The 288,358-nt window shown below is 42.9% G+C and overlaps 2 protein-coding genes across 2 annotated transcripts; both read right to left on the bottom strand.

Annotated features, from left to right (window-relative positions):
• Positions 1-72,703: 72,703 nt before the first annotated feature.
• On the bottom strand, positions 72,704-200,976 carry INSC (INSC spindle orientation adaptor protein). Its single transcript, XM_045556546.1, has 13 exons — positions 200,748-200,976; positions 164,245-164,345; positions 138,646-138,991; positions 137,575-137,627; positions 136,528-136,651; positions 124,222-124,335; positions 113,750-113,875; positions 94,172-94,343; positions 90,031-90,209; positions 82,005-82,071; positions 78,976-79,131; positions 77,016-77,092; positions 72,704-73,729 (listed from the first exon to the last, which is right to left on the bottom strand). The coding sequence occupies exons 1-13, from the start codon at positions 200,892-200,894 to the stop codon at positions 73,601-73,603; spliced, it is 1,791 nt and encodes a 596-aa protein (XP_045412502.1). The 5' UTR covers positions 200,895-200,976; the 3' UTR covers positions 72,704-73,600.
• A 23,650-nt stretch (positions 200,977-224,626) lies between these two features.
• LOC123641659 (calcitonin gene-related peptide 2) lies at positions 224,627-232,257 on the bottom strand. Its single transcript, XM_045556545.1, has 5 exons — positions 232,191-232,257; positions 231,062-231,156; positions 230,673-230,810; positions 228,459-228,643; positions 224,627-224,768 (listed from the first exon to the last, which is right to left on the bottom strand). Exons 2-4 carry the CDS (start codon positions 231,145-231,147, stop codon positions 228,484-228,486), a joined length of 384 nt encoding a protein of 127 aa, XP_045412501.1. The 5' UTR covers positions 231,148-231,156; positions 232,191-232,257; the 3' UTR covers positions 224,627-224,768; positions 228,459-228,483.
• Between the last annotated feature and the right edge of the window lie 56,101 nt (positions 232,258-288,358).

Genomic DNA, 288,358 nt, shown 5'->3' with positions numbered 1-288,358 from the left:
CACAGAAGGTCTGGGCTTGTTTTGTACTGTCCCAAGAGGCTAACACAGAACAAAAGACATAGGTTGAAGGTCAATGATAATGAAGATCTCTTTATAGTCAGCACTGGGAAGGGAGGGAGGAAGAAAAGGAAAAAAAATGAAAAAGGAGGAGGGAAAGGGAAGGAGAAAGAAGAGGAGGGGAGGGGAGAAGAGGATGTGAGCTGTCTTGGATGGATCTGTAGTCCCTGCAACCTATCAAGCCTGACTACAACAACACCTTCCTGGGAGGCTGGTAGGTGCTCAACTCAGAGCAGCCATTACTATATTAATAGTTATTGTAATCACATTTATATGATTAGAGGCAATTTGAGCATGGGAGTGGGGTTGGACTAATTGATCTTTAAAATTCCTTCAGCCCCAGAGGTCCCAGATTCCCAGAAAGCCTTCAAGTGTGATGCCTCCTTTTTTTGTGGCGATCCTGCCGTCTCGCCTCCACTGCCCTTCACTGCTGTCTCTTCGATCTTTCCACCTCACCAATTCAAAATACTTTCCTAACACATGACAATAAAGTGCAAATAGCACAAATCAAGTCTCAAGTTTCTGTCAGACCACCTAATCATAAAACTGCCAAAGTCAAATGCAGAAAGTCTGTTGATTAAAATTCCCTGTTATAACAATGAACGCTTGACCCAGAGCTCGAGCAGATGGCTGGGAGTGACATTAGCTGTCCTGACTCTGGACCTGAACAGTCCTTTCAGAAATGCCTCCTGGAACACTGGACTACCCCAGCACCACCAGAGACTAGCAGGGTTGGCCTAGGTTTTGTTTTGTTTTGTTTTTTCCTGTCAAGGAACCAAGGGTGGATGAAGCCCAGCCAGATAGGTGTCCAGGGGCAACCTGCAATCCCAGTGTGGAAACCCTTTGGGAGGAATGGAAGAATGAGGATAATTCCCACCACAAGTCCAAGTACAGCCAGGAAATGTCCCAGCAGAATGTGCCCATGCATAACCAATCCCTCCTTCCCATATAGTTCTTTCTTAGTCACTTACTGTGCAACCAACATGCACACACTCTGTTGTAGGAGAGTACACTCATTCAGACAATATTTACTGAATACCTGCTAACATACCTATATGGCTGCATATGATTACCAGGAACACATAAACACACAAGGATACACAGACACACTCCACAAATAGGACCACACACGTGAATACACACGAAAGTACATGCAGACACATAGCAGTGTAATATACACATGTATATAGTCATACAAATGCATGCTTATTACATTAGAGTCTTGGTGCAAGTGACAGAAACTCAACTCATATTGGCTTTAATTAAAGGGAGAATCAAGGTGAGGTGGGGACAGTGACACTGGGGGCAAAGCAAGGATGCAGCTGGGCCTCAGGATCAACTAAACTGAGAACATGGACTTTATTGACTTCTTGACTCACTTTGGTCTCTATTTCTCTCTGTGTTGGCTTCACACAACAGGTGTGTATGTGACCAAAAGTGGAAAACATGGCCTTTTTCCACATATGAGAAACATAACTACGTACCTCCCAATCTTCAGCTGCAGAAAACAGTAAGTAGAAGTATTAATAGATGCATGGTAGGTAAATACAAGTGCTTTCTGCTTCCAAGACCAAATATCCAAGGGATGGGACAATTGATCCCAATGCCCATCTGTTTAGTCAGCTTAGGATAGGTCATACAGTAGTAACAAAACTAAAACAATAAAAAAATTATAATCTCCGTGGCTCACTCCCACAAGGTTTATTTCTCACTTTTGTTACATGTTTATTATGGGCTAGCTATGGCTCTGCTTTATGTCATCTCCTTTTGGGACCCAGTATAATGGAAGAGCCCTTATCTGAATACCACAAGTCTCAGGGCAGAGGGAAAGGAGAAAAATGGCAAGCCATGAAAGGGCTCTTAGAACTTCTGCTCAAGTGTGACATGTGTCACCTGGGCTCTCATTATTTTGGCCAAAGTAAGTTGTTCTGCCATCCTGACATCAATGTGGGAATAAGGCAATAAGTTCTTTGAAGAGTAATGCAATCTATCACATCATCTCCTGAATATCTGGGACCAGGTGAGTGGGTAGTAGAATTGACTTATCCTTTGACAAATTAATTGAACCAGGAGGCAGGATCAGGTTGTGTTACTATGGTAGTTCTGGCAATAATGCTGAGAATAAAGAAAGGAAAAAGGTAATTGTCTCAAATGGGGGTTGCTGGGCAGGAAATACCATTGTGTTATAGAGATATCTCAGATGAACTGAAGGGCAAACATGCACTAGTCCCAACAAATCATACCGTGTATACACACTGATATAGGCACATGTATGCAGACATTTACACACACACATATGAATTGGTAGTGGTATATGTGTGTACACACATACATGAACAATCCACACGTTTGTGTTCAGTCTTCCCTCATTTACATGTTAACCCACATGCACATGCCACCCTCAGGCACATATGAACACTCTAGCTCAGCGGGAAGTGGCTGCTTGTGCCGCTGGAGAGATCAAAGGCAGCTGCTCCCTCTGCATATTTAAGGAACCCCTGCTGCTTCCCTGTAGCTCTTAGCTGAGCCCCCTGCCTAGCCAAAGCCCCAGGGAAAATGCCTCCCACCCCCAAACTCCACCCCAGGGGGAAGGCTTTGGAATCTAATCACTTCCTTCCCCAAGCCTTTTTGGAAAAACCCAGAGACAATCCCTGGGCAGGCCTGGGGGAGCACCCTGGCCCCAGCTCCAGGGCTCACTGCTGTAGAAAGGAGTGCCAGGCAGAGCAGACAGCCCCACTGGGGCAGCCAAGCTCAGGTGCAGGGAAGGGAGGACTCACACTGCCCCTTCACTGAGAACTTGTATGTCCTCTCAAAGAACACTCGTGCTGCTCAGAGGCTCAAAGTAGGATTTGAGTCTTTGTGGAACAAGGCTCAAAAGGGTACCCCAGCCCCAGGTCATATTCCTAGATTTACAAAAAAAACCTCATTTGGGCCAGTCACTTCCCTCCTAAGCCTAAATTTTCTAGAAGTGTAAAACTCCAGAGCTACCAAAGACCCTCCAATCCAGGAATGAATGGCAAGCACCTGGCACCTTGCCCCAACCTGCAGCATGCCATGGAGGGCACGGCTAATCCACTCTTCTGGACCAGCTCTGGATGCAGGCCCTGAATAATTTTGCACAAAATACTCTTTATAGAGATACTGATTCATCAAAGTAGACACATGAAAAGAAACCTATTACCAGGTTTCCTGAAGTCCAAAATTACCAGCCCTGTTGTAATCCTAGGACTTCATTGAATCAATGAGAAAAAGGAGGCTCAGAGGGGAAAGACTTTTCTTCTAACTGTCCAGAAGCAAATTAGAAGGTGGAAATAGATGAGCCCTCCACCCTCAGCTCCTCCTCCCACCCAGTTTTCAACCAAAAGTGGCAAGAAGGTTTCATCTTATTTTCTACCTCTAATCAATTGACAATGGCTGCATGAAACATGCTTTGAGAAGAACCTCAAGACTTACGATCAATTACTAACATCTGCCATCAGCACATTTATTTGGGGGTGAACAATACACTTTCCTATACAAGCAAGGTAATAATCCTGACCAGCTTGTAAAAGGCAATACACTTTTTTTCCAAGAGTGGAGATGTTTTGGATTGATATTAATTTCCTAATACTCCTCATTTCCCAATCCCTCTACCAGAAATAGCCATTGTTAACACTTTAGTACACAAATTTCCAGAATTTTTCCATATGGTGAATTCATAAAATACTGCTTTTTTAGTCTACCTTTTCTTTTAATATCTCACTTTATTCATCTACAGACAGCATCATTTTAACTCAGTGGTTACCAGTTCATTGTGTGGTTATACGATATTTTATGTAACCAATACCTATTACTGGCATTTAGGTTGTTTTCAATTAAATGTCATTATCATAAAAAACATTATAACTAAATCTTAGTACATCTTCATGGTAGGTAATTTCCTTAGATTAAATTCCTAAAATTTGAGGGCCAGATGTACAGATATTTTAAGGATTTTTTTTTTACCTAATCCAAACTTCTCTATGAAAAATTTATATCAATTTACTAATTCTATCAGCTTCTCTAGAACTTCACCAAAACTAGACAGTTCATTTTTAAATCTTTGCTTCTTAACACTTGTGAACATGAAAACAGAGTGATGCACTTTGGAGGGGTCCCCCTGGGATACCCAGTGGGGCAGAGGCATTGACTGCGGAAATGGATACGTTGATTTATTCAAATAGACAATTGCCAGCATCACTTGAAAAGAAGATGCTGATATACCAGACCACATGACAATGCTTCCCACCATGGCACTGCAGAGACCCAGATTTAACACACTGTAGAGTGCTGTCTCCTCAGCCAGAAAGCAAGCCCTGTGAGGGCAGAGACTATGCTGTATTTGCCACTGAAACCTACTGGGGCCTAGTGCAGGGCCCTGCACATGGGTAGTCTCTCTAAATTAATTGTCTTCATCTCTGTCAATAATGAGATTGGTTGGTACTTAAAGCACCCAGCCTGTGGTTCCACTAGGAAAACTGAAAAGAGAGATGGCTGGCCTGGCCCAAGGGAGCAGGCATGAGGTTTGGATTCAGGAGTTCTGGGCTCAAGTCCTGATTCCCCTGCTTACTTTGGGTGGGTTTCTTGACCTCTCTGAATCTACTTGCCTCATGTGTAAAAATATCAGCTCCACAAGCTAGTGTAATTAAATGAGGCAATGCAAATGAAAAAGTCTTGCAAGTAATGGACACTGTATTAATTCTTTTTTTTTTGGACTATGGTCATATCAAACACTCGGAATTGTTTTATAGATGCCTCTCATCTGTGGCAAAAATGCAAACTCAGGATTTGTCAGTTCAAATATTTCTCCTTTTATTTAAAGATCCCAATAAATGATCAGAGTCAGGATATTTAAGCAGACAGACCCAAGTTTGAATTCTAGCTTTACCATTTACTAGCTTTATGACCTTGGACAAGAAACCTAAATATTTTGAATCTTGGGTCTACTTGACTATAAAATCTGGTGTAAGGACCAAAGGAGATGATATAAGTGCCCAGCCCAGCCTGGAGGTATAGTAGAAACTCAAGAAATACCTTCTTCTCTTCCCTGACAACTGCAAGGAGGGTCCCTCTATCAATCAACCTCAGCCTTTTATCTGTCATCTTTCATTGTGTAACAAATCACCCCAAAACATACTGGCTTAAAATAACAACCATGTATTTAGCTCAGAATTCTGTGGATCAGCAATTTGGGCTGGGATCAGTGGGGTGGTTCTTCTGCTGGTCTCTCCTGAGCTCAATTGCGTGACTGTAGTCAGCTAGCAGTCCATGGCCTCACTCACATTCTGGCTAATAAAGGAATATTGGCAGAGACAAATCAGGTAACTGGATCTTGGGTCTCATCATCCAGCAGGCGATTTGGGGCTTATTCACATGACAGTGAGAGCAGATTTCTAAGAAGAGCAAGAGGACATGTTACTGTGTCCAAGTTTGCTAATGCCTCTCTGGCCAAAGCTTGGCAGATAGCCAAGCTCAGACTCAAAAGGTAGAGAAATAGACTCTACCTGTAGATAGGGGGAGCTCCAAAGTCACATTATAAAGTGGTGTATATACTGGCATAGAAAGAATTTGTGACCATTCTTGCAGTCCTCCTCAAAGGTGAGTTCTTCCAGGGCTGTCTGTGTCCTATGGCCCGAGCACTCTCCCAGACAGTAAATCTCCTCTATGCATGTCAAGAAAGTCTTCCATAACTTTCCCAGGATTCCCTCAAATCAGTGCCAGAATGGTGCCCTGATCTCTAGCCTAGAAGCCTGCCGAGCAGGAGACGGAGACAAAAGAACAAATGCTTAAATTATCTGATGAATGTCAGATACATTAAACTAATTTATGTAATAATGTAAGCACAGTGATGGGAAGGTAATATGAGAGACATAAATTATACATTATTATTGTCAGCTCTAGCACTTATCTTAGTACTGTGTCAAAATACATCCTGATATGTTAACATTTATAGAAATGAACAACAAGTGCTTGTGCTCAGGGATCCGGCAGTGAGAAGCTGGATGTCATTTGCATGTGTGCACTAAGCCGTCATTGTCTTTCCTGGGACTGACAAGGTAAGAAGTAGATGCCTCGTGTGCTCAGCTTCCCTAGAGAGCCCTGGGCTGAAATCCCTCTGGCCTGGGCCTCAGGGTGTGTTAATGTGGGCAGCCATGAAAGCACATCCTTTTGGGCTCAGACTCACAACTTAGCAGCTCTTTGATCCAAGTCATTTCACCTCTCTAAACCTCAGTTTCCACACCTGCGAAATGGGAATAATAAATCTGTCTTTTAAAGATGACCATAAGGATAAAATGAAATTACTTTGTTTTTCTTCTCACTGAGGCATCTCTTGGGTAATGGTAACAGACATTATTTTTAAGTAACTTGTAGCCTTAAAAAAAGGGGGAGACTTCCCCACCCATCCCAAGCACAGTTGGTAACTGCCTGACTATTGTTTTGTTTATTTCCATTCCATTCACAAGTTACTATCTGATGTTCCCCATGTCCTATTGTGTTAACAGACTATACTTCTCAGGTCCAGAATCTAACACCAGAAAGCTCCTAATAGTAACATCACATCCCAGGACTGACAAGGTCTTCATGGAACTGTGGGTTGATTTTGAACACATCCAGGGCCTGGTCTCTGAGGCAGGCAAGACTCGGGCTCTGAGAGACTCAGAAATCTCTGGACACCAAAGGAAGCTGTGAGTAGAACAGCTCCCACAGGAAGCATGACCCTGGAAAGGGAATCTGGCACACAGGGCAGGCAGGTGGGCAGCCATCCTCAGGAGGGATGACTCAAGGATAATATGGCTGAGCTGTGCACACACCCTGACTTCAGGGTAAGAAGTCAGGGGTGGGCTTCCAGCTGAAGCCTAGGTAACCCTGGGCAACTGAGAAGGGAGGCAGGCAGGAGCTCAGTGAAGAGCCCCCGGAGAGGGACACCAGGTACAGCCGCCAGAAGGAAGGCAGAAGTAGATCAAAGCTGTTTAAATCCTGCCTGCCCAGTGTACCCATTGGTCTGGATAACAGCAAGCTGAATCTATTTGGGGGCCAGAAGAGGTACTGACTCCAGAAGTGGGGAGTTGGGGAAGCAGAAGTCAAAATGAGGGGGAGACAGCAATGGTCCTGAGGCTGGAATCTGGACCCCTGAATCTATCTCCTTGCTCCTCTCTTTCCTTAAGACCCCACCTTTTAGGCCTATTATTTCTCCCACAATGTGAACTCAGGCAAGTCCTCATCTCCTTCTAGACCTCTATTTTCCTATTTTCACATGAGCCAAAGAGGCCTTGCTCTTAGTGTGCGCCTCTTCTGGACCAGCCACCCAGGTCCGGCACCCGAGAGTGACAGTGACACCTCCTTAAACACTGCACCCTGGCTGCCTTGGCAGGCTCACCCTGGTTCTGGCCCTCCTCTCTCTACCTCCCAGGGCCTGTGAGGAGTCCTGGAGTTGCAACAACAAGTGTATTTGAAATTTCTGGAAAAGTCCTCAAGGCCATGCATGCTCTGCTCTAATACCCCTAAACATCTAATTCAACAAGTCAAAATAAATATATCCTAGAACTGTAATAGCAGATTCCAAAGAAAGAGCACCATTAGAATATGACCTCTTCAAGGTCAGAAAGCTTTTGAAAAAACCATCTGTGTATCACTATTTGCCCAGCAATGCCTAGTGCTTTAGATGAAAGTCAGAAAATGTTTCATAACTGAGAAGTCACGGGTTATTCTTAGGAGAAAATCAGTGGAGAAGAGACTCCCTTTTGTTGAATGCATTCTGGTTGGTATGGCCAGACCAATACATGACATTCAGCTAGAGCAGGGGACAGCAAACCACAACTCCTGGATGACTCCAACTACTGTTTTTGTAAATAAAGTTTTATTGGAACACAGCCACTTCTGTTTTATTAGCTATGGTTGCTTTCACACTACAATGGCAGAATTGAGTGGTGTGGACTGTATGGTCCTTTACAGAAAATGTTTGCTGAACTGTGAACTGGAGAATCATGGAATGTAATGCATAGTCAAGTACAGACTGCCATGTGAACAGACCCCAAAAACTCTCTCCATATCAGTTCCTTCCTCCACAATAGAGATGGTACCTGCTTTGACTCAGTTTTCCTGGCACTGTGTTGGCATAATGACCACAGATCCCCCACCACCTGAGGGAGCAAGAGAGTGGAGGTGCCCGAGAAGCCGGCTTCAGCTGGCAGGAAAGCCAATCCTGTCTTCATCTGATCTACAACCCCCCTGACACCCAACCAGCAACATCATTTCCCCCATCTCCTTGCAAAGCCAAGCAACTTTGCCCACCCATTTGCCATTCGACAAAGTCTTTTAAACAGATGACTTTTAATAAGTTAATCCATTCATTGTCTGGAGCTCTGAAAACTGACATAAAAGCACAATGACGCCTAATTAAACTTGTTCTGTGAAAACTAATTTGTCAAACCCAGAAGCACAGTTCATAGATAAATGCTAATATTTGAAAGTCAAATTAAAGTTGAAAAGGTTTGTAATAACAGTTAATTAACTCTTGTTTTGTTTTCCTTCACTGCAAACTTGAACCAACTGCATTGCGGGCGCCTCTTTAACATTTTGGACCACAAAGATAAAATTCAAAGCTTTGAGATACGCCTTTGATGTTGGTATTCTCTGCAGATTCGATATTATTTTAAGTCTCTTTGTTTAAAAATTCATTTTTATTATCCCTGCATGAAATGCATGGCAATTCCCCAAATAACGAGCCATCAGTGCAATTAACATCGTCGATCGACACCAGCGTCCTGATAATTAATACAGACGCGCTGCCTCCCCAGCGAGAGCTGTGAGGGCTTGATTTTTCAGAGCAACTGTTCATTTACAGACTCAGCTTCAACCTAATGAAAATGGATTGTGAAACTTTAATGAACAAGACTTTGCTGTCATAATAATAAAGACTTTGAAACAACGTGGAGGCCTCCATAGCAAGCGTCTGGCGCTGTGCTTGTTGCTACGGTACATCAAACCAATTAAGCCATATGATGAATATTTACACCGAGGTTTTTTTCAACTCTATGACATAAGATAAACTCGTAAAAGTGAGCATTAATTCTGCATCAACAGTTTCTGACACTACATTGCAGGAGAGATGCATCCGCCCAGCCAAGAGGCTGTGTCTGCCCACCTCTGTTTTGTCTTAATAAATGTCAACAAAGGATTAGAACATTCTGAAAATCCAATTTGCATACACAGGTTGTGAATATATGTGAATACCTTAAGGTGCAAGCATATGTGTGTGTGTGTGTGTGTGTGTGTGTGTGTGTGTGTATTTTGCTTGCGGCTATGTGTATAGTAGCCCTCACGGGGGCCTGTGTCTGAATGTGAGCATTTCTGTACTTGGGGGAGTGTGTGCCTTCTTTGTCCATGTGGATCTGTGGGTGTGCATGAATAATAGTGCATTAAGTTCATCTCTGTGCCTGCACCATATTTGTGTATACATCTATATCTGTGAATGTGAATACAAGAGTGATTTTGTGGGAAGGTTTGGGTTTATGTGAGACCATTTCTTGTATCCATTCAACAATATTTATTGAGTATCTATTATGTACTAGACAATGTGGAGTTACAATGGTTATGAAATCTTTGAAAGCATCTCTGCTCAGGGAGCTATGGTCTGGTGGGGGACTCTATACTATATATCAATTAATAGCCAATCACAGTAAAGCAGGATAAGTGCTAGGATGGGGGAAGGAGACTTCTCGGAGGAAGTGGCACTTAATCTGGGGTCTGAAAATGAGGAGTCAGCCAGGCAAAGGAAGGGAGCCGGGTGAAGAAGATGTACCTAAGTGCTTTCGTGTGCATATGTGTACCTGTGCACAGGGCAGATGGATTTTGTCCAGGGTCATGTGCAAGACTATGTGTATGCTTTGAGCCACCCACGCATGCATGTACTTCTGTATACCCCAGTCTCAATGTCTGAGAATCATGGCACCCTCCAGCAGGAAATATCTCAAAACTAGATGCCATTCCTCTGGGTTTTAAATGATCATTGGAGAGGGAAGGGACATGTTTTTGCAAGTTTCAAGGCTGCAACTCTGGATCTAATGACCTGTTGCCCCCATTTCTAATCTAACCCAAGTTTTCAAGTCAAGCTTTTACGTACCCACTGTTGCCTGTGGCTCTTATTTACAGAAGCACAGAAGGTCCCAAAGGTTAATGGAAGATGGATTTACTCTCTGATTTTGAGCACAAGCTCAGTGGCTTAGGAATTTTTAAACCAGGGATTTCCAGTCTACTCCTAGAAGAATATCAGATATAGGCAAGTCAACCAAACTGCCACACACAATTTTTCTGGACACGAAAGAGTAAGTCCTGTAATCGTACAGTAAAAACAAGAAAAGAAGAAGACGAAAGAAAGGAAGTCAAGGAGTCAGTGCTGTTCCTTTGCCGCCCCTAGACTTCTCAGATAAGCGCTACCATGGCAATAGAGCAATGTGAGGTCCCACGATCTGTTCTGCAGTTGGAGCATAGGTCAAAATTACACTGTGTGTGTCCAGAACACAACCAGGTACAAGTAAACAAGCAGTAAAGATCTGAAGCAGCTAAAAGAACTCACAAACTCACGGACTTTAACCATGGGGAGCCCTTCAGGCATTTGGAAACTATTTTACCCCCAAAATCTTGGATGTTGTTTTCCTAACCTACAGAAGAGGAGAGACAGTCAATTAAGTTTGTAGAGAAAAGCTACTACTCACAGCTGCATAAATAGAAGTGATAACACAGAAGTTTGTTCTGGAGTCAGTTACCAGGGAGGCAAACAGTCCTACCGCTGTCCCAGGACCCTCACCAAGCAGTGTTCGGTGTTTATCATGACTACCCTAAGCCACCAAGGGAAGGCTAAATTAGACTCACTTCCTTCTAGTGAAGAAGAGTATAAAGATCTGCAGGAAAATAACCATTTTAATATTTTAATATTTAAAAAGTTAGCCCTTGGCTATCCAGAATGTTCAACTATCCTGATTCAGATTCTGGCATATGTTGAGGGCCAACCAGGCATCCGGCTCAATGTTTCCACCAGTCATCCCATAGGGTCCTTGTCAAAATCCTCAGCAGAATTTATCACCCCCATTTTAGAGATGAGGAAATAGAAGCACAGAGAAGTAGAGTGGTAAGGGGCAGGGACAGGTCTTCTGGCTCTCACTCTTTCTACTTCCTGATACTTCTTCCAGAACAAGCGGACCCAGGGTTCCAGAGATGTGAGATCTCACAACAGATGCTTAAAATCTTCCTGCACATCAATCAGCAGGTGATGCCATCTATCTGGAAGGCTCTTGTCTTTGCATTTATGCAAATTCTCTGTTCCCATCCTAGTCCCAGCTTGGCCTCACCTCTCAGGACCAGGAGAAATAGGGGCTTCTGAAAGTAAAGCTTGAGGAAAGATATTAGGCTTATGAGGGTGACGCATCAGAGGATACAGCCCCCCGACACACCTAACACATGAAAAGGGCTTGGGGAAAGAAAAGTGACATTTATGCTGTCCCATTTGTTCTCTCACCTAGTCTGCACAACCATCTTATATTTATATACATCTCTAATGTACACATACTGATGTACGTTATAGAATTCATCTACCCTGTGCCTGGCACCATGTAGGCATTAACTCTTTACAGTGCAGCAAGTGGGTAACATGACTGCCAAGAAATCTGAGGTTCAGAGAAGTTTAGCAAGTTACCCAAAGTCACAGAACTACAAGTAGCAGTGCTGGGATTTAATGCAGAATGTCTGACTTCAAGTCGAGTCCAGTGTTCTTTCTGTTACATTACGCTGCCACTGAGAACAAGCCCCTGGGCCCAGAAGGGCTAAACCTATTGCATTTGCAGAAGGTTCTTCCAGTTTGGGGTCACAGTACAGAAAAAGAGGGGTGCTTGTCTCTTATCATGGGTTACAAGGGCAGCCCAGCTCCCTGGCTGGAGTCTCCTGAGCCGTAAAGGGTGCGTGTAGAAAACCTGGTTCTATGCCTCCAGAAGGCAAGAGGGCCTCATTGTCCAGCCTGAAGATTTAGAACTAGAGACTCCAAGGGGTCTAGGGATGCCAAGCATCATCCTGTCTGAAGGGCCCCTCTCTTTGCAACATCCCCAAGGGCCTCTACTGAAACATTCTCAGTGGCTGGGAATTCATCTCAATGATGAATTCTGTCTTTGTAGGGAGTTTTGTTCTACAGAATTAAACTAGAGTTAAAATCTGTCTCTCTACAGCTTCCACCCACTGGTTTAACACTGAGTCCTTCATGGGATCCCCTTTACATTCAGGTAGAAGAAGCAGTAAGGACAGGTGCTCTCCTTCAGGATGTGCACCTGGGAGCTGTTGGTGGTGTCCATCCTCCTGGGTGAGCTTCCGTAGGTCTCTGACCTACAGACCTACTGTGAGGCAATCTGGCTGCACCAACCCTTGGGACCATCTGACCTGCCTTCTCTGCAGCGGAGCTGAAGGGAGGACATGTGCCTTGGTCAGGCTGGGGCCTAAACATCCTCTGCCAGTCAGATACCCCACACAGTGTCCCATCCCATTAGACTGCACCTCCTTTACATCCTCAACACTGGCGTCCAGGACCCTTGGGAATCATCACCCTCAGGGGGCTAAAGATCTACAAAGTACTTAGCAGAGTACATCGGAAGAAGTGCCCACTTGGTATATGTTATTATCGCCACTATTATTATTGCTGTTCCCTAGCAATAGAATCACTGGGTTATTAGCAGGGGGAGGCACTGAAGCTCACCAAAGACCTTAAACTGCCTTTGATGAACAGAAATTGTGCTGATAAGGAAAACTGGGTTCTAATTATGGTTCCGTCATTAAAGATGATAAGGAGCAGGAGGAGGATGGTGCTGATTTTGATGATAAGAGCCACAGCAAGAGCAATCACCATTTCTACCATGCTTATAAACACCAGGCACATTGAATTGAATGCTTACTTACAACAATCTTGTAAAGTGGATACTATCATTTGCCCCCATTTTACAGATAAGGAAACTGAGGCTTAGAGAGGTTAAGTAATTTGCCAAGGTCACATAATTGGTAAGTGATAAGATTAAAATCCTGGTGGTCTGAGAGTCCCTGAGTCCTGGCTTACAATCACTATATGATTAATATTTGCTATCACTAACTTGCAGTGTGAATTTGGGCAAGACACTTCTCCTCCCTGGGCCTCAATTCCCCATCTCCCAGGGCTTTTACAGCTCCAGTAGGCCAAAGACTTGGACTTGAGAAAGACAGTGGAGGTTCCTGGGAGCCGAATTCCCCCACTGGGCACACCACCCTGCACCACCTTCCTGCATATGAATTCCCTCCTGGCTGCCAGGGCAGCTCTCAGGCTCATCTGAACATGCAAATCAGAATTAATTATTCAAGACCGGGCTTACTTTGCATACCAATTCCATTTTCTTCTGTGTGGGAAGGTTCTCACCCCTTTTCACAGTTTAGAATAATGTGCAGCAGACCTCAAAAATGAAAACAAAAGTTTCAAAAAAAACTGGAGGAAGAGGGAAAAGCTGGTTTCTTTTGCTGGTTTTTTCCCCTGGCTGGGACTGGGCTGAGGCTGGCTACAAACCAGGAGGGCAGAGGCCCCTGAAGGCTGGAACAGCCTCTGCTATTGGTGGACAGGGGTTCTTGAATTTTTAGATCATGGATATGTTTGAGAATCTGATGAAGGCTATGGAATCTCTACTCCAGAAAAATGCAAATGCAAAATGTGGTATACAGTTATGAGGTGTTCCTTGAGAACCTGAAGCTCCACCTAAGAGCCCTGATTGAAAAGCCTGGAATGGCTCCAATCAGAACTATTACGGAGATAGCAAGATGGCGGCGTGGAGGTGACCTCCTGGATTTGTGCTCCCACCTGCCACAACGCTAGAGGATTGCTCCTCCACAGGAAGGGTGGGGTGAACCCATGGAGAATCACCGTGGGACACGGGGAACAGGAAAAAACAGAGGCAAGTAGGAAATCAGACCGAGATAATTTGGAGAGCACGGGACGGAAAACAGACAGCGGAGTGCGGGACGGCCGTACCTGCCTCACCGGCGAGTGGGGCGGGTTCAGCCCCACAGCAAAGCGGCTTGATCTCCCCACTGACCCCCACATCCACTCGGTCAGGGATCTGACTGAAATTGGTGCAGAATCACCGCGGGAGACGTGGAGCTCCGAGGACAGGTGACATAGGCGGGCGAGAGCTTGGACTCGGGCGGCTCTCCTTGGTGCCCTATGCCTTAAAGGGACAGACGCGGACCTGCACCGAGGCGAGGGGCCTCGAGCGTGAAATATTAAAGCGGGACTTTTTTGCTCTTTTCTCCCCCTACAGCGGCTTTCCGGCCGGGGAGCTGCTGTGGGCCCTGGCGCCTGCCAAGCTCTGAACGCTCTCCCCCGGCGCCTCCAACCGGCAGACGCGCAGTCGCCATCTCGGTTCCCACAGCTAAGCGGAAAGGACCTGGGACTCTGGCGGGTTTCCGGTGCCCTATCTCTTAAAGGGACAGACGCGGACCTGCACCGAGGCGAGGGGCCGCGAGCGTGAAATATTAAAGCGGGACTTTTTTGCTCTTTTCTCCCCCTACGGCGGCTTTCCGGCTGGGGAGCCGCTGTGGGCCCTGGCGCCTGCCGAGCTCTGAACGCTCTCCCCCGGCGCCTCCGACCTGTGGACGCGCAGTCGCCATCTCGGTTCCCACAGCTAAGCGGAAAGGACCTGGGACTCTGGCGGGTCTCCAGTGCCCTATCTCTTAAAGGGACAGATGCGGACCTGCACCGAGGCGAGGGGCCGGGAGCATGAAATATTAAAGCGAGATTTTTTTTTTTTAATTTCTTTCTTTCTTTCTTTCTCTTTTCTTTCTTGTTTTCTCTTTCTTCTCCTTGTTATTCATATTGTTTCTCTCTTTTTTTTTTCTTCTTTTTTATTTCTTTTTTCCTTTCTTTTTCTTTTCTCCTTTTCAGTGGCCCTCCAGCCCAGGAGCTACTGTATACTCCTGAGTGCTCCAGACCCCCAGCTCTGATTCCTATCGGAGCCTGAAAATTGCCCCCCAGTGCCAGTGCTCTGCGGGTGGGCAGCAGCAATTGTGTGGGCCAAGGTCTAACTGCTGCAGAGCCATAGGGTGCCAGGCGGCTCCCCAGGAGGCTCCATCCCCTGATCCATAGACCCTCTCCAGGTCCCCTTCCCAGGTGTGAACACTGAGTGCTTCCCCAGACGCAAGAGTGTGGAGCCCGGACCTTGGGAACACTGGGACAGTGTAGACCTTTGCCCGTTGGAGCTGCAGCAGCGGGGGCACTGAGGGAGTGAGGGCACTGCCTCCTCTGCCTAGCCAGTGTCTTTCCTGCAGAAAGAGACAGAAACCACACATCCAGAGGAAGAACCAAAAGTCAGGGGGGAAAAAAAAAAGAAAAAGAAAAAGAGAGGGAGAAGAGGCTTTCTGCTTGCAAATAGTGTGAATCCTGCCTACTAACTGAAAGTCCACAACTCAGTGATTTAACTTGCCAAACTGGTCTTAGGTCAAGCCAAACCTCTGGGGGTAGACCCATCAGAAGCAGTCCCCCAACTGAGATAGAAAAAAAAACTCTAAACAGCACACAACAGTCTCCCCCTCTAGATAAAGGAAGCAACATACCTAGACTGTTTCACAGCCTAAGAACAGAGTACAAGACGTGCTGTTAACTAGACTAAAGCTGTGAGAAAAGATCTAACGATAGAGCCAGATGGGAAGGGCTCAGCGGAAAAATATGGGGAGCACAAAAAACCAAACGGAAACCTCACCCCCAAAGAGAAATACCAACTCTCCTCCAATTGGCACCAGCCAGTTTCAGAATACCAACATGTTGCCAGAAGAATTTCAGTCTTGGGTTATAAGTAAGCTGAATGATATACAAGAAAAAATTGATATCCAACGCAAAGAAACCGCAAAAAAATTCCAGGATTTGGAAGAAAAATTCACTAAAGAAATAGAAATATTGAAGAAAAACCAAACTGAACTCCTAGAAATGAGGGATTTATTCAGGGAGCTACAAAACACAGTGGAAAGTCTCAAGAACAGGGTAGATCAAATAGAAGACAGAATCTCAGAGATCGAAGATAACTCTTTCCAATTAAATAAGACAGTCACAGAGATAGAGCAAAGAAATAAGAAAAAAGATCAGAGTCTTCAAGAAATGTGGGATTATGTGAAGAAACCTAATGTGAGAGTTATAGGCATCCCTGAAGGTGAAGAAGATAATAAGCAAGGGCTGGATAAACTATTTGAAGACATAATAGAAGAAAATTTCCCAGGCCTTGCTAAAACTTTAGATATACATGTTCATGAAGCTCAAAGAACCCCTGGTAGATTCATAGCAAATAGGAAAACACCACGCCACGTAGTCGTCAGACTGACCAAAATATCCACTAAAGAGACCCTTCTTCGAGCTGTAAGGAGAAAGAAACAAGTAACATACAAAGGGAGACCCATTAGAATTACGCCAGATTTCTCAACTGAAACTTTACAAGCAAGAAGAAGTTGGGGCCCCATTCTCACTCTTCTGAAACAGAATAATGCCCAGCCTAGAATCTTGTACCCAGCTAAGCTAAGCTTTCTATATGAAGGAGAAATTAAGACATTCTCAGATAAACAAGGACTGAGGGAATTCACCAAGACAAGACCACCCCTCGAAGAAGTACTCAAAAGAGAGTTACACACGGATCATCACAACAAAGACCCACGAATGTAAAACCACCCAAGAGCTAAAGATCAAATTCTAGCCACCACAATGGCTCAAGAGAGAAAACATAGCAAAGAAGTTCTACCCAATAAGATAAACAGAAATCTGTCCCAATTATCAGTTCTCTCACTAAATGTCAATGGCCTAAATTCCCCACTCAGGAGACATAGAATGGGCCAATGGATAAAAAAACACAAACCAAGTATCTGCTGCCTTCAGGAAACTCACTTAACCGGCAAAGATGCATTTAGACTGAAAATAAAAGGATGGAACTTGATATTTCAAGCAAATGGTAGCCAAAAGAAAGCTGGTGTGGCAGTTTTAATTTCCAATAACTTAGTCTTTAAACCAACAAAAGTAATAAAAGACAAAGACGGTTACTACATACTGGTGAAAGGCACAATTCAACAAGAAGACATAACCATACTTAATATATATGCACCCAAACTAGGTGCACCCAGATTCATAAAGCAAATCCTACTCGATCTAAACCAAATGATAGACAACAACACTTTAATAGTTGGAGACTTTAACACCCCACTGACAGCACAGGACAGATCCTCCAAGCAGAAAATAAGCAAAGACATAGTAGACTTAAACAGAATGCTAGAACAAATGGGCCTGACTGACATCTACAGGACATTCTACCTGAAATCCACTGAATATAAATTCTTCTCATCGGCTCATGGAACATTCTCTAAGATTGACCATATCCTAGGTCATAAAGCAAGTCTTAAAAAAATTAAAAAAATAGAAATCATACCCTGCATCTTCTCAGATCACAATGGAATAAAAGTAATAATGAACCCTAACAGGAACTCTCATTCCTACTCAAACTCATGGAAGCTAAACAACCTTCTCCTGAATAACAATTTTGTAAAGGAAGAAATTAACTCAGAAATCAAAACATTCTTTGAATTAAATGACAAAGGTGACACAACTTATCAAAATCTATGGGATGCAGCTAAAGCAGTCCTGAGAGGAAAATTCATTTCCATAAATGCCTATTTCAAAAAGACAGACAACTTACAGATAGACAACTTAATGAATAGACTCAAAGAGCTGGAGAAAGAAGAACAGACTGACCCCAAACCCAGCAGAAGGCGAGAAATTATTAAGATCAAATCAGAATTAAATGAAAAGGACAACAAAAATACTATAAGGGAAATTAATAAAACAAAAAGTTGGTTCTTTGAAAAGATAAATAAAATAGACACACCACTGGCTAGACTAACCAAGAGCAGAAAAGAAAAATCTTTAATAACTTCCATCAGGAACATGAAAGGAGAAATCACAACCGAAGCCACAGAGATACATGACATTATCTATGAATATTACAAAAATCTTTATGCACACAAATTGGAAAATGAGGAGGAAATGGACAAATTTTTAGAAACACACAGACTTCCCAAGCTCAATCAGGAAGAAATAGAATTCCTGAATAGACCAATATCAAGAACTGAAATTGAAACAGCAATAAAAAACCTTCCCAAAAAGAAAAGCCCTGGTCCAGATGGATTCACACCTGAATTTTACCATACATACAAAGATAAACTGGTGCCCATCCCACATAAACTATTCTTCAATATTGAGAAGGATGGAATTCTCCCCAACACATTCTAACAAGCCAATATAACATTGATACCAAAACCAGGAAAGGATGCAACAAAAAAAGAAAACTACAGACCAATTTCTCTCATTAACGTAGATGCAAAAATTCTCAATAAAATCCTAGCAAATCGTATCCAAGTGCTGATTAAAAAAATAATTCATCACGACCAAGTAGGCTTCATCCCAGAGATGCAGGGGTGGTTCAACATACGAAAATCTATAAATGTAATTAACCACATAAATAGAAGCAAAAATAAAGACCATATGATCCTCTCAATACATGCAGAAAAAGCATTCGACAAAATTCAACACCCTTTTATGATAAAAACCCTTAACAACATAGGCATAAATGGGACCTACCTAAAAATAATACAAGCCATATATGACAAACCCACAGCCAACATCATACTGAATGGGGAAAAATTGAAAGCATTCCCACTCAGAACTGGAACCAGACAAGGCTGCCCACTGTCCCCATTACTTTTCAACATAGTATTGGAAGTCCTTGCGAGAGCTATCAGACGAGAGAGCAGAATCAAAGGTGTCCAAATAGGGACAGAAGAGATCAAACTCTCACTCTTCACTGATGACATGATGTTGTATCTGGAAAACCCCAAGGACTCAACCAAGAGACTCCTGGAATTAATTAACGAATTCAGTAATGTCTCAGGTTACAAAGTCAATACACAAAAATCAGAGGCATTCATATATGCCAATACCATTCAATCTGAGAACCAAATTAAGGACTCAATACCTTTCAAAATAGCAACAAAGAAAATAAAATATCTAGGAATATATTTAACTAAAGAGGTAAAGGACGTCTATAAAGAGAACTATGAAACACTAAGGAAGGAAATTGCAGAACACGTAAATAAGTGGAAATCCATACCATGCTCATGGATTGGAAGAATTAACATCGTTAAAATGTCTATACTACCCAAAGTAATCTATAGATTCAATGCAATTCCTATTAAATTACCAACATCATTTTTCACAGATTTAGAAAAAATAATTATACACTTTGTATGGAATCAGAGAAGACCCCGTATAGCAAAAGCAATCTTAAGCACTAAAAACAAAATGGGAGGTATTGATTTGCCAGACTTCAAACTATACTACAAAGCTGTGGTTCTTAAAACTGCTTGGTATTGGCACAAGGGCAGGGACACAGACCAGTGGAACAGAACAGAAAACCCAAATATAAAACCATCCTCATATAACCATCTAATCTTTGACAAAATAGACAAAAACATACTCTGGGGACAAGAGTCCCTATTCAATAAATGGTGCTGGGAAAACTGGATAGCCACATGTAGAAGACTGAAACAGGACCCACAGATTTCACCTCTCACAAAAATCAAATCACGGTGGATAACAGATTTAAACCTTAAATGGGAAACGATTAGAATTCTAGAAGAAAATGTAGGAAAGACTCTCACAGACATTGGTCTAGGCAAAGAATTTATGAAGAAAACCCCTAAGGCAATCGCAGCAACAACAAAAATAAACGAATGGGACCTGAGTAAATTAAAAAGCTTCTGCACAGCCAAAGAAACAGTCATAAAATAAACAGAGAGCCTACAGAATGGGAAAAAATTTTCGCATACTACACATCAGATAAAAGACTGATAACAAGAATCTATTTAGAACTCAGGAAAATCAGCAAGAAAAAAATCAAACAATCCTATCAAAAAATGGGCGAAGGACATGAATAGAAATTTTTCAAAAGAAGACATAAGAATGGCCAAAAAACGTATCAAAAAATGCTCAACATCCCTAATCATCAGGGAAATGCAAATCAAAACTGCAATGAGATACCACTTAACTCCGGAGAGAATGGCCTTTATCAAAAAATCCCAAAACAACACATGTTGGCGTGGATGCGGAGAGACAGGAACACTCATACACTGCTGGTGGGAATGCAGACTAGTGCAACCCCTATGGAAAGCAATATGGACATACCTTAAACAGATTCAAGTAGACCTACCATTTGATCCAGCAATCCCATTATTGGGCATATACCCAGAAGAACAAAAGTCATTCTTTAACAAAGACACCTGTACCCGAATGTTTATGGCAGCACGATTCACAATTGCAAAGATGTGGAAACAACCCAAGTGCCCATCAATCCACGAATGGATTAGTAAACTGTGGTATATGTATACCATGGAGTACTACTCAGCTATAAGAAATAACGATGATACGACATCTCTTTGGTTCTCCTGGAGAGAGCTGGAACCCATTATACTAAGTGAAGTATCCAAAGAATGGAAAAACAAGCATCACATGTACTCACCAGAAAACTGGTTTCCCTGATCATCACCTAAATGTACATCGGGGAAGGATACCAATTGGATATCAGACTGGGATGGTGGGTGGGGGGAGGGGATGGGTGTATGCCTACATGACGAGTGCGTTGCACACCCTCTGGGGAATGGTCATGCTTGAAGGTGCAGACCCAGGGAGGTGGGGGGGGGGGAGGGGATGGAGGTATGACTACATGATGAGTGCCAGGCGCACTGTCTGGAGAATGAGAACGGACGCGCTTGGGACTCTGACTCGGGGGGATGGGCAGGACATGGACAATGTATATGACCTAAACTTATGTATCCCCATGATGAGCTGAATTAAAAAAAAAAAAAAAAGAACTATTACGGAGATGAAGGCCCATCGGATTCCTGGGCATGCGGGTGTGTCAAGGAGAATTAGAAAACATGCCTGAGGCATTGGTCCTCAACCTCATCTGGCACAGTTTACCTGAACTGCCTAAAGACTCTTCTGTCCTTGACTGAGACAAAAGTGGGCCAGAGCCCATCTGAAGGCACCACAGCTTTGACTCGCTCACCTGAGAGTGTGTGCTTAAAGAACTTCAACCACATTCCTCCAAAAGATATTAAAACATTATTTCTAAATTATACTGTTATAGACAACCACAACTATAAAAACAACCACATGGAAACAAAGATGAGAAGAAAATAACATCTCTGAGTGGTGTAATGATGAGTCCTATTTTCCTTTTTGCTGATATTTTCTATTTTTTTCTGATTTCCTATAATGAAAAGTTTTGTCTTATGATGCAAAACATATAAAGCTGACATTAGAAATTAAAAAGGAAGACTAATGGGTAGCTTATGGCTAATCGCTGAGAACAGAGACAAATGGCCTCTACCAACAACGACAACCTGTAAAAGTTGGTTTGCTGTGTAGGAACAGCTATTAGGAGCTGAATGCAAGCAGAGAAACTTGGCCAGAAGAGAAACAGAAGAATGAACTATATTCTCAGAGAGAGGCAGAGAGCAGAAACCAGGGTGTTATGCTGTCATTCCTCCCCATAAGAAGAGGGGAAAAGTCACACCCTGGCTCCTGACTCCCTCAGGAGACCTGGCTGTGATTCCACCCAGAGTTCTGTGGCACAGCTTTAATCTTTCCAACAAATCTCCTTCCTTTTTGACCAAGCTGGTTTGAGTGGGATTAGTCTCATGTGTGAAGCCCAACAGAACCAGTGTGTGTACCCTGTGATTGAGTGTCTGGGACACCTGAGTGAGTGGGGGTGACATCTGAGAAATTATGTGTAACATCTGCATGGGTGTGTTTGTGTAATAGGCTGAGTGTGTGTAACATCCAAGTGTTTGTGACATCTTGAGAGAGTGTGTGTGTGAGATCAAAGTAAGTGTATATAGCACTGGAATAAGTATGCATAGTTAGCTGGAGTCAATAAATGTTTAAATCTGTGACCTGTCAGTTGTGATTTCTATCAATTTCCCCTCCACAATCTGGTCTTATACTCAGCCGAAGGGTCCCACTTTTTGCATATCTCACCTGGGACCAGGGCAGACTTTCTCTGGAAGGCTTTCTGCCCAAGTTCACAGATCATTCAAGAGAAGAGCAATGTTCGCTGATTCTCTGCAATTCCTTCAAAAAACTCAAGCCCTGGGCCAAGGGGCAGCTCACTCTGATCTTAGCTTCAGGCCAGGATCTCATGTGAAGCTCAAAACAACCCTTGGGTAGATTCAGGGTGGAAATAACTATTCCTGTGTCGTGTCATAGGCAAGTACAAACTGAGGTCCATGGTGATGAAGGGACTTGTCCAAATCACGTGGGTTAGGAACAGCTAGGATATGAATTCTGTTCTCCCATCAGGCCACACTCCTCCCAACTAGACTCTGCAGATATAATTGTCAGTTTTCCTCAGACCTACCCTGCTCTCAGTTCACTTCCAAGTTCACATCAAGAGCTCTCACATGGGCATCCATGGCAACACTGAGCCTATGGCAGCAGAAGTAACTGCAGATGGCACTTGCTGGTGGCTTTGAGCCCACTGGCACAGGGGTTGACATAGAAATGAAGGACACTGAGCCTGTAAAGTGGACAGGCCTATACCTGAGAGGTGCCAGAAAGGCAGATTCATTCTGTTAGTTTCCTGGAATTGATGTTATTTGGAGGACCAATGGCATAGAGATCATTGCATGACAAAGCCCTTCTAAAAGGGCTTCATCAGCCATCATCCTCCTTTCATCAAGGCTGAAGCAGAATCCAGAAAGCCCAGGGGAGACATGGCCTGGTCAAGCACTTCTTGTAGCTATGTTTCTGAGGCTCTACCAGGAAAATGGAGAGACTTCAGCAGTATCCAGTGGGCACAAGGAATGCATCTTACTTGGCTGAAGTCTAGAAGAAGAATGTATTGTTGCACCATGTGTAGAAGCCTCTGGAAAGTATGGCATCAGCAGCTGCCCTTGGTGCTGCTTCTTTCCCTGTTGGTACCACAAGACCTACCCAGCCCATGGGACCATCTGCAATGGCCAGTAAAATTGGGTTAATTTTTAGTCCAATCCTCAAATTACGTCTGCCTTTCCCAGATGTGAATTCCTACAACTGGGCTTGAAATTCCAACAGGATTTGCCCTCTAAAGGGAACTCTCTGGCTAGAGCCCCACCCCCACCCAGGGATCATACAGAACAATATCTATCCTTGACAACTCACTGTGAATAAATCCATCAGAGCCTTTTCTGGGACCAGGATATTATGGGAAGGATATGGTGGGCATATACAGCACCTAGCAAAGTGGGGGAAAGGACTAGAATGTGGAAAGGTAAAGGTGACAAGCCAAAAGCCCAGAAGATAAACTGTACCAACCCCTCAATTTGCATAAGGCCTGTCCACTCACGTTCAAAGTGGCAATCCTTGTAACTAAGCACTAACAAAATGATTTCTGCATGTTGGTCACAGTTTTAAGTATTTCATATTTATTAACTCTCTTAATCTCTGTTCGCTCCAGTTCTTGGACTCACTACTTTGCACTGATAAAGCAATTCATGGGCTAAAAGATGACCAAAATGGCTAAGATGGATGGGTGTGATAATGACACTGTAAGAAAAAAGAAATAGAATAGCCTAGAGGGTAACTCCTTTGTGTTACTGATATTAGTTTGGAAAACATTATCGTGCCCCATATTCACCATAAACTATTTTCAGTAGACCTATTTTATCCTAGCTGTCTTTTTCCCACTTGGCTAGAAAACCATTGAATGAAAAATGGTAGATTTCTATTAGAAATAGAAGATGAAATCACAAGCACCACTATTAATGAGGTGATTTAAAAATATATATATATTCAATCAAAAGTAATTGAGGCTGAGCATAGTAAGTCATGGAAAATTATAAACTATGCCCACTCTAGGGCATGACTGACTATTAAAATCTTTTTCACACCATTGCCTACAGAAAGCAGCTGGGCACCATGCCACCAGGGAGGTGGCAGCAGAATGGCCTCATTCCCTAAACAGGCTTGCAAAAAAGAGAACAATCAGTTGGATTGCTGAATCAAATTTAACTCTTTTTATGCCATGCCAAGTGAAGTTTTGACAAAGAACAGTTAAGAATTGACTCCTCAAGAGCAAGCCATGAAATGGCTTATTCATTTGAAAAACATTTATTGAATACATTTATTGAAAATACACTATGCACTTTTGCATTGGTTATCCCATTTAATTTAATTCACAAAACAACTCTGTATAGTCCATTTTATCCACTGTTGTTAATAAAGGCAGAAACTGGAGAGCAGAGAAGCCAAAGTGATCTGCCAAAGTCACAGAGTTGATCCATGGCAGATCTGCTGTCATATGTTTTGACTCCACTCCCAGAGCTCCTCTCATGGCCTCACAGGTGCCTAGTTTGCTTGTTCTGCATCCTCTAGCCACGGCTCAATAAAGACCTACAAATCTCAGTTAACCAGAATTTCTGGCACTTAGAGATTTTCTTCAATGTCCTTCCCCATTTTACTCAGAATTAAAGAGAAAACCCTTCTATTTCAGCCTTGGGAGTCAACAAGTTTGGAACAACGTCTGGATCTCTTTTCAGGCACTTGCCAGTACAGAAAATATGGTGAATTAGACTATTTATAGGAAGGAACCACTTACAGAAATGATCTTTTAGAAAGTATTTCTCACTTTCCAGGACTATGAGTAGATTTGGAGAGAGAGTGGGAATCTGAGGATCCCAGAATGTCTGACTCCTCTTATCTGCTTGCAATCCTTTCCATTTCCCCTGCTCCCCCCTTTACTACCCATAAAACAAAGTAGAACCTGAAAAAAGACAGAGGCTTGGATGTCTTGGATATGGGCTGATCTTAGCATCTATCTTTTGTTAATTCTATTTAGGGGAAGTGTTTGATTAGCTAGGACCTATTTTGTAAGTGTTTGAGGCCACATTGTATGATGCAAAGAACTTGGAACCAAAGATCAGTTAACAAAGGGTCCAGCCTCAAATTCACCATCTATTGCTGGTGTGACCATAGGGTATTTATTTAACCTCTGATTCCCAATTTCTTCACCTTTAGGTGGAACTAATGATACTCTTTACTTCACACATTCGTTGTAAAGATGAAGTAATATAATAAGAAAGTATTTGGAACATTAAAAGTGGTGTAAACATTGTATATGTCTTATTATAGTGACTTGTCCTAACAGAATCTCCATCTCTGAAACGTGCAATTCAAGCATTAACAGGAACATCAGTGGAGTGACATGAAAAGAACAAAAACTTTGGGATCCGATTGATTCTGGTTCAAATGGTGAATCCACCACTTACTAGTTGAATGCCCTGGAACAAACTGATTATCCTCACAGAATCTCAGTTTTTCACCTATAAAGTAAAAATAGCAAACACTTTCCTCATTGAGTTCTGGAGAGAATTACAGTGGTTTGCTGGCAAATGTTTAACAAACCAGATTTTTTTAATAACAACAACATAAATAAATAAATAACTGCAAGTCCTGGTTTTACTGTTTGCTGGTTTCCACGTTGTAAACACTGTCACTGGGGCCAGCTTCGAGTTATCTACATGGCATCCCTGAAGGCCAAGTTGGGAAGAGATGTGTGTAACTGGCTCTCCCAAGTCAGCCTGAGCCAGCCCGTCCCTCAGATTAGATGAGTTAATGAATATGAAGACCTAGGACTGGTTTCCCACTTATTAGAAAATCCATAAATGTTCATTCACTTTTATTTTACTTGGGCCCTGTCCTCCAAAACTCTGAATCTGAGACAGACACTGAAACAAGCCAGGAAACAAAATCTATAAGCAAATTCATTCTGGAGTAAAGAAGGCAAAAACTGGAAGGAAGGTGCATCCTGGCACTGCCGTGAGGACCAGATAACTAGAGGAAGATAATCAGCAGAAGAGGACTCCTTCCCCAAAGGCCTGGCTGCAGTGAAGGAGCTGGAATTTACACCCACTCTCGGTACCATCCAGACCCTCTTCACTCCACCATCACCTAGGTAACTGGGCAGTGTGGGGTTAGTTGCCTGGCAACAATGCCCACCTCTCTACTGCTCTGCACACCCCTGTGCCCTGACCCCTGGTGACATTTCCTCGCCAGAGACTGCTGCCTGTCCCAGCAACACATCTCTACTGTAGCACCTGGCTCCTGGCTAAGCCAAACCTAGGGGCCATCCAACCACAGTACACCTGCCCAGAAATGCACAATTCCGCCTGCTCTCATGGAAGAAAAGCATCAAAGACAAAGAGCTCAGGCAAGTAGCCAGGAGATTTGGATTTAGTGTCAGCTCCATGCTGGACCAGCTGCTGTGGGACCTTGGGAAGGTTGCTTGACTTCTCTGAGATTTTGTTTCTTCATCCGCCAAATGCAGATTTCCCTCAAATCTGTACAACAGGGATTTTCTTTCATCTGCGAAATGGGGGATTATAATGCCTGCTGGGATCCCACATGAGGCTGTCCTCAGGTCCATGTGTGTGACCAGTCCTCTGAAGTACATCAAATGCAAGAGGAGACGAGGTGATTATTACAATCCAATAGACCTCCAGCCTCTCTACAGTTCCCCAAAGCCAGGCTGAGCCCTTGGCATCAGAAAACTGAGAGATGAATGAAGCCAAATCTCTTCCAGGACAAAGCAGGTGACATGTTCTAACGGATTCTGAAGAGGGTTTGTGTTCCTGCCCTTAACTGTTGTAGCGCCATTTGTACAGGCAGCCGGAATCCTGCCCAACAGCGAGAAGAAAATTGGCAGCCCGGGGAAGTGAGCAGCGCTCAGGTTGGACTTGATTAGGGACCAATTTGGGCCTGTTAGCTGAGCCTCCAGTATCATCTCAGCCAATTACTGGCCCAGCCTGGCCTGCAGCTGGCTGCTCCCTTCCAAGCTAGACACTTTTATTTCCAGCAGAGCTCTCCCCTGTGCCTGAGGCAAGAGACCAGGGTGACTGTGGCCCATTAAAAAGATGGAGAGAGAAATAACTCACTCAGTAAGGTAATGGTGTGGGTGGGGCTTGAACTGGAGCTTTAATTAAAAAAAAAAAAAAAACCTCAATAAACAGTCTTGTGGCTTGAGTATAATAAGTATGAGAATTTATAAACTCTCCCCAGCTATGGGGCTCTGATGACTATTAAACTTTGCATCTGGCAGAGGAATTTTGGCCTGATGGGCTAACTGTGCTACTCCACCTCTGCCAAGCCAAATAGGCTGGCAACCTAAGCGGGAGGCCAGCAAAGCTGTGCTCAGACTGCCCCCCACCCTTCAAGAGCTTCTTGGGTTGGGCCATCCCCCAATCAGGGCTGGCCCTCAGGAGAACCAGTGTCTGCCAAAGGACTCTCCTTCCGGTTCATTTCCTAGCCTCTGCAGGAACCTGGCGCTCGCTCCTGCCTCCTGCCAGTCAAAGCACTTCTCCCAGGAATGCAAGGGAGATGGGTCAAATCTCAGAATAATGTGTTGATTCTTCCCTGGCACTGGTGCTGCCTTATTATTTAACAGCCCCCACTCTTCAGCATTCGAAGCCCCTTCTCATCTTATTTCTTGCCACTCTCTGCTTCCCACTTGCCCCTCTATGCACTCTTCTGACAGTCTCTTGCCTGTGGGCCTGTGCTTATGCTGTCCCTCCGCCTGGAATATCCTTCTATTCTTGCCTGGTGTAGAGCAGTCACTAAGTGCATGAACCCTAAGGCCAACCTAGGGTTTAATCCCAGCTCTAGCCCTCACCAGCTGTTGAATGTTGGGCAAGTTTCTTCACCTGTTAGTGCCTCCAATTCCTCAACTGTAAAATGGAGATTACGACGTCATAAGGTCATTGTGAGGATTAAATGAGAGAGAGAGAGAGTGTGTGTGTGTGTGTGTGTGTGTGTGTGTGTGTGTGTGTGTGTATTGTGCTTGGTACATAGTAGGCATTATATAGTTATTTGTTATTATTATCCTTTAAGATAAAACATCAGCAACCTACATGACCTGCAGGCCAAATCCATCTGCCTGATTTCATAAATAAAGTTAGAGTGGTACAGAGCCACACCACTGTTCACATGTTACCTAGGACTGCTGTCCTGCTACAGTGGCAGAGTTGAGCATTTGGGATGGAGACTGTGTGGCCCCCAAGGCCCAAACTCTTAATACTGACTATCCATCTATTTGCAGAACAGTTCTGTTGAACCCTACTTTATGATTCAGTTTGAGAGATGCCAACTGTAACATCACTCATCCCCAGGCTGCACTAGGCACCCCTCCTTTATGCCCCCATGTCCCTTGTACCTTTCCCTTTTGCACGCTTATTGCAGTATTTCAGTGATCTGTTAGGGTGTCTGCTTCCACCATTGAATTGTGAGCTTTTCAAGGAAAGGTACCCCATTGTCTTCATTTGTTTTTCTTTCACGAGACATAGCCAAATGAATTATGAATAGTGGATAATCTAGGAAGGGATTATACCTTGAGCCACAAAGAGATGCAGGCATAAACCTAATAAGTGAATAAGGCCACCCAATTTGGGATGGGGCACACCAGCTCCCTGAGTCGGGGCTCCTGTGACATTTACAGGAAGGGCCTCAACCTTTTCAGTTCTTACCTGTTCTCCCCAAGACAGAGCCATTTCAAAATGTCATAGCTTCAGAAACATGAGGTGATGAGGGAAAAGAAAGGACAACCTCGCCAGCCACACACCAGTTTTCATTATTATTAATTCTCAGAGTTTCAAAATCTCATTTCTTCTTCTTTACCCTCTTTCATTGACCTTACAGTAGTGCTCAGATGTGGCCAGGCTATTCGTTGAGGTTTGAGGAAATGGTGGTGATGAGGCAGGAACGGGGCTGGAACTCAAGAAACACAACAGGAAATAACATTCCCGAGTCATACTAAGGCTGGGAAAATGGGAAGATGGCCAAGTCTGAGGTTTTCTAGAACTCTCTTCTGCCTAGCCTTTGGTCAAGAAAAGTAGGACATTTAAGCTTGAAGATAAAGGTGGTGGGAAGAGGGATGCTATGACCTTGATGTATACCTAGTGTCACCTTCATGCAAGCAGGGGCTGCTAACTTGAAAGACACTACTCACTCTTGACACCAGATCTGGAAAGTTTTCTATGTGGCATGGGGGAAGGAGGGGATTTGGCCATGGGCAGGTGAGCAAACAGACAAAAGAGGAACCTCAGTCCCTGCCTTCAGGAAGTCCATCATCTAAGGAGAGGTTAAAACCAGTAGGACTGAAATCTTCCTCATAAATCTGAGCAGAAACCCAACCAACAGCATGTACAATAAACCCCAGAGACTGGATTGGATCCTATTACTGTGAAATCTCAGTTTAACCAAAGATTCCCAGCCAGTGACGCAGTTACTGTAAGCAATATTTAAAACAATAAAATCTCCTGTAACAGGAAAAGAATTCAAAGAAGCCCTTGGGGTCCTTGTAAAAAGGTTTGGCCTATATAAACACTCGCTGCTGTGTAAATTGGGTATCCAAAAACACCGAGCAAAAGATCAGGTGAGATGTAACTTTGACAGTTAGCAACAGGACCAAAATCAGCAGAAATCCCAGAATGGAAGGCAACACAATCTCAGCTTTTTCTGAAATGTATTCCTTAGGATGTTTCTATATATTTTACCTAGGAATTGTTTTTTTTAAAAAAAAGTGTCTGCAGTAGAACTTTTAGTATGTTGTTACTCAGAGTGACTCTTAGAAAGGGATAGAATATACATCATTCCTTAAATGCTTCACATTTATTTGAGCAGGAAATATATTTTCTACAGAGCATTGCCCAGCTCTCGTGTTCTTCAGAGCACGCTTAGGGATAAGGTGTTGGTGATACTGTGAGCTCTCTGAGGAAAGCGTGACTTGTCTTTTTTTTTAGTGTCGTTGGTGCCCAGACCAGAGCCCAGCACAGATAAAGTGCTTAGAAAATGTTAGTGGATGGAACTTAACTACAGTAAGAGGCTGATGTCCTGAGCTTCAGTCACTGATCTACCCTAGCCTCAGGCCCGTGTGGATGTTCCATAGCCCAGAGAGGGTAGAGAGAATTTCAGTGAAGATGTTTCTCCAGTTGAGACTCCAACTAATCTCAATTTAGAACACTGAGAGTTTTCCAGAAAAAAACTCAGATAGCCCAGGTACTTCTTCCATCAGCTTTAGATAAAGATGACTTTTCCTTGAGATATAATTGAGTCAGATTCTTCTGAAATGGCAAAAGCCTATGGACTCTCAGTACTCCAGATGACCAAGCAACTCAAGACTCTTCCACAGCAGCCGTCACACAAGGAAATGTCGTGTGTCAATTTGATCTGCAATTCGCAGATTTTCCAAGCTGATAGCGTTCTAGAGAATGTTATAACAGAAATCATCGTGCCAGATATAAATCCATTTCTAATAATCTCCATGAATAAAATTCTATAACACTTTTGCCGCACACTTACTTACACTATTAAAATGCCTGAAGATTATAGAAATTATTTTTTCAGCTACAATAATTTCCTCTTGAAACATCCCAACACATCAACTCAAAATTAAGCATCGGAATTCTGCAGTTGCATTTAAATATGTTAATAATCATAGGTAAACAAACCCAAGGCTGAAATTGTCCACAAAGAATGGAGGGCAGCTTGTTGGAGGTTCACCAACACAATGTAGGATAATTATACGCTAAAACACTTAACCTTGGGAACATGCAGAAAATTTACAAAGATCAATTGCTCATAAGAAAAGAAAAAATTTAATCAAATGAGAGAGTTATCTAGCAAATGGTTAGAAAATTGATGGGAATTCCTTTGATAACACCATTTTGATTTGATTAGTTGTACTATTTTTATATCTTTAGTAAACAGAGTTTGATTATACCACTGAGCTCCTTTTTTACAGAAATATTACAAACCCATTACCAGCTAAGAAGAAAGCCTAGAAGGAGGATTCAAAAAACGCTTTTGAAATTACAACCTACCCTGCTATCTCGTTCTCCGTGTTCTTTAGTTATATCAGTTTTCTAGGGCTGCCACAGCAAGCACCACAGACTGGGTGGCTTCAACAACAGAAATTTATTTGCTCACAGTTCTGGGGGTCAGAAGTCAGAGATCAAGGTGTCAGCAGGGTTGATTTCTTCTGAGGCCTCTCTCCTTGGCTTGTAGATGGCCCCCACCTCTTAATACCATCACTGTGCAGGTTAGAATTTCAACATATGACTTTGAGGTGGGGGGACAAAAACACTCAGACCATAGCTGTCATCTTTCCAGTCTCAATTTCCTAATTTGTAAAAATCTCACACAAAAATAAAACAAAACCTTATGAGACTCTTCATTAACATCTCTCATCCCCCACTTCCTCCCCATGGTCCAAGCTGTGTCATCTTTTACCTGGACAGGTGCTGCCTCATCACCAAGCACACTGCTGAAGTCAGCTGGCATTTTGCTGTAGCAAGACTTTCTCCATGAAAGAAATAGCTTATTGATTTGCATTCTGGAGGAAGCGCCTTATCTACTTGCCCGTTGGTAACCAACAATCCACAGAGCCACATCAGCCCATGGGCCTCACTTTATGTGGTTTATTATTCACTTTAAATTTTCATATTGTATTTTTTCACTGAGTTAGATGGTGCACTCAGTAAAGTATGTAATGTGCACAATTCTTAAGTGTACAACTTGATAAATTTTTACGTATATACACACTTGTATGACCACCATCTGGAAATAGAAATATTTTAGCGCAAATAATGGTTCCTCCGTGCCCCCTCCTGGGTGAACACCAGCCCCCTCAGAGATAACCATTGTCCAGACTCTGTCACCATAGATTATTTTTGCCTGTTCTTGAACTTAATGTAAATGAATCGTACACTGTGTGCACTATTGTGTCTGGTTTTTTTCACTCGAAGTTCAGTCTATGATTTTCATCCATGTTATTACATGTACAGTAGTTCATTGTTTCTTAGGGTCCCTAATTTTATTTTCATCTGTCCCCAATTCCCTCTCAGCACTCTCTCTGGTCTCTTTCCTTCTCTGTGGATATGGCATGCCTCCCCCAGCTAAATACTTCCGTGCATAGTCTACCTTCTTTATGGAATGTTTTTCCTTTTCCTCCCCCCCTCACCCAAATTCGTGTCATCCTTTAGACCTCAGCTCCAATCCTCCTGAGTCAGCGCAAGCTTTTCCTGACCACTGCCACCCTTGTCTGAGGCTAGACAAGGTCCCATGCTATATTCCCTGGTTGTTGTCTTCACTGGTGACTCTCAGCCTTCTCCTTGAGACTATTTTCTCTCTGAGAGCAGGACCCAAGCACGCCGCTTGCACTCACCATGACATCCCCAGTGCCCATCATGATAGACACTCAAATATTTCTTGAATACGTGCATAAAAGAGGAAAGCATCCAGCTCAGTGCCTGGCCCACAAAAGCCTCCAGCCACGGTATTCTCTTCCCTCTTCGTGCTCTTATGAAGCCTGAACACTCCACGTTTTGTGTTCTCTGCCTTCACTATCCCCACTCTTTGCAGGAGGTCCTGGAAGAAATCAAATCACTACTCTTTTCACAATGACTTCTGAAATATTTCCACCAGAGACGTTCTTTTGAGGCTAAAGGAAGCTCTGGCTCATGCATCATAATGGACTGTGACATTTCTCTGAGTTTCCTTTATAGCTCTTCCACGAAGGACCCCTTTCAGAACCGTTAAGAAGTGTGTGGACGAGGATATATGCACAGACAAAAAAGAACCAGGAAGAAACATAATAAAATGTTAACACTGGCTTTCTCAGAGTGGTGGAACAGTGTAAGATATTTTTCTCCATACTTTACTGTAACTTGTAAATTTTCTATATTGGACATGCATTGTATTCACAAGAACAATGATAATAATACAGTCTTATTTTTAAAGAAAGGATACTCTTGGCATGTGACACATGCAGTGACACATGAGGAAATCTCAATGCATTTTTTTTCGTTGATACACACAGACATAACCCCACAATCTGGGAGAGTGAGCCCTTGCTGGGCATCCGAGTGGAAGGCAAAGGGAGTACAAGTGATCGAGAGTCTGTCTCCATCCCGGGCAATGGGATTCCTGCCTGTCTGTGGACTGTTCAGGAAACCTGGGCCCACATAAGCCAGAGATAGTTCCCCTGCCCAAGAAAGCTCCATGGACCTCAGGAAGAAAGTTCCTGATCCTCCAGAGACAGAGAGAGGTCTCAGCGTCTCTGCAAATATTTGAGAACAATTTTCCTGGCCTTCACTCTCAGGTTGTTTTGTTTTGCTTTGTCTTTGCCAGACTAAAACCTCCTCACTGAGTCAAAGGGTCCTCATATGACCTTATTTCCATCCCCTCATTACTTTCATCTGGGTGGCTCCCCAGTTATCTCTTTTAAAATATGGTCCTATGGGCTGAACATGGCATTTAGGTCTGATCTGACTGTGGGAGGCGGCATTAAAGCCATCACCTCCCTTGTTTTGAACACTATACTCTCATTAATACTAAGATCTAGCTACCATGGAGGAGTTAAGAGCAAAAAGTCTCAAACGAGACTGCCTCCTTCAAATCTCAGCTGTGTGATGTTGACCTAGCTCTTTGACATCTCTGTGCCTCTACCACATTAAAATGGCAATAATAATAGTACCTACCCCAGAGGTAGTGAGGAGGATTAACGAGGTTGATCCACATAAAGCACTGAGAACAGCACCTGGCACAGGCAGGGTGCTATATAAACGCTAACTGTTATTATGATTGTGGCCAAAATAGCACTGGTTCTCATCTAGGCTTTTCTGTTTTGTTTTTGTGAGGAGTTTAGCTGCGAAAACTCCCCATTGACTGATAAAGATTAAAGTTAAACGCCCCCATATCTAAGACATCCCCCGTCTAGAAATCGCGCGACTGATTTTTGAACCTAGAGGCGGCAAAATGAATTTGCATTTTTCCCAGAGAAATTCCAGCGGGAAAGCGAGAGACAAAGTGAGAGGGGAGCAGAGAAAGAACAGTGACAGAGAGAGGGGAGAGACAGAGACAGAAATGGAACAGATTGAAACTGCCAGCCTGCATCAGGAATGAGGGCCTCAGAAAAGCTGTTCATTTCCCAACTGGGTTTTGTGTTCTGTGGATTTTTTTTTTTTTTTTCCCCTTTTTTCATTTGTGTTCATACTTCTCCCTCTTGTGGCTCATCAGAAAATCACAGGTGCTTCTTGCCTTTCAATGGATTTCAAGACTGGTGGACACTCAAGGCTGGTAGTTCTGGACAAGGCAGCTGGGTCAAACCCTACCTGAATGCTAAGAAGGGGAAGAGGCAGGATGGGGGGAGGAGGCCGGGCTGTATTGCAACCCTTGCCTGCTCCTTATCCAAGGGTCATGTGATCAGAAAGAACCTTCTCTCTCGTTGTAAAAGAGAAAAGCTCCAGGAACAGCCCACAGTGTCGGTTCCTCTCACCGATGTCCCCAAAAAGGCTTTGTAGGGAATGGATTCATTTAGGGTCAGGCCAGCAGGAGAGAAAAATGATACAAACAAGTCCAAAAGAGAGCAGTGTCCATCATTGTCCACATTCACCCTCCTCTAAGCCAGCTCCAGGCCTTTGCTCAGACTGTAACCTACATGAAAAGTGCCCATCTTTCAGGAGTAGAATAAATGTTACCCTTTTGTGATACCTTTTGCCAACCTGTCTCCAGACCCTTACTGCCAGTAGAAGTGTTTTCTCTTCTCCCTCTCCACAGCACCTTACCTGTGACTCTAATGTATCACTGGTCAGGTTTGCTTTCTATTGCAAATATAGTGTCCTTGTCATATCACCCCACAAGATAGAGAAGAGGAAAGGGAAGAGGCTGGGCTTCATACATCTTTAATGACCCAGCCTCCAGCACAGGAGGTGCGTGGTAACCATTTGATGAATGTGCAACCTCACGTTATGTGCAATGAATGTCTCTGTTCAGTCATAAATGAGACAGGTGAGGCTGGATCCGAGGGTGGAATAGTCCCAAAGGGCATCCATTACTTTCCACAAGGACTTTCCAGACAAAAAAGTTATCTATGTATCCATTTCAAATTTATAGCCCACTTGCATTTGGAAAGTATTTAAAATGATCTCTGCAACTTACTTCAAAATGTTCAGAAGAAGAGAAAGAGAAAGAGGAAGGAAGGAAGGAAGGAAGGGAGGGAGGGAGGGAGGGAGGGAGGAGGAGAAGGAGGAGGAGAAGGGAAGAAAAAGAGGGAGGAGGAGCGGAGAAGAAAAGGATGTAGGGGAAGGAGGAGGAGGAGGGGAAGGAGGAGGAGGGAATCTAGTTACAGGGCACATGAATATCCTTTGGACCTTTCTATTTTTCTGTAGTCTTGATATTTTTCAAATCAAGAAGTTGGGAGAAATCCAAAAAAAATGTATTTAAGATGGCTTTCAAGTTTAAAAATAAGGTAAATTCCTGGGTAAGAAATAAAATCAGGACACAAATCAAAATTAGTTTCTCAACCTAGAGGCCATAAATGGGCTTTAGGGGTTTCGATTCTCAGGAAAATTGTTAAGTACAAGTTTTATGTTAGTGCATTTCTCTAGGGAGAATGTTTTTATCTCTTTCATCAGATTTTCAAGGGGTTTGTAATACCCTCTACCCCCAAAAAATGTTAAAATAGTAACCTAAAGGGAGTTCAAAAGATTGCTTTTACCAGACACATGAGAATCAACTGCCATAGAATGACAGACTGAACTAATCGAATTTCAGAGACAAGAAATGGCTTAGCCAAGACCTCTCCATCCAGATGGGGAAACTAAGCCCAAAGAGAGGTCAGTGAGTTTGACTCCAACAAATTTAACATGTCTCACTGGATCATAATGACAGCCAGGTCCACAATGGTCTCCTTGTGCCATGGGGAATTCCTCCCCCACACCCCCGAAAAGCCATCCTGAAAAACATCACCAGACAATGGTCATCTTGTCAGCCCTCATGGACGAGAACACGCATCTTTGTTCTGAACCATATGACTGCATTCTTACAGAGCTGATGGCAAAGGAAGCTTTGTCAAGGGGGTTATCAGTGTCTCGGTGGGATCAAGGACACTCTCAGCTGTAGGTAGAAGGAGCAGGCCACTAACTAAGATTGATGGATGGTGCCAGCCCTGGCAGACCCAACACAATGTGGGGATGGCCGAGTGGGAGAACAAAATTAGTTTGCAAGATTAGAACGTATTAGCACAAGTCAGACAACTGTCATGTCACAGTTCTTCACTGTAATGCTGATTGGCAGGCAAGCATTTCTGATTCTGGTGGCCACGGAGGGGAGGCGTCTGCGATCTGTCTCGCATGACATCCTGCCGGCTGGCAAATCCCCCCTGCTGGAGAAGTCAGCTTTTCTTAGAAAACTGTGTCCCCTGGGTCTTGTTTGGCAGGTCCCCAGGCCAAAGGTGCATGGCAAGGTGGGAGGGGTCAGGGAGATGTGGTGGCTGCCAAGAACTTCAGCTAAAGAGGAAAGGTAGGCTTTCTGAGCTCAACGCAACAAGTACTTTCTGATCACTCACAGGCCTCGTAAGAGGGTGAGAACAGCAGAAAGATGCAAGAGATATCCTAAATCATAATCCCTGCCTCAAGGAATGCCCAGCCTCACTGAGGAGCCCAGACCTACACATGTGGCCAAGTTCAATGATGATGTAAAGTAGGCCACAAGTGTAGGTCATCAGGGCCAACCCCTGACTGAGCCCCAAGCAGCTGATTCTACTGAATGCCTGTTCATCTCTGCCCCACTCACTCTTCTCTGGACCCAACAGAGATCAATAGATCAGCATATCAATTTCATTACCACTCAAGCTAGAAGAGCTTGGAAATAGTCATGACTGGCTTATACTCAAGGCCTGGGTGGCACTCTTTCTTTTTTGGTTTGCATTGTTTGAAATTTTGAATGTGTGTCATATAAATTGATTTTATTAAATATTAAGTAAATATAAAAGAGTATTTGTAAAAATGTATGCATTAGTCCAGGTTATTATACTGCAGTGACAGACAACCCTAAAATGCCAGTGGCTAAACACAATACATGTGGATTTCTCACCTCTGCAAAATCAGCTGCTGGTCCAGACACTTCTCCACGGTAACTCTTCTTCATGCAATGGCTTAGCAGTCCACGCTGATTTGATCTTGTGACTCCTCCATCTCAATAGGAGGCCATGGAAGAGGAAGAGTTAACTGAAAGGTCACACACCGACTTTTTCATGCTTTGGTCCAGAAGTAACACATACACACACACACACACACACACACACACACACACACACACACATACATATCAGTTCTGCTTACATTTCATTGGCTTGAACCAGTTCCACAACCTTGACTAACTTCAAAGGGGTGGAGACTGGGAAGAATCAAATGGAATGTCTTTGCCACAATATTTGAGCATAGAGCAAACATTCTCATCCTCATCAGCAAGTTTAAGAAAATGAACATTATTATATGTGCTCTGTGTACCGTTCTCACATGCCAGTCCTTTTCCTTCTCCCCCAGAGGCAACTGTCTTCCTGATTGTTGTATTTATCACTTTCTTATTTTTCTTTATAATTTCATCACACATTTTTCTATCCTTAGACAACATATTATTCAGTTTTGCATTTTTTGAACTTCATAAATGAAATCACACTGATATATTTTGCAACTTTCCTTTTACCCAGCATTGTTAGTTACTAAGATTTATTCATTTTTTTCTGCACATCTTTGATTCATTTATTTTTCACTGTTTTATATTCCTTCAAATATTTGAAGGAATATAACAAAATATTTGTCCAGTGTACTGTTGAATGGACATTGGCTTCTCTCCAGGTTCGGATATCATAAAGGGTGCTGCTATGCACATTCTTATACTTGTCTCTTGATGGACTTGAGAAAAAATTTCTCTACAAAAAAGTTATCTAAGATAGAATATCTAAGAAGCAAGTAGGAATGATATGCAAAGAAATTGGTAAATATATGAATCCAAACAAATTTTTACTATATTAAACAAAATAATAATGTCTTATACGTTAAAAAATAGACAAGAATAAATATACAAAAACAATAACAATCCTCTGGAAAGGATTGATTGAAGATAAAATATTCTAAGGTCCTTGTAATATTTGGAAAGGTGGTAAATATATTGTTTACCTCTTGACTTTGACAAGTTAATCATGCGTGATGCATTTCCAGGGTAACCACCAAAATAACAGAAGTAAGTAAGGATAAAAAATGCGATAATGGAAAAAATACATGGTCCAAAATAGGAATTAAGGAAGAGAGGGAAAAAAAAGAAAGTAAAACACATAGAAAGTCCAGAGTATGGTGGTAGAAATGAATGGATACATTAAATGTAGATAGACTGAGCCTATTTAATGATAAATATTGTCAGACTGATTTAAAAAAACAAATCAGCCATCTGTGACCAGGAGGTGCCTCCAACAGCAGCACAAGGACCGCAGGCAGGGCTCTCAGGAACTGAGTCGTCACCCACGTGGGATATCTACCCTCAGGGTGTGGGATCAAGGCTCCCAGAACTTGTTAATAATGCTGAACTTATTTCTTGAAATAAATAGGGATCTTTTCATGTTTGTTCCTGGACTGGAATAATTTGAACACTATTGGATTTACTTTTTCTTTAAATGTTAGCTCCAACTCAGCTCCAAACTATCTATTTTGGTTGTGATTTCTAAAGTCTTCTCATGAATGTACTAAAGAAAAAACATGCCCAAAAGAACTAAAATATATGTTTAAATGGAAGTTGGCCCTAAGCAGATTAGCTGTTTAACTGGTTATGGTTTGTAAGAAAAAGGAAGAATTGGAGGTATTAATCCAAGACTTTTGGTCTGAGCAACTGAAAGAAGGGAATTATCACCATCTGAGATGAAGATGACTGCAGGAGCACAGGAAAGAACCTTCCTAGAGATGGAAAAGCATCCAGGCCATCCAATATAAAGGACTTCATCTTATGAAAAACATCTATATATAAGTCCTTAGTGAAGAATTTTGGAATAATAAAATTGCTAACACTGAAAATCCATATTATTCCTCTTGAAGAAGAACTTAAGGTTGATCAATTATGCAAAAGAAGCTTGATGAGTGGTAAAATTTTATGTATATAGTCAACTATTTGATTCTGGGGGATTCAAGAATGACCTGGCCCAGGGATGTGTGTGGGATAACCCCAGGGAGTGCCATTTAACTATGCCACAATGTGAACAATGCCCCCTGGGAATTGTGCAACACAGCAGCGTTGACCTGACCAATCTAATCTTACTTAGAAGAGTCACGGAGAGATAGAAGTGTGAACCTGTGAGGGAAGTACCTGTAATGAAAATATTCCTTGGTGTGAAGTGAACTGTCCTGAATTGAAACCTGATATGAGATGAAGTCTGCTGTTGGCTTAGAAGGCCAGACTAATGGATAATGTGGAAAAATTGCTTCTTAATTTCTAAAAAACCATAAATATTAAATTTATGGACAAAACTTTAATTCTCATGGAGCTGAGCAATAAATACTTGAACAAAAGAGTCAGACAAAAGAATGTCACGTAGGATGCTGCTCAGAAGATGATCTCATTTATCCATAGCAAACCATCTTCTTCACACAGCATGGTCCTCCTCACCACTGCTATTAAAGAAATTCCCATGAGTCTTTGAGGAAAGGGAAATAAAATCCAAAAGACATTAGAGATTCCAATCTGTCATGGATGCAAAAAAAAAAAATCACCATATCACTGCCAAAGAAGGAAAAAAGGCCTCCAGAAAATGGAGAAGTTGAAATCATTATACTGTACGAGCCTAAAGATGCTGGGAGACCATGGCCATTTGATTTCAGATTGGAAAAAGAGATATTAGTGCCTCAAAAGGAGGCTCAGAATAAGTCATGAAGTCTCATAATTGTGACTACTTGAATATTTAAAAGGCTACTTTAATATATAATAGGCAAAGATTTAATCAAAGTGTTCATTCCAAAAGGATAACTGAGTATTCTGAATGTTTGAGCACCTGGAAGGGGAAAAGTATTACTGTATTGATAAAATAATAACTTTTAATGAAATATATATACCTTTGAAAACAAAATTGTTGACACACTGAGTAGAGTATCATTGTTTCACAAGCAGTGACTGATGGTTAATTGGGATGTTTTATCATAAGGAATTCAAATTCAAATGAATGTAAAAATGTGAAAATTGCAGATTATCCTGTATTTCTTTGTATGAATAACAGATGTTACATTTTCTGTATCAATTTGAAGTTGGTAATGTAGGTATTTAGAGTAATTTTTACTTTCAAAAAGCATTTTTTTCAAGAAACTAAAGCTATAAAAAAAACTGCTGTAGTGCATAGGCTGTCCACATATAGTCATGTGAAATTTCAGCTTTCATGACCACTGTTAAGAAGAATTAGACTAAGGTTACAGTACTATTACAAAAATGCTGTGACTGACTCAGTGAAATATAACATAGACAAACTCTAAATAATCAGCTAATTTGGCCAATTCTGGTGTGAACAACAAATAGCTTGGAGCTTAAGGTGCTTAATTTATTGATACTATAGCAACTCCTTTCTCTGAAGCATTATTTCTTCTAGGTGGCTGAAGACAAACACTTCTTATAGGCCAAGGAATGGTTGATATCTCAAGTCACTTGTTTCAAAATATTACCTGATATTTTAGAGATGAGCACTTCTCCCATCCTGATTTTCAGATTCTTGAATCTAATTGTTTCTAACATGAAAAGAATTGATGATCCTTCATTGATCAAGGATCATATCTACTTAAAGGGAACAGTCTGAGTCCATTCCATTATCATCACCTAAAAGATGTCAACTGTATTTTTATTATATGTTAAAAGATGATTTAACAGCAAGAAAGGATTTTCTGATTATATTAGTTCTTTTATAGTCAATGAATATGTGAATTTTGTTATTAATGGAAAGGCAGCTTCTGCTTTTGCCCAAGATGTAGTAACAGGAACTGGACTTGATTCTCATCTGAAGCAATTAAAAATTGAACAAAATATATGAATCAAAAAATATGCAAATCAATTATTTTCAGGCACTGGACATCAATCAATGTGGGGCAGCAAGTTCTCTGAGAGAGGAGAAACAAGTGAAATGAGACCTTTGGTTGTCCCATGTTACTACCTAAGGAGCATTTTCAGGCCACAGTGCAGGGAGGTGGAATGTAGGTAGAGCCTGGTAGTCTCCCTGAACTGAGAAGGTGGAGTTGAGAGTCTTAAAAGCCAAGGCAGCTAGAATTCACTGGGAAGATTACAAGGAAAGAACTCTGAAGATCAGGAGGTCTCTCTCAAGTTTTTAGTTGCATAGTAATCAATGTGGGCACATGAGGAAACTACCTAAGGAGAGGGAAAGAACTACTTAAAAGGATTAAAATAAATAATACCCAGTGCTCACACAGGGTCAGAAATATTCTGTGTTTCCACCAGCCAGAATGGAAAAATCTTATAATTCATAAGACATCAACTTTACAGTGTTAAGAAAACCATTGTCTTAGTAGTGGGAAAAATCTATCACAAAGTAAAGGCTACTCTGGTTCTCTCTAACAAAGATTATAAGCAATTGTTTTAAAGTCCAGATTTTTTCTAAATAACTTAACTGCATTGTAGCACAAAGTTCAAAAATATTTATAGGAACAAAAAAATATCCAGTACCCTAAAAGTAAAATTCACAATGTCTTGCATCCAATCAACAATAATTAGTCATGCAAAGAAGCATGAAACTAGGATTCATAATAAGAAAAATCAATCTATAGAAACTGATCCTAAAATGACACGGATGATAGAATTGATATAGGATATCAAAATAGTTACTATAAATATATTCTATATGTAGAGCATGTTAAGAAGTCAGACGAAAGATAAAGCATGTGAAGACATAACAGATATTTTTAACAGACCTCAATCGAGCATTTAGGAATAAAAACTACAAAGTCTAAGATGAGAATATATTAAATGGCACTAACAGCAGATTAGATATTGCAGTGGAAAGTTTTAGTTAACTTTAAGACATAGCAATAGAAACTATCCAAAACAAAACACAAATTTAAATAAAAACTCAGAAAAAAATGAATGGAGTATAAGTGAGCTACAGGAAATTTTCAAGCTGTTCAACATGTATGTGATTGGAGTTCTTGAATGAGAGGAGAGTGAGTGGATCAGAAAAAGTATATGAAGAAATAATGGCCAAAATCTTTCCAAATTTGATGAAAACAATAAACACAACCAAGAAGCTGAAAAAAACTCAAATCACAATAATCATTTAAAAAAGTACATCAGGGAATATCATAATCTAATTGCTTAAGATAAATAATAAAGAGAAAATTTTTAAAAAACCACTAGAGATAAAAGACACATTATATGGAGGAGCAAAGATAAGAATGACAGCAAACTGCAAGCCAGAAGACAGGAAGCAAAAATGAGGCTGGAGGGAGGGTGACAAAAAAAACCTGTTAACCAAGAATTCTATATCCAGCAAGAAATACTTTTTCAAACATACAAAGGCTGAAAGAATACAATAGTGGTAGATGTAGGTCACAAGAAATGTTAAAAGAAGTTCTTCAGATGGTAGTAAAATGATACTAGCTAGAAATCTGAATTTGCACAAAGAAATGAAAATTGCAGGCAATAGCATCTATTTTCTGCTTCACTGATTGATAGAAACGCTGATGTAGCATAAAGTCCATTATCTCTGAGTGTCTTTCCATCATCTACTCTTTGAACCAATCATGAAACCTTTCTTTCCTAAACTTACTTGAAAAAAATTGTGTGAAGTGGTTGGGAGGCTGGGTTGGATGGTAAAATTGGGACTTTTGAAATATATGGAGAAAAATATACCTTCCTTCTGAGATCTATTTCACTTTATGATGGAAACAGTGTTCAAACTTTCACTTTTCTGTGTGTAGTGGACCAGCATCCCATTGCTCACTAATCTTGGATACAACTATAATAGTGTACTCTTACACCACAATCATGTGCATAATAAGATACCTTCTAATTTGGACTTGGAGTTTTATATAATCTGTGATAGCAGCTAACGTATATGGGGAAAATATTTGCCTTGCTTCTGGTGCCTACTTCTACCCATTTAATACAAGTTTTACCTGGCTTTCTTGGTTCATTAACTATAAAATTTAGTGATTCATTCCTCACAAATGATGGACATAACCAGGAAGCCTCTATTTCATTAAATACATGTAACAATAAGTGATCTGAAAGTTGTTAATGGATCCCTATGAAAGCCAGTGCAGTTCCTAAGGTATCTGGAAATGTTTTCATTCTAGTGTGTGTCTCTGCCATTCAAATCTTGAATAATGTGCAAAGTGGCTTTTTGAGATCACATCATGTCATCCACTGATTAAATTCCATCCCTGATTGAAGATAAACACAAGCATGACATGTCCCTTCAACTCTTCATTTAAAATGTGGATCAAGAACTGATCTGGAGAATGCAAGATGCCTCCATTACTTCCTATGGAACATCTGGAGTATATGAAATCCATTTCTGCCTTTGTCTACATCAATGCTTCCTTGATGACTGTTATTTACATTTTTTCTTCAACATACTGCCTGCGAATGACTGTGGCATCTCTCACGGAAACTGAACTCAACTCTGAACTTTTCTTTTTAAAATATCCGCATCCAGAATAAAGGCTGAATGGGGGCTTCCCTCTATTCCTATGAGGCCTTGAAAAAAATCTGCCTCCTACCTAGCTAGTTCCTGGTATAGTCTCATTAATGAGCAATGACCAGTATTCTTCATTATAACACTTGCCCTATGTATTCCAAAATTCCATATCATTGATATAAAAACTATAAAGTATCATACTTCTACTCTTAATTGGAAAAAAAGTCAATAAATTATCTGAACATATTATGTGGATCTTCCCCTGGTCCTATGGAAATATCTGAATTAACTCACAAATCATCTTACTTGATTTAAGCCCTGATGGTACCTCTTTGATAAAAAGTTGGCAAAATGATACTTTTGGCCTTATTTGGGTGTGATAAGGTAAAACCATGATGTTTTTCTCTTTTACTGTTAATAACATAAATGTGCCTAGAAATGTTTCTATGCAGGCTTAAATATGTCAAACTGAGCTTTAAAAGACATCAGGTGATATTTCATTGAATAAGAGTGGTTTTAATGTCTCTTTTATCCATCCCTCTTCTATTAGTGTTAGAGTATCTCATCCCCTTTTCAATTATATACAAATGTGTGATGTTATTCTTTTTCTCTGAATCAAAGGGACACACTTTGTATTTACCATAAGACCCTGGATTGGACTCCACCTATTTATGGACAAATAACTTTAGAATGTGTACAACAAATTGCTCTGTTCTTGGTGTCATTCTATAAAGTTCTTTATTTAACCTATTTTATTCCTTTCTCCAAAAATACAAATAATATTCCCTAAGGATAAAATTAATTATTGGGTAGATTACTTTCTCTTCATATCTAAGAAGCATTTTGAGACTTCAACCTTGTATTCTGGTGAATCATCTCCCCTGTTCCTGGAAATCATATCAGAACTTAAGCAAATATATGTCTGTGGTCTCAGGCCCAATGGACTTTGTTCCTACGAGTACCTGCAGAAACTTCTAGCCTGAGAGAACCACAGGACTCTTGAAAAATTTCACTTAGACAAAGGATTTCATGTACTTTTAAGTTTTAGATGAATTTTACTATGATGACGGGAAAAAAATATTGCTTGATACAGAAAGATTAAAATAAAGAAAAAAAAGACCAAAAAAACCCATATACCTGAAAATGCCTACCATACTAAAGGAATAAGGATTTTTTAAAAGAAATATGAAATAAACATATAATAGAGAAAATATATAAAACCATGAATTAATTCTTTGAATAGGGTAATAGAATTTACAAACTTCCAGAAAACTTGATCAATAAAAAAGATAAAAGCTCAAAAATACTAGAAGTGAATAATGGGACATTATTCAGATTTGGTAGAATTTAAAAAGTAATAAAGGGATATCCTGAAATTTTTAAGGCAATAAATAATTTAAACATGAATTATAAAGTCTTCCAAAAATGCAATTTACTAAAACTGACTCTAGGAAAAAAAAAGGTAAATAATCCAATAATCTCTAAATAAATTGTACTGATATTTTAAAAATCTTCCACCAAAGAACACTAGATTATCTTACTGATAAATTTTACTGATTATTCAAAATATTTCTACCTTACAAATTATTCCAGAAAGAAACTCATGTAATTTTTATTAAGAAGATAGCATAACTTTGATTCTAAAACCCAACATGGATAAAAAAAAGAGAGAAATTTAACTGATGACCAAAAGACACTGCAGGGTTCTTCATCCTTCATAGTAAGTCCATTTGCATGCAAAGAACACATATGAAGACTTTAGAATACATTCATTCCACCCAATTTACACATTATCATTGTTTTATATCTTAATTTATTTTTCTTAATCTGCAAAACACTCTTATTACTGATTTATACAATGTACCGCTTGCTTTATTTTTCATTCCTTCTTGCATCTCAGATCTTCCTTCTAGGATCACATTTCATCTGCTTAAAATATATTTTTTAGAGTTTTTTTTTAATAAGAATTTTTTGATGACAAATTCTCTTAGTTATTGTTTATCTAAAAGAGTCATTCTCCTTTTAATCTTGAAAAATATTTTCAAATAGTTACTTTTTCTCAGTATGCGGTAGACAGAACAATGTTCCCTCCCCAAAGATGTCCATACTCTAATGCCTGCAACCTGTGAATAGGCTACATGACATGATAAAAGGAAATTTGCAGCTGTAATTAAGGTTATTGGCTTTTAAAGGAGAGTATCCTGGGGCATCCAGGTGGGTCCAATCTAATCACAGGAGCCTTTAAAAGCAGAGGACTTTCTCCGCCTTCAGTCAGAGATTATGCAGCAGAAGAGGAAGAAGAGAGATGCAGCAGAGCAGAAGTCCCAAAGATTCCAAGTGCGAGGAGAGTTTGAGGTTCTGTTGTCGGCTCTGACATAGAGGTGCCCATGTGCAAAGACTAGAGAGAAGCCTCTAGGATCTGAGGGCTGCCCCCAGCTGACAACCAGCAAAGAAACAGCAACTTCGGTCCTAGAGCTGCAAGGAACTGGATTGTGCCAACAACCACCATGAGCTTGGAAACAGATTTTTCCCAGAGACTCCCCGTAACAGTACAGCAGGCTGACAGGTGAGTTTCAGCTTTGTGAAACTCAGAGCAGAGAAACCAGCTGAGCCCAGTTGGGCTTCTGATCCACAGAACCATGAGATGATACATTTGTGTTGCATTAAGCTGCTAAATTTGTGGTAATTTGTTATCACAGCAATAGAAAACTAATACACAGTACATTGACAATAGCATTACAATTACAGCTTTCATTTTTGCTATTGAGAAACCAGCTGCTTTTTAAATTATCATCCCTTTTAAAGTAATCTGTTTTTTCTTCCGTCTACCTTAAAGATCTTGTCTTTGTCTTTGATATTCTGCAGTTTCATTTCTATATATCTACATGTAGATTTCTTTTTATTTGTCCTTCTGGGATATCAGAGTTTCTGAATGGAGGAATAATATCTTTAACCAGTATTGGAAATTTTGAACTCTTACTTCTTCAAATATTATCTCCACCCAATTCTCTCTTTCCTCCTCTTCTGGAATTCCAGTTTAATATATGTTGGTAACCTACTGACTCTATACTCAATTTTTCTTAACTTTTCTTCCATTTTGTCCATCAAAGACTATCAATTGTACATTTTTTTCAGATATATCTTCTAGTTCATCTGTTCACTATTCAGCTGCTTCTAATCTGCTTTTAAAACCATTTATTGAATGCTTGTTTTAATTATTTTATTTTTTATTAATTTTAGAGGTTCTATTGTTTCTATTTTAATCCATTGGTCTTTTTTAATAGTCTTACTCTTTTCAAATATTGTGAATCTCCTTTTATTTTTCTAAAAATTAAATATTTTCTCTGATAAGCTAGATTTCTATATTCAGTGTAGGTCTAGTTCTCATTTTTTCTTCTGACTCCTTCTCCGAGTGCTATATTTTCTTTTGTTTCTCATGAGTTTTTTGGACTGTGTTCATATGTCTTGGAACTTTATCTGCGGCAATACTTGCAGGTCTTTGAAATTGTTTCTTCCAGAGAGAATTGTGCCTTCGTCTGATTAAAGGACCACTTTAATCAAAATTCTTGGCCTGGAGATTATTTTTTTTTTTTTTTGATCACTCAGATAATGTGAATTCAGGCTGAAAACTCATGTGAGGGCCATCCTGTGGCACAGATTTCCCTCTCTATTGGTGCCAAGAATCCAAACAGGCAGTTTTCCTTTCAGTCTTCTGGGTCAGATGTTTGGGGTTATTTCTAACTCACCCTTATTCTGAGGATGAAATTCTTTAAAGCCCCAAATTTTTGCTGAGAGCTTCTCCTTAGACTCCCCATGTCCAGCAGGCTGTGGGTTTTGTTTTAATTTAGCAGCACCATGTAAGGCTCTGAAACTATGGCTCCTTTTTATCTGGTTTAGCAAAGGCCCTCATGGTAAAAGCCTGCCTCTTGGGTTTCTACCTTCACTCGGTTCATGGCTTCTTATTTATTTACTAGCTCATTAAAGCCTTTAATAAGATATGAAATATAATTTATTTACTGTTTTCCATTGTTTTCAGTGACTGTCAGTCAGGATACCTAATATCTGTCACACTGCTAGAAATGGAAGCTCCAGGCACCTTGCCCTTCTGCACGATGAATTCTCCAAGGAGAAATTAAGCTACCACTTGCCTCTTTTCCTCTCTCTTGGGTGCTTTCTGAGGACCTAGGACCCAGAAAGTTAGGAGCCCCATCCTGCACTCCAGTAATTACACAGACATACGCGTCTGCTTCAGGCCTGCTAGTTCTGCTGGTCCCCTCTCTGAGGCCCAGTCCCACTGCCCCCACTACACCAGATGCTCTGCCATGCCTGCTCTGCAGCTCTGAACCTTCCTCACCCCACATGCCAGCCCCAGTCAGCCCAGCCTGACTCCCATGCCTACATAGAAATAGAGAAGTGGTTTAGACGATAGGTCCCTGCACTTGATTTTTAATTGCCCATTTCCTTTCCGGAAGCTCTGTTCCATTTTCCTACTATTTTTCCATCTTTCTCAGTATTCTTTGAGACGAACACTGTGAAGTTCTATATTCCTTTTGTTTTTTTTTTTTTGTTTGTTTGTTTTTTATTTCAGCTCATCATGGGGGTACATAAGTTGAGGTCATATACATTGTCCAGTTCCCGCCCATCCCCCCGAGTCAGAGTCCCAAGCGCATCCATTCTCATTCTCCAGACAGTGCGCCTGGCACTCATCATGTAGTCATACCTCCATCCCCTCCCACCCCCCACCTCCCCGGGTCTGCACCTTCAAGCATGACCATTCCCCAGAGGGTGTGCAATGCACTCATCATGTAGGCATACACCCATACCCTCCCCCCACCCCCCATCCCAGTCTGATATCCAATTGGTATCCTTCCCCAATGCACATTTAGGTGATGATCAGGGAAACCAGTTTTCTGGTGAGTACATGTGATGCTTGTTTTTCCATTCTTTGGATACTTCACTTAATATCATGGGTTCCAACTCTCTCCAGGAGAACCAAAGAGATGTCGTATCATCATTATTTCTTATACCTGAGTAGTACTCCATGGTATACATATACCACAGTTTACTAATCCATTCGTGGATTGATGGGCACTTGGGTTGTTTCCACATCTTTGCAATTCTGAATCGTGCTGCCATAAACATTCGGGTACAGGTGTCTTTGTTAAAGAATGACTTTTGTTCTTCTGGGTATATGCCCAATAATGGGATTGCCGGATCAAATGGTAGGTCTACTTGAATCTGTTTAAGGTATGTCCATATTGCTTTCCATAGGGGTTGCACTGGTTTGCATTCCCACCAGCAGTGTATGAGTGTTCCTGTCTCTCCGCATCCACGGGAACATGTGTTGTTTTGGGACTCTTTGATAAAGGCCATTCTCTCTGGAGTTAAGTGGTATCTCATTGTGGTTTTGATTTGCATTTCCCTGATGATTAGGGATGCTGAGCATTTTTTCATACGTTTTTTGGCCATTCTTATGTCTTCTTTTCAAAAATTTCTCTTCATGTCATTTGCCCATTTTTTGATAGGATTGTTTGATTTTTTCTTGCTGATTTTCCTGAGTTCTAAATAGATTCTTGTTATGAGTCTTTTATCTGATGTGTAGAATGTGAAAACTTTTTCCCATTCTGTAGGCTGTCTGTTTATTTTCATGACTGTTTCTTTGGCTGTGCAGAAGCTTTTTAATTTACTCAGGTCCCATTCGTTGATTTTTGTTGTTGCTGCGATTGCCTTAGGGGTTTTCTTCATAAATTCTTTGCCTGGACCAATGTTTGTAAGAGTCTTTCCTACATTTTCTTCCAGAATTCTAATCGTTTCCCATTTAAGGTTTAAATCTGTAATCCACCGTGATTTGATTTTTGTGAGAGGTGAAATCGGTGGGTCCTGTTTCAGTCTTCTACATGTGGCTATCCAGTTTTCCCAGCACCATTTATTGAATAGGGACTCTTGTCCCCAGAGTATGTTTTTGTCTATTTTGTCAAAGATTAGATGGTTATATGAGGATGGTTTTATATTTGGGTTTTCTCTTCTGTTCCACTGGTCTGTGTCCCTGCCCTTGTGCCAATACCAAGCAGTTTTAAGAACCACAGCGTTGTAGTATAGATTGAGGTCTAGAAAATCAACACCTCCCATTTTGTTTTTAGTGCTTAAGATTGCTTTTGCTATACGGGGTCTTCTCTGATTCCATACAAAGTGTATAATTATTTTTTCTAAGTCTGTGAAAAATGATGTTGGTAACTTAATAGGAATTGCATTGAATCTATAGATTACTTTGGGTAGTATAGACATTTTAACAATGTTAATTCTGCCAATCCATGAGCATGGTATGGATTTCCACTTATTTACGTGTTCTGCAATTTCCTTCCTTAGCGTTTCATAGTTCTCTTTATAGAGGTCCTTTACCTCGTTAGTTAAATATATTCCTAGATATTTTATTTACTTTGTTGCTATTTAGAAAGGTATTGAGTCCTTCATTGGGTTCTCCGAATGAATGGTATTTGCATATATGAATGCCTCTGATTTCTGTGTATTGACTTTGTAACCTGAGACTTTACTGAATTCGTTAATTAATTCCAGGAGTCTCTTGCTTGAGTCCTTGGGGTTTTCCAGATACAACATCATGTCATCAGCGAAGAGTGAGAGTTTGATCTCCTCTGTCCCTATTTGGACACCTTTGATTCTGCTCTCTCATCTGATAGCTCTTGCAAGGACTTCCAATACTATGTTGAAAAGTAATGGGGACAGTGGGCAGCCTTGTCTGGTTCCAGTTCTGAGTGGGAATGCTATCCATTCTTCCCCGTTAAGTATGATGCTGGCTGTGGGTTTGTCATATATGGCTTGTATCATTTTTAGGTAGGTCCCATTTATGCCTATGTTGTTAAGTGTTTGTATCATAAAAGGGTGTTGAATTTTGTCAAATGCTTTTTCTGCATCTATTGAGAGGATCATATGGTCTTTATTTTTGCTTCTATTTATGTGGTTAATTACATTTATAGATTTTCGTATGTTGAACCACCCCTGCATCTCAGCGATGAAGCCTACTTGGTCGTGATGAATTATTTATTTATTTTTTTTATTTCAGCTCATCATGGGGGTACATAAGTTCAGGTCATATACATTGTCCATGTCCCGCCCATTCCCCCGAGTCAGAGTCCGAAGCGCATCCATTCTCATTCTCCAGACAGTGCGCCTGGCACTCATCATGTAGTCATACCTCCATCCCCTCCCAACCCCCACCTCCCCGGGTCTGCACCTTCAAGCATGACCATTCCCCAGAGGGTGTGCAACGCACTCATCATGTAGACATACACCCATACCCTCCCCCAACCCCCCATCCCAGTCTGATATCCAATTGGTATCCTTCCCCGATGGACATTTAGGTGATGATCAGGGAAAACAGTTTTCAGGTGAGTACATGTGATGCTTGTTTTTCCATTCTTTGGATACTTCACTTAATATCATGGGTTCCAACTCACTCCAGGAGAACCAAAGAGATGTCGTATCATGGTTGTTTCTTATAGCTGAGTAGTTCTCCATGGTATACATATACCACAGTTTACTAATCCATTCGTGGATTGATGGGCACTTGGGTTGTTTCCACATCTTTGCAATTGTGAATCGTGCTGCCATAAATATTCGGGTATAGGTGTCTTTGTTAAAGAATGACTTTTGTTCTTCTGGGTATATGCCCAATAATGGGATTGCCGGATCAAATGGTAGGTCTACTTGAATCTGCTTAAGGTATGTCCATATTGCTTTCCATAGGGGTTGCACTAGTTTGCATTCCCACCAGCAGTGTATGAGTGTTCCTGTCTCTCCGCATCCACGCCAACATGTGTTGTTTTGGGATTTTTTGATAAAGGCCATTCTCTCCGGAGTTAAGTGGTATCTCATTGTGGTTTTGATTTGCATTTCCTTGATGATTAGGGATGTTGAGCATTTTTTCATACGTTTTTTGGCCATTCTTATATCTTCCTTTCAAAAATTTCTCTTCATGTCATTTGCCCATTTTTTGATAGGATTGTTTGATTTTTTTCTTGCTGATTTTCCTGAGTTCTAAATAGATTCTTGTTATCAGTCTTTTATCTGATGTGTCTTATGTGAAAACTTTTTCCCATTCTGTAGGCTGTCTGTTTATTTTCATGACTGTTTCTTTGGCTGTGCAGAAGCTTTTTAATTTACTCAGATCCCGTTCGTTTATTTTTGTTGTTGCTGCGATTGCCTTAGGGGTTTTCTTCATAAATTCTTTGCCTGGACCAATGTTTGTAAGAGTCTTTCCTACATTTTCTTCTACAATTCTAATCATTTCCCGTTTAAGGTTTCAATCTGTAATCCACCGTGATTTGATTTTTGTGAGACGTGAAATCGGTGGGTCCTGTTTCAGTCTTCTACATGTGGCTATCCAGTTTTCCCAGCACCATTTATTGAATAGGGACTCTTGTCCCCAGAGTATGTTTTTGTCTATTTTGTCAAAGATTAGATGGTTATATGAGGATGGTTTTATATTTGGGTTTTCTCTTCTGTTCCACTGGTCTGTGTCCCTGCCCTTGTGCCAATACCAAGCAGTTTTAAGAACCACAGCTTTGTAGTATAGTTTGAAGTCTGGCAAATCAACACCTCCCATTTTGTTTTTAGTGCTTAAGATTGCTTTTGCTATACGGGGTCTTCTCTGATTCCATACAAAGTGTATAATTATTTTTTCTAAATCTGTGAAAAATGATGTTGGTAATTTAATAGGAATTGCATTGAATCTATAGATTACTTTGGGTAGTGTAGACATTTTAACAATGTTTTTTTTTTTTTTTTTTTTTTTGAGACAGAGTCTCACTCTGTTGCCCAGGCTAGAGTTAGTGCCATGGCGTCAGCCTAGCTCACAGCAACCTCAAACTCCTGGACTCATGCGAATCCTCCTGCCTCAGCCTCACGAGTAGCTGGGACTACAGGCATGTGCTACCATGCCCGGCTAATTTTTTCTATATATATTTTTAGTTGTCCAGATAATTTCTTTCTATTTTTAGTAGAGACGGGGTCTCGCTCTTGCTCAGGCTGGTCTCGAACTCCTGACCTCGAGCGATCCACCCGCCTCGGCCTCCCAGGGTGCTAGGATTACAGGCGTGAGCCACCGCGCCCGGCCAACAATGTTAATTCTGCCAATCCATGAGCATGGTATGGATGTCCACTTATTTACGTGTTCTGCAATTTCCTTCCTTAGCGTTTCATAGTTCTCTTTATAGAGGTCCTTTCCCTCGTTAGTTAAATATATTCCTAGATATTTTATTTACTTTGTTGCTATTTTGAAAGGTATTGAGTCCTTCATTGGGTTCTCCGAATGAATGGTATTTGCATATATGAATGCCTCTGATTTCTGTGTATTGACTTTGTAACCTGAGACTTTACTGAATTCGTTAATTAATTCCAGGAGTCTCTTGCTTGAGTCCTTGGGGTTTTCCAGATACAACATCATGTCATCAGCGAAGAGTGAGAGTTTGATCTCTTCTGTCCCTATTTGGACACCTTTGATTCTGCTCTCTCATCTGATAGCTCTCGCAAGGACTTCCAATACTATGTTGAAAAGTAATGGGGACAGTGGGCAGCCTTGTCTGGTTCCAGTTCTGAGTGGGAATGCTTTCCATTTTTCCCCGTTCAGTATGATGCTGGCTGTGGGTTTGTCATATATGCCTTGTATCATTTTTAGGTAGGTCCCATTTATGCCTATGTTGTTAAGTGTTTTTATCATAAAAGGGTGTTGAATTTTGTCAAATGCTTTTTCTGCATCTATTGAGAGGATCATATGGACTTTATTTTTGCTTCTAAGTGTTTGGTTAATTATATTTATAGATTTTCGTATGTTGAACCACCCCTGCATCTCAGCGATGAAGCCTACTTGGTCGTGATGAATTATTATTATTTTTTTTTTTATTTCAGCTCATCATGGGGGTACATAAGTTCAGGTCATATACATTGTCCATGTACCGCCCATCCCCCCGAGTCAGAGTCCCAAGGGCATCCATTCTCATTCTCCAGACAGTGCGCCTGGCACTCATAATGTAGTCATACCTCCATCCCCTTCCAACCCCCACCTCCCCGGGTCTGCACCTTCAAGCATCACCATTCCCCAGAGGGTGTGCAACGCACTCATCATGTAGGCATACACCCATCCCCTCCCCCCACCCCCCATCCCAGTCTGATATCCAATTGGTATCCTTCCCCAATGCACATTTAGGTGATGATCAGGGAAACCAGTTTTCTGGTGAGTACATGTGATGCTTGTTTTTCCATTCTTTGGATACTTCACTTAATATGATGGGTTCCAACTCTCTCCAGGAGAACCAAAGAGATGTCGTATCATCGTTATTTCTTATAGCTGAGTAGTACTCCATGGTATACATATACCACAGTTTACTAATCCATTCGTGGATTGATGGGCACTTGGGTTGTTTCCACATCTTTGCAATTGTGAATGGTGCTGCCATAAACATTCGGGTACAGGTGTCTTTGTTAAAGAATGACTTTTGTTCTTCTGGGTATATGCCCAATAATGGGATTGCCGGATCAAATGGTAGGTCTACTTGAATCTGTTTAAGGTATGTCCATATTGCTTTCCATAGGGGTTGCACTAGTTTGCATTCCCACCAGCAGTGTATGAGTATTCCTGTCTCTCCGCATCCACGCCAACATGTGTTGTTTTAGGTCTTTTTGATAAAGGCCATTCTCTCCGGAGTTAAGTGGTATCTCATTGTGGTTTTGATTTGCATTTCCCTGATGATTAGGGATGTTGAGCATTTTTTCATACGTTTTTTGGCCACTCTTATGTCTACTTTTCAAAAATTTCTCTTGATGTCATTTGCCCGTTTTTTGATAGCATTGTTTCATTTTTTCTTGTTGATTATCCTGAGTTCTAAATAGATTCTTGTTATCAGTCTTTTATCTGATGTGTCTTATGTGAAAACTTTTTCCCATTCTGTAGGCTGTCTGTTTATTTTCATGACTGTTTCTTTGGCTGTGCAGAAGCTTTTTAATTTACTCAGGTCCCATTCGTTTATTTTTATTGTTGCTGCGATTGCCTTAGGGGTTTTCTTCATAAATTCTTTGCCTGGACCAATGTTTGTAAGAGTCTTTCCTACATTTTCTTCTAGAATTCTAATCATTTCCCGTTTAAGGTTTCAATCTGTAATCCACCGTGATTTGACTTTTCTGAGAGGTGAAATCGGTGGGTCCTGTTTCAGTCTTCTACATGTGGCTATCCAGTTTTCCCAGCACCATTTATTGAATAGGGACTCTTGTCCCCAGAGTATGTTTTTGTCTATTTTGTCAAAGATTAGATGGTTATATGAGGATGGTTTTATATTTGGGTTTTCTCTTCTGTTCCACTGGTCTGTGTCCCTGCCCTTGTGCCAATACCAAGCAGTTTTAAGAACCACAGCTTTGTAGTATAGTTTGAAGTCTGGCAAATCAATACCTCCCATTTTGGTTTTAGTGCTTAAGATTGCTTTTGCTATACGGGGTCTTCTCTGATTCCATACAAAGTGTATAATTATTTTTTCTAAGTCTGTGAAAAATGATGTTGGTAATTTAATAGGAATTGCATTGAATCTATAGATTACTTTGGGTAGTATAGACATTTTAACAATGTTAATTCTGCCAATCCATGAGCATGGTATGGATTTCCACTTATTTACGTGTTCTGCAATTTCCTTCCTTAGCGTTTCATAGTTCTCTTTATAGAGGTCCTTTACCTCGTTAGTTAAATATATTCCTAGATATTTTATTTACTTTGTTGCTATTTTGAAAGGTATTGAGTCCTTCATTGGGTTCTCCGAATGAATGGTATTTGCATATATGAATGCCTCTGATTTCCGAATATTGACTTTGTAACCTGAGACTTTACTGAATTCGTTAATTAATTCCAGGAGTCTCTTGCTTGAGTCCTTGGAGTTTTCCAGATACAAAATCATGTCATCAGCGAAGAGTGAGAGTTTGATCTCTTCTGTCCCTATTTAGACACCTTTGATTCTGCTCTCTCATCTGATAGCTCTTCCAAGGACATCCAATACTATGTTGAAAAGTAATGGGGACAGTGGGCAGCCTTGTCTGGTTCCAGTTCTGAGTGGGAATGCTTTCCATTCTTCCCCATTAAGTATGATGCTGGCTGTGGGTTTGTCATATATGGCTTGTATCATTTTTAGGTAGGTCCCATTTATGCCTATGTTGTTAAGTGTTTTTATCATAAAAGGGTGTTGAATTTTGTCAAATGCTTTTTCTGCATCTATTGAAAGCATCATATGGACTTTATTTTTGCTTCTATGTGTGTGGTTAATTACATTTATAGATTTTCGTATGTTGAACCACCCCTGCATCTCAGGGATGAAGCCTACTTGGTCGTGATGAATTATTATTATTTTTTTTTTATTTCAGCTCATCATGGGGGTACGTAAGTTCAGGTCATATACATTGTCCATGTCCCGCCCATCCCCCCGAGTCAGAGTCCCAAGGGCATCCATTCTCATTCTCCAGACAGTGCGCCTGGCACTCATCATGTAGTCATACCTCCATCCCCTCCCACCCCCCACCTCCCCGGGTCTGCACCTTCAAGCATGACCATTCCCCAGAGGGTGTGCAACGCACTCATCATGTAGGCATACACCCATCCCCTGCCCCCACCCACGATCCCAGTCTGATATCCAATTGGTATCCTTCCCCGATGCACATTTAGGTGATGATCAGGGAAACCAGTTTTCTGGTGAGTACATGTGATGCTTGTTTTTCCATTCTTTGGATACTTCACTTAATATGATGGGTTCCAACTCTCTCCAGGAGAACCAAAGAGATGTCGTATCATCGTTATTTCTTATAGCTGAGTAGTACTCCATGGTATACATATACCACAGTTTACTAGTCCATTCGTGGATTGATGGGCACTTAGGTTGTTTCCACATCTTTGCAATTGTGAATCGTGCTGCCATAAACATTCGGGTACAGGTGTCTTTTAAAGAATGACTTTTGATCTTCTGGGTATATGCCCAATAATGGGATTGCTGGATCAAATGGTAGGTCTACTTGAATCTGTTTAAGGTATGTCCATATTGCTTTCCATAGGGGTTGCACTAGTCTGCATTCCCACCAGCAGTGTATGAGTGTTCCTGTCTCTCCGCATCCACGCCAACATGTGTTGTTTTGGGATTTTTTGATAAAGGCCATTCTCTCCGGAGTTAAGTGGTATCTCATTGTGGTTTTGATTTGCATTTCCTTGATGATTAGGGATGTTGAGCATTTTTTCATACGTTTTTTGCCCATTGTTATGTCTTCCTTTCAAAAATTTCTCTTCATGTCATTTGCCCATTTTTTGATAGAATTGTTTGATTTTTTCTTGCTGATTTTCCTGAGTTCTAAATAGATTCTTGTTATCAGTCTTTTATCTGATGTGTAGAATGTGAAAACTTTTTCCCATTCTGTAGGCTGTCTGTTTATTTTCATGACTGTTTCTTTGGCTGTGCAGAAGCTTTTTAATTTAATCAGGTCCCATTCGTTTATTTTTGTTGTTGCTGCGATTGCCTTAGAGGTTTTCTTCATAAATTCTTTGCCTGGACCAATGTTTGTAAGAGTCTTTCCTACATTTTCTTCTAGAATTCTAATCATTTCCCGTTTAAGGTTTCAATCTGTAATCCACCGTGATTTGATTTTTGTGAGACGTGAAATCGGTGGGTCCTGTTTCAGTCTTCTACATGTGGCTATCCAGTTTTCCCAGCACCATTTATTGAATAGGGACTCTTGTCCCCAGAGTATGTTTTTGTCTATTTTGTCAAAGATTAGATGGTTATATGAGGATGGTTTTATATTTGGGTTTTCTCTTCTATTCCACTGGTCTGTGTCCCTGCCCTTGTGCCAATACCAAGCAGTTTTAAGAACCACAGCTTTGTAGTATAGTTTGAAGTCTGGCAAATCAACACCTCCCATTTTGTTTTTAGTGCTTAAGATTGCTTTTGCTATACGGGGTCTTCTCTGATTCCATACAAAGTGTATAATTACTTTTTCTAAATCTGTGAAAAATGATATTGGTAATTTAATAGGAATTGCATTGAATCTATAGATTACTTCAGGTAGTATAGACATTTTAACAATGTTTTTTTTTTTTTTTTTTTTTTTTTTGAGACAGAGTCTCACTCTGTTGCCCGGGCTAGAGTTAGTGCCGTGGCGTCAGCCTAGCTCACAGCAACCTCAAACTCCTGGGCTCAAGCGAATCCTCCTGCCTCAGCCTCCCGAGTAGCTGGGACTACAGGCATGTGCTACCATGCCCGGCTAATTTTTTCTATATATATTTTTAGTTGTCCAGATAATTTCTTTCTATTTTTAGTAGAGACGGGGTCTCGCTCTTGCTCAGGCTGGTCTCGAACTCCTGACCTCGAGCGATCCACCCGCCTCGGCCTCCCAGGGTGCTAGGATTACAGGCGTGAGCCACCGCGCCCGGCCAACAATGTTAATTCTGCCAATCCATGAGCATGGTATGGATGTCCACTTATTTACGTGTTCTGCAATTTCCTTCCTTAGCGTTTCATAGTTCTCTTTATAGAGGTCCTTTCCCTCGTTAGTTAAATATATTCCTAGATATTTTATTTACTTTGTTGCTATTTTGAAAGGTATTGAGTCCTTCATTGGGTTCTCCGAATGAATGGTATTTGCATATATGAATGCCTCTGATTTCTGTGTATTGACTTTGTAACCTGAGACTTTACTGAATTCGTTAATTAATTCCAGGAGTCTCTTGCTTGAGTCCTTGGGGTTTTCCAGATACAACATCATGTCATCAGCGAAGAGTGAGAGTTTGATCTCTTCTGTCCCTATTTGGACACCTTTGATTCTGCTCTCTCATCTGATAGCTCTCGCAAGGACTTCCAATACTATGTTGAAAAGTAATGGGGACAGTGGGCAGCCTTGTCTGGTTCCAGTTCTGAGTGGGAATGCTTTCCATTTTTCCCCGTTCAGTATGATGCTGGCTGTGGGTTTGTCATATATGCCTTGTATCATTTTTAGGTAGGCCCCATTTATGCCTATGTTGTTAAGTGTTTTTATCATAAAAGGGTGTTGAATTTTGTCAAATGCTTTTTCTCCATCTATTGAGAGGATCATATGGTCTTTATTTTTGCTTCTATTTATCTGGTTAATTACATTTCTAGATTTTCGTATGTTGAACCACCCCTGCATCTCAGGGATGAAGCCTACTTGGTCGTGATGAATTATTATTATTTTTTTTTTTAATTTCAGCTCATCATGGGGGTACGTAAGTTCAGGTGATATACATTGTCCATGTCCCGCCCATCAGCCCGAGTCAGAGTCCCAAGAGCATCCACTCTCATTCTCCAGACAGTGCGCCTGGCACTCATCATGTAATCATACCTCCATCCCCTCCCACCCCCCACCTCCCCGGGTCTGCACCTTCAAGCATGACCATTCCCAGAGGGTGTGCTACACACTCATCATGTAGGCATACACCCATCCCCTCCCCCCACCCCCCATCCCAGTCTGATATACAATTGGTATCCTTCCCCGATGCACATTTAGGTGATTATCAGGGAAACCAGTTTTCTGGTGAGTACATGTGATGCTTGTTTTCCCATTCTTTGGATATTTCACTTAATATCATGGGTCCCAACTCTCTCCAGGAGAACCAAAGAGATGTCGTATCATTGTTATTTCTTATAGCTTAGTAGTACTCCATGGTATACATTCACCACAGTTTACTAATCCATTCGTGGATTGATGGGCACTTGGGTTGTTTCCACATCTTTGCAATTGTGAATCGTGCTGCCATAAACATTCGGGTACAGGTGTCTTTGTTAAAGAATGACTTTTGTTCTTCTGGGTATATGCCCAATAATGGGATTGCTGGATCAAATGGTAGGTCTACTTGAATCTGTTTAAGGTATGTCCATATTGCTTTCCATAGGGGTTGCACTAGTTTGCATTCCCACCAGCAGTGTATGAGTGTTCCTGTCTCTCCGCATCCACGCCAACATGTGTTGTTTTGGGATTTTTTGATAAAGGCCATTCTCTCCGGAGTTAAGTGGTATCTCATTGTGGTTTTGATTTGCATTTCCTTGATGATTAGGGATGTTGAGCATTTTTTCATACGTTTTTTGGCCATTCTTATGTCTTCTTTTCAAAAATTTCTCTTCATGTCATTTGCCCATTTTTTGATAGGAAAATCAGCAAGAAAAAATCAAACAATCCTGAGTGCTAAATAGATTCTTGTTATCAGTCTTTTATCTGATGTGTAGTATGTGAAAACTTTTTCCCATTCTGTAGGCTGTCTCTTTATTTTCATGACTGTTTCTTTGGCTGTGCAGAAGCTTTTTAATTTAATCAGGTCCCATTCGTTTATTTTTGTTGTTGCTGCGATTGCCTTAGGAGTTTTCTTCATAAATTCTTTGCCTGGACCAATGTTTGTAAGAGTCTTTCCTACATTTTCTTCTAGAATTCTAATCATTTCCCGTTTAAGGTTTCAATCTGTAATCCACCATGATTTGATTTTTGTGAGACGTGAAATCGGTGGGTCCTGTTTCAGTCTTCTACATGTGGCTATCCAGTTTTCCCAGCACCATTTATTGAATAGGGACTCTTGTCCCCAGAGTATGTTTTTGTCTATTTTGTCAAAGATTAGATGGTTATATGAGGATGGTTTTATATTTGGGTTTTCTCTTCTGTTCCACTGGTCTGTGTCCCTGCCCTTGTGCCAATACCAAGCAGTTTTAAGAACCACAGCTTTGTAGTATAGTTTGAAGTCTGGCAAATCAATACCTCCCATTTTGGTTTTAGTGCTTAAGATTGCTTTTGCTATACGGGGTCTTCTCTGATTCCATACAAAGTGTATAATTATTTTTTCTAAGTCTGTGAAAAATGATGTTGGTAACTTAATAGGAATTGCATTGAATCTATAGATTACTTTGGGTAGTATAGACATTTTAACAATGTTAATTCTGCCAATCCATGAGCATGGTATGGATTTCCACTTATTTACGTGTTCTGCAATTTCCTTCCTTAGCGTTTCATAGTTCTCTTTATAGAGGTCCTTTACCTCGTTAGTTAAATATATTCCTAGATATTTTATTTACTTTGTTGCTATTTTGAAAGGTATTGAGTCCTTCATTGGGTTCTCCGATTGAATGGTATTGGCATATATGAATGCCTCTGATTTGTGTGTATTGACTTTGTAACCTGAGACTTTACTGAATTCGTTAATTAATTCCAGGAGTCTCTTGCTTGAGTCCTTGGGGTTTTCCAGATACAACATCATGTCATCAGCGAAGAGTCAGAGTTTGATCTCTTCTGTCCCCATTTGGACACCTTTGATTCTGCTCTCTCATCTGATAGCTCTTGCAAGGACATCCAATACTATGTTGAAAATTAATGGGGACAGTGGGCAGCCTTGTCTGGTTCCAGTTCTGAGTGGGAATGCTTTCCATTCTTCCCCATTAAGTATGATGCTGGCTGTGGGTTTGTCATATATGCCTTGCATCATTTTTAGGTAGGTCCCATTTATGCCTATGTTGTTAAGTGTTTTTATCATAAAAGGGTGTTGAATTTCGTCAAATGCTTTTTCTGCATCTATTGAGAGGATCATATGGACTTTATTTTTGCTTCTATTTATCTGGTTAATTACATTTATAGATTTTCGTATGTTGAACCACCCCTCCATCTCTGGGATGAAGCCTACTTGGTCGTCATGAATTATTTTTTTAATAAGCACTTGGTTACGATTTGCTAGGATTTTATTGAGAATTTTTGCATCTACGTTCATGAGAGAAATTGCTCTGTAGTTTTCTTTTTTTGTTGCATCCTTTCCTGGTTTTGGTATCAATGTTATATTGGCTTGGTAGAATGTGCTGGGGAGAATTCCATCTTTCTCAATATTGAAGAATAGTTTATGTAGGATGGGCACCAGTTCATCTTTGTATGTATGGTAAAATTCAGGTGTGAACCCATCTGGACCAGGGCTTTTCTTTTTGGGAAGGTTTTTTATTGCTGTTTCAATTTCAGTTCTTGATATTGGTCTATTCAGGAATTCTATTTCTTCTTGATTGAGCTTGGGAAGGCTGTGTGTTTCTAAAAATTTGTCCATTTCCTCCTCATTTTCCAATTTGTGTGCATAAAGGTTTTTGTAATATTCATAAATAATGTCATGTATCTCTGTAGTTTCGGTTGTGATTTCTCCTTTCATGTTCCTGATGGAAGTTATTAAAGATTTTTCTTTTCTGCTCTTGGTTAGTCTAGCCAGTGGTGTGTCTATTTTATTTACCTTTTCAAAGAACCAACTTTTTGTTTTATTAATTTCCCTTATAGTATTTTTGTTGTCCTTTTCATTTAATTCTGATTTCATCTTAATAATTTCTCGCCTTCTGCTGGGTTTGGGGTCAGTCTGTTCTTCTTTCTCCAGCTCTTTGAGTCTATTCATTAAGTTGTCTATTTGTAAGTTGTCTGTCTTTTTGAAATAGGCATTTATGGAAATGAATTTTCCTCTCAGGACTGCTTTAGCTGCATCCCATAGATTTTGATAAGTTGTGTCACCTTTGTCATTTAATTCAAAGAATGTTTTGATTTCTGACTTAATTTCTTCCTTTACAAAATTGTTATTCAGGAGAAGGTTGTTTAGCTTCCATGACTTTGAGTAGGAATGAGAGTTTCTGTTAGGGTTCATTATTACTTTTATTCCATTGTGATCTGAGAAGATGCAGGGTATGATTTCTATTTTTTTAATTTTTTTAAGACTTGCTTTATGTCCTAGGATATGGTCAATCTTAGAGAATGTCCCGTGAGCTGATGAGAAGAATGTAGTTCTATATTCTAACATGTGCTAGAACGAAGTGCTGACAATAGTAGGTTCCAGAACACAGCATGCAGTAAGAAACTCAAACTTTGGAACCAAAAATATCAAAGTTTTCATCCCAGATCTTCCATTTGTGAGTTACCACTTAAATTCCCTAAGCCTCCATTTCCTGACTTGAAAATATAACTTTGTCTGTTTATTGGAAGTACCAGAGATGATTCAAGATAGGTGGTTAATTAGGTACCAAATGGCTGGAATAATAAAAAAATAAAGATTGTGGGGTTTATATGGTCAAGATTGTGTTTATACTTTGAAGACTGGACTCGAGGCAATTTCAGAAAGAATGAGAAGTCTCTTGTTGTTACGTATCAGCTCTAATGTAAGAAAGTGTTATCAACTAGCTAGGCCAAAATGAGACATGGACCAGTACAAGGTACAGAAAGGACTGAAAACCAACACACTAAAACCAAAACTCAGAATATGGCAGAAGAAGAAAATCTGGATCAGATCTGGACAAACAATACTGTAGGAACAAACGGAAAGTACTTTTTCTTACACTACTCTTCCCTGCCTTACCACGAGCAGAGATTATTAATTAATGATGATGATAATAATAGCTAAATTTAGTACTGATCTAAGCTCTTTCATGAATTAACTAATTTAATCTGAACAACTCCATGATGTATTGCTTTTTTTAGTATTTTACACATGAAGACACTAAAGCACAAGCAAGTTTACAAACTTGTCCAAGATCAAGAAAGCAACAGAGCAGTCTGGGGCAGAAGCCAAGCTCTTCACTTCTGTAATACACTGTTTCTATAATGTGAGCATATATTTCCTGCTCAGAATTCCTGCTAATAGGGCCATGCAGGAACCCACTACCAATGATCAGAGATGACACATGAAATGAAATCTAATTTCCACCCCTAGCCCCGAGATTCCTGGCCTGGGGACTTCTCCTGGTGAGGCATTAATAGAGGCAATAGACACCCAGTATCTTTAGACCCTATATCATTTGTAGCTTCTATATATAATTATGTTGAAGCTAACTAATAGTAAACTGTATAGTAAACTATACGAGGTGTTCTCAGAGCAGCTTGCCCTTGCCTCACTCACAAAAACTCTTATCCCATCGTCCTCATGTGCTTATGTGTCAGGCTCCAGGATTAAACGTGCATTTATTAAAGGCAGGGGAAGTTTCCTACTCTTCATTTATCTGTACCCTGGCGTCTATCATGATCTCTATAGCATCCATATAATACAATGACTATTTTAAATATACAAATAACAAAAGCAATAACAACTAGCATTTTGTTTTGTATCTTCAATGTGCGGGGCCCTGTGCTAGACACATCCCATATACTATAATGCTTACAACAACCATGAGCTCATTTTATACTCATTTTATAGATAAGGTGCAGAGATACTAAATAGTAAGTGGCTGACTGGGATTTACATCCAGAGCTAGATGGTCCGCATACCTGTATTCTGTCTTATGACATCAAAGAAAGACAAAAAATAAACATTTACAAAATGAATAAATTAGATCATTTCATTTAATCATGAGAGTGCTTCTCAAGTCCATTTATAGTGCTGTCTTTAAAAGTACCCAGTACAGAGCACAGTAGATGGATGGACCCAGATGACATTTACAGTCACTGTCCTGCGTCCAACCAAGGCAGAGCTGGTTGGACACTTGTCTCCAGCATCTGACAGAATAGAGATTGAGCAGAGCTCAGGTCTTTGAGGGTGTCAGCCAGCCTCCCTCCATCAGGCCGGGATGGGTAGGGTCCTCTCCACTGATCCGTGGCTATGGGGTCTGTGCCCACTTTGCCTACAGAACCAAAGCGCCATCTATTTAGAACTCATTTTTTGCCCACTGATCATCATTCTCTCATGTCAGAAGACAGGGAGGTATGGTTCAAGTATGAACATTGAGATTATGTGTACTCTCAATCATTTAGGTACACAGACTTACATGGAATCTGGTAATTTTTTTTACCCAGCAATTAAAACCAAATGTAGGCAATAAATGTAAGGGAAAGAGTGTAGGCTTTGGAGTCAGACAAAACTAATTTCGTATGCTGGGTCTGCTGGTTCCCAGTCATGAAGTTTGGGGCAAAATATTGAACCTCTTTGAGACAAAGTTTCGCATCTGTAAAATGGACGTAATAATGTAAGTGAGAATGAAATCCAAGGATGCATGTGAACTGTCTACAATTCAATAAATTATCTCCTTCCCTCATCCTGTTCTATCAACAGAAAGAATCTGAGAACATTCATCTAACAGTAGACAAATATGAGGGAAAGTTGCTTAAAAATCCATTATCAGCTCAAATCATACAACCCCTTCTTACACTGAGAGAGTATGAGATGAAAGAGAAAAATTTTGTTATTTATGTCATGAGTTTTTAAAGATAATCCCCACTCTTATAAAAATTTTCCCTGTCAAACTGCAGCTACTAGTAATAATTCACTTTCTTGTCTTTATTAAGCAACAACAATGTCTAATGACTACTAGAGCTTTTGACAAAACATATCCCACTCACCCCAAGCAAAGGAACTTGGTGTCTTATTAATAGTTTTGTGAATTGCCTCCTCTTGGCTCATGGATCTACATTTACGTTTTTACAGACTCCCCCACAGATCCAGAGAACCAGGTTGGACTGGAATTTGGTTATGGAGAGATGTTCATGTAGTGAACTTGCACTAGAGCCCAGTGGACCAGAATCTGACAAGATTTCTTTTCCTGCTACACAAAGGACAGAGCGATTGCTGAGTTGAGCCCTGAAAACAAGGACTTTGGTTTATATGGTTACCACATGGTCCCTTCCTCTCTCTTTGGAATTTGACAAGCAAATTGGCATTTGTGTTGCTGAGACTGTCATAGAATAGTGATTGTTAATTATACCCTAGATGTCCTGCCTCATTCTGCCATGGATGTATTATGCTAAATGTGTGCAGTGAGCAAAAGATCTTAAATTTGATTTCAAGTTGCATATCTCAGCATGCTGCCAGACCCGCCTCCGGTCAGAGAGCACCTTAAGAGGCCATTTTAGAGTCCTCCTGCTCCCAAAATCTCGGTTCTAACTTAGACCAGGAAGTATTCAAAGGATCCAGCAGATGTCAGTATGAATGCTTGAGTCTCTTGAGGTAGGGTATTAACAGATCAAATTGCATCACCCACTGCCCCAGAGAGCTGTCTCTCAACTGGATATAGTAAGAGCTTTAGCTTCAGAGACAATATTTTCTGTAAGGATCTACTCTATAATTGGTTAAATTCTGACCTTACATCGCAACCTCAAAGCTGGGTGAGTGATGCAGTCGCAATTATAAAGAATCTTCAAGAGAAGAGACAAGTGAATGAGGTGGCTGTTTCTAAAAATAAGTCTGTCTGTGCCAGCTACCTGGTTTCCCCTATGCAACTGCCCGGACTAATTCTCAGTGTCTTCAGTCTCTGACCCAGCTGGCTCTCCCTTTATAACCAAAGATGGGCAGGGCTTTTGATCACTGACAGCTTTAGAATCAACAACCAGAGACAACGCTGCTATGCTGGTCTTAGGTCTGAATATATTTTTTATTCATTTTGGGACAGTTTACATATTAAGAAAAGTCCAGGGAATAATATAACAAACACCCAAATGTCCATTCCCCAGATTTTACAACTAGTAATATTTTACCATATATACTATAGGTATTTTATTTATTACTAGTGAAAGTTCTCATATGTCCCTCCCTAATCCCGTTCCTTTTCCTACCTCCCCAAGCGTAGGCATTATCTTGAAGTTTATGTGTATCCTTCCCGCTTGCATTAGTTTCCTGGGGTTGCCATAACAAAGTACCACAAGCTAGGTGGCTTAAATGACAGAAATTTATTGTCACACAGTTCTGGAGGCTAGAAGTTGGAGATTAAGGTGTTGACAGGGCCTTGTTCCCTCCAAAGGCACTGGAGAAGGGTCTGTTCCAGGCCTCTCTCCCGGCTTCTGGTGGTTTCTTGACTTGAGGCAGCATGACTCCAACTTCACATGGCATTCTTCCCGTGTGTCTGTGTCCAAACTTCCCCTTTTTATAAGGACATTGGCCATATTTGATTAGGGGCCCAGGCTACTCCAGTGTGACCTCATCCTAACTAAGTACATCTGCAACTACCTTATTTCCAAATAAGGTCACATTAGGAGGTACTGGGGGTTAGGACTTCAACACGTGAATTTTAAGGGGACAAAATTCAACCCATAACACCACTCATGTAGTAATACTTTCACTGCATATGGTTTTTCCATAAATATACTATAGTATTTTGTGTATATTCCACTTTGTATAAATGGCATGCACTGTGTGTATCTTTTATAACTTCCTTTTTTTTTACCCAACAATGTTTTTGAGATGTAGTCATACGACAAATTTTTCCAGTCTATTCATAGTATTTCACTCTATGAACTTACCACCGTAAATATCTTCTGCATACTAAAATTTAAAATATCTACAAGGTTCAAGATATCATCTGATCAGTAAATAATAACAGATACACACATCTTGGGCTTGGACTACATGAGCTCTGTGGGTCCAGCCCTTGCCAAGATTATGTAGCTCTTTAACTGAATTTCTTGATTTTTATAATTTTGTAATTTCAGGCCTCAGCAGGCTCCATCGTTAAAGAAGTTTCAGGCAGCAAGAGGAGAGCCACTCAACTGTTGGAAAATATTGCTAAACAACAAAGAAGAGAAGGAAGACATTTGAATTGATGAATAAGTTTTGAAATTTAAGGTTGGTTTGAGAGAGCTCTGAGATGACAGCTAAATGTCCCAAACTAAAAAGGTAGACCCCTAGGAGGAAAGCAGAGGGTGGAGACCAGGTGCGTGAACCCCTCCTGGCTTTCTCCTGGACTGGCCTTTGGGAAAGAGATAACCCCACTGTCCTTTGATCACAAGCCACAGTAAGCAGCCAACCCTGCAAAGCGTGTTCATGAGTAACCTGGAAGCTGCAGAAAGGCTGCAAGACCCTCCTGCAACTGAACAGCTGCAGCCTCATCTGCTCATTGGGGGTCTCCCCTGTCCAGGGTTTTAGCCATGGCTGACCTGGGATTCAGCAAAATGAAGGAAATCTCCATCTTAAAGGTGGAAGATACGTCATGCCTGAGGTGGGCTCCTGTGGGCAACTGCAGGGAGGAAAGGAGGGCTCAGCAGTGTATCCACGTGCCCCACAAGGCCGTCAAACTCAGGTGCCAAGAGATAGACAAGGAAATGGCCATCCTGAGCAAGTTCGCAGAGAAAGTGAAAACGACCACTGGTCACTTGACTCAGCTCCCAGCATACATGAAGTGACAGGGGACCTTCCTGAGGAGCAATCCTGCAGAAAGAGACTTTGACGGAATTGCCCAGGGCCACTTTCTTCCTCTTCAATGGTGTGACATCTGGATATGAGCGCCTTCTGCTTGGTTGTACCTCCACCTTTATGACTCTCTGAAGGACCCCAATGGGACAGCTCCACGTCACTCCCAAGCACTGCGCCCCTGAAGAAAATGCTTGAAAAATCAAATGGGATTTGTCTTCTGGAGGTGAGAAATGAGATTGTAAAGATTTTTTTCAAATAAGGTGAAAATTTGGAATTTGCCAAAGTGTTATACTTCTACTTTTAAGATCATACATGGTGTGTGGGCTTATGTGTACATAAATACAACAAAATGTATGTGTAACAAGTGGTATGATCATGGGCTTTGGTTTCAAACAGTCTTTGGTCAAATTCTGTCTTCTATTACTAGTTGTGTGATCTTGGACAAGACGTAGAGTTTCACTGAACCCAACTTTCCTTATTTTGAAAAAGGGATAAATAATAGCTACTTAGCAAGCTTGTTTTAGAAATTCAGTGAAGTAGTGTATGTGCAGTGCCTGGCAAAGAACAGCTACAGTTGTGGTAGCTGTCATTTCTTGGATCCCAGTCCCAGCTCTTCTATTTACTTGCTCTGTAATTTTATGCATGGCTCTTTACTGCTAGGTGGAGGATATAGAGATAAGCCTAGATGGCCTCTCCATCCCTCACAGGATTAACAGTCTCTGTTTCTAACACACTGTGGGTCTACACTTGAAGCACTGTCGAGTGGAACCAGGCAAGCTGAATAGACACAAAGGTGGATTTGGTTGACTTTAGCTGTAGCCATGTTTACTGAGCACTTGCTATTAGGCACTATTCTAAGTTTTTTCCATGTATTAACCATTTACTTCTCACAGCCCTATGAGTAAGGCACTATCATCATCCCATCTTACAGATGAGGTAACTGAGGCACAGAAAGATATGTATCTTGTCCAAGGACACACAGTAAGTGTTAAAGCCAGAATTCAGTCTGAAGTTTTAACCACTATGCTTTACAGATTTTCTGAAGGGATTCACTTACCCACAACTAACCCACCACACCAGTCTAAAATCAGAGGTAATTCCAGCACTTTATTCACTTTTTTTTCTTTCCTGAGGCTACAGCAGCCCCTCATGATATGTTTGCTGGAGAACGATGACTCTACAAAGGTCTAGAGCCATATCTACCTTCTAGTAAATGTCTAGTGCTAAGTTCTTACTTTTACCCTAATTAGCTTCTGAAGTCAAACAGATGTGGGCTCAAACCCACCCCCATCAGTAGTAACTATTTGATTTTGACAATGCTACTTAACCTCTCCAAGTCTCAGTTTCCCCATCTGTAATAGCGAGTGTGAGTGGGAATATTAGTAATAGCACCTAACTCACCAAGGTGAGAATGAGAGGTAATACATGGGAAAATGGCTGCATGCAGGAGGAACTCAGTAAATAGGATCAGCTTTAGTTCAGTCTTTGGGACAAACTTCAGATGGAGCCACTGAGCGAGGGAAAGACTCCTTCAATTCTCCCTTGTCCTGACTCCCAGAATGAGAATCTTTGCTCCAGGGTCTCTGTTTTGATTTCCTGTCTAGGGCAGCCTGGAACCCCAGAAACTGCTCCAGATGTGACCAAATTTGCAGTCCACGCTGTGTAGCTGCTTTAAAATCAGTGTGACTAGGCCGGGTGCGGTGGCTCACGCCTGTAATCCTAGCCCTCTGGGAGGCCGAGGCGGGTGGATCTCTCGAGGTCAGGAGTTCGAGACCAGCCTGAGCAAGAGCGAGACCCCGTCTCTACTAAAAATAGAAAGAAATTATCTGGCCAACTAAAAATATATATAGCAAAAAATTAGCCGGGCATGGTGGCACATGCCTGTAGTCCCAGCTACTTGGGAGGCTGAGGCAGTAGGATTGCTTAAGCCCAGGAGTTTGAGGTTGCTGTGAGCTAGGCTGACGCCACGGCACTCACTCTAGCCCGGGCAACAAAGTGAGACTCTGTCTCAAAAAAAAATAAAATAAAAAAAAATAAAAAAAATAAAATAAAATAAAATAAAATCAGTGTGACTTTGAGGGTCTCATCAGTTGATGGTGAGGCATGTGATCCTGCCTGCCCTACACTCCACAGCCTAGAGAGGGAGGATGGAACATTCTCCCACCTTCTATTGGTCTTAACTGCAAATCCCATCCAGGTTTTGATGTCATCCTTTCATTACTCTTTTAAACTTTCTCTTTCAAAAGTTCCACCTTTCTGAATAATATTATTTTTAAAAAAGGCCCTTCAAATCTTTGGCCTGAGTTTTCCGTTCTGAGTCCAACTTCCTTTTCTTCCTCCTCTTCTTTTGCTTATTAATAAAGTTTCCTTTATGTGTAACACCATCTCTCCATGCTATGAATTTGTGGGTGTTACAAAAAGGTATTGTTCAAGGGACAGTAATTATTCTGAGGTTTAATATAGCCAGAGACAGAGACGCGACGGAGCTACAGGTCGTCCGAGGGCAGGATCCTCCCACGGAGGATCTTACACTGGGAGCTTTGGTAGCGTCATTTGTGTCTCAACGCCTTTGAATAGGCTCCCACTTCCTACAGACTTTGATCTTCCCTTTCTATTCTTTATCACAACTTATATTAGAAAATTATACTTATGTACCTACTGCTCCCAGCCCTTCTTACCCCAAGCAAAAAAACATTCAGAGGGTGTGGAACATTGTCATTAAAAAAGAAAGTATGTTTTCTTCCGTTTGGTGCATTTTCTCTAGCTTCCCTTTTGAACTCTCATCCCGGAAGTCAAACTCCGTACTCATTAGCATTGGGGATAATTGTCTCTTTACCTTCATCCTTCTAATAAGTGTAGTCGTTGATAGCCTTGCTGGACCACAACCAGAGGTTGGCATGGTTGGAGATGTGGAGGGTGGGGAGTACGGGGAAGAGGTATGGGTTTGTTTTCAGTTCTGGATGCTTCATTTTGATGGGAGTGGGATACGGGGAGGTGACTGGGAGGTAAAGAACATTGACCCATTGGACCTTCTGAAATCGAGCAAGTAGTTTGGACAAAGTTTGGAAAACGTGAACATGACTAGGAAAGTAGTACATCAGACAGAGAAGGCTTGCTGGAAATATAATCAACGTGGTGGTTTTTAAAATTCCTTGATATTCCTTCATTTGAACAGTGGAGCTTAATTGTCCTTTCTTTGAAAGTAGGCCAGATTTGGTGACATGCTTCGAACTAATAAAATGTGTCTGAAATAATCTAAGTGACTTCTAAGACTAGTCATAAAAAGGATACATTCTGTCTAGGTTTCTCTCTCTTGGAGCACTCACTCTGGAGGAAGTTAAATGCCATGTGGACACTCAGGCAGCCTGCAGAGAGGCCCCTATGAAGAGGAACTGAGGCCTCCCTCCAACAGCCAGCACCAGCTTGCCAGCCACATGAGGTCAAAACTGCTATTATAAGGTACCAAGAAGTTAGCTACATTTTTTCACTTGTTGACATTTGCACTGATGGTGCAAGAGCAATGGTTAAGTAAAATTTCACCTTAATATGATCAAGGCAATGACACCAAACTGTACTTATAGTCATATTCTTCACTGCCACACACTTACATGTTTTAAATACTAATTTTACTTATGAATATACTTGAGGCAGTAAAAATTATTAATTTTATTAAATCTTGAGCCTTTGGTACATGCCATTTTTTAATATTCTGGGTAATATGAGAACTATACTTCAGGCATTTCCACTGTGTGCTGAAACACAATGGGTGTCAGTTTCAAGAGAAAAGCATTAGTGTGATTGTTTGAATTGTAATGTGAACTAGTTGCTTTTGCCATAGAACACTATTTTTACTTGAAAGAATAATTGACAGACAAATTATGGTTATTCAGACTGGGATGTTTGGTAGACAGATATTTTCCCAAAAGCGAACAAAGTGAGGCTATCTCTTTAAGGAAAACAACTGACAATATTTGTTGCCAATAATAGAATTTGAGCTTTCAAGCTTGTTAGCTTCCCAATATTTAAAGACTTAACTGATGAGATCAGTCATGATATTCACAAGTTATTTATTGATACTATATAATGAAAGGTGTCAATATCTGGACAATCTGCATAATTGAGTGAGATATATCAAAAACCTTTTTCATAAAAGTGGAAGTTTCTAGAAGGACTCAAAAGGCCTTGATTTAAATCTAGGGTCTGCCAGTTACATGCTACTTCAGCTCCATTATCTCATCTATAAGTGAGTTTTCTGTTTCCTCATCTGTAAAATGGATATATGGTAATAAATGTTAATGTATATTCATAAGTTGATATATAGAATGATATAAAACAAGTGCTTGGTACATCATAAATGTTGTACAAATGTTTTCTATCACTATCATCATCACCATTTTAGGTGGGAGGATCTAGATACCACCTTCTGGTATAGCATAGGATTTTAGAGCAAAGGCTCTGGCAATAGATATTGCCAGGTTCAGATCCTAGCACCACTTACTAACCAGTGGCCTTGGGCAAGTGATTTAATACTATGATCATATACAATAACATATATTAATATACTAATAATCATGTGATTACTGTGAGGAATAAATGACATAATGCATGTTATATACTTGGACTAGAACCTGATACATTAGGTTAACTTGTTGTCACTAATAATTCGGACTTCAATAAATGTTCCTTGAATTGCATAAAATCATATCACAATATGATAGCCTAAACCTTTCAGAAAAATACACTGATTTTTATACTTTCAAGCAGTGATACTGGTAAACCAGTTGTCCGAAAAAATCAAAAGCTCTGATTTGTAGCATCTGTTAATTCTATGATATAAATACTCCTACCGTGACCAACTTCAGGCTACCAACGTGAAGTCACTGAATGCAGAATTGGGAAGAAATTCTCACAACTGTCCCTTGTGAGCCAGCATGGGCTGTCTCTAGCACACCACTGCTTTCAGGTATATTTCTGAAGAAGAATCATTCAATAAACCTCATCTGTGGATTCAGTTCACCAGGAGGTAAGCAGGAGGTCACACAAGAGCAGAGAAGCCAAAGGAAACTGAATTTTTGGTGTCTTTAGAAATATTTTTGAAAGTCACTGTGATCTTTCACTAAATTACTCAGAACTTGACCCATTTATATACCTATGAAAACAAGACAATTCTCTATGTACTTTTAATAGTTGCAAAGGTTTTTGTGGAATGAAACCTCGGGAAGCAAGAACTTAGTTTAACGTACAATTTAATCAGAAAATCCAAGACACATTTTGCATGATTTCATTTATTAAAGAAAAAAAAAATTTCCTTTCAGTATATCTCCCCAACTATGAATTTCGTTTTAAATTTTTGGAAAGAGCAAATCCGACTTTAAAAAAAAAAAAAAAAAAAAAACACCTGCTAGGCTGTTACAATACCCTGTTTCAAAAATAAAAAACAAACAAAAAAATGAGGCAAGATTAAGATTATATAGTGAGAGTAGAGAAAACAAGATGAAGTGAAATCACCCATGACAGTCTGTTGTATTAGCCACTGTGTATTTCAACATCTGCAACTAAAAAGCCACAGAAGTCAAAAGATAAGAACAAAAAAGACTCCCAAGGACCACAGATTGTTTGATAATGTTGCTCTAAGATTTCACTCTTTGTGTATTTCGTGTAAAAAATAAATTAAGTATAAATAAGGAGGTGAAGAGAGCTGGTGTATACTCAGAGGGAGCATGAGAATGGGCGGGATGTCTTTCCTCTCCTATACCCGCTACACGAAACTCTCCTCCATGTTGCTGCAGAGTAAGAAGGAGTCCACAAGCCGAGGCTGGACCAGCTGCTGGAAGTCAGAGTCCTGCAGGCCTTCAGGGCAGACCCCAGCCAATCTACGCAGAGCAGCCTGGGGAGAAGACAGAAGAGGTGACACAGGTCAGAGTGCGCCCTGTTCTGATGCATGTATTCCCTTCAACTGCCCTGAGAGATGCATTTCAGGAAGTGGGCAGGCAATTTGGGCCACTTGGTTTCCTGGTTTTATTTGCACCTTGGTCACTATGGCAGATGTCACCTGAAAGCTCTAAATGCTCTTACTAATGGTCTTCCCATCTTAAATTTTTAGTCATCTTAAGAACCTGGTCATTTTAAGGATCTGGTCAACTTAGTGACATATTTAAGTTCAAGATGTGTTTGTCCTAGAGACTGGAGCTGCCAGAAGCATCAGTGGAATTATATTATTGCTTCCAGCCCCTAGAATAACCTTAGAACAGCAAGGTCCTGGACAAAGCACTATAGGATGAGAAGGAAGGAGGGAAGAGAGGGAGAACATAGCATCAGAGTAGATAGGGATTCTGCCACCAAGAAATTCAAGGTCCAGAGAGGGGGGTGAATGGGAAATAGAGGTACAGGCAGAATGAAAATGCTCCCCAGACCCCCACACACTGAACACTGAGTATACTCTTCCTGTTTTATGTCCATGTGCCCTTGCTCATACTCTTCCCTATGACATAAAGTTCCTCCCCACTCTTTTCTGGCCAGGAGATGTCGTACAAGGCCTGGCCCATTGTCACCCCTCCCCTGTGACGCTTTCCTTGATTACCCTGAAGCAGAGATGGTCTGTCCCTTCACTGTGCACCCAGGGCCCCTGGGCTGACCTCAACCTTTTCACACTTGACTGTAACTGGTTTTGAGGTATTCATCTCCCACATTAGAATCTGAGCTCCTCAAAAGCAGGGATCAAGTTTTATGTTTCTCTATTCTCTATAGCAGGCAGCACAGGGGTTGGCATGGGGCTCAATAAATGCCTGCTGAAAAGAAATGAACAAATGAGGTGCTTTAAATTTGAGGTCTACTGATAGAGCAACCTGAAACTAAATGTGAGCTATGCACCTACCTAGACCTGTTTTCCAGTTAACTGAGGCAATGCATACTAAGCGCTCGATGGATAGTCATTCCTTCCCTCTTCTTTAGCATATAGACAGCAGGGAACAAGGTGCCTCCTCCTCACCCACCCCTGGAAACAAAGAGAGTGGGGGAATATCTATAATGGCCGAAGAAGCAAAGAAGGAGGGAATGCAAACCCTTACTGAATGTCTCAGTATCACAGAGATATACACAGAGTATCTCATTTAATCCCTACATGATGCTACAAGCTAAATATCATAATCTCCATTTTAAGAATAAGAAAACTAAGTGTCAGAGAAGGAAAGTGGACTTCCAGAACATCACACAGTGGTCCAACTCCAGCACACTCAGAGTTACACACACAGGCAGGATGGTGCAACCCCAGGGCACTAAGTTATACTGAGTACAAAGCAGGAGTAGAGCTCATTACCTAGACATGGCCGGTGGCCTGCCACTGAGAAATCAGACCAGGAGAAGAAAAGAGAAGATGGTTTGAGCTGATTGTAGGAGTTACAAGTGCTACCATGTCAAGCCAGATCAAGGAGAAGGAACAGGTGTCTCTGTATATGAGCAGGGTCTGAGACCCTAGAGCAGGAAGTAGATGCCTCAAGACTGTCTCTAATGAGCATGTCCTGCCTCTCCTGCAGCACAACTTACCCCCAGGGCTAAAGAAGCTAAACTCCATAGCACTTCCTCATTCTTCTTGGCCCCAACTGAGAGAAATAACCCCATTGCCCCTGAATTGTCACTGTGAAAATGGAACCAGGCATCTTCCGCAGATGAGGATATGAGGCCATTGACACATTTTGCATCATCAAAGTTTAAAATAAAGTTGGGGGGAGACAAAAAAATAGAACATAGATCTATCAAGAGAATAAATGAGATCGAAAATAGGAGAGAAAGAAAACCAGACAGCAACAGAAAGTGCAAGAAGGAAATGCTAAAACACAGAGACAGAGATGAATTTGGTGAAGGAAAAGAGTCCAAGCATGACAGGTAGATGGAGCGAGAAAAAGAAACAATGACAAAGAAAATAAATAAAAGAGAGAGGTTCCTTTATGGGGGGGATAACAGGAGAGGTAGGAGGAAGTGAGGAGGCAGAGAGGAAAAGGAAGGAGCAAAGAGGGAGAGAGGGATGAGGGAGATAAATGTAAGGGAGGAAGGGAAAGAAGGAAGAGAAACTGCTGAGAGAGAGAAGAGGCTACCCCTAGAAAGAGAGAAAAGCAAAAACACAACAGAGAGCAGAGAGCGACAGAGAGAGAGAGAGGGAGAAGAGAAACCCTCGCCCCACAGCAGCTCAGAGCTCCCCCTCCTCAGTGCCCAGCGGCCTCCGAGGGCCCCGCACCTTCCCAAGCCTTCTCTCGGCCTCTGCTTCCCCGGGAGGTTTAACAGCCAGTCATCCCACAATCTCATTCCCAGACATCCCCGAAGCACCCAAGTATTAAACAAGGCCAGCAGCCTACTGACAGCCGCTTCATTAAGGAAAAATCACTTCTGCTTGTGAAAGACAGACATCTGCCCTGCCCACTTCCCAGACCTGGGAGACAATGATTGAAATTCCCTCCCTTTACCTGAAGAGGGCGTTTGAAACTGGAAAGAAGACCCTGGGGAAGAGCAGGAAAGGTGGCTGTTAACTATTCCACAGTGGATCCTAGCATCAAGAAGTTGGGAGGGGTCCTCCAGAATGCACTAAGCAGTTGGGAGGTGGGCTCCAGAATGCACTCACTTGGGTTCAAGGTGAAGAGCCCGGTGGCTGGCTGAATAATTCATTCCTGTTTCTTCCCATCCTATCCCACAAAGAAAGAGGGGGCCACAATGCCAGCAGAAAGCCGGCAGAGGGGCCCCATCCAGGGGTAAAGGAGGCTTTTCTCACAAGGTCCTCGCTGGACCAGGCAGCAGACAGCCCTAGCCGGTAACTCCCATGTTCTGCAGGCACCATGACATCAACGCCACCCCCTAACATTCTGCCGGCCTACCACTCTGTCTTTGATCTGCCTTTAAGATTCCCTAGAACCTCAAAAGTTCACAGTTAATAAAATTGTGATGATAGAACAATGGGGATTTTCTCAGTGCCCTGTATTTCACATATGCGACCTCATGTAATTTTCATCACAATTTTATGAATTAAGTGAAATAAGTAGTACAACTATCGCCCTCTTAAAGAGAAAAGCTAAAGCCTAGAGAGGCTTTATGGCTTACTCAAGGCAACCACAGCATAGACAGTTCTCCTGGCCCCTGGTCTGCAATTCCCAAGGCCAGGGAAAAAGCTGAGGGAAGACAGAACTCACCAGGCAGGCCACGAGCACAGCATCACTGCTGTTCCTCTCCGACGGGGACCTGCAGAGCTCGATGAGACGGGACATACCTGTGCGAGACATGGGGAGGACGACATGCCTGGGATGGGGGACCTGGCCAGGCCTGGCCCAGAGGTGCTGGCCTCTCTCGTGCACCCACTCTGCACGGTGGCCTGTGGAGACAGGTGGCTCACAGGGGCCTCATTGGTCCCCCAGTCTGCCAGGGAAGGAGGTTGATCCCACCTGAAGGAGTTGTGGTGGAGACTTCCTACTTCCTCTGCAGTAAACAGGCCCTGGTCAAGGCCAGGTCCAGCTTGTGCACCAAAGCCAAACCCACGAGTGCCAGAACACTGGCCAGGACTGAACATGGTGAAAACTGCAGCAGAGGAATTGCCTGTCTCTCTGAGAAAGGACTTCCTGTTTAGGTATTTCTGATTTCACCAGAGCTATGTTTAATCTTTACATCATTACCAGACTTCCCAGCTATGCATTTTCCTCCCAATTGCTTATTTCAGTAAGAAAATGTATTGTGCTAAAATTACAAAAAAAAAAGAAAAGAAAAAAACCCCTGCAGACTCTAATGATGTTTCCTAAGGGCTTTACTGAGGAAAGTTAAATAAATGACTCAGTTTTTCAAGGCAGATTGACTTTTTTCAAACTCAAAAAAAAAACTGGTTCTAAGATCGCATTAGAAGGTATGCAGACAGTCTGTAGGTTTATTCCCCATACAGTTTTTTTTTTTAATTTCAGAATACTAGGGGGTACAGATGTTGAGGTTACATATATTGTCTTTTCACTGCCTGGAGATACCTCAAAGAACTATAAGTAGAACTACCTTTTGATCCAGCAATCCCACTACTAGGTATCTACCCAAAGGAAAAAATGTCATCCTATAATATCAGTAAAGACATCTGCACTTGAATGTTTAGAGCAGCACAATTCACAATTGCAAAGCTGTGGAAACAGCCCAAGTGCCCACCAATACGTGAGTGGATTAATAAAATGTGGTATATGTATACCATGGAGTACTACTCAGCCACAAAAAACAACGGTGAACTAACACTTCTTGTATCATCCTATAAAATCTCTATGGGGAAGGAACCCTCTGCTGCCCCAGGCTACCTCTTGCTGTGCCTTGGGTTACCTGGATGATTGGTGACACTGCTACTGGTGACACCTTTTCTCAACCCTCTCCCTGGAGTTCCTTTCTCAGCCTTCACACCAGAATAACTCCTGCTTACCCTTCAAACCACTGACATAGACTCACTTCCCTGTTAAAACGTCCTTTGATCCACCCAGATAAATGTGGGCTACTTCTGCTCACAGAATGTACCACAGACATGCTTTGAGTGTTGCTCTCATGATACTCAAGTGCAAACATTTCTTTCCGCATCTCTCACCCCGTGAGGCTGTAAGCCCCTGTGGTCAGAACAATGTCACATCCAATGTTACACGCTCAGCACTTAGAACAGGATTTAGCAGAGAGTGCTCGGAAAATATTTGTTGGGTAAATAAGTGACTAACTGAATGAATAAGTGATTTCCTGAGCGAGTTAATGAATGAGTTAATAGTGAATAAATGAATGTGTTAATCAATGATGAACTAGAGGATGAACGAACAAATGAGTAGATAAGTAAACAAATGAGTAAGTGAATAACTGAGTAAGGGAATGCGTGAATGAAAGAATGGGGACCTAATTAACAGGGAGTCTGCAGGTGAGTCCCTGTTCTGGCCAACTTTACCTGTCGAGGCCCTTTCTCTCTCTTGCTCCAGCCCCAGGTCACAAACCAGACTAGGGGCTGCACCCTGGGCCTCTGTCCCAGCACTTCCCAGCACCCACAGAGTGGGGCTCACCCCAGCCACCCTTGCCCTGTGTTCACTGCTGCCACTGTGAGATCGGGCTGCTCCCATCTCAAGCCCCCGTTCCACTCCAGCCACGGCCAGCACCACTCACAGCTGAGCCGCACAGCCTCCCGTGCCACATCTGGGTCTCGGCTGAGACGGGCCAGGGTCACTGCAGCTTTCTGCTGGACTCGCTCGCAGGCTGCCACCTCAGCGGGGGTCCCAGACCTCGGCTTCTCGGACAGCATGCCCATGATCAGCTGGACACCTGGGCAGGAAGCAATGACAAGTTAGTACCTACCCCCAGTGTAGCGCCTTCCCCCATCGGGCCAGCAGAACAGATGGCTGAAGACCACAAGCAAAGGCTGTCAGGATGACTTAGGAGGTCTTACTCACAGAGGGGAAGCTGGACAAGGCCACTCTTCTAGTCTGTCTACTCCCTGAGGGTGTCTCTGATTCCATGTGCCAAGTCACTATACCTTGAAGGGACACCTGAGGCCATATTTATTTTTTTAATGCTATTACTGAGCTTTTACTACATGCCTGGCACCGTGCTAAATGCACAGTAAATTCATGACCCCCTCACCTCCCAGTAGCCTCATGAGCTAGGTGCTATTGTAATTCCATTTTGAAACCCAAAAAGAAGTGAAATATCTTGCCCAGGGTCACACAGTTAGGAGTTGGGGAAGCTGGTCTTAGAACTCAGATAACTGGTTTCTCTCCATCACTTCTTCACCTCTCATGCTGGCTGCATCTGAGGCAGGTCCAGAGGTGATGAGCCCCTGGTAAGAGGTGACCCACACCTGGGCTGGACAATCACTACGTCAAATGTGTTAGAGCAGACTCAAGCACTGGAAGGGAGTGGAGTAGGTAGATTGCAAGATTTAGCCCTGAATTTATTCAGCTAAGAAGCCTCTCGTGTGCCCCTGAAACCAGATCTGTCTTCTGATTGTTCTAGAAACCACACCTGCATCCATTCCCACCTCCTTGCCTTTGCCCACCCTTTCTTTCTGCAGGGACGCCTTTTTCCTTCTTCTGTCCCAGCTAAAAAGGTCCCATCCTGCAGGCCATAGTGGAAGTCCACCTCCTACGTGAGCGCATCCCCACCTGCCCTGGCCCACAACCCTTTTCTGCACCCAGTGGCCCCTGCCAGCTTAGAACTTAAACCATACATGACTTAAGGATGTATTTTGCTCTGTTTTGCTGCTTCACACAGTGTCTAAATTTTTGTTAATATGCAAATTAGGAGATTGCTATAAAAATCCAGATTTCTGACTTCTAAAAAATTGCCTCCTGGACTGATAGCACTAGGCCCACATTTCTGCATGACAACAATTTGCTGAAGCTTATTCCAAGCTTACTCTTTTAAAAGAGACTGATCCTGTGCCTGGGGAGGGTGAGCCATGTCACCATTCACATTGCCTGTCTGGATCAAGTAGATGTCTAAGTTTGCAACCTGTGACTTAGGCCATGCGTGCTCAGAGCCAGCCTGCATAACAGGGCCTGCCCTGTCCAGTCCTAGGAGCCCCACTCTCTTCTGGTGGCTCTGAATGCATCACCACATTGTTGACCCCTCAAATCCTCTGCCACTTTTGCAAATAGTTCCCTCATCAAACCCTTCAATGAAACCCTGTGAGACTACCACTGTTTCCTGAAAGAGCAGATAGGCTTAGCACAGTGCTCATTCTGTGCCAGATATTCTTCTAATGCTTCACGTTAACCCTCACGTCATCCCTGTGAGGTAGGCATTACTGTTGTTCCCATCCTGCAGATGGAAAACGAGGTCATATGGTCAGCACATGACAAAGTCTGGATTCAAACCTACTCTATACAGTTCTAATTTTCACAGTCTCAACCACTATGCAATCCTCCCTCTGTTGCATCATTCCATTGTAGATTTTACATTTTTATCATGTTATCACTCTCATCAAATTGGGTTCTCCTTCTAGACTGTGAGATCCTCCAGGACAAGGGCAAAGACTTATTTATCTCTGTGTTCTCATTGTCTAGCACAATGCCAGGCACACAGTGGGTCTCAATAACTGGTGACTGAGTCAGTCAGTCAACAGCACTTTGCAAACCATAAAACCCTCCCTAGATGCCAGGTATTCCGATCTCAAATCCATAGGTCTATCAAGACCCACCCCACTGACCACTCGAACGTAAGGCTCCAAGTGCTGAAGAAAGAGAGCACAAATGACACCACTCAGCCTCTTGGCCTCTGCTGGCTCAGCAAAGTCTCTCATTATTAGCTCAATCACATAAAATTAACACAAAATGTCTTTCAATTAGTTCTAGAGTGACGGGGGATGGGGAAGTGTATGTTTGTTAAGACAGCAGGGCAGCTTGGGAGGAGGAGGTTTAACAAGAGCAGAAGCAGCGGCCCAGGCTCCCAGCTCACTCTGCCTCATTAGTGTCTCTGGTTTCCAACCGGTTGCTAATTGCTGCCTTATTTCCCAGTCACAGGAAGCCCTCACCACTCTCTGTGCCCAGGTGCAAGGCAGCAACCTTGTCCTCCAGCGTAGACTGCTTAGATCAGCTTCCAGGCCAACAAGACCTGGCCCCGCCTCACCTGGACCTTGGCGACACCCTCAGCACAAGGTGGAACGGGGGGTGTGGAGGGGCAAATGGGAGAAGAGATCCTCTTGGGGAGGGGTCAGAGCATTCAGGTTGCCCTGACCTGCTCCCCCACAACCCTCACCCCTTCCCAGACTCTTCAGTTTTCTACTGAGGCCAAATCCGATAAGATATTATAGGAAGGATTTAAACTTGGAATCCATCCCTTGGTAGGAATAGCTTTTTACTTTTTGAATCATAATGAAATATTTGCCTTCTCCTCCTCCTCCTCACCACCCTGAGACCGCCTTACCCTTCCCCCCTGCTTTATTTCCCCATGGCACTATCACCATCTAACATCATCTTCTCGTCCATTGTGTGTCTCCCACTAGCATTTAAGCCCCATGAAAGCAAACAAATATATACATGTGTGCTTGTCACACACATACACGCATACATACATATGCCAATGCAAACGTGGAGACACATATATATTTACATACCTGCACATAGGCCTTCACACAAGCACAAAGGGACATGGTCCCCTACACCCAGATAATCGTGTACACTGCTGCAAAGACATACCATTCTCCTGGATGATGTCAGAGGCACACTGCTCTAGGACAGACATGTTTGCCAAGATGGTCACAATCTGGAAAAGAAAATTGAGAAACTATGAAAATGGGCACATCTAATGCAAATGGTGCTCTCTACAGACCGGTCAGCAGGGGCTACAAAGCGTCCCTTTATCCCACGACTCCTTACTGCCTACCTGGCCCATCCTTCCATGGTGCTTCCCTCCACCCTCATGGGCTGCTGCCACCCAGATGTATTTCCCAAGTGACTGATGCCCATTCATCAGCTTATGGCTCTAGAATGGCTCCCAAGGGTCCTGGGACCCTACTGGAGAGAACAGTGTCACCTAGTACTAAGTGAAGTTAGGACCCAGTGCCTTTCTGCAGGGCCCTTCTGGTCCCAGGCCCTGAAATGCAGACAGAACTAGCAGGTCCCTGGCCTCTCTAATTTCTCTAAGCTGGCTTGTCCTCCTGACAATGAGCTCATGTCCTAGACTGGGTTCCTCCATCCCAGGTTCTTTCCCAGACACTGACCGCTACCTACTTGCAACCTGAAATGGATGAAGGCAAAGACCACATTAGAGAACGTGAGCAGGAAGAGGCAGCATTACACTTTTATGGAATTACGATTTTATGGAATACGATGAGGAAGTTCATACCCAGCTGCACTTGACAAGCCTGTGGTCTGTAAGCCTCACTTGTCGGTCATCACCAAAAGGTTCTGCTTGTAGGAAAGGGATGCTGACACCAGATGGATGATGAGTCTTGGTTACAACCTCACGGGCTGGAACCGACCTCACCTGTATCCCCAGTATAATGAAGGGAGCACAGAGAACTCACAGCACAAACTGGATTAAAAAATGGGACAAATTCCAGGGACCCCAAACTGTAAAGGGTACCAAAACCCTACTGGAATATATACACCACTGGACTATGGTACCTATTAACTCAGATGCCACCCACAACTCTGCTCCCAGCACAAACAGCAACAAGAAAATTCACCCACTTTCACAGAAGCCAACAGCACTCTCAAGTGGTAATTAAAATAAATAATAAAATTAAAAACACAGGCTTCTTTCTCTTGAAAGGTTTCTCCAAAGCTTGCAGCATGCTATAAACGAAGGTTCCCACCTCCGAGACAGCAACTGACAGTCTCCTGAGCACAATTCAGGAGGCTTAAATTCTGAAACTGGATAGTAATGTGGTATCTACCAGGACAGAGTATTACCTAGATTTTTTTTTTTTTTTTTTTTTTTTTGAGACAGAGTCTCGCTTTGTTGCCCAGACTAGAATGAGTGCCATGGCGTCACCCTAGCTCACAGCAACCTTAGACTCCTGGGCTTAAGTGATCCTACTGCCTCAGCCTCCCGAGTAGCTGGGACTACAGGCATGCGCCACTATGCCTGGCTAATTTTTTTTTTTTCTATATAGATTTTTAGTTGGCCATATAATTTCTTTCTATTTTTAGTAGAGACAGGGTCTCGCTCTTGCTCAGGCTGGTCTCGAACTCCTGACCTCAAGCAATCTGCCCGCCTCAGCCTCCCAGAGTGCTAGGATTACAGGCATGAGCCACCGCACCCGGCCCCTAGATGTTAATTGGTTTAATATTGGCATACTACTCTAGATAATAAATGTATATAAATTTTTCTTCTTTTAAACAGAAAGGAAAAAAGTTTGCCGTATTAATAGAATACCTATCTCTCTCCTCCTTTCCCCCCAAACATTTGCGAAAAGGGATTCCATGTTCTTAGGCTGCTGCAGCCACCATGTGTGTGACAGCCCCTTCCAGCTCAGGCCGGGTTAGGGGCCTGGGTGGGGCAGCATGGCTGGAGAGGGTTGCCAGGGGAGGGACAGGAGGACACCTCAAAAACTTTACCCTAAAGGCAACTCTGAACCACCAGATGTTTTATGAGGGGAGTGACAGACTCATATTTGTGCTTTTAAAATATAACAGGACTAAAGAAAGTTTAATACTTGGAAACTCTTCCCCCCCCCCACCAACTTTTAGATTGTGAGTGTCTATGGGCTGAGAGGAAAGAATCAGAGGAACAGGCTGAGTCGAAGACGCAGTCAAAAAATTGAAGGTTCCCAAGAGGCATAAAATGTGCACAGTCTTATGCGGGAGGAGGTACAAGGCCAAGTCCACATCAGTTTACAGTTTATTTGGCTTCCTCCGGGCTGTCAGCAGTAGCAGGGAGCGTGGCCTCTGTTCCCACCCCACAGGGGCTGCTACACTCCAACATCACCAGCCTCGTCTCTCTGAATAAAAAGCACTTGCTCGGCATGCAGATTCGTGAAGGAAGGAAGGGAGGAAGGAAGGAAGGCAGGGAGGAAGGGTGAGAGGTACAAAATGAAAAAGGAAAAGGAAAGCTTTGTCTGCAGCAACGAGTTCATTACGCAGTAATTATTAGCCGTGTCACAGGCACCAAGTAGGTCTTTGTGTCAGACTAATTTAGATCCTGTTAATGAAAATTACTTCCTCTTTACAGAGCCTGTACCCCATGTGGTTTTCTGGAGGTGCAGATGAAGTATTCAATTAAGCACAATTTGAATAAATGCCAATTACGCCCTGCTTTGAGTCTCCCTTTTGAAACATCCTTATATGCACCATGATGTAAAGGGGAAAGAGGTCAATGTTTATCCTCCCAGCAAAGCCCTCCACTGGGATTTTAGGGGCAACTAGTTCACCTGGTTAGATACAAGATAGCAATGCTGTCAGGGGACACAGTGCAGGAGCCAGGAAGACAGTTTCCCCTGGCCCAGGCTAATTCAGTCCTGTCTGATGATGTTCAACTAACTCGGATTCCTCCTTAGTGACAAGGCAGTGTTCCCCCTGCAGTTACTTGGTGAATCCAGAGGACGGCGCCCTTGAGCGCGGCCCTAGGTGGGAGGCAGTGTAATGTCAAAGCTAAGTGTGTGGCTCAACACACGCCTAAATCCTGGCTGTATCACTTATTTTCCTTGTGACCTTGGCCGTGTCACCCAACCTTCTGTGCCTTGGTTAATGAAGGTGTGTTCATTTTCTATTGTTGCTGCAACAAATTACCACAAACTTAGTGGCTTTGAACAACACAATTTGATTATCTTGGCATTCTGGCGTTCAGAAGTCCTAAATGAGTCTTACACAATAAAAGTCGAGGTGTCGACAGATCTTCATTCCTTCTGGAATGTAGGGGAAAATATGTTTCGTGCCTTTTCCAGCTTCTCCAGGCTGCTGGCACTCCCTGCCCCTTGGCAGCGATACTTCTCGTCCCTGCTCCCTTAATCACATCTTGTTCTCTGACTCTGACCCTCCTACCTCTCTCTTTTAAGAATCCTTATGATTACACTGGACTCAGCGGATAATCCAGGGTAATATCCTTATATCAAGATCCTCAGTTCAATCCCATCTACAAAATCCCTTTGCCATAAAAAGTAAATTATTCACAGCTTTAGAGGATTAGGACATGGACATTTTGGGGGGCCACCACAAGAGATAAAAATAAGATAACTGATAAGACCCTTATGAGCATTCAATGAGTTAATGTTTCACCAAGCACCCTTTGTTAAATGAAATGAATATAATTTGCCTTTGGAGAGTAGAGCCTGAAAGGACCACACAGGCCTGGAAAGACCGCATCCAGGAGCACTAACCAACACCGCTCAGCGCCTGGCCCTCGGGGCTGAGCACCGGTGTCGCCAAGCTGCGCTGCTAATGTGAGATCCCTTCCAAAGGGGGTCCTAGTCCCAGAACAAGAGGAGCCCTTCCCACCAGAGGAACAACAAAGTACATGCTCGCTACCTTCTGTGGCATTTGGAAACTATTTTTTCTTGGCCTCCAAAGACTTTCAGAAAATTGAGGTGAATAGCAAATTGACCCAGAATAGCAGGGGACTTCCCATGTCACTGGTTCAAGAAGAAACGTCCCTGTGTGGTAGGAAGGAGGCCAGCAAAGCCTTTTGATGTCAGCATATGCAGAGCAAAAGGCTCCCCCTGTGCTGGCCCCAAGCAGGTGTTCTGGAAACACTTGTCCACACACTGATGCCAAGGTGTGACCCAGGCTGCCTCACTCATGCTCAGCAGTGTGTCAGCAGTCAGCCCTGGTCACACCCTTGGTCCTACCCACGTCCCCTTTCTTTAGCTATGCTGTAAACCAATACTGAAGACAAAACTGCATAAAAGGCAAGTGAAGAATAATCAGGACACCCAAATAGAGGCAGGCTCTCTGATCTAAAAGAACTTACAACACAGAAAATCTGGCATACATTCAATGAAAAGTTATGATTACTTTTATGCTGTGCAAGAATTAGGACAAAAAGACCAACAGTTCATCCGACTATAATCAGAATTACTCCTTAATTGCCAGATGGAATATTTAGATTTCTATTATCACTGCATTAACCCTCTGCAATCGACAGCAGCAGAGTTAACTGCAGCCCAGAGACCAGCAAGCAAGATCATTTTCCGCCATTAGCGGAAGCTCAGAGCTTCTCTCTGCCCTGCCCTCTTCCCTCCATACCACATCCTCTACCAAACAGCAGAAAGAATCCAGACAAGGACATTGGTTTGAAGAGTTCAGTGATCTGAGAGTGGAAAGGTGTGGTCTCTTTGAACACACTTCCTTTCCCAAGGCCAGAGAGGCAAGGGGACCCAGGAGAAGGTGCAGGCCTCTCTTCCTCTTCTGCTCTATTTTGAGCCTCCCCTTCCCTCTGGCAGGCATGGCTGGGGACCCCGAACAGAGAGGGCTGCAGACGGCATGGAGACGGGCAGGGCACCTGCCTAAACCCGGAGGCAACACACTGCTTCTTCTTCTGGCACTTGGGTTTTCTCACCGACAAGCCCATCAGGGAGAAGAAGCAAGACTGGAGGGCCGAGATTCAGGCTCAGGAGAGAGAGCCACAAAAGCCACAAAGCTGTTTGGGATGTAGGTCCCAGGCTGTTGCTGAGCTAGGCCAAAGGACTCTCCGCGGTGAGAACCAGATCCCCTCCCTGGGGACGGCATGGATGTCGGGGTGTAAGCCTCACAGTATTGGAGAGCACGTAAATGCCAGGACGCATTCTCTGTGCTTGATTTGCCTTTCCAGGGGTGGGGAACAGTCTGATTTCAAGATTGTTCTTTTTTAAGTACCAAAGGAGGCAAGAAAAGCTTCATCTTTCTCTGCTGCACCCCTTTAATAAAAGAATTTGTTCTGTAAAATTTAGATTCAGTCAAAAGGCCACACTTAAGGACCTAGAAGGCCACATGTGGCCTTGAGGCTGCAGGTTCCCCGTCCCTGCCAGGCAGTGGGGAACAGTCAGGACTGAGTGTTATGATCCTGGGTTCCTCCAAACCTCTCCAGATAGGTAGATTTGCATACGTCTCCATACACAAACAAACATATACAGCCTTCGAGGTGGCTTACGGTCCTTATACACACATACACACCCCCGCACGTGCACGCAACTTGCGTATGTCCACACAAATTGAAACAACACATACCACACATTAATTCATGCCAAACAACACTCCCCACTACATTTACTACATTTCCTGACTCTACCTTCCTGCTCCAAAGCTGATATTCCCTGTCTCAGACCCATCCCAATGCCTAGTTCTAGTAGAGACCCCGGCCCCATTTGATATTGACTACCCACTTTGGTTCTAAATACTTTATGAGCATTATCCCATCTAATCATCACAATCACATGAGGAGGGAGGAAATGTTATTTCTATCATCTCCTTTATACAGATGAGGAAATTGTGGCTCAGAGAGGTTAAGTGTTTTGTCCAAGGTCACACAGCTAGGAAATGGCAGAGCCAAGATTTGAACTCAGGTCTAAACCCAAAACCCATGCTGTTTATGCTCTTCCCTAATACATTGTATATGTCATATATGTACATAACAGAGCTCTATAAACTATAGAGGGCTTTTGAGATGTGAGTCAAAATTGCAATCTCTAGTAACTGGCATTTCTGATAAATGGTATTCACAGTGAAAGCCCAGAAATGCTATAAAATTTAGTCATTCTAAAATGTCAAATAGATGATGTATTTCTATGAGAAATATATACCAGCACCCTTTACCCTTGTGACAGCAATTAATTTCTGAAGATCACAAACAGGCTCAGGAAAGTCTCCATTGTGGATTAGAGAACATAGCCAGGTTCCTTCCCTCCTAGGTTGTCCCTGCTTGATGGGCAGCGCAGAGGTTGCCCAGCAGGCCTGGAGGCAGTCCCTCTCCTACCTCCCTTGTCAAGCCTGTAGCTGGATTCCCTGGGCAGCACGACCCCTGGAAAATACCTCCTGGGCATGAAAACACAGGACTATCCAAGTTGCCCGTGAGGCAGGGCATTCTTCTTGATGCCTGCCCATGTCAGGCCTTCCACACTGCCCTTCTCTAGATTAGCTGAAAGGGATGGAAGAGCCCAGGCCCAAGGCTACCCGTACCACCATCCACACCCCAAGAGTCGGCATAAGATAGGCATGCCCAGCCAGGCTTCTATTGGACAAATCAAGTGGAGCCAGCTTGCCAGGATGGTAGAGGGGTTCTCATTGAGATGTCCAAACAGAGGTGGACAAAGTATAGATCCAAGACCAAGAGGCTCTGCACAGCATTGGCGTCATTGGCAGATTCATTACCGGAAGCCTCACGGGGCATTTAATCTCTTAAGTATCTCGGGGCGGTGAGCACTTCAGAGGCTAATTCATCTTCTTTGTCTTCATTACAGAGAGCCCTCTGATCACCTTAATCCTCCCTCTGCCACAGGAAAGAGCCATTTGTTTCTGTAATGGGTGCACTCTCACTAGCTAAGTGGTTGCTCTGAGCCAGGGCAGAAGGTGAAGCCATCCTGAGGACATGGGAGACACGTCTGGCTCAGACAGTGGGGGCACAGGAAAACTCCTGGCTCCAGATGCAGAGAGAACTATCTGCCTAGAGCTTGACCACATTCTCTCCCTACCCCGAGCCCTTCCTTCCTAGAATCAGTGAGGCTTCAAGAGGGGGGCCAGTCACTCCTTGAAATAAGAAGGGGGTCTCTGCACACAGAGTCACAGGCTGCCCGAGCTGGAAATGGCCATGCCCACTTTACAGATGAGTGAACTCCTCTCTGGAGGTTCCCATTCAGTGTTGTGTGCCACACATTCCAGGGCCACTAATAATAACATCAACAGTGGCTTCCACTGATTTAATAGTTTCTATGTGCCAAGATCTGTACTGAGAGTTTATATTCAGTAGTTTATTTCATTCTTATTTCAACTTTATAAAATCATGTCAGGTAGGTGAGAGACCCAGCAACTGGAGGCAACTACCTGAAGAAAGGGCAGAGTAAGGCAGACCACCCAGGTGGGCCCTCCAGCCCCCTGCCTGCAACCAAAGGCTGTGACCACAGTAGACACTGGGTGTGCCCCCTCAGGAAACAGCTGGGCCAGTGGCCAGCCCAGTGGGCCACCATTCTTTATCTGTTGGTACTGCCAAGCCTCATCTCTATGGACAAGCCCCCATCAAGGTGGAAGGGGATAAAATTCCAGGACATCAGAGCTCAAAGAGCTTTTAAAACCTCCTCATTCTATGCTTCCAAACACTTTTAGCAGTAAGACAAAACCTTTCATGGAGCCCAAATATAGAAAAAAAAATTGAGTCTGATATAGAGGTTGAGTCCCAGAATGATGTCTCTGCTGCAAGTCCCTGTTCTTTATGGGGGCAGAGAGGGAAGCAATGCACTACAATGTCGGATGGGCACCAGCACGACCACTGGAGCAGGTCCAGGGACCTTCCCATCTCTCTGCCTCCCGGGATGGGCAGTCTGAGTGCAGACAGAGGAAGGCCCTACTGTGGTTGGAATGAGCAAAGGGGGCATGGAGGGGCTCAAAAAGAGGCTCCAGGGTCAATGAGAGATGTTGAGAACATATTCCTTTACCTTCCTACAGAATGCAAAGCTCAGAGTGGCAGAAAAAGAGTCTAACGACACTGACCATGTGCTGCCAGGCCATGCTGTCCCCTCCTGCCCCCCAAACTAAGCACTGGCTTCCTACCCTTTGTCGCCATGGTTATAGGCCTGCTCCCTTCTGAGCTTCTCACCTGGTCCCGGGTGTAAGGCGTGTCCACCCTCTGCTTGTCGCTGCAGGCTTCCAGGAGGACGCGGATGGCATTCAGCTGCAGGAGCATCTCACAGGCCATTGTGTCAAAGAAGGTGATGTTGGCAAGGGCCGCAGAGGCCAGCAGGAAAACTTCCCCAGATGAGGCCTCTTGGCACAGTTCTGGAAGGCAAAGAGGAAGCAAAGAGCTTTGGGGCCGAATATTTTCTTATCAGTTATCTCATTTGGTTCCTACAATAGCTCTGGGAGATCATTTTGGGCTGATGTTATAACACCCAATTTATAGATGAGGAAAGTAGTTACTAGAGAGGGAAAAGTGACTGTCTACATAGGTGGCAAAGCTGGAATTTGAGACCTGCTATGTCACTTTTATTCACTCCTTCATCCAACAAGTACCAATACTGGGATGGCACAGTGAACAAAACAGGCGAGCTTACCTTCTACTAGTGGGCAAGAGAAAATGAACTTTTAAAACATTAATATAATTGCAAAATTCTGATAATATGAAGGAGAAAATAAACAAGTGCTAAGACAGAGAATAACTAGGGGTCCACTGGGGTGCATAAAGAAAGTATCCCTGAAAATGTGACTTTACGACTGAGCCCTGGAGGAAAGAGACCAGCCGTGAAAATATTTGGGGAAGAGAATGTTCTACACCAAAGAAAGAGCACGTAGAAACGCTGTGAGGCAGGAAAGAGGACTTTGTCCATTTGTGTCTGTAGTAATGCGTGCTAGACTGCTGAGAAATTTGCCTTAAGGAAGAGGCTAAAGGTAAAACAAAGCGACTCTACCTCTCCTGCTGCCATCAGCAGAGCCTCAGGACTTCCTTTTGGCCCCAGGGTAGGGTCATCTGGCTGCAGAAAAGTCCCACAGCAAGCCCCTGGATGCCAGGGTCTTTCTCTGTGATCCTAGCGGTCACAGCCCAGCCCTAACCAGATGCCCCGACTTACCATCTGTAATTGTACCAAGGGCCTTTAAGGAGCAGAGTGCCCCATTCCTCCCCCACCACCTGACACATCCGCCCTTGGGCTCCACAGGACCTGGGACGGGCTCCCACCGTGAGAGGAAGCAGGCTCTGTCCACGGGGCTTGCCCCAGTGTGACGGACCTGACTTCTGATCCTCAACTCCAACGTAACCACCAATCAGGGTGCCTCCTGGGTCCAGGCCCTACTGGTAACACCTCTACAAAGCCACAGGAGGAGAGGACAGAATTCAGGAAAATAGCCCCAGGAGAGAAAGCTCAGGAGAAAGAGTTGAACTATGCTCTACCCTGGTCCCTACTTCTTCCCTCCCCACAAAGAGTCTGTACTTCCAGGTTCTAATGCTGCAACTGGCATCTCTTAGCACCTTCCGGTGACCGCACTTGTTGGTCCCTACCTACAAAGGGACAGACAATAACATTAGTCGAACACCTACAGTGTGCTTCTCACCGTGCCAGTAAATTCTGAGCACCCTCAAAGTAGAAAATGATTGTCTCCATTCACAACTTGCTGAGTCTCAGAGAAGCTAGTAGCTGTGCAGCAGCTACCATGCACTGCATGTTTGCTCTGTGCCAAGCACTGCTATACTTTTTTTTTTACCTCATTAAGTCATTTAATCGTTATAACAATCCGATTTTTATCACTATGTTGCAAGTGAAGGAGTTGAGGATTCAAATGTTAAGTGTTTTGCCCATGGTCTTACAGCCAGTAAGTAAATGTTGGAGGCTGGAATCAAATCCAAGTCTTCTGACTCCAGAGTTCCCGTTCTTTCTACACTCCAGGTTGCTTCTTGTACCTCAGGCTCTTTGACTCATTCCCAGTGATGCCCATGCAGACCTAGGTTTCAGTCCTACCAGGAGAGTAATGCCTGCCTCTGGGCAGCTCTGCTCCCCATGGCCCAGGTGTGACCCCCTAAAGAACTCAGAATTTTGATTTAACCTCCCAGGGCTGGGACAACAGATTAGCCAAGGAATTAAGAACTCTGTGATTTCCCTTATCCAATGACTGCCCTGTCATTTAATTTGGGGGGAACCACTAGAGTCCATTCAATCCCTTCCAGGCCATCTCCCTACATCCAGGGTTTGGGGTAAGACTACAGAACTCAGTGGCCCACTTCGCTGTAAGATTTCTTCTAGGTCCAAACACTCCCCCCTCATTCTCATGCAGTTGCTGTTGCTGTCGACACAGCAATTATTAACACAACCATCTAAGTGCCTTTTAATTTTGCTGCACATTTATTTGAACTATAGTCTGAGTCACCTGGGATGTGTTAGGAAGATTAAATTGAGGATTCCAGTGACTCATTTATAAATGTTTCCAGGGAATGGCAAGAAATTGGAGGGCTATTTCCCACCAAAGAACAGAGCCCTGGCTTCCCGCCCAGAAGGTATCTGCTGAGTCTCAGAGTGGACTCTACAGTACATCTTCATCAGGATGAAATAAATAGGAAGATTCCTCATCTCCAGGGGAAAATCCAGCCTGGGCAAAGAAGCAGGAATGGACATATGACAACAGTGAAAGGTCATTGGGACTACATTTGTTTGGGTTTATTTGTTTTATTATTTGATAACATTTATAAATTGGGAAATGTTCTATAAAATTTACCATTTTTGTCTTATCTTTAAAAACCTAGGCCTTTCCTACATGGCCACAATCAACTGGAGTTTAGCAGTGATTGTCCCCCTTTCGTTGGTGCATGGGCTTTTTGAGTCAACATAGGACTCAAACCCCTTATTTTCTTCTTCCATCTATCTCTCTTCAACTCAATTATGTGTCTTGCTGAGCTCTGGAAGATGTTTGGACATGAAGCTTCTGGCACAAAGGAATCCTAACGCTGTCCTGTGGCTTTGAGAAAACTCAACCTCTCCAGGCCTAGATTTCCTCTCCTCGAGAGTGGGCGCAGGAGTTTATGGTCTCTTGAGCTCCTTCCAGCCAAGACTTTCAACACCTGGCCTCCATGTTTTCTCAATTTTGTATAAATGTGGGATGTTGGCAAACTGATTTCTTCCAGCCTGGCCTGTGGGTACCACTGCCCCCATAACTAGAATCAGCCATAAAGTCAACTTACCTGATGTCTTCTCTGTGTGAAGTACTTGCAGATCCTAAAATCCTAGACCTAGAAGGACCCTTGAAAGAAATGACTTGCAAACTCTTGTTCTATATATTAGGAAAATTGTAAAGAGAGCCTTGCAGTGTGACATGGCAATGAATGGCAGGATCTCACACAGCGCCTGATGGTCAATGGCTATTTGCTGAATGGATAAATGCAAAACCAGAACCCAAATCCAGGGTCTGACTCCTAACCCAGTGTTCTATGCTGCCCCTAAATTTGTGCTATCCCATATATTCCCAGCCCTGGTATGGTGACTCCAAGAGCTAACTCTAAATTTTCTGATGAAATTAATTTTCCTTAAGTTTCAGTAAGATATAGGTATAGAGAGACAGCAACGGAGAAAGGGAGAGAAGTAGAAACAGAGATCACCACCAGCACTTTTGAAAGAAAAGAGGTGGTTTGTAAAACAAGTTCCCTGAGAATTGTGTCTAGACAAGTCCTTCTAGTTTCCTCAGTTAGCAAAGGCAAGCTGGGAGGACGGCAGCTTCTAGACATGGGCTAGGACTCTCCTGCCAGGAGCACCTGTGTCCGACTAGGAGCATTCTAAAGGAGTCAGTGCTTTCAAGGCCCCATGATGTGAGACTGCTGGTGGGATTTCTCTCTGAGAAGCCACTTGCCCTGGTCATCGCTGCCACACTCGCTGGGTACAATGACTGAGAATTAAGGAACAAAGCCTATCAGAATCTCTCAGGCCCAGGACCTGAACCTCAAAATCTGAGGCCCCATTCCCCCCCACCAGAGCTTGTCCTGGACCCCCTTCTGGAAGGTCAATTAATCCCAAATTGACCACCACTCAACTTGCTGCTTTCAGGGCTATGTGAATTTTAATAGGAAACTCTTGGCAGTAGAGCTCTGTCTTCAAAGCCCAATTCTGATCCATTAATGGTGGGATTTCAGCAAGTGTCACCATGTATGCAGGAGATATTTGGGGTGCAGTGAGTGGTGGACAGGAAGGCCTTCCTGGCTCTTTCTGCAGACGACAGTGCCAAGGCCCTTTCTCCCAGGGTTCCACCCACCCAGGGTGACTCACTGATGAGGGCTGTCACAATCTCCTCCATGCTCTCCAGGAAGCTACTGAGGTGCTGGGTGAAGGACAGATGTGGGGAGGTGACCTGGGCCACCACAGCTGCAGCCTCAGCCCGTGTGGCCTCTGAGTGGCTGTCGTCAGTCAGGATGTCGGCCAAGCACAGAACGCCATCCACCTGCAGATGGAGAGAGGGAGCTTCCCTGTGCATGCTGGGAGGGCATCACTGCTCATGACATTAATGAGACCGACTCGAGACCCCCTACACGGCCAGGCCTGGCTTCCCAGAATAACCCAGGATCTAGTGTGGAGCCAGGGACAACCAGGTGACAGGACCTCCAGAATGATTCAAACTCTAGCACCTGGAGGTCTCTCCTTTGAGTCCAGCAGAGATCAGTGACCTCACACGGGCTTTCTAGATAGCAGACATCAAGCCAAGCGTCCAGAGGCTGGACCCTGGTCCTCTACCTCAGCCAAAGGTGGTAAAAAGAACAGTCACTTAGAAATCTCACATCCCTGAGCTCCCATCCCGGCCCCCTTTTCCTTGCTATCTGACTTTCCATTAGTCACTTAGCCTCTTTGGGATTCTGTTTTCATTAACAGGGTATTGGGGGATGAAGGAGACAAAGCAGGCCATGCGTGATCCAGAAGAGATGCTCAAGAAATGTTGGTTCCCTCTTCCCTTCCTTGGATTTAGCAACAGGCTGAGCTCAGTCTTCCTTCTCCATCTTGTTCTTCACCATCTTCCCCATAGAAGGGGGGCTGCTTCCCTGGAGGCCTTGCTCTTTGTGCCCCACCAGTGAGAAGCAAGGCAGATGGACATGAATGCCAAATAAAGACGTCAGCTTCCCAGCCCCGATCACACGTGCTCTTGGCATGCAAATAGCTTCTGCTCATCAAGTGCTTACAATGGGCCAGGTACCACTCTCTAGGTGGAGTCCATATGTTACTAGACCATTTACTCTTTACAATAACCCTCTGAGGTCAGTACTATTATCCCCATTTTACAGACGAGGAAACCGAGGCACAGAAAATTTCATTGACTTTCCCAAGAGCAATGTAGTTGGTTTTAAAGTAGTTGGTTTGAGATTGGAACCCAAATGGGTCTGGCTTCAAAGCCCAGGTTTTGAACAGGACATGACACTGCCTCCTGAGAAATGGCACCTGAGCTCAGCCTTCCACCTGCATGAAGGGGTCAGCACATGAGACCTACTGGAGAAAAGGGGGGCAGTCACCTGTCAAGGTTAGCTCATCGGTGCTACTGCAGCCCCTAGACACCCCTGGACACAAGCCTGCCTGAGGACCCTGCCACGGAACACCAAGGAGTCCCTCCCCGGTTAGAAGTGGGAGGTAGGGAGAGGTGAGGCATAGCCTGTGCTGACGCTCCCCACACCTGCCACAGGCCTGAGGTTCCTGTCCCTACCTCTTCCTGCCACTCAGCTCCAGTGGGTCTCCAGAGGTCTGTTTCATTTGACTAATTACCACCTGTGAGTTCTGTGCTTCCCTTAAATGGCTCTTGGGAGCTGTAAGGTCCATTAGCTGTGAAAGCCTTTGGCAATCTCGGGACTCAAAGGAGACAAATGTGGAAACAGGAGCTCAGGGAACTGTCTGCAATAAAACTCACCTGGATGTGCTTAATAAAAGGGAACAAACAGCAGCCAGGAGGCCCCTGGCAGGACTGGCTCCATGCCAGGTGTTTGACTAACGTGCCCTTCGAGAGGGGCCTCATTTGGGCTCAGGGCAGAGGAGGGGACGTGCTCTGGGCCTAGAAACAGGAAGCACCTCTATTGCCAACATAAGAAACCTCTTAGCTTGTCTGGCCTTCATCCGCTTTCCTCCTTCCTGCACCGATAAAGGCCTTTGCTAAGAAGCTACAGAATCTCTAATGTGGAAATGTCTCAATCAATCCAATCTCCTTAATCATATCTTGGTTACAGATAAGACCCTGACCCCTGACTCAGGTGGCAATACTGGTCAAACTCAAACCAGTGTCCTGCCCTAGTCCCCAACACATGCGTGGAGACAGGCCAAACTGAACATGCCAGAGAGGCCAAGTACTTGGTGGCCCATAGGGCCCAGTGCCACCCAAGGCCTGGACGTCAGGCCACTCCCCAGCCCAGAATGCTGCTCTGCAAACCCGCCGAGTAAAACTCTCTGAGCACACACTGCATGCCAGGCCTCCGTGCTAAGGCAAAGGTACACCAGGGAGGAGGGCCCCCCACAGTGGGGGACGCGACTCACATCCATAAATAACCATCACACAGGGCGCGACTTCCAATGAGGAGGCTCCACGGCGAGGCCTCCTGGAAGCTGCTCCAACTTAGTGCCCACACCTCGGCGGGGGAAGGTGGCCCTCTTCAGGGCTCCCATGTCCCAGCACTTGTGCTATTATCACAGCATTTATCCCACCGATGGGCCCTGTTTCTCCAAGTGAGGTCTATGGACCAACTGCATCAAATTCAGGGAGAGTTTCTTAAGAACAGATTCCTGTGCCCCACACAGACCTAGTCCAGGACAATCTCTGGGGAGGCCTGGGAATCTGCTTTTTGACAGGTCCACAGCTGACCTCTATGCACCAGCAATTTGGAGAAGCACTATTGTAGCATGAGCCTCTGCTCCTTTGTCTGTCTGCGTTCCCTGTTCCCCTCGGCAAGCCTGGGGACCACAGCTTGTCCACTCTTGGCTGTTCAGGCCTGGCACGTAGTAGGTTTTCAGCAAATGTGGAATAAATGCAAGAAAGTAAAATTTGACCTAAGACTTGAGGACACACTTTAGACAAGTGAAGGTAGAGGAATGGCATTGCGGATGGAGGGGACATTGTGAGCAAAGGCAGTTACAGGAAAGGACAATACTGGAGACATAGCCAACATGAGGACATAAATTCCACAGATTCTTGACCCCAGGAAAGTACCCCTAGCCTGATATGGACCCCAATTCCTTTTTCGCCCTTTGGTTCCCCAGAAAGTCCTGTGGAGTCCTGTCTATACAATTGCCAATTGCTTCTTGTCTTGCTTTCCTTCTAATTTGTTTTATATGGTTCAGATCTCTTTCGGTGATTTATTAGTTATGAAATATATCATTCCTTCAAAAGAGAAGAAAATATGTGTCAAATGTATAAGGTATAAAACTAATAAAATGAACACCTATATGTGTGTATGTATATGCCTAATATCCAGAAATTCTAGTCTTGGAAATAATAAAAGAAAACCAAGAAAACACCTTGCATGCCTTTCTAGATCTCATAGCTCTGCTTTCCCCAGCTGGATGGGCCATTACCCTGAGTTTTGTGCTTATTATTCCCTTATTTTCTTTAGAGATTTATTGCATGCATATATTGTTTGGTTTACAAGGTTTTGTACTTGACATAAGTGGTATCATATTGTTTATAGCAATTTGCATTTTTCTGCAGTCAGCATTCCTATTGTTGCATGTGGCTAGAGTTCATTTATTTTCACTGTTGTATGGTATTTCATTGCACAAATCAATTGCAATTTACCTACACATTCTCCTGTCCACGAGTGTTTAAGTGGTTTCCCAGTTTTTGCTATAATAGACAGTGCTGCTATAAATATTCTAAATGTCTCCCAGTAAACATGTGCCAGTTTCTTTAAAGGTCTCAATCTAGGAGTGGAATTCCTAGGACATGGTATTTGCACATCCTTATGTTTATCGGCATTGCCAAATTGTTTTGCAACATACTTGCAGCAATGCATACTCCCACCAGTGTATACTAACCACACTTAACTCCACATTCTTGCCAATACTTCTTGTCAGATTTTAAAATTTTTGCCAATTCAATGGGTACAAACATTGTATTTAACCTGCATGTCTGCACTTACTAATAAGGTTGAGAATCTTTTTATCAATATATCATTGTTCTGCTGTGGTTTAGTCTGTTTTGGCTTTTGTTTTTTGCAAGTTGAACTGCCTGTTCATATGTTTTTGCTTACTTTTCTATTTGGTGGATTTTCATAGGAGCCAAATTTCCCTGACCTTTCATTCTGATGCTGCTGACCTGCCACTTAGCCTGCTGCCAGCAGGCTGCCCTAACCAGGTCGATCACCGTCTTAGTAGCTCCAACCCAGCCCAGCTCACCACAGTGGGAGGCCACTGATGGGCCCCACACCACTGGGCTCTAGGTTTCCCAGCTCCTGAGCCAATTCCTGTAGTGTCAGAACATGCACAGGCATTGGAGTCAGGCCCACCCAGGTCTGAATCCTGCCTCCGTCCCTTACTAGATGCACAAGGTTCTTACCTACTTTGAGCCTTTATCTATAAAATGTAGATAATAATGCCAATCTCATAGGGTTTTCTTTTCCCTTTATACAATAGGGATAAAAATACCAACCTCAGAGGATGATCGCAATTGTTAAATGAGAGACTGCGTGTATAGTGCCTGCCACATAATGGCACCATCATTCCCTCCCAGTCCCGCCTGGCAGCTTGCAGTCATCAATCCTAGACATAGCGCCTTGAGTCCTAGCTCACCCCACTTCTGCCTGTCCCAGTCTCCTGTGTGGGCTGCTCTCCAGGGCTCCTGTCTGCACCCTCCTCTGGGACTGAGACCCCATGGCAAACCTTTGAATGGGGGCCCACAAGTTGACCCACTTGTTTGGACACCTGATCGTGCAGCCCAGAACTGGGACTTTTAAAATGGGAACAATTCCTGTTTTAATTCCTGACCAAGAACAGTGAATAACATGAGTGATTACAAACCCTTAGAAGGAAAGAGAGAGAAAATTAGGACTATCTCTGCACTTATAGTTGAACAAACATTCACTGTGCACCTACATGTGACAGGTGCTGACCTGGGCACCGACACAGAGATGAAGCAGGAACAAGTAAAATGGTAATGGAGAAACAAAGACAGAAAAAAACATTGAGAGGATGGGACAGAGAGTAAGACAGAAAGCGGCCGGGGGTGCAGAGAGGAATCATGTGCTTCCAAAGGATTAGGGAAACTGACCCAAACCCCGCCTCTCAGCCCCCCTCTCCCTTGTCCTCTCTGCAAGCTCTGCTCCTGCTGAGAACTCTCTCCACCTTGGCCTGCTCTCCTCTGGGACTTCATGACACCACACTTCTGCACTCCTCCCCTCCCTAGCTAGGACCTCTTACCATTTGCTCTCTCGGCCTCTCCTCCTTCGCATCCAACTAAACTGGCATATGCCAGGTTTGCTGCCAGCCCACCTTGTGACAACGGCACCCAAACCCAAGTGGCCTCAATGACTCACTGCCGTTACCCCCAGATCCAGCCCTCCAGCCCCGGCCTTCTTTCCTGAGAGCCACATCTATGTTTCCAAACTGCTGTTGGATCATTTTATGTTTCATTCCAAAAATAATTTTCCTGAATATTCCATGGGTACCTTAAACCCAATTCACTTGAAGCTGAAGTGGTCATCTTCCCTATTTTCTGTCCTAATTTCCCTCTCAGACCCAAGTCAAAAGTTACCTCCTCTGTGAACACGCACCCACCTCCCTGAGACAGAGGTGGTCTCTGTCCTCTCCGCTGCCACACCACTCTGGCTGGACCTCATCTAGAGCTCATGCCATGCTGGATGATCTCACCGGGCTATGCGCACATCCCCCCACCAGACTGGAGCCACTCAGGGCGGCTCCTGCACCGAATTCTCTCCAGGTCCTCAGCACCCAGCTGAGACCTGCCACACAGCAGTTAGCTTATGAAGTCTGGGCTGAGTGCTGAAGAAACGAAAGCCCAGGGAGGAGAGGAGATTGTGCAGGCCACACAGCAAGTTAATGCCAGGGCTGGGACCAATCCTGGTCTCCCCACTCCTTGTCCTATGCCTCCCTTGGAGGGACCTCTGGGCAAGACAGAAGGGAGGTGTTGGTGACAGGACCAGGTCAAGAGGGGCTGCTCAGCTCGGCTTCCCTGATGGGCCCAGGAGTAGCCCAGCCTGAGGCCACCTTCCTCAAACACTGGTCCCACTTTAGGGAAGTATCCACCCCCAAACCACCCACTTCCCATCCCCAGCTGTAAACTTGACGATGCCAAGAGAACAATCTAATCAAGCACTTTCACCTCCCTAAAGAAATTGCTACTTGAAGCACTTATAGATAATTAGCTTTTACGTGGAATGGGAGGGGCCTGGGCCTGAGTCAGACTGTCTAGTGGGAAAGCATGCAAGTGGTGTTGAGGATGGTGTGGCCTGGTCATCACCTGGGCAGCAGGGTCGATGCACCTGGAATCTGGATACACAGGGAGCTGGTGAATGCTGAGATTCTTTCTGGGGAGTGGGAGAAGCAGCATGGGAATTGTCAGAGTTTGTTCTGTGCTGCTATAATGAAATGCCCTGAGACTCGGTTATCTATAAAGAGCAGATTTGTTTCTTACAGTTCTGAAGTGGGAAGTCCAAGGTTGGGGGCCCACATCTGGTGAGGGCCTTCTTGCTATATCATCCCATGGTGGAAGGCAGAAGGACAAACAAGCCTGTGTGAAGCGTGCGGGGTCAGGGGACAGGGGGAGCTGAATTCATCTTTTTATCAGGAGCCCACTCCAGAGATAACTAACCCACTTCCATAATAATGGCATTAACCACCTTTTGTTGGGCCCCATCTTCCAACACTGTTGCATTGGGGATTAACTTTCTAACACATGAACTTTGGGGGATATAATCAAACCACAGCAGAACCCCTACAGTTGAGGAACCCAAAATGTACAGTAAACATGTCAGATTTATGAGCAACATTCTCCTACTAGTAATTAGAAAAGCATCAGTGGTGGCTTCTATGCAATTATCTAAGGGACACAGGCCAGTATCATATATTACTGGTTAGCTAGTCTGCTACTTCTTAATTTTGCTTTGTGGGGGAATTATGATTGCTTTTGTTGTGTGTATTTAGTTTTTAAGGAAAGGCAGAGGAGTTGGTTGCTAGATTGTAATCATTAAACAGAATCATGGGAATGCAGTGAAAAGCCAATCATAAGAGAGAGAAAGTGACCTAAAGACTCTCAAATCTAATCCACTTTTCTGTCCACTCAGACACCTAAAGGTTGCAGAAACACACAAGACCAGTGGGAATCACAAAGCAGTTAGAATCCTGCTCATAGGTCCAGGTAGTATGGGTCTGTTTGTGCAGGGTATAGTCAGAAGGAAAATTCAATGATAGAAAGGGGAGCAAGGGTCATGTCCAAGGAAGCAAAGGCAAGAGAGGAGCCAAGGGACAGAGCAAAGCATTTGGTGGAATAAATGAACCCATCGGGCAGAAGCAGAATCCAAACATGGGGTGTAAACCAGATAAGGACAAGTTTCAGGGTAAAGTCTGCAAACAATCCAAGAGGTTAAAGACTCCTTTTAAAAAATGAGGTGTCTTCTTTATGGAGTAGTAGTAAGGCCGACAGCTCAGTAGAAAGCTACAGAAACTAAAACAGGCCACCAAGGGGGTAATATTATCCTCCCCCAGACTAATATATCCCAGACTCCACTCAATCTCGTTTGCTATTTCAAACAAGAATCTTTGGTTAAAAGCTAAGTGCCAAAGTGGATAAATAAAATATTAATGTGTAACAGGGAACTAAACAATGGATGACAGGGATTATACAAATAGTTTGGCAGGCAAATTAGTGAGGTAGCAAGGAGATGTATAGTCATAGGAAGCAGAAATGAGTTATTAAGGTAGAGAGAAAGCACAGATTGAATCACTTAAAGGATTATATAGTAAATAATTTCCCTGTCAACAAGATGATTTTCCTTATAGCAGATTTTCAAAGAAACGCTCTGAAGGCATTTGGGGGTGGGTTTCCCTTTGATTAGGATTACTAGGTCTGAAAATATCAAGTTTTCAGCAAAGCACTGCTGGGCACAGCTAGGATCTGAATTGTACCAAAAGTGCTTCTAGAATAGTGGCTCTCAGCCTGGGCCCTAGCTGCTTAGAATCATCTGAGAAAGTTTTAAAAACTCTAATATCCAGGATTCATCACCAGAAACTTGAATTTAGTTGGTCTGTGGTAGAGTCTTGGCATCATTATTTTTTAGTACTCCTCAAGTAAGTCTCATGGACATCTTGGTTGAGCACCACTGTTCTAAAGGTACCTACAATATAAGGGAGTGGTACAGCCTTCAGAGTGAGAAAAGTCTGGGCTACTCTGTGAAATGAGCAAGTTACCTTCTCTGAGCCTCAGTTTTCTAATCCTTAAAATGATAATGATATACTTAACAATGAAATAGTGAATGAAATATTAACAGCGTTCTGCCCAAAATCAGTAAATATATCCATTATTATCACTCCTGTTTAACATTGTACTGGACAATGCAATTAGATAAGAAAAAATATAAAAAGGTAGAATGATTAGAAAATAGGAAGCAAAATTGTCATTATTTACAGATAAATAATTGTGTACATAGAAAACCCAAAAGAATCTACACACTACTAAAATCAATAAGTGAATTTAGCAAGATCACTGGGTACAATATTGAAATTACATTTTCTATATATTAGCACCAACAGTTAGAAAATAAAAATTTTAAAATACCACTTACATTAGCATAAAAACATAGCTAGGAATAAATTTTAAAAAGATATATAAGATATCCACACCGAAAACTCAAAATGTTGCTGAGAGAAATTAGGTAGTCTGTGTTAAGTAGAGAAATTACTATGTCCATTGATTGAAACATCCTATATTAAGATGTCAATTATCTAAACATTTATCTTACATTTTTAAAAAATCCCAATCAAAATCTCAGCAGGTGTTTTTGTGAACATTGACAAGCTGATTCTAAAATGTATAGAGAAATATAAAAAGTTTAATAATTACCAAAATAATCTTTAAAAATAACGAGTTAGAGAATTTATACTACCAAATATCAAAATTTATTAGACTACAGGAACTCAATGCCATATTGGCACAAGGATGGACAAAAAGACTAATGGAACAGAGAAAAAAGCAGTCCAGAAACAGACTCATGCATATATCACCACTTTACTTACAAAAAAGGCATCACTTCAATTCAGTAATGAAGGTATGGTCTTTTCAATAAATGGTGCTGGCTCAATTGAGAATCCATATGGAAAAAAAATTGAACCTTGAACACCATTTAAAAAATTAATTTGAAATAGATCCCAAGCCAAAATGTGAAAGGCAAAACAACAAATCTCCTAGAAGAAAATGCAGAATACCTACATGATTTTTGGAGAGAACAACTATTTCTTAAATGGACACAAGCAGCACTAACTATAAAAGAAAAAATCAATAAATTGGGCTTTAACAAAATTAATAATTTCTATTTCTTAAAAGATACCATTAAGAGAATTAAAAAGCAAACCACAGGCTCACTATCTATCTGTCTATGTATCTATATATATGGCAAAGGATTTGTATATAGAATATAATTTTTAAACTTCATAAATCAATGAGAAAATACAACTCAGTGTTTTTAAATGGGCAAAAGACTCAAACCAGCATTTCACAAAAGATGATAACCAAATGGCCATAAGCATATGAAAAAGTATTCAAAATCATTCCTCATCAGGAAGATAAAAATTAAAACCATAATAAGAGATGACCACACACTCAAGTAGGTCACAAGCAGGGGACTGCACATCCAGCTATCAGAAATCTACAAATAACCTGATTTGTATTAATATTTTTGAAGTAGCCCAGAGAGGGAATGAAACACTCCTTTCGAAACTGTGGTTGTTCATTAGCTGGGTTGAGTGTCTTTCCATCTCCCCTCCCTGTCTCTTCCTTCTGTGAATCTCTCCCTCTTTCTCATCACCCTGTCTCTCTCTGTCTCTGTGGGTGACCAGAGGACCCATCACTTGCCACCACGGGGCAGCGGGTGCCAGTTCCAGCTCTGGGCTTTGAGAGCTGGCCCACTGTCAATGCTGTGCTGTCAGTGCCAGACTGTTCCCAGGAAGTGGACCCTCCCTAGTCAAATGCTGCCCCCAAACCTGCACCTCTGGCCACCCTCTCAATCCCCTCCTTTCCCCTGCTCCCCTCCAAACTAGCACATGCCCCACTTCGGAAGCCCAGGGAAAGCCAGTGCTGGTGGCTGAGAGTGCCACCTCTGCACCTTGTCCCGTGCCCTGAGCAACCTTCGCTTCCCTGCAGCCACAGTGTCTCTTCTCCCCAGCACCAGCATCCTGTTTACATCTGACTTCTGATTTATTTTCTACTCCCACCTGCTTCTTTCGGGACAGCTGGGAAATGCACATTAACTAAGATTTAACCCTGTCGAAGAGCCCACTGTCTTCCACCACACCCCACCACGCCCACCACACACACACACACACACACACACACACACGCACACCACACAGCAGGCTCGCAAACGCAGGGTTCCATCTGTGAGTTCACAGGGGTAGGGAGGTGCCCAGCTCTCTTCTAACAGCTCCTGGAGGATCACCACCCTCTGAACACACCCCAGCCCCAGAGAACAGGCACCGGAATCCCCAGCCCAGCCAGCTCAACACCTTCAAATTTGTGTTCGTCACAGAGCATCTCACAAAATGACTTCATATGCCACATGATACCAGCAGAACAAGGACTTCCACCAAATGAGAAAATTGAAGCTCCCAAGGATTAGGAAACTTCCTTGTGGTCCATCAGCAAACCAGCACCAAAGAAAAGCCTGATTCCAGGTCTCTCCCCTAACACCCAGCCTGGAGGGCTGTCCCCAGGAGGCAGGGCCAGTCTCAAGCGCCTTCTGTTCATCTCACTTATCTCTGGCTGACTCACAGAGCTCATCTTGGCCCACAGCCTCCTGAATTCTGCTTGTGACCTAAGAACTTGGGGTCGGGGCCACAGGAGGCAGGGGAGAGAGGGAGAGAGGAGAAACTGGTGAAAATTACCAGGGCTGAGTGGTGCAAAAGGGGATAAATCCCCATGTAAATGTTTTCAGCCACTCTGTCCTTGCTGAGGGGCCCTACAATGTTTATACTCCCCTACCCCCACCCCACACTAGGGTCTGAAACTGCTCATGGCAGCCTGCCAGGGTGTTTTGAGTGAAGTCAGACATTCTCCATGCTGGTCTCAGCCCTGCAGCTGATCACAGAAATGTGAGTGTGCACATCCCCTAACCTCTCTGGCTCTGCATGCTCTTATTTTCAATGACCAAGAATGCACCAAAATGCTTGACATAGTACTTATTCAGTCCTACACCAAACCTCGTGCAACTGTGTGTGCAAGCCACTTCCTTGAGGGGCTGAAAGGGTGGGTGACATAGTGTCTCTTGGTGGGGAAGAACAGACAGCTCCAAGGCCAGGCAGTGTGAGACACGCTCCAGGAGCAGCACTGCGTATCATGTGAGCACCAAGGAGAGAGGAGGGCAGTTGGGAAGGAGGGCCAGACAAGGAGGCGTCTGAGCTGCATGTCAACAGCGGAGGTGGAACTCTCTGGTTAGGACAGCCCACATAGGCAGAGGCTCCAAGGCAAGGGAGCCCTGGGGGCCATTAATGGAGGAATTTCTTGGGAAGGGGAAAATAACTCACATTTTTGGAGCATTGATTCATTTTGTCTTCACAACCCGCGAGACAGGGATTATCACTCCACTTTTACCTGTGATGGATGGAATGGGGCTCAGAGGGGTGCAAGGTCACACACAGTGAGTGATGAAACTAGGCATTGAACCCAGGATTGTTTACCAAGGGGACAATGGGCTGGAGGCAGCTTGTACAGAGGGCACCTTCAGTGCCAGGCTGAGGGGTTTAGATTTTGCACAGTGGGACCTAGGAGGCCTAGGAAGGTTTCCACTCTGGGAAGGTACAGGACAGACTCTCTGGGGAAGCCTTAAGGTTGGAGACCTGGTAGATTGCGAGATTTGCCTACATCCTCCTCCTGGAGGAGGCTGGGTCAGTGGGAAGAAGCGGGAAGAAGCCCTTGTCGCCCTGAATTTGTAAATCCTCCTCCTCTCTCCTCCCCCCCACCCCGCACCCAACACACACACACACACACACACACTCACTCACTCACTCACTCACTCACTGCTGGTCCTGAGGCCCAGAGCACACACCAGCTCAGCAGCCCCAGGAAGCCGGGTGGAGCTGCCGCTGATGCTCTTGTCCACCAGGGGCCGCTGTTGTACAGCGCATGGGGCCCGCTGAGCCCTGAGGCTGGAGCCTGCTCCTGCGAGCCACCGCTGCACTTGCAGGCAGCCCTGTCCCTTCACCACGGTCAGGTTGGACCTGGCTGGTATGGTGCAGCCCCCGAGCCAGCAGGGCCTTCCTTCAGTCTGGGCAGTACTGGCCCACGATCTCAGCCTGGATCCTTGTGAGAAGAGAGGGGAGGCAGGGCATGTGGCCCATTGTGTTTCGGCCTCTTGGCATCCTGGCCTCCTTAAGCGCCCCCGCCCCTACCTTCAAGGTAGAAGGACGAGAGCCTTGGCATGTGTGGAAGTGAACAAGCCACACTTCCTCCGGGAAAACTGTCACAGACGCTGCCACCCCCCTTGCAAGGCTGGGGAGAGTGGCAATGCCAGTCCCTCCCCCTCTCCACTGTCAGCCAGAGTCACAGCACAGACAGCTGAGCTGGGACCCTGGAGCTCGCTGCACAGCCTTACCCATCTCCAGGGCAGCTGAAGGCCAGTGTCGGGGGTGTGAGGGGGGAAGAAGCTGATAATCCTACGTGGGTTAAGCCCTGACGAGGGTTGGGGAGGCATCTGGGACCCCCATTCAGAGGAATTCTCTTTCTCCCTCTCTCCAGAAGCTACTCCTAGGCAGAGAAGGGGCTGAAAAGCAAATTAAGCAAAGATTTTCTGCCTGTCACTCATAGTTCCTTTCTCACTACCCAGCCTCACTTACATATTAGAACTGACTCTAGCAAGGTAAAGTAGCTGCCTGGGGTCTACACACCATGACACTTTTCAATTAATGGGGTAGAGGCAACACCTATGATTGGGAGCAAAAACACAGGGCTCTCAGCCCCGGTATCTCTATCCTTTCCAGCCTCAACTGGCTCTTCTGTAACATGCCCATCGCTCCCTGCCTGCCTGACAAAATGACTGTGAGAAGCAAATGGGTAAAGGGATGAGAACACTGGTTAAAGGTTTGTTTCTGTTGTTGTTTTTTGTTTAGTTTTTTTGTTTTGGGGTTTTTTTTTTTTTGCAAAAATTAACTATTTCTGACCACCTTCAATCATACAGGGAGCAGGCAGTGGAGAGAGACTCCTATAAAACAGCAGCTGAAGACACGGAGCCTCCCCACCGCCCCCCCCCCACCTTGCAGCCCACTCCCTGCTGCCCAAGGCCTCTGGGATTTCAAGAGCTGGGTCCAGGCCTCCCTGTCTCCATCACTCACCCAGCCTGGGCTTTCAGATGTCAGGGCATCCTGATGCCAAGAAGCTGCCCCAGGAAACTGGAGGGGGGTGACGGAGCTGCACGGAGACAAGCAGCAATTTCCCTGTACCTCGCCCTCGGTGATTTTCTTCTTGGACTTGAAACTAAGTCCTCCTCCCCTCTCCCCCCTTTAATTTCTCTATTGATTTTCATTAAACTCTCCCCTTGGCTCCAGCACAGAGTGAACTAACTCCTTATTTGAAAAAATAAAACAAAAGGGAGGGGGTGGCAATAAAAGGATACTCTTTTGAAAGCAAGATTGTCTCTGGTCCTAAGCTGCAAGAGGCAATTGCTAGAACTGTCTTGGAGGTTGTCTGAGGTTGTCTGAGCATTAGGGTTTGAGTGCCTCCCCCAGCCTGTGGCCATAGATCTGTAGGTTTCCATCCCTCACATCCCCAGCCCCTCTCCTAGACCACAGTCCCCAGCCTAGCTCTGGTCCCCAGCCCTCTCCTACCTCATCATTGCCCGGCACCACCCATCCCCAGGCCCTGAACCAGCAATGCCTTGACCTTCCCTTAAGCCACTCAGAACACTTGCAACTCTGCCAGGGCCATTACAAAATCCCCAATACCCAGGCCCTTTGGGGGCAATGCACAGTTTTCCCCAGACCAGCCTGGAAAGGTGGGGACAAACAGGCCAGGGAGGAGGAAAGGGAGACAGACCGGGGGAGAGTGCTGTCCCCATTCAGGCCCATGCTGCAAACCCCACCTGCACCATCACACTGCATCACCACAGCAGCCCCACATAGTCCCATTTTGCAGAAGAGAAAGCCAAGATTTGGAGAGGAGAAGTGGCTTGCTCCCTACCCATCTTTCAGCCTCCCCCAAACCCAGCAATCTTCCCCCCGGTAATGCCAGCCCACCTGGCCTGCTCCAGTCCTCCAGGAAGGCAGCCCTGGCCAGTCTACCCTGACAGAGTTATTTCACCTGCTCTCACTGGACCATGGGGCTGGCTCTGGGGCCCCCGCTCCCTCCCTGGCCCTCCTTCTCTCCCTCCAGTGTCCTCCCAAGTGGGGTCCAGAGAACACTGCCTCCTCTTCAGGACTCCCCAAATGTGCTGAACACAGAGATCCTAAAAGAGTCCCTCTCCCTCTGCCGCCATCACAACTGCTTTCCCCTGGCCTTCCTGGAGCTCCTCCTTGGCCCTCCCGGGCCCAGATCCACCGCGTCCTTGGTGCTGCCTGCACCAGCCACCCGGCAGAGGTGGGGCTTCCTGTCTGTGGTCTGACGGCCCTAGTACAGCCCTTCCCACTGTCTGTACTGCTGGGCCTGTCCCGGTTTGGCCATCCCTGGAGGCAGGGAGCAGGTCTGCTTGTCTCTCCCCTCCGGAGGGGAACGAGGAGTGATTGTCTGATGAGGACACTGGGAAGGTGGGACAGGCATACTACAGGTTACTGGCGCAAGGGAACATGACAGTGAGGAGGGCAAGGCCGGGATGAGCCAGACCTCCACAGGACAGCTCTGAAAAGAAAGAATGGAGCCTCGCAAGGCCCTCCAGACTCTTCGTGGGTGTTGACATCTTGCACCCTCCAACCCTGCTTGGCGGGTGCCCATGTCTGCTCCTGCCCTGGCCAACACAAAGAGCCTGGCTGCTGGGGAGTCATCCCTGTCATCCCTACCTCAGAGGGGACAGCTCTTCCCAGGGTAGCAGAGTGAAGAGCAGGGGTTTAGAATCAGCCAGACTTGGGTCGGAATCCAAGCTCTACATTCATGATGGCGGGAACACAGTCTCCAAGTCTCAGTTTCCTCATCTGTCAAATGGAAGGGTTGTGAGGACTCATGCTCCGGCCCCACCCAACTCCTCCACACTGTGCACGTGCACTTCGCCACACTTTTGACCAGGCCAGCCCCTCCTGCAGCACACCGGCCCTCCCTTCTCCCGCAGACCCTAACCTTCCATTGATTTTCAAAGTCCCAGCGATCAGCATTGTACCTGCCACAGTCATGATAGCTGCTGTTTATTCAGCTACTGTGTGCCAAGCATCATACTACTGCACACGAGGTCAATTTTATTAGTTCCATCTTAGCGATCATGAAATTGCACCTCTGAGAAGTTCAGCAAGTTCCCCAGGGTAACAAGCCCAAGCTCACAGGCAGAGGATCCGAGTTCAAGTCTAGCACTGCCTGACTCTGAGTCCCCGTCTCTCCACTGCACCGGGCTGCTTCACAACAGACGTGTGACGACAGAATGAATTTGTAGAGTGAACCAGGGATGGACTTCAAGAGAGAGCAAGTGAGTGCGTGAGTTTAAAAGTACGTGAATGACTGACTGACAGACAGAAGGAATGGGGCGACTTCCCGCGGGTGAATGAATGAGGGCGTGACTGAATATATGACCACACAAGCCCCCCCCCAACCAGACAAGGCTCGGGCATCACACAGCAGCGCTCAGGATGGATGCAGTGACCCGGCTAGACCCACACCTCCGCCGGGGGCTGTGCAGGATCTAATGAACCTCTTCAAGGTTGGAGGGAAAGGAGGGGGAAGTCCCATGACAGAGATGAATTTCACCAAATCCAGCATGTTTCTCACTGCCGATTAATTAAGCAAACCTCAGAGATGAAGCCAGGGCAGTAAATCAGGAGTGGGAAGGCTGGAACTCTGACATTATCTAGTTAGGCTGTGATTCGTGCCTGGTGAGTTGGCAGCTGGCAAGAGCCCTGGGGCACCGCACTCCCCCACTCCGCCTTCGCCAGCCTGTCACTCCGTGGTTTCCATAGTCCAGCCTGGGCCTGGGCCTGTCCACCTTCCCAAACACTGACAATGGCCGACCTCCCCAGAGTCCCTGAGGCCAGCGCCGAGCAGCCTGGACCACAGAGGGTGGGAGATGTGGGCAGGACCCAGAAAGGGGGCACAGGTGGAGGGTGGGGGAGACAAAAGTCTTCTTGAATGTCTCCCAAACTTCTCACAACGATGTGGAAGAAAAGAGTGTGGACACTGGACTCATAATATCAGATTTTGAGTCCTGAGTCTACACAATGGTTAATAGCCCAGGCTGGCTCTGGGCCAGCAGAGCTGGAATTAAATGACTGTCTGAGCCACTGATTAGCTGTGTGCCCTTGAGCAAATTGCTTCACTTCTCTGAGTCTCCTTTCCTTCTTCTGTAAACAATAGGGCTACTAAGAGCATTGAATGTAGCTGTGGCAGGGAATAAATGGCATGATGAAGAGGGGCTTAGCAAAGTCCTTGCCCAAAGCAAGTATTCCATTTCTGCTAGTTATGGTCCTATTCATCATTGTCATGACATCCTCATAACCCACCAGAACAGGGCTCAGCAAGCAGTGTCTATAAATGACCAGATAGTAAATATTTCTGGCTTTGCAGGCTATATGAGCTGTTGCAACTTCTCAATTCTGCTGTTGTAGTGTGAAAGCAGATATAGACAACATCTAACAAATGAGCATAACTGTGTTCTAATAAAACTTTATGGACTGGAATTTGAATTTCACATAATTTTTTATGTGATACAAAATGTTAGTTTTCTTCGGATTTGTTTTTCAGCCATTTAAAAATGAAAAAAAAAAATTCTTATCTCATGGGCTGTACGAAAAGAAGCAGCAGGCTGCAATTGCCCCATTGGCCATAATTACCACCCCTGGACTAGAATGTACGCTCTATGAAGACGAAATGTTTAGTCTGTTTTGTTCAATGCTATATTCCCACACCTAAAACAGTGCCTAGCAAATAGCAGATAATACATATTTGCTGAATGAATGAATTACATGCTGTGTGATTCTATTCAAGAAGTCATTTCACCTCTCTCGGTCTCAATTTCTTCATCTGTACAATGGGGATGCTTTTAAAATTGAGGTAAGCATCAAATGATATTAGAATCCCTATGGAGTCACTTTGCAAGCTCTATAACTGCTATACAATGTAGTTTCTTCTTCTGACTACCCAGGGGCCCTTCTCAGTTTTAGTCTCATTCCTACTCAGTGCCTGGCCCAGAGGAGATGTCTCATGAGTGTTTGTATATCATAAGCAATCTGATGTGGAGGCTGGGAATGCCCAAGTAGGCTACCATCCCCTATGCCAGTTGGGGGTTGGGGATTAGGACATTAGCCAGGAGTAGCAAGTTAGTCTGGGTTTAAAATGCAGGGACTTTTTTGGTGCTTTCAGAGTATGTTTTAAACTAGCGTGGGAGTGAGGTAGACTGGGTGTTGGACTCATGCAGGCTGGGTCCAAATTCAGGCTCCAACTCTTACTAACTATGTGATTTTGGGCAAGTCACTTAAACTGTCTGACACTTTATTTCCTTTTCTTCAAGATGGAGATATTAATAGTGCTCAGCTCATAGGTGTATTAATGCAGGGGCATATGTAATGGGCTAGCTCGGCACCTAGCACATAGTAAGCTCTCGGACCATGAGCATCCCTTCCTCGTCTTGTTCAGCTGGGCAGGGTCTGATTCCCAGTCCAGGGCCAGCCCATCTGGCCTGGGAAAGACACATTAAAGCAGTCCGGCATTTGAGCAGTGTCAGACAGGTAGAAGGAAAAATCGACTCCAGTTATCCCAGTTGCAGGTCTTCAAGCTCTAAACAAAAAAGCCCTGCTGTTTTTCTTCCCTGAATTGAAAACTTCCTGCTGCATTGCAAACTCAGGAAAGCCAAGACTGCTCTTTGAGGACTGGCGATACCAAGTCCCTTCTATTCTGTCCTCCCTTTCTCCCTGCCGACCAGACGTGAAAGATGAGAAACAAACCCTATTCGGCCCTTTGGCCACTATCCAAGGAAGAAGTTTTATGGGAGAAGAGAGGGAATTATTCAGCACATGAAGCTGAAGATGCTCAATGCATTCCTTCATCGAGTCCATCTGTCTGTCTGTCTCTCTCTCGCCACCCACCCCACTCCTCTATTTTGGCATCCAAGGAAACACACCCACAGGCATGTCTGCTCACACAATCAGACAGTGCACTGCAATGGGGAGAGAGGTGTAATTGGTTTCAGTCTTGGAAGACCTGGGTTTGGCTTCTTGTTCTTCCATTTCGTGGCTATATGACCTTGAGCAAACCATTTCCCTCCTCAGAGCCTACTTACGCATTGAGCAGCAGGACCAAGGCATGAGCATGGATCTCGCACCTCCAAATCCAGTGCTCATAGCAACCAGACAGGAAGGTTCCAGCCCAGTGAGAAGGGGCTCTCGGTCCAAAGAACTGGCACTAGTTCCTCCACTATCTTACTGTGTGACCTTAGGCAAATTATTTCTCCATTCTGATCCATGGCTCTCTCATCTGTAAAATGAGAAGATTCCCCATCCACCCTCCATCCTCAGCTAAGAGCATCTTTAAGTCCATGATCCTAGAATTCTGTCCTGGTAATAAAATAGGCAGGGTGGAAACTAAGAGGATCGTATGTCTAGGAGTCCAAGCCAAAGGGAGGAGGCTGGGGGTCCGGTGGGGTTACCTGAGCAGCCAGGAACAGACTGCAGGACACAGACACAGAGGAAGGGGAGCAGTGTGCTCAGCCCATCCCCATTGAGACCACTCACAGGGACAGACTCAGATCCAGCCCCAAACCCTGCCAGCACAACTGTACTAGGACATACCAGGCATTTCCACTTCTTTTTTTATAAGAATTTTCAGCATCTTTCCTTGGAACTTGGTTGTGAAATCCCCAAACATTAGCCCCAGCCTCCCCAGCCCTCCTGGCTGCAGTCCCTCAGGGCTCATCTGCAGGTTCAGATCCTCAGCCTGCACCTGGGCAGGGAATGGGGTGGCTGGAATTAGTCATGTCGCCCTAGACTGGGCTTGAGCTGAGGCACTAGGGCCTGTCAGGCCACCACGTTCCTCCTCCAACTCCACCCTACAAAGCTGGCCCAGATGCACTTGGACTGGGGCTTCAGTCTCCCTCACCCAGGCATCTAGTCCTCAGGGGAGAAGAACCCCACGCGTTTGCCTAGGCACCCAATGCCCACCCTGGTCTTGCCTGCTGTATCCCCCCGGGAGCTGCATCCTCTTCCTTCTGCTGGGGTCCTGCTGTGAGTGAAGAACCGACCACCGCGAACCTCCACACCACTGTCCCCGACTCACCGGCCTCCTGCTGTGTTCCACCCATGGGACTCTCCCAGTTGGTTACCCCACCCAGGAGGTGCTAAGTCCCTCTCTGGGCCCTGCCTGTCCTGGTCAGGCTCCTCAGTCCCTTTCCCTTCTGCCTCTTCATTGATTCCCATAGTCAAGGTCCCAGTCACTCCATCTGGCGCCTGGGAAAAGGAGGGACTCAGGGGCCACCATGAGGCCTGCCTCCATGCCCAGCCGGCCCAGGGACCTCAGGCACCAACCACCCAGCCATCTGCCCTTACCTTCTCCAGCTGGTGGACACCCTCCTCCACACAGCAGATAGAGGCCAGCGTGCGGAGCGCCTGGGGGTACAAGCACCGGAAACTGTCCTGCCGGCAAACCTTGAAGAGTGCTACGACCCCACCCTCCTGCCAAGAAAAAGAAAATGTGACATGACCTCACGTGTGACCTTCCCTGGGGCTGACTCCAGAATAACTGGCATCCCTCATTCAGCAGATGTGCTTTCAAGTCCTCCCTCCCCACCCCACACACACTTACATGCACGCTCACACGCTTACATGCACGCTCACACGCTTACATGCTCACACGCTTACATGCTCACATGCTTACATGCTCACATGCATGCCACAGTGAAACGCTGGCTCCAGAAATAACGTCACCCTGGATTGTCCAAGCTGGAGGTGGGATTCCCTAAATGCTTCTGGGGCTTGGTGGCAGGGGCCAAGTTAGGCATCTTTGCTAGAGCTGGGGGGCAATATCGTTCAACACAGTTCCCGGACACCTGGTGACTCCCTCTGAGCAGCTCCCCATGGAGCAAGCCTGGAGTCCCAGGGAACAGGTCCCAGGAACAAATCTGAGGCAGGCACAGGGCTCTGACTAGATGCCCAGGGCTGCTTCTTGCTCTGCCAGCAATCCCCATGCTACGCCTCACATCCTTCCAACCACTGCGGGAGGCAGACAAAAAAAAAATTCCGTCATTATTATAATGTATTCCCATTTTGTGATGGAAAAATCTGAAGTCCAGATGGGTAAAATCATTTACCCTAAATCCACATTGTCATTTTTTTCAGCCCTTTACTCCTATTTGTAAAAGGAAGGGGAAAAAAAACAAAAAAAAACTCTCTTAGGAACAATCACCCAGCTCTTAAACGTGAGCATGTAGTCTTCCTTTTGCAAGAGCTGCCTATGGAAATTTCTTTCCAGTGGAGTGTTCACCACCCGGCAAGAATCTGGGAGTGAGGAGCTCTCCTCCAGGTACCTGGTAACTAGTCATATTATTCTATAGTAGTCACTGGAGCCCACCTTAGCTCTGGGAGCAAAATGAGAGAGCCAACGATCACCAAGGGACCTCACCATGTTGCCCCGAAAACCAGTGGCAACTCTACCTCAGGCAGCCAGAGCAGGAGAAGCTGGGTACTGTGCATCTGGCTTTGCCCCGCTCCCTCTGTGGCCCCTTTCGCTGGGTTGTAGCAGTAAAGAATTCAGGAGCAACCATCCGAACTGGGCCTCTAGGGGCACTCGCCTTTCACCTCATCGCTTCTGGGTTTAACTAACTGCATTGCACCCGTTTCCAAAACTGAGCAAAATGTTATAGGAAGAAGGTGAGTTCAGCAAAATACCACCTTCTATCAGATTTTTGAGGACTCTGTCAACAAAAATTGTACTGAGCACCTACTATGTGTAGGGCTTTGTTCTGTGTGCTGAGGATGCAGCAGTGAATTACTGAAAACATAATGAATGAGCAATGGGAAGAGGAAGCAATGACTACTACGGCCCCACACAGGTTCACCCATCAGCTAAGAGTGATTGTAAAGTTTTATATAATACTTCCTCCTGGAGTAGTTGACTTGATGCAAAGGGGGCATATCTTAGGGCTGATAAATTCATTCATGCATTCAAAAAAATACTTGTGGTTTATTACAAGCCAGACACTGTGCTGGGCACCAAGCAAGACTGCCTCAGTCCCCGTCCATACTGAACTCACGGTCTGGCAGGGAAGGTAGATGGTTATAAAATTAGGGACAAAACTGGGTGGAGGTGCAATGAAATGGGCCTGGGTGCAAGGTTAAGGGAGAACAGAGCAGGAGCCCCTAACTCCTGGGGGCATAATAATCTGGGAAGGGTTTATAGAAGGGTCAGACAGAACCATCCTGATGTTAAACGCACATCATAACTCCAGTAAAAATATGTCTGGCATGAGACAGATGCCTACCCCTCTGGTTCCTTGTTCCGTAGTCCTTCCCCCCTGCTTTCCTGTTTCCCACAGCTCCTGGGACATCTGCATGAGGGTTGCTCATGAAGAACTCACTCAGAGAGTCACTGAAGCAAAACCAAGTTGCTCTTTAAAATGAGAAGAAAAGAAACGGGAGTCCTAAACTCTCCTCAGCCGGCCCTGCTGGCTGTTAATAGTCTCTCTCCAGATGTAAATATATGTACATATATACAGATGTGTATTTATACATGTGTGCTTATATTTATAATCATATATAGTATAAATATCATTTCTATATATATGTAGAGAGAGGAGATTGTTAGATGATTGATGGATAGACAGTTACATCTGGAGCAGACAATGAAGAAACAGAGCCACAGAGCATGAGGCCGAGAGCCAGGGTGGACGTGGCAGCCCTCCTATGGCTCAGGAGGCACTGAGCCCAGCACAACTATATTTAGGCCCCTGCATGCATTTGCACTGGATTCTCATTATATCTTCCCAAGCCTGTGAAAAATGCCCTTCCTAGCATTTTTATCTGATGGGAGAGGAAGGGGGAAATTCCTGGATCCAGACTAAAAGGATTCTAGTCCAAATCCTGGCTTTGCTGCTGGTTCACTTTGGCTAAAAATGGGGTATGACAGCTACATGATTGGGCTGTTAAGGATCAATTGAACTAACCTATGTGGAAGGGCCTAGTACCCAGTTCTGGCCAGTGGAGTGAGGGTCAGGCTATGGAAGGCTTCCTCATTAGAAGAGTGTCTCACACCCTCATGAAACGCTCATGAACCCCAAGGTCTGGGCTATGTGGGAGAGGTGGGCAGGCAGGAGTCACAGAGGAAGTAAGATGGAATGGTCTCGTGGACCACTCTGGAGTCCTCATTCAAGATCCAAGAACAGCACTCATCCTAGAGTAAAGCTGGGAATCGCCTGAGCTAGCAGAATCACTGTTGGCTGGAGCTTGTTTAATTTTATAGAAAGCTCTGGGCTCAGAGCCCAGCTATATAACAGCATGAATTATTCAGACAGACTGGGGATGAGTTGTCATTAAGCTGGAAGAGACCACTTGTAGGGTGTGTGGGCTGGTGGTGGAAGAGTAGCAGAGGAGCTGGGGGTGATTCAGATGAGGCACTGGGGAGTTTTCTGTGTTCTGTACTGCGGAAAGGATGGGGTTTGTCACCATTGTCACAAGGAGGACTGGGATTATCCTTTGGTCTTCTGAGGAACACAAGAGGCTGAGAGAACAGACTTCAGCCAGGCTGCCCAAGCTCCCTCCGGGAGGCAGCTCAGATAGAGGAAAGACCCAAAGAATGACCACAGTGGGCCCCAAAGAGGTGCATGAGGAAGGCCAGTGGGAGGAACTTCCCCACATCTGTCACCACATTGGGCACCCCTACTGAGCATCCAAGGTGAGGATGCCATGCAGGGCATGCCAGGGCCTCCCAGCTCCTGCATCTCTGCCAGGACCAGAAGCCCAAACACTGTGAGTCTTCTGGGGGAACTAGTCTCACCACCTTCCAGGCTGGAAAGATGGGAGTCCTCATTGAATCTTCTCTCTGCTTCAACCCTCCACCCACTCCATCCCTAGGACCGGAGACATAGAATGTTGAGATTGAGATTCTGGAGTCTGTAGACCTGGTCACAATCCCAGCTATGTATTAATATGTGTGACCTCGGAAAAGTTATTTAGCTGCTTTATGAACCTCTGTTTCTTCATCTTAAAAGTAGGAATTATAATTATAACATATCAAAAGACTGTGAGAGCATCAGATGAGATCCTGAGTGGAAAGCTTAGCACAGTGCTTGAGTGAAAAATGGACATGGAATGTGGGTGGGAGGAAGAAGGTGAGAAGGAAGGAAGGTAGGAGGAAGAGGAGGAGGAGGTGATGCTGAAAGGCAGTCCAGAACAGTAACCAAGAGCATAGTCTTTGCTGCCAAACAGCCAGGTTCAAATTCCAGTTGTCACTCACTAGCTGTTGACTTTCTCACGGTCTCAGCTCCCTGACCTGTAAAATGGGGGCATATACTGTCTACCAGAGAGGACCGTTAGGGGGTTTAAATACATTATTATGTCTAAGCCCTCAGAACATTATCTGGCACATAGTAGGTGCTGTGCAGATGTTTATTTTTCTATTACTCCTGCTACTACAGCTATCATCATCATCACCATCATCATCATCAAAGTTGGCCACTTCCAGCTTCAGGAATCTCAGATTCTCCCATTTTCCCCTCACTGCTGCCAATGACCCCCAACCTGACCTTCACGAGCCTGGAGTGGGCAAGCTCATCATGTGCAGTGCACCAGGAGCAGGGAAAGAAGAAATAATGATTAAGAAGGAAACAGATTTGTCGTGGCAGGAATTTTACCTGGAAAGGGAAGGACTGTAAATTTTAGCCAACTGGGCTGGTGACATGGAAAGAGCACTGACTCCAGAGCTGAACAAATCTGGTTTTAAGAGCTCAAGGTAGTCAACCTCTGTGAGTCCTGGAGTCCTCATCTGTAAAACAGGGTTACTGATGCCCACCTCAGAGGGGTGCATCTGGATGAGATACAATAACCGTATGGGAAGTGCCAGCACAGGGCCTGGACACATAGGAAGTCACCAATAAATAGTAATTCTGCTTGTTGCTGTTAATATTCAGTGCAACTCATGTATTTTCTTGGTAGGCTCTAGTGGAGTGTGGCCGATGTAACACTCAAAGGATCATTCCAAATCTTTAAACAACTACTGGGCATGGTTCTTGAGAGCCCAGTGCTTGTGTTGGGGAGTGAGGAATAGATAAGTAGCTGAGGAGAGGGTGGAACAGGTGAGGAGCCTATAGACAGAAATGGAGGAAGTGATGACTAAATGTAGAAAATAATTCACCTTAACCTTCTGTTTAAAAATGGGGTAGGATAAAATTAAAATTGCATCCTTACTTTCCACATAAAAACAGCAGGAAAATTAGGCATGTGACCTCCTCATGTCGCAAAGGAGAAGCTAGTGCCCCAGTAACCTGGCCAACCTTGCCAGTGAGCTAATGGCACAGCAGGGACAGGAGCTGCCCTCTGGTCCCAACCCAAGCCTATCTCCTCCGCTTTCTACCACTGGAAATGTTTGGGATCAAAGTTTAATCAGAGGTAAGGTCTGGTCCCAGCAGGAAACTAACTCTACAGGAGGCCAAACACCATCTTGGCTTATATCCAAATGCATGTTCCCTCTCTGCTCTCCTGAAAGTAGAGCACAATGCAGGCAAGTGGTATGAGCTGTCTACACCAAGCAGCACATAGAGACAGACCTTGAGTACTCAGGCCCTGGAATAGGATACCCAGAGCTTCAGAGCCTGTGCCCAGCAAAGTTTCCTTCCCAGGAAACTTCAAGGCCTGTTCTTTCCAAAACATAAAACACCTTCAGATGAATGGCCCACACTGCCATTCAGAAGAGGTCCTCACCCCATCCAGCCCTCAGATCCACACAGGCAACCCAAATACAGCCAGTGCAACTCGTTTTGAAATGGAAAATCTTCATTGTGCCAAAAGAAATTTAGCTAATTACTGTTTGAAGTTAATCATTAAACTGACATTGAGTTTGTTTCAAGCCCAGAGGCTGGAGCAGTTCTCTGTTCCCACATAGCACCTAGACAGACCACTGCTCTTGACCAAGATGAATGATTGAGTCACAGAATGCTTGGAAAGGACAGATCCAATGCTACCCCCTCCATCTCTTTGCCCCAATACCACCACAAGCTCTTCAAGTTAAATTGGTCCTAAATGACTCCCAAAGAAATTAATGTGTCCTCAACACAAGTGGCACATTAGGACCCTACAGTTTCACTGCTGAATTCTACCAAATATTCAAAGAACTAATACCAATCCTCCTTAAACTATTCCAAAAAAATTGAGGAGGAGGGGATACTCCCAAATTTTTCTACCAGGCCTGTGTCACCCTGATACAAAAACCAGACAAAGACACAACGAAAAAGAAAACTATAGGTCAATATCTCTAATGAACACAGATACAAAAATCCTCAACAAAATACTAGCAAACAAAATTCAATAACACATTTAAAATATTATTCATTATGATCAAGTGGGATTTATCCCAGGGATGCAAGGATGGTTCAACATAAAAAAATCAATCAACATGATATGTCATATCAAAAGAACTAAAGACAAAAACCATATGATAATTTCAATCGATACTGAAAAAGAATTCGATAAAATTCAACATCCTTTCATGATAAAAACTCACGAAAAACTGGGTATAGAAGGAACTTACCTCAACATGATAAAAGTGATATATGACAGACCCACAGCAAGTGGCATACTGAATGGGGGAAAACTGAAAGCTTTTCCTCTAAGATCTGGAACAAGACAAGGATGCCCACTCTCAGCATTGTTATTAGACATAATGCTGGAAGTTCTAGCTAGAATAATTAGACAAGGGAAAGAAGTAAAGGGCATCCAAATTGGAAAAGAAGTAAAATTATCCTTGTTTTTAGACTAAATGATCTTATATCAAGAAAAAGACTCCACCAAAAAACTATTAGAACTGATAAATTCAGTAAGGTTGTAGAATACAAAATCAACATATAAAAATCAGTAGCATTTCTATATACCAACAGCAAACAATATGAAAAAGAAACCAAGAAAGTAGTCCCATTTACAATAGCTACAAATAAAATAAAATACCTAGGAATAAACCTAACCAAAGAAGTTAAAGACCTCTATAACAAAAACTATAAAACACTGATGAAAGAAGTTGAAGAGGATACAAAATTTGGAAAGATATTCCACGTGCATGGATTAGAAGAATCAATACTGTTAAAATGTCCGTAATACCCAAAGCAATCTACAGATTCAATACAATGCCCATTAAAATACCAATGACATTCTTCATAGAAATACCAAAAGTAATCCTAAAGTTTATATGGAACCACAGAAGACCCAGAATAGCCAAAGCCATCCTGAGTAAAAACACAAACAAACAAACAAACAAAAAAAACTGGAGGAATCACATTACCTGACTTCAAATTATACTACAGAGCTGTGGTAATTGCTACTGGCATAAAAACAGGCACATAGACCAATGGAACTGAATAGAAAACCCAGAAGAAAATATACACATCTATAGTGAACTTATCTTCGACAAAGTTGTCAAGAACATACAGTGGAAAAAGGACAGTCTCTTCTATAAACAGTGCTGGGAAAACTGGATATCCATATGCAGAAGAATGAAACTAAACCTTTATCTCTCACAGTATATAAAAATCAAAACAAAATGCATTAAAAACTTAAATCTAAGATCTGAAACTGTAAAACTACTAAAAGAGAACATTAGGGAAATACTTCAAAACATTGATCTGGACAAGGATCCCCAAAGCACAGACAACCAAAGCAAAGTTGGACAAATGGAACCACATCAAGCTAAATACCTTTTGCACAGTAAAGGAAACAATAAAAAAAGTGAAGAGACACCCCACAAAATGGGATAAAATATCTGCAAACTACCCATCTGACAAGGGATTAATAAGTAGAATATATAAGGAGTTCCAAGAACTCAATAGGATAAAATCAAATAATCCAATTAAAAAATGGGCAAAGGATCTTAATAGACATTTCTCAAAAGAAGATACACAAATGGCCAACAGGTATATGAATAAATGCTCAACTTCATTAGTCATCAGGGAAATGCAAATCAAAACTACAATGATATCATCTCGTCCCAGTTAAAGTGGCTTTTATTGAAAAGATAGGCAATAACAAATGCTGGTGAGGATGTGGAGAAAGGGGAGCCTTCACACATTGTTGGTGGGAATGTAAATTAGTGCAACCACCATGGAGAACAGTATGGAGGTTCCTCAAAATACTAAAAATAGAACTACCATATGACCGAGCAATCCCACTGCTAGGTATATATCCAAAAGAAAGGAAATCAGTATACTGAAAAGGTATCTACACTGTTATGTTTATTGCAGCTCTATTCACAAAAACCAAGATTTGGAATCAAACTAAGTGTCCATCAATGGATGAATGGATAAAGAAATTGTGGTACATAAACACAATGTAATATTATTCACTCATAAAAAAGAATGAAATCCTGTCATTTGCAGCAACATGGATGGAACTAGAGAACATTATGTTACATGAAATAAGCCAAGCACAGAAAGACAAATCTCTCATGTTCTTACTCATTTGTGGGTGCTAAATATTAAAATAATTGATCTCATGGAGACAGAGAGTAGAGTGATGGTTACCAGAGGCTGGCAAGGGTAGCAGGGAGGGGAGGAAAAAGTGGGGATCGTTAATGGATACAGAAATATAGTTAAATAGAATGAACAATATTTGATAGCAAAACACAGTGACTACTATCAACAATAAGTTAGGGTGTTCTTTAAAATAACTAAAAGAGTAGAATCGGAATGTTCCTAACATAAAGAAATGATAAATGCCTGCAGTGATATATACTTCAATTACCCTGATTTGATTAATTCACATTAAATGCTTGTACCAAAAATCACATGTACCCTATAAATATATACAACTGATTATGTACCCATAATAACTAAAAATTAAATATATATATATAATAGAGTCGATATATGTGAATTGCCTTCCAATATATACAAATCTAGCCTGAATTTAAATGTCCATAGGGAGTGCCACACTATCTTTGCATTTCTCAAATACACTGACAGCTTGCATTAAAATTGGAGGATACGAGAGATGGGAGATAGGGGAGCTCACTAAAATTCCCCATACCCAGTGAATCTGTTTCTGGCCATAGGATAAGCCATTGGATACTCACCAGCCCCTCAGGGACCCCTAGAGAAGTCGGGTTAAATCAACCTCAGATCCCTCCCAGCTCTCAGAGATTTTGGATCTATGAATTTGTCACTTACTCATTCAACAAACATTCTTTGAGACCTGCTTTGTGTAGGCATTGCACTAAGTTTACAGAGATGATTCAGATGTCTCTGTCCTCAAAAAGCACACAGCTGAAAACATGCAACAAAATAGAATATGGTAAGTGCTGAGACAGTGCCAGATACTCTTTATAGACACCACAGGTGGGAGAATGTCTGAAAAGCAATACAGAAAAATGCAGCTGAGCGTGGAGCTGAGCAAGAGTTTTCCAACTGGCAAACAAGAGAGAAGGGTATTCATACCACAAAGACAAAACGTATGAAGGTCATGACTCATGACCTTGTTCATCAAGAGCTACCAGGAAAAGAAGAGTAACACAAAGCTACGAAAGGACAAGGCCAATAGGAGATGATGGCACTTTGAGAAGACCGGGTGGACTTCTCAGAGAGATCCAGCCCCACCCACAATGAGACTGACAACCACCTTGGGGTCTCAGACAGCTCAAACCACATTTGGGAAGGCAGTCCTCTGCCCTTCCCTGAGACAAGCGGCTGGGACAGCCACGGCCACCCCAGCCCAATGGCCAGAATGTAGGACACACACTATAGAGCCAGGGGAGAGATGGAGGTTATCTCTGGTCTCCTGCAGCCTGGGGGAGGGAGAAACTGATAGGAAGGCTAAAAAGGAGTATGCAAACAGAATTGAGATGAATTACTTAAATCAAGCCTACTTTGCAATTTAGCTGGCATTCTTTCCCCTTGTATTTCTCCAGCAAGTCCTTGCATTTTGTTTTGTTTGGAGATTTGTACCGCCTCCCTTTTTGTGAGGAGTAGGACAGCTTAGCAGTAGTACTGCTTAGGAAAGGCAGTGACTGGGTGTATTTTGGAACCCATGTTGTCCTGATGCCTGCTGAACACTGGCCAGTGCCCTTAGTGACAAAAGAATGGGAAGCCCAGATTCTCCTCCTGCTTTTCCAGGGCTCACAGGCAGATGCTGAGGTTCTTGAGACTCCAAAGGGGACACAAAAAGAGAATAAGGGCACTGGACAAGACCCTTGAGAACAAATGCCTCTGAATTTGAGGTGAAGGTCATTTTGCAGACCTATTCCTCCTATTTCTCCTGAAAACATTACTGCTAATTATTATGGGGTGTAGGTTGTTATGGTGATAGCACTAAGACATGTGGGTGGGGGGTTAACCTATGTAGACAAATCTCTATATGAAAAAAATTTCCTTCAAACTGGGTTTTAGACATTTCCATATCTTACATCCATGATGTCAGGGGGCTACATAAGGTCATTCAATCTTCTAAAATGTGATACGCCAGATGGTCTTTGTATCCACTGCATCATCCTGTGGACACGAGGGATACCACAGCCACCAAGAAGGAATGGATGTGAGGACATGGGGAAGGAAGGTTGAGATTTATAACAGACACCACAAAAAGAAAGGCAGTAGAAGCTCTGGGGGTAACATCTTTTTGTCTCAAGTGGGAAATGAGATCAGAGAGGCAAGCCACCTGTTAAAGATGGAGACACCAAGACCCAGATAGGACAGATGACTCTCCCAAGGTCATGCAGCAAGCTATGCTGGAACCAAGACAGACCTCCTGAACCAGCTGTTCCCACTGAACAAATGAGAGCTTCTTCCTTCTTTCCCCATCCTGCCATTCTGGCCCATAATCACAAAGCTCACCTTGGCTATGATGCGGCACAAGGGTGCCCCCTCCTGGGTCAGGCTGAACAGGTTCCCTGTGGTGGACTCCATGGTATAGATATTATCTGAGGCATCAATTTTTCTCACCAGTGCCTAACAAGAGAGAGAAAATTCAGCTGGTTACTCACCCTCATATGCTCTGTGATCATCTTAATACCAGTGATTCCTAATACCATGCTCCTAATAGCCCCTCTGGAATCTATAACCCTGCCTCATCCACCACCCCTTTGTGGGGGCAATGAGGTTCCAGCTTTGGGAAGGACATGAGTCAGGGTGAGGTCTGAGCTACATGTCAGAGATACGGAATAATATGTCCTGAGGCATGGACAAAAATTTGCCCTGCCCCAGCCAATCAGAAAATCAGCTCTCAACCTTGATAGGCTCAATAAATACCACTTCATTGTGCTACTGGCTCCCAATGAAAATGGAAACCGTCAGTTACATAAACAAACCATTAAGCTGAAATCTAGTGAGTTGCTACAGCTATGACCAAAAAATGTGCTCATTTTGCATGGTGATTAGCCAGTGGTAGACTCCAGTTGAGTGATGGGTTCAGGAGTTAAGCCAGGAGAAACACTCAACAATAGCTTACTGCCTGGGGGACATTTGTTGAGACAGTTGCACTCTACAGTAGCTCACTGCTTGGGTGTACAGCCAGGCCAAAACAGCAACACTGGAATCCTGTCAAAGGGTGGGTGACTCAGTGAAGAACACCATACTGATCAAGGCTGAAACAACTAAGTCTAGTGGTGAGAGGGGCTGGGAATGACTGAAGATACAACCAAGGGAGGCCCAGAAAGGAAAACAAACGGAAGATTCATTAACAAATAAGATATGAAGATTATTCCTAGAAAAGTTAAACTAATTGCTGGGAAAAAATTCTTTCATGTACCTTGAAACCACTTCATAATCAGCTGTTTGCTTTGGAGCATTTGATTTATTGATTATAAATAATTCCTACCTGCTAATTAATGCCAGTTGCTCAAGTTTCTCCTGGGAGGTGCGGAGATAGAGCCTGAGGGAGCCGCCTTTGAGGGCTTCACACAGGAAGCTGGGTGCTGTGAGCGGCCACTTGTTCAGTTTCAGTTACCATGCTTATTTTAAAATATTAAGACTGATTTATTTTTAACTAAACTCTGGTGTTACAGAAGAGAGCAACTTAGACACTTAAAAGCAACACTTAGAGCAACTGAGCCTTTCTTTGCCTCAGTTTCCTCATCTGTAAAATGGTATAAGTAAGTGTCCATCTTTTAAGGAGGTTGTGCCCCTTTCTTAAGGTTGTCAATATATACATAAAGGACTTCTAAAGATAGCTGCCACGTAGAAGCAAACTAAAATTGTTAACAGTTATAATTTTGTGATCTTGAGCAATTGAGATAAACTCCCTATCCCTCAGTTTCCCCATTTGCAAAATTATTACAATTAAGGAGGTTTGAGGCTCAAGGTAAATGGTTCTGCCTTTTTTCTTCTTTATTCAAACCCATGGAATTCTTCACACACACAGCACGCTAATCCTCCGTAGAGCAGTCTAAGATTAAGTATGTGTTTAATCAAACTACGTTAAATACAAAAATTATTCTCTAAGTTGATAGATGCCTCTTGTGAGAGATTCAACAAAAGGTAAAATTAATAACCAAGATTTGTCACTACAAATCTCTGTAATGATCACACTTCTTAGAACCTTCCCCATTGTTACGGTAAGCAGCCACACATGGGATGCTAATGCTCACATGAAAATGCAGATTTCATATCTTAGGGTCCTGTACCTAAATGATAATTACCTAATGTTCCTGATTAGTGTTTGCACTTGAAGCAAATTAGCATTACATTAAACAATTCAAACCCAATGTCTTTTGCAATCAGCTGCTAATATTAGACCATTTAAATCAGAGAATAATTTCATGTTAATATCTATACACATATATACACTAATTACACCTCAGCTATGTCTCTGTGAATCAGATCTCTGACAAAGGAAAGTTGTAAGCATCCTTTCCACAGCATAAATCTGTGATACGAGATTAAAGGCACCACTGAAATCAATTATGTCAGATCTGGATGGAAGGGACCTGTGATATCTTTTGTCCAAACCTTATTTCACAGTCAAGGAAACTGAGACATAGTCATGACCAAGGTCACACATGTGATCCAGGGTGAAGCTGGGCCCTGACCCCTGTGAATCCAACTTTCCATTTTCAAAAGTTGGTGAATCCATCTCCTTGAACGGTGGCAGGACCCCACCTTGTAGAGTGGAGCTGGAAGCCTCAAGGTTCTCACCAAATAGGGGAGTGGTTCTGCCTCCCAGCTTCCCATTCACATCCAGCACTGTGCGGTGTGGTGGGAACCAGAGCTCCTGCAGCAAGAGGCATAGCTGAGTGGAGACCCTGCTGCTGCTGCCCCTCTGAATCTTCCCTGCGCTCTTGCCAAGGCCACATCTCTCCTGAGCCACTCCCAGCTGTGGCCAAGCACAGCAGGACTATGGGACCTCTGACAGGTGACTCTGGCTTGATTACCTCTATGAGCTTCTTCCTTCCTCCTTTTCTTTCTGGGATGTCAGATGGGCAGCGTGGCTTTCCGTGCCTGCTCCTGCTTCCTCCCCTTCCTGCTCCACAGGAGTCGCCTATCTCATCCTATCTTAGTGACGTCCTCAAAGCAATGGGGTCAAAAACTAAGGGTTTTTTTTTTCAGGAACTCAAGGAGAAATTAGAGAAGTTTCAATATTATGCCTCACTCTATATCATGAGAAGAGTGGTGAAAGAATGAAAACAAAATTAAGGACTATACGTTGAATGACAAATATTTACTTAAAAGACAGACTAGGCAGATATGAAACAAACAAAAAAATAAGATCTTTGTAGAGCCAGAGAAAGGAATATAAAGAAGTTAAGGAGATGCATGCAGTCTAACTGGTCTACATAAAAAAAGAAGGATGTATTTTTAATCGTTCCTCCATCAGAAAGAGTGACTGCAACCCAATGAAATCTATCAGAAGGGAGGTGAATTCTCAAAGAGCAGGCTGGAATGAGTCTCTCAGAAGGAGCCAGGAAAATATTGGGAAGCTCCTTCCTAAAGCTCTAGATGGAGACCATAGTCAGACATCTATGCGAAGGGGTTGCATAAAATCTAGGCAGACCTGACAGGATGGTAGATTACAGAGGGCTACTGATTCTTTTCTACTCCTTCCATAGACAGATCAGTTCTAATTTTCCTCCCCTTGAATCTAGCTAGCCCTAGAACCTTGCTTGATCAACAGAAGCCAGCACTTGGCAAAAGTGATGTCCTAGGACTTCCAAGGCCAGGTCATAAGAAGCCGTGAAGCTTCCACCCCAGGCCTCTTGGATCACTGTTTTGGGAGCCCTGAGCAGCCAGGTAAGAAGTTTGATAACTCTCAGATTGTCATGCTGGAAAAGCCATGTGTAGGATCCCTGTCAACCCTCTCCGCACTGAGACCAGCCTTGCAGCCACCACTCAAGGCACTAGACATGTGAGTGAAGCTGCCTAGGACTCTCCAAACCACCTGCCGGCTGCATGTTACCTCTGTTGATGCCACATAGAATGGAACAATCACTCAGCCTAGCCCTCCTTGGTTAAATTCTTGACCCTTAAAATCATGAGATATAATAAAAACAGTTGTTGTTGCATTTTTTTTTTCATTATGCTTTAAGAGAGCTCTGGAACATCAGAAATGACTACAGAAATCAGCACGAACTAACTATTCGAAGGATTACTGCATAAATTTCCAGGTGACAGTTTTTGGAAGTGCAGATGTAGCATTTCTTGTTCCTAAGGGAACATGCTGGAGAAATGTATGAATTAGGACTCTGAGGGCATACTGGAGAGAAAATAATAATTGAATCCAGGCTTGGACTAGCTATTCATCAGATGGGAAAATACCTCCTGGGTGGGAATACCCAATTTAGGAAGGTAAGTGCGGATAAGATCTGTTAGAACTGGAGGCTTTTGGAAGACCCAAAACATAACCGATTTCATTTCTTTCAATAAGGGAAATCCCCAAGTCTAGAAGAGTTTGCTGGAAAAACAGACAAATGTGTTAGAAAGCAAAGAGAAGTAAAGGTGGGAGAAGCTGCTCAGATATCACTGCTACATTCACTCTGTGAGTTACAGAAGGAAAGAGACCCACGTGAAAAGGACAGTAAACCCTTAGAAACTCAACCGAGTCTCTCTGAAAGGAGTAGGAAATTAACAGGAAAGAGAACACTGGAGGGATAGTTCATTACTGCAAAAAAAGATGTAGCATACACTAATACTACTCAAGCCTGGAATATTCAAAAGGCATAGAAAGATGCTATTTTGAGAAGCACCTGGCAGACGGACTGGTAGTCATCTCCAGGACTATGCAGTCAGACATCAGGAGCATCAATAGTGGCCTCAGTTGAGGTATCTGCTGAGGGTGATTCTCTCAATGCAACAAGAAGACCTCTCTAGCAAATAGGGGTTTCAAGGCCTAAGCAATTCCCTAGAGTAAGAGGCAGGAACCACAGCCATCATGATATAGAACTAGAAGTACCTCTGTATCCTATGTCAAAAGAGTTTTTCTTATTTAGCCCTAAAAAAATTTTGAAAAATATGTGACTCTTTGCACATTTTTAATTTGGCAGCTAAAATTGTATACCATAAGTATAAAAAACAAAGTTGGAAAGAATGTAATTTCCAGCAGATTGTAAATATTGACATAAAGTAAAACCATTACATCACACTTTCAGATGTGTTCAATGGAATCTAAATACCAAAACAATTTGATACCAGCATCATCTATTTAAATATCCATGAATAATTTCTTTCTTTAACATTTTGCATCTTTTCTTTTCACTGCTAAATTTATATTCCTATTTCAACTTTCTCTCAGAATTTTACCTTATTGCAATACATTTAAGTTTTAAAGTGTTTTATTGATCACCCTTATCATGCTTATCATTGACACTTGAAATTTTATTTCCTGTTACTATAAGACTCCAAGTGCTTTTTTAAAAATATTTTTATGGTTGAGTTATTGTTACAATTATTATCAGCATAATTGGTCAAAACTAAATAGGTTATAAATTTTGATAAATAATTATAAATCATAAAAATTAAAATTTTATTATAAGTATATCTCTTAATGAGATGAATAGGTCTTTTTATCCTTCCTAATTCATTTATGTATTCATGATTGAATATTGACTTAATGCTATATTTTTGGATGTAAACTCTGAAAAACCATGTTTCCATAAATCAAAAAAGAGGAATGGGAGGAGTTTGTGTAGCTACACTTCTCAACACTTTGGGCACCTTCTGAGTTATATAATCACATAATGATCTATCATCAAACACTATTTTTAATGATCTAGCAGCTGATAACTCCTCTAAATCAGTCCTCCTCTAAATTACTAAAAGCAAAGAATTGGAAACCACTTGACTTGCAAAAGCATTTGTTACCCAATCATTAGAGTCATTCATTCACTTTCTCAATTTCTGAGAAAAATTCTGAAAGTACCTTACCAAGACTTATCAAATAACTATTAATTATAACCATTATGTTTTTAGTTAGAGAAACTTGGGTCACCCAAATTATTCAGAAAGGATTGGGAAAATCAAAATATTATTAATTTCATTGCCAATACAATTTTTAATAAAATATTTTTGTTTTTCAAATATATTTTATCAAAACTATGAAGCCACAGCTTTTGCTTATTTAATTTATAGGAAATACCCACCTATAACCTAATTGGCAAAGAAAGTCCTTTTAGTCAGCCCAAGCAGCCAAGTCAGACTCAATTGTCTTTCAATAAAGACTTGACTTCATTTTTAATTTAAAAATTTTTATATGTATTTTAAGAAATGCTAAAAACCACGGAAAAATAATTATGAAAGCCATTCTCTAAGGGAAAATGCTAAAAACTGTCAATATTAAAATAAAGTAGACCTAAAATAAAACTTGATTTATTTGCATATGTTATAAAGCCAAAACAAAACAATTTATTGAATTTGTAATAATGCACAGTAATATGTAGCTAACATTCTAGGTTAATTATAAATCTAAGATATGATAAAAGACATGGTATTCCTTTAGTAAGTATCTGTATATATGTATTAAAGTTTGGTGTTCATTTTTAGGGAATAATTAAATAAGAACTGAGAATTTAAAAATGGTAAATAATTGCATTAATTTTAGTGACTCTCATGATCAAACTTTCCTATGTATTTAAAGAAGGAAAAAGGTATATACTGCCTAAATCTAATTAGTCCAGCTGCTAACAATTAATTGTATCTTTCATTAACAGGAAGTAGAAAGTAGTATAAATATTTCAAAAAATATTGTGACAATATAAACTTTCATTGTTTCTTAAATAATGTACATCAAATATGAAAAAAATCATAAAAAACTTGCTTCTGTATTTCATCCAATATACTTTGAAAAATTTGGTCATTTTCAAAAACATTCCACTTACATCTAAAAGAATCAGTATCATTATTAACCTTTAGAATCTCTTCAAAGACACTTTTCAGCAAATGTCACATCCTAGGAATGAGTATGAAAAATAGCTGAAAGAGATTGCTTGCATTTAAGTATATGCCCTAAAAAAGCCTTCTTTAGCATTTGAAGTGTCCTATCAGTGCTCTCTTTGCTCTGGTCTAAGGAGAATGTCCCTCTTTACACTATTTGAGAATAAATGGATGGAAAGGATAGAATAAATTGGAAACTTTCAAAACCACCCCTCCAACCATACACTATACCATATATCCAAATTCAGAAAATGCCCACACTGGGAAAAACACACAATTTCTAATGCTTCTCTCAACATAAATATGTATAAAGAACGAAAATAACTCCTGGAGGCCTAAGGGTTTTATGGTTCTTGAATCAAGCGACGTTCCTTTGTTTGGTCCCCCACTCCCATCCCATGGTTTTTGCACAGCGGGGCAATGCACTGGAAGATTTCGGATGAATCAAGAGTATGCCTTTCTTTTGGAAAGTAACAGAAGGGCTATAAAAAACTCAGAGTATTATTTGGAAGATCATTTTTAAGAAAGGAAACAAATGAAAATTGAAGATCTGGAAATAGAGTTCCTTAAAACAATATGTGCTTGCATTTCTCCTGGGAAATCTTTGGGAACCAGGGAAATGCAATGCATTCGAAGTAGTCTGAAGACCACTGGTCTAAGTCGCTGCAAGGAGTCCAAATCAGTGCAGCCTAGTGTGGCAGAAACACAGGGCTTAGAGGGAACTAGAAATTAAGACATTTTGAATATGCTGGATGGGAAAGAATGCAAATCAAGCAAGTCCTTGCACAGAAGTTGCAAATGCCTGACTTTGCAGGAAGAAGAAAACGTTTCAGATGCCCTTCAATGAGAAAGGAGATGTTTTTCTCCCATATATGGTAAACACAGTACCACAATTAACCCACGGTGGATGTGTTCCCCCAGTGACTGAGTGTTCACAGATCTTTATGGACATGAACACCTGAAATAAGCTGACTGGCACCCTGCCAAGGCTGCAACCAAGACAGTCTCAGCCGCTCATTATCTTTTCCTCAGCTACAGATGAGTGTCTGTTAAGGCCTTTGAGCCTGGGACAAAATGTCAACTGGAGTTCCTGTCCTGGGAATTAAGGATTGGCCTATTTTCACTTTCTGTGAGCATAGGGGTAGTGCTGTGATATCACGCTGTACCAGTATTAAGGGCTCTTTGGACCCTGTCACTTATGGTTGGAAAAGACCAGTACGAAGTGAGAAATCCTGAAGGACCCCTCCCGTTCCCGCAGAGACATTGGGACTGCAGCCCCTGAGGGGAGTCAGAGACGACTCCCCACACACTGGAATGGGGCCTCCTGGCTGAGAAGAATAGAATAAGAAAATTGATGAGATTATATTAAGAGTAAAAGGGTTCTTTTTTTTTTTTTTTTTTTTTTACTTTATTTTCTCCCAAGAAACTTTAAAATGGGATGGGGGCATATTAAATTTCTGGAAATCTTTATATTTCTTAGCAGGTAAGTATGTTTGGATTCTCTTTTTTTTTGCCATTTAATCTCATTGCAGCCTCTGCTTACCTACATTGGACAACATGGCTGAGCAAAATCTGAGAGCTGGAAACAGAATAGGAAGCCAATTTTGAGCCAGTTGCAAAACATCCTTAGAGTTCACTTAATGACCATAATATTTTGAGTAATTTCTGAGCCTTCTGGAAGCAAAGTCTAAATTGCCCATGGTGACTTCAAAAGGACCCACAAAAGGAGTTGAGGTTGTTATGTGGGGGGATGGCTCTGTGAAGGCAGGAAGGGACTTCCCCACAGACAGTGGACCCCCAAGTGACCCAGCCACACTCCTGCCAAACCACAGCCTGGGTGGGGTTTCAGCAAGGCCACCTCTGCTGGTCTTGCTCCTACTCCTCCCTCTCACCTCACTGACAGGGCAGGGATGAGCTGTCTGACTGGGCAGTTTGGGAAAAGGAACTGATTGTGCTCAGCTTAGTGTCTCCCTCTCTCCTCTCAGGATGGTCCTTCTGGTCTGACCTCTGTCATGGGATAGGTGCTTGTCCCTCAGGTGAGCCCTGAGATTGTCCAGCTCTGCCTGGGACAAGGAGGAGAAATTTAGTGGTGAGATGAAGTTTTAACAAGCTCTCTCAGCCACGGAGCCAAAGCTATGTTCCCCAATTAGTTTTATTTTAAAAAGGTGATATTTAAACTAAAATAAAAATTATTGACTCAGTGATTAGGTGAATGAACATAACACATATCCTCATGAAGCTGATCAAAGACTGAAAGATATAGGCGAGCGTCAATTTGTTCAATACAGAGTTCCCTAAGTTGTCTTCAAGTAAATCAATTTTTGTAAGTCAAGTCTTCTCCCCTTACCTCTCACATGGCTAATCCTTTATTCTCATATAGACTAATCATCATTGTTCATGAATTTCCTGTTAACATTAAGTCTTAAATTTTTCCCTCCCCACAAACTAGTTAAATTATCTTAATAAACAATTAGGAGATTAGGAGTCTTCTTTAGCAAAGCTTGTTGTTGGTTTCTCTTAAGGCAGAGCAGGTCTCTAGTGAATAAAGCAGATGGCACAATCAGGAGACTGCCACCAATTGCTCGTGTGTTATCACATTTACCCCTAACCACAACCCACTGTAGAGGTCAGTCCACTAGGGGTCAGAGAAATTAAGTAACCTGCCCAAGTTTGCACTGCCAGTAAGTAGCAGTCAGGATTTGCACCCTGCTATGCCTGCCAACTCTATGCTTAGTCACTGCCCCACAATGCCCACATTCATAGACTTACATACCGTCAAGATTGGAAGAAACCTTACAAGTCATTCAGCCCAACCTCCATCTTCTACCTATGTCCCCCAAGCCACGGCTTGCCCATCTGAGCGTTCCTAAGGCAGCCCCTTCTGTTGTTGGGCAGCCCTGTTGCTTCACAAACTTCTTTATACATGGGATATTCTGTAGATTTGATCCACTGGCCCTAGGTCTGTCTTCCCTTTTGGGCTCCCAAAGCACAGAACCTTGTAGGTAGCAGAGTGTCCATCCCTAGATTAAACATCCCTGCTCCTCCAACTATTCCTCACAAACTGTGATCTTCAGCCCTTCCCCATGCTCCTAGGAACTTCCTCTGAGCACAATCACTGTCAATCAACCATCTATGGCCCAGAACTGGACATAATATGTTCCAGAATGGAGCAGACCCCTGCAGAATAGTGTGAGATTATCACAAGTATGTCACCACATACGTGTGTGTGTGTGTGTGTGTGTGTGTGTTTGTGCGTGTGTGGTGGGGGAGAAGATTGCTCCTACATGGCTTCCTAGTGCTAAAAGAATATTTCCCAAACTGCATTTCCTGAAACATCTTAGAATAAGTAAATAGGCACTTTAATGATAATAATTTGAAAATTCTGTGACCCTGTAAGTTTGCAATATACCACCTAACCTTCTATGCCAGGTACTGTTCTGGTCACTAGAGATATATGCATGAACAACGCACAAAAATATCCCCATATATGGAGGCTACAAGTCAGACAAGAAACACTACGAGTGTGTGAGGACCTTTTGGAAGATTTGCAATGCAGAATGGCACATCATAGGAGAAGTTCTGATGCAAAGAAATAGATTTGATTTCATTTACATCAAGACATCCCAAATATAGGATCCTGGTATAATTACCAGCATCCTGGAGAACAGTATTTGAGTCACTAGTTTAGGAAACACATGCTCACATCACTGAACAGAAATTACCTTGTCTTCAGCCAATATATTTCTGCTGTCACTGCTGTCCTGTATGGAAACCTTCTAATGTAAAAAGAAGCTAAAGATCAGCCAAAAAAATATTCTGAGCATGGCAAGCTCAGCCCTTAGGAGAGCTTAGATGATGCCATGGGACATTCTGGCAGGGAAGGGGGAGAGCACTAGGAAAGGAAACAAATGGGCAGATGAATAGAGGACAAAACTCTGCTGATCCCACCAGGGGAGCGAGGCCAATGAGGGACCAAATTCTAGCAGAGGAGTAGCTGATCCTGCTCTGCTCCCAGGCCAGGCTTCAGTGACCCCGCTGGTCAGACCTGGCAGTGGAGCAGGGGACAGCCAGGAAGTAGGAGCACTGGATAAGGAATTCTACCCTGAATAAGGTCAGAATGAAGAAAAACCAGAATGGATCCAAATACACAGACCAAAAGGTCCCAGTAGGCTCCCGGCGGGCCCAGGGAGCTTTTCCCAGAATCTCGTGAACTAGAGCATCAAAGATACCCTATCCCTTTGCTCCCTGGTAGAAAGGACTGATGACTAGTTCCAAACCCGGCTGGATCTTATTGACAATCCAACTTAACACTTCCATTTCAGCCCTTTTAATTGAACCTGGCACTTCCAGGCAGGTGGTTACAAAGTCAGCATAAAGAGCAGCAGCCGGCCCCTGTGCCCCTGCTCAGACATTCCTCCAGGTCCTCTGCCCCACTGCGAACTTCAATATTCCCCACTCATCACTTCCTCGATTTCTTCACCTATTTTGGTCCCCGTGTCCTGTGGGTCCCTCTGGACTTGATGGTTCAGTTTGGGGTAGGAACCCCAGCTTGAGCCATCGCCCGTCCCGACCTGTGATGTCAGTATTGGCTCGTCAGTATTAAGTGCCTGCCCCAGTGCCCCAGCCTTAAGCCATCCCTCCCCTTTGTCCCTGTCAGGGCAGGGAGAGTGGCATCGGAGGACCTTACTGTGGTTGGGAGGGTGAGAAGGCCTGGGACCAGCTGCATTGACGTGGGGTGCAGGCCCTGCGGGAGCGAGGAGTGTGGACTGAGGCAGGATGGGCAGGTGAGTCAGCCCAGAAGGGCCAGGACCCTGGACAAAACGAGCCACATGCTCAGGAAGGAGAGAAAGGAAACTCTGGGCTTGGCAGAGGAGGCTGAGTTTGGAGAGAAGCCAAGATGGAAAGGGATTTGTTATTTGTGGGAAGCTTTTATTTGGTGGTGGGAAAAGAATGGCAAGTATGTAACACAATATTTCTGTAACTATAAATAACATGTAAATACATTTCATAATGAGAACCGTATGGAATCTGCTTTACTGGGAAGCTTCTAAAATAGCAAAGAGCAAGGGAGGGAAATAACATGTATTTAACCCCCACTACGTGCTAAGCACCTTCCATATGGTTTTGCTTAGTCCTGTCACTTTTCTCCTGGGGAAGGTTTCTCAATATACGGATGAGGAAAATGAAGCTGAAAGAGGTTAAGGAGCTAGACCAAGGTCCCATGGTGAACCACCATTTGAAAATAGATCTGTCAGGCTCCAAAGCCCTCCCCGTCTTTCTAAAATCAAACATGAGCCTGCCTAGAGGCAGGGGCAGGACTATAGGACCTTTCAGGAGTCTTCTCTGTTACCAGAATTTCCAGAATTGGCTTATTCCTGGCAGATACCATAAGTCTTTCAGGATAGTAATATCCATTGGGTGCACTATGAACAATAACTCAACAGAGAAGATTTAGGGTGATGGGGACAATATTGAAAGTGTAATTGGGAGATGCCAGGCACTGCCGATGCCTTGCTGTGTGACCTTGAATAAGTCCCTCCCCTCTCTGGGCTCCAATTTTCACATCTGGAAAATGCAGAGTTGGGTCAGATGCTCAGGAAGCCTCTGCCCAGCTTACAGCTTTGTCTTTCAGATGCCGGAATTGATTTCAGTGGTCTGAGCAGGATGCTTCCCAAGAAAGGCCACCTCAGCAGCTTCCCCCAGCCTGGCTCAGCCCCTCCGTCCCCCTTTCCCCCCAAGTGTCTCCTAGACACCCTTCTCCACAGCCCGGCCTGCACTGACCTGCACCTCCCGCGTCAGGGCCAGCTCCAGCAGCTGGCCGAAGTGCTGGCCCAGTGTGCTCAGGGTCTCGCTCACACAGGCCTTCATGGACTTCAGGACATGTTCATTCTCCACCTGGAGGCACCTGGGGAGAAGGAACCGCGGTGTGAGCCACTGGGAGGGGCACACAGTCCACACAGAGCCATTGCAGGGGCCAGATCTGGGCCTGCTCCAGGCCTGGCGTTGGGGTGGGGGTCGGAGAGACGGAAGCCGTGAAGAAGGGAGCTGCAGTGCCAGGTGTCTCCAGTGCTCACTCTAAAGGCATATGGCAATGTCTGTGGCCCTTGAGGATTTTCTCCCCAGATGGAAAACCAGAGGGGGATCTGGCTCAAATTTACCCCTGTAGCCTGAGAATGCTCCACCCGGGAAAGCCAAAGACCCCATGGAGCCCCAGGGGATGCCAAGATCCAGATTCTCCCTGCAGAACAAGGGGGCTGGGAAGGGTGAGGGAAAGTGTCAACACACACCCGGTGTGTATACATGTGAGGCTGAGTGTGTGTACGTGTCTGAGTGTAAACTTATGTATGTTTATGCACGCGAAACATGCAGAAGAGGGCGTGGGTGTATTTCTGCGGTTGTGTGAGTGTGTGTTTATATATCTGTGTATGAGCAAGCGAGTGTCTGTGAACATCTGTGTCATATGTCTGTGTGCATAAGGGTTTGTGTGTCTGCTTTCACCTTGCCTGGACTCTTGCCTTGACTCTGGGGACTAGGGAGCCTTCCCAAAGCTGTGGGAAACCTTTTCCTTGTTACCAACTCCTCGAAAATCCTCTTTGTTCCTATGCCCAGCCCTCTCCTCTGCCTTTTACCTTATCCCTAGGGCCAGAAAATGGGGCAGAATATTCCAAGGGAACCGTTTAAGGTTTCTGATAAAAGTCAGGAAAAGGAAGCTCCTAAACTATCACCAGTTCTCTCCACTCCCACTCTCCCTCTGGGAGAAGATGCCAGCCCCGTCCCCTGTTGCAAGACAGGCTGGCAGACCCTGGGAGACCCAAGGTCCAGATTTACCTCTCCGTGACTGCTGAGAGCTCTGAACATTTCTCCATTAGCAGCTTCTCAATCTGTAGAAAAGTAGATCAATTTTATTCAATTCAATAAGCATTGATTGAAGACCAACTGCTGTGCCGAGCACTCTGGGGCATAAAGAGGAAGAATCAAGTTATCTGACCTGGGGAACAGGCACTTGATCTGTAACACAGGGTGACATGCATGGCAAAAGAGATCGTTGTCAGCTGCTTTGGGAGAAAATAAAAAGAAAATAAGAAAATAAAACTGAGCAATTAGTTATGCTGGGGCGCCTGGGATGCTTCAGACAGGAAATGGCATTTCAGTTGGGTTTTGAAGAATAAACAGAAGTTTACTGTCTACAAACTAGAGGAAGGAAAAGTTTGAGGCAAAGGGTAAAGCATGAAGGTGAAAAGCAAATGACAAAGGAAAGAGAACTAACGACAAGGGAGATTTTCAATGGTTCGCTTTGGGCTTTGAGAAGAAAATTCAGTGTCATGAGCTATGGAATCAGAAAAGCTTAGGCTGAATCCTGTTCAGACCATTCACTGCACAACTTTGGGAAAGTAACTCAGCCTCTCGGAACTTCTGTTTCCTCATCTGTAAAATGAGGATAATAATACTGATATTTTTAATCAACTGCTTTAAATGTTGTACATGTAACAATTCATTTAGTCTTCTCAATGAATCTGTAAAATAAATGCTATTATTATACCCACTAGGATGAAGGCACTAGGGCAAAGGGAAGTGAAGTAACTCGCCAAGGTTCTCACAGCAGAGCTGACATTTGAACCCAGCTAGTCTGGCATTCAAGTTAACATACTTAACTATTGTGCAGCTTCTCACAGTGGTGGTGCCAACATCACAGGTTGTGCAGGTTAAATGGGATACGTGTAAAAACACCTAGCACGATGTCACGTATTAGGTACTCAGTAAAGGTCCTTACTCTCTTTCTTCCTTGCTTTATTGGAAACAAAGGGAGGAAAGGTGCACGCTCCACACAATTCAGACCCACTCTGCTCGGAGGCATCTCCACTCCCAGAACCCACCCCCCCTCATCCCCGGGCAGCTGACCTGGCCCATTTCCTGCGAGGGGCTCCTGCTGACAGCGCTGTACTCGCTGACCATGGAGCGGGCGTGACAGGTGAGACGCACACTCATGCTGTGCACGCGCGCCCAGCGGTCCTGGGCCAGCTTCTGCCCGATCCTGCGCAGCTCAGTGCTGACGACCCAGCCCCGCTTGAGCAGCAGCTGCAGGGGGTCTCCTGGGCCAGGGCCACCGGCCAGGATGAGGTCACCCTGTGCGTCTTCCTCCAGGCTGATTGGCTTCGCCTGCAGGACACACATGCACTCACACTCGGTCATGAGCTTCAGGTCCTCCATCCAGCGCTGGACTGAGTCCACCTGCATTAGGTGCAGCCTGCAACCAGGAAACAGCACCAGGATGACTATCAACACTCCACAGTTTCCAAAGATTTCCCTTCCAGGCCATCTGATGTTTACTAAGCACCTACTACATGCTCAGCACTGTTTCTCCCATTCATGAACTCACTTCTGGTTATCTCCATCTTACAGATAATAAGCCTGAAGCACAGAAGTTTTGAGGGCAGGTGACCAGACAGACAATGAAGTCTGACAGAGTAGCAAATGGTTTACAATAAATGGAAAATGGAAATAGCCTAAATATCATATAATAGTTACATTGAGTGGGTTATGCTATAGCTACATGGTTATATAGTATCCACTTATTTAAAATAATGCTTTCCAAAAGTTTAAAGCAAAGAAAAATGTATATGCTAATAAAGTGGAGAATACAGTATGAAAAAAATGTAAATGTAAACCCACAATTATTATAATAAAAAATTTAAAGCTATGTACAGAAAAAATATTTAAAGGAAAGACATTAAAATGCTAAAAGCTCTTAATGGGTGGTAAAACTAAAGGCTTTTGCTTTTTTAACTTTTCTTCAATTCCCAGATTTTCTATAGTGAGCATGTATATTACTTTTATAATGGAAGAAAATTAACTTTATTTAGTACAACAGCAAGAGAACATAGATTAGATCCTAGTATCTTAATCAAATAAAAATCACTCTAAAATTCATTGGGTCAAATAAAAGTTAGTAATAACAGTTCATGAATGAAGCATTGAACATTTGTCAAGGGCCTTGTATTTAATATCATGTAAGTTCCAGGCATTGAAGGAAAAGTAGAGATGAAGATGTCAAGTCTCTACTCTCAACGAACTTTTGATCTACCTAAAGAATCAAGACAAACTAATGAGAAGTTAAAAGACAATTACTATGTGTCAATTAAAAATAAAACTTAAAAACAAAACAAAAGAAGACAATAATGGATTTTGTCATCATTTTGTAACACAAAACATGCATAGTTAATAATTAAGGCTGAGCTCAACTCCCTTTGTTTTTGGCTTTTAATAGCCTTCTGATTAGTATTTCTGTCCTAATCTTACCACCTGAAGCATTCCGTACCTACTACCAATTCACTCACTCGTTCTCCGACTATGTATCCTGTGCCTACCATGCGCCAAGTATCATTCTAAGACAGGCTATAGCAGCAAACAAATAATCACTTCCCTTCCAAAAGTTACATTCAAGTGAGCAGGCATTCAATTTTCAAAATAAATAAGCAATGTATATAATATGTTGGAGGTAGTAAATGCCAGGAAGTAAAAGGGAACGAAAGAGAAGGTTAGAGAGTGCGGGTGGTGGAAAGGGAAGTGGGCATTGCAATTTAAAATAAGTGTATCAGAAAAGGCTCACTGAGAAAGAGACATTTGAGCAAAGACTTGAAGGACATGAGGAAGGGAACTCTGTAGCTATCTGGGGGTAAACTGTTCCAGGGGAGAAAACAGCAAGTGCAAAGTCTCCGAGGCAGAAGTGTCCTTGAGACGTGTGAGGAATAGCAAGGAGGCCGAAGTAGCTGACGGAGAGCTAGCTGGGACCTGAATGAGTCAAAACTCCTGGGGCTAGGACAGGAGAGTTTCTATGACCTGGCACCAACCTCCCTCCCTGCACAGCTCCCTTTTCTATCTCCCCCGACCTTAGCACCCCTGCCATAAACATGCTCTCCACACTCCAGCTACACTCAGCCTCCCCATTTCCCACACTCAGCACTCTCTTTCACAGTCTCCTGTGCCCTTGAACACTCAGTTCTCTCTCAGACTGAAATCCCCTTTCCTTCTCTACTTGGCAGATTCCTACTCACCCTGCAAGGCCCAGCTCTCACGTCACTGCCTCTGAAAAGCCGCAGCCAGAACTCACCAGTTCCTTCCCAGGGCCCCTGCATCCTCCATTGGAGCACTAATAACATTCTGTTGTTACTGTGTCTGGCTTGTTGCCAGTGCCCGACATATATCAGTCACTCTGTAACTGCATGTCCGCGAATGTGTGGCGAAGTGCCAGGCACTTCCTAGGATACATCTATACCTATGCAGAAGACTTCACATGCCTCCGCTATTCGTGCTGCCCAGAGAGCGCCCCAAGACTGACATGATAGGAAAGGGGATATAGAGGATGAAAAAACATACGGTCATTGTGTTCTGGAGACACATGACTGGGAGGCAAACTGACCTAGGGGCTGCAAAGAGGCAACAAATAAACTACTCAGTCCGGCACTGACTCAGTCACTCCCGCACTGACTCAGTCACTCCATAAGCACTTTGCAGTGGACATCGGTTGCTTTGTCTGCTCAGCATCCCCTCCTCCGTTTTCTGTCAGTTGCAGAGACAAGTTACATCAGCTACCTCCTGGGGTGGCTGCCCAAGCTTCTGCTGTTCCCTTTTCTTAGGGAAGAGCCCCTCCTCCCAAACATAGGGGTGGTCCACCAGTGGCCATGTCTGGCGGTGTGAAAACGCTCCCGGCTACAGTTGGTGGTTGATCCAGGGGTGGCTCCTGAACCAAGCTGCACTAATTCAATTCCTTCCCCCACACCATGAAACTTAGAACCAAGAGTCACAGAGACAAGGATGGTTGCACAGGGGACATGGTAATGGCAGCAACTTCACTTGTTCCAGGAGAAACTCCAGGATCATCTGGGGAGTAGGAGATAAGTCCAAGAGTTAATTCTGTTGCCTATAACCAAAAGAACTTTTGCTAAAACACAAGTCCACAAATAACTAAGTGGAGTCAGTGCCATCCCTCAGGGTAAAGGTCTTCTGGGAATTCAAGGGAGGAAGCTGTCCTTTCCAGCTGGAGGGCAGGGGAAGGTGCTGGAGGAGATGCTCAGAGAGCTAGGGAGGGTTCTGACATGTCAAGACAGTGGGAGCAAACTTGAGGGTCGGGCAGTCAAAGGTAAAATGAGGAAGTCCCTCGGACTACAGTCCCACATTCCAGAAGAAAGGGAGCCATGAGGAAGAAAACCAGAAAGGTGGATGGGGGTCCTGATTGTGAGAAGCCTTCAATGCCAGAATAGGGCTGGGCATTTACAGTGAAAGCCCTGGGAAGCTACAGAAGGGTGGCAAGGCAGAGCAGCAGAGGTGGGGATTGGTGGGGCTGGAAGATGGCTAAATGGAACCAGCCCCTGGCACAAAGGAAACCTGTGTACTGGGGCAGGCTCTCAGCACACCTCCCTGAAGAAGAGCTCTGGAATCCTCTGAATGGAAGTGCTCGCACCTCCTTACCTCTAGCCTGGAGGGGAAAGAGCCAGGGAAGAGGCAGGAGGGGAGAAAAAGGGAGTCAGAGCCACCAACACTTGAGGTCTGAGCCCATCCTAGGAGGCCTGCTGAGATCCCAAACATGTGTATTTGCCAAACCCTTTAATGCACACTGGAGGCATACTCAGTTCTTGCTCTTTAAGATCTTTGAGAAATAGGAAGAAAGTGAGATTTGAGAAACTGTGTTAATTAAAATCCTAGTCGATTCATCACTGTGCTGGTAGGAGAAGTGAAATGACAGAACTATTGATTTCTCCAGGAGCTGAGTGTTTGTGCCTATGAGTGTCTGTTTGTGGATATGAATTCATCTGGGTGTCTGTCTGTATTATCTGGATGCCTGCATCTGTGTGTCTGGGCGTGAGCTTGTGTATCTCTCTACCTGCCTAACACCTGGATAAGTGTGCATGTGTTTACAGGTCTCATGTCACATAAACTGGATGATTGAAAGTAGAGGGGTGTGGGGCTTGAGCATGGGCTGCAGTTAGTGACTCACTTCCAAAGAAAGAGGATAGAAAGAGAAGAAAAAAAGGTAACTTTACAGTGGAGAAACCTAGAAGACACTACCTCTCCAAATGATCAAGGTTATGCTCACCAATGATAAGCCATGTTGAGAGCATGTACCTCTGATATGATATGATATGCCACCCTGTGGAGTTCTTCCTCCCAAAACACATAACCTCAGTTTCATGATGACAGAAACATCAAACAAACCCAAACTGAGGGAAATTCTACAAAACACCTGACCAATACTTCTCAAGACCTCGAAGGTCATCAAAAGCAAGAGAAGACTGAGAAACTGTCATAGACCAGGGACACTAAGGAGATGTGATAACTAAACTTAATATGATGTCTTGGGTGGAATCTTGAAGCAAAAAAGACCATTGTGGAAAAACTAGTGAAATCCAAAAACAGTCAGCCTTCAGAATCCACAGGTTCCACGTTGAAAATATTCAAAATGAAAAAAATAATAATAATACAACAATAGGAAAGAACACAAATTAAAAACCAATGCAGTATAACAACTATTTACATAGCACTTATATTTTATTGGGTATTATAAATAATCTAGAGATGATTTAAAGTACACAGGAGGATGTGCACAGGTTCTATGCACATAGTATACCCTCTTACAGATGGCACTTGAGCATCTGTGGATTGAGTGTCCATGGAGGTGCTGGAACAAATTCCCCACGGATGTGGAGAGACGACTGTAACGTGTGGAGTTTAGTTAATAGTAAGGAACCAATGCCGGGTCCTTAGTTGTGACAAATGTGCCTTGGTTATGGAAGACACTAACAAGCAGGGACACTGGGTGTACAATGTGCGAGAACTCTCTGTACTGTCTTTGTAACTTCCTGTAAATCTAAAACTATTCTAAAGCTTAAAAGTTTATTTTAAAAAAACAGGATGGGTGGAGGGGTTCAGATGAAATTTTTCCCCCAGGAAGAACTTCACTCCCCTTGCATCTCCTGCAGCCATATCGCGAGCTGAGACTGGCTGTCTCCTGGCTTCGTATGGGGAGCAAGCTCCAGTGGACCGGTAGGCGCAACTTGGCTAAAGAACCTGGAAGTGGAAGGAAAGGGGGTCCCCAATTGGGCTAGGGGATAGAAGTCATTCTCTCAGCGGAAAGAGCATTGCTAGCCTCACTGCCTTTGCCTTCCAGTCGTGCCCCCATCATCTGTCCTAGAGTCCACCAGTGACTAATCCCAGGACAGCCCCTTAGACCCGTGCCTTCTGTGCTTAGCTACCTCAGGGGACCCTGTCTCTGAGGCCCCTCTGACTGGCTCAGAGTGACCAAGCTCCTTCCTTAACCACCTGAACAGACAGACCTGGAGCCAGCGCTTCCTTGGGACTGAGCAGCCTATTGTCTAAGGACTGTGGGCGTGAGAGGGGCTTGGCCAGGCACAAGCCATCCAGGCTCGCACACTGGCACGTGGGGGTAGAAAGCGCTAGCTCTGCTTCCCATCATCTCTGTGACCTCAGGCTGCCGCTTGTTGTATTTCTTTTCTCTGAAATTTTAGTGAAATTTAACGTATGTTCATAAAAGTGAACAAATGATAATGTTGAGCTACAGTCTGATAAATTTCCATAAGATCAACACATCCATGCACCCAGCAAACAGATAAACAGAATTATTACTAATACCCTAGAAGTCTCCCTTACGCCCTCTTCTGGTCACTCCCCAACCAGAAGAACCAGTGTCCTGACTTTTAACGTCACAAATTAGTGTTTTGAGTAAGTTTCTTACTTACTCAACCTTACTGAATTAACCTCGTTCAGCCTCAATTTCTTTATCTGTAAGACAGAGATAGTAATAGAACCGTCCACACAAGATGAATGGAAGAATTAAATTAAAGGGTGAATGTCAAGGGCCTGGTACCCCACATGGCACAAAGAAGATGCTCAAAAATGTCAGTTCCTTTGTTGCCCTTCCCCACATGTACCACTTCAACACCTATAATGTAACTATAAATATAATAATGGCTAGCATGTATTGAGCACCATGCTAAGAGCTTTACATGAATCATTTCATTTACCCACCCGGACAATTGTCTTCATTAGATCTTAAATATTATTATTCTCCCCATTTTACAGATGAGGAAGGTGAGATGCAAAGAAGTAAAATCACCCAGGTAAAAAGTAGTAGCCCTAAAAGGGAGAACCCATTCTCTCTCACTTGAGAGTCTGCTCTTAATATCTTTATGTCTATACTTTACTGCTTCCCACCCTGCCCACCCCTCAAAACAAATGCAGAGGAGCAGAGAGCAGGAAGGAGCAACCTTAACATAGGGAGATGGGGAAGACCATTTTCCCAAGCAAAAATTTCAGGGGCTGCTATGAGGAACAGGAAGATAAAGGGAAACTGTGAGCCCCTGACTCTGCCTACAGCTCTGGGGAGGAGGGTGAACAAAAAGGATGGGCCCCAGGGATACAATTGCTGCTTTCAGGCCAGGGCCACTCCAGGCTGGCCAGCTGCAGGACCACGGTGACAGCCTCAGAAATGAGGATGGACAGGGCACCAGTGGGGAAAGAAGAATCTGGTTTTCTTTAAGAAAGAGCTTAAATTAACTTTTATTTCTAGAGAGTGTTTAAACACATACCTCCTCTTTTTCCCTAAGCAGCAGCCAGACGTACAGAGAAGAAGAAACAAAGCAGACTAGTAAGCTCAGGGGTCCCTGTCTCCTCCTAACCTCACTCAGTAGCTTGTCCCCAGCCCTGTCAAGCAAGCGCATCCTGCCTGGGTCCAGAGCAGGGAGGACATTGGGAGGTTCAGGCCCACCAGCAGGTGAAGGGCAAAATGAGTTAGCTGCTCAAGGGCCCTCCACCCAGCCCAACTTCTCCCAAAATGCTTTGCACCCAAGCTGCCCAAGTTACAACTAAACCATTGGGTTAATAACGTAGTTGTGGTTATCTAAAAAATATACAGCGAACTGGATGCAAAGTAGTTCTGAAGTGACAAGGAAACAAAAGTAGAGAAAATTCATCAGTAACAATAACTACTATTTATTGAACCCTTACAGTGCCCCAAGGGCTGTGCCCTTATCATGCATTATTTTATTCTTACAGCCTGACTAGATGCACACTCTTATTATCTCCACTTTACAGATGAAAATACAGAGGTATAGAACGGATACATGACTGAGGAGAGCCAGAACTCCATGCAGGCAGCCTGACTCCAGAGACTGTGTGCTGCTGACACTCTATGTAGTTTCCCACCTGTGTCTCTCCTCCACCAGACTTTTGTCATACCCTCAAAAGCAGGCATTGTCTGATTCATCTCAGTATCACCTACACTCAGCATGAAGCCAGACACATAGTAGGTATCAAAAAATTTGTAATTAAGTCAAGTAATCTTGAGACTACGTGGGAGAGATGGATCATAAGCCTTGCCAAGCCAGCTGAAAATATTTTCTGAACTTGCAGGAAGTTACACAAGAGGGACACAAGTGTCCTGGACTGGCACAGAAGAATGCCCCGAACCCACTGCATCCTCCGTTCCGAGACTACATTTAGGGAGGTGTGGACTCTGTGTATGGCTGGGAAGTCAGACATAGTGAGTTCCCTGCCCTGTGGTAAAAGTGTAAGTGTTGGGTAAGTAACTAGATCCCACAAAAAGACACGACAAAATTTTTGGTTCTGAATAAAAATACTGGAAGCAGATGTCCATAAAACCAGACAAACCATAAAAAACCATACAAGACATTATACAAACAAACGTTCCTGTTTTCCACTAAGCAATGCTCTGGTTGGGTGGAGCTTGGACCCTTAGCAACCATTGTCCCAACTCTCAGAATCTGGCCTGAACTTAAAGGCAAACAGTGATCTAGTGAGGCATGGATATATATACCTGAGCCCTTGGGAAGTGCCTGTCCCACATGATACTATTAACAAATCTAGAATATTCTCAACCAGTTCAAAAAGATTCAAAATATTAAGCAGTGTCTCCCAGGCAATTCCTGGTCAACCTGATTCAATGAAATACTGTTGACGCTGACTATGTGCCCTCCCTTGTGCTGGTGATCCCCGCCCTTAGGAAGCTCATGCAGCCTAGTAGAAGAAGTAGACATAAACAAACACAGCCCGACTTTGCTCTTATCCCATCATGATGAGTGTTTCCAGGAGTGCCCAGAGTTCATCTCATACATGTTTCCCCACAAACAAAAAACAAAAAACTGGTTCAGCCAATCACAAGATGGAACCAGATGATTCTGCCACTCTTTCTTCCTTTAGCACGCTTACACTGGGTGTGACCATAGCTGCTGTTCCCTGCCATGTCCACCCAGCATGGCTGCCATTCCTTCTGGTGAATGTCATACTCTCTGGGCTCTACTAGATATCTCAGGCTGCCACAGTCACCCCTTCTTCTCATACTGCTACCTCTTCTAGGTACCATCGTACCACCCACTACCAGGTGTGCCACTGGGTCTTCTTCACATCACTGTGGCTTCTGTTGGGTACCACTGCTCCCACTAGGGCATGAACTCTAGAGCTGGATTGCCTGGATTCAAATCCCAGCTCTGCACTCACTAACTGTGTAGCTTTGGGCAAGTTACATAACCTCTCTGTGCTCCAATTGCCTCATTGGCAAATGGGGAAAGATGAAAGTACCTAATGCCTAGGCTTTTTGTGATTTTATATGTATACACACACAAACACACACACACACACACACACAGACATGCACACAAATATACGAAATGCTTGACAGGCAATATTACATGTGTTAGTTACTATTAAGGCAATTCTAATAAAGCAGTTGTATGATCAGAACTTTTTAACTTAAAGGTCAAAGAAAATGAAGAAAATTCTGGGAAGATGGCAGTGGTGGCAGCAGAGATTTTCAATCTCTCCAGATCCTCACATAAAAACTGGCAGAGCAACTAGATAACAACCCCCCATGGGTAACACTTATCACAAAACTAGGTGGTAAGGTAGACCCACATACCTCAAAATAAAAGCAAGTGGGGTCAAACCACCAGCAGCTGTAAGACCACTTGGTATCCTCTTGTAAGACGAAGAGAAAGAAAGGGGAAGCAAAAAGGTGGTATCTGATGAACATGAGAAAGGAGAACCCAAAATGCCACTGGATATTTACTGGGAAGCACAGTATGAGGATGTGAGAACAGCAGCTGAAACTAGAAGGGGGTCTGCCCTTCCAATACAGGTGAGGTCACGGTGTCCCCTCTCAAAATGACCCACCAAGAATCTCTTCACAACAAAGCACCACATTATGGAGAAACTTCTGGAAGTGGAATCAGAATTGAGTGGGACAGGGACAACAAAGGCAAAGGAAAGAGATATTGGGATCAATGTGAGGGAAGGAAGGAGAGCTAGGAATGCTCAGAGAGCAGTTCACCATATTTGTGGACTCTACACTCAAATAAAAGAAAATGGAATTCTGTGAAGTTACAAGAGTTTTCCTGAACCTGCCTCCCTCCAAAGGTTTGTGAAAACTAACTGTACTTAAAAATGTGCAACAGAAAATTATTGAAGTCTCATCCTGCACAAGTTATTTTAAAAAGGGAATAAATAGCAGAATAATATCTCTACAATTAGGAAATGCCAGGAAAAAAAATCTCACAAAAAAGATGAAAACTATAACCTACTATTTCAAAATAAGCTTAAAATTTTAAGAAAATTATGTAAGACATGAAAAAGAAGCACAAAGTCTCAGAAAGGAGATGTCCTAACTCAGGGAAGAATTAGAAATAAAAGTGAGAAAGTTATTTGAGAAACAAAGACTAAACAAGAAGAAGCAAGTAATATAATGGCTTAAGAAAATCAAATGCAAAAATGAAGAAAATTTTAAAAATAAAAAATGAAGAAAGAGATAAAAAGAATTTAAGAGAAAGTGACAAATATTAAAGATAGATAAAGAAGATCCAATAGATAAAAGTTCCTGAGAAAGAAACCCAATGCATGGAAACAGAATAAACACAAAGAACCTTAAGTCAGGAAAACTTTCCTGGTGGGGGAAAAGATTTAAAAATACAGATTGAAAGAGCATACTACATACATAAAAACAAACATGCAAGACATGTTCTAATAAGATTATTGGACAAGAGAAAAGAAAGAAAAGGAAGGAAAGAAAGAAGGAAGGAGGGAAGTAGGAAGGGAAGGAGAGAGGGAAGAAGAAAAGAAGGAAGGATGGAAGGATGGAAGGAAAGAAGGAGAGAAGGAGGAAGGAGGGGAGGGAGAAAAGAGGGAATCCTTTGTGCATCTAGAAATAAGTACATGCAGATTTTTTTGAAGCAATACTTATACCAGAAAAAAGTAGAGTTTCATATTTCAAATACTCAAGAAAATGAAGTTTGCACCAAGGATTTTACATTCATCCAAAATTATTTTCAAGTATAAGGTGAGAAGAAGCTCTGATGGCAGAAGTGGTTTTGGACAGCAATCCTTCCAGAATAACTGAGAAGATAAAATCAACAAGACTTGTACTCTGATTCATACAGATGATGAGGGAATCATCAAAGATGAGACCCAGATTATTCGACTTGAGCAGCTGAACGGATGGGAGAACCAAGTGTGGAAGCCACAGTGATGGAAGCCACAGTGATAGAAAACACAGTTCAAGACGTGTGGAAGCTAATAGACCTTCTGTCTCTTCTTTTCAAGAAGTCCAGTCCCTCCTACTGGACTTCATTTCATACTCTCACAAGTCTCACTCTGAATATTTATTCATTCATTCAACAAATATTTACTTAGTGCCAAATATGTGCCAGGAACTGTTCTAGCTGCTTAGGATATATTAGTAAACAAAACAAGCCAACATCCCAAGCTCCTGTGGAGGGTACATGATAGCAGGGAAAACAGACAATAACAATAAACATAATAAATTAAAAAGTATACAGTATTTTAAAAGCAGATAATTTCTGTTAAAAAGTAGAGGTAGAATAAAGAGGACCAAGATCACTCATGTGGGAAGCGGGGCAGTAATCGCCACTCTAAATACGTGGTCAGGGTAGAGGTCATTGAGAAGCTGAGATTTGAGCAAACACCGCAAGGGAGTAAAAGAATTAGCCATGCTGAAACATGGGTACCGAGCGTTGCAGGCAGAGGACACAGCTAGTGCAAAGGCCCTGAAAGGGAGTATGCCCGGTTTGCTTGAGAGACAGTATGGAGATAAGTGTGGCTAGAGTAGAGTAAGCAATGGAAAGATGAGTGAATGAGCTCAGAGAAGGGATCAAGGAAGATCTCATAGGGCCTTGGAAGCCATTGTAAGCACTTTGGGTTTTACTCTGAGTAAACAGGATAATTCCCATGTCCTCCAAGGACTCTTGTCGCCAGATGTAGGCTGGGTCCACCTAGCCCATCCACTCCTCTACAGCCCAACCTGGAAGACTCTCTCACTGAGGGCTTTATAAAAACAACACACATTAGTTTAGAATGACTTAACCTTTGTTATGCAGTGAACTATAAACTGTTTACTAAACAGTTAATTGAGGCATAATTATTTATGCAGAAAGCTATAAATATTTTACAGCATGGTCAGGCTATTAACATCCAGCCCCTCCGCACAAGGCACTGGTGAGGCCCCAGCCAAGTGTGACAAAGGGAAATGTTGCTACTCTGATCTTTTTCAGTGTCTCCAGTGTTTTCATCCTGCTTCTGAATCCCAGGCTGAGCTGCATCAGCACAGGCCTCTCTGTGCATCGGGGCTTTTGTTTAAATGGCAGACGATTCTCCATCTCTCCATCCCTCGGCACTCCAAGTTCACATTCTAGGTACGTGTAGATCCTACCCCGGTGTACGGTGCTGAGCAGCTCACAGCGGCCCTGTTCCTGACTGCCACTGACCCATCTGTGCAACACCAGAAACAGGAAGGAGGTTTTCTCTCCCTCAGTGGCCTCTGCAAAATGCCTCCTGCATCTACCTGCGCTGGGAACGGCCTCTGTGTTCTCACCTATCTCCTTGCACCGACCCTCTGCTCCAAGCTGCTCCACTGGGAAAGCGTTTTCCAATGGACATTACCCAGAAATCTCCTTTATCACTATTCATCCTACCCACTTAATGTTTGGTCTGTGAATTCCATATTATTTTCTGTTAGTTAAACTGTTCAGTATAACATGGTAAGAGTGAATCCTACATTTCAGATAACCCCATTGGTGCTAGGAAAGACAAAATGGAGCCCACCAATACACCCCAAAGCTAATACTGGGAGTAATTTGTGAAGGGAGCATGGATTATGGCACTACAGTCACTCTGTCATGTCCATTTCTTCAGGCTGTGGCCCTCTCTCCAACCATAGGAGGGTTTGAGGGTAGAGAAGAGATTTGGCTCCTCTAACAAAAATTTTAATGTAGCATAGTTCCAAGCATGCTATAAAAGAAACTATTGAGTACCTTCCACATACCAGGCACATATCAAATACCTGCACATACAATATCTAACTTGTGTCCATAGAAATACTGTTTAGTGTCTGCATTTTACAGAGGAGGGAAAACTGCCACTCAGAGAGGTTCCTACAGCTGGTCAATGACTGTGCCAAAATTTCAGCCCAGGTCTGTCTGGCTCCAAAGCCTGTGCTCTCACCACCTCCCCGGTCTGTCCAGCCCCCTAATGAAGCTTGTTGTTGTTTCTGTTTCAGAAAGCTGGGGAACCTGAATTTGGTTCCAGGTAACTGTTTCCAGTCCAGTGCGCCAATATGTGCATTTGACAGTTGCTTTCCCTCTGATGACTCAGAGCTATATCTTGTTAACTCTGTCAAACTCCAGCATTTTAGGTGCCCCCTGACTGACGGAAGATATCATCAACACTCGCTGGCCTTTCATTAACTCATGAATGCTTGATTTTTTAACCTCTAAAAAGGGTAATGCATGTGTATATGCACCGTCAGAAAGAACACCTGCTTAGGGGCCATCACCTGTGTCGTCCTCCCACGCCCACCTCTCGATAGCTGTGTTCCCTTGCACGTGACACCTGCTGTACCTCCAGCCACACGGAGTTCTTTCAGTCCCTCTGCTGTGACTCCCAGCCTCCCAGCCTTTCACGTGCTGGTCCCTCTCTCCCCACCTCCTCCCCCACCTCGCTGACTCCTACCCATCCTTGAAGTCTTGGCCTAAATGTCTCTTCTGAAGGAGGCTTCTCTGACATCTCAACAAGTTTATCTCCCTGTGTCCTACATGCCTGCAGTACCCTGTCTTTCCACTGTTATACACTGGTCTCAACTGTTTACTTGTAATAAATGTCTGCTTTATCCACCAGTCAAGGCAGAGCAGGCCTTGTGTCTGTCCTGTCCTCCCTACATACCGCCCCTAGCACCAGACCTGACACACTGAAGATGCTCAGTGTCTCTTTATGGAACTGAATTAGGTTTACAAATCTATCAAATAGGAATAACAATACCCTATGTTGTCGTGCTGTCTGTCTTATTGGGGTATGAGAGTCAAGGGAGATAAAATCCATAATCATTATGGTAACATTTCGTAAGGGTGAGCCCTGTGCCATTTGTCATATGGACTGATACGCATGTATTACCTCAGTTAGTCTTCACGATGACCCTGTGAGGAGGGTATTCTTACGATCTTATTTCTACAGATGAGGAAACCGGAGCTTAGCGAGGTTAAATAACCTATCTGAGATCACACAGCTCATAAGTGGCAAAGTTTGGCCCTGAACCCAGCTCCCTGGACTCCAGACACTGAGTTCCTAAATACCACACTAACCTGCTTTATGAAAACCTGTCCTGTCCAAACATCCCATGTAGTGCAGCCAGGTAAGAATTATAAATGCATTTTCACATGTACCAATTCAGCTACTCCTTCTACTTGTGTTCAACCTTCATGGCAGTAACATGGGACTTGATGTGCAGACTAAAAAGGGGTTAGCTTTGTCTTTCCTAGTCTCCTCTCCTCCCTACTTTAAGGAATTTTCCTTTGCCAGAGTGGACATTGAGGAGAATTCACAGATCTAATGTGTCCGTTGCCATCCTGATGCCTCTGTGTGGTTCTGTGAAGGGAGGTGAGAGTACAGAACTCACCACTAGAGGGTTTCCGAGAGCCGGCTGCTACACCGTCTGCCAAGCTCCAGAACTCTCCATCAGCCCCGACCACCTGGACCCCTTTCCTCCCCCAAGCCCTGCTCCACCCCCAAGACTCAGGCTCCGACCCAGGCTTCTCTATCCCCAGTTGTGGGCAGACTCCAGGGAAAAAAGATCTTTCACCTTGGGCTGCGCTGGCAGCTCCGCCCTCCAAAAGGGCCCTGAGATGCAGAGGCCAGGAGAAGTTGCCTGGCCCGGGTCCCACAGTCAGTACACGCTGGAGCCAGGCCTGGAGCCCTGGTCTCCTGGTATGTTCTGTGACCTGCTCAGAACCAGGCCTGTGCTAGATGCTGAGGCTACAGAGATGAACAGGAGAAAATCCCAGCCCTCACAGAGCTCAGCCAAGATCCAAAACAGGCAAGAAACCACCCACAATCTAATCTGGTAATAATTACAACAGTAGCTAATGTGTTGAGTTCCAGTGAGGAGTTCCGGGCAGTGTCCAAGCCCTCTGTGTACATTATCTCCTCGAATCCTGCCCGCAGCCCTGCAAGAGAAATACTATTATTACCCCCATTTACAGACGAGGAAACTTCTGTCAGGAGAGGTCACGTGGTAAGTAAGTGGCAGAGCCATTACTCAAACCCAGGCCTCTACAGTCCAGACTTTCGGCTTTTATCAACAAAACACCACACTGCTGTCAAGAAGCTGTGAGCAGGATAGCCTAGGATCACAGGAGAAAGAGGGCTTGACTTTGCCTGGGAATATTTACACAAAGGAAGTAACATTTGCCCTGGTTCTTAGAGGAGAGGATTGCCCAGAACAGCAAGGGCAGAAGGACATCCACAAAGAGGGGACACCATGTACAAAGGCCCAGAGGCACAAAAATAAAAATATGGCAAGAAGAGTTATTGGACTAAAGCATCAGGGCCTCTGAGGGAGTGGCCAGGAAGGGGTCTGAAGAAAGACGGGGGCCCAGTGGACCAAAGACCTCAAATGCTAGGATTAGAAATTAGGGTTTAATCCCAAAGGCAATTTGGAGCCACTGAAAGGATTTTAGATCAGGGAAGTGGCAATATTTGTGCAAAGAGTCAGTAGAAAATGGACCAGAGCAGGGTTTGATACTAGACAGGAGGGTGGCCTGTCGGGAGACGCTGGTTCCAGAGCAGAGAGAGGAGATAGAAGCCCCGACTAAGGCAGTGGCGTGGGAGAGGAGGAAGCAGAGGATCTGCAAGCGAGAATACAGGATAGGACAGGGAAAGAGGGGAAAGGACCCGGGTTTCTCCTGGAGCTGCCCTTGCTGAGATAGGAAACACATCCAGGGAGAAGCTGGTTTTCATTTTGTTTGGTTTCAGGGTGAGGCACTATGACAAGTGGGGAACACAAGGCCACAGCACAAGTGGGGGACAGGCCCTGCAGAGAACCCAAGCAAAGGGGGCCCAAGCTTTCCCAGGGAGGAGACCAGGCCTGGTGAACCCCACATGGCCCCGCCACGAGCCTGGCTATTCCCAGCCGTGGTCACTGTGCCGCCACATAATAAGCTGCTCTTCTCAATTTTGGAGTCTAGGCACTGTGGCTCATTAAGGTTTGGACTGTGTGAGCGCCGAACATCCCATAATTGCATAGCTCGCCTGACTCCCTGTCATTAGCTCTCCGCCTCTCTGGGCTCGACCTCTCCTATTGGATTTGCTACCTGACCCCAACATAAAAAGTCTGGTTAAACAAGGCAGCTCCGGCTGTGCAGTGGGGGCTGCCTGCTGCCCCTGCCCCTCCCAACTCCCACTGGTTCAACTGTCCTCAGCCATGAACTTCCAGCTGCCATCTCACCATGCATGAAATCTCTCCCTTGCAAGTACAGACGAGTGATCCTATGACTTACACAGAGGAAGGGAACCGAAAATTGAGGTCAAAGCAGATGGACTGGCAATGAGTCACATTCCCTTCATGATGGAAAACCACCACAGTCAGGAGCCTGTAGGGTCTTTGGCCAAGGAACTGGAGGGGCCAGGGGCCAGGACTAGGGTTTGGTTTCCTTGGTTTCCATGGTGACCTGGAATCTGAACCTGATGCTGTAAAATTGTCACCTTGCCTGAGGAGCAGGGAGGGCACCCCAGACAGAGAACGTGGCTCCCAGGAGTCCTGCCCAGTTCCCAGCAAAAGCCTACTCCCCAAGTAGCCCTGCTCATTGCTCTCTGATGGAGGCTTCCCTAGACATCTGGAATGAGGTGACCAAGTCCTAAAATCTGAACTATCTGGAGTCTAGTAGACTCCAAACGCAAAGCCAGATGTAACCACAATCATCTCAACATACCAGGCTACTAGCCGGATGACATTTTTTAAGCTGAAATTATCCAGGGTGGAGTTGGGGTGGTAGCAAAGTCTCATACTAAGACACTGAACTGTGAAACGATACACTCCCCAAAATATTTCCCCAGGACTGCTTGAAAGTCAGAGGGAATTAAGCCCCCACACAACGAAAAGGGAGGCAATTACCAGCTATACAGTACCTTCTGTGTACCAAGCACCCTCTGCTTCAGCCCTCACAGCGGTTTGATGATTGGCATCCCATTTTACAGATGTAGAAACTGAGGCCTAGAGGCATTGCATAACTTGTTCAAGATCTCACTGCTAACAGTGGTCATAAGCTAAAATTGGTTGAGTGCTTATTAATTCTGGGTAGTGTGCTAAGTGCTTGATTCAATCATAGTAGCTCACTTACCCCTCAAAACAATCCTATGAAGTTCCCATAACTGAGTTTTGCTGATTAAGTGACTTGGCCAACATCACACAGCGGGTAAGTAGAAACGAAAGTCCAGGCAATGTGAGACCAGAGCCTTTGTCTTAACTATTATGTTACGTTCTTTGGTGGTCTTCAGCAATTTAGCTGATATTCAAACCCTCAAATCCAAAGCTGGGGCTCTTCCCACGTAAAACTGCTCTTATGACATATCAGTGCCCTTTTTAAAAGCCTGTGATCACTTGAAGACTGCGGTGTGTCTAGTCATTTCTTTCTGAGAGAGAATGGGGTGCATGCTGTTGACTTGCAGGACAGAACCGTTGGTTCTGGCCTCGTGACCACAGATCTCTGATGAATCTGCAGCGGAAGCACCACTAGAGCAGGAAGCCCTGGAGCGCGTGTAAGTGGTGACTCAGTGGGTGTGGCCCTCTCAGGACTCTGCCTGCCTGGGGTCTCTGCACCCGCTCATGGCCTTGCCTCCCTCCACCCACACCTCTTGCACTGCCCCCTTCACTCCCCAAAGCCCATCACCAGGGGAAGGTCTCTGTGCCTGACCTTGAGATGCCAAAGGGAACAGTTTCCCCAGTTGAGCAGACCTGGGCCCTGGCCACCAGCTAGTGGCACCAGTTCCTCATCCCCAGCTTGTCCTACTGACCTGGTATCCAGTGTCCCCTAAAACTCTTGGGTCAATAATATGTAGAAATCTATGCCTACTCTGTTCTTGTCTCATTTTAATTTCTTGTCACTTAGAATGGAATTTTAATTAAAAATTCTTCCAAATCCAGAATTTGGATTTCTCTGCTTTACTGTATTCCACTGTTGTGTGAAGTGGGGAGTTCTCTGTAAAGGAATGCTTTACTATATCAAACACACTTGGAAACGGCCTCCTGAACTTAGCAAGCACTCCAGTGGGCCGGGCACTGGGCTGGGCGCTGGGACTGCAGCGGGGAGATGCGAACATGCTCTCCATGAGGCGGGGTTCTTTACTGTACAGTGACACGGTCCCTCCACGTAGAACAGTGCCTGGCACTTCATGGGCACTCGATAAACATTTGCTGAGTGATTATAAACAAAAAGTATTGCTCATTATACCACATTTGGCATTTTGAAGTCAACAGAGAGGATTATGGGAGCACAGAGTAGGGATACTTAACCCAAGCTAGGGCATCTCTGTAGCTTTCCCAGGCCAGTCCTCAAAGGATGCCCTCAAGTTCACCAGGAAAAGAAGCAGAATTGGAAGAGGACAGAATTTCAGACAAAAGAAATACCATGTGCAAAGGAGCAGAGGCGTGGACTCATGTGCTGGGAAGTGGCAAGTTTCTAAGTGTAGCCCGAGGGGTGCTGGTGAAGTTGAAAATGACTGAAATCGAATACTGAAGCGTGTTAGAGCACCAGGACCCAGGATTCGCCTGTGTCATATTCCATCAAAGCAGGGCACCCACCCTCCTCAGAACACTTCTCCTGGCTATACCAAGGGGCTTCCATTAAACCTGAACAGGACACACCCTGAGATTCTAGGACGGCTCCTAAATTACTGTTCCTTGCAATTTCCATCCGAGTCACAAGGCAAACACTAGACCCCATTTGCATGTCATAGGATAGAATGGAAAGATCTTGTTTTAGTCAATGAGATTGCTTTCCCAAGCCTATAGCACTAAAGTAGGATATTTCGGTCCACCAAATGGACCAGACAATCCAAAAGTCACTCATAGACTTCTAGAATGTTAGAGCTGGAAGAGACCCTGAGCATACCTTTGTCCACCTCCTCATCCTCAGATGAAGAAACTAAAGCTCAGAGAGGGGGGATTGTTTGAGGACACACACACAGCCAGTTAGTGGAAGGCTGGCCCCAGATCCTAGTTCATGCTCCCACTGCACTGCGCTCTCCTGCAAGAAACTTGATGATGGGATGGCAGACTGTTTTTTCCAGTGAACTTAAAAGCAAAGGCCAAAAATATTTCTAAATTACTCTTTTTCAGAAGAAATAAAATGTCTCTCCAATTCTTTGACTCCTTCAACCAATTAAATCTTTAACTCTCACTCAGAGAGACTATTTAAATTAATCAAGATAACTCTCTAGCTTACCCTTTCCCTCCCAGCAGCAGTTATCTACCAAAACACATGAGATTAGCTTGCTGAAGACAGAAGAGTGCCGTGGAGAAAGGAACAAAAACTGAGCCATTTAACTTCATTTCTCACCATCACCTGAGACTCCCTAGCCAAGGGTTTGTCGTTCATTCATCAAGGATTTATTAAACACTTACTCATTCAACAACCATTTATTGAGCTCCTACCATATGTTTTGTAATCACAGCCAGGAGCACAAATATGAATCAAACATGAATTTGACCCTCAGGTCCTCAAGACATTTATCATTGAGTAGAGAAGATGACATACACATAAGTCACTACCAGCCTACCCAGGGCCTGGCTCAAAGTGAGTTCTCAGTCCAAAGTAAATCTCATTCAAATGAATGAATGAAATTGTTTTCTCTGTCACAGATAATCGCTACATGAGAATTCCGCTGGGGCAGGAAGCCTCCAGGGTCTACTGGAGGCTGAGTGGGAGAAAAACTCAAGAAACACAGCCCAGGGAAGGCAAGACTCCACAATGTGGGGAAGGGGCCTGAAGAGGATTGTGACAGTTTCATCCCCTCCTCTGGGCCTCAGTTTCCCCCATCTTATAATGAAGGGATTGCATATATGTGCTCTGCGGAAGCTCCCAGCAACAACATCCAATGCCTCTATGATCCCAGTTCCCAGCACTGTCTGGGAAGCTAAATCCAACCTTTCTTCTTAAAAATAACTATTGAATCATTGTCCCTCTGTCTTCTCAAGGTCACACCCTGTGTTTCTGTGGATTTCTCTTGGGAAATGGGAGAAGGGAGGGAATTTGATTCTAGCTTTGATTGGGTTTCCTTTCAGCTTAAACAACAGAAAAATATCCAATTATCTCATTGACAATTACAGTCTGCACATTTCACCACAGGCATAGAAAATGACCCACAAGCAGAAAAGCAGCCGCAGACCAGGGGTGCACACATGCAAGCCATTATCTGTGTGGAGACAGGCTCGCCTCCGACGGCCCCCATGGCTCAGGGAAGCTGGATGTCTCCCCATCAAGCCAGGGGCGACCAGGAGGCCGCCTGCCATGAGCTGCAGCTGCACCCAGTCCTGGCTCATCTCAGACACCAAGCTGAACAGAAACCGTGTGAGGAAGTGATTCACTCACAGTGAGAGGTCGCAGAGGAAAGCCCAAGTTGTGTACTTGCCACAAATCCAGGCCTGATCAGGCCAAGAGAGAAGGCAGTGAATAAAGCATGAGTTCTATGAGGGTAGGGACCATGTCTGAATAGGTCCCAACATGTCCTAAAGTGCACAGCACCATACAAGGTGCGTGATCTACACTCAATATATATTTGTAGAATAATTTTGTTGAAGGCTAATGAATACACAACTACCTTAATAATTGAATAAGTGATTTGTTTGCATAATGCCCCAAGAACATTGTGGAATAGACAAAGACAAAATGGAGTATTGGCCAGCACTCAGGTTTAAGCACCATCTAGAAACAGGTACCCTAGCTGTGCTACCTATAAGCTCTGTCTTTGTGCAAGTAACCTCACCTCCCCAAGCCTCAGTTTCCTCGTGGGGTGGACATCATGCTGTGCTGCCCAGATTCCCCCGTACAGAAGGATTTGTTGCCCCAGCTCCTGGAAGTATCATTAGCCAACAGCCTTCAGCTGTCAGGCCCTCCTGATACTCGGAGTCACCTCATCTAAGGCCATACCCTTCCTAGAGCTGCCCACTTATTAAAAGGAAAACTTTAGACAAAATAAATTTAACAGAGTTTATTTGAGCAAAGAACAATTCATGAATCAGGCAGCACTCTGAGCCAGAGAGATCGCACAGGAAAGTCCCAAATTGTATACTTGACACAAATCCAGGCCTTATCAGGCCAAGAGAGAAGGCAAGAATGAAGCGTAAATAAAGCGTGAGCCAGCAGCATGGACAGCACAGACAGGCCAAACACGGAAGGAGAACCAAGAAAGTCTGCGTGATTGGTTAGAGTGGAAAGACTCAAGTTAGAGGTTAGTTGGCAGTTTCTGATTGGTAAAGTTTCCAGTTTCCTTTTACTGATTATGCTGGGCTTTGGTTTGCTTACATAGAAACTTAAACTGCTGAAGCAGCCCTAACCTAATGGTCTCCCAATTAAAAAAAATTTAAATACACTCCAAAGACAGATAAAAGTGGGATATAAAGGATCTGGCCATTTCAGCCCATGAATAACAACTCTGATTCCAAAGCTCCCTGTGAGGTCAGCTGAGGTCATTGAGCCAACATCACAGCTCATCTTCACCCTCTGACTGGTCCTGCTTTCTCCCTCTCCCTGCCATAGGCATTGGTCCTAAACGTGCTCCCTAATAACCATCCTGAACTCTTAACTCCACTTCCAAGGCTGCTTCCCAGAGGACCCAACCTGTGACCTCTCGTTTATAAAATATAGGTAATAATAATTATACTCATGGGCCATAGTGAAGACTAAATGAATAGCTGTGTGCAGCAGTACCCAGCCTATAGAAAGTGCTTGAAACTGTGAGCCAGCTTTGTTATGGGGGCTATAAAGGCCCATCCATTAATCAATATTGCCCCTCGCCCTTTCACTGGCAGGAACCCAGAGAGAAAATAGCAAGATGCCCTGGCTTGATCTGTGGGCAAGAGAAGAAATGAAAGGAAGTGAGGAAGGAATGTCTAGACACAGCCCTGTGTGGACCCTGGCCTCCAACTTACCCCCAGGAACCTTCCCAAAAAGACAGTTAAATCAAAGGACTGGGCCATCTGGATCCCTGCAGAAAATGAGGGCCATGCTGTTGCTGTGATGGTGGAGGGCACAACCCTGGGAGTGTGCAGACTGGTGCCAACATGCTGACCACCCTGGCTGGGTTCCAGAAGCACCACCACCATGCCCAGAGCCAGCAGGAAGATCTAGTATCCCACATGGAAACATGGCAGTCCAGAGACAGAGAAGCCAATGAAGACAGCTAGGGACATAGCAGCCACAGTCTCCTGCTGTCCAGGGAGCTCATCTCTGGCACTTCTCACTCCCACCAATAAATCCTTGACCTCCCAGGGAGGAACTTGGACCTGAGATTGCAGTGTTTTCACTACTCAGTGGGGGTTGGGGGTAGGTAGGGTCTTGTTACTGTCACTGGTAAAGCCTGGGAAAGTGAGGGTTGTGCACTGCAAAGCACCCTGAAGCCATAGAGAGATCTTCTTCCTTCCTGGATCCAAGCACTTATATTATACTACCATTTATAGCAGTCATCATTGCCACCATGTCATAGAAGGTAAAACTGGTGCTCAGACATGCCCAGGGTCACAAAGCTGGTAAGAAGTGAGCTGGGATTTGAACCCAAGTCTGATTCCAAGGTCTACATGTTTTCAACCACTTAGGCTGACTTTAAAGATTCTAAGAGTAGGGTTCTGTTCTTTTATTTCATTGTTTTCAAGTATGAAAGTGTCCCCACAGATTTTGGATGCCATCAGTAGTATTGAGGACCACTGCACCCTGTCAGACCACCTCCCATTGCTCATGCCAATTCAGCATGGAATCCCAACCTCTGGCCTAGGGGGTTATTGCTTCCTGCCCCCACTCTCTCCCAGGAGTCTGCACCTAGAACAGGCCTTTTTGCTCCTATTTATTCATAGGAGTCTCAAATACCAATGGCCAAGCCCACATGATTCGCCCAGGCTGCTGGAAGATTCCATGCAACATGACGGTACTTATTTATTTATTTATTTATTTATTTATTTATTTTTGCACATGGAGGTGAACAATGGCACTGCAAAATGAAATTCGGTTTCAGTGGAACACAACAGAAGGAAGTCAATTATCCTGCATTAATTATTTATCTGGAGACAATAAACATGGTGTTATTCCCCACAAGAGAGTCTTCTGTGGCTTGGAACAGGAGGAAAGAAGAGGTGGCTGCTATTGTCTGCCTGTAATGCAGCATCAGATTGAACAAATTAATGCCTCTGACATCCTGTAAATACACATGGGCCTTCTCTGTGAACGTGGCTCATACACATGCCCCCAGAACACATGTGATTAACAGGTTGATAGCCCCAGGGATTACATTCTCCCAGTGTTCTGGGCAGGCCCAACAATGCTAAACTGTGAACTTATTAAAGGAAATACCACATCTCTCTGTTGCTTACCCTGCCCTATCAGAGCTGTAAGAATGAAGACATTGTGAAAAAAAAAATTTCACAGAATGCTACTTTTATGGCCAGCCATAACTCCTGCAGTTATGTTAGTCTGGGGTTTTTCTTTCAAGGTATTTGCTCTGCAAGATCAGTTAGAAATCCTACCCTGCCTCCAAAAGAATAAGAATTTGATTCCTAAATCATTTTCATGTAATTTAATTTCCTGTTACCCTTAAATTTTCTGAGAGGTTAGAAGTAGGAAAGAGGAAGAGAGAGATCAGTAGATCCCAGGGGCCCACAGAGTACCAGGGTATGATCTTGGCCCATATTCTATACTCGGGGCCCCTATTCTTCCTCTGAAGAAGGAGAACTTAACATTGGTTAAGCAAGCCCTGTGTGCCAGGCAGGTGCTTTATACATATTAATTTAAATCCTCCTGACAGCACAATAATGTAAGTACAAATTATCCCCATTTCAGAGATGAAGAAACTGAAGACCCAAGTTACAGCTAATAAGTAGCAGAACTGAGAATCAAGTAGAGGCAGTTTAGACTCCTAACCACTGTCCTAAACTGCCCTGTGATGACGGCTTCCCCGACACCAGCACAGGCTCAGGTACGACCACCCCAGGACCACAAGGGGTCTATGGAGAGACCCCAAAGCCCTGTGGCCACAGCTGCTGCCACCCATCTGGCTACACAGTCCCCAACCTATTCCCTGGGTGGGTCAGGGGAGGGGAGACTTAGACTTCACTTCATCCAGAGGAGTTCCCCTTTTTCCTGGTTTAAAATGTTAGGTTGTTGAGAGTGTCTGTCTGATTTCTCCCATTTTCTCAGTCAGGTTGCCTGCTGAGAGTGTGGGGTCAGGAGAGGGGTTTCTGGAAGAATTCCCTCAGATCACCTACATGAAGAACCCCTGACACACAATAGGCACTCAGTAAACGGCGGTTGTCCTTGTGTAGCTCGCAGTGTATAAGGACACTTGGCATTTATAAATTCATTTCATCCTCACATTAACCCTACGAAGTAGGTGCTCTTATTACGTGAGGAAAACAGAGGGGAAACTGGGGTTCAGGAACTTGCACAGGCCACACAGCTACTATGAAGTAGAGCTCAGCTTTGAAGCCAGGTGGTCACGTGTCCAACACTGAGCTCCCTTCCTCATCTTGTGAAAGGCCATCAGCCATTCCAGGCTGAGGTGGGCCCTGTGTCCACATACATGACAGGTCTGTATCTCAGCACCTCTGAGTTCTACCTGACAAAGATAGTTGGACCCCCATAAGTTCCCTTATTTTCAGCTTCCAGCTGCATAGGAAAATTTTAATTACATTTCTAATGGCGTTCTGAGTCCTCAGGAACATGTATGAACTGTATGTCACATCCTAAAACCTCCTTATAATCATGGCTTTGGAGGGGAGCAGCTTGGTGCCTTCATAGAGGCTTAACCCAGATCCAGTAGACATTTACAAATAATTAATCATGTTTTCTAATTTTAAAAGCAAAACATATTCAAAAAAATACTGAATAACCAAATAAACAACATAGAAATTGATGATGTAGTTAAGTTGAAATCCCGATAATTCAGGTGAGGGGTTAAGGATAATGGTAAGATGTCAGCAATACATGTAATATGTAAAACAAAACATTACAAAATAAAACAAAACAATGATTTAACAGTCTTATCAAGGCTACTTGGATTCTGTTGTCTCAAGACAGCCCCTCAAAATTTCTCAGGAAGGAACAAAAGGCTAAGCAGAAGCCCTGAGCACCCTAAGGTTGTCAAGTTCCTCCGTAGACTAATCTACATTAAAATGACCAACTTTCCAGATTTGCCTGGGACTGAGTTTCCAGGCACATGGGACTTTCATGCCAAAATCAGGACAGTCCCAGCTGGTCAGCCCAGATCTGGTGCCCTGGCACTCACACCACTGGTTCTGGTTCAGACTCTAGGACCAGGCAGGTCAAATCTGCACCAGCCTCTCCGCACCTTTCAGCTGTGTGCAGACACCTCTAGTGGCCCCAGGTCTCTCCTTCTTTGGACTGAATGTCCCCAAGCTCTTCTCACCTCACCATCTTGGCCTCCCCTTCTGCTCAGTGTATGCTTCCCTCCCCCTCCCACACTGCCCAGCTCAGGGCAACAAGTACTTCCCAAGGATCAGCTCTAAGCTCAGTGCTCTCCTTGGTGCTCTGGGTGAAAGAGAAGATATCCAAGAGGAGGCTGGCACCTTCCGAGAGGCTCAGAAAGGGCCTGCATTAAGCCCAAGGAACCCCTGTGGCTCTGGCCCCGCAGCCCAGGTGTGATCAGGAGCCTCTTCTGGGGTCCTCTAACTTAGCAGCACACCCCACTCAATTTCATTGTCTGCCTCCACTTTAGACCACATTTCCCTGGGGGCTGGGCTGTGCCGGATTCCTCCGTGTCCCAGGGTTAAGTTCCATTCATACATTGCTGAGTGAATGTGGCATTCCCAATACTTTGTCCTAGGCTCCCCCCAGGACAATGCATGGAGAGATGGGGCCACCTGCAGCCTCCGGATGCAGGGGCTGGAACTCAGCCAGCTGTAGGACTTACCGCTGCCCTGGTATAGGGATGGAGTCCAGATGGCGGCCTCCAGGCAGTGCCATCATGTTGATCCCAATCTGCAGCAAGGCCTGCCCACAGCGGTTGGGACCCTGTGAAAGAGAGGGAAGGACAGCTCAGTGAGGCCCCAAGAGAAAAGGTGTAATCACTTTCTCACCCAGATCCAGGCCACAAGGAACCAAGGTAGATGTGAAGAAAAGGCCTCTAGATCTCCTCTTCTTTTGAACCAGTTTATACTCCACGGACCTCATATAAGGCAGAACCAGATTTGATCTTGTTCCTAAGTTCCTAGCCCACTATAAGGCCCAACAATCTTTTCTTATGTCCCATTGCCAAACATTTACCTGACCCATTTGGTATACCAAATACTGGGACACACAGGCCAGCAAATGTTGCATAGGAAGTACTTGTACTAAAAAGTACCCATGGTTTATCTGAGATTCACATTTAACTGGACATCCCATATTATTTGCTAAATGTGGCAACTCTACATTCTAATCCCCTGGCTACGTACCACCACGGCACTTGGTTACTCACTGTGATTATGCTTAAGTCTGTCTCGGAAAATGTGATCCTGTAACGGGCATAGTGGTTGCTTTCCCAGATCCATTTCACTTCAGATGATGTCATTTCACCCAAAGTGCCAGTGATTGGTTCAGAAATAGGCAATAGGCATGTGACTCAATTCAGACCAATGAGTGATGACAGTATTGCTCCTAGAGAAAGTTTTCTTTCTCCTAACAGAGAGCCACAGTCTCTCTCCTGTTGGACTTGAACAGGGAAACATATCCACTTCGTTATTGCTAGAGAGCACCTTGCATTCATGAGAGGAGTTAGCTGGAGAGCAATGTCAGTGCACAGAGAGAAAATAGCTGGGTCCTCGATCACTGAGACACCAAATCAACTAGTCCTGGAGTCTGGGCCACCTCTAGGCTTCCTATGCTCTAAGACAATAAAAGTTCTCATCATTTAAGGCAGTCTGAATGAGGGGTTTTGTTCTGCACAGCCAAAAGCATCCTAACTTATAAAAGGGAACCAGGTTCTGGGGCCTCTGACCCCAGCACGGAGGACGTGCTTGGCTTGTCTGTGCCTCACAGGTTAGACCAAATCTTGCTGCCCATGTGTTTGTGTTCTCCTGCCTTGCCTTGTCCCTCCTCTGCCCCTGGATGTCTTTTTTCCACAATCCTTCTCTTTTTCATTTCTCTCTCTGCCAACTCCTCCAAGCCAATAAGTAAGCCCTCCCTGGGGAAAATGGGTATTCTGTCACCTTTGCCTTGCTAAAGCAACAGAAGACTCTTAACTCCATGATTACAAGTGACCCCTCTAGAGAAGAATGGAGGAGGAGAACTTTAATTAATAGTGATGAGGCTGAACACAAAGTAACCCCTGATGATGCTGGGAAGAAAGATTAAAATGGCCAATCTAAAAAGCACGGAGAGGCAGAAGCCAGAACAAACTGGAGCATTAGATAATTCTAGACACTCACTGCCATTGCCTGTTTCCTCATCTATGGGCCCCACTAGACTGTGAGCCTCTTGAGGGCAGGGACTGCCCGTGTTCCTGGCACTCCTGGCAGGCTAGACACGTAGCCTGTGCTCTATGTGTCTGGTGAAAGAATGAGTAGAATGAATTGTTAATACATTTATGTTGAGCCCTATCTTTTCATCTGTAGCTGAGGATAATAATATCTATTCTACAGGGCCGGGGTGAGAGCTAAATAAAAAGTAGCTATTATTATTATTCATTCAGCCCTTAGAGTCTGCTATGTGCTAAGTCCCATGGTCAGCTATGCTAAGAGAGATGCAGGAAATGGGATATACCACGTAAAGCACTTAGCAGAGTGATAGTGCTCAACCAGCATTTGTTACCATGTCTTGTGCCATCACTGTTTCTATCACCACTATAATGATTGAGAAGGTATATTTTTGGAACTTAGTGAGCCAGCAGGCTGAAAGGACAGCACAAAAGAAAAAGCCGGAAACAACAAAGTGAGGTGTTTGCTCCCTTTTTGATGTGTTTGACTAAATTACAAAAAAGGAAAATATTGACTTCTCAGGGTAAAAGCTAAGAAGTGATTAAATGTCAGTGAGCAAGGAAATCCTATTTTACTTTCATCTTCATCATGGAGAAAACAGAAGCAAAGTAAAAAATGTTGGAGAGGGCATTAAAGCCTAAAGTGGGTGAGGAGACAAGGAGAAAGTAAGGAAGTTCCAAGGCCCTTCAACGTTTGAACCAACAGGATTCTGTAGGATGAGGTGTAGCACACCATAGAATAGTACATGAACCTCTGGACCTGATTGAAGTCATATCTGAGTGACCTGGAGAAAGGAAGAGTTGTCATCAGCCAAAGCCTGAATGTAAGAATACGTTATTAATTTCTAAGGGGCAGATTCCAGAAACACAGCTTGGTGACCACAAATTCTTCAGCAAATTCTGGATCACCAATCTGTGAATGCTTCAGAAAGAAGTGGTGAGCACAAGAGGCCAGCTAGAGCACAGTAGGGACAGGTCACACCAAAACAATCTACTTCGTTTCCATTAGGGGCTCTGAGCTCCTAGCTGAGGGGAATGAAGTAAGTCTAATACATCTTGGTGTTTGTTAAAGCGTCCCAGTGAGATGCCCTTGTTCATCCATTTCATCATAGCTTCCCAGCAGTTATGCAGGTGGAGCCTGCCAGCTAACACAACCTCGTTCCATGTGATCTCACATGTGCCCAGAGGCTGGGGAGGCACCTCGGGGACATCTGGGACGCATATGTGCCACTACCCTGTTCCCAGATTGTATTATTTATGGCCGCCTCTTTCCCCCAGTGGTACAAGACTCTTTGATGTCTGAAACCACATCTTGCTCAGTGTGAAAACGGGCACAGGACCCAACGCAATGACCTGTATGGTCAAGAGCCTGGGCTGTGAACCAGATTAGCTCTCAAAGGAACCGCAGCTCATGTTCTTTGGGGATGAGGGAGAATATTTTGAAAGTGAGACAGGGAATGGCAGGAGTTTTACCCAGCTGATGTTTATAAAGTGCCTATAGCAATAATAATAATAGCTAATATCTACTGAACATATACCATGTGCTAAGCATTGTTCTAAATACTTCATGTAGTATTAACTCATTTAACACTATCATCAGCCACTTGTTACAGAAATTTAGTAAGAAGCACAGACTAGTGGTGACAGAGGAGCAGAATCCAGGTTTACAATTGGAGGGGAGGTGCTGGAGCAGTGAAGATGATGAGAGCAACAACCAACCAACATGTGTCCAGCATTTGCTAACAGGCAACCTGATTCCATTCCCTGGTGGCAACACCCAGCCCCAGTGGGCCCTTCACAGAAAGTCCAGCACTCTTCCCTCCCACCAGTACCTCCCACTGCTCCCACCTTCCAGACTATGAGTCCTCCAGAGGACAGAAGAACAGTCCTAGGAAAAAAAGAAGCAATCACTGATGTGAAATGCAGGAAGGAAGAGGGGCACAGACAGTGGGATATTTCTCTTTTGTTCCTTATTTATTGGCTATTTTTGTGAAAGCCCTATAGATAGAAATGGGCCCTAAAGGGATCAGGGGAGGGGAGACCATCGTCCCACATAAAGCTGCAAAGTGGCACTAGCTTTCCCCAGAGACCTGTGTTAAGCATGCAGTCCTCAGGAACACGACTACTGTAAAGGTCCGTCTTTCAGTCTGACGCCCTTGCAGCCACCCCGCCCACTGCCCAAAGTCTGAAACCAAGACTGGATTCAAGATAACCCTCAGCCCAACGCTATATGATCTCATCAGTGTTGCAAAAAGAACATGAACTTTGGAGTCTGATAGATTCAAATCCTGACTCTATACCTGGTAAGTACATAACCTTGGGAAAATTACTAATCTGCCAAAAATATGGTTCCCTCAATTATACCTACCTCCCAGGAACTTCATATGGATTAAATGGGACTATTTGCAAAAGTCCCTGACATTGTGCTTGGCACTTGGTAGCATCAAAGAGGGAGTGTCTTTCATCTTGGAAGGAGAAGTTGAGAAATACATCTCAAGACAGAGATGCTGCTTCGCCCAGTAAGAGAGGGGAAAAGGACACATGAAGGAAGGAGCAGGGAAGAGGAAACCCCTTCATCACCTCCCCCAGGGCCCTTCCTAACTCAGTGCGAATCCCATGAATCCTGCAGCCTTGTTTCTTCAGGGCTCTGAGCTGTGTCTCCCCCACCAGGAGTGGCTAGTTTACAAGAAGGACTTGAAGCTGTAAGTGTCTCTGATTTAATTCAATGCCTGCTGTGACAACAGTTCCATTTGGACAGCTCATTTCTGCTCCCATATCCCATTAGAGACAGCCCTTGCTCACCTCCATTTGGCTAACGAGACTGGGCTCAGAGAGGAAATGGAGGCTATTTACAGTAAATTATTCAATTAGAACCAGGCACAAGGGTGGTTTCTGCCATTGTCTAATGGGCCGATCCAGGTACAGCTCAAAGCATGGCTGGGATTGCTTAATCTGCAGAGTCCATTAGGGCTGTCAACACGGAAGGGACAGTAAATATTGTGGAAAGCAGTCAAGCTTCAGCAGAAGCGCCAATAGAGAGAGGAGGGAGCTGGGGTGTCAAAGAAGCATGCGATAGGACCAGGCCAACCTGGCTCTAATTCCTCTTTCTCAAAGACCTCAGAAAGTGCAAGAGCTGGAAGCAACAGAGCTGTCTTGCCATCCGTTGTTACAAATCACTTTACATTTAGAGCTGAAAGGGCCCTTACAGAGCACTGCTTGGCTGGGGAAGAAATCAGGGCTTTCCCAATGCCTCAATATCTGTTTCCCCATCTGTAAAATGGGGAAAATATAGACTCAACCTCACAAGATTGTTGCAGGCATTAAGATAATCCATGCGTAAATAATTACTTTTCTTTCTGGTCCCCTGACATATGAACCCACTTCCCACCATTGAGAAATACCCCTGTCCTTAGGAGTCTTAGGGAAGGGAAAACTTGCTTTCCAATATAGAAACTGAAAAAGCCAGGCACTTGTTTCCAATCCTCTTTTGCAGCAAAAGCAAAACACATGACTTAGGTATCACCAATCAGGCAGACAGAACAAAGCACATGGCCTAGGTTTCACCAATCAGGGACATAGAGAAGAAGCACATGGTTTAGGTTTCACCAATCCGAGATACAGAGGAGAAGCACATGGCCTAGATTTCACCAATCAGGCACATGGAGAATAATTTACTGTGATGGTCTAGGTTTCACCAATCCTGGACACAGGGCTGGGAGCTTGAGACTGGGGGGAGATTTCTTTCTGGGGCCTAAGTGGCTGCAGTAGAATCAAGTTCCCCTGTACCTGGCTTGCGGACTACACCTCAAAATGGCCATTCAATTTATGCTTTTATCCAAGTTGCCTTCCCTGGTCTGAGCCAAATGCACAGGATTTACAGTCTGGAAGGCTAGCTTCTGGATGTCTAGCCCAAGAATTATCTCTGGCCCTTTCCCTCATCCTCCATATTTTTCCATCTCCACTGACACCTCGCTGGCCAAAGGCATTGTCATCTCTCACTCAGACCTCTGCAAGGGCCTCCTAATGTGCTCCTCCATTCTTTTTTCCAGATCTGCCCCTCTCCAAATCGTTCTCCACACCACCAGAGTGATCTTAAGCACAAATGTAATCACATCAATTCACTGTTTAAAACTCTTCAATGGCTTCCTGCTGCTACTGAGACAAAGAACAAACCCTTCCAAGGCCCACTTGGCTGGCATTGATCTGGCCCTGGCTACCTCTCTAGGCTTTCTTGTCACTCTCAGCCCTCCAGCCACTCTGGCTGCTGTTTCCCGTTTCAGCAAGCCATGCCTCCCCTCCAGGCACCTTCGCAGTCCTCCTTCCTCTGACCACAGCAGCCTGGCCTCCATCTCCCCTCACCATGTTATTCCTATGACCCTTCAGAGCTGCCACTTCCTCAGGACAGCCTGGCCTGCCCTACGGATTTAGTCAAGTCTTTCACTATGAGATTCCATAGCCCCTTCAGTATTTCTCCTCCATAGAAGTTATCACAATTGTAATTTAATAACTAACTGTGACGTTAAGAGCCTCACTGTTTTCTCCCTGAGGGTACTAGGGCAGGGAACAGAGGTCTGCCCTGCTCCCTGCTGGGTCCCCCATGCCTGACTCGGTGTCTGACACTTGTTGACTGACTGGATGAGTTTCTGCTGAAGGAATCTCAGCTTCCTCACTGATAAACTGGAGACAAAGGTAACTATTTCACCATGTCGTCATGAGCGTACAGCGAGACAGTCGCGGGAGGTTCTTTGCGTACCACACACACTGGGCGTTGAAAGGGCTCTGCTCCTAACTTCCACTAGACAAAGCCACCTGTCCCTCCAGAGTTCCTGTCGTCCTCACTGGTCACACACAGCGGGGCAGCTTCCCTCCCCACCCCCAGCTCTGTGTTCATCAGGTTCTTCCAGATGGACAGACAGACGAACCAATGGACAGTCACAATGCCGTAAAAAACTACAGTGGCAGGTAACCAAGGGCATGCTAAGCTGGGCTGGGGGCTGGGTTGGTGCAGGGGCTTCTAAGCAGTGCTAGGTCAGAATGGAAGGCGGAAAGGAGAGGTCCCAGGAAGCTTCTCAGGTCATGAGCCCAACACTGAAACTTAAGAATGTGGGACGAGCAGAGGAAGGAGAAGGGGATGAAAGGAAGAGTGCACAGGGCAGAGGGAAAGGCATGCGACAGGCACAGAATCACGAGCATGGTAAGATTAGGGAACTGCAAGTGTTTCTAGAAGGCTGGAGCATTCTGTGCTGGTTGCAGAGTTTACAGGAAACTATCCCAGTAGTGTGGGGATGTAGAAATGACAGTGGCCACTTTTGGCTGGGGGAGTAGTGCAGACTTCTTAGAAGAGGTGACATCTGAGCTGGGCCTCAAATACAGGGTAGGATTTTGCCAGGTGAACATGGGCCAAGGGCATTCAAGGCCAAGAGAGCAGTGTAAGCCACGGTAAGGAGACCAAAAAAGGTAGCAAGTATTCAGGGTGCAGATCTCTAGCAGGAGGCTGGAAGGAAGGTGCTTCTATGACCCTGACTGGGAAAGGAACTGATTCTTTGGACTCCATGGGTGATAGGGAGCCATTGAAGGTGTTTGGACGGGGGAGTGAAAAGATTAGAGTGGGATTGCAGTTCACATGGTGAGCAGTGAAGCGGATGGACTCGAGGGTGTGAGATCAGAACAGGGGTTCATTTAAGAGGCAGGTACAAGCTTCCAGGGGACCACTAAAGCCCTGGAAATGGAGAGGTAGTTGAGGCCTGGGGTTGAAAAAAAGGGCTGCAGAGAGCTTTGGGAGGTAACCACACCATATCTCCCTCCCTGCCCCAACTCTGGGCCTCTGTGTGACCTGTACAAATGTGGCAATAGTCATCGGAGATGTCTCAGTACTGCTAGCTGGGGTGGCCGGCATCCTGCAGCAATCAGATACTTTAAGAACCCTCATTCCCAGGGGAGGCACGAGAAACCATGCAAGCTGCCACCCAGCACTGCTGAATGGACCAGGCCTCATGAAATATAGAGAGCTCTGGCTCCCCGGAGGAAGCCCCAGTAGCCCCCTACAGCTGTCAGGCGACAGAGCCCAGCGAGTAGACAGAACAGACCTCAGGACTCCCAGAGCTGGGCCCCGTCCCCTCCAGGCCCTGAAAACCCTGGCTGGACAGCCCAGAAGGACTTACATCAGATAGAAGGGGCCCCACCCAGACCTCGGCTCTGCCTCTCAACTCTGGAGCCAGAACAGTTTCAGCAAAGCACAGACGAGGTCTCAAGCCCCCACCTGATTAACTGGATACATCTCCCTTCCAGGCCTTACCTAGAGGGCAACAGGAATCTCACCTACACAAATGCCATGAACTTGACGGGGCTAAGATTACAGCTTCCAAGCAAAACGCAGGCAGCCTTCTGGGTAGAGCACTGGGGGCCTTAGAGATTATGCCCTTGTAACAGCAACTACGACAAGGAAGAGGAGGAGGAGGCAGAGAGGGAGAAGCACTTATCGGGTGCTTACTGTGTGTAAGGCACTCTCGTAAATGCTTTACATGTAGTCCTCAAACTAGCCCATGAGATGGGTTACCGTTGTCATCCCCATTTTCCAGATGAGGAGACAGAAGCACAGAGAGGTTAACGTGGATGATGGAGAGACACATTCAGAAGAGGAAGAGACCGCTTGAGGTCACACAGCAAGCCCAGCTGGGGGCTGCAGGCAGGTCTCCTCACTCCCATGAATTCCTCCCATGGAAAATCCAAACAGGGCTTTGCCTGGCTGGAGCCTAGAGAGACAACCATGTTGGAGTGCTTTTCCATGAGAGGTTATGGGAGCCTCAGCTCCCTATCCGTAAAGCAGGGATGATCACGCCTGCTCTTCCTTCTTTGCTGTGGTTACCAAGTGCAGGGAAGTAGAGTGGGCAGGGAAATTCAAGGGACCTGGTCACATTCCACTCAGCCCTGAAATGGGACAGGCAGGTTGACTCAGAGGGACCTAGAAGTGCCCAGAGGTCAGAGAAAGAGTAGCCCAGTGTCTAGCTGTCCCCCGCTGAGGCACATGTGTCCCAGTTCCTGATTTATATGACCACCCAGCCTCTAAATGGCTCCACCTTGTCCAAGTCAACCACCAGGCAGCCTCCCCTGAAGGAGTGTGTGTGACCATCCAAGAGGGAAGCTGAGGCTCCTGCAGTCAGGAAAACCTTGGTGGTTCCCACCTTGTGTCTCTGGGTGGGCCCTTCTGGCTGCAGGGCTCTAACCACCCGGCTGCCCATCAGAGGAGCTCCCAGCGCTGAGCCACACAAAGAGGCTGCGGTTACTGACATTCTGGGAACTGGCCCTGAGCTGTGGATTTTCTAAGGGTCAAAAGTGAGAATCCGGTGCTCAGACCTCAAGACCTTAGGTGAAACATAGCCCCAAGGGAGGCATGGCTGAGCCTGTGAGCCACCCCAATCCAGAGCTCTGTTGCTTAAAAATACAGATTCAGAAGTGAAACTGCCTAGGTTCAAATCCCAGCTCTATCAGTTGTTATCTGTGTGAGCTTGAGCTTTAGGTTTCTTTATCTACAAAATGAGACATATAATGAAAATAAACTGAGAATGCTGCACACATCAGTGAGATCATATATGTGAAGTGCCCGGCACACAGTGGATGTTTATTTACAAATTTGTTCCATCTTTCTTCTAGCTGAGGACTGTGTCTAGCAGTAGGGAGGCAGCCAGACAAAGGCCATTCTGCCACCTCCTGAACTCCAACTATTCAACTCCTTTTACTCTTTAACTTTTTAATTATCCCTTCTTTCTTTCTAACTTTTCCTGATGTGAATGTTAGCCAACTTCTCAATGTTCCTTAGATTCGATTTGCAAAAAGCGAGAGACCTCTCCCACTGGGCCCAGGTCCCAGGGTGCTAAAATTAACAATCAGTATACTTTAAGCTAATGACTTACTGGTTGTGACTGCCACGAATAGACATAACTCTCAGATAAAGGCCATTAGAGAAAATTGAATAGCTCCAACGTGGTGAAAATTTGGATACATCTTGTTTCATAAATCGTACTCAAAGGTCACACTGGGCAAGCTATTTTCCTCTCTGAGTCATGATGTAGACCCAGGTTGAAAGGGTCTATATACCCTTGGGAAAAGGACAGAGGAGAGAGAATTGTACAATCTCTTATAGTTTCACGAATATAATTTTCTCTTACTTCTAAAGCCATGAACAGATCAGTGCTACATCAACAACAATGATAATCCAACCTTCTCTGATTTTATATCTTCCCCAAATCCTCCAAACTGGAGTTTGCTCGCTAACATTTGGAAGGAGGTAGCATGGTGAGGACTGGGAAATCTGAAAGTGAAGGATTGGGATTCCAATCCCAGTTTTGCCTCTTACTAGGACTCTCAGACCTTTAGTTTCTTCATCTGTAAAATGGGAATAGAACCTATCCTCAGGATTATTGTTAGAATCACATAGGCTCATGTAGCCTGCATGATACTTCAGAGCAAGTAAAATAAAAATACCAGAGGCTACTTTGACCCAGGGGCTAGTTAATGGTACCACATAGGAAGTTTCATGATATCCATCTTTGTGCCCAAGGAAGGATACATTTCCTACCAAGACTTCAGGCCCAAAGACCTGCTTCCCACCAAAGGGTATTAAAAAGCATGCTATATTAAATATATTGGAAAGAACCAAAGCATACTACAAAGAAATTTGATAAAAAGCCTAATAGAGACTGCTATGGTTTCAATATTTGTTTCCCCTCCAAAGTTCATAGGTTGAAACCTAATCCCCAATGTGACAGTTGGGGAGATGAGACCTTTAAGAGGTTATTACAGGTATACCTCATTTTATTACAGTTCACTATATTTTGCTTCACAGGCATTGCATTTTTTTTTCACAAATTGAAGGTTTGTGGCAACTCTATGTCAAGCAAAATCTATTGGTGCCATTTTTCCAACATGTGCTCACATCATGTTTCTGTGTCACATTTTGGTAATTCTTGAAATATTTCAATTTTTTCATTATTACCATATCTGTTATGGTGATCTATGATTAGTGATCTTTGATATTACTATTATAATTGTTTTGGGGAGCCATGAACTACACCCATGTAAGATGGAGAACCTAACAAATGTGTGTGCATTCTAAGTGCTCTACCAACTGGCCATTTACCCATCAGTCTCCCTCTCCTCAGGCCTCCCTGTTCCCCGAGACACAATAATTCTGAAAAGAGGCCAATTAATAACCCGACAATGGCCTCTAAGTATTGAAGTGAAAGGAAGAATTTCACAAATCTCACTTTAAATCAAAAGCTAGAAATGATTAAGCTTAGTGAGGAAGGCATGTTGGAAGCTGAGATAGGCTGAAAGCCAGACCCTTTGAGCCAGTTAGCCAAGGGGTGAATGCAAAGATCCTTGAAGGAAATTACAAGTGCTACTCCAGTGAACGCTTAAATGATAAGAAAGCAAAACAGCCTTATTGCTGATATGGAGAAAGTCTGAGTGGTCTGGATAGAAGATCAAACCAAGTACAACATTCCCCTAAGCGAAATCCTAATTTGGAGCAAGGCCCTAACTCTCTTCAATTCTATGAAGGCTGAGAGAGGTGAAGAAGCTGCAGGAGAAAAGTTTGAAGCTAGCAGAGGTAGGTTCATGAGGTTTAAGGAAAGAAGAAGCTGTCTCCATATTTTGATCAATGTCAAAATATCAACATACACAAGAGTTTAGAAGAAGTTAATTCCAACCCTCATGGATAACTTTGAGGTTCAAGACTTCAGTGGAGGGAATAACTGCAGATGTGGTGGAAATAGCAAAAGAACTAGAATTAGTAGTGGAGCCTGAAGATGTGACTGAATCGCTGCAATTTCATGATGAAATTTGAACAGATGAGGAGTTGCTTCTTGTGGATGAGCAAAGAAAGCATTTCTTGAGATAGAATCCGTTCCTGGTTGAGAAGCTGTGAATATTGTTGAAATGACAACAAAGAATTCAGAATACTACATAAACCTTGTTGACAAAGCAGCTGCAGGGTTTGAAAAGATTGACTTCAATTTTGTGAGTAAAACGCTATCAAACAGCATACATACAACAGAGAAATTTTTCATGGAAAGAAGAGTAATTCAATGTGCAAACTTCATTGTTGTCTTATTTTAAGAAGTTGCCACAGCTACCTCAATCTTAAGCAACCACCACCCTGATAAGTCAGCAGCCATCAGCATGAAGGCAAGAACCTCCACCAGCAAAAAGATTACAACTCACTGAAGGCTCAGATGATTGTTAGCATTTTTTAGCAATAAAGTATTTTTTTCTGACACAGGGTCTCACTCTGTTACCCAGGCTAGAGTGCAATGGCGTCATGATAGCTCGCTGCAGCCTCAAACTCCTGGGCTCAAGCCATCCTCCTGCCTCAACCCCCTGAGTACCTGGGACTGTGCACCACCACACCTAGATAATATTTTTAGTTTTAGTAGAGACAGGGTCTCACTATACTTCTCAGCCTGGTCTCAAATTCCTGGCCTCAAGTAATCCTCCTACCTCAGCCTCCCAAAGGATTATGGGCATGAGTCACCATGTCTGGCCCAATAAAGTATTTTTAAATTAAGGTATGGATGTTTTTTTAGATATAATGCTATTGTACACTTAATAGACTACAGTATGGTATAAACATAACTTTTACATGCACTGGGAAACCAAAAAATTCATATGACTTGCTTTATTGCAATATTGGCTTTATTGTAGTGGTCTGGAATCAAACCAGCAATATCTCTGAGGTATGCCTGTAAGCCATTAGGGCAGAGCCTTCATGAATGGATTAATGCTATTATCAAAAGGCTTCACAGAAATGGGTTTGCCCTCCTGGCTCTTGTACCTTCTGCCATGTGAGAATTCAGCCTTCCTCCCCTCCAGATGCAGGCACCATCTTTGCAGAAGAGAATGGCCTCACCAGACACCAAGCATGCAGATACCTTGATATTGGACTTCCCAGCCTACAGAACTGTGAGCCAATAGATTTCTGTTCATTATACATTACCCAGTCTGTGGCATTCTGTGACAGCAGCACAAAATGGACTAAAACAGAGACCATGCTTTGAGTAAATACAGACAAAAACATTAAGACATTTTCTGTGATTAGTAAAATTGACCCTGAAGAAATAATTAACATCACAGCTCACATCCTGTGTGACCAAAGTAATATGAGACATTCAAAAGAGAATCCAGACTGAACCAGAACCTTGGCTTAGCCACAAAGTCAAGGTTTCTTAATAGCTCATTAATGAGAAGGAACCAAAGACAGAACCGTCACTTACCTACTCTAGAACCACCGTGTGTAAACAAAATAACCCAGAGTGTGAGCACAACACAGTCATTCTCAATGATCCTATTGTCATTTTCATAACATCCTCAGTTAATGAATCCTTTATGTTGAGAGAGAGAGAAGGTATCTGGTACATGGACCACATTTGCCACATCTTGGGGCACAGAATGGATCAAACATGAAAAACAGCCCATTCACAGAATGCTGTCTTATCAAGACTCATTTATATCTAGTATGCCACATGTGACAGTAACATCTGAACAGTGCTTTGCATAGTGTCTAACACAGAGTAGCAATTCAATAAATGTTAGCTCTTCCCCTAACAGTGTGTGCCATGGTTCTCTAAAACCAGGCTGCAATTCCATAATTCTATGCATTGGTCAAGGCATACCAGCACATTCTGACTATAATCTCTCAATTCTCTTTTTCTACCTCCAGGTAATACCAATGCTTCCAGACTCAGCTCTCACCCACCTCATATGGGAGGCCCTTCCAAATACCCTAATCTATACCAATTTCTCCCTCCAAGAAAAGTCACCCAGAAAGAAAATTGTAAGGTCTTGAATAATTTTAAATTATATTGTAATAGAAGGTATACTTTCCCAGTGCTCCATCCCTCTTCCCCTTTCTGCCTGTTGAGTTCTGCCAGCACAACCTGAAAGCCACAATATGGCAAAGCAAAACGATCGAAGAAGATGAATTCTGAATCACAGCTTGGAGTAGAGCCACTCAATCCACATCAGTCTGTGGGATAAGCAAGGAATAAATATAATACATTAAACCACTAATATTTGGGGGTGAAGTTATTTGCAGCAACTAGTCTTAATTAATCAAGCTAATTGTGAAAATTAAAGTAAATGCTATATTTAAGGCACTCATGAGTGTGCTAGACACACAGTCACTCATTACATGTAAGTTCCTTTTCCCTTCCTCCTAGGTTTTGGAGGAGATGGTGGAATATTTTGTTTGTCTACTGGCCCTCTGGACACTGACTCTAACTCATGCACAACACAACCAGTGTCCAGAAGTTGATGGGACAAGGGTGGAATGGACTAGATACCTAGAAACATTTAAAATCCTATCAATTCTGAGACTAAGATTCTGTTTCTCAACCACTGCCTTCTCTGCTCACATGCATCCATTCATAATAATAGTTAAAATTTACTATAGCCAGGTCATTTTAAGATGTATTTTTTTTCGTAATTTAACATCCCAAATTGGGATGTATGTTTCCGTCAGTGGCATCTTGGCATTGTGTCATAGTTTAATTGGAACCATATTTTCTTTTTTATGAAGTAACAAGGATCTCACAATATATGCCATCTTAAATTCAGTGAAATATGGTATTAGGCACTAAACTATGTGCCAAGAATTCTTCTAAGTGGTTCACATAAATAATTTCATTTATTCCTCCAAACGTCCAAAATAATCAGTACTACTATTTTTCCCATTTTTAAGATGTGGAAATGGAGATCCAGAGAGGTTCAATAATTTACTAAGAATCAATAATTTATACAGCTAATAAGTTGAGTGAGGGTAAGGATTCTATTCTCTCTTTAAGGTCCTCCATACCATGACAATATTTTTCAGCACCTGATTTTTAATTAACAATTGAGCTCTCTCCTTATATAGAAAACTCACATAGGATTTTTTTTTCTAGAACTATGGCAGACCACTCTAAAATATTTCTCCACAACTTCAAAGGACAAATAATGATGGTTTTAATGTTTTTAAATACATCACTGAGCTGGCAAAAGTATGAGAAATCTGGAGAGACCAAAAGCAGAACCAGGAGTCCTAAGCAAGAGTGGAAGGGAGTTTATTCCCTGAGAACATCTGCTTAATGTTGTATTTTCTGAACTTTCATTTCATGTGTGTACAGGGCAGGGGAGACAAGAGATACATCCAAGGGACTTCCCAAGGGGAGGAATCAAATAGAGGAATAGAAAACCAGAAACTCAGTGTAAGGGTAAATGGGAAATAAACCTTCTATACCAAAAATGTCAGCAAGAAAAGTTGAGAATTAATGACCATGCTATGGCTCTCATTTAGGTTTGTGGCCTGAATTTACGTTATCTGTTGGGGCGGAGGGATCAATTGGAGAATTTAGTTTCAAGAAATAAGAGAGACTTTGAAATATTTTCAAAGAACAAAGGCCATAAAATATTGCCCAGCAAATGTGAGAAAGAACTAAATAGAATTTCTATACATTAAAATACAATATTTAAAATGAAAAACTCGTTGGACAAATTAATCACAGCTAAAGAATGAATAGGTGTATTGAGAGACAGAACAAAAGAAATTATTCAATACTCAGCCAAGAGAGACAAATAGAGAAAAAAGTACAGCAGAACTAAAGCTAAGAAACATAGAGTGTTACAGTCTAACAAGCATTTAATCATATTTGCAAAGAAAGAGAAAAGAGAGAATGGGGAAAAGTGATATTCAAAGAAATAGTGGCTGAAAAATTTCCCAGAATTTTTGAAAGACAAAATAACTTTCCAATTCAGAAATGCAATGAATTCTAAGCAGGATAAATACAAAAGATATACACACCCTATAAAACTCCTAAGACTAAAGAACACCAAAGACAGAGATTTTGAAAGCATCTCAAGGAAAATAAAATGAGATTGACAGATCACCACTTAATATTAATGGCAATGATGAAAGTCAGGAGACAACAGGAAAATATCTGATTACAGAAAATAATTGTCCTAAGATTCTATATTCAGAAAAATTCTCTCTCAAGAATAAGCATAAAATAAAAGCATTTTCAGGCAAGTAAAAATCCCACACTAAAGGCACTTCTGAAGGATTTACTTCAGACAGAAAGAATGTGATGTCAAATGGAAGGTTGGAGATACAAGAATGATGAGCAAACTTATTTGAAACTATGTGAGTAAATCCAAACAAACTTCGATAATACCTCATTTGTGAGAGAAGGGGAAAAATGAATCTAAAATATTGTACATAAATTCAAAACGGGATTACTAAAGTATAGTAAGTTAAGTGTGCTAAGGTTCTATTTGGGGGGAAGGAAGAGAGAGATGAAAATTAACTTTAGGCTTGTTAGGTTATTAATGCTATAATGTCTAGAGTAATTAACTAAAAGATTAGACATAGAGAAAGGAATAGACGATTCCCTCCAACTACGTAGAAAGGAAAAAATGAGTGACTAATAAAGAAAGAGGATTAATCAAAATAAAAGAATGTATGGAGAAGAAAGTATCAACATATAGTGGCCAGGCATAGTGGCTCAGGTCTATAACCTTAGCACTTTGGGAGGATGAGGCAGGAGAAGTGCTTGAGGCCAGGAGTTCAAGACCAGCCTGGGTGACACAGCAAGATTCTGCCTCTACAAAAAATAGAAAAATCAGCCAGGTGTGGTGGCATGCACCGATAGTTCCAGCTGGGGTGACAGAGTATGACTCTGTCTCAAAAAAAAAAAAAAAACAAGAACAAAAGCCATATAGTAATCACAGTAAGGGTAAATGAGCTAAACCACCCAGTTATAAGCAAGGATTATGAAGGGTGCATTACACAGCTGGGAGCAGGGCAGATTGTGTATTCTATGTGCTGACTGCAAAAAATATCCCTAAAGCAAAAAGACCCAAAACAGCCTAAAGTTAAAGGCTACAAAAGATGTACCATAAAATATTTACCTAAAGAAATCTAATGTTAATGTATTTATATAATACAAAACAAACTTTAAGACAATGAGCATTATAAAGAGATTCACCATGTAAAAATAAAAAGTTTAACTCATCAAGAAGACATAACAATGAGGATATATTTAGTAACACGGTCTTAAGATATATAATGTACAAACTGATAAAACTTCAAGGAGAAATAAACTAGTCCAGAATGACAAAAATTTCAACCCAATTCTTTCATTAATTGATAGATCAAGCAGAAAAATTATCAGTAAGGATATAGGAGACTTGAATGGCATATTTAAATTAGATTTAATGTTTATGAATAGAACACTGTATCCAACATGTCAGGAATACATTCTTTTCAAGTATTCATGAACCATTCTTTTTTGTTTTTCTAATCAACTAGTACCTTAAAGGCAAGCCTCAACAAATTTCAAAAGATTGACATTCTGTAGATTGCAATCTCTGTCCCAATATGAATACTCCCATATATCTGGATATTTTTAAACAAACAAGTCATAGGTCAAAGAAGAAAGTAGAGCAGAAATTAGAAAATAAACATGAATTGTCTGTGGCCATACCACCCTGAACGTGCTTGATCTCATCTGATCTTGGAAGCTAAGCAGGGTTGGGCCTGGTTAGTACTTGGAGGGAGAAAATAAAGCTGAATGATTATGAAAATACACATGTAAAAATCATGTAGTCTGTAAATAAAGTAGTAGAACTAAGAGCAAAAAATTACAGACTTAAATATTTCGAATAGAAAATAAGAAAATCTGAAAATAAGAAGAATTTCTAACTTCTAATAACATAAGAAATTTTTAAAAGAAGAGAAAAATAATTCCAAAGAAAGTATCTGCAGGAAAGTAGTTAAGATAGGAACAAATGTTAAACAAAACACAAATATAAACACAAAACAAAACATAAACACAAACAAAATGGTCAATAGAGTTAAAGTTGGTTTTTGAAAACATAAATAAAATAGACAAACTTCTAGTAAGATCAGAAAAAAAATCAGAAAAAAGGAAACACAAATAAACAATATTAGCAATATGTGGTTTATTACTACAGACACAGTAGAGATAGAATATTATGCAATATTATTGAAAACTAAATAAACTAGATAAATTTCTTAAAAATACAATTTACCAAAATTGGCTCAAGAAGAAACATATCTATAACCACTGAGCAAATTAATTAATAGTTTCAAATCTTCCCTTAAGGAAAATATCAGGCCCAGAGAAGTTCATAAATGGGTTCACACATTTCCAAGAAAAGATAAACTCCTCCATAGAAATGGAAAAGAGAAAACACACTTCAGTTGATTTTATGATGCTGACATAACTTTGAGACTGAAAGTAAACAAGAACAACATAAGAAAGGGAAATACACAGGCCAATCTTATATATGAACATAGATGAAAATATACTAAACAAAATATTAGCAAACAAAATCTAGTTATATATGGAAAAGATAATACAACATAGCCAAGTTGGATTAAGCCTAAAAATAATGGGTATTTTAACATTAGAAAATAGATTAATGAAACTCACCACATTAACAAGCTAACAAAGGAAAAAAGTATGACCATCTCAATAGATAAAGAAAACTAATTTGATAAAATTCAACATCCATTCATAATAAAACCTTTGAACAAACTAGGAATAGAATGGACCTTCCCTAAACTGATTAAAAGGCATCTCCCAAGAAAAAAATACACTTAATGAAGGCATATTGAATGCATTCCTATGAGATCAGAAACAAAATAAAGATACCCAACTCTCACTAAATTTTATGAATTATTGTATTAGAGATCTTAGCAAATATAGAAAGAAAAAAATGTATAAGAATGGGAAGAAACAAGACTGTCATTATTTGCATTTGATGTGGTTTTCCATAGGGCCACCACATTGGCCAGCACACCGCCAAGGGACTGAGCGGATGCTGAAGCTGGTCTCTGCTGTGTTCACCCAGCCACACACCCACACAGGGTTAGCTTCACCAGGCACAAACCTGGAGTCCACTGGGCAAGCCCAGTGTCCATGGATCTGTGTTTCCCCAAACATAGTACCCTTCTCTAATTCTTATAAAAATATCATATGAACTAGCAATTCATCTTCATTGTCTATGTAGAAAACCCAAAACTATCTACAAATAAGTTATTTTAATTCATAAAAGAGCTTAAAGACTTGGCTGGAAATGAAGATACAAAAGTCAAGTGTACTCCTAGACACCAGCACAAGCATAGAGTAAAATTTAGAAGAGAGGCCACTAAACAAGGGCAACAAACAAATATACGGTAAAAAATTAAACTTAACATGTCCAAAATTCTGTTGGCATAATGGAAGCCACTTATGAAAAAATTATAAAATGTTATTAAAAGATATTAAGGAAGGCCAAGATAAATTAAGAGATAGTTCATGTACGTGAAATATCATGTATATGACGGGGAAATGTCAATTCATCAAAAGCTGATCTGCAGATTCAGTGCAATTCCAATCAAACACTCACAGGATTTTTTTCTTAAAACTTCACAAGTTGAATCTGAAATATACAGCCAAGACAGTCCTGAAAAAATTATTTAGAGGACATTTCCTACCAGATAATAAGCCTTTTTTAAAAAATAGTAAATACAATGTGATATTAACCCCAGAATAAACTTAGAGAATGGAATGAATGGCAAGCCCCAAAATAGACCCAAGCAAATATGGAAACTTGATTCATGAGAGAGGGGGAAGAGGGAGGGTGACAGTTTCAGAGCTCACAGGCACACTTCCCAAACCACAAACAGAAAGTGAATGGGGTGTGGGGAGGTAGTTGAAGCCCATCACTGCTCCTGCTTGCCCCAGGGCAAAGATCTGGCTGGACTGAGCAGAAGAGAAACAAGCTAAGAGGGTTACTTTAAGAGCCCCTTTCTGCAGCCAGAAAGAGCCAGCCCAGCTCCAGGATCAAGCAGATGAAAAAGCTTCTGAAAACAAAAAAAGGAAGGTTAAGAGGCCCTGGGTTTTGCCACATACCCACAATCCTGCTAAAACAGCAGACAGCAGGGCAGGATCATTGGTAACAGCCTGCAGAGGACCTGCTGCTGCCCTGACCTATGCACCTCTAGGCACAGGGGCCAGCCCAGCCCTTATCAACGGCCCAGGTGGGAGAGGCTGCCCCAGGCTAAGAACACTGCAACCTTATGTAGTTTAGGTATGTGGTGGCAGGTGCTCTCATCCTGATACTTCTGTCACCTGGTAAACACCACAGCGCCCATCCCACGCAGTCCTTATGACACCCCTTCCCAAACCCAAAGGGTGACACAAAAAAGCACAAACCATCAACCAAGAAACCTGCAGCTTAGTCTCAGCTCTGCCAGGCGCTAACTATGTAACCTTAGTCAAGTTACTTAACTCTCTGGGTCTCTTTTCTCATAAGCAAACTAGCGATAATATATATTTGGTTACTTGGCACAGTTGTACAGATTGAAATATAATAATAATAATGAATATAACACTATGATACTGCTTTGTATCCCTATATGATGCTATGAAAATAGGAGGGATTTTGTTAGGCAACATGGTCTGTGGAAATAAGAGTGTCTTAAAAAACACAAAGGAATGAATCTATAAAGGTGAAATTTCAGGCAAAGTGAAAAATGAGCCCTGGGCCAGGATAGAAATCTGAAAGTCAAAGTCGTAACCAAAATTCTGCTGGCATAATGTCAATAAGAAATCTAGAAAGTTATACAGGACAGGTCCTCAGGAAGTGTTTTTTCCAACCCTGTAACATACACAAAAGGAAACTAAGGCCCAGAAAGGCCAAATGATGCGTCCAAGTCACACAGAAAATTTGTGGCTGAACCCAGCATAGAACTCAACTTCCTTCCAGCCTCCCACTAAGAATCTGTCCAAAACCTGACCTGGCCCCTGATTGCTGCCCTGAAGGGCATGATGACCCCGCAGCTGCAAAAAACACCACTGCCAGGACATTCACCAAGGGACGTGGACTGGGGGTGCTGATTTTCCTGTGTCTACAAGTTAGCTTGCTCACAAGTATAACTCACTCCCCTCCATGTGGAAATCCCTCTGCCAACGTACAGCACAAGACAAACGGGATGTGTTGACCAAGAGCTTAAGAACCAATTACCCATCCAGCATTGACGCAAACCCTGGGGCCCGGCTGACAAGATCTACAGCCCAAATCCCTCTGACTTTCAAGAAATTATCTCCAGCCTCAGCCCTCCCCACTAGGATCCTGAATGCAGGGATGGGGGCACATCAAAGGACATTTCCGTCTGAAATCTTGCTGCTAAGCCATAGACTGAGGTAGAAACTGATCACAGGCCAAGCCCCATGAATCCATAAGAGATCCAGAACTGGGCTCCATCCCCATGGGCAGGTCCTTCTGATCCCACACCTGGCCAGCCCTGAGACCAGCCTAACATCCTGCCTTGGTCTGGGTCAAGAGGGGAGACAGTGTGGCCCTGGAGGTCAGGCGGAGCATCTGCTCTGTATCAAGCCCCAGCTAGATGACAGAGAAGAAGATGAATAAAACAATTTTCTTCTTCTTATAATTTCCTCTTCCATTGAAAGAGACATGTAAATGCATTATTTAATAAAACATAGAAATTCCTCCAGCATGAGTTCAGTGAGATGCTTGACCTTTCTCTGGCACAAGTGCTCTATATGGCTTTGGACAATTTATGCTCCCTCTCTGGGCCTCCAATTTCCCATCTATAAGAGTAGAAAGCTGGATTAGATGAGCTTCTGCTCGGAATCTAATGTTCCTACAATCCAGTGACCCTCCTACCCAGAAGCTTCCAAAAGAGTCATTCATGGCCAGAGGCCAGACCCAAACCCTTTTCTCCAGCTTGCTCTGCCCAGGACCCTGGCTTCTCTGTGTTCTTTGCACAAAGGTGGCTTTGAGTTACAGGAAATATGTAGGGTTTGTCCTAGTGACTGCCACTCCCATCCCCTGCTGCTGTGTTAGCCATTAGCACCCCACACCATAGCACCTCTGCCCACTGAGCACCTGGGAGCCGCCCCCATGTTCCCCCCACCTCAGGGCTCCTGTTGACCATCAGGCTCACACAAGGTGACAGGCTTCTCGCTGGCCTCTTACCCCTCAGCCTATCCTTCCTCATTCTGATGTTAGTTTCAGCCTCTTAAAACACAGCTCTTGTTGTAACATCTCCTTGAAAACCTGTCTCCCCAGAGTCTTTCAACTCAGATCCGAACTCCTTAGCCTGGTGCTCATTACTCTCCGGATCCTGTTTCCAGCCCAACCAACCTGTTTTTAGCTTCACCACCCAGTACTCCCTGACACGTCCCTTATGTCAAAGCTTCGGGGCAAGTGTCCTGTTATTCTTCAGGACTGACTTGCCCTCCCTACCTGCCAACATTCAGCTTAATTAAATATGGCCTCCAAGTAACTTACTCTGATCTCCAGCCCACAGGGCTCCTAAAATAATCAAGTGTTGACACCATTCAAGTGTTGACACCATTCATCTTGGGCTGGCCAGGGCCTGCTCAGTTTCATTACTGACTGGTGATCTCCCATGGGTGCATCGTGTCTCCCTGCGAGCACCAAAGTCACACAAGAATATGCCCCTATCAGACAACATCTGTCACAGTGCTTTATGGGTAGCAGGTAAAGGCTTGTTAAAAGCAACAAAGATAGCTAGACAGATCACAGGAGGACAGGAGTGGATGGATAGTGAGAAGGGCCTCATACCTAGGCAGTGACATCAACATTTGTAGAATAGAAAAACAAAATGGATGGATAAATGAATGAATGGATGAATAAGTGGACCCTGGTCCCAGCTGCCATCATCTCCCACCTAAACTATTACGATAGGCTCCTTTCTCCCCTCCCTAAGGGTCTATTATTTTCACAGTAGCTACAGCATGTCATTTATCTGCTCAAAACCTTCCAATATCTACCCATATCATTCAGACTAAAAGCCAAAGTTCTTCAAATAATCTGCAAGACCCTTTGTAACCCGGCTCCATGACTGCACAGACTCAGCTCCTTCGACTCTCCCCATCTCTCACTCCACTCCAGCCCCATGAACCTTCACCCTCTTTTGCAAACATGCCTCGGGGCCTTTGCCCTTGCTCTTCTCTTTATTTGACTCCTCCTGCCCAAGTGTTCACACAGCTTGCCTTTCCCTTCCTCCTGGCTTCTGCCTAAACATCTGCTTACCAGAGAGAACCTCCTGACACTGTGTAACGTACAAATCCCTTCTCAAATCTCTAGAACTCCCTTACTACTCTCTTTTCCTCCATAGCATTCACCATTTTGTATACTTTATGTGTTTACTATCTTTCTTTACAAAACAAAAGGCAAATCATACAAGGGCATGAAATTTGTGTTTTGCCCACTGTAACTCCAGTGCCAAGAACAATACATGACACATATTAGGTGCTAAGTAGATACTTGTTGAATGAATAAGTGAGTGAGAGAATGAGTGAATGAGTCTGTAACTTAGACCCTTGGCACCTTTGGGCATTTTTCCAAGATGTTCTTATCTGATGTGGCTGCCATTGTCCTATGTCTGCTCAGTTCCAGCCCCGTCTGCTGCAGCAGCAGATGGACGGCACACATTCTGGGGAGCTCTTTGTAAATGACAACCCTCAGAGAACTGAAAGAGCAGCTTCTGGAGGGGCAGGGCCAGGATTAGTCCACTGCCTGGTTTCTAAATGCCACATTTTAAAATCCTGCTCTCCCACCCCCGCCCCCCAGCCTCTCTGCAAATTCCACAGGGTTAAAGTGCAATCATAGTCAAAAATGAAGAAGAAAACAAAGGCATCCTCTTTTCCACAATAGGGCTCACAGGGAGCTGTGTTTCTTTTTCCCCTTTGGGCCTGAGCTCCTAGCACCTCTGCAGAGCCCAGCATCCACCTGACATCTGTCTGATCAAGGACCCTAATTCCTTCATCACCACTGCAAGAGGGGAAGCCGGAAAAGCAGGGAGTGAGACAGGAGGAGTAATCAGTGTAGCGCTTCTTCCCACTTTTCCTGCTAACACCCTGCAATCACCCATGGCCCGGCACTCAACCACCACAGTGACATCTCCTCCACCCCTGATGGTCTCCTTAGCTGGGATTCCGAGCTGTGAGGACCGCAGGAAAGAGGGATGAAGGAGAGGGGGTGAGGGAGACTCATTAGCCTTGAGTCCTGCTGTAAATTCAACGTAAATTCTTATTTGTATATGGATAGGAAGGTGACAGATGGGCAGGAGTGGGTGAGTAACTGAATAGAGATGAAATAGAAAATTGAATGAGTAAGTGAGGAATGCAAGAGTGAGTGAGCCAGAGGGATAGAATGGGCTGGTCTGTCCTAGTGCCGATGACACTTTGCAAGGATGGTTCACTGGGCCATATCTGTAAGACACGCTCTCTGTGGTCTCTTTTAGGCCTATGTCTCGTGTAGTCTCAAGGGTGGGAAGGAGAGTGGCAGCTCCTGACCAATATGAATCATGCAAGTAACTCTCCAAGAAACCTTCTTAGGGTTTATAAAGATCTTTCATATAAGCAGCCAAGGAGCCAAGTCAGAATGACCTGGAGGCCCCCTATCTCCCGTATCTTCTACAAACCAGAGTCAGGGGTAGATAGAGAAGCCATAGCACAGGGATGCTTAGCCACCTCCTCCAGGGAGCTCCTTAGAATCATCTAGGAATTGGCTGTCACCTAACACCAGCCCCCACAAAGCTCCCGGGTGACAGCCTAATTTGTTTGCCAGAAGATGGTAAGGTCTTTGGGGGGCAGACACATGGCTCACAGGAACCTCAAATGCAACATGTCCTGAAATGACTCATCATCTTCCTCCTCAAATCTACTCCACTCTTAGAATTTTTATTCCACTGAATGGACCATCATCTATCTGGTTCCTCAGCTGATAATTTAATCATTCATTCAATCATTCACACAACATATATTTGTGGTCTGTGTCAGTAATGTGTATCTGCTTGGATAAAGTAATGACCAAAACCAGATATTGTCCCAGCCCTCACAGAGTTCATCATCAAATATAGAAGATAAGCACTAATTATTACATAAATAAATGTAAAATTCAACTATGACAAAGTCTCAAAGGAAGTATATGGTGTTGTAAAGCCTTATAAAATGAGATTTTACCTAGTCATGAAGATCACGCATGTAACAGTGAACTGAGAACTGAGAGATAAGCAAGAAGTCAGTAGGTCAAGTCAAGAGGAAGAGCATAGAGCATTCTAAGCAGAAGAACAGTGAATGCAAACACCTGTGCCCGGAGGGTGACTCACAAGCCTGAGGTACTGAGCCTGAGCCAAGGCCAGTGTGGCTGGGAAAGCACAGAGAGTGCTGAATGGACAGATGTCACAGAGGGTGGCAGGGGCCAGGCAAGCAAGACCTTGCAGGACTTATTAAAGAATTTGGTCTTTATCTTAAGATCAATAGGAATAAACTAACGTATTTTTAAGGAGAGAAATGAAATGATCAGAATTCTGTTTTAAAATGAATTCTTGCTACTGTGTGGAGAACAGGTTGGAGAGGAGCCAACATGGATGTAGGTGGACCACTGAGGGGGCTCTTGTGGTACTCCAGAAAAGTGCAAAGAGTACCTTGAACTAGGGTGATGCTGGAGGAGATGGAGAGAAAGAGTGACGGATTTGAGAGATATTTGCAAGCCAATAGCAACAAGATGTGGGAATAGATTGGATATGGGCTATGAGGGAGAGAGGTGTTGGGGGTTATTCCTAAGTCTCTCTGACTTGTGCAGCTGCATAGATGAAGGAGCCATCTGATGAGATCTGAAATACCTGAAGAGGAACAGGTATGAGTAGGATAGGTTAGAGGAAGAACACCAGAAATTCCATTTTGAACATCCTGAGTTTGACAGGCCTTTGAGATCAACCTGGGAGTCCCCTCAACTCCTTCATCTCCCCCACTTTCTGCATTCATCAGTCACTGTGTTCTATAGAGTCTACCTCCTCTCCAACCAGACTTCGTTCAGTCCCTTGTAATTACTGCCTAGATAATTACAACAGTCTCCAGACTCTCTCTGTTTCCAATCCATCCACCTCACTTTGTAGGTCTTTCCAAATACCGCCTCCTGAAAGAGGCCTTCTCTAACCACCCAATCTAAAGTACTCCTACCCTATTATTCTCTATCTCAGTCACTTGGGATTTTTTTCTTCTAATAACATGTAACAATTTATTGTATTTGTTTATAATAGAAATAAATATACATATATTACTTAGCTCTGTTTGCTAAGAGAGCATAGAAGTGACAACACATCAATAACAAGGAGCACATGTTGCCTCCAGATCTTGATTTCTAAATACCATTCTCCACTAAAAGTATACAGGGCTCCTGGACAAATGGCTATTTCCAGAGATGGAGCAAGAAAAGCAAAATGAGCCTGTAGTTTCTTGCTAGAGCAGATAGTAAGGAAGTTCTCAGAGAATCATGGTGACAAGTCAAAAAGAAACTGAAGCCTGTTTGCAGATGCTCCCACTGATAAAATCTGGGACAATGTGAACACCAAAATAAAATAAAGATAGTAATTTATTAAAACAAACATACACAAATCAATGTGATACATCATATCAATAGAACAAAGGACAAAAAACTTATGATCATTTCAATTAATGCTGCAAAAACATTTGATAAATTCAACATCCTTTCACGATAAAAACTCTCAAAAAACTGGGTATAGAAGGAACTTACTTCAACACGGTAAAAGCCATATATGACAGACTCGCAGCTAGTAGCACACTGAATGGAGACTATCTGAAAGCCTTTCCTTTAAGATCTGGAACAAGACAAGGATGCCCACTTTCACCACTGTTATTCAACACAGTACTGAAAGTTCTAGCTAGAGCAAACAGACAAGAGAAAGAAATAAAGGGCATCCAAATTGGAAAGGAAGAAGTCAAGTTATCCTTGTTTGTGGACAATATGATCTTATATCTAGAGAAACCTAAAGAGTTCACAAAAAACTTTTAGAATTAATAAACATATTCAGTAAAGTTTCAGGATGCCAAATCAACCTACAAAAATCAGTAGCATTTCTATATGCCAATAGCAAGCGATCTGAAAAAGAAACCAAGAAAGTAATCCCATTTACAATAGCTACAAATAAAATATTCACGAATAAACTTAATCAAAGAAGTGAAAGATCTCTACAATGAAAATTATAAACCATTGATCAAAGAAATTGAAAAGGACACACAAAAAAATGGAAAGACATTCCATGCTCATGATTGGAAGAATCAATATTGTTAAAATGTCCATTCTACCACAAATCTACAGATTGAACACAATCTCCATCGAAATACCAGTGACATTCTTCACAGAAATAGAAAAAAATAATCCTAAAATTTATATGGAACAACAAAAAGACCCAAAGTAGCCAAAGCCTTCCTGAGGGGGGAAAAAAAACTGGAAGAATCACATTATCTGACTTCAAATTATACTACCGAGCTTTAGTAACCAAAACAATATGGTACTGGCATAAAAACAGATACATAGACCAATGAAACAGAATACAGAATACAGAAATAAATCCACACATCTATGGTGAACTTATCTGCAACAAAAATGCCAAGAATATACATTGGGGAAAGAATAGTCTCTTCAACAAATGGTGCTGGGAAAACTGGATATTCATATGCAGAAGAATGAAACTAGACCCTTATTTCTCACCATTTATAAAAGTTAAATCAAAATAGATTTAAAAACTTGAATCTAAGACCTGAGACCATGAAACTACTAAAAGAAAACACACTGGGGAAATGATCCAGGACATTGGTCTGGGTAATGATTTCTTGTGGTTGCCAAAGCACAGGCAACCAAAGCAAAGTTAGCCAAATGGGACGACATCAAGCTAAAAAGCTTCTGCACAATAAAGGAAACAAACAACAAAGTGAAGAGACAACCCACAGAATGGGAGAAAATATTTTCAAACTACCCATATGACAAGGTATTAATAACTAGAATATATGAGGAGCTCCAACAACTCAATAGGAAAAAAATCAAATAATCTGGTTAAAAAATGGGCAAAGGATCTGAATAGACATTTCTCAAAAGAAGACATACAAATGGCCAACAGGTATATGAAGAAATGGTCAACATTAGTCAGCAGAGACATGCAAATCAAAACTACAGTGAGATATCATCTCACCCCAGTTAAAATGACTTTTATCAAAAAGATAAGCAATTGCAAATGCTAACAAGCATGTGGAGAAAGGGGAATTTTTGTACACTGTGGATGGGAATGTAAATTAGTGCAACCACTATGGAGAACAGTATGGAATTTCCTCAAAAAACTAGAAATAGAACTACCATATGACTCTGCAATCCCACTGCCAGGTATATATCCAGAAGAAAGGAAATCAGTATATAGAAAAGGTATCTGCACTCCTGTGTTTTTTGCAGCACTATTCACAACAACCAAGATTTGGAATCAAGTTAAGTATCCATCGATGGATGAATGGATAAAGAAATCATGGTGCATATACTCAATGGAATATTATTCAGCCATAAAAATCCTGCCATTTGCAACAACATGGATGGAACTGGAGAACATTACGTTACCTGAAATAAGCCAAGCACAGAAAGACAAATCTCATATGTTCTCATTTATATGTGGGAGCTAAATAGTAAAATAATTGATCTCATGGAGACAGAGAGTAAAGTGATGGTTGCCAGAACCTGGGAAGGGTAGCAGGGAGTGGGGAATAAAGGGCAGATGGTTAACAAGTACAAAAAAATCGTTAGATAATTAGATAAAATGAACAATATTTGATAACACAACACAGTGACTATAATCAACAATAAGTTAGGGTATACTTTAAAATAACTAAAGAGTGGAATTGGAATGTTCCCAACACAAGGAAATGATAAATACTTGAGGTGATGGATACGCCAATTACCCTGATTTAATTATCACACCTTGTATGCATGTATCAAAACGTCACATATACCCTATAAATATATAAAACTATTATGTAACAATAATAATTAAAATTTTAAATTTTTTTATAAAAAGAGAATCCATGTGTCTCTAGTTATAGGAAAGAAGAGAGAGAGGCAGAAGGGAAAGCTCTTTCTCACAGTAGGATACCAACTAATAAATATAGAAAAAATGATGAATTCAAAATTATCAATGATAATAAAATTAGTGGGTATAAGTTTGGTGAGGAACAGGATATATTCATAGTCTCAAAGTATCTCTCCACAAATTACTTACTAATTACAAAGGGGAAAATAGTAATTTCACAGTGGAGAAACTGGTAGACATTACCTTAAACAAGTGACGAAAGCTTCCATCACCAGCACTGGGACAATTCAACATCACGTGCTCGCTGATACAAAGACTAGAGGAGACATAACCTCACTTAACTGGTATTGCTGCCCCAAATGCATACATTGAATCTAATCATGCAGAACCAACAGACACACCCAAATGGAGGGCTATTTGACATAATAACTGGTCTGTACTATTCAAAAAAGATAAAGCAGAAGAATTGTTGTGGATTAAATAAAGGAGACTAAAGAGACACAAGAACTGAATGCAATATGTGGATTGCATCCTGAATAGGGTGAGAGAGGTGGAAGAACCATAAGGACATTATTGGAACTGAATTATACTGAGGTGAGAGAATATCCTGTTTCTAAGGAAATGCATAGTGAAGTATTTAGCGGACAAAGAGGCATCGTGTCTCCAATTTATGCTTAAACTGATCAAAAATATAAACTTTTTATATGTATGCTTATATATAATGAAACAGTAAATATAGTATAATATACAAACAATGAAACATAAATTATAAATAAAAACATACGTAAATAATAAAAACAACATTTCATTTTTTATATTATTGGAGAGAGAGGAAATGAGAATGATAAACAGAAGACCATGCAGACAATTGACGGATATGAATAAAGAGGGATTTCTTATACGAGTCTTGCAAATTTTCATTAAATTTCATTTGATATCAAAATTAAAAGTGATGTAAAAATAGAAAGCATTCAATAAATGTTTGTTGAATGTATGAGCGAGCCCATATCCAACCATGACCCTCCCCTGTTTAAAATACCTCAGTTCTTGCCCATAAATATGATAAAAATCCAAACACCATAGTACGGCAACCCTATGACACCCATATAGCTCTTTGCAATGTCTTCCATCTCTCCCTGTCACTACTAACCACCCATACCACAGGCTCCAGTCATGCTAACTGCTTAAAGTCCCCCAAGCTTACCATGTGAGGCCACACTTCTGTGCCTTAGCACAGGCTGGTCTCTGCCTAGAATGTCCGCCTATCTTCCTGGCAACTTCCTGTTATCTTTCAAGATCCAGACCATGTACTTGCCCTTCTGGGAAGGCCTCTCTGATTGCCCCAGTTGGAGATGACACTTCCTGGCTGATACACCTCCAGTACCTGCTTTGATTGTGCCCCACAGACAGGCCTTTGTTTGTTTACAAGTCTATCTTGCCACGTGGTCTGACTGCTGCTTGAGGACTGGGATATCCCTTACCCTCCTTTGTCCCCAGGGCCTTGCACAAGCCCTGGAACAGCAAAGGATCTCAGTTAATATTGAGGAATGAATAAATGATGAATATTGACTGAACTTTTTGGATCGTCCAAGAGAACCCCTGACTTGTGTCTCTTTCATTATCCTCAAAAAATGCAGAGGAGTGAGGGAAACAAGTTCTTCCTTCATTTTATACACAGGGAAAGAGAAGCCCAGAGAGGGTAAGTGAAAAACCCAAGATAACACAGCATCCCCAAGGATAAACCAGAGCTGGAATCCCTATCTCGTGACAGTCAGTCCAGCGTTCTTTCACAGGTGTGTGGCACAGGAAGGAAAGAGATTGTCTTTTATGGTTTGCTGATTCCATGCCAGACACTGCACTTAAAATAAATTTTCTAGTTCTAGGATCACCATTGCATTATGAGGAACCCCATTTTACAGATGAGGAAACTGAGGCATATCTGTCTGGCTGCAAAGCCAGTGCTCTCTTCTCTGCACATCGCCAGTAGGTACTGCCTGCCTCTGACCCTCCAGCAGAAGTGACAGGGCCTGAGTCGATTGTTCTGTCCCTCAACAGTGTCTTTCAAACCAGCACCACACACAGGCCCACAATGCAGCTCACACCCTCCCACCACAGGCCGCATTTCACATGGTTGCCAAACCCAGGATATTTGGTTTGTAAGAAAAAACCTCCATTTCTCCAGCAAAAAGTGAACACTATACACAATTACCCAGCCAAGTTGCTGACGCCTACAGATGCTGCATCACACCGAACAGGATCTGTTCTGACCAGAGACGTCCTCAAAGGATCCAGGACTCCTCCAGAGCTTGGCACTGAGGGGATCCTGGAGCTGGGGGAGGGTAGGCTGGGCTGGCCGTTGGATTGCGGAGTCTGGGTGGAGGCTTGGTTCCCAGGACGGAGATTGCTCCAGGGGAGAAGTGAAGCACAGAAGTCCAGCGCTACCTACCCCTTAGCCCCTTCCCCAGTTTGTCCAAAGGGGTGGTTTTCCTGCTTCAAGGCCTTTCAAATAAGGGAGTTCACAGTGTCCCTGAGTGGTCAGTGGACATTCACTATACACTTCGGAGCCAGACAGACTAGGAAGAAATCATTGCTAGCTCTGACTTTGGGACAGTCACTTAATCTTGGGGAGCTTCAGTTTCCTTATTTTAAAAATAGTAGAACCTATTTCATAGCGTTGTTATAGAGGTTTCATGAAACAAAAGATGCAAAGAGGCTAAAACAGAGGCTGACCTTTAGTAGATACTAAATAAATATGAGTAGCCATGAGCCACCCTACCCACACAGAAGTTCAAACCAGCTCACACGAAGCTCTCCTGAGGATTGTAAGCCTGTTTTCAGTTGGTTGAGCTTAAAATCCAGGGAACAACCGGAGTCTAAATAGTATGAAAACTTAGTCCTACCTTTTTGAGAAGACATTTATGCGGGAAGAAACAAACCTCTTGCCCATATCAAGCCATCAGCACATTACCCAGTACCGGGCCACGGGGGATTTCCTCTTTCCCACTTTGTGATAAAGTGCTTCTGGAAGAATCAGTCTTGAATGTGGGTAACACTATCAGTTGCGTTGATTTAACACATACCAAGGAGCTGGACCCCAACACAATGCCTAAAAGCCACCATCAGACTTGTTCTAATCATTCTTTGGTGCTAAGCACTGCCCTCCAGTGATCCCTTTTCCAAATATTAATGGCCTTGGGCAGGGTAAAATCAGTCCTGGAGCGAATTAGAAGTTTCACCAACTTCACAATGTGGCTAGAGCCCTGCCCTGCATTTATACGAGGTGCATCTGTGCAGGTGAGAGGTTACAAATGACTCCCTGACCACTAAGCAGACTAGAGACACATTATGCGGAAAGAGAAAGGGCTGAGCATTGGCTTATGGCCTCACATACCCAGGAAAGGGGGCAGGAAAGCCCCTCATGTGCCCCCCTACACTCCTAAGTCCCAGCTCCTCACCCCAAGCTCCAATTCCACGAGGGCCATTCCTGACTAGAGATGCTGTGGTCCATGCTGGGGAAGTCAGGGCTCAAATCCAAGAGACACAGACCTCCCAGCAGAGCTGTGGGCTAGGCAGGGGTCACATGAGGAAGGGGTGGCCATGGTTCCAGAGCCAGGCCTAGGGCAAGGGTCAAACTCCTTCAGGCACCCAGACACTTGAGCTTTTGAGACAGGGAGGAGCTGGCAGCTGAAGCGCACTTAGAGCAGGGAGTATTTATCAATGGCCCAATTCATTCTCAACAATCCCCATTCTCTGAGCCAACACAGAGATGGGTATTATCTCCCAAAGTCACTAGGAAGAAAAACCCCAAGACATGGTCACAAATTAGAGTCCAAAAATACAGAAGCCAAAATTGAGACATACAGTTTGAGAACCAGATGAAATATTTGAAATTGAGGATGTCTCAGAAAAATACATGCAATGTGGTTCCCATCATCAGAGACCAACAGAGTGCTTAACTGCTGACTGTTCATTTATTTATTCTCATCTCCTTCTACAAAGGATGTGGCAGTTTACAGTTAAAGATATATATTCTATAAAGTTGTTAAAGCAGAAATTATAATTCAAAGCCACAGTTTCAATTAACATAGTTACCATTAATAGACTTAATAGAATGGAGCAATATGATGGACTAAGAGCTTCCTAGCAGCCAGAGTGAGAAGAGAAATACAATAGGAAAATACTTCCTTCCTCCACCACTTTCACTCCACAGGAAATCTTCTGGACTGACCACAACCTGCCTTTATTTAACTACCCTAAGGGTCAGGTGTAGGACTAAGCCAAAGAGAAGAAATATCCTAGCACCCCCCTCAGAAAATGGTTGAACTTGACTTCCTCCCCTGTATATTAGAGAAGTTGGGGGGTGAGAACTTAGGGACCCCTTAGGCCAAACCATAAACACTAAGAAAGGAGAAAGTCAGTACCATCTTTCTATTAATAACTTCCCAGCTGAAAGAGCACATTTAGTCTTAGCACCTCACTGAAGCCTGTCCAGAAGAGAACAGCCAGAGGGGGTACGTCCAGATGCTAATAATAATAATAATAATAATAATAACAACCAGCAACATTTTGGGGCACCTGATCCTCCAATCACTGTGTAGGGTGTCCCCAGTGGTCCCAGAGGAAGGAGGTCATGGAGAAGAAGAAAGAGATCACCGCTGGAAGAAAGGAGCAAATGCTATCCCTCCACCAGCCTGCAGATGGGAGACTCAAAATAGGGCAGACTGAAACCAAAGAGGAGAAGAAATCAACCCAGCTTAACTCCCTGTCCTCCCGGTCAAATAGCTGCCCCTTCCCTATCCCAGAAGGTTCACTGCTTTTCTGCAGCAGGGGGGATCCAGATTACGCCTGGAGCAAGTTACAGGTACTGAGCTCCACCTTGGACCCCAGGCTGACCCCATTTGCCTTTCAAGACTGGCCTTTTCACCTTTAAAAGGGCAAATGCTGCTTTTAAGTCTCAAACCTTGAGATCCAAGGGCGCTTTCTGGCTGAGCTCGATGCGCAGTCTCAGTTTCAGATTAAATGGAACACCTCCAAGGCACCATATCACCATGTGCCCTGACCGCTCCCAGCCAAAGTCCCTGACTTAAGATATTCGCTGCTAAGTCCAGTTTCTTGGACCCATTGTCAGAGGTACCACACGTAGGCTAAAGGGAGTTAAAAAGGTGGCCTAGAGGATGAGGGTGGGGCCAAGCCAGGGGTGTATGTTTGAGCACATGCATTTGACAATATGAGTGCATGTTACATACATGTTGTTGTCCATGGGTGTACATGCTGAAGTTGCATGTGTGTTTGCCTGGATGTCCTACGAGGAAGTGTGTGCAAGACTGGTGTGTGTGAGCAGGAATGTGTGTGCATGTGAGCCTGTGGGTGTGGGTGCGCCGCATCTGTGGGTGGGCATGGCTGTGGTCGGCTCATCAGCCCCTTGTCCTCCTGCCTCATCTCCTGGCATGAGGGTGGGGTCCCCTGAGCTGTCCCTCTGCCCTAGCCCAGCCAGGTGGGGCCAGCCAGAGCCCCATCCACTCTACCGCTGGGGGAGAGCTCTAAGCGCCTGTCCTGCGCAAAGCCTTGAGAAACCAAAGCTGCATGACCCACAGAGAAGACACCTCAGCCGAGGACAAGTCAGGTCACCCTAGAAAGTCTGAGTTCAGATAACACTCCTCATGCCCCAGCTTCTGAGTTCACTGGCTCACTCTCACACACATCCATCCATCCACATAGGGACCAGCTCGGCCCACGGGGAGGCCTTCCTACCGCATACACACGATCTTCCACAGGTACAGACACAGCCAGCCGTGGGCACACTGACGCACTCATTCGCCCACACTCACACCCTGGGGCACGTGCTAGAAAAGCGCACATGCTGACATCCCTTCCACTGGCATGCGCCCCCGCGCACAAGCATTCATACCGACATACTTCCACCCACTCTCCAAGTAGACACAAACCTGCTCCGTCCCCAACTAGGCTGGCAGATCCAGCTCCAGTCCCTAAATCCCGCCGGGGGAGCTGTCTACTTACTCGGGGAGCGTGCGAGAGAGCCGCTGCGTGCGAGCGGCCCGCGGTGGCAGGGCGCAGCTGGAGCTCCCGAGGCCTCGCGCCAAGTGGCCGCCGGGCCGGCCCAGCCCGAGGGGCCGCCCGCTGCCCCCCGCCCCCGCCCGCTCTGCCCCCGCCCGCCCTCTCCCAGGCGGCTGCAGACTCCCGGGGACCTTCCACCACAGCGCGCTCCCTGCCAAGCCTCGGTCCCGCGTCAGGCACCGCCGCCTGCGAGTCTCAGCTGGGCCGCGAGGGCTGTTTCGGTGGCCTTGGCGGTGGAAACATCGTGCGCTCCCTCATCCGCGGGAGCGCTGGAATGGGGACGCGGTCAGGCCTAATTAGAGACCCGGCTCTCGCTCAGCCGCGGGAGTCACGCCGGGTGATCACCCGGGATATGCAGAGGGGCGGGCCGGGGCGCCCACATGTGCCCCAATGCCAACATCTGGAGAGGGGAAGGGAATGTGCCGGGATCCTTTCCCTTGGAGCTGAAACAAAACAAGGAGGGATTTGGGTGCAGTTCACACGCTCTGAGGAAGGAGCCGCCTAACTTTGAGCAGCCCCTAAATGCCTGGAATGCGACTTGGTTTATTCACCACAGGTGCTTCCCTTTGGAATCTATGTCACCCACGTATAAGTCACCTTCCACATCCGGGACCTGCCAAAAACGATTGGGGGTTGTGGCAGAGACTCCTAACTTGGGCACAACAGACATCCCCTCCCCGCACTCTGTCAAATGGCTAAGTCTAGAGGAGGCTGATTCCTACCCAAAGGCTCAGGAATGTCGCATTCTTGATCTGGAGGGAAGCTTCCAGGTCGTTTCATACGACTCCCTCCACCCTGCCACGAATTCCCGAGAGCTTGGAGGACCTCAACCTATTCTTGGGGCTCACCAGGAAAAGCAGCCTCTGGCTTTACTTGAGCCCTGTTTCAAAGCTTGAACCCTCTCATTAGCAGAAAGTTCTCCCTGGCATCTAACTTAAATCTCTCAAGTGCAAACTATGTCAATTTGCTCACAATATGTGTTCAGGGGCAGAGAGAGAGAGATCAACTCCATCTCCATGATAAAATGACCACTCCAGGGTCCCACCTCAGCCTTCTTCCTTGATAATCCCTAACAATCCTTATTCCCTTTTTCAGGCTCTGGCTGAAACTGACTATGGCTCCCTGGCCCCTGGCATTAACTCTCCTGCCTCAGCTCTCTGGGGGCACAGAGCTCTGTAGGTGGCCAAGTCATTCCCCTCAGACAAGCTAGCTTTGACTCCAGCCCCCATCCATCTGGAACAGTCTGATTCTACTCCCCAGTTCCTTGAGAGGGGCTTCAGTTCCTGTTTCGAAAGGTCTGTCTTAGAGCCTGGGGACAGGGCTTGATGCTTCCAGCCAGCCACCTGGCTGAGCATTAACACAGGAGCCACAGCCTTCCTCAAATGGGCAGAGTTTGCAGAATCTTCTCTCTGAGTCTGTTTCTGGTAGGTCAGGTGATATAAAAATTGTCCGGACTTTGTCCTCAAAGAGACCTGGCTTTGCATCCTGCCTCTACTACTTTCTAGCTGTGTGTTCTTGGATAAATCACTTAACCTCTCTGAGCTTTGGTTTTCCCATATACACAATGGGAGTCATAATAATCTCTGTCTAGCTCATAAGGTTGTTGGAAGTATGAAATGAGGTCAGGGATGTAAAAGTACCTGGAAAACTAAGATATTTTTTAATATGCTAGAAATGGAATGAAGCTTAGATCATAAACAGCATCAGTGTTAACAAAAACCCTCAGAGGTGTTTTATTTCCAAACTCTGTGCCTGGGTTTCAGGGCAAGAGAGGAATAGACTTGGTTTGCTAGACATTCCCTTGAGGCATTTGGCATGAATGCCTCCCACCCTGCATTCCCCAACACACACACACATACACACACACACATACACACACACAGACAAACACACATACACATCCACCTTCCCAGATACATACAGCACAGCACAGCCTCCTGGACTCCTGGACTCCCCATAAGCCCCAGCCGCCTGGCCCCTCGCTGGCCGCTGCTCCATTCCCGGGGGGCCGCCTCATGGCTCCACTCTTGGCTGCAGCAACTCCAGGTCTCCTTACAGAGGCCCCCATGAGCAGCTTCTCTCTCCCTGCCCATCCTTCTGGGCCATGGCCCTGGGAAGGCCCGTGACTCAAGACAAAGCTGGCAGAGGACTTCTCCAAGGCAGTTCAGGACTCAGGCTGCCCAAGGAGCTCAGGGTTGAAGCTTCCGTTCCCCTCAGCCCCCTCCCATCTGCCTGCCTGGCTTCCCAGTGCTGTCCTGCTTAATTCTTAATGGAAATTCCATCCCCGGCGCCGGCCCTAGCTGGCTCAGGGAGTCCAGGCTTGGGCCAACAGCAAACTCCACCCAGAGAGAAGGGGCCTGCCTGGCCATATAAACACGTTTACACACACATACACATGTGCACGTACACACACAAGCAAAAAGACATGCTCAGAAACATTCACAAACTCAGATATTCTCCCCCAGACACATCCATACACTGAAAGATAATGAGTATTCTAATCCTGTCATTTATTGCATGGTACTAAGTACTTTACAAGCGTCACCTATTCTAACCCTCATAACAGCACTAGGTTGTAGCATTATCCTCATTTTACACACAAAGAAACTGAGGCACAGGGATGTTAAGCAACTTGCATGAGGCATCTGGCAATAGTGGCCTAACACATGAGCACCAGGACCTGTGCAAAGAGGCTTATGTGCATTGTTTCATTTTGCCACCATGGTAACTGTTTGTAGAAGTTACCATGATTTCCATAATACAGACAGAGAAAATGGAGGTCAGGTGGTTTCAATCCCCTGTTTGTGGCCTCACAGCTGCTAAGATGAAGGTAGACTCTACACAGATATGTGTGGGAACCCTTCTAGATGTCAGGGAGCCACGCAGGTGCAGGTAGACATGCACACACTCAGAGGCACACCCCAAAATAGCTCATGCCATCCAAACCAAAGTAGGAGCCCAGGAGTGGCCCAGAGCTGTGTCAGGCAAAGGTGCCCTCCAGCCTGATCATGTTCTTCTCCCCTCCCAAATGGCCTATGCCAGATCCACCAACTTCACACATCATTCAGGAAGGACAAATTCAGCCCTACATGGAGGAACAACTTCAGGTTTACACTCCAGTCAGTCAGGTCCACAGTCAGCCCTCAGCCTCAGCTCCAAATCCAGTGTCCCTAGCACACCGTCCCTGGTCACTCTTCTGAAGGGATCATGACCCCCATGTAGGGAGCACATCAGAGACTCTGGGAATTGGCCAGGGTCTGGCCAAGAAGGGCTCCCAGCCTCCACTGCCTGGGCCAGATGAGGCTGAGCAGGGCCCACGGGCAAGGCCCTGCACAGGAGCCAAGCATGGGGTAGAACAGAGCATGTGCTGCCTGAGGGAGCTGGAGCCACACTGCAGACAGATGGCAAAGCCTGGAGGAATGGGACGAGAATGGGGCTGGGGCGGGGCCATTAGCTGACCGTCTCCTGTGTCTGCTCCACCACGTCCCTGCCGGGGCTTATTGACTTAGTAGGGGAGGGTGGGAAAGCCCTGTCCCTTGTGAGACAAGCAGTGAAGTCCCGAGTCCAGAGAGTTGAGAGAACAGACATGCAGTAGAGATCAGATGAGTTTAACAAGTCAGGAGCTTGTCTGCTGCTTGACGTTTGCGTGCTATGCTAAACATCTCCAAGCAGGGGCAGGAGGTGTGCTGGCCCTGGGCTTCCTCCCAGGCAGCTCCAATAGAGAGTGCCCAGGAAGGCCTGTCACAGCCAGAGCAATCTCGACTATTGACAGCTCAGCATGGCAGCCCTGGGGGGCATCAGCCTCGGAAAAGGGTTTTGGAGAGAGGCGTGCTCATCTCCCACAAATGGACCAGGAACCATGGGGGTTCAGGCAGTGGCTCTAAGAGGGGGAAACAGTCTGAGCTTGGGAATTTTCATTTCTAAAAAGTGCCCAGATGATGTTGATGCTATAGATCTGGAGATCACACTTTGAGAATCGCTGCTTTCTAGAATAAGAGAAAATCAGGGGTCATTCCACTTTGAAACTAAATTTCCAACCTATCTTCAAGGTATAAATGGTTTCTCCTAAAAGTTCCCTAAAGAAAGAATTTACAACCCTGTCAGCAGTTTGTACCTTCCCTTATCCACCTCCACCTTCCCAGATCTGCGTCACCCCTATCATTGGTGGGGAGGGTGGGAGGGGGCAGTTTCATGGCTCCATAGTGGCTCTCTCTGCCCCAGCACACCTCAAGACAGAAGTGGCATCCTCCACTCTGTCCACCACCTGCACAGAGAAGGTTATCAAGATGAGGGACCTGCTCAAAAATAGCTGATGACCAAGCAGGCTTTCTGTTCCAGGGATGGAAATAACAGATTAGAAAGTCATGATGATGGCAGCTAAAATGCCAGCCCCACCCAGAGAAACGAGAAACAGGCAAAGACCCCATACCCACATCCGCAACCTTCTGTATCCCTGAGATTGGCACATAGAGATGCTTCCCTGCCCTGTGATAGGCCCTCACACAGGACAGAGAGACACGAATCTGGCCACAGAGGACCAGACAGGCTGGTGTAGACACACCGCTGACTCACCTGAACAACAGCCCATCGATCTCTCAAGGCCTTGCTCTGCAATTGTGTCAAGAGACAAAACGTTCCCCAACTCCCAGAGCCAGTGTGAGGACCTGTACTGTAATAAGAATGGAGAAATAGATGGGCCAGTAAGGGGATCTCTGGGTGCAGGGGTACTGAAGCTATAGGATCAACTAGAATCACCTGGGAGGCCTAAATGCAGAGTCCCAGGCCTCCCCCAGAGGTTCTGAGTCAGTAGGTGGGTAGTGCACCGGAACCCACATGCACCTCCCTTCCCAAAGTGAAGTTCAGTGACTTCACATTCTTAGCCTGAACCTGGCCAAGGTAGGAGTATTTATTTACACCGCAGAAACTGGGTATACACTACAAATCAGGGTGTTTCGTTATGTTTTGTTGTGTTTTGGTTGTTTTGTTTTGGAATGCCTGCTTTTGATCACTTACCAGCGCATCACAGGACACTGTGGGTGTCTATCTTAAAGCAACTATCCCAAGCAATTATCCCAAGCAATTATGATGCAGGCCCACTTTGAGGAACCCTGATCTAGTGATGAGTTCTAACCCCAGCCCCTCATAGTATAAATAAGGACACTGAGGCCCAGTCCAGAAAGAATCCAGGTCAAGGTCACTGCAGCGGGCTGCTCAGTGCAGGGTGGCAGGAGCTAAGAGCAGCCTGCCTGTTTACTTGGCCCTCTCCCATGTCTGCTCCTCCACATACCTGTGTGGCTTATTGGCTAGGCGGAGAAGGGTGAGAAAGTCCTGTCCCTTGTGGACCAATCAGATTACTTCTTACCAGCGTTTAGAATTTGAAATTCCTGTCTGGAGTGCCCAGGACAGTGGCACCTGAATTCCAGGGCTGCCCTGCCCTTCCCAAGCCTTAACTGCTCATCTCTTCCTGGAATTCAGAGAGATTCGCTAGCATCCCCCCAACAAATTCCATATCCTTAGAGTAACAATCTATGTTCCCTTATTTACAATGAAAACCACCTTCAGAAGTACAGCCACAGAGCAAGATAGTGAACGTAACAACAACCCCAGATTCTTTGCCTTTCCGCTACATCATGCCCTGCCCTCAGACTGAATGACAAAGGATAAGTGACTGTGCGAAATATGCAACCCTCTCGGGCAGTGGTTTTCAAAGAGCGTTCCTAGAGCAGCAGCACTGGCAACACCTGGGATCGTATAACAAGATGCACATTCCCAGGCCTCATCCCCAAATTATTCAATCAGAAACTCTTGGGCTGGGGTCCAGCAAGCTGTATTTGAACAAGTCTCCCAGGTGATTCTAGTGCCTGCTAAAGTTTGAGGACCACTGTTCTAGCAGGAGGGGCCATAGCTTCTGCCTCCCCAGCAATGAACCAAAGGCTGTTCAGGTCAGGAAGAAAAGGCCACCAGGGTGCACAGCCAGCATGGGCTGTGTGGGCCAGTCACACTCCTTCCTGCCCAGCTCCCCTAGCCCCATGCTCCTAGGGAGCCCCAAGAGGCTAAGCAGTGGCTATGTATCCTGAACTAAGAGTCCTTCTTTCCAAATCTAAGGGGCAACATCTTTTCAAAAACAGCAGGACAACCTCAGCAGAGACACAGCAGAGAAATGCTACTTCTGTTGTTGCCTTGATGCTCAGTTGAGGGGTGACTCTGTGGATGTTCCCTGGCTCTTTGGATTCTCAGGGACTTTCTCTGTCTGGCCTTTAGGCGTCCTTCTGGAAGGAGGCCCTCCGGCTCCAGAAGCCGTTTTGGCGTCTCCAGCTCTGAGTCCAGTGTTTCCTCCATTTCCTGTGTTCCCCAAGTTCAGGGAGAGAAAAAGATGAGATTTGAGGGTAATTGAAGAAGCAAAGTATTGGGGAGAAGAGCAAAATAATAATAAAAATAACTACTACATTACCACGTATTGACTTCTTCCTGCACAGCAGCCCTGCCTATGCTAAGTATTTTCCATGTGTTATCTCACGTATGCCTCACCACAGTCTGACGATGTAGTTATTACTGATCCCACTTGAGAGGGAAGGAAACAGGCTGAGAGAGGTTAAATTGCTCTCCCAAAAACACACAGCCAGAGCACGGACGATCAGAGAATCAAACGCAGGTCTGCCCAACTCTAGGCCCCAAGAGTCTCAATACAGGTGCAGAGGTTCACCTGGGACAGGAGGACATGCACGGGAGAGGGGAGGAGAGCTGGGAGGCTGGGTGACTTGCAGAGAATAAAGGGGCACAAGTGAGGGTGGGGCCTTGAGGAGTCTGGGATGAGGCAGACCAGTTCCTATGGGAAGTACTGAAAAGAAAGGATCGGGTTAGGAAGGACAAAAGGGGCCCCGCTGGGGTTGAAAGACATACGTTTGAAATGAAGCCAGTGAGAGCAATGTACCCAAGCCAGAACTTAGTGACTCCAGATCTGACTCTGGGGACAAGAGCAGATCCCAGCGAGAATGGGGGCTGCAGATAGAGGTGACTGACCTGCATGGGCACTCGGGAGTCATAGAATTTTCCCCACCTGGAGGGTGAGTCAGCTCTGGGACTGCTTGTGAGTTCAAATCAAGGCAGGTTGTTGAATGGCACCACCTCCACCTGGCTAATCAAGACAAAAACCTGAGTTGTCTGTGAGTCCTCTTCACCCCACTCTCCCCCTCCCAGTACATCCAGCTGGTCAGCCAGTCCTCTCTGCCCTACCTCCAGACTGTCTCCCTAAGCCCCCCACCACTTCCTGTCTGCACTGCCCACCCCACGCCATCGTTGCACGCATGCCTGGGCTCCTGTTTAGAGCCTCTGCAACGACCTCCCGGCCTCCTCCTCTGCCCTCCAACCTCCTTTGACCACACAGCAGCTGGAGTCATCCTTTAGCAATGTAAATAAGGGGTTGTCTTCCCTGACTGAAAACGCTTTCATTGCACTTGGAATAAAAATTGCAAACCCTCTACTCTAGCTCACGAAACCCTATGTGACTCTTCTCTCCCTCAGGGTCTCAGGTCACATCATCTTCCCGAGAGAAGACTTCCCTGACCTGGAAAGGACCATCCCCTGTCATTGTCCTGTGAATGCCACTTACCACTCTCTGAAATTTCCTTGCTTATTTATGTGTTTGATTACTATCTGTCTCTCCCACCCTTCATGCCACAAGAACAGAGACCCTATCTTCTAGCACAGTTCCTGGCACATAGTAGATATTCAGCAAACTTCCGTGGAATGGTTCAAGCCCAATGGAGAGCGTAGCTCCCCATGTGGCAGAGCAGAGAGGCCGCATAGCTCATCTAAGAACCAGCTGCAAAAAGGCAAAAGGAGCCAACAGAGAACTCAGCTCCCAAAAGGAAGAGGACTTGGGTTTCCAGCGATTTTCCCCGAGAGGGGCATTCGCACCACTGGTTCGTGAGACCCAACAGTTTCCCTGCCCTGGGGGTCCCGAGAGATGCCCACACATTCTAACAACATTTTTCTTATTTCCCTTAACTGGCTTGATTTTTTTTTCTTTTACTTGCGAGTTTAAAACTTTTCATTTGTGCTTCCTCTTCCTGTCTCCTCAGTGAAAACAGCAACAAGAGAAGGCCGACAAGTTAGCGGGAAGAACACAGCACAGGGGATAAAGGTTTGAGGCATACCTTTTATCTCTGTGACCTGAACAAGTGTCTTTACTTCTCCAAGTCTCCGTGTCCATAGCGTCTGAGACCCAGTCTGAGACTCCTTCCAGGGGTATCTGATGAGGACTCTGAGCCCATGAGGTCAGGACAGGGGCCATCTTTCAGGCAATATTCTGTACTTTTTCATATCCGAGGCAGATCCCAGCAGGAAAGTAGGCCATTCAGGTGGGATCTGGAAGGGAATTTAATGAAGGGCTATCTATGTTCAGGGTTCAGAGAATAACAAGTGGTTTGAGGCACCCAGGGACTGGCAACTGTGGGAAGTCATTACCCTGTCCAAGTCTAGGGGCGAGGGGACCACGGAACAGGCTACCCAGAAGAAGCTGGGATTGTAAAACCATGACTTCAAAGGGAGGAGGTGGGGAGGAAATTCCCTAGCCTGTTTCTGCTCCTTCCTCTGATCTCCAGTCAGTACCTCCATTGGCTGAATCCAAGCAGAGCACAAGGGAGTCCAGGTGATGTGGTCTGAGGACCAGCTCCTCAGGACCCAGAGCCGAGATGACAGAGAAGCTATGGGGGAGGTGCATAGTGCCAAAGGTTTATAAGCAAAACCCAGAGAAAAACCAAGACCTACAATCCTTCTAAACCCCCACAGACTCTCATTTAAATCTCTCTATAGAAGCGCTGAACTCTCCAGAAAGCCTCTAAATTGCCATAATGGTCTTGATAGGCCCAGATTTACAGCGCCTGGCTAAGGGCCTGCCAAGGATGCTATCAAGCACACACAACAGCTGGGATGGAAGCTTCCAAAGAAGTTTCACCAGGAGATGAAAAATCTGACAATTTGAATAATTGAAAAGCCTTAATGCCAACCCCCAGATACATTATTGATAATGGATGGGTAATTGCCCAGAAAGGATCCTTCTAATAGAAACCATGCCCAGACCAGAACTTGGTAGGAAAGAAAAAACTTATCTGTTTTCAGTTCCCTACAATTAACACTGCTCATGGTTTCAAAGGTCTGCCTCCAGAGCCATCCATGCCCAAGCTCGATTAGGATGAGGTAGGGAAAATGGAGTGCAGAGAAAGACAGGTATCAATCAGGAGACTAAGACCCTTCTAAGAGTAAGAACATTCCTAAAGAATGTGCTAGTTCAGAACATGGTAATCTCACTGTTGCTGGGGGAAGTTTAGTACTGTAAACCTTCATGAATGAAGTCCAGCCCTATGCCTGGCACTGTGCACATCACTTGGATACACCATGTTTAAGGCAGGGTCTCTGACCTTGTGATGTCCACAGCCTAGTAGTGGAGAAAGAGATATAAATAAATCATTCCCATACTGGGAGATAATTAATAGGAGAGGTGAGTTAAAATGTCCCACTATAATTGCATACTTCTGGTATATATATTGTGAGGCTATGTTCTTAGGTGCATATAAATTTATAATTCTTACATCCTGCTGGCAAATTTTAAATTTTACCATAAGGTAACCCTCGTCTCTATAATGCTTTTTTGTCTTATAGTCAATTTTATTCAAAATTAATATAACTATACTACCATTACTTTGGTTAGTGTTTATATGGTATATTGTTTTTTCATTCTTTTACTTTTACCCTTTCTGTATTCTTATATTTTAGATAGCTCTTGCAAAAAGCCTACCATTTTTTTAAATCCAGTCAATGTAAATGGAGGTGAGAGAATTATGTGTTATGCAAATGGTTACTGTGAGAATAACTTTCTGAAAAAAAGGAATCAGTCAAAGAAAGGGTTCTAAGGCAAGAGTGTGTCTGGCGTCTTTGAGCAAGAGCTGGAAGATCAGTAAGGTGGAGCTGAGTGAACAAGAGGGAGGGGTGTAGGAGGAGATGAAGGCAGAGATAGATGGTAGCTGGAGCCATACCTTTCAATGATAAGATCTGGTGCACAAATGGAAGAAATGGCTCTACCTAGGGGCACGGAAAGTTAATCTATGGCAACCAGTGGGAAAAGAGTACCTGGGTGCAGATGCCAGTAAGCGCAGAGATGTTTTGGTGTAAGTCTATGGAGGCTCATTTCTGAGGGATGCCATTCTCTCAGTGAGGTAGGAAGCAAGGTTAGGAGCTGAGAATAAGGATGGCAGAGGAGGTGGTGGGAGTTTGAGGAGGTGAAATGAAATAATGAGTTAGAAGTTAACAGGAGAGTGGATGGACTAGGGACATATAATATGAATTCCTGGCAGCAATAAAGGCCTAATTAAGGCTCTTATGATCATGGATTTAGGGATTTAAAATGAGGCAATCAAAATGGCTGTGCATTTTACTCCAGTCTTAAAGGTCCTGGGTCTAGATGCCAAACTGGTGCCAAAACCTTCTCTGTCATATTCTGCTGAATGGTCGTCTGGCCTCTCCTTGAACATCCCAGTGACAGGGAGCCTATCACTTCCTAAGGCTTTCATGCTGTCTGTAGACAGATACAACTGACAGAAGGTGCTTCCCCGTACTGAACTGACATTTCTCTTCCTGTTAGTTCCCCCTGCATTAGAACCCGTGAGTCTGTTTCTGTTGCCTGTTGTTTAAATTGCGCTATTTCCCCATACATCTATCTGGCTATCCAGAAAATTATTCAGAAATGTAATGACATATCCTATTGGTGAGGCTGCAAGAAGTAACAACTTTCAAATAAGGCAGGTAGAAATACAAAATGGTACATTCCCTGAATCTAGCAAAATTATAGATACATTTACTTTTTGACTATATAATCTTCCTTCTAGAAAGGATAAAAAATGGTATCACATTAGATTAAAATTACATTAAGATGATCCCAGATGGTGCCCATGTGCATTTCCCATAAGAAAATAAATGTGACCATTTCACAAATTTTAGCTTCAAAAATGATTTTTATAGCATTTTTATGACAATAAAAATATGGAAATAACTTACATGTATATAGGGCTTCATTGCACAAACACTGGCACATATTCAACGCAATGTGAAATGAACAAAAAATAAGTACAAGAATACAGAATGACATAGAAAGGTATACACTGAAGAAGGCAGATTTGAAAGAAGTAAGTTTGGTGTGATACATTTTTATGAGTATGTATGTAACATGTGATATGCTTTCAATGTATATGTCTCTTCAAAATTCATATGTTGGAATTTAATGCCCAAGGTGATAATATTAAGATGTGAGGCCTTGAGGAGGTGGTTAGGTAATGAGGGTGGAGCCCTCATGGGATTAATGTCCTCAAAAAAGGGATTGAGGGAGTGAGTTCTCCCCTTCCATCTTTTCTGCCGTGTGAAGACACAGTGCTTGCCCCTGTTTTGGCCTTCTGCCCTGTGAGGATGCAGCAAGAGGTGCCGTCTAAGAAGCAGAGAGCAGCCCTCACCAGACACTGAGTCTGATAGTTGGTGCCTGAGTTTTGGACTCTCCAAACCCCACAACTGTAAGAAATAAATTTCTGTTCTTTATAAATTACCCAGTCGATTGTATGTTTTACAGCAGCAGGAATGAACTAAGATAAGATGTAAAAGAAAGAACATACACCAAACTGTTAATCAAACTGTATAAAAAAATAGGTTTCTCTGAATGATGAGATAACTAAGAAACATACAGACACCTTCTTATTTTTTATTTTTTTGGCTTTCCCATATTTTCTAAATTTTCTATATTGAATATGTATTATTTTATAATTGGGAAAACAAGTCAATTTTTTTTTTCTCAGAAAAACAAACCCCACAGGCCCTTTGACATTCAGGTCAAGACTAACTCCTCCATAAAACCTGCCTAATTTTGTCTTCACCCACCCCACCCCCCATCACCAGCTAGGAGATCTCTAAGCCACCTCTGAGCTCAGACAGCATTTTGAAATAATAAATTTTAGTGAGGAAAGATGGGCTCAAGAAGAAGAGCAGGCCTGTGTCAGAATCCGCATCAAAATCCGAGGATGTCTTTTAACAGCCCCCACTGCCACCACGCCTCCATCCCTGCCCAGCCTTTGCGCTTCGGGAAATCGACAATGCGGTAAAAAAGCTCTCATGTTGCCCTTTTCTCAGTCGCTGGGTGACTCAGTAAAGCTTCTCAGACAAGAGCAACCTTCAAGCCTGCCTCCTTCCTGAGGATTACCACCTGCCCCGGGGAAGACATTGCCCCACTCCTGTGCGGGAGGCGCCATGAAACCAAATTTACAGGCCAGTAAGCCGAGGCTCAGAGAGAAGGGTGGGAGACCTGCCGGGGACCCGGCCGGGACGAGGGGATCCTGGCGAAGCTAGCTGGAGCGCTGCTCGGTGCGCCCTCTGGTGGAGAAGGGGCTGCCTCGCACCCAGCGGGAGGGACTGGGGAGAAACAGGCTATTTTAAGATACTGCCAGACCCCAACACTTTTATTTACGAAATTCTCACCCTACATTGTATTAAAATGCATCTGTACGTCTCATAAAATATAATTTCTATCCAACTGCGTGAGAGTTGAATTGGAGTAGACCAATGGATATGAAGACGTGTAAATAAACATTTATGTATCTGTTTTACCATTTTTGTATTTTGAAGCCAATAACATACTTTGTCAACTTGAACATTTTCATGAGTCCTTAAAAAAAAAATTAGGCCCTTGGCTCGTGGTTCTGGGAGCTAAGTGATAAGAAGTACAGACTCTTGCCTTGAACTGAGATTTGTACCCTTTCTAGTGGGTACCACTGAGGTTAGGGGTGCCAAGGAAGCAGCAGGAGCAGGGACCAGCAGTGTGACTGGAGAAGGCCCAGGGAGATGGGGCAATGTTCCAGGCACACCTCAGCGGGACACGGGAAGGCATGGTGCATGCCCAGGCTTCGTTCTGCATCCCCACTGTGAACACCCTGCTGGCCACAAACAAGTGCACTATGACTTCTCCTCCATAACTCCAGCTTATATAGAAAACAGGCCCCAACCTGGGCACCCTCAGAGCTTAGCCAAGACCATCCATGACTTTCACAGACTTTACTAAACCCAGATGGAAAACAATAGGTAAATAAATACCAAAGGAATAGGTAGTCTGGCTTTACTGTCCAAGGCTGGTTTTACCCCCAGGAGCTCATTCTCAGGGCTCGAAGGCCTATAACATTTCACTTCCATCCCAGAGAGATCACTATCAACTAGTTTCAAAGGGTTGACCCTGTTCCCTAGGTCCTGCCTTCTCAGCTCCCCGCCTGCCTCCAGGTGGTCAGCGTCCTCTCAACACCTGTCATCAGTGAGCCTTCCTCCTAGATAGCTCAACAACCCTTTCCGGAAATCAAGACCAAAGAAGAAGTTAATTTCCTTCTGGTGACGTGGACCTCTTCTCCCAAGTTCTAGTTTCTGATATGAGAAGCAAGCTCATACCCTCTAGATAACTGGGACAAGTAACAAGGTTACCCTACAGGTAAGACTGTTATCTCCCACAGAGGGGCTCTGGCTTTATCCTTTATGGGCACATCCCTATTAGCAGAGCTTAATCCACAATATTCATCTAATAAGAACTAGAAGTTATGCAAACAGTATATCATTCCCTAACATAAGACATACTAAACACTGGGAGTTTGTCTCTTTGTCTGTAACAGATCATGGTTCCATCTCTAGAGTGACTTCTATCTTTCTAAAGGTTTGGATCTGAGGGCTATTGAAGAATCATCAAATGGATGCTGTAATTAAAAAAGGATTCTTCTCCAAAGCAGACTCTGAAAGATATTTGCCGCAACTGTCTGCTAACATCCAGGAATGATGTCTTCTCTTGAGCTTTTGAGGGGCAGAATAACCAACCATAGCTGCACTTAACATTGAGTTATGGTGGAGCCAGGGGCAGAGGTGAATGAAACACAGCCTCTGCCTGGTAGGACCTCCAGCCTACTGAGGAAGAGCGTACTTTAAGACAAAAGAAAACTAAGAGACACAATAGCAAAAAGGACTTACAAGTGATCCAGTTCCTGTGTGTCATTCAAACAGTGAGAAATCAGAAAAGAAACAGTATCCATGAGCCCGACTTTTCCTACCTTCTTAAGTATTCTAAGTGTCCCTCCTTGCCCTCTTCTCTTGTCTCTATAAACACTCACTAGCTCTTTTTGTGTATTATCATGATCTCAAATACCTCCTATTCAAATGCCAATAATTCCCATGTTTAATTATTCAGCATAGATCTCTCAGAGTTACAGATCATTTTAGCCACTTGGAGATTCCTCAACTTTATATGACTCTAGTAGATACTGTCTTTCCTGGGAAGGGGCAGGTGTTTCTAGCATGAATCCCTTCTCTCCTATAGCACCCTCACCTCCCATTTGGAGAATTCTCTGTCGTGTTCAGTCTTGGTGGAAGGTAGTCCTTGCTTCCCCTGATGGGGAATACATGGGAATAACGAATGGAATAGATATTCTCTCTTCCTAACCTTGCACAGAGCAATGAAAGCACGGTGGACTCAGCTTTTTCCCAGGGCTCTAAATCTTGAGCAAATGACCCAACAATTTAGAATTACTAAAGGTCATATTCATTACAGTGGCAACAATAGCACAAAGACCTCTGTTCCTACTCCATGACATTTTCTGAAGTTTTTTTCTGGCTGGCCCTCACAGCACCCCTGATATTTTTCTATTTCTCTCATCTTTGTCATCCACTTAGCCATAGCAGTAGGCAGCCTCCTAGATGGCCCCCTCCCTCCTAGTATTCACACCTCTGTGTGATTCCTTCCCACAGTATACTATGCTTGATCTGTGTGACCAACAGAATATGGCAGAAGTGATTTGGGCATAAAAGACTTTGCAGCCTCCATGTTACACGTTTATTCTCTCTTCCCACCCACCCCCATCTCCTCCTCCAATTAGTTGTTCTGGGGTAAGTTATGACATGAACATCCTAGAAGCCCACATGGTGAGAAACTAAAACCTCCTGGCAACAGCCACATTGGTGGGCTTACAGCAGGTCCTCCAGCCCCATTCAAGTCTTTGGAGACTGTAGCCTTGGCTGATATCTTGGTTGCAACCTCATGAGGACCCTGAACCAGGACCAGCCAGCAAAAACACACCCACATTACTGACCCTCAAGAATTTAGTGAAGCTTTGATTGGCCTTCTGCATGAGAGGGCTCAAGTCCATTTCTACTGCTTACAGCTAAGAATCCTAACTGATCCAGAGATTGACACGATGAGTGGAGTGCAGGAAAGAGAGGTCCAGGGAAATGTGCAGCACATGGGAGATGTAGGAATTTATCTAGCTGATATGTGACAGATAGCCCAAAAGCCCATTCGTGTTCCAACACATGGGATCTAACAACTATGGCACTCAGTATAAAACTGATTACCTGTACTAAATTTCTTCCTACAGTGAAAAGATAAGCAAGTGGATCCCAGCAGCCCTGTCAACACCTTGGACAGCTACAGTTCTCATAAGCACTGAGTGCTGCAGAAGGAGGTGCCTAGAATCCACACAGCTATGTGCACCCCAGAGAAGAAGCTGAAACTGTATCCTTCCCCTGTGGCCCACACGGATTCCAAGTATGCCATCTTGGAACTGGAACTACTGATGGAGTGTGTCTTCCTCGGGGGGCAAGAAACCACAGCACCCCTTCACCTGTGAGGTTAAATTACCACCAAACCACCCCACTCAGTGTCTGGAAATCCCCAAGCCATGCTGCAAGCAGCTGTTACTCCTTTCCCAGTGGGTCCAAGCAGCAGTAGAGCAGCTCTACTTACCCTTTCCCCCACCCCCTCAGGCAGGAGACCTTGGACAACTACAGTCCTCACCACTGGATTCCCTTGCAGTCCTCACAGGCACTGAGTCCAGCTCAAGGAACTGCCTAGAACCCACAAAGCTGTGCTTCCTCCAGAGAAGAAGTTGACACTGTGCCTTGCTTCCAGTGGCCCACATGGCTACTGCACTATGTCTTCTTGGAAATGGAACTAATGCTGGAATGTGTCATGTCCCAGGGTAAGTAGCCATGGCACCCCTTTACTTTTGAGGCTAAACCACCATCACACTACCCCCACCTGGTGGCTTGACATCCCCAAGTCAAGCTGCAAGCAACTGTTATACCCTTCCTGGTAGGGTCAAACAGTGTTGGAACTGCTCCACCTACCTACCCCTGCCCCCACTGCCTTGGGCTGGAGCTAAAGGTACACAGTCCCTCCTGGGGAAATAGTGCTTTGACAGAATCACTCCACCTATCCCTCTCAACCACACTGTACCCCACCCCTAGGGACCTGAGCTGAAACTGTATGCTGCCTCCCAAGGAAACAGTGCTTTGGTGGAGACCTGCATCCCAGGGAAAGGTGCCTGGGCTGCCTAGAACAGTCAAGCATCCTGGGCCTGAGCTGAAGCAGGACATCACCCTCTGGGGAATCGGGACCTTGGATAAGCTAAGAAGCTGCACAGCCCAGAGATGAGATGATGTATTACTTAGTGCCCCAGGAAAAATAGGAGTGGAGTGGCTGAGCAGAGACACCTTTCCCTATAGGCCAAACAACTGTAGTACCCTGCTTCCTTGGAAGTGGACTAGCTCCCTAGATTCTCAGCTGCTAAGCTCCCCAGAGATAGAGTCGTCACTATGCTGCTCCCTGCCTCCCAGGGTCAAAACAATAGCTGTGCTTGGCCATTCTGGGTACTTGCTGCCACTGCACCTGGCCTCACAGAGTCAGGGATACTGCCAAACCCCACCATCTCAGGGTCTTAGAGTCACCACTACAGTGCCACATCCCCAGAGACCTGAGTTGCTATTGAGCCCTATTTGTTCAGACCTGAATTACAGCTGTACTCTGCATCTCAGGCTCAAACCTCTAGAGCACCCCTTCTTCCCTAGAGTTAGGTCAGGCAGGACGATGCCCTGCCTCCCAGGGGTAGAATTACAACTACAACCCAATCTGCTGGACCCAAGTTGCTAGGAAGGGTCTCAGAGTCACAGTTCCCAGCTTGGTGAGTAAGCTACATCCAACCTTGTCACAGAGTGCTAACCTGCACCCTAAGACCCAGGTTCCACAATAGATTCACAAGACACTCAACCTAGGACCCCGACCCCACAGCCACTCCAAGCACCTGCACCTGGAATCTAGCACCACTGCAGCAGTCTGTAGGACATGTCAGACGTGACAACAAAAATGATCCCCTTGCATAAGACTCCCCATTGTTTAGAAAACAAGAATAGGAGGGCCCCAAAACTGCTTGCCCTAAGGACATTAACAGCTTACATTACCATTGTCACTGCCAGAAACTTCTGGAGCCTAAGCCACCTACAGTTATTGCTGATGTTGGACACAGCTGAAGAAGCTGCTCTGAGACTATAACACTGCACCTACCTGGAAACAGAGTCACCAGACCCTTCCCAATTGCATGATAAGACCCAACTTAGGTGAAAATCCTTCTCTACAAAAGACACTCTAGAAGGTTTGAAAGAGGCATCTTATTGCATGAGAAGCACAGACATCAATTCAGGGACACAAATAACCTGAAAAAGCAAGGAAGTATGACACCACCAAAGGAACACAATAACTCTCTAATAACAACCTCAAGAAAAAGAAAACCAATGAAGTACCAGAAAAGGAATTTAAAATAATTATCTTAAGGAAACCCAATGAGATATAAGAAAATACAGACAGAAAATTCAACAAAATCAGAAAAACAATTCATGATATGAATGAGAAATTCAACAGAGAGACAGATATCATAAAAGAGAATCAAACAAAAATCCTTCAGCTAAAGAATTCAATGAATGAAATAAAAATTACAATAGAGAGCTTCAATAGCAGACTTGATCAAGTAGAAGAAAGAATCTCTAAACTTGAAGACAGGTCATTTGTCAGATAAATAGTTTGCAAGTATTTTGTCCTATTCTGTTGATTGTTTCCTTTGCTGTGCAGAAACTTTTTAGCTTGATATAATCCCATTTGCTTATTTTTGCTTCTGTTTCCTATGCTTTTGAGGTATTCTACTTAAAAATCTTTGTCCAGACTAATGTCATGAAATGTTTCCCCTATGTTTTCTTCTAGTAATTTCATTGTTTTGAGGCTTACATTTAAAATTTTATACCATTTTGAGTTGATTATTCTATGTGATGAGATATAAAGATCTAGTTTCATTTTTATCCATAGACACTTAGTTTTCCCAGCACCATTTATTGAAGAGACTGCCCTTTCCCCACTAAATATTCTTGGCACCTTTGTAAAAACATCAATTAACTGTAAGTATGCGTATTTATTTCTGGGTTCCTACTCTGTTCCATTGGTCTATGTGTCTGTTTTTATGCCAGTACCATGCTGTTTTGGTTACTATAGATGTTCAGTATATTTTGAAGTCAGGTAGTGTGATGCCTGTAGCTTTGTTCTTTTTGCTCAGGATTTCTTTGGCTATTCAGGGTCCTTTGTGGTTTCATAGGAATTTTATGATTTTGTTTTTTTTTTCTATTTGAGCGAAGAATGTCATTGGTATTTCGATAGGGATTGCATTGAATCTGTATATCATTTTTGGTAGTATGGTCATTTTCACAACACTAATTCTAACAATCAATGAACATGGGATGTCTTTCCATTTTTTGTGTCCTCTTCAATTTCTTTCATCAGTGTTTTATAGTTTCCCTTGTGGAGATCTTTGACCTTCTTGGTTAAATTTATTCCTAGTTTTGTTTTTTTGTTTTGTTTTGTTTTGTTTTGTTTTGTGGCTATTGTAAATGGGATTTCTATCTTAATTTCTTTTTCCTCTAGTTCATTGTTGATGTATAGAAACACTAATAATTTTTGTATATTGATTTTGTATCCTGAAACTTTACTGAGTTCATTTATTAGTTCTAAGGGTTTTTTGGTGAAGCTTTTAGGGTTTTCTATATAAGATCATGTTGTCTGCAAACAGGGACAATTTGACTTCTTCCTTTCCAATTTATATGTCCTTTATTTCTTTCTCTTGCTAATTGTTCTGGCTAAGATTTCCAGTACTATGCTGAATAAGAGTGGTGAGAGTGGGCATTCTTGTTCTGGTTCTTAGAGGAAAAGCTTTCACCTTTTCTGCATTTGGTATCTTGTTAACTATGGGTTTGTCATATGTGGCCTTTATTGTGTTGAGATGTACCCCTACACTTAGTTCATTGAGAGTTTTAAATCATGAAGAGCTGTTGAATTTTATCAAATACTTTTTCTAAATCTATTGAGGTGATCAAATAGCTTGTATTCTTCATTCTGTTGATGTGATATATCACATTTATTGATTTATGTATGTTTAACTATCTTTGCATCTCAGGGATAAATCTCACTTGATCATGGTGAATGATTTTTTAATATGTAGCTGAAATTGGCTTGCTAGTATTTTGTTGAGGATTTTTGCATCTATGTTCATCAGGGATATTGGGCTATAGTTTTCTTTTTTTGTTGTGTTCTTGTGTGGTTTTGGTATCAGGGTAATGCTGGCCTCATAGAATGAGTTTGGAAGAATTTCCTCTGCTTCAATTTTCTGGAAGAGTTTGAGAAAATTAGTATTAGTTCTTTAAAAGTTGGGTAGAATTCTGCAGTGAAGACATCAGGTCCTGGGCTTTGATGGGAGACTTTTTATTACTGATTCAATCTTGTTGCTCAGAATTTGTATGTTTGCATTTCTAGTTCTTCTCAGTTCAATCTTAGTAGATTGTATGTGTCAAGGAATTTATCCATTTTTGCTAGGTTTTTCAATTTGTTGGTCAATAGGTGTTTGTAATAGTCTTTAGTGATCCTTTGTATTTCTGTGGTATAAGTTGTAATATCTCCTTTTTCCCTTCCGATTTTATTAGTTTGAGCATTTTCTCCTTTTTTCTTTGTTAGTCTAGCTATTATAGTGTCAATTTTATGTTTTCAAAAATCAACTTTCCATTTTGTTGATTTCCATATTTTTTCAATATCAATTTCATTTATTTATGCTCTGGTTTTTATTATTTCTTCCATTCTATTAATTTTTGGTTTAGTTTGTTCTTGCTTTTTTAATTCCTTGAGAGTCATCATTAAGTTATTTATTTGAAATCATCTTACTTTTTTAATGCCAGTCCCTATTGCCGTAAGCGTCCCTATTAATACTGTTTTTACTATATCCCATAGGTTTTGGGGGAGGAAGGGATGGGTAAAATCACACATAATGGGTACAATGCTCACTATCTAGGGGATGGGCATGGTACAAAAGCAATTTATGTAACCAAATTGTTTGTACCCCCATAATATTCTGAAATTTTAAACAAAAACAGGAATAATTTTCATAGGCATGTTTTGAGAACTTAGGGAGATAATTTAGATGAAGTTTTTAGGACAGAGACTAACACAGAGTAAATGTTACCTATTATTATGTCTCTTTCTTGCATATAGGACCACATGTCACCTTTTATTTTCATGCAACTAGGTCATACAATGCAAGCAATTCTGCCATTTATTTATATATACATCTACCTCATTCTTTTTAATAATTGCATAGCATTTCAGGCCTCTATTAGTAAACCATTCCATAGTTTTAAAAAAAGATTTCATATATGAAAGAAAATAAAAAGAATTTTTTTGCCAGAAAAAAGAGCGATCAAAATAATTACTATCTTGGTAAATATAACAGACTACTTTTCTTTAAAATATGATGACTGCTGAAAACTAAATTTATAACATTTTCTATTGGAGCTTGCAATGTCTCTAGAAGTGATACATATGACACCTTTGACATTAAAAAGATGAGACTAAACAGTCCTCTAAGATTATAAGTCCTCTATATTTTATTTGACATGGTAAAATATTAGCTCTAAGCAAATTATTAAAAGTTTGGTATACATATTGTAATTCCTAGAAAAACTATTAAAGAATAAAAATAAAGAGAAATAGCTAAAGGCCAATAAATAAATTATGGCAGAATATTTTTTTAAATTTTAAGTAAAAATATGCAAAAAGATACACTATGCAAACAATAATCAAAAGGAAGCAGTAGTAGCCATGTTAATACGAGCTAAAGTAGTCTTTGGAACATAGAAAATTACCAGAGATAAAGAGAGACATTACATAAAAATAAAAAGATCACTTCACCAGGAAGAAATAACAATCCTAAATGTGAATACACCTAACAACAGAACCTCAAAATCCAGGAAGTGTAAACTAATACAATTGAAAGAAGAAATTTATGACCAGAGTTGGAGATTTCAACAGTCTTCTCTTAATAATTGACAGACATAAAATCAGTAAGAATATAGAAGACCTGAATAACGCTATCAACTGATTTTTCCTAAGTGATATTTATAGAATATTCCATGAAACCACAGCAGAATACAAATTCTTTTCAAATGTATATGGCACTTTAATCAAGATGGACAATATTCTAGGCCATAAAACAAATGTTAAAATATTCCAAAAATTGAAATCATACACAAACTTAAACTATAAATAAATAACAGAAAGATGAAAAATTCTCAAATATTTGGAAATTAAAAATACATTTCTAAAGCACTAATGTGTCAAAAATTATCTCAGCGGGATTAGAAAATATTTTGACTTGGCCGGGCGCGGTGGCTCACGCCTGTAATCCTAGCTCTGGGAGGCCGAGGCGGGTGGATCGCTCGAGGTCAGGAGTTCGAGACCAGCCTGAGCAAGAGTGAGACCCCGTCTCTACTAAAAATAGAAAGAAATTATCTGGCCAACTAAAAAATATATATACAAAAAAATTAGCCGGGCATGGTGGCTCATGCCTGTAGTCCCAGCTACTAGGGAGGCTGAGGCAGTAGGATCGCTTAAGCCCAGGAGTTTGAGGTTGCTGTGAGCTAGGCTGATGCCACGGCACTCACTCTAGCCCGGGCAACAAAGTGACACTCTGTCTCAAAAAAAAAAAAAAAAAAAAAATATTTTGACTTGAATAAAAATTAAAATGTAACACAGCAAAACTTGGAGCTAAGCAGCACTTAGAGCGAAATTTATAACATTAAATGCTTATATTAAGGCAAAAAAGAAAGATTTCAAATCAGCAACCTAAGCTTTCTCCCTAAGAAACTAGAAAAAGAATATCATAAAATACCCAAAGCAAAAATAGGCAAGAAATAATAAGAATAAAAAAAGAAATCAATGAGATTAAAAACAGAAAACAAACAAAAAAAAACCAATAAAACCAAAAGCTGGATCCCTGTAAAGATCATTAAAATTACACCCTCTAGCCAGAATGATCAAGAAAAGACAAGATGGAAGACCAATCACCAACATCATAAATGAAATTTATTAAAGACCCTATAGACAATAAAAGCATAAGGGAAGACTATGAATAACTCTGTCTATAAATTCAACAACTTAGATGAAAAGCAATCCTTTCCGTGAAAGACATAAACTACCAAAACTCATTCAAGAAGGATAACCTGAACAGTATTACAAAAAAGATCATATATATATAGACACACACACACACACACACACACACACACACGTAATAAATTTAATATATACTTGAAAACTCTTCAACAAGGAAAACTGCAGGCCCAGGAGATTTCACTGGTAAATTATTCCAAGCATTTAAGTGGGAAGAAATAACACCAATTCTAAACAATCTTTTCCAGAAAACAAAAGAAGAGGGAACACTTCTCAACTAATTTTATGAGGCTAGCAGTATCCTGACAGCAAAACAAAAACATTAAAGGCACAAACTAATCTTTCTCCTTGAACATAAACTTAAAAAATTCTTCAACAAATTTATTAGCAAATATATTCCTGCAATACATAAATAGGGTGATGCATCTCAACCAAGTGGGGTTTTATCCCGGAAATGCAAGCCTATTTCAACATTTGAAAATCAATTTAAGTAATTCACCATATTAACAGACTAAAGAAAAAAACACATTATTCTATCAATAGATGCGGGAAAAACACTTGACAAAATTCAATATCCATCCATGATAAAAAAAAAAAAGACTCAGCAAATTATGAATTGAAGGGAATGTTCTTAACCTGACAAAGAGCATCTATTTTAAAAATTTATAGCTAACATCATATTTAATGTTAAAAGACTGTATTATTTATTGCTGCATAACAAATTTCCCCAAAACTTAGTGCCTTAAAACAACAAATTTTTGCCCACAGTTTCTGTGGGTTAGGAATTTTGAAATGGTTTAGCTGGGTGGTCCTTGCTCAGGGTTTCTCATGAGGCTGCAGTCAAGGTGTCTGTTGGTGCTGCAGTCACCTGAGGGCTTACCTGGGCCCAGAGCAGCTTACTGCAACCTCACTTACACATGCAAATGGCTATTGTCAGGAGGCCTCAGTTCCTTGCCATGCAGTCCTCTCATAGGGCTGCTTGAGTTTCCTCCAAGTCAGATGGCTTCCCCCACAGCAAGTGAACCAAGAGAGAAACCAATGAGGATGCCATAATGTGACCTTCTAACTGCACAACACATACCATCTCCTCTGCCACATTCTATTAGTTAGAAGTAAATCACTAAATAGAATTCACACTTAAAGGAAGGGGATTTTGACTCCATGTTATAAAGATAGTAGTCTCAAAAAATCTGTGGACTTTTTTTCTTAAACCACCACAAAGACTGAATAGGATGCCCTATTAACACTCCAAGTCAACATCATATTGGGCTGGATGTAGTGGCTCACACCTGTAATCCTAGCGCTGAGGGAGGCCAAGACAGGAGGATTGCTTGAGGTCAGGAGTTTGAGACCAGCCTGATCAAGAGCAGGACCCCATCTCTACCAAAAATAGAAAAAATTAGCTGGGCATGGTGGTACATAGCCACTCAGGAGGCTGAGGGAGGAGGATCACTTGAGCCCAGGAGTTTGAGGTTGCAGTAAGCTGTGACGAAGCCACTGCGCTCTACCCATGGCAATGGAGTGAGATTCTGTCTCAAAAAAAAACCAAAAAAAACCAAAACCCATATTGGAAGCTTTAGACAGTGTAATAAGTCAAGAAAAAAAAAAAGGAAGATAGGGTAATTTAAAAGGAAGAAATAAAACTGACTTGAATGAAAGAAAACATAACTATTTTCTTTGGGAAAAGTCCCAAAGAAATAACATAAAAGCTCATAGAATGAATAAGTGCATTTAGCAAGGTCACAGAATACAAGGTTTGTATTTTAAAATATTATATTTCTATCTACCAGCAATAGGCAAGTAGAAATAATAAAACATTTTAAGCACCATTCACATTAGCATCAAAAAATAAAATAATTATAAATCTAACAAAATATTAATATATACAGGATCTTTCTGCTGAAAACTAAAAAGCTCTGACAAAAAAATCAAAGAAGACCTAAATAAGTGGAAACACAACTTAATATTATTAATATGCTAATCATCCCTAAATTGATCTACTGATTCAATCAAGATCTTACCAGAAATTTTATAGATATCAACAAGCTAATTCTAAAATGTATAAGAAAAGATGAAGAATCTAAAATAGCCAAAATCATTTTGAAAAAGAATTAACAATGTTGGAGAATCCACTCTCTCTGGTTTCCAGACTTACTTTAACACCACAGTAATCAAGACAGTATGGCACTGGCAAAAGGATAGTCACATAGATCAATGAGACAGAATTGGCAGCCCAGAAATATTCCCATACAAATATGATCAACTGATTTTTGACAAAGGCAATTAAATGATGAAATAATAGTCTTTTCAACAAATGGTGGTAGAATAATTTGGCATACATATGCACATATATTAATCTCAATCTACACCTTTTATCTTATATAAAAATTAACTCAAAATGGATCACTGACATGAATATAAACATAAAACTATAAAACGTTAATGAGAAGGTACAGGATAAAGTCATTGAGACCTTGGGACCTTGAGTTAGGCAAAGACTTCTTAGACATGAACCAAAAGCATAATATATAAAATAAAAAATGATTAATTGGACTTCAACAAAATTAAAACTTTTTCTCTATGAAAGACACTGCTAGGAATATGAAAAATCAATCCACATTTGCAAATCATGTGTATGATAAAAATCTCGCATCCGCACCATAGAAAGAAGTCTCAAAACTTAATAATAAAACACACAACCTACTAAAAATTTAGCAAAAGATTTGAACAGACACTTCAACAAAAGTGATGGAAACAGATGGCAAATAAGCGCAGGAAAATATGCCCAACAGCATTAGTCATTAGGGAAATGAGATAATATTACATATCCTCTTCTGGAAATACTAGAACTCTCATATATGGCCTGTGGGAATTCAAAATGGTACAGCCACCTTGGAAAACAGGTTTGCAGTTTCTTTTTCTCTTAGAGATGGGGTCTTGCTCCATCACCCAGGCTGAAGTGCAGTGGCACAATCATAGCTCACTGCAGCCTCAAATTCCTATACTCAAGCCATCCTCCCACTTCAGCCTCCTGAGTAGCTAGGATTGCAGGCACATGCTACCACTTCCAGCTAATTTTCTTTTCATTGTTTTAGAGATGGGGTCAGACTCATCTCAAACTCCTAGCCTCAAGTGGTCTTCTCACCTCATCCTCCAGAGTCACTGGGATTATAGCCACAATACCCAGCTTCAGTGGTTTCTTATAAAGTTAAATATACACTTGCCAAATAACCCAGCAATCCCACTCCAAGGTACTTACCCAAAAGAAATGAAAATCTGTTGTGCCAGTTTCCTAGGACTGCTGGAACAAATTACCACAAACTTGGTGGCTTAAAACAATAGAAATTTATTCTCTCAAAGTTCTGGAGACCAGTAGTCCAAAATCTAGTGTCGTCAGGGCTGCACTTCCAGAGACCTTAGGCGAGAATTTCTTCTGTGCTTCTTCTGGCTTCTGGTAGTCGCTGGCTTCCTTGGCTCATGCCTCTCTGCCTCTGTCTTCATGTCATCTCCTCTGTGTGTGTCTTCTTTTCTGTGTCTCTCTTATAAGGGTATATCATTGGGTTTAGGACATACCTGGCCAACCCAGGATGGTCTCGTTTTAAGAGTCTTAACTTAATTATATCAACAAAGAGCCCTTTCTCAAGTAAGGCAACATTCATACTTTCTAGTGATTAAGACATGGACATATCTGTTTTGGGGACCCCATTCAGCCCACTACACTCATCTTCACACAAAAATCTATCCATGAATGTTTACAGAACTTCTATTCGTAAATGCCAAAAACTGGAAACAATCCAAGTGTCCTTGAATGGATAAATTAATAAATCAACTGTGGCGCATCCCTACAATGTACTACTACTCAGTAATAAAAAGAAACACATCACTGATACATGCAACAACATGGATAAATCTCAAACGCAGTACGCTGAGTAAAAGAAGCCAGACTCAAAACTACATGCATCTGACATTCTGGAGAAAACAAAACTACAGAGATGGAGAACAGAACAGTCATTGTGGGAGGGTAAGGGCTGAGGGAGGCATTAGCTGCAAAGGGGAAGCATGGAGGAATTTGGGGGAGTAATGGAACTGTTTTATGTCTTTATTGTGCTGATGATTACATGAGCCAGTGTATTCGTCAAAACTCATGGAACTGTACACCAAAAAGAACGCACTTTTCTATTTGTAAATTTAAAAGCACATGTTTAAAATGAAATACTGGGGCTGGTACTCTGCAAACCGCATTTTCCTTTGACAGCTGGACTCCCTTTAGGCTCTGCCAACCAGGAATCCTAAAAGGAGACAAGAGGCATGAGGAAGAAGGAACTGGCTCCTTCCAATTTTGATTTCTGTTTCTGTCAGCATCACCTACAGAGTTACTGTTTTCTGGAAGTGAAGTTGTTTCCAGTTTTGTTGTCCATGCTCCTAGATTAGCCTTATTGAATCCCCTCAGAGAGACCAGTATCTGCCGACTTCCCTCCTCAGTGGTCTGAGAATCCTTCTCCGAGTTTCTAGGTTCTAATTACCCCACTTCTTCCCCTTGTCCTTCTACCCCTGTGATGGCAGCTGCTTTCTACGGTTTCTACCTCTGTGCTACCTCTTGTTCTCTTTTGCCTTTTACTCTAATACCTATTTAGCCAATTCCTTATATTAAATTCTTTCTGTTAAAATTACTGATGTAGTTTCTGTTTTCCAGACTAGAACTTGACTGTTAAAAAGCCAAAATGTTTCCTGTTCCCTACAAAGTCCTACATGATCTGTCTTCCCCATCTACCCTCTGATTTCATCTCCTTCTTCTTTTCCCATAATTCACACTAGGTCTGACCCCCAATTCACGGGATATACATATTAAACCTCACTGTAGAGATGGAGAATGTGGAAAACTTTATTGGACAAATAACCAGTCTCTTCAACAGATAAATTGCAAGGGGGAAAAAAGATAGAGATTGGAAGAAACTTAAAATGTATCAACCAGCAGTAATATTGTCTTAGTCCATTTGTGTTGCTATAAAGATATACGTGAGGCTGGGTGAGTTATAAAGAGAAGAGGTCTATTTGGCTCACAGTTCTGCAGGCTGGACAAGAAGCAATATCCCAGAATCTGCTTCTGGTGAGGGCCTCAGGCTGCAGAAGGTGAAGGGGAGCCAGCATGCAGAGATCACATGGTGAAAGAGGAAGCAAGGGTGGCGGGAAAGTGCCAGGCTTTTTTCAAAAAGCAGCTCTTCCAGGAACTAATAGAGCAAGAACTCAGTACCCTGAGAATAGCATCAAGCCATTCATTCATGAGAGATCCGCCCCCATGACCCAAACACCTCCCACTAGGCCCTACCTCCAATGTTGGGGATCTAATTTCAACAGGAAGCTTGGCAGGGCCAAACAAACCATATCCAAACCACAGCAAATGTGAAGACCCACTTTGAGCCCTAAATTTACATATATACATATATGTGATACATATATATACATATATACATATATCTGTATATATATCAGATATATATATATATATATATATATCTGAGAATGATAACTGGGGAATTTGAATCATGACTGGATATATGATATTAAGGTATTAAGAAATTTTTGTTAATCTATTTTAATTGTTAAATGGGATGTGTCTATGTTATGTTTAAAGAATCCTTCCCATTTAGAAATACATGGTGAAATGTTTATGAATGTATTGACGTGATAATACAATGGGGGCAGAGGAGTAGATGGTATGTAGATGTAACAACATTAACCACTCATCATTCTTGAACCCAAGTAATGGGTACAAAAAATTCATTATATTATATAAAGACTAGGCTTTTTTGTATGTTTAAAACTTTCCATGTGACTCCAAAATCTGAGGGTCTACCATGTCCAGACAGCTAGACCAAGAAATGACTCAGTGGTCCCACGAGCCACTGTTGAAAGCACATAAGGCACTGGTTTCACCTGTAAGCTCTGGACACAAATGCCTGGATCTGCCACCATCCATCTGCATGACCTTGGACTTCACTTCTCCCTGCCTCTGCTTCCTCAGCTGTGAGGTAGAATAATAGCATCTACCTCATAGTTTTGTCATGAAGATTAAATGAATTCACAGGTATAAAGCACTGTCTTAAAATACCATCTGGCCCATAGTAAGCATTCAAAAATATTTATTGTTATTGTAATTACATAGGAAAACAAGTTGAAATGAACCACCAGGGTCTTGAAACAAACGTATCCAAAATATGTTTTTAATCTTGATGACGTTCACAAATGGCACAATATTGACATTTTCTTAAACAAATTATACAGTCATGTTCTTAGACAACAAGGCACAGCATCACCATTACCATGTGTCCCCAGAGGCCACAAGAGGCAGTGATTTCATGTCCCCCTAAGGTTTGGCAGAGCTGCCATGATCAACAGGATGGCTCTCGAAGAAGCAATTTGCTACCAGATAAGCTAATGAGAGATGCCATCACATTTACTGGACATAGAATTAAATATGAAAATGATGCACAATAAATATGGTATTAGCTTATTTTGCATTCAGTTTCATTCCTTTCAAGTGACAAAGGTGCTTTTTTTCAGTATCTATTAGGATGCAAACAAGTATCTTCCATGGGGCGTTCTCACCAAGTTGTTGTCAACAGAAATTAATAGAAGTGGTGAGTGCAGCTTCACGGGAACCTAAGATGAGAAAACAAAAGAGAAATAAGAGGAGGAGGAAATGGAGGAAGAAGATGAGGGGGATGAAAAAGAAAAGGAAGAGAGGGAAAAGAAGTACAAGAAGGACACAAAGTGAATCATCACAATTATTACTGAAAAGAACACTAATTTACAGAAGTGCTTCTTTAAACAGCATTTATGAATTATGGATATGAATTGTAGGCAGGCTTAGAAGGCAAATGAAGATTAAAATAATTCCACTGTAGCTACTAACATTGGTAGTAGGTTATGATTACAGCTCTCCGGTCTGAATGTGTGATCAAGGGTTGAGCCCTTTCTCATTAATGAGGACTGGCCCTGGGTAAGAATTGTAGGACCCTCCCTTGCTGAATCCAGCAAGCATTGCTTTTCATTTCTCTTCTCAGAAAAATGACACTGCATTTCTGAAGCCTGTCCTAGCGTTGTGATTTCAAACTGAGTTCTAGAAGGAACCTACTACATCAGGAGGAAGAATGAAATTGGAAACAGGGGCCTGAATAACATACCAGGGCCAGTGGGTTTCAAAGTGTGGGCCTTAACCTCCAAATCCCTCCCCCTCCCATCCCATAGTACAAAGGCAGTCACCTTCCTCCTGGAGGCATTTACCTGCTCAGGCCTGAAGTTCCCTGCGACGCCGGCCAAAGGCATTGGAACCCACATTGGTGGGCACGAAGTTGTTCTTTACCATACCCCCAGATCTGCTCAGCAAGCCTGCCAGCCGATGGGTCACACAGGTGGCAGTGTTGCAGGCTCTCTTCTGGGCAGTGACACTGATTTGCAGGATAGAGAGAGAAGAGAAGAAGACCTGCGAATGAGAGACTGGTGGGGGAGGTGGGAGAGAAGCCTGTCCCATGGGACCTTCATAAAGAGAATTGCAGCTCTTCAACAGACCGCTTAACAATAAGTGCTTCTCCTAAGTGCAGCTATCAAAGCTGTTAGGGGAAATAGCCTGGCAACCTTTACTAGGAGTTTTGCCCAAAGATCATCACACAAAAAAATAAATAGATAAATAAATAAACAACAACAACAAAAGTGAGTTCCAATCCATGGGCACATGCTGAAACCCTGCACTTAGCATTCAATGAAGTGGTGGGCAACAAGGCCCAGCCCCACTCCAAGACATACAAGGAGTATGTAGAGACCATACGCCAGCCACAGGCCCCCAAATAACCACTTTGCATGGGAATATGAAATTGCCCTGAAGTCTTACCTGGAAGTAGCACAGACAACAGGGTTTGCAGCATCCTTTAGCAGAAGTACTTACCTGCTCCTCAATACACTGTTCTTGCTGCTTGAGCTGGGTCACAGGGATCATTCACTAAGCCCTATACTGAGCTGTCCTGAAGCCAAGGCTTCTTATAAACATAGGCACTGGACACCCTCCATCCCTGGATGTGGACCAGAGTAATGAGCACCATGGCTCAGGTCCTTTTAGAAAATTAGATTTATTCATCAAATGGTGGGCCATGAGGGATGTGTTTATTTTAGTACATTAAGAAACAGAAATTGGACGGCTGTTGCAAAATCCTCTGGGGTCTCAAGAAGCTTCCCTCATGCTTTCTTATATCTAACCTGGTCTGTGAGTTCTGCTCTCTCTCCTTCCATCCTGAGGTCCCTAAAACATTCTCAGTAATAAGCAAAGCTACCAATACCAGCTTGAAGAGCAATCAGAGAGGAATCTAGAAGCATCAAGTTTGTAAAAGTGGAGCAGGAAAGGAAATCAGGACAGGTGAGAGGGGTTCAGTTGGCATTCTGGGTACCCCCAAGTGAGGGTAGTGGCCCCTCTGCAAGCTGCTGGCTATGTTCCCTTTCTTGCCAGACATCTCTGGCCCAAATCTGATGCCAGGGAACAGATGAAAGTTGTTCAGGTCCTGTGATTACATGCCCAGCATGTAGGTACTCAGATTATTGCACCACTTAGGTCTGGAGCTGTCCAGGCTACAGGGAAAAGATATCCCAGAAGGTACCATGCACCAGGGGCCGCCACACTCAGAAGATTGGACCAGGCAGGGGGTGCTTCAAGTGGGAGTAGGAGGGACAGGCAGGAGGGCAGCTCACACATCCTCCATCAGGAGAGCTCAGAGGTGCAGTGGGCCAGGGCAGTGTGGGGAAGGGCTGGGTGGGGAAGAGTGACCTTTCCTGGCATTCCACATGCTGTTCAGTCCTCCATGCTCGGCAGAGGGGTTCTTGGAGTGGATGCAGGTGTGACACATGCCTCTGCCGGGGCAGTGCTGGGGCCAGGCTGGTCTCTGCTCAGGCTCAGGGAGCACAGGGAGGTGGGGCTGTGGAAGGGTGCCCTCCCTGGCCTGGTGACAACATGCATGTCTTTACGGATACCGCAATCTAGAGATCCAGACCTACCTCAGACATTGCTCTACCTGTCCCCACCCCCTGCAAGGTTTCACCTTCACCTTGCAAATGTGAAATCACCCACCTTGCAGATGTGAAAGAACAATATATATGGTAAAATTTCTAAAATCTCCTAAGATGCCAGGTCCATCGGCTGGCTTCACACTTACCACTCCTAACTCAACCAGTGCTGAGAAGTCTCCCCAGTACTCAAAGACCAATTCCCACAGTGAGTGATTCTATACGTTCCCTAATTGCTTTCAAAAATAGATTTTTTAAAATGTGATCTAACCACACAGTGTCTCCAGCTTACTTCTGAGACCGGCTGGGCCCCAGGTCCTGGTGAACAGGTCCTGGACCCTGGCCAGCGTGTTCTCTCCTACCTGGGCTACGCCTTCCTGAGTGTGATGGGGAGGGGAGGCCTGTGCTGGGTGGCGTGGGGAGCCTTACCTGGAGCCCTCTGTCTCCAGCTCCTGCTCCAGCTCCCCAGCCTTCATCTGCACATAGTCCTGCACCAGTGCAGCCAGCAGGAGGCGCGCTTCCTCCTCATTGAGTGTAGCCAGGTCTGGGATGCTCTCCAGGGCGGACCTGGGGAGGGAAGCAAACCCAGCGCAGGCTGTAAGCCCCTGCCTACCCACTCCCCGGGATATGCAGCCAGACTTCCTGGTCCCTGCCTCTTCCCCTGAGGAGGTGGCCGTGCTGACTCCCAGTAGACAAGGCAGGAGGCCATTGTCCACCTAAAGGCGCTGATTCACCAGCAGCCAGGCGTGACTTCAGAAGCACAGAGCTGTCTGATCCCAGGGCAGTGGGACGTGCAGTCCAGGTTCAGGCTGTCTTACCTGAATGGCGCCGCCTGGAGACTGCCGGCCTGGCACAGGGCCAAGATACTGAGAGCCAGGAAGGGGGAGAACTTCCGGAAGCCCATGACGCCTCCCTGTAAAGGGAGGATGATGACGTTATCACTGCACCGAGGCTACAGATCTAGGTTCTAGACCTGCCTCTGCAATGACTGCCATGTGATCTCAGGCAGGTTACTCCAAGTCCCTGAGCCTCTGTGCTGTTCATTTGCCAGAAGGGCTGCTGTGAAACTCAAAAGTTACATTGCAGTGAGTGAATGGCTTGGTAGAGCAGAAACAAGTTCGCTGCGGAGAGGAGGGATGGATTTTGGTTCTATTCTATGGAAGGCCACGCGCATGCACACAAACCCACCCCTTTTGCCCTGATTTATGCGGAAACCAAGCCACCCCGCGGTAGACTTGTCCTCCCATTGTGTCTGTCTTCTCACTTTCTCCTCCGCTGGACTTCGCGCCAACACATGGTAGAGGAAGGCAGGAAGGGTAGATTGGAAAGGAGCGCTAACCTCTCAGACTTGGATTTGGGGAAAATTTCAACGTGCCAGTTACAGGTTCCTCGGGACTAGCCCAGCCGGAACTCTGCTGGAGCGCAGTTTAGCAGCAGGTGCTGGGCGCCAGCACCCCGAGATGAGCCCACTGTTGTGGTCAGCTAACAGCACTGCCCCCGATTCCAGCCGATGTCCTAGGGACGCTCGCAGGCTGGAGACGCCTCAAAGGAAAGCTCAGGGCTTCGCTATCCCGGGAACCAAAAGTAATCCCTGAGGACACACGCGACGCAAGGCACTCCCGAAGCAAACTCCGGCAGAATTCTGCACGAGGACCGGCTTCCACGCCAGGGCCACAGACCAGCCTACCTGGGCTCGCTGCGCTTCCAGCGCGCATGCTGAGCCCTGGGGATGCTCCGGGCTCCACCAGCGCTCCTTAGGAGCAAATGCCAGGACAACCCTAACCGCCCGCCTCTCCCGAACCAGGAAGAGAGCTAGGACTACCCGCTGTAGGTAGGACGAGATGGCGATGGAGAGGCGTAGGAGGGGCAGGCAGGCAGATGGAGCAAACTGGAGGAACTAATCGGAGAGGAGGGTTATTGGGGTGAACGAAATGGAAAGTTCCTCACCTGGCGACGCGAGTTTCAGGGCAGGGCAAGCTGCGGGTCCACCCGGGATGAACACAACGCCTGCCGTGGGCACCTTCCCCGCGGAGCCCGGGGCTCTTATTCCAGTGACAGCAGGAGGGGGGGTGGTCCCCACCAGCGCGTGCGGCCAATCCAAAGTGGCCGGGACTAGCCAATGAGAGGACCGACCGAGCTCCGATTGCGTCATAGCTCATACTTCTCGCGCAGGTTCCCTGGGGAGGGGGCTGTGGCTCCCACAGTTATTTGCATGGAGGTCATTGCTTGGGGAGCTGGAGAGCTTGGGAGAGGGTGGAGAGCCTTTGACGTCCAGAAAGTGGGGACAAATCCTGGAGAGTTTGGCGTCACCTACCGTGAGGGGCCCGACCTTCTCTTACCTCCTTGGCTCTGAGCTCCTGCCTCGCAGTCCCTCCGGCCACGCCAGTGGGGGCCCCGAGCCTGCCACCTGGCCCCCCAGGGACGTTGAGCTGTAGTCCTGGGTTCTGAAGGGACCTCAGCTGAAATAGCCCATGGCAGGGTAGGAGGAGTGGCTGGAGAGGGGGAGGCGCCTTGAAAAGTTTATCTCTTTGGACCACTTGGGTCCCCTTGAGGAGGGTGTCCCCTGACTCCTCGCGCCCTCTCTGGGCTCCCGGCCCCCAAAGAAGATTCTTTTGTTCCCACTCTGGCAGCCAAGCCTCCTCCTCATTCCTCTGGGATGGGTAGGAGCTGAAGAGAGGACTGAGGAAGGGGTTAAGCTGGCACTCCCTGCACAGAGGGCTCAGCACCACCACCTCTGGTGTCCCTGCATTCTCCACTGCCAATCCAGCATCCCCTGTCCCAATCCAGGACCCGGCACCGCCGCGCCCGTTTGGCTTGCACAGCTGCCCTGCGCCTCTGGCCTCTGTTGCCAAGCTGCCTGGCCGGGACGGCTTGTGCCAAGGTCCCTAAGTCTCTCTCACTCCACGCCCCTGCCCTCTTCCCTGAAGCGCCGAAGCGCTGGGGTCCAGCGCCCACCGGCGGAGGGGAGCAGCTGCAGCCGGTGCCCGAATCAGCACTCCTGTACCTGGACCCCAGCCACACGCTCTGCCTTTCGCGTTCACACAGACTCTTTCGCAAGACAGTCAGCACTGCTGGGACCGACGCGCCGTCACCAGCCCCTTGCAAAAGGGCGCGCGCACGAACCCAAACCAACCACGCCCAAACCCAAAAGCAATTCCGCGTGTTTCTGCTTTCAGAAACAGGCACGGTTTCTGCACACAGGGCTGCACACTGTCCCCCAAACATGCACACCGACACATGCATATCCACACACAAGAACTCAAATCTCTCCCTTTTTTCTTAAGGAAAGCCCGGTTCTGGGAGTTGGCACTGCACGCTCTCCTTGCTCCCGGGTTGGGGAGAAAGATCCCAGGTCTGGCAGAAGAGGCTTGGAGCGGGCTGCGGGTGGGCTTGGTGGGGAGAAAGAGAGGGTGCGCCACTTACACACCCCAGGCCTCAGGCTCGCCCTGCGCCCCTGGGATCCTAGAGCGCAGCGCGTTCAGGAAGCCTCGCCCCGGGGTGGGAGCAAGTGGCAAAGCCAGAGGCTCGCGGTGTTCCCGCGGCTAGTGCTCACTGTTTCTGTAGGTCAATAAGGAGCTGGGGGTGGGGGAAGGACGGGGTGCGGTAGGGGGGCCTCCAGGTCATTTTTCTGTGGCAGGCCCCAGCTGGTGGGGCGAGGACGAGTTGACCGCCAACACTTGACAATTGAAACTCCAAGTAACGTCTCAAAAGAATCCCGACTCCGCCCTGCCTGTAGTCCCCGCGCACAGCGTGCCTCGAGGCGGGCTGACCTGCAGTCTCTCCCTCTCCAGGGAAGGCAGTCAGCCTCCACCTAACGCGGCTGAGGGCGGATAGAAGGCAGAGCAGGAGAACTTCCAGGACCTTTGCAATTCCGCGCCAGAAACCGCAGCTCTCTAAGGGATATTTCTATATAACAAAGTCTCTCTGCATCTAGATTGTTGGGCTCAATTTTGATGCGAAGAGGGACACCAAAGTGGCCTTTACTTGGAGGCCCTTCCTCGCAAAGCCCTGCAAATATAGGGGAGACTTCTGTGTCCCTCTCTCCATCCTGGCCTGGGAGAGGGGCTGCGGACTGGAAAGGCAAGGTTGGGAGGCGCTACCGGGGACTCTGCCCTTTGCACTGCCTCTTCCCCAGCCACGGCCCCATCTCTGAGTGGGAGAGGGGAGGCTCCGACCCTGGAGCCCCAGGCTCCCCAGCAAGCGGGGAGCGCAAGAGGAGTCCTGATTGTTGTTTGGCCTCCCACGAAGCCCCAGAATATTACTTTGAGGGAATTTGAACCTTTGGAGCTGTAGGCTAAAAAGCTAGCATCTTCTCCTAAGACCCAGTTGTGTCACTAGGACTCTTCTGAAGTGTTGGGACAGATGGCCCTACTGCCACGCGCGAGGCACAAACCACTGCTGCGCCCTCTGCTCCACAGGAAGCTGCTGAATGACCCAATTTTGATCCATTAGATGGAAGAGCAGATCGCTCATCCAAAAAGGCACCTCTACTATTTAGTAAAAGTAATCAGTGTCCTGGTGAAAACTTTTTGGAATCTGAGAGAGAGTACTGATGGCTTCTAATCTTTGGGAGCCCGTCAGCTTGAAAAGCAAAACAAAGCAGTTTTCCTCAGCTCGTCCTTGTATGATATTAGTGAGTGAATGGGAGCAAAAGTCAATAAAATAATCTGCTTTCTAAATCCAGAAAATTGCATCTTGATTTCCCTGGAAATGTTCTGAGCTTCAAGGCATCTCCAACCAACCTAACGACCATAAGGATTTACAGAGAATAGTTTCCTAGGAATATCTGGCTATTAAATCGCCTCTTAAATATTTTGATGCTCAGTTTAAATATTTTATGTCATTACTTCTTTTAAATTTTGAAGATGGCAGTCTTAAAGAAAGAAATAGACTCTACATACTATAGCTTTTAAAGTTTCTTTGTATTTATTTTAGCTTACTTTCTGTTTTCTTTACAAATTTCCTAGAAGAAATGTTCCTTAGGAAAAAGTTCATTTATTCAACATGTATTTATTGAGGACCTACTATGTGCCAAGCATTGTTTTAATCGCTAAGAATCCACAGTGAACAAAACAAAACTCCTGCCCTCCTGGTGCTTATGTATCAGGGAAGTACTTTACAAGAGTCCTATATATCACCCCTCCCCCAAATAGAACACATCCTATCCAAATCACAACCTCTCAATATAATAACATCACCTATTTGTCTGTTGAATAGATATTTAGGGTTTACATTATTAAGACCATATACATATTATTCGTGTCTGAGCCACATAGTGTGCTTTAATTACATTTCCTTACATATATATTTTGTTCTGAGTTAGTCATTCCTCTCTTTTCATTTGCTTAATTTTATTTCTGCCCATCACTTGTTTATCTCTTTTCCTGAATCCTATTTGTTCCTCATATATGCTTCACTCTCTCACTTTTCTTTCTAGCTTTTCTGGGAAGAATTCTAGGTTAGACATCATTTGTACTCTGAATTTTGAAAGTATTCTCATCTGTCTTCTATTTCCAGTATGACTGTTGAGAAATTCATTTTTCTTTTTTCTTTTTTTTTTTTTTTTTTGAGACAGAGTGTCACTTTGTTGCCCGGGCTAGAGTGAGTGCCGTGGCATCAGCCTAGCTCACAGCAACCTCAGACTCCTGGGCTTAAGCGATCCTACTGCCTCAGCCTCCCTAGTAGCTGGGACTACAGGCATGAGCCACCATGCCCGGCTAATTTTTTTGTATATATATTTTTTAGTTGGCCAGATAATTTCTTTCTATTTTTAGTAGAGACGGGGTCTCACTCTTGCTCAGGCTGGTCTCGAACTCCTGACCTCAAGCGATCCACCCGCCTCGGCCTCCCAGAGCTAGGATTACAGGCGTGAGCCACCGCGCCCGGCCGATTTTTATTTTTTCTTTATTTCTTTCTTCTTGTTTTATTTTTGTTGATGTTGTTGTTATATGATTTCTTTCTTTCTTCTCACCAGTGTTCTAAAAGTTCACAATGATGTGTCTTGGTGTGGACTGTTTTTATTTCTCATTCTGAGTACTGAAGGAGTACTTGCAATCTGAAATTTCATGTCCTTCACTTTTGGAAAATTTTCTTGCTTTGTTTCTTTGATAATTTTCTTCTCTCTCTCTCTCTCTCTACTTTTTTTTTCTTTTCTTTTTTTTTGGTTCAACTTTCTGGGAGGATGATTTCAAATTTTTATTTTTTTACAATTCTTTTGAGCATATTTTTAATTTCTAAGAGCTTTTATGTTACTTTTTATGGCCTCTAATTTTTATTTGAGGGGTTCAGCATCTTATCCTTCCCTCTCTGAGGCTATTAAATATAGGTTAATTGTTTTGTTCTTTTCGTATTAGAAGCTGTCCTCATATTTCTAGTTCTCCTTGGCTGCTGATTTATATTTAAGAAGGAGGCAATGAAGAGCTAATCAGAAGATGTGCATAGCAGAGTTGCCCATTGATGGGCCAGAATATAGAGTGATCAGATAGGAAATGACCTTGATATTTTATTGGGGAGAACCCTAAACTATAAGTAGCTATGAGTCTTCCTTTGGCTTCTTGTTTGCCCCAGGAGGATCCTCAAATCTCCTGGGGGTAGGGGGCAGCAGTATGGAGGTGGGGGTAGAGTATAAACTGATGTATAAGGAAAGAAGCTGAGAGTCTTGCTGTTCATTGTGGTAATCCTCCAGTCTTTTCTGGGACCCAGGAGGGATAGTCATCTAACTGCATAGGATTTGAAAAGGAAATCCTGGGTCTAACTACTCCTTTTAAAGGCTTGCAATCACTCCTACTTTCAGCCCATCGTGTAACTCTACCAACAGAGGCAACCTCTAACTCAAATCCCTGAGCTTTTCTAGGATCCTTGCTTCTTGATGTCTTTCCCTACCCCACTAGAGTTTATACTACAAACATAATCTTCACACTGCTTTCTCTTCTTCCAAACCAACAGGAAGACTGGCCAAAGGATGGAGATACAGTCTTCACAGAGCCTTTGAATTAGATTCAATCCACTGGGCATTCTCCCTCAGCTGATTCCCGCTCCCCATCATAGGCACCTGTCTCCAGGCTGCTTCCCCCAAACCCCAGAGAAATAGACATACCAACATCTAACCTGCAGAAGTCCCTTCTAGAGAATATTTTTAGAGTTGTCTATGCCTGCCAGAGAATGAGCAAAGCAATAATGGCCCAGACCCAAGCTGGTCATTCTGAGAGATGGACAAACTCAGTGAGTGACGTCAAGGAATTACTCAGTTTGGGTTCCTCTAAGATAATTAAAATTCACTCTTGGCTCAGATTCACAGAACCCAAACTGACTCTCTCCCTGTCTGAGAGCATTGTTTCACACTGCAAAGGAGGTATAAATACAGCTCCTTAAAACTTCCTTGTACAATGAATTAGAATAAAATCTCCTTCACTCAATACTCACAGACAATGGGAGTTTTTGCTAAGGTAAATTCCCAGGTAACTGAAACATACTTGAAATGAAAAACACCATCTTTTAAAAAGCCATTTTGGATGGAAACCCTCTTAAAATGCATTACACTCTCCTCTTAACCTTCTCTGGATGACTCACCACCATCATCAAAAGAACATCATTGCTTTTCAACCACTTATTGCTTCGAATCTACATTCTCCTATCTAACCCAAATCAAGATGCCCTTAAGGTCACAAATGACTGCTTATCCATCTAGAGGATCAACTGAAACTGTGGACCTCCATGCTGCAATCAAATATTCAAATGCTTTCCAACAAAAGGCAGACACAGCAAAGTCATTAAAAGCTTAGTTAACTAGAAAGAAAGAAAGAAAGAAAGAAAGAAAGAAAGAAAGAAAGAAAGAAAGAAAGAAAGAAAGAAGAAGGAAGGAAGGAAGGAAGGAAGGAAGGAAGGAAGGAAGGAAGGAAGGAAGGAAGGAAGGAAGGAAGGAAGGAAGGAAAGAAAAGAAGGAAGGAAAGAAAGAAGGAAGGAAGGAAGGAAGGCAGGAAGGAAGGAAGGAAGGAAGGAAGGAAGGAAGGAAGGAAGGAAGGAAGGTAGGAAGGAAGGAAGGAGGGAAGGGAAGGAAGAGAGAGAAAGAAAGAACATCAGTCACGGTGCTGTGTCTTGAGTAAGGCCTGAGTTAGCCGGGGCTGCTCATCTCCACATCTGCTGACCCCCAGCTGCTGCGCTTTTGAGCTCTTGGCCCACCATTTTAATTGTTCATGGTCTTCCTCACAGCTAGGATCCCAGGATCATGTTTTTGGCTTTTGGTGGTTTCTTCAGGCCACTGTTAATATATCTGCCTCTTAGCCCCAGGCCCTGTCTACCTGAATTTTCATCTTCTAACTTAATGCCATTAGGAAAACAATAGAAGCATGCTTGATAGGACTGGCTGGAGCAAATTAGAAGTAGAGAGGGTTAAGTTAAGGGAAGGACCTGAGCGTCTCTCCAATGAGTAATGCTAAAGAGCTCTAATGCATCGACTTAGGACATTTACTGCAGCCACTCAAAGGCCATTTCCTATCTTTTCTAGCCCTCAACTATGACCTATTTACAGCAAGTTTCTAGATAGGTGAGTGTTTCTAGGGTTTCTTTCAGTATTTCTATGGTGTTAATGGAAGTTTGAGACCATCTATTTAAAAGAGGATTTTGCATAACAGTGCTACCCAACAGAACTTTCTGAAATAATGGAAATTGTTCTCTATCTGCACTGTCCAATACAACAGCCAGTAGTCACCTCTTATATTATCCTGGATGGAAATTGAACCCATCCTTCGAAGTGAGGTATCACAAGGATGGAAAAACATGCACCACATGTACTCGCCATCAAATTGGTACTAACTGATCAACACTAAGGTGCTCACCTGGTAGTAATATTCCTTGGGTGCCGGTCAGGCAGCGGGGGTGGGGGATGGAGAGGGTGGGGGTGGTAAACCCACAGCTAATGGAAATGGGGCACACCATATGGGGGAAGGACACACTTGTAGCCCTGGTTTGGGTGAGGCAAACATATTTCATGTAACCAAAATGTTTGTACCCCTATAATCTCCTGGATTAAAAGAAAAAAATAAACAATAGTCACTAGCCACTTATGGCTCTTTAGCACACACAATATAGCTAGTTCAACTGAAGAGACGAATTCTTAATTCTATTTATTTTAACTGATTTAAAACTAAATACCTACATATGGCTAGTGGCGACTCTATTGGACAGCATGGGTCTATAGTGTAGAGTACTTGCTGTTAAGTGCAGAGATTATAGAGCCAGACTTACTGTTGTTCAAATTCTGACTCCCGCATTTATTAGCTGTGTGATCATAGGCAAATTTCTTAAACTTTCTGTTCTTCTGCATCATCCTATGTAAAATAGAGATAACATAAACAATATTACTTACTTCCTAGGGCTGTTATGAGAATTAAATAAGGTGATAAATATTACATGCTTAGAACAGTGTATGGCAAATAGTAAGTGCTTTATAAATATTAACCATTGTCTTACTTTGGGTCTATCAAGAAGCAGACCCTAAGACAAGAATTTGGGTATAAACCATTTCTTTGGGAGTTGCACCAGTAAGGGAAGAGGGAAGTGAGACAGAGGTGGGAAGGGGGCCATTGCAGAGTATAATGAACAGGTTACTGCTATAAGCAACTGGGGCTTAATCCTTTAGAGACCTTCTGGAACACTGTAGCATGCCTCAGAATTGTCCCACCCAAGGAATGACAAGCTATTTGTCCACCAACTGCAGGGCATCATGATTTAAGGGTGCTCACAAGGATGCTAATGCCCCAGCACATCTATCCAGTCCTGTATGGCCAAACTTCTGTGGCCAGAGAAAATCCCTAGGCAGAAAATCATTGGCACTTGCAGTAGCAAACTATGGGTACAATTGGGAATGGTAAACACTGGCAAAGCACCAAGACAGCCTACTACAGCTCATATTATTGTTATAAAGAGTCTGCCACTGCTTACTGACCCTCCCTAGAAATAGTTAGGATGAAGTTTCTCATCTAAAATATGTTGTAAAAGATTAGCAACAGGCTGTTATGTGCTGATGTGACCCCACTGGATACTCCAGCCCATCTTCTTCTTAATTTTTTTCCCCAGAGTACTACAAGCCCCTTTGGCAGCACCTTAGTCTTAGAGCCAATTATCTTCAGTATCCCTTTAATCAGTAGGCAAACACACAGAAAAATCAGTGCCTTTTCTTCTCTCACAGCAATAAAGCAAACCCACACAGAAGCCCTCAGTTCAAAGGAATATAGAAAGGACATGCTGCCAGGGTGGATGAAGGTTGGAGGGTGCCAGGGAGAATGTCCAGTCCTGATTTATAAGTTTTGCTGGATTGATCTGTTATTTCTTGTTGGACAGACCCTATTTTCTCAAACCTAACATCTTAGAAGTTTTCCTTGGCCAAGAAATTACTGAGGGATCTCTTCTGATTATCAAGGAAGATAATTAAATCAAGTTTATTTATATATGTGGGTGTTTTCAGCTCTCTTCCTTGATGAGTGAAGACTAAATTTTCCTACACACTCCTGAAAGGATGGAAGGCCGTGGGAGATGGCAGTATGACTACTAACAATAATGCTAATTGTTAACATTTGGCATTGTAATAATCTGTGTGCTTAGTTGCACGTAACAGAATCCTCTAAGCTAATTTAAGCAGGATGGGGATTGGGTTACCTATTGAATTTTTTAAAAGGCCAGAGAAACAGGTCTGAATGCCACACAGCCAGGAATACTACATCCAGGAGAAACAAACCACACCATGGAGATGTTCCAGCGGGAAGTCCACTGCTGCTCACCTACAGCAGTTTTGACTCTAGGTAGCTCCAAAGGTACCCCAGAATATCCAGTCTCCTCTCATACAGCCCCATCTTCTAAAAGTGTTCACTTTTGCTTTCCAATTTTTCATGAATGCCTGTGATTACCAGAACCTACTTCTTGCATAGAAATCCAGCTATAAGAGAACCTGGGAAATCATGTTTTTACCGTTCTAGCCTCTATAGGAAGGCTTGCAGGAAGCCTTTGGATGAGTATTGAATGAGCCATACACAACTTCATGTGGATGTCTAATACTCCTCTCCAACCATTTGCAGAAAAGATATTTTTGGTTTTTTCTATCCAAATATACCTCCCACATATTTTTACCCATAATAGTAAATGGTAGCACCAATAACTCCCTTTTCACTTATCTATATCCAATCCAACAGTAAGTCCTATTAACTCTACTCCTATCTCCCCCAAACACATCCCCAATCCATCCCTTTCCATCTCCAGTGGGGACCCTGGACTAAACCATCTCCTGCCTATACAGTTACAATAATCTAACTAGTCTCCTGGCATTGACTGTTGCCTATGTAATTCCTTCACGTAACTCTTTTAAAAGTATAGATTATATTAAGTCACTCCCCTTCTGACAACTGTCTGTATGGTTAGGGTAAAAAAATTACATCCTTTTCCTATATTAAGTACTTTCCTACATGGTCTAGCTCCTCTCTATCTCTCCAGCATTCTCTTAGACCAATCTCCCCTCAACCACATACCCATATTGCCTTCTTTAAAAGTCCTAGAACTAACACACCAAGACCTTTCACAGCCCACCTTTGCACCTGCTGGTTTCTCTCCCTAAAAAGCTCTCTCTCACCTGTCAATCCCCTCCTGTGACACCACCCCTAACTCCCATGCATAGAGCACACTACCACTCTTTTTGTGGCTTGCTCCAAAATGACTGAGTCACTGATCAATGATGCTGAATCACTTTTTAGTTTTTAGCTTAAAAATCAACGTCATTTACTTTTAAAAGACCTTCACTGACCACCCTATCTAAAGAAGTCTCTTTATGACATAAGCCTGCTTTACTTCCTTTACAGAACTTAGCACTCTCTGAAATTATCTCTGAAATACATTTATTTGAATATTATTTGTCTTTCTCCACTAGAATGTAAGCTCCTTGAAAGAAGTCTCCTTGAATATCTTGTTCATCACTATATTCCCAGCACTTGGAACAGGGCCCAACATAAAGGTTGGGTTTAATAAACATCTGGAAAATTCATGGAAGCATGTGAGTGCTTACTCTGCAACACTTCACAGTGTGCTAAGGACTTTACTTAGATCTTTTCACCCAATCCTTTCAACAACCCTATGAAGTAGACACTGTTATCCTTGCTTTCCAGTTGAGAAAACAAAACGTAGAGAAGTTAAGTAGCAGCCCAGTGTCATATCAAGTAAGAGCAGGGTTTAAGCAGAAGCAGTCTGAATTCAAAAGCCACACTTTAAATATTTATGTTTATTGGTCTCTCGCATAGCAATTACAGATCTTTAAGAAGAAGCAGGAAGCTGTTGATAAATAGCCACCTCAGTTCACTCATGGCAAACAGCCATGTCAAATTCTAGGCAGCCCCAATCTCTCCCCAGATGCCCTGCCATAGTCATTACAGAAGGCTCTTGGAGGGGTAATTCACTTGGGGGACTAAATTCAGTCTTTTAAGGGCTATCATGTTCCTTTGATCATCTCTATATCTGAAGACTATGACAATGACAAACACCCTAGAAACTTTCAGAGGAGGAGGCTTCAGTCCCAAAACCAGAGCTCAGTGTCTCCTTAGTTGACTATTCTCCACAGTGGATAAATTGGATGGGTCAGAGATAATGTCTGTCTTCCAGGAGTGAATGAACTATAAGGTGCAGGAATCAGAACTAACCAAAAGTCTTGGCCCAGGGACAATCAGTGAGATATTCTACTTGCTAAGAGGATGAAGACGCTGTACAAATTCCTTCCCAGAAATGGCTAGTGCCCAGAGCAGTGCTTGGCACATAGTAGCCAATGAGCAAATACTTGTTAGAATAATAGTGGTGCAACCATTTGTTTTTGCTTGTTTGTTTTTGCTTGGGTTATTCATCATGACTGCTGCTTTGTTGGATCCTTGCTGGGTTTGGGTATCAAAGTTTGTGATCTGGAGTCAGAGCATACTAGAGGGAGGAATATTCAAAGTTCTCTTAAGGCAGTCTGGAGGGGATAGTTGAAGAAAAGTAGGAGGAAGAGGAAACAGCAGAAACCCAAGAGCTCCATGGGGGTGAAGAGCAAGTGAGAAACTTCTCTTGGCAATTAGAGGATGAAGTGAAGGACAAAAAAAGTTGAAAAAACAAAAATGCCTACTGTGAAAATTTAGTTGTTTTTTTTTTTTTTTTTAACCTGGGTAGCTGTGATGTGACTCCTTCTGTAACCCCCATATCGTTAATAAAATCAACTATAATTTTTTCTGTTTTTCATAGATTGGATTTTTTTTTTTTTTTTTTGAGATAGAGTCTTGCTCTGTCACCTGGGCTAGAGTGCAGTGGCATCATCATAGTTCATGTAAACTTAAACTCCTGTGCTCAAGGAATCCTCCTGCCTCAACCTCCTGAGTATCTGGAACTATAGGCATGCACCACCAAGCCCAGCTAATCTTTCTATTTTTCTATTTTTTGTAGAGATAGAGTCTTGCTTTTGCTCAGGCTGGTCTTGAATTTCCGGCCTCAAGCAAGCCTCCTGTCTCTGCCTCCCAGAGTGCTAAGATTATAGGCATGAACCACTGCACCTGGTTTAGATTGGATATTTTTGAGAAAATCAAGGAAGAGGTTGAGTTTTATCTCAGAGTTCACATGAGGCAAGATCAAAGAGAGCACACACAAAAACTAGAACCCAGAGACCGTAAGGCATGAAATAACAGTTTGAGCTGACTCTGTCTTGTAAGAAGTTAGTTGGTAGAGTCCAGTTCACATCTGAGCTATACCAGCATGAGGAAAGCCACTCCGTGAAGAGTTTCTCAAGGTTATTGCCTTCCATTCAGTAGAAATGGAAATTATTCCCTACCCTTCCACCTTGCGAGATTCCACTGGAGATTGTTCACTGAAATGTCTTTTTCGTTTGTTTGTTTGTTTTGTTTTGTTTTAATTTTTTTTATTTCAAGATATTATGAGGATACAAACGTTTTGGTTACATTTTATGTCTTTGCCTCACCCAAGTGAGGTTTAGAGGCTTGCCCTTCCCCTCTACAATGCACACCGTGTCCATTAGTTGTGAGTTTTCCCCCTCCGCCGCCCCCAATCCCTGGAGAATATTACTACCGTGTGAGCACCATAGTGTTGACCAGTTAGTGCCAATTTGACAGCGAGTACATGTGGAGGCTATTCCTCTGATCTTCTGATACCTCACTGCAGATAATGGGCTCAAGCTCAATCCAGGAAAATATAAGAGGTGCTAGATCACTGTCATTTCTTATTATTGAGTAATATTCCATTATATACATATACTAAATTTTAATAATCCACTCATGAATTGATGGGCTCTTGGGTTGTTTCCACATCCTTGCAATAGTGAATTGTGCTGCCATAAACATTCGGGTGCAGATGTCTTTATTATGGAATGTCTTTTGCTCTTTTAGGTAGATGCCTAATAGTGCTATTGCTGGATCGAACGGTATTTCTATTTTTAACTCTTTGAGGTATCTCCAAATTCTTTTCCACAGAGGTTGCACCAATTTGCAGTCCCATCAGTAGTGTAAGAGTGTTCCCGTTTCTCCACATCCTGACCAGCATTTATTGTTTTGGGATTTTTTGATAGAGGCCAATCTCACTGGGGTTAAGTGATATCTCATTGTGGTTTTGATTTGCATTTCTCTGATGATTAGAGATGTTGAGCACTTTTTTATATGTTTGCTGGCCATTATTCTGTCTTCTTTTGAAAAGTTTCTCTTCATTTCCTTTGCCCATTTATTGATGGGGTTGTTTGATTTTTTCTTGTTGATTTTTTTAAGTCTAGATAGATTCTTGTTATCATACCTTTATCAGATGTGTAGAGAGCAAATATTTTCTCCCACTCTGTAGGCTGTCTATTCAATCTAATGATAGTTTCCTTGGCTGTGCAAAAGCTTTTTAATTTGATCACATCCCATTTATTTATTTTTATTGCTGTGGTGATTGCTTTGGGGGTCTTCTTCCAAAATTCTTTGCCTAGACCAATATCTGAAAGGGTCTTCCCAATATCTTCTTCTAGAATTCTTAAGGTTTCATGCCTTAGGTTTAAGTCTGTTATCCATCTTGAGTTGATTTTTGTGAAAGGTGAGAGGTAGGGATCCAGTTTCCATCTTCTGCATGTAGCTATCCAGTTTTCCCAGCACCATTTATTGAAAAGAGAATCTTTTCCCCAGTGTATATTTTTGTCTGCTTTGTCAAAGATTAGATTGTCACATGTGGATAGTTTCATTTCCAGATTCTCAGTCCTGTTCCAAAGGTCTATGTCTCTATTTTTGTGCCAGTACCATGCTGTTTTAGTTACTATAGCCTTGTAGTACGGCTTGAAGTCTGGTAGACTGATACCTCCCAGTTTGTTCTTTTTACTTAAGATTGCTTTGGCTATATGAGGTCTTCTCTGGTTCCATACAAAGCATAGAATTGTTTTTTCTAGATCTGTAAAGAATGATGATGGTACTTTGATAGGAATTACATTAATTCTGTAGATCACTTTAGGTAGTATGGACATTTTAACAATATTGATTCTACCAATCTATGAGCAGGGTAGATTTTTCCATCTGTTTACATCTTTCTTCTACAATTTCTTTTCTTAGTGTCTTGTCATTCTCCCTGTATATGTCTCTCACATCTTTCGTTAAATATATTCCTAGGTATTTAATTTTCTTTGAGGCTATTGTAAAAGTATTACAGTTTTGATTTGAAATTCGGCTTGACTATTATTCGCGTATATGAATGCCTCTGATTTGTGTGTATTGATTTTGTATCCTTAGGCTTTACTAAATTCATTTATCAATTCTAGGAGTCTCTTGGTTGAGTCCTTGGGGTTTTCTAGATATAATATCATATCACTGGCAAAGAGCAAACGTTTGATCTCATCTGCACCCATTTGGATGCCCTTAATATCCCTCTCTTGTCTAATTGCTCTAGCAAGGACTTCCAGCACTATGTTGAATAGAAGTGGAGATAGTGAGCAACCTTGTCTGCTTCCAGTTCTAAGTGGGAATGATTTCAATTTTTCTCCATTCAATATGATATTGGCCATGAGTTTGTGATAAATGGACTTGATAAATTTAAGGTATGACCCATCTATGCCTATTTTGTTCAGAGTTTTTATCATGAAGTTGTGCTGGACTTTGTCAAATGCTTTTTCTACATCTATTGAGAGAATCATATGGCCTTTGTTCTTGCTTTTATTTATGAGGTGAATCGCATTAATAGATTTGCGTATGTTGAACCAGCCTTGCATCCCTGGAATAAAGCCCACCTGGCCATGGTGAATTATTTTTTTGATGTGCTGTTGAATTCGATTTGCTAAAATTTTGTTGAGGATTTTTGCATCTATATTCATAAGGGATATTGATCTGTAGTTTTCTTTTTTTGTTGTGCCCTTTCCTGGCTTTGGCATCAAGGTGACACTGGCTTTGTAGAATGAGTTAGGGAGGATACCATCTTTCTCAATGGTGTGGAATAATTTCTGTAGTATAGGTATGAGTTCTTCTTTGTATGTTTGGCAAAACTCTAAAGTGTAACCATCTGGACCAGGACTTTTCCATTTTGAAAGGTTTTTAAATGCTGCTCCAACTAAAATGTCTTTTATACTTGCATCAACTCCTTTGAACTCGCTCTGCCTGCCCCCAGCTCAGCCTGTGACTCACTGTCACTCTCTGTAGCAAAAGAAATCCAGCAGAGGTCAAAGCGCTCACCTGCCCTCCTTTTTAAGACCTTTGATGTTCTCATGTGTCATTTTGTAATTGGGATTGTCAATTAGTTGCCTCATCTCTGCTCCTCACTTTCTTCTCTCCTGGCTAAACTCAACCTTCAGCCCACACAATGGAATTCAACAAAATGAGGTAACACTTTTCTGTGTGACTCACTCTGGACGACTCTGTTCAGGAGCCCTGTGGGGCGAGCGGCCAGAGCCCAGGCAAGTGTTTCAGCCATCCAAGAACTGGCAGGCAGCCCAAGACACACTCTTACCTGATGACGGACTAGCAGGATGTGTCCTGGAGGAAATGGTTCCCAACAGCCACAGAGAGAGCCTCTGGCTCATGCACAGCTGTGCTCTTCTCAATTAAAACGTTGTCACCATTCACACTGCAATGTAACATCCTTTGCACTGTGCTCACATTTCTACAGGCTTCCGTCTACTCTGCATATTAATGACAGGAACCGTTCATGACATGGTGACATCTCTAAGTTACTATTCTACGCAAACAGCCCTATATAATGACCAGAAAATGGTTTGCTGGCCCTCAAAGGGCAAACACAAGGAAGGTGATTTCCATGAGCTGTTTCTCTTTGCTGAGCACTCAAAGGAAAATTGTAAGTGGTTGGAAGGCTTTGTTTTCTAAAAAGACTGTTAGTTATTCCTGAGAAATGCCTCTGCTTCTTCCCGGAGCAGATCATCTCTGAGATGCTGTCAGTCAAACAGGGATTGGCAGCCAAGGAGAGCTACTCAGAGAGGTTTCCAACTAATGCAGCCAGAGGAAAACTGCCAGAGAAGCCAAGCTCCTTAGGATAAGTAAATTGAAAGATACTTTGGGGATAAAAATAAATCCCTTTTGAAAATGAAAGATGCAGAGATGCTGTATATACAAATTGCCCTGCTTTGAACAATGATGTCACCAGGGCTGGCCCTGCAGACAAATGACGCAAAGAAGATGTTCTCAGACATGCTTGATGGACATTTCCTCCAAAGGTACCTATGCTGTTTCTGTCTCATCCTCACAGGACTTGCTATGGTGCTCATAAGATTCACCTTGGCCATTTTCCTCCCTGGTGCACCTGGACTGGGACCTTCAGGATGAAGACTTCATATAGGGATTTGGGGGAACCAGTCTAAATACAGAGACTGGCAAAGAAGAGTTGGGTGGACCATCCTGGTCTCTGAGAGGACCCTGTCCAGATTTTTAATTCCAGAAGCAATCAGCACTGAGTGTCAGATCTCACTGGTGAAACATGGTGATCAGGAAGCCATAAGGGAAGGAACCACTCAATAGTCAAGATATATCTGCTGAGGTGAAACTAGTTTGCCATGGAGGATTCACAATTAAAATAGGCAAACAGGAAATGCAAGAAAGAGGCTGACAGTGGGTTTTTGGCCATTCTTAAAGACCTCAAAGAACAAAACTCATGCAATCCTAAAGACCGAAGAGCTCATGGTGGAATTTTAGATAGCTAAACAGACAACCAGGAGTTGTTGTAAGTTTTGTAAGGCTTTCCCACCCTTCCCTATTCCACCCTAGTTTCAATTATTCTGTCTACCAATAAAGCACCTTAGACCCTGGGCTTGGCCATGTAACAAATGTGCATTTGGTATGAAATAGGTAGCTCAACAGCAAGGGCGTAGCACAGCCTGGCTTGATTATATCTCAAGGTATGAACTTTCTGTGATGTAGAGACATTTTAATAATACCCATAATACCAGCAATAGAAGACAAAATTTGGCCGGGTGTGGTGGCTCACGCCTGTAATCCTAGCACTCTAGGAGGCCAAGGCAGGAGGATCGCTCGAGGTCAGGAGTTCAACACCAGCCTGAGCAAGAGCAAGACCCCGTCTCTACTAAAAAATAGAAAGAAATTATCTGGACAACTAAAAATATAGAAAAAATTAGCTGGGCATGGTGGCGCATGCCTGTAGTCCCAGCGACTCAGGAGACTGAGGCAGAAGGATTGCTTAAACCCAGGAGTTTGAGGTTGCTGTCAGTTAGGCCAATACCACGGCACTCTAGCCAGGGCAAAAGAGCGAGACTCTGTCTCTGGGGAAAAAAAAAAAAGAAGACAAAATTTATTTGGCAATTTCCATGCACCTAAGTACTACATAGATATAATATATATACACCCAAGCTAAGTGCTATACAAATATACGATTAAGTATGTATTATATAGTATTCATATTATATGTAATAAATATGTTAACAAATTCTAAATGCTTTGAATTTCCATATAGTTTATCCTTGCCAAATAAAACTTAAAAAAAAAAACCTTTCAAATGTCATTAAGGAATAACACCTGAATGAGGTTGACCTAATGGAGGTCTTAGTTGATGCCCTGGTGCTCTAATTTAATAGACTAAGTAGGCATCCTCTTGCATAACCATACATGTCCATAGTGAAGATCTTTATTTATTATGAATTATTGTAGATGATTGGCACAGTCTAAACCATCCCAACAGTTGATTGTTTTTACTTGTTAAATTAATATATAAATTCTCAAAGGATATAACTTACTGATGTTGGTGAATTTCACAAAATGATAGCTCAAGAACCTGAAATATTTGACTGAGAAAACTAATTTATCAATGATGATAATTAACCTTAATATCTTAATTAGTTGTAATATAGTATTCATGTTTATTTTTAAAAAGAACAAGCAAAATAGTTTATTTCATTTCCAAAGACCAATTAACGTATCTCTATTTCCCTTTGGACTCCCTTTTACCGCCTACCACCCCCAGCCTCATTCTTCCCCACAAACTAAACATAAAATATACCTATTAATCATGGAATCTGGCCTGGAAGATATTCCTGCTTGTTGTAAGTCCAAAATTAAACAGCTCTGAATTATTAAAAGGCATACAAATTCAAATGTCTTATACTAACTAGGAAAATTCTTCTATGTTCAAGGAAAAAAAATAGTAAAATTATTTTATAGGATATAAGTCATTTCCTAGGTTAAAAGATTTTAGTTATAGAAATGAACCAGATAATTAAATGAAATGTCAGGGAAAGTAGGCTTTTTCCTCTTCTTCTCTTTTCTTTTTTTCCTAGTAAGTACACTTTCTGAGCAGATAAATTCATAGTCTAGCATAGTCATTTGTCCACGGGGTCCATCAAACACTGGGGACAGCTTCATAAGAATGGTAAGTAAGGTTTCTAAAGCCAAATGGCCCGAGTACTCTATGTGGCAGACACTTTGCTAAGTGCCCTAGGGAAAACAAGAAGTATAAGTGTTTTATGAGACTTCATGCTAGAAATGTATTCTTGATTACTCCTATGGAGTGTTCTAGGCAGAGAAGAGTCTAGTGGGACATAGGTATGGGGCAAATCACTATCTCCTGAACCTTTACCAGACTCAGTGCTATGGTTTGAATGTGTCCCCCCAAAAGCACATGTTGGAACCTTAATTCCCAATGCAACAGTGTTGGGAGGTGGGGCCTGATGAGAGGTGATCAGGCCATGAGGGCTCTGCCTTCATGAATGGATTAATGCCACCATGGCAGACATGGGTTCATTATTGCTACAGTGGGTTTGCTATAAAAAGATGAATTTGTCCCCTCTTGCTCTCTCCAGCCCCTCTTTGCCCTTCCACCATGGGAGGCTGCAGCAAGAAGGCCTTTGCCCGATGCTTGCCCCTCAATCTTGGACTTCTCAGCCTTCAGAACCATGAACCAATAAATTTGTGTTCATTATAAATTACCCAGTCTGTGGTATTCTGTTATAGCAACACTCACTTTATGCATTACCCCAAGATTCTTGTAGCTATACCAACATCCCACTGTTTGTACCCACCCCCACCCCCAACGAGGTAGCCTTAACAGAGTTCCCAAGGTCACAGAGCCAGAGCACTGCCCTGCTATCCAGCCTATAGATCAAGTAGCCCCAGATATGGCTGATTGAGAAAAAGAGAGCTCTGCTTCCCAGGCAGCTTCCTGCAAAAAGAGGCAACACAACCCAAAAGTTCGGAAGTAACACCTCATGGGATGAGTTTAACCAATGCAAGAAGATACTGAAGGGATGAAATAAATTCATCTCCCTTCTCTCTGTTTCCTACCTTAACCCCTCCATTCCCCGAAGCATGGACTATTCCAAAGGTGCAGTAATATCGTTTGGCTTCTCTGAAGATATCCTAGGAGACCAAGCCATCAGCTGTGTTTGTCATCTACCAGTGATGACCAGCTCAGTAACACATCCCCTTGTGTTTTTTTTTTGTTTGTTTGTTTGTTTTGTTTTGTTTTTGAGACAGAGTCTCACTCTGTTGCCTGGGCAAGGGTGCCCATGGCATCAACCTAGCTCACAGCAATCTCAAACTCCTGGCTCAAGCAATCCTCCTGCCTCAGCCTCCAAGTAGCTGGGGCTGCAGTTATGCACCACCAGCTTGACATTTCAGGGAGTCTATAGTGAGCAACCTGAGTTCTGGTGCTTCAGTCAACATCCTAATGTTTAAGGGTATTTGAGGCATCCCAATTCTTGTCCATTTGGGAGATGACTTCTTGAATTTTGTCTTTTTGTGCTTTATATACTTCACTATTCCATTATTAGAAGAATTGTTATTATTATAGATATATTTTATGTGGGTAATACACAGACAGGACATCCTTGACATCTCTACTTAGAGAAAGTATGTTACATATTATGCCTATATATTCCTAGGATATCTGGAAGATGGTCTCTGGTAAAATTTTTAAGGAAAAAATACATAACTCTGGTAACAAACAAGGAGAACCATTGAAGTTGTTTAAAATAAAAGGAGAATTTAAAATGTTAGTAGTAAACATTCACTAATGAAATATTCATAGATACACCTGTTCTACAGACAAAGGTCTGTTTAAAGTTAAAGGATCTGGTTCATGCATGCAGTTCAATGGAACTTGTACTCTGAAGAATTACAGAAACTATACCTACAGCAAGGTTCTGTTTGAAGAATATGGAAAAATCCAAAAGACCCAGCAAAAAGAGTGAGCCAAGAAAATCTGAATTAAATCAGTTAATGGCCAGAAAATTACCAGGATATCTGGTCTGCAATATGAATAAATAAAAACACCTTCTATGTAACTTACCTCAAAGTATTTTACCAAAGTTTTCTCCAAAAACACAGTTTCTGGCTTTGCTTAGAGATACAGTTCCAGCTTAGCTCAGTGTTGTAACTGTACCCATCTACAGCCTTCCATTCAAAGGAGAGATACATAACTGTATTTAAACTTTTCTTAACACTTCTGAAAACTTTCACTGATTCTTGGTATAAAATGTGTCCCCTTTACACCCCTGTTGGGTATACTCTGAGGAGATGGAATGTTGCAGATGAAGAAATTATCTGAGATCCTGAAAATACAATTCTATCTTATGTCTTGCAGCATTCTGGCACAGTTGCTGTGTATGTTGCCAAATATTCTATTCATGGGCAGCGCTGGTCTATGGGGTTGGCAGGGGGAGTTAGCTCTCTGTTTGTATAAATGAAGATGACACAATAGCTGGCAGGTGGCAACTGCCGTGACTACTCTTCTTGCCCTTACAGACTTGTCAAGAGAAAAGATATAAGAGACACAGATACACTGGCTTACAATTCAAGCAAAGTCTCACTGTGATCATTATGTTGGTGTGGTCTTCCAGGTTTTTGTTCTAAGCTTTGAAATCTAAAACTCACTTTTTTTTCAGTGCATTAAGAGTTGGCCAGACTTGGGGAACTGACTCCCATAATTTGGACTCACTAAAGCCTAATGTTTGTAATTTACAATGAAGGCTATGCCTTCCTCTTTCCAAGGACCAGAATTTTATGCCACTTTCTGGAGCTCACTCTTCCTCATTTTAAGATACCTGAGAAACTAAATTAGTCATCAGAATCTTTCTTAGTAAGCAGTAAAAAATAAGGTACAACAAATTTGATAGCAAATAGGAATATTTCATTTCATCACTGGCAAAGCCTGATAAGATCCTGCCCTACCTTAGAGGTTACTTCTCCACTGATCAAAATCCTCTGTTAAATACAGTCTTTGTGTCCCTGGGATAATGTTAAACAGATGCTGGAAAATTTTTATCTTCCAGTTTCCCTTTTTATAGACTTCATGTGGGATTATCCTACAAAACTCAACTTCAAACAGATTGCAAAATTTATGTTTATTTATGCAAACATTTATTACAAATATCATGTTCCCTCTCCAAAAAAGCAGGGTAATATTGTCAGTCAAAATCACAATATTTGGTGATGAGTGGGTGGTGCTTGACTGATAATGTAAATTATAAAATAATTCTCTGGGTACAAGGTGGAACTGGTTTTAAAATTGCTGGGGTGGGTTGGGGAGAAAAGAATGATGACTGTTTAATAAGATAATCAAGTAGTTTTGCAGTGCAGGGATGAACACTCAGATTGAAGAAGTTAAGTGTCTTTTAGATTTGTGGCCATATTTTCCCACATCTTTTGACACTCATAAATACCATTGTAGGCTGAATGTTTGTGTCCCCCCAAGAGTCACATGTTGAAGCCCTGACTCCCAGTGTGGCCGTATTTGGAGGTGGGGCCTTTAGAAGTAACGAGGTTTAAATGAGGTCATGAAGGTGAGACCACCATGATGATGGATGCTTGTAAGTGTCCCCATAAGAAGAGGAAGAGACACCAGTGCTCCTTCTCTCCTGGGGCACACAAAGAAGAGGTCATGTGGGCACACAGCAAGACGGCACTCACCTACAAGCCAAGAGAAAAGGCCTCAGAATGAAATCTACCTGGCTGGCACCTTGATCTTGGACTTCTAGTCTCCAGGACCATGAGAAATAAACTTCTATCGTTTGAGCCACCCAGTCTATGGTATTTTATTACACAACCCAAGCAGACTAAGATAAATCCCTTGTGCAATAAGATCACATACATTGTTATATCCACCTTCCCTGAGTGATTTTAGCAGTATTATTTTCTGGCCCATCTGGAACATGCAGATCAATTCTTAACCACTATTCTTTGGCATGGTGACTCAGGGGAGGGTAGTGCTTAAATACACCAATAAGTGACTGCAAGTCTCTTTAATGGCATCTTGGAAATCTTCCAGGAAGAAGCATAAATGCCCTGGGTTCATTTATAGGTCATAATTTCTAATTTGTCTCCAGGGTTTTTAAGACAAAGTATGTATTTATATTTAGATTGATGTTTCAGCATCTTTAACCCTGAATAAATAGGGTTTATGACAAGGTACAGGCTACTGAAATTCCTGTAGTGGATGTATTTCCTGAAAGCCTCCTTGAGCTCCCCACTCTCAGGGGCTTCAACCAGTAAATCATGGGCTCTATGAAATTCACACCCTCCCAAGAAAATAGATCACAGTTAAATCTGTGGGAACCCGTGCTACAACGGAAATGTGAGATTATTGTTTCTATGATTTCATGACAGGTTTTCTCTATTACAGAAATATTTATTTATGTCCTAAAGTATGCCAGGCACTTTGCAGAGTTCTTTACCTACTTTATTGGTCAAAGCAAGCTTCTGCAGTAGGTATTGTTGTATACACTTTACAGATTGCAATATCCAGGCTGAGAGAGATTAATTAACTTTCCAAAGATTATACATCTAGAATATAGTGAAGCTAAAAAGGGAATTCTTGTCCTTACATCCATTCCATTCTCTTTTCACCAAATCCAGCTACTTCTTAAATCAACCAAAGAAAGTTTAAAACATTATAGGAGTAGTCAACTGGGTATGTACTAAACAGTATCCATTAAATAATAAGTTATCCCAGCCACTATTATTTAATAACAGAAAATTTTTACAAAAAGTAGGTTTCTTCCTCCAGCTACTCACCTGCAACCATCTGAAGAGATCCCTAAAAGATGGGTGGCAGATATTTTGTGGGGAGGTGGATCTATTTCAGTGCCCAAAAAACTCAGCAAGCCATGCTAGACGTAGTTTCTTACTCCTCTAAAACCTTGAATCTGTAATTGACCCTAGAAAGAGACTGTAGTAGGTATCCACACATGCCTTATAAGACCACTCTTTTGATTTTTAAAAATTCCTAAAATTTTCTAAGTTACTCTAAGGCTATCAGTATCATTGATGTCCTTTTTGAAGATCGAATTGGAGCTGCTGGCCTTCTGTATGCCCCTCAGTGGCTCTGCTCTGCAAGAATCCATCATCCTATCCTTATGTCAACAGCAATAGCATATGATGCTGGCTTGGAGCCCCTTTGCAAACATCTGGAAACATCTTGGCCTATGAACTCTTCATGGAGAAACTATTAAGGATGAGCCAATTAACCAAAGACTAATATTTTAAAACTTTTTATTGCTCTGTACTATTTTTTCATATAAACTTATGAATCTGCCCTTTAAGTTATATCTAAATGCTTACCAATTCTCTGCTCCTCTCCCCTTTGCCTTCGTTCTACACTCCCTCTTTCTCATCCCCTACTAGCTCGCCTGTCTTCACCACAAGAAATCAGCTTCTGTCTTCCCAAGCAACAGCATATGAAACATAAAGGAAATGTCACAAAATAGGTGAGCATTAAAAATGAAGCCTTTTAACACAACTCAATTCCCTGGTAAGCCATGCTAGATAATGTCCGACTTTGAATTCCCACTATGATTTTCATTTATAATTTTACCCATGTAAGTCAAGCTTCCACAGGTTCTTTATTTGCTAATAGAAAACCTCCCTTGCTTCCATCCATGACCCCCCTGAGCATGGTGTTGTGGGAACATCTGGGGTGAGGGTTTCTCAGACATGTTAGTCTCCACAGGGCATCCACCAGCACTCTGCTATGGTGCCCACGGGTGATGTCTACTGCTGCAGCCTATGTCTGTACATGAGCCCTGTCCTGTAGAAACCATCACTTTCTGTCCGGCCAGCAGCTCTTTGGGGAGCCATCCCTGCTCTGTTTTCCTCATGTAGTTGGAGAACTGACCTCACCTCTAGGGTATGGAATAGGCACCTATCCCAGGCCTGACTGATTGGAATCCATATCCTTCTTAAAGTTGAAAGGTTCAGGGAAGGGCATATGACTTAGGCCATTCCCACTAGAGTCACTCTTGGGACTCTGCCTGGAGCTAGTGGGAAAATGGTGCTCCTTTTCTTTGGAATCATGAGCTAGAAGGAAAACGTACGCCTGGAGCTAACATAATGCATCTGCGCCACCACACTGGGAAAAAATCTGCTGAGAAAAGAACTAACACAGAGGAAAACAGAGTCAAGCTGTAGAGAAATAGAGACAATGCAATGACATTATTTCAATCCTGATACTGCCAAGACTGAAGACAGAATTACACCTTCAACCACCCACTCACATTAGTCAACAAATCTTTTTTAACTTTAAACTACTCTGACATGGGCCTCTTGTCACTTATAACAAAAGAACTTCTGATTAAGGCACTTAAATAGTTGTATCTACTTTTGGCAATAAAGCCTGATATCTAATACAAAACATTATCTTTTACGCTACCTACAGCTCTGTTAGTAATGTAACTTATTATATTCCAAGTTAAAACAATTTTTTTCTTAAATGTCTTGTTCACCCAAAAAGATTTCCCTCTATTTGAGAATCTGTCCCAAATCAGATATGACTTTTGTGAGGCCTGACTGCACTTTGATTTGTTAAATTGCTTTGTCATGGATATCTCAGGAAACTAAGAGAAAAAAAAATAGAGCAGAGAGTTTCATGTGCCTTTTTATTCCATATTAAGTATAATGCCTAGTAATCCTTCACTATCGCCTTCTTAGCATTCAGCACACTCCTGCAAGTAGAAAATGTCAATTATTCAGGCCATCTTGAACCCCAAGCTGTATTTCCCCTTCATGTTGGGGCAAAATAACATTAAGTGGGGGTTGTGAAGCCTTCAGTCAAACCTCTGCAGGGAGTTTCTGAGTCATTTTTACTTCACAGTGGAAGAGGTGCTCTGTCCTTTTAGTACATTCCTTGAGATTCAAAACAGAGAATAAATTCTACCCATAAACTCTCTTAAATTTGATCTCATTGCAATCTTGTTTGGTTGAAGATCTCATTAAGGGAATCCAATCTGATCTTATAAAAAGGACTCACTTGCCCTAAATACAGCAGGTCCTCAATATAACATTGTCGAGGAAAAACAAAATCTATTCCCAGCCAGGGCCACTGTCTATGTGGAATTTACATGTTCTCCCCATGTCTGTTTCCTCTGGCCTGGAATTCGGCTTTTCATTTCTGATATCCTACAGTCTCGTTTAGTGTCTAGAACACAGTAGGTGCTCACTTCCTATGGTGGAGAGAATAGTGGCCTCCCAAAGATGTCCATGTCCTAATCCCCAGAACCTGTGAATAAGTGACCTTACATGGCAAAAGGGACTTTGTAGATGTAATTAAATTAAGGATCTTGAACTGGGGAGAATATTCTGGATTAGCCAGTAGTCCAGTGTAATTACAAGGATCTTCATAAGAAGGAGGCACGATATTGAGAAAAAATGAGATGCGACCATGGAAACAGATATTGGAGTGGTGTGTTTTGAAGATGGAGGAAGGGGCCACATGCCAAGGAATGCAGTTGACCCCAAGAAGCTAAAAAGGGCAAGAAAATGCACTCTTCCCTGAAGCCTCCAGAAGGAACATACCTCTGCCAACATCTTGATTTGTGACTGCTGTAACTGTAAGAGAATAAATTTGTGTTGTTTTAAATTAAGTCTGTGTTCATTTGTTATAGCAGCAATAAGAAACTAATATGGTTACTATTCACTGATGGGTTGATTGAGTGGTCGAATGAATGAATGTATATGTGATGCTTTCCATAGAACATTTTCCTGCTTTTATCCCTGACGTAAGCCAAGCTACCTGAAGTCTAGATAGTGGTCAGACCTATTGGTTTCCTGCCCCAGCATCAGTGACTGAAGCCTCACAGAGTTCAATTGACCCTTAATCACCTGCAAAGAGCCAATGGGTTTCCCTATGGGGTAGGAAGGTGGGCCACCCCACCATCCCTACCTTGAAAGGGGTTCCTCACTTGCATCTAACCAAAATCAGATTGCCTTTGCCAGGCTAGAAAATAAATAAATATCAGCTCTTTCTCTTAAATGACAGGATAAACTGAGGTCAAACTATGATTATCTCTGAGAGGTGAGATTTTAGGTCATTTTTACTTTTATATTTATGTTCCTCTGTGGCATTTATAAATTTTCACGCTAAATAAATGTTTTTGTAATAAGAAAATAATAAAATAACTTTCATTCTGGAAAACAAAAGTCCTTTTTTACCTAGGCTTTCAAAATGTATTTCCACGTCCACGACCATGATTTGTTTTGTTCCTGGAAAACAAGTCAACAATTTACAAGAACCATCTCCTTTTCAAAGGAAATGCATATTAAGACAAGAGTGGCATGTTCTATGGGATTAGGCTGAATGTTTTCCTCTGCCTGCCTCCTCTGGTTGCAATCAACATCTGCAGTCAAACGAGGGCTCTGCCTCCTGTGAGGGGCAGACAGACTCTGGCCAGGTGATGCAGTTCTCTGGCCTTAGCATGGATCCTGGTGGCATTATCTGCTTATTAGTTGATGTTGGAGATCAGCAGACTTTTTCTGCAAAGGGCAAGATAGTCAACATTCAAGGCTTTGCAGGCTATGTGATCTCTACCACCACTGCTCAACGCTGTCACTGTAGTGTGAGAGAAGCCATCCACAATACTGAATGAATAAGAGTGGCCACATTCCAGTAAAACTTTATTTACAGACACTGCAATTTGCACTGCATATAATTTCATGTGTCAGAAAATACCATTCATCTTTTGATCCTTTCAACCATTTAAGAATTCTTAGCTCACAGGCCATCCAGAAACAGGCCCTAGGTAGACTTGACCCAAGGGCTATAGTTTGCCAACCTCTGGTTTATATCGTTATTTTTACAAGGAGTTCAAAGAGTACATTTTTACTCTCAATTAATTATGTAATTAGAAATTTTCCTTGCAAAATATATACTTCTATTGTTTTCACAAACACATATCAATACCATTGCTTTAATTTGTTATTGTATATATACTATGATTATGCCTAAGTATTTAGAATCTTCACGCCATTAAAAATTACCAACTGCCAAAAAACATTCTCTTGTATCTAATAAGATATTGGACAGGAATTAAAAATATCTCTTAGAGATACTATACATGCTATATATGGTATGCTATGGCAAAAATGATCCCAAGTGTTTATGAGTTGCCACTTAGCTATGCAACTATTGTCCGCATCCTATAGACATGAAATGGTAAAACAAGAATGCCCCCAAGTGGCAGCAGCCATGGAGGATGGAATCTTAACCAAGGATCTCCTCCCACTAAAGTAGGCAGACCTGATTCCCTGCATTGCTACTGCAAAGATAAAATGCTGATTACTCATATACAGAAGACAGAGTGCTCAAATTAGAGAAGGACAGGAAGCAACAGGACCTGGCAAATGGAGAGTTAGGTCATTCATAGGGCAATTAGAAATTATACATTGCAAAGTATATTGTAGGTAACAATAGAAGTGCAATTGATAAATACTGGACTCTAAGTGAACTTTGAGCAGGTTCATAAGCAGATTAAGAATGGATGCCCTCATAAAGGAAGGAATAACCAAGGAAAATAATACCCACAGCTAACATGTTTTGAGAGAGAGCGCAGTGTGGTGTTTAAGTTCATGGACTTTGGAGCCAGACTGCTTGGGATTGAACCCCAGCTCTGCCACCTGCTACCTGTGTAACCTAACCTTCCATGTCATCTCTGTGCCATTATGAAGTAATAGCATCTGCCTCCTAGAGTTTTGTGAGTGGTAAATGAGTAAATATATTATAAAGTTCCTAGAAGAGTGTTTGGCATAAAGTGAGAGCTACATTAGAGTGTTATTAACTACCACTATTATAATTTTGTTTTAATTTTTATTTTGAATACTTATTTCTTGCCATGCATAATGCCAGCATCATGAAAGGGATTAACTTATTTCATTCTGTTAACTAAAATAAAATTTTAAGGCTCACCCCCCACCGGCTGACTGAATGGACCCCCTCGTGGCCAAAGGAATATCCTAAAACTAAATTGCCTGCCAGGAGGAGGGAGGTCAGACGTGCCTCATCGTGCCCCTCTCCCTTCTTGGGGACATCCTTTGTAACGCATTAACAAGCCTAAGGGTATGCAAGACAAACCTACAGGCCCTCAATTTACACAACAAATCTATGTCCAGTGGCTTATCTCTGATAAACAGCAACTATGTTAAAACATTCCAAGCCCTTAGAAAAAGCTTCATGTCTTTAATCAATTACAAGCCAAAGAATCTTTAAACCCACCTATAACCTGCAAGCCCCCACTTCGAGATGGCCCACCTTTTCCGGCCAAACCAATGTATGAGTCCCACGTATTGATTTATAACTTTACCTGTAACCCCTGTCTCCCTGAAATGTATAAAACCAAACTGTAACCCCGCCACAGCCAGTCCACTTCCTCAAGGCCTCTTGGGTGTGGCTCCGGGTCATGATCCTCAAATTTAGCTCAGAATAAATCTCTTTAAAATTATTTTACAGAGTTTGGTTTCTTTTCCGTTGACAATTCTCACAACACTCTTACGAGTTACACAATTATTTCCTATTTTATCTTATGAGTTACACAATTATTTCCTATTTCCATTTTACAGATGACCAAATTGAGGTAGAGAGAGGTTAAATAACTGCCCAAGGCACAAAGCTAGTAAGCCTTGGAGCCGTACTTGAGCCCAGGTAGTCAAACTGTACAACCAATGCTCTTTACTGCTTCCCAGTGCATAAGCATGGCTCAAGATAAGTGTGACCTGAAAGGGGAAAATTCATGCCAACTCTTCTATCTTAACTCCAGTCCACCCTCTCAACATCTCTACTTGGATGTATAATAGGCCTTGCAAACTTAACAGGTTCAAAATGAGCTTCTGGTTTCCCTAAAACCTGCTCCTCCCATAGTCTTCCCCATCTTGGTTAATGGAGACTTCATCCTTCCAGGTGTTTAGCCCAAAATCCTTGGAGTCATCCCTGAATTCTCATTCTCTCACACTGTACATCCAATCTAACAGCAGGTGCTAGTTGGCTATGCCTTCTAAATAAGTCCCAAATCTGTCATGTCCCACCACCTCCACTGTTACCATCCTATTCTCAGTCACTCTCACTATCTGCTGCCTCGGTTGCTGCAGTGACCTCTGACTTGTCCCCCTGCATCTGCTCTCATACCCTTTCCAGGGTGCAACAATCTATTCTCAACATGGTAGCCAAAATGCTCTTGTTTCCTGACTTATTCTGCCTTGGTAGCATTTAACCTTCCATTTTGTAAATTTTACTTATTAATTTTGTTTATTGTCTGCTTTGTACACTAGAATATAAATTTCATGAGGGCAGGAATGTTGTCTGTTCTGTGCAATGTTAAAATATAGGGCATATCCCTTCAGTCCTGTGCTCAAAACCCTCCAAAGGCTCCCCTTGCAATCAGAGTCAGTGTCAAAATCCTTGCCAGCCACCTGGCCATCTGCACACACTCCTACCTCTGGCCAGTGCACATCCTGGTCATTCCACCTGGGACCCTTTCCCTAGGTAGCTCAGACCTTGCTCCTTCTTCTCCTTCAGTCCCTTCCCATTTCAATCAAGCCTTCCCTGGCCACCCAGTCCAAAATTCAACTTCTTCCCACTCACAACACTTCCTAGCCTTTTTCGCTGCTTTATTTTTTTTTTTTTCAGTAGCATTTACCACCGGTTAAATTTTATATTTCATACACTTCTATACTTTATTTATGCTGATAATGGTCTGACTTACCTACTAGATTGTAAGTTTCATGGGAGTAGGTATTTTAGTCTGTTTTGTGCACTGTTATAGCTGCAGTGCCTAAGAGAATCCCTGGCATACAGTAAGTGCTCAATTAATATTGAGTAGTAAATTTCCATTCATTGTATGAATGAATGAGTGGGTGAATAAATTAGTGAATCATCAATCAATGGCTAAAGAAATAGAAATGAACATCAGAATCTTATTTTATAGTGATCATGGTTATAAATTAGCATTAGAGTTAAATCAAAAAAATGTCAATCAGCTTTTTAAAAAAATTGGAGAAAGTAGTTTAGACCAGAGGCCAAAATGGAGCTTCCTCCTGAATTGGAGGTGAAGGATTGGCCTGACTCAATTGTCCAGGCCCAGAGAACGGAAATCCAGCCAGCCTTCCCCAGACAGGGTTCAGCATCCGTTGCACATGCTGACACCTTATCAGCAAGAAGCCCAAGAGAGAAAGAGAGAAAAACCCACTTCTCATTGCAATGATCCTGCCCCTTCTAAAGTTATAATTCCTGTTATGGTCTCCTAAGTTACATCCATCAGGTAAGTTACTCCCTCTCCTGTGGAAAAAAAGAAAGGAAAAAGGAGGAGAAAGAAAGGTCTAGGCTCCATCCCCAGAACTTCCCTGAGAAGATACACCAGTAATAACAAAACTAAATTTAAAATAATAATAAATAATAAAAGTAAGTCACCCATATAATTAAACTCACTCTGGTTTGCCATCCCATAATACAAACTCAGATATTCCCAGTTTAGCCTTTTTTATTATTTTATAAGCCTGAGTTAAAGAATGTTCCTAGACATTATTATAAATAGATTTCTGGACTGGCTGGACCCAAATAACAATTGCAGTCAAGATGCTGGTCCCTAAAATGAATAATAATAAGAAGAAAAATATCATTAATTAAGCATTTGCAATATGACAGGCACCATTGTAAGATCTTCATAAATTGAATCATTTAAACCTTACGTGGACTTAGAGAACTTCATCTGAAGATGCACAACTAGTAAATAACAGAGCATGAACTCAAGCCAATTCTGTCTGATGCTGAAGTCTATATTTTTAACCATTAACTCCTTTAAACTGCCTCTTAACCTCAAAACAAGGTGAGCTCTCTCTTATGGAAGTCTCCCTTAGCCAGGGTTTTTTCTACCTGAGCAGGCTACATGTTATATTCACACTCTCACCAAATATTCCTGCCTAAACCAATATCATGTCAGATTCTGTTGTTATAAATGAGGTGATTCTACAAATTAAGGAGTTTGGCAAATTAGAGTATTTTCAGAAAAGAAAAATACAGGGGACATGAGATCTTAAAGGCCACGCAGTATAAGAAGATGTTGAAATAATCATGAATATTCACTCGAGTAAAGAAGATTGGAAGATGAGGGGAAAATAACTGTCTCAAATATTTGATATGCATTTGTTTGAAATTTACAGTGTTGCCTCCAAACAGCAATGCAAGCAACTGTGAATTGAAGTTATAAGGAAACTCATTTCAAAGAATAATTTTTAATCAGATTCTTCAGAAGTGAAGCCCCCTTCCCCCTTAAGGAAGAGTTCCAACAAAGACTGAGAGGGATGTTAGAGGAAGAACAATTCTTACATTACATGGGAGATGGGCCTGGATTAGAGGTTCCCAAATTTATGCAACCACTTCATTTTCACTGCTCGGTGGTGAATGAGAAAAAATCAGAATAGAGTAAATTCCTTGAAACACTACATTTATTCACTTCAGAAAACAGTATTGTATTTTGAGATTGCATCCTTCCCAGTTTCAAGGTGTTAAATGTACTTTATTCATATTTAACATGGTTATAGTTGTTTTAGTTGGTTGTTTTGTTTCTTTTTTAGGGACCTTGCCTGGTAAATAAAAATCTGGGAACAATATCTTGGTCACAAATTTAAAAATAATTTTTGTTACAATCTATATAATACAAAAGTCTAAGAATCTCTGGATTAGGTGAAAACTAAAATCATATGATTCTACACAGCTTTTTGACTTAGGTAACAGTATAAGAATCAAGGCTGGTAGGTACACATACTGGACACTTATGTGCCACAAGCTTTTTATCCATCATCTCATTTAGTCATCACAACTTGGGCAGTTGGGTAATGTTCACAGTTCCCTGAGTGACAGACAGGGAAGTTTAGTAACTTGCCCGAGGACACATTCTTGGTATATGGTGAAACAAGGATTGAAATCTAGGCTGTTGCTCTCCAGAACCAGGGCTCTCAGTTTTTATGTTAAACTATCCTTATTAAAAAAAAAAAAAATCAACACTCCTTCCTCAAATCAAACAAGCAAGCAAACAAAAAAAGAAAAGAAAAGAAAGAAAAGAAAAGAAAATTTGTAGCAAGTTAAGAATAAAAGAAAACTTCCTTAACTTGATAAAGGATTTCTACCTATTAAAAAAAGTCATTCTTAATGACAGACTATTAGAGGCCTTCCTGTTAATATCAGGAACAAGACAAGGAAAACTTCCATCATCACAGTTATTCAGTATAATAAATAATATATATTAAAGTAAGAAAAATAAAAAAGATAAACATTGGAAAGCAGGAGACAGATCATTATTGTGGTATGCTTGTTTGCTTAGAAGAGAATAGACTATCAAACTACTAAAATGAGTAAGAGGTAAAAGATGCCCATATAAAACATCAATTTTCTTATTTACTAACATTACTCAGAAGTCCTATTAATAGTTCCAACTCTGCCACTTTCTCCCTATTTCCTTTCCTCTTTCTGAGACTCAGTTTCCCCATCTTTAATGAAGGTTTGGATGACTTCCTACTCCAGCTATGATGCCACATCTGTGTGTTGGCATTTGCCATATCCACCCAGATCCCTTTATAATTCAAGGAATAGTTTATAAGAATGGAAGGCCTGAATTGGCCTGGGGAGGTTTTTCTTTGCTCACAGCCACCAGAACACAGGTTTTATCTTTATGGAGCTTCCTGGACTCTCCCATGCACCATGCTTTTCTCAAAGAAACCATAGGTCGGCTACACTGCAAAACAGTAAAAGCACCGGGGCACGTCATAATGCTGAGGGTTTCAACAGATGGAACAATGTGGAAAATAAGGAGAAGCAAAAGGAATAAATAGGACCCTCACTCTGTCTTTGCTAGTGATGCATGATTGTTCCTTTCTGGAGGGTTCCACCCTTCCATGGAACAGACATCAATGGTAACTCTTTCTTTGGTGCTGGGACCTGAATCATGAAGCAGCATACATCATCTAGTTTCATTTGTAAGACAAAAGGATATATTTGGTTGTTGTCTTTGTTCATATAACACAATATCACAGACTGGGTAATTTATAAAGAATAGAAATTTATTTTCTCACAGTTCTGGAGGCTGGGAAGTCAAAGATCAAGGTGCCGGCAGATTCAGTGTCAGGTAAGGGCTACTCTCTGCTTCTGAGATGGCACCTTCTCACTGCATCCTCACGAGAGAAGGGCAAAAAGGGACTAACGCTGTGCCCTCACATGTGGAAGGGATGGCAGGGCCAGGCAGCCCTCTGAAACCTCTTTTAGAAGGTCATTACTCTCATTCATGAGTGTGCAGCCCTCATGACTTAATCACTTTCCACAAGGCCCCACCTCTTAATACCATAACCGTGGTATTTAAATTCCAAGATTAGAATTTTGGAGGAACATGTACATTCAAACCATAAGCACCCGTGTTGCTGAGTTTGGTTTCAAAGTCATCACTGATATTCACTACGTCCCTCCTTTACTATCCATTTCAGATTCCCCCTCACCTTTGTTTAGCACTTCTGCCAGCCTAGATTGCTTTCTCTAGTTATCATGTCTGTGCTGGGTCATCTTTGTTATAATTGCCTATGCACAGTTAAAATGCCCCAGACGGTCCCTTGGGCTCCAGGTATACTTCTCCCTGCCTCCACCACGTAGCATCAACCCTCCTCCTTATGGTGATTAGGGTTAAATACCCCATAGTATAGTAACTTTTTTCTTTACCTATTGTTCTACTAGGAGGAGGAGACAAAAATTACCAGGTAGCAGCCATAGCTTGAGGCTTGGTAGAATCCTGACTGTGCCCCAGGTGGAAGCATAGCTCTTCTCCCAGGAATCAGGACCCACAGACATGCGGAGCCTTAAAGTGGTTCAGACGAAAAGCTTAGTTTCTCCAAGTGAGTCCCTGAATAGGATAATGGATAATGAGAGGCCTATGTGGAAGTCTCTTACTATTGTCATGTTCTTATCAATTTCTATTATCTTCTCAGAAATTCTAATTGCATAGACACCGAGTAGAACTTAGATGTCTGTATTTTTAAATAGCTCCCTGCATGATTCTAATGATCACTCTTTACCATTGAGTGAAATTGATTTATTCATGCAACAAATATTATTGAGTACCCACTATATAACCCAGTGCTCTAGTCATATTGTTCAACAGTGAGCTATATACAGATAAATTGGTGACATACATATACAGATACATATATAAACAACTTACATAAACATAGTAATCAAAACCAGGAAATTAACATTGGCATAATATTATCTATGTCTAGAAGGTGATCCTTTACTTCTTGCATTAGTTTTCCCAGCAGCTTTTTCATTTTACCCTATTATAAAACCTCCTACTTGAATCCCTGTTTTCTTTCATTTCCTTGAAAGTACAAAATAGTTAGAACTAAACTTTTTCTGTTTCCTAAAATAAATGTTTCAAATATTTTCCTGCATAGTTATCTCTTAATGTATGTCTAAAATTTGTCCCAGAATGGTATTGGTAGTATGTCCTTGACTCTCCTTCCTATCTACTCAAGCATTATTTTAATCTTGCCATTAGCACTAGCATTAAAGGGATGAATTTTTATGGTAAATATTCTCTCTTCTATGGTACAAGCTGTTTATTGTGGATGGGTGGAGCAGTGGGTAGGGAGCTGCATCTATGGACAACTACAGTTTGGAAAATTTGACTCTGCATTTTCTTTCTGACGTTATTAAAAATCTTTATGATCATGCATTTTGTGCTAACCTTTATTCCATGGAGGCATACTTTAAATTTGAATTTATTTCCCTATTTCTGATATAGAATCTCTTGTCAATATTGAGACCTCTCTTTAAAAGGTTAGTGCACATTTAATTTTGTGAGTCAATACTATTATTTCTGGTACACAGCTGTAATAAAGATTAGGAAGTTAGGTCAGAGAAACGTAAATGGCATTAGTCACACAATTTCTCGTCCAGCCTCCTCTCCACTCCAAGTAAGGTGTTTTCCATCCTTCCTGCAGCCTGCTCATACCACCAGGTTCCGCTCCTTTGGCTGAAAAGTACCACCGATGTTCTTCCTCACCACCTCCACCCATTTCCCACTGCCCAGCCCGCTGTGTTCATGAGCAGGAGAATCACGTGCCTGCCCTTGGCTTCCTTTATCCAGAGATTGCGTTATGAAGATGAAGCCTGTTCTAGTTTCAGCAATTAATAAAGTTTTCTTTCTCTTAGTTCATTCTTCTGCTTCATTTCAGTAAATATTAGGCAAGGATAAAAGTCCATTTACACCACTATCTTTCCCATTAAACCCATTACTTTTATAATCAGAAACAAACAAAAAGCCTTTTTCATTTTTGAAAATAAAATCCATTTAAAAATTATAGTGGATGATAATTCCAATTCCAGGAAATGGGTTTTTCTACTGAATAATTTGTTTTTCTTCTGAATATGTAATCAGGTTCTTTAAAATTTTTTATTTATTTTATTTTATATTTTATTTTATTTTTTGAGACAGGATCTCGCTCTGTCACCCAGGCTGGAGTGCAGTGGTGCAATCATAGCTCACTACAGCCTCAAATTGTTGGGCTTACGCAATCCTCCCGCCTCAGCTTCCCAAATAGTTGAGACCACAGTCGCAAGCCACCACACTTGGCCAATCTATTCCATTTTTTATAGAGATAAGGTCTCACCATGTTGCCCATGCTGGTCTGGATCTCCTGGCCTCAAGCGCTCTTCCCACCTCAGCCTCCCAAACTACTGGGACCACAGGCATGAGCCACTGTGCCCAGTCCTTTTTATTTTTTTTTCCCCAGAGTCAGTCTCAGCTGCAGAGTTTATTATTTTTATCCCATCTAGCCATAGCAAGGTGCCTAAAGCTTCTTACTGATAGGAATTTTTTGGCCTTTAGCCTTCCTTTATAGCTCATGCCAAGCATTCAATAAAAAAAACACCCCTAAGCTTCCTGATCCATGCAATCCATTCTGGACTCCTCATCCTGTTTATCAACTGCTTAAAATTAAAAAGTACTTACAGGTATGTCATTAGATCCACCATATTTTGTTATGGCTAAAGCTAATCTGTGATAATCAATGTAACTTAAACCAGATTTGTGACTGAGTTAAGCCTGAGAAAGATCGTCAAAATATTTTTTCACATTGTTCCTAATTCCCCTAATCAAACCACTTAAAATATTAACAACAACAACAACAACAAGGCCATTAAACATAAGTGTTTGAAATCTGGGAAATTTTTAATTGGCATCTAAAATTCAGAAATGCAATTCTCCTTAATGAGGTGTGTACCATATTGAATCATTTATGCCTATATAGATATCAGTTTGGGAATTGTGTGTTGTTAAGTGGAGTGGAAATAAAATCATATATCTAGACAGAAGGATCTTTTTTAGTTTTGTGGCGAGCACCTAACAAAAGAGACTACTCTTCCAAATTCCCAATCTTCTGATTTATTTCTAGGTCAGAGGACCATTTTGAAAGCGGGTAAAAAAGAAAAAGTGAAGAAGTTATTGCTTAGGCAGAGTCTCATGGGATGGTCATTGTCCAAGGTTGTGGTCTCCTTTTCTGGTGTTGATTTTATCCATTAATTCAAGCTGGTAGACCTCAAATTCTCTATAAATGATATTAATACATAAGCCGAAAGGTCTTACTAATTTAGACTGAAAACTATTACTGTCAAACACACTGTATACCAAATCCACTGATCAGATCTTCCATGAAAATACATTAATTTACAATGAAGGGTATATCTGCACCATGAGCAGTATGCTTGTGTTCGCTTCTTGGCAGCTGGTTAATTAAGAGACAAATTTAGAAATTTAAAAAATTATTTGGCAAGCACAGGAGGTGTATAAACCAAGAGAGAGATTTCATTCAAGGCATCATAAAACCTGTTTAAAAAAAAAAATCTGTGCCCTACAACAGAAATATAAGTACGATTTATGGTTTCTTCATTTTCTAGACTACACTGGATAAATGTTTCCAAAATCTTCCTTTTTGACACCATTTTTACCATATTTCATGACAACCCTCTCCCATTCTTTTGACACATGCTTCTTTTAAATATATTAATACTGTCGAGTACTTCTTCAACTGCTTGTAGCCTAGAAGACTTCCTGTCTTTTAACATGACCTGCATAGATATGATATATTATGTATTGATTTTTATCAGTTTAACTCAGAATGCTGGGAGAAGGCACTGCTATTGTTAACACTATATAGCACCGGGATAGTGCCCCATTCACTAGTTTAACTACTTCTTTTTAAGTTGCACTTGGCTAATGGATCTCTATAGTCTTGTCCTCACATTTTAACACTGTATAAAAGAAGGGGCAAAGAACAGAGCTTGATATTTTCTTTTCTCACTGTCGATAACCATATGCCCTAGGATTCCAGGGTCTCCTGAGATTATTAACAACCACAGAATTCTGAGGATAGATTACTAGAGCTTTTGAAATCTTCCTCTTTGTGGACTGTTCTTGTACTGCTACCATGGAAACAGACATCTCATTATTTTTGAACAGGCCTGTTTCACATTAAATTAACTGCCATAAAGAAGAAGAAATTCTTTTTTGTGTGAACATAGCAAAATAATGTGGCTTTTAGTCAAGTTAAATTTTATTCACAACCACAGGTCAGGATAAAATTTTTCAAATTTTTGAATTATCCTAGATCACATGGCTTGTAAAGTATCATTTATATCCTAACAACTTGTAGATCAACTTTGCATGTGAAAAGCCCATACTGTCCCCCACCCACCACCCGCAAAAAAAAGCCAATAGAATCATGGATTTGCCATCCGATGTTCAGATAAAAGCATATAGTAAAATATGCTGAGTATTGCAAACAGCACAAAGTAAATGATTTCCAAGCTTTTCAAATATTTTTTGTTTTGGTTTCTTTCCCCCAGCTTTTAGAACAATGCCTGGGACCTGGTGGGTTATCAGCACATAATGAATGGATGAACGCATGAATAGATGAAAATTTCAATGGCTACGTCCATGTTAGTAGAGCCAACATTACTTACTCAATCTGAAACAATTACTAACGCACATATGGATTCCTAAACCCTCCAGAATAAATCCTTGGATTCCTTGTGGTCTGCAGCCCAAAAATTAGAAATAACTCGTATAAAGAGTATCGTTATTATCATATAACCTCAAGATTGGAAGTTATCTAAACATATCTAAATATCTGCTCTCATTCAGATTTAGCCATTTTCAAACAACTTAAAGAAATCATGTATCTCCATAATTTCTTTCCATTGATCCCAGGAAGAATTTTCTGAAGATAGGCTATGTCAAGTAGTAGTTAATTCTTTAAATAGACCATAGTTGTCACAAGGGCAGAGACAACATCTTTTCTCATTGCTAAAACATAAGTTTATAGCACAGTGGCTTGCACATAGTGGGTACTCAATAACTATTAGTTAAATAATTGTTGGATCCCTGGATATGTCAAGAATAAGCCAGCTATCTACTAGGCAGGTATTAGATAAAGGAAATTTAGGCACTGGAAGCATGTTGAACATGAGATAATTTTTAAGGGCCCTTGAAACAGTATAAAACAAATCTAATAGCCACATATCAGGCTGTTATTGTTCCAATGAAGTCTTCTCTAAATTAAGTTTCTAATTCCTTCAACCTCTCTTTATATGATATGACTTTGAATCTGTTTACCATCAAGTTTGACATACAGAATCAATATAATGCAACAGTTTGGAATAAAGTATGAGTATCATTCATCTTGTCCTAAATACTTATAATATTGTAGACTAAGATTGCATTAGCTCCTTTGACAACAAAGTTTTAGTCTCCACTTTGGTTGTAAGTGCTAGAAAGCCAACTCAAATGAGCTTAAGCAAAAAGAAAAAAAATCATTGAAAAGAGAAGGGATTTTGAAGGGTAAAAAGTAAAGGAAAGGATTTTGAAAGAAGTTTGTGCAGAAAACAATAACCGGGTTTGAAAATCTTATTTAATCACAGAAAGGGCAAAATGGTGTGAGGAGCAAGTAGGACTTGAAAGCCTTGAATCCCTCCAGGACTCTCATGTCAGGAAATATCTCCCATGTCATTAACTCTCTTCCCTTAGTTCTGAGTGCCAGATCCTGGAAACAGACTTTGGCTGGTCAGGCTTCACCAGGCCAGCTGGGCCAGTTGGCTATGGGTAATTCAGTTCAGGCATGCCCAGTGGAAGCCTAACTCTGTGTATTACTGTTATTCTCAGACAGAAGAGGGGAGAGTTAATGAGTTGCCCCAGTCGGTGTCTACTACATTGTCACATTGCTAACATATCTTGAAATCAAGAGTCACTAAAATCACTAAATATTTTTTACAAATAAATCTACTCAGCTGTGTCTCTCCCAACCTTTCTACACATATGTATAGTTAGCTTTTGGGGACCTAATTGCAAGATGCTACATTTATTTGCCTTATATTTAATTTACTAGGGGCAACCTATCTCTCAAGCTTCTATTCATATTTGCTTTCCCTGAGACCTGATCAAGAAATACCAGTTCTCACAGTGATGGTAAAGAGGGAATGCATTACATTAAAATAGGAGGAAAGTGTTAAGCCAATGAATATACAGAGAAAGCCATTTTGTAAAAGAGTCTATGTAAAATACATAATTGTGTGGTATAGATTGCTGGGAATATTTTACATAGTTTATTTTATGGTAGAATAGAATAAACTGACTCAGTAGAAAGAAGTAATTTAACTTAATAAGCATGAAAAATATTCCCCAGCCAGCAAGACACTTGAAGAGCATGACAAAAAGAAAGAGACTACACTTTTAATATTTTTCTAGCACTAGAAAGGGCATATTTGAGGGAGATTTTGGAAGAAGTGTATGCAGAGAATGATGACTGGGGTTTTTTTAAATAATTACAATAGCAGATAAAAGAGGATTTTAATTAATGAGAATTTCTTGGGCATGATGCCTACCAGTTTTCTCTTCTACTGGTCTGGTCATGATCAGAATGAATAAGCCAAATATTTGCAAATCTTTATGGGTTTTCTTGTGCTACTACTCATCTTTCATGCAGGGGAAATGCCATGAATTCTATATGACAAAACAGTTTCCAAATGGCTTCAGTGAACAACTTGGATTCCCCAAAATAACAAAAGCCTGAAACCTCTGTAACTCTTCTAATCCTTGCTATCATTGAGGGACATAGAGCCCCCTAGAAAAGAGTAGGATGGAGAATACACAGAAGCTAAAAATGTACTACTATGTTAAGCCAAAATTCTTTTTAAAATTGTTCAATATTATTTAGTGGGGATAAAATAAAAGTAACCTCCTATAAATAAAAAGTAATATGCCTGTTTAGCTAAAATATATATATATTTAGCATTACACTCTTGCTTTTGAAAGCTAAAGCGTTTAGAACTGTGATTTTTTTCTCTGAAACTGACTACTTCTTGGGAGATATTTCAAAGAAATGAAAAATTAGACAACAAAGTGAATCACTTATCCGTGGTAAAAAGCACAATACCATGTATTTCAATGGCTTGAGAATTTTACCTGATTATGACAACAGACTTAAGGCATGTCAGCTGCTTGGCTTGGGGTTAGTGGCACACCCCCTCATGCAAGCTGCCCGGTCGTGGAAATGTTCTCTATCTGTGCTATTCAGTGCAGTAGCCACTAGCCACATGTAGCTGCTGTGCACTTGAAACATAGCTAGTGAAACTGAGAAAGGAAATTTTTAACTTTATTTAAAATACAAGAAATTAAAATTACATAGCCTTAAGTAGTTAGTGGAGAGCGCTGCTATCACTGGTTGACACTAGCGAGGAGGGCATCTTTGTTCCAATTGCCACTAGAGGGCACTATCTGCTTCAGCAGAAGAGAGAACAACGTGTTGCTACATTTCACCATTTTCCATCTGGTAGTGGAAAACAGGATGAACTGGCATCCTGTTTCCAGTTGTCTGGAGATGGCTTAGAATCCTCATAGAGGGGTGCTGCAAGCACCGTCCATCTAGTCTACCCCTTCAGTTGTGACTCTCTCTGCAGCCTCATTTCACATACCGGGAGCAGTGCTTTCAGAAAGACGTCCCTGAGAACACAGAACTGATGAGTGCCTGAACAACAGGAATTCACAAGCCAATTTCATGTGGAAACTATTTAAAAGTGAAGAAAAAAGTATTCTGCACAAATAAGTTTGCTTCCCCTCAAACAAAATTTAAGATTACATTTTCATTCATATTTATTCAGTGTTTTAATATTTCAATGTTATGAATTTACAAAAAGAGGATTTACTATTTTCAATTTCTCAAGCTTATTTGACTATAGAACCTTTATTCATGGGGCACTAATTAACATCTATCTGAGCCAGTGTTTTCTACAAAGCAGAATTTGGAAAGCACTGGAAAGATTTTTCCATAATGGAATTGATTTATTAATTATAACCCTTCAAACATGCTCTTTAAACACTGTTATTTGTCCACATTTTTGTTGTTCACATCCATCCCACAAATTTCCACTTCAAGCAGTTTTGCTCACTAGCTTTTTTTAGGAAATATCTAAAATATTTCTCATAAGTTTAAATAGTTGTAAAATATGAACTTTCCGATATTTTATAATTGACATTTTAAAATTGACATTTTAAGCTATTACATTGCTCTTTCAAATATAGCCTTTGGAATCTACATACCACAGCAATTTGTTAATGACATCATCTACTTCAAAAATAAAAGAGCAAGCTTTTCTTGAACTGTCAAAAATTTTACATTACTCTTTTTCCCTTGAATTTTATCATAATGTATTACATTTTATTGCTGAGTCTTTTATTCATCCCATTTTATTCTTCTTGAAAAAAATGAATATATTTTTATTTCTTTTATCTATAATACTGTATAAAATTTTCTTCTGAAATGAATTATTATTATAAATAATAATAGAATTGACTAAAACATTAAAATTTATTACATAATTTCTTAAATAATTATTAAATATAAAAAGTCAATTTATACTGGAAATGCATCTCTTAACAAGAGGGATAGTATTTTTTTAATCAGTTCCAGTATCCATGGACAATTCCTACTTATTACTAAAATGAAAAAATGCTCAGCAGCAATTCTATATACTATTTTTTGTAGTTGTTGTTTTAATGGACATAAGAGCTGAGAAAATGAGAATGAGGATAGAAGAAGTTTTGTTCCAGCAATGTTATAATTCTTTGAACTACTTCTGAGTTAAATGCTAGAAAGCACCTAGTGATCTAGCTTCAAAAATAATTTTTAATGATCTGTAAGATGACATCTTAATTAGGTTCTTTTTCAATTTTGTTGAAAACAAATAGTTGAAAACCATTTGACTTGCCAAAGATGTTTAACTCAATATTTACCCAATCTTTAGAATTTATTTTCTCAATACCAGCACCAAAAATTCCACATAAACATTTTGACACCCCAGAGATTTTTACACTCTAAGAGGAATACATCATAGTTAAGCAAAAGATATTCTTTGCTTCCAGAATGCTTTTATTTTAGAAAATGAATCTTCTTTATAGGTGCTTTATAGCTATAAATGGACTCCTTTACAGTGAGTTAATTTGGGTGGATGGTATTTTAAAGCACTTTATCCATGTTGGATTCAATTAATCACTTTTCTGCCTGATTGAATTTTGTATTTTGTTTTTCAAATTCTTTTCACTTGGCTCTACATATAATGCTCAAGGTAAATCTTTGCTTCAAGCGTGTAAATTCCTCTCAGGCTTGGTCTGGCCACAACTCTTAAGCTGTCCTAATGACAGTGAGCACAAAATAAAAAGTAGTTATATAGCTATATATAGATGAGTGTATATGTGTATGTATGTATGCTCATGTGTGTGCATAAAGTCTGGAAAAGATGAATTCAGCAATTTGCAGAATTTGCAGAATTTGCATGGAGTAGGTTTGGAGGATGAAGTAAAATGAGTATGAATTTTCAGACAGGACCACAAAAGAGCTTCAGATTTTTTTTTTATCCATCAGTTTTTGTCCTTGTGATCATCTTTTTTGTGGTGCTCTGAGAACTTTTTAATTTAAGTGGTATAGAATTCATCATTTAGCACTGGGTAAGGTCTTTACTAGAAAGGATCAAACATACTGTCCATGAAAATCAATATCCTTCCAATGACATTTAGACATTTAATCATGCCCCAAGCAAGATTCATTATCTGTGTGGTTTATAAAGCAGTTACTTTTTCTTTAAGATTCTTTGGAAGTTTTACAGCAATTCTTTTTTATTCACCAAATAGCAAGTTACAATGTTTAAATTCCTAATATTAAAAATAAAAAACTTTGCTAGACCTTTTGGGGGGGAGAGGAAACAATACATCAAAGCTGGGCATTTTCTTTCTTAAATTGGGATCAAAGTCACATATTATAATAAATTTTATAAAGGAAAGGACCAGGGTTCAGAGAAAGAGTAACAGTAGAATCCTAATTTGCATTGGAGAGTAAGAGAAGATCTAAGTAATTAGCATTTACTTCAAGACCCAAGTTATAAACAGGCTTCAGAAGTGAATGGAAAGAAATATCTAGACCTCAAACAGGAGAGGAAAAACAATTCTCACGAAAAGTGAGAGAGATTCTTGACATCTCTCTCAGATAACCAAATAATCCAGTTCCAGAAAGCAAATAATCCAGAAAGTAAGCAAGAACTGTCAAAGAACCCAATCTGGAAAATAACCTAACAGGAAATACAGAAACAAATTGCCTACAAGTGCTGAGCTTTATAGATCTACATAATAAACATGAAATATGTGAAACAAGAGCTTAAAGTCTAAACAGAAAATAAAGTAGCATAGAAGGAAAAATAAAAATTTTAAAGCTAAGGAAGTAAAAAGAGATTCAAACAACACTGCCTATAAATTAGAAATTGCCTGAGCACCACAGAAAAAGCAAAAACTCAAATGAAAGCAGATGGAAAAATTAATCCAATAACGAGAAAGTAGTATGCAAAAAAAAAAAAAAAACCAGAGAATAAACAAATGGGGTGAAAAAAATAGACATAGAAGTCGAAAAAAGAAAATCTCACACTGGGGATATTTGGTGTCCCAGAATTAGTGAACCCAACAAATAGAACTCAAAGCATTATTTAGAGACGAAGTACAAAAAAATTACTTGAAGTAAAAAAAGTAAGTCTGCAAATCAAAATCTGCAGATTAAAAAGGTACGCCACATCCCCTAACCACTGCCCAAAATGTATACAGGAACATCAGTGAGAGATCCTGGTTATTACTGAACTTCAAGGATAAAATTAAAAGTCACATCCTTCTTTTGGCTTTCCCCTACCTACTTCAAGTTGAATCCTTACCATATCCAGTGTTCTCCATCTCTCTTCCCTGACTTGTCTTGCTCCAGTGAACTTATCACCATCTGACATACTGTTTTACTTTTAATTTTTTAATCAACTTTATTGTGATATAATTCACATGCAATCAAGTGTAGTGGTCTGTAGGTTCCTTTTCCTTTGATTACTCTGTTTAATTTTGGTACCAGAGTAATTCTGGCCTCATTAAATGATGTGGCCACATAATGTGTGTTTGTATAAGTTTGGTATGACTTTTTCCTCAAATGTTTGGTAGAATTCACTGGAGAAGCCATCTGGATCTCAAGTTCTCTATGTGGGAAAATGTTTAGTTATGTATTCAATTTCCTTGGTTGTCTGTTAGTTCTGTCAGATTGGTAACTTGTATTTTTCAAGGAATTTGTACATTTACTCTACATTTTTAATTTATTGACATACATCTCTTCATAACAGTACTCTTTTATTGTCATTTAATAATATTCTTTAATATTATTCCAAGTATCTACAATGATGACTCTCTAGCATTCCTGATATTGGTAATTTGTGACTTCTCTGTTTCTTGATCAGGTTCCTTAGAGGTTTACCAATTTACGTGCCTTTTAAAAGAACCAGCTTGTGATTCATTGACTTTATCATTTGCTTGTTTTCTATTTCATTGATTTCTGCTGTCACCTTTACTATTTCCTTCCTTCCATTGACTTTAATTTGCTCTTCTTTTTCTAGCTTCTTAAGACAGAATCTTAGATCACTGATTTTTAGAATTGCTTTCTTTTCTAATATAAGCATTTAAGCCTATAAACTTCCCATGAAACAGTTCTTCAGCTATATTACACAAATTGTGATGTTTTATTTTCATTTTCATTCAATTTATAATACCTTTTAATTTCCTTTGTGGTTCTCTCTTTGATCCATGAGTTATTTAGAGGTGAATTGCTTTATGACTTAGCCTATGGTCTCTCTTGTTTAATGTTTTACGTACATTTGTAAAGAATGTGGACTTTACTGTTGGTGAAGTATTCCATAAATATAAATTAGGTCCAGTTGGTTGTTAGCATTGTTCATGTTTACTTTAGCCCTACTATTTTCTGTCTAATTCTTCCATCAATTACTGAGAGAGGAGTGTTGAAATCCCTAACTATAATTGTTGATTTGTCTTTTTCTCCTTCCAGCGCTGTCATGTATTGCTTCAAGTATTTTCAAGCTCTGTTATTGGAAATAAACAGACAGTATGATTCTGTGTCCTTTGATTCCCTTATCATTATGAAAATACTTATTTTCAATTCAATTAAGAGACAAATAAAGAATGAGAAAAATGTCCAAAATCTTTAAATGATTTCATTTATTTAAAAATCAGAATGGGTGTGGGCAGATGTGCACCTGCAAGCGTAGTGATACCACACAGATGGTCACCTAAATATGAATGGTGGTTGTTTCTCGGACTTTTAAATAATCTTGCTTTTTCATACTTTTCCTCTGTTTGAATTTTTATAGTGTGCATATATTTTACAATTAGAAAAAAAATCCTGTTGTTTCATTATTTAAATATTATTTTAATTAAAACAATATAAAGGTTAGCCAATTCCTTTCCTGGCCCCTATGATGCGTAAAGATGATCTTACTTGCCCTCCAACTCCGGGTAACTACTGTCTCAGTGTAGGTAAGCTACAGTTGAGTCTCTAGGCCCTCTCCAGCAAAGATTTCCCAGGAGCCTGGATCTTGCAGAACTATCCAGACTTCATGAAACATATCCCCAGTACTAGTTTCTTCTCAACCAGTCCTCAATTAAGTGACAACCCTAAGTTCTAACCGGCTGCCCCAGTATGACAGGGCATCCTCTGGGAAAGGTGAAAATCAGGGTCACTGGAAGGGTGGGCTCAGTTTCCCAGGGCCCTTTAAGAATATCTCCAAACAACCCTTCACCATTTCTGAACCTTTGAAGGAACATGAGCACGGATTACTAAAAAATAAACAAATGAAGTTAAAATTTGTAAAAAGGGTATGTTAAAACCAGAACTTACTATTATACAGAATGGGACTTTAAGTCATTTTTATTTGAATAATAAAAGAACAGCCTCAAGAGACCAAAGGATTTGGAGACATTTGGGTTATACTTTTAATTAAAACTATATTCATTTAAAGGAATAAGTAAAAATTATGACTGACCAAAAAGATAAAGATATATGACCATATTTAAATAATCCTACCTAATCACATCTACAATGATTGATGGCTCCAGAGGGCAAATTACTATACCAGGAATATCATACATCTTCTTCCAAAGTAAAAATATTAGGCAAATAAATAGATGAAATCCCTGCTATTTTTTTTAAAAGAAATTTTTACTTATTTCTGTAAATGAGAGCTCACCAGTAAGTCATCTGTATGAGAAATGCCACTTAATCTCTCCCACGTGGGCTTCTCAATATGTTTCCTTAATGGACAGGAAATTAAACTTTCTGGATTCTCAGTCACATCAGGATATGGGAGTCCTTTTTTATAATACAGAGATATTGCCTGACCTATGCTTACTTTAAGGCTTAAGCAACTAGAAGCTCCTGATGCATCAGATTTGGTGTCTGGCAAAGGGAAGAAGGAAAGTAGAAAAAAAGACTTCAATACAGGCACCAAATGATACCCATTACCAGCACTGATTAATTATTTATCAATAGGCACTGTGATCCCTGGGGGCTGGGTCCATGTCTGCTATAGTCTATCACTGTGCCCAGCATACAGTGATGCTCAATAAATCTCTTTTGATTGAGTGAATAAATGAATTTCTTCCATTGAAAATGAAGGTTGATAAATTATCACTCCCTGTGATACACCCGCTTTCATTTAGGACATATGATATATGACCACGGTGCCAAAACATACAAGTGAAAAGAAATAAAAATCAGCTGAAAATCTAGACTACTTCAGTTGAGCAGAAAGATAAGAATCTGTGCTGTCCAAAATGGTACCTGCTAGCCATATAGAAATTTATGTTTAAATTTAATAAAATCAGTCCCTCAATTTCCCTGGCCAATGTCAAGTGTTCAGTAACCACATGTGGCCAGTGGCTATGACATAGGACAGAACAGGTACAGAACAGTTACATCTCTACAGACAACCCAAAGCTATTACAGAGAAGGTTCTAAATCATTGCTTTAAACTTTTCTATTTCATCTTGATATTCTATGGTTTTATAAATATACCGAGCATTCAAGACCTTTTCTAAATATTTGGCAGAGTACCTCAAGGAAAATGTTTTGGGGAGTCAGGGTTTCTTATGATTTGGACTTGTGAAAATTACTCCAAGATTGAGGAAGGCATGTTAATACACATTGAAGCAGGTCAAGGATCCCCTGAGGGCAGGGTCCTTTTCTTATTCATCCCTCTGTTCCCCAGAAGTTAAGGAATTGCACTTAGTAAAGACTAAATAATATTAAATATCTATGTATCCTAACAACACAGACTCTCATTTAAACACTTCACATCCCTCTCATGTACAACACATTCATTTCAGATGTCAGGAGTGTCATAGATTCTGCTGCATATGGCATACAGAAAGGGCTTGCCCCTCAGCAGCTTTATCCTCTTCCGAGGTCTGTCTTCCTTCCTTCTTCCACCTCCAGTGCAGCCAGCCTTTCCTGTCCTTGATAGTACTGGGTTTCATCTCATGATAGTACCTTCACAGAGTTTATGCTCATTGAAAACAAGCCCTGGATTGGTGATTTCAGAATTTATGTATTAGGTGACAACAGAATTTATTGTCCATACTGGTATCATTCTCAAAGTGAAAGAGGGTGGTATCAATAGTTCCACTGGGACACTAGGTACAACCCAAGTCCACCCAGTTGGTTTTGTTGTTATCTTGCAATAATTCCATGCCTACCTGTGTGTTTAATCATTTGACCACCAGGACATGCCAACTTTTCCTAGGTTTTTAGAACATGGTATCAATGGGCTTTGGAGTTCCTTAGCAACACATTACACATAGCCAGAATGTGAACATTCATTGAGTTCATATTATTTATGTTCATTGATGAATCTAGTCCACGTTTACAACTGTTTTGGTGACAGTTAACTACAGAAGCTTATATAATAGAAGTCTATACAATAACATCAAATGAGGATTTCTCCAGTTTGTCAAGCTGCCTGATATTCTAAGATAAGACCTTTGGGCAGGACTTTGTTAAAATGACAACTTATAGCCTGGAGTAAGACCACTAGAAATTTCTCACAAGAACAGAATTCAGACTGGAGCTTAGGTGAAGAAGGAGGCCGTAGGAGAAGGGAAAGAATCCACAAAAGATAATCTTGAGGTCGTTTTTGCCTGAATTTCATGTCAGTAGATTTCACTGTTCAGGACAGGATCTTTGGGCAGATCATTTTTTAATTTCAAAAAGGATTGATTTCCATTCTGTAAATACCCTCCAATTCACTTAAATTAAGCAGCATTCCTTCTTTGGCATTCTTCCCCTGGCTACATTAGCAGAGGAGAGCTCAGAGTTACCCCTGCCCCAGCCCCGTCTGACTGACAGCCCTGATTAGACTCCCTCCCCGCCCCAAGGGGATAATAGAGAGAAGGGTTCTCTAAGGATCTCAGTACACAGAGCCTTCCTTGTAACCATTTATCGAGTTCTGTAAGTGCTCAGCAAAGAGCAATAGCTCCCTGCATTCCTCCTCCCTGCATTTGCTTTTTGAGTGATAGAAAACGATCAATAATGTTTGTCTATGGCTTTTATTACAAAAGGAATGTTTGGGGGGAACAAGAAATGAAGGATTTCATAGTTTCATGACAGGCATTCCATCTCTGGTATACAGGGTGCAATGGGTGAATACCCTGCACGGGGCTCTGCCATTTCTGTGTGCACAACTGTAAACAGAGAACAGCGGCAGGCTGTGTCCAACTGGCAGTCTCTTTCTGGGCCTTTGGGAACCGTCCCTCCAGGACTCATCCTGAGGGGCAGCGTCAAGTGAGAGTGTCTCACTGACAGTTCTTGGACAGCTGTGGCTTTGGCCTGGGCCCTGGGTGTTCTCCTCACAGAGCTCCCCCAACACAGAGTGATGCAGCCAGCACAAATGTGCCTCTTTACACATTCCACTATATGCACTGATGGTTGTATTCCAGTAGAATGGAAGAAAGTGAGGACCTGAGATGGGACAACCTAATTGATAATCTCAATTATAAAACTACATGTGAAAATATATTGCATGCCTGAGTAGCAAACAATAGAAGATTGGGTTATGGTTTTGTCCTCTACTGCTGCAGTCCCCAATCCCCAGGCCACGGACCAGTAATGGTCCCTAGCCTGTTAGGAACCAGGCTGCACAGCAGGAGGTGAGTGGTGATCAAGGGAGTGAAGCTTCATCTGTAATTACAGCCACTCCCCATTGCTTGCATCACTGCCTGAGCTCCACTACCTGTGAGATCAGTGGTGGCATTAGATCCTCACAGGAGCAAGAACCCTACTGAAAACTGCTCATACAATGGATCTAGGTTGTGGGATCTTTACGAGACCCTCATGCCTGATGATCTGAGGTGGAGCTGAGGTGTTGATGCTAGCACTGGGGAGTGGCTGAACATACAGATTATCACTAGCAGAGAGGTTTGACTACACAGAGACCATAATAAATCAATTGCTTGCAGACTCATATCAAAACTTTATCAGTGAGTGGCAAGTGACAATTAAGCTGCATCTGGTGGTAGACTTTATAGTGGCAAGTGAGTTGATATACTTCAATTGTACAGCTGCATCTGGTGGCAGGCTTTAAGTCAGAATCTGACACTTATTTTCATCTGTGCATGGCCTACCCACCATTTTATTTACCTTTTCCATCTGTGCCTCTTTCCCACACTGTGCACTTGTCTAAGTCACAGTTTTGGTAAGCCCACAAGCTGACACCAGAAAAATGAGTAAAAACCAAATGTTGCTGGAGAGCTTCTTTGAAAAGGGTGAAAGACCCAATGATGAGACAGCAGAAGACTCTAAGACTGCCAACAAAATGAAAGCTGCGTTCAAAAGAAAATACCAAGAGTCCTACTGAAATTACGGGTTCATTGCAACAGGTGATTCACACTCTCCAAGCCTGCTTTGTATAATATGTGGCAACCGGCCATCCAATGAAGCCATGAAACCTTCAAAACTGCGTTGCCACATGGAGACCAAGCACCCTGCATTAAAAGACAAGCCTTTGGAGTTCTTCAAAAGAAAAAATGTGAACACGAACAACAGAAGCAATTACTGAAGGCCACCACTTCATCAAATGTGTTTGCATTGAGAGAATCAATGCAGTTGATCCTGCCTGATGCTAAGGACATTTGCCATTTGCCATGAACTTTTAGGAGAGGTGGCAGTTCAAAAGGTGGAACGTATTTGTCTTTCAGCCAGCACCATAACTAGAGGAACTGATAACATAGCAGAGGATATTGAGGTACAATTGTTAGAGAGGATTTATGAGTCATCATGATACACAATCCAGGCTGACAAGTCTACCAATGTTGACAAGGCAACAATGCTTATTTTTGTTCAATATATTTTTCAGGAGGATGTGCATGAGAGAATATGTTATGTGCACTTTTGTTGCCGACCAACACCACAGTTGAAGAACTATTCAAGTCTTTGAATGATTACATATCAGGAAAATGGAATTGGTCATTTTGTGTCAGTATATGCACAGACAGAATGGCTGTCATGACTGGACGGCTTTTTGGTTTCACTACTTGGGTCAAGTAGGTCGTTTCTGAATGTGAGTCTACACACTGTGCATCCACAGAGAAATGCTGGCTAGCCAAAAAATGTCACCTGAACTAAACAACATTTTGCAGGATGTGATTAAAATTATTGACCACACTAAAGTACATGCCCTTAACTTACATCTCTTCATGCAGCTCTGTGAGGAGATGGATGCAGAGCACACACGTCTTCTCATGTATAGAGAAGTGAGATGGCTTTATAAAGGTAGATCACTGGCCAGAGGTTTTTTTTTTTTTTTTTTTTTTGAGACAGAGTCTCGCTGTGTTGCCCAGGCTAGAGTGAGTGACGTGGCATCAGCCTAGCTCACAGCAACCTCAAACTCCTGGGCTTAAGTGATCCTACTGCCTCAGCCTCCCCAGTAGCTGGGTCTATAGGCATGTGCCACCATGCCTGGCTAATTTTTTCTATATATATATATATATTAGTTGGCCAGATAATTTCCTTCTATTTTTAGTAGAGACAGGGTCTCGCTCTTGCTGAGGCTGGTCTTGAACTCCTGACCTCGAGCAATCCACCCGCCTCAGCCTCCCAGAGTACTAGGATTACAGGCATGAGCCACCGCCCCCCGCCAACTGGCCAGAGTTTTTGAGTTACAAGAACCACTCAAGAGATTTCTTTTACAAAAACAGTCACCACTTGCAGCACATTTCAGTGACACGGAATGGGTCACAAAACTTGCTTACTTGTATGACATTAACAACCTGCTCAAAGAAGTCAATCAGTCACTTTAGGAGACAGTGACAACTGTGTTCAAGTCAGCAGATAAAGTGACTGCAGTCAAAGCCAAACTGGAATTATGGGGTGACAAGTGAACAGTGGGATTGTTGACATGTTTCAAACATTAGCAGAGATTTTGAAAAAGGCTGAGCCAGGGCCTCCTTTCTCCCACTTGGTACATGATCACACACTTCAGCTTTCAAAAGAGTTTGAGCATTACTTCCCAACCACAAAAGACCCCTGGACTGGGAAGGAATGGATACGCGACCCATTTGCGAATAAGTCAGGTCAACTGACTTTGTCCATGCTATTAATAGAATAGGATCAACTGCTTGAGATTGTAAATGACAGTGGCCTTAAAAGTATGTTTGAGACAACTTTAAATCTCCATATGTTCTGGATTAAAGTCAAGGTGGAATATCCTGAGATTGCCACAAAAGCACTGAGAAGCCTGCTTCCATTTCCAACACCCTATCTTTGTGAAACAGGGTTTCCTGCAGCCACAACAACCAAAAGGAGATTACGGAGTAGACTGGACATCAGCAACACAATTCAGGTGTTACTGTCTCCCATCACCCCCAGATGGAACCATCTAATTGCAGGAAAACAAGCTCAGGGCTCCCACTGATTCTGCCTTATGGTGAGTTGTATAATTATTTCATTATATATTACAATGTAATAATAATAGAAATAAAGTGCACAATAAATGTAATGCACTTGAATCATCCTGAAACCATACCCCACCCCTGGTCCGTGGAAAACTGTCTTCCATGAAACCTGTCCCAGGTGCCAAAAAAGATGGGGGCTCTGTTGGATATTCCTAGCCATAAGGCACTAGAAGGCCAAAGGCAAAATTTGGTAGAGGATCATGATCTGTTAAGATCTGATGAGCCCTCCCACCACTACGAGAAATGGATGAAAGAAAAGTTTCAGTCACTGATGGATGAAGTTCCATTATTCCATTATTAGAGATTCATTCCTTTGGTTTAAGCTTTGTCCATGGCAGGCTGGGACTGTTCAAAGCACATGGCTACTATGGTGGAAATGGTGCCATTACACCCGGGATCCTCGCAACCCTACTGGTTGGCTGGAAAACTAAAACATAACTGTTTCCATGTTTTTCCTAAGCTAGGTTCTGAATGCAAATTCCATCCAATTAGATACCTTATGTGAGACTTGGAAAGAAGAGGGAATGAGACAATCCATCCTCCTGCTCTCTCTTCTGTTTTCTGCTGGCAAACACAGTCAAGGAACAGGAGGTTCTACAGCATTCCAGCGCCCAGAGTCTCAGGAGTGTTGAAAGGTAGTTGTGGCCACAGCAGCTTTGTGATCCCTGTATCACAGCATCAATGGGATTTTCTTGATGCCTACAGTTCAAGAATATGGTGTCCTTAGTCCCCACCTTTGTGATTATGGTAAAGAAACATCTTCCAGAACTTCAAGCATTACTTTTTAACATCCAATTCCATGTATGATATGCCTTTCCATGTAAAATACCTAGAGTAGCTTCCATTTCTAAAGTTGAACAGGTGGTGTAGCAGACATGAATAAGTATGTGTACTGGGGAGAGGGGACTAGGAGGAATGGAATTCCTCCTAGAGGCGGGAGCTCTGAAACTGGGAGGAAAACATAAGGTTTACATGAGTAATCTGATCCACTTTGTATTTGACTGAAAGATGCTTTCTTGAAAAGGCTGCTTCTTCCAGAAGTGCTTACCACCAGCTCAGGCAGGCATTTTCCCAGAAAATATAATAAAATAATCATAATTGGTGTGCCTCAATTAACCTCCAAGTAAATCTAATTGCCATCACATAATGTCCTTCACCAGTTCTTTTTTTTTCTTTTTTCTTTTAAGAGATAGGGACTTTCTTTGTCACTCAGGCTGGAGTGTTCACTGTAACTTTGAACTTCAGGGCCCAAGCAATCATCCTTCCTCAGCCTCCCAAGTAGATGGGACTACAGGTGAGTGCCACCACACCCAGCTAATTAAAAAAAATTTTTTTGAGAGATGGGGTCTTGCTATGCTGCCCAGGCCAGTCTTGAACTCTTGGTCTCAAATGAGCATCCCGCCTTGGCTTCCCAAATGCCGGGATTACAGTAGTAAGTCACCACGCCCAGCGCATTTATTCTTTGTACTTCTATATCTACCTCCTTCACCCCTTTCCCATTTAAATAAAAGTATAAAACAGAAATGAACATCACATCTACTTTTAATTCCATGCCACTATTTTCTAAACATATAAACAGAGGCCAAATCACTAGAATGACTTTTCTAATATAATCTATATATGACCTAACAACCACATATGATCTAACTTAACCCCTCACTTAGTAGGTCTACAGAGAAGAAAATAAAAGCCAGAGGGCTGGTGTAGACATTTCATGCTCAGCATACATGACAGAGGTGGGAATAAACTTTCTCAACAACCTGCCCCTTATCTTGCTTCTTCACCTGAAGGAACCTGGCCTCTCTGTCTTTCTACAGAAAGAGAAGAAAGGATTTCTCTCAGTATTTAGTCAATAAAACATGAAATTCTGAGATCAAGACAAAAGGATCAAGTAATTCCCAGGATTACCATAAGACAAAGGAGGGAAAAGGATAAAACAACCATTCTGTGACACATGGTCTTTGCTCAATCCCTGGACTCCTCAGGCAGCCTGTTCACCACATACTCATTTAACTGGGGGTTTTCTGTACATGGTATTTATTGGTGTTGAAGAGAAGTTAGGCATTGATTGTTTAAGCATGTCTCACTACTGCTTAAAGGTGCGCCCAGGACAACTGGCACGAAGTCTAAGGGGTTTGCAAAGGGCCTTTTAGGATCCTCTAGGGTCTTTGATGCCACAGAGTGACTTTGCAGTATAGAAATCAATATAAGATCTGAAAGTTGATTGATCTTCCCCCAGCTCCAAGGACCAATTACATATTTGCCCAGAAATGAAAACACTGTTTCTGCTCATGTCCTCTGAGCCCTATTAACTAGGGACAAACTCTTCACAAAACTGCAGCCTAGATCACTGCACCCTTCTGCTGTTGTTTGAATGCCCCCTCCAAAACACACATGGAAACTTAATCCTTAATGTGGCAGTATTGAGAGCTGGGACTTTAAAGGTGGTTGGATCATGAAGGCTCTGCCCTTTCTAGTGAATTAAACTATCTATGGAAAAATGGATTAGTGGGTTATCATGGGAGTGGGACTGGTGGCTTTATAAGACGAGGAAGAAAGACCCAAGCTTAGAACTCACAGCCTTCCTGCCATGCAATGTCCTGCACTGCCTCAGGACACTGCAGAGAGAGCCCACCAGCAAGGTTCTCACCAGAGGCAGCCCCTTGACCTTGTACTTCTCAACCTCTGTAACTGTAAGAAATACATTTATTTTCTTTATAGATTGCCCGACTTCAGATATTCTGTTACATGCAAGAGAAAACGTACTAAGACACCTTCCTACATCATGGACTTTGTCTTCACCATTTCTGTGCCTCCTGAAAGAAGCTGCAAAAGCACCCACTCATTAGGGCTCACTTGCCTGGAAACCTGCCTTAAACCAAAGAAAGTTGAGAACAGGAGATTGAAAAAAGAGCATTGAACAACTGAAACGGATGTCACTGCAATCTGTTATTGCCATCATGACCATTAGGAAGTTCTCATTCGATGTCTTTAGGTTCCTCATGCACACACAGCTCTGCCATGTTTGCTTAATCTGTTTATTTCCCTGAGCACAAGTGAGTTGAAGCTGTTATTGCAAAAGACCGTGAAGTTCCTGTCCATTACTAACAAGTGCTCACTCATTATCTGTTTTCTCTGTGTCTACACATAATTCTGATAAGCTTTGTTTCTCTTCTCTTGAGTACAGATTAATTGAGCAGATGTCCAAAAGTTCCCTTTTATAGTTCTTGACCAGTCTTTAGAGGTCCATATTCAATGGGCTTTCCTACGGGCTCTTTGTCCTCATACCATTCTACAAAGTTTGGTTTTTGTTGTTGTTTTGTTATTTGTTTCACTGTGTAGCAAGTGAAAATGGAAGAATGTGGATTACTGATAAAGACAGTTACAATGACACTATCAAGAAGTGATAGCTGACAAACTGATGGGAAGAAATGAAATAGAATAATTATAAAATTATATATATATTATAACTCAAAAAGAAAGACCATGGTATTATCTAGTTTGGAGGAATTGGCCAGACACATCTTACATCCCTTGAGAACAGCACTGTATTAGCACCCAACACATGAAGTGACATTCTTATGATGGTGACAATGAATCATCAAGAAAGGATTGAAATTATATTGGCTTTATTCTTTTAAAGAAGGTAGAGGAGTGTGCAATGCATTTTTTTCTAATTTTCCATATAAGTTGTAATTTGGCACTTGAAGGAGGAAGCTTTTGTTATAATGACAATAATAGCCACCACTCGAGAGTACCAGCTCCATGCCACACAATGTGCCAGGTGTTTAATATATTTTTCTATTAATCCTGCTGGGCAAAGAGGCTACATCATGGCCACACATGTATCTGAGAGGGTTGGGGAAGGCAAATTCATTCTGTTGTGGCCTTGGTGATTGGTTTTATTCTGAGAACTAAAGACTTACAGTTTGTCTTCTTTATAAGAAGGCAGAGGAATGTATAATTATTTCATTTAATTTACTGTATT

The sequence above is a fragment of the Lemur catta genome, chromosome 7 (assembly GCF_020740605.2).
Source record: "Lemur catta isolate mLemCat1 chromosome 7, mLemCat1.pri, whole genome shotgun sequence".
Taxonomy (NCBI): Eukaryota; Metazoa; Chordata; class Mammalia; order Primates; family Lemuridae; genus Lemur; species Lemur catta.
Note: the sequence above shows the minus strand (reverse complement) of the source record. Positions and strands in the feature narration are given on the sequence as shown.

Bases quoted from the DNA above. Each gene is read 5' to 3' on its own strand.
- LOC123641659 (XM_045556545.1), bottom strand. From the start codon at position 231,147: ATGGGCTTCCGGAAGTTCTCCCCCTTCCTGGCTCTCAGTATCTTGGCC. The intron at 230,811-231,061 runs GTAAGACAGCCT...TTCCCTCCCCAG, and splicing joins CTCCAGGCGGCGCCATTCAG to GTCCGCCCTGGAGAGCATCC. The intron at 228,644-230,672 runs GTAAGGCTCCCC...CCTGCAAATCAG, and splicing joins CTGGAGACAGAGGGCTCCAG to TGTCACTGCCCAGAAGAGAG.
- INSC (XM_045556546.1), bottom strand. From the start codon at position 200,894: ATGGGGGCCTCTGTAAGGAGACCTGGAGTTGCTGCAGCCAAGAGTGGA. The intron at 136,652-137,574 runs GTAAATCTGGAC...CCTTCTCCCCAG, and splicing joins CTCTCAGCAGTCACGGAGAG to GTGCCTCCAGGTGGAGAATG. The intron at 90,210-94,171 runs GTGAGTCACCCT...TTTGCCTTCCAG, and splicing joins GATTGTGACAGCCCTCATCA to AACTGTGCCAAGAGGCCTCA.